The following is a 231,593-nucleotide window of genomic DNA, read 5'->3' on the forward strand; positions in this document are numbered from 1 at the left end:
TAATTATAGAATTATTTTTCAGATCATGTTTAAGATTTTTCTTTTGTACCCTTTTCCCCTGTTAAATGAGATAGTCATGTTTCATAATTTTAAAAAGAGTTTAAATCTTTTTAAATAATAATAGTAGTTAAGGTATGATAAAAAAAAATAATTATTATTTATTCTTTTTTAAATAATTGAGATAATCACACTAATAAGATGATTAATTCGCTTTAAGATAATAATAATTAAGATGTAATCGAAATAATTGGTTAGTAACTAAAATATTATTTAATAAATAGGGGTGAAATTTAAAATATTATAATTTCTTTTTTTATACTTATTTGTATCAATATAATATACAAAGTCTTGATTATGAAATAGACAAATTGCTTATACATTCAACTCTCTACCCTTATTATTATTTTTTTCTTTTTTTAAAATACTCTCTAAACTCATTATTCTTCTGAAATTGTTTCATTAAGGGTTGGAAGACTCTTGTGAATGACTATTTAAATGTCCCCATCACCAAGGTGTAATATAAATAACTAACTAATTCGATGATCATCCACATGGACAGTTCAACTTCTACATTAGTCTAGTTCAAACTTGTTTTGATGGTGTCAAACTTTGCACCATCAATAAGTTTTATTTTAATTTGTTTATATTTAATGGTATCCATATAGTGAAACTACATAAATATATTAGTTAGCCACTCCTGCAGTAAATTCAAAGTGGTATGTAACAAAACACATCAATTATATATTCTATCAAAAAAATAATTAAAGAAACACTTCAATTATCAATTCTATCTACACATATTTATAACAACAATGACATCATACATGTGAGCATGTGGACTGTAAGATCAATAAACCATCAATCTCAGGAAAGAAGAAAATATATATTGTTGATAATGTGGCATTTACTATTTTAACTATTGAAGACCATATTTTGTTTAAAATAAATATTATTTTATAATAAAATTTCATTAATTAATATTATAATTAAGAGTAGTACAAGCTTAATTATATTTTCATATCCCGTGATATACTTAAAAGTTAAAGACTAGTTTTATCATGCATGCATGGCAATCAATATCTTAATCATCTAGCTGGCTAGTTTTTCTTTTTAATTATTAGAATATATAATATATATAGCTGGCGAGGGAAATAAATTAATTGCTGCAAAATTTATTCAGATGAAATAAATAATGTGAATTAGGTCTGAATACAATGGGGGAAATTAATATGAACGGAGTGCAAAAGGAGAGAGAACCGTAAACGCCACAAAATGCAATTTTGATTAGAAGAACTTCTCCATATAAGCAGTAGCCGCAGTCAAGTACTGTTGAGCGGGCTCATGCCCCAACCTAAGCTCAAGATCCAACTCCTCTCCCGCGCCCTTATTATTTCATCAGCGCTGCCGGACGATAACCTTTTTCCGGCCTCTCTATTCCGGTGGGCCGGCGACGCCGTTTCAGCAAACAATGGCAGCTGCTGAGGTTTTTCCAAATTAATCCAAGGCGGCCACTGCTCGCTGCTAGGACTAATAATCACCATTTTCTCTTCCGCAGAATCAGTAGGAGGAGGAGGAATAATTGCATCGATATTGGATTGATCGGTGGTTTTGATGTGCAGCAGCTTAGAGGAATGCTTGAGCTTGACCCGCTGCTGCTTGTCCTTGCGGTGCATGTTCATGTGGCCTCCTAGCGCCTGCGCGTTGGAGAAGCCTCTCTTGCAGAAGGCGCACTCGTATGATCTTGCTGCAGCTTGGCTTCTATCTGCTTCCTCTTCTGCCACTTGCCGCTCGGAATTTCCAGCCGCCACCGGTGAATCAATTTTTATATTCTCCATTATTAACTGTATGTTGAGGCGATCACGATGCTTATGTACATATATATATATATATTGGTAGGAATTAGGAGTACTTCTGTACTTTTTAATATCATTAAAATTACGTTGTTTTGAGTTTGAGTACGTAAAAAGTTTACAGAAATATTAACAATAAACAATTTAATTAAGGAGAAGCTGGCAATTAGGGCGGGCCGGGGGTGAATCTTCCGTAACTTTCCAGCTGGCACCATCCGGCTGATCAATGCCTGCCACGTGGAAGCTCGAGAGAGCCATTAAGGCGTCGTCTACCTCGTAATTAATTAGCAGCTCAAACAATGGTCATTGACTCATTGCGCCGTGAGAAATTCTAGAAGATGAAGAGAAATTCACTATGATATTGTATACACGTACATACATCATCATCTTGGGAATGAAATTAGCCATCGAATTAATTCATAAATAAATATTCTCAAAAATGTGTATGGCATTAGCATACCGTTCTGATGATGATACGTTCCTTTCTTTGATTTTTTCTCGATGGAACATGTGTTTGTTTCCATTTCAACCACTAATTTGACATACATATCCAAGTTTTAGTCATATTTTGTTCTTTACTTCAATCTTATGATGAGAAATTTTAAATTATTAAATAATTTAAAAATAAAATCTCTCTAACTGCAATTATATAATGGATCACTAAAGAATGATAATAATCAAATAAAACCAAACAATTACCCACAAAACATGTTTAACGTGAAAAACTCTTCAATGTAAACAGAAAAATTATGAGACAAACTCCGACCAAAATCCACTATCACGAATCAGTAGTTATTAGAAGTCACACATATGATAGCCTCGCAATAATTAAATAATAATTTCTTATAATCCTCTAATGAATATGAAAGAAACTCAAGATAAATTAGAACAATCTATAATAATTAGAACAATTATCCAAAATCTCAGCACAATTAAAGAATCTTCCCTTTGGTATTTTTTAGTTTGGGCACATATGATAGTTTTGGGACGGAGAGAGATGTCTATATGGTGGCAATAAAATACTGTGGCGAACATTTTACAAAGCTCCCTATTGCTCTTCTTGGTCTCTTCAATCAACTGGATTGAGTGTTTGGCCTATCTTGTGACTTGTTTTTTACAAAAGGCCAAAACTCTTTTTCACAAATAGTTGGATCGAATGCTATTACACCAAGCACCAAGTCTCCTCCATGCCTGAATATCAAGAAGTTGCCCACATTTAGGTTGACATTCGTCCATTCCAACCTAAAGTTGCATATTTTAGTAGTCCTGGTTATATTAATGCTTTGGCCATGATAGAGAATTTGGGTTAGTTGCTTGACCTCGACCATCCTTCAAATTCTTGAGCCATTAAGAAATGCTGATATTGTTGATCCTTCCCTAGTAATAGTCCCATTTGGAGCCCCTGTTTAGTCTTTTGTGCCTTAGGTGGAGATTTCTCCTAGCCTAGTTGAGCAATAGACTTTAGGGTTTTTTTTTTTTTTTTTTCGTCTTGTGATATATCTTTTCTTTTCTTTATTATTTCCATGTATTGTTTTCTGAATGTAATAAGATGATTTTCTTCTTCATTTCATTGCTTCTTGTTTTTTTTTTTTCTTTTCTCATTGTGCCTTTCCTTTCTTGAGTTAAGGTTCACTTCCCAATCCTTTGGGAGGACTTTGTTTTGTCGAAGTATTTTTATACTGCGCGTATCCATAATGGGTCCTCATTTTCTATAACTCATTAGTTTAATAAAAATTCGAGTTGTCATGAGTCTCACGACCCTTGTATATTTTAGTGTTTATTCGAGCATGGTCTTCAAGTTGAGATTGAAGCGATCCTAAATTATATACTTCTAGGTTTTTCACGCTTAGCCCTACATTCTTTGTTATTGTGTTCCTCACAATGGGTCCTAGTGTTTCCACTTCACAACCTTTGACACCCTAGATCATTTTCATCTATTTGTTGCTTCTGATTCTTAGTTTGTCCTAGACCATTCTCACACATTTGTCACTTCTGATTCTAGATTTGTTCTAAATCATTTTTTGCCATTTGTCGCTCCTAGTTCTAGGTTTGTGTTTTCTTTTCTACATAATATCTTAGTGACACTCGTAGCATAATAAAATTCCAAGTGTTTAACTCAAGAACATAATTTAACATTTGAATCATAAATCATTCAAAAACGTTTTATGGTTTACTTATCTTGACACTTACACCTTGCTTTCTCTAAGGAAAAGGGTATTATACTTGCTCCCCAATCATTTGATACTTGTTATATCAAAAGATTTTTGAGTTGCTAGATAACATTGTGCATTAACAATGAGTCCTCGATTCTTATAATCTATTGGTTCAATAAAAACTTGAGTTTTTATTATCTCTATATGCCTTAATAGTTCTTTAATTTCTTGGATGGTGAACCTTAGATCATTTTTATGTTGTTTTCATTTTTAATTAATACTAGATTATTCTCATGCACTTTGTGCTTTTAATTCTAGATTTGTCCTAGATCATTCTTACATTTTTTTCGTTACTAATTCTAGATTTGTCGTAGATTATTTTCATTCTTTTTGCGTTTTTAATTCTAGATCATTTTCATACATTTTGCACTTTTGATTTTAGGTCTGTCCTACATCATTTTAATATTTTTTGCTCTTTTGATGTTAGATTTTTATAGATGATGGACCCTAAATCATTTTTGCACCTTTTGTGGACCCTAGATCATTTTTGCACCTTCTATTCTTATGCTAGGTTTTTGTGGATGATGAACTTAGATCATTCTCATACCTTTTGCACCTTTTGATGTTAGGTTTGTTCATCCATCATTAATTTTTCTTGGTGAACCCTAGGTCGTTATTGCGCATTTTTCAATTTTGATAATAGGTTTGCTTGTTCACCAAGATTTTAGTTTTTTTTTATGCATTTATTATCTTAAAAAATATAATACATAAAAAAGATACTACAACAGTGTGAAAGTTCTTTAGTTAGGCATCATATAATAAGAGACAAATGTAATTATTAGTGTTTCAAGTCTTGTTTATAATACTTGCTAGAAGCATCTACAGTATACACATGTTCCCGACGAATTCCTTCATGGGCCTCTACCAAAGAATGTTTAGCTTCTTGAGGGCCTAGACATTTGAGTGGTGAAGCATGCTTCTCAGACCCATGTTTGTTTTGTCTTTTCTAAATCAATAGAAACTTATTTTGTCACCAAAAACTTATGTTTTCATGTTGGCTACCTCGTTCTTCTTGCTCAAGCTTTCTTCTTGCCTTGGATTGTACCTCATATTTTAGGGGTAATTTGTCCATTCCCTCTTCTAGGCATTGGTGCCCACAAATTTTTCCAATTTACCTTCTCTGATTAAAGCTTTTATTTGATTCATCAATTTGTGCCATTTGTTAATGGAGTGGCCTTGAGTATAATGAAATTGGCAAAAATATCCCTTTTTCTCCCCAAAAGGTCTATCAATCTTCTTGGGAAATTTAATAACCTATAATCCTTCAATTGTTGCAAAAATGGCTAACTTCAGCTTTATAAACTAAGTATATTTTTCAAATTTGAGTTTTGGAGAGCCATCAAGTTTTGTAAACTTTTCTTCCCTCCTGTTTGTCCCTTCATCAACATCTATTTCTTTCTTTTTCTTTGTTTTCTCCAACTATACTTATTACCTCATCTTGCAAAATGTGTTTATTGGCTCGAACTATTAAATTTGCGAAAGAAACAAATTGATCCATAGCAAGGAATTCTTGCAATGGTATTGATTGTGTCTCTTAAAGCATTGCAACAACTACCGCACCTACCTGCAAGTCATGTGTTTCCAAAGTTGGGTTTTTGGACCAATCCACATATATTGCCTAAGAGTTTCTCTATTTCCTTGTCGAATATTGGGCAAATATGTAGCATACTTCTTTCCCTGACTACTAATGATAAAACCTTGATAAGCTCTCTTTTAATTATTTAGAGAAAATAGATCTTTCTACTAGGCCATTAAACCATGCATAGGCATTGTCAGTTAATGTTAAAGAAAAAGCTCAATACATGATAACACCTTCCCATTAATGTAACAACATTACAGATTCATAGATTTGGATGTGATCATGAGGACCATTTTTTTCTAAATAATTAATGGGCTTCGGAATTTTGAATTTAGGAGGAAAAGGCTTCTCCATGATCTCAAGAGTAAAATGAATCTTTGTCCTGTGTTGGTCTTCTTAAATAAGTACTAGTTTTTTTTTTTCTTCTGTTCTAGTGCTTGTTCAATTATTTTGTTCATGTTTGTTACCTCCTCAACACTAAATATGCATTGATTATTGACCTCCTTATCTTTTTTAAGCTAAGTTCTAAGAGGAGCTTGATCTTCTCTAATAGTTGTTCGCTCCACAGCTTCTTGGTATATTTCTTTTTAGGGTCATATTAGCCTTGTTTCATCTCCGCCCATGCTTATTGCAACCTTTTTAGGACGAACAAGATTTGAGAGAGTTATCCAAATTCTTAGGTGGGATACTCTCTTTGAGGTCTCCCGCAAGCTCTTGGGTGTTGGATTATTTTGCCCACTTTTGTGTAATTTTGTAGAGTTAGTAAAAGAGATGCGTAAGACATGCCATTTTGTAGAAAAATTGTCATATCTCATAAAGCCTTAGTACTTTCTTTATGTTGTTTTCAAAGTGCTTTATATTCGTTTAGGGGAACTATCAGTGAAGCAATCCCAGAAGTCCTCTTGGTTCCTTGAGAGATTCAAGGGACTACTAACACTACTCCATTCTTTCATCTATCTATTTCCAGTTGCTTGAAATCTTATGTGAACCATCTTGGATATTTGTGTATACTTGGATTTTTGATTGATTTCTCATAAACGGTGTCAATTATTGTCACGTAAACACAGTAATAGAATTTATTTGTCGGGGAAGAACCTTCTTAAAGCTTTAAATACTCTGCCAAAATGAACATATTATAGGATAGAGAACATTCCCTGCACAAACACCATGATACTTAAGTTAGATTCTTGAAGATTATAGAAGAAATTCCAAAACTCTTGAATGAGTAAAAGTAACTCACTTGAAAGCATGAATCCTCCTCTACTTATAATTGAAATTGTTAAGAACTAGTAACGATACCTTATATATCAGTATTAGGATTATTGTAGATAATCCTTATCTATTGCGAATTTTATGAAGAGATTTCAAAGGTAACTATTTGCACATTTATCATGGGAATTGATATGACTTGCAAACAGTAGATAGTTTGGATATGGAGTGGACCCAAATGACAGGTTTAGGTCAAATATATATGAGTTCAAATAAAAAAATCCAAGGTAAAAAACGGCAAGGGAAAGACAAAGCAATTTAAAACCCAAGAGATCACGAATGGTTTTAGCCTTCGAAAATGCACAATCGACCTATCTACAAAGAAAAGTTAGCCAAACAAATGCGTTATTAAGCAAACTAAGCAAAGAAAAGATGAAAGAACCACAAAACTAATTGCAAAAACCTCCCATTGACCATGATTGGGTGGGGTATTCCCCACATGATCATCCATGTCATTGGCAACCCCAACTCCCAACAAGTTCAAATTTTAAAAAGACATCATCACGCCAACATAAGAGAAAGGAATACCATTAAGTCGACATAAGAGGAAGAAAGATCCAAATAGGGATCCTTCCACTCAACCATGACCAAGTGGAGGGTACTCCACCCATTCATCTCCATCAAGGCTTGGCCACCCCGTTTCCCAAGTTCAACAATGCAATTCGCCACCTTCAAGAGCCTTTCTTGTAGTTAAAAGACCTCTCGAGGTGTTTCTCAAACCAAGCTCAGGAGCCTTTTTCCAAGATTCTCCCCAAGACCTATAAGAATATTTCAAGAGTCCACATAACATGCCAAGAATATACTATCCAAGAAATGTGGGTTAGTCACCATGTCTCATCTCTTTCCTTCTTTTATAAATAAGAGATCCATCTCATCTCCTAGGTAAGTTCACTTATGTTCTCAGACTCTATTCTTTGCTCTCAAGCACTCGAACATTGACTTAAGTATTAAAGGATTTGCGCAACAACATCCATTTGCGCCTCTAACCGATTATTCGTCTCAGCTGGCCATCCAATTATCAAGGAGTCATTTGATCATCAAGAAGGCATCCAATCATCAATGAGGCATCCAATCATCGGCAAAGCACCTGATCACCAATCATTCGGTCATCAACAAGGCTTCTGATTATCAACGCACTCGATCATCAAGGCACTTGATCATTCACAAGATTATCAAGATCCCTTGCATCTAGACCTCCAGATCATTTGCAACTAGATCTCTAGGTCTCTTGATCATTAGCATCCAAGCTTGCAAGTCTCAGGATCACTTGTGCTCAGACTTAGGACTCTTGGGATCATTCGCATCCAAACTCAAAACTCTCGTGATCATTCCTCAATATCATTATTTTTTGCACTACAAATTAATTATTGTATTGAGGTGATAATAAGAATATTCTGCAAGAGACTATTGGGGAGACTTTCCTAAAACTTATTGATCCTTTTTAGCTAGAGACTACCACTCTCCTAAAAACTTCTTGACGAAGAAAGTCTCCCAAAGCCCTTTTCGACATAATTTTACTTTTTTAATCCTTATACTTTTTATGTTTCATGGGCTTGTTGGAAGGCGTTAATGCCACAATTTTTCATTGGAAAAGTTCTGAATAAATCAAAAAGGCAAAATTTGATATTTTGTTTGTCATTTGTCCTATTTATTGTTTTATATATAGTTTAGGTATAATTTTGTAAATATCTTCCTCTTTTAATCGTAACTCATTTGTATAATTATCCGCGGGAAATATGAAAAAATTGTTTTTTGAAACCGTATCTATTAATTAGTCTAAAACATATTTGCAATAGCTGGCTGGTAAAAATTTTGGCAAATTAGGGAACTTGTTTCTACCACCACTTTCTTCTACCAATAATGTCTCAGTCTCTCGTTGGACTTGGATCCGCCTCTTCACTCTCATCAGCAACGATCTCTCCAGGATCTGCCCATAGATTCCTCTCAATCAACAACTCCTCTCTTCGATTTACAACCGTCATTTGCGGAACAACCGAGAATCATCCAAGGCGGCCCAGCAGCAGCAGTAGTAGCAGAAGAAGAAGAAGATGGTCCCTCGACGGAATGACAGCTCTGGTGACCGGCGGCACTCGCGGGATTGGGTTCACTCCCCATCTCTATTCTCACCCATCACAGGCTCCTAAGGGCCCCTGATTTCTAATTCGTAATCTGGATTTTTGAATTTCCTGCAGGCGCGCAATCGTGGAGGAATTGGCGGGGCTCGGCGCCGCCGTGCACACCTGTGCTCGGGATGAGACGGAGCTCAGCCGGTCGTTGCGGGATTGGGAGGACGAGGGATTTGGAGTCACGGGTTCGGTCTGCGATGTGTCTTCTCCAGCTCAGCGGGAGGAGTTAATGGACGCTGTCTCGTCTGCGTTCAATAGGAAGCTCAATATTTTCGTAAGCGTTTATTTTTGTGTACCTTGGTTTCGGCCATTTCCGTTTGGCATGTCTGGTGGTTTCCTTCTTCCCCATTGAGCGATTTAGGGTTTGTTTCGGGGATAGCATAAACTGGTGTTATTAGTTCTTGGGTTATTCAGTCCTGTTCCATGTTTGGTTGGGGTACAGAACATGGCCATACTAGGGTTCTCCAGGGGCTCAGGTAACTGCAGGAACCTGTTCGTACTGATATGATCCAACCAAACCCGAATTCTATTGAGCTGGATTTGGGTTTAAAATTTTTGACCCAATTATGATTAGTTTGGGTTTGGGTTTATATAATGCCCAAACGGACTCAATCAATTCATGAGCACCCATAGGCTGTGCTAGGAGGAATAACAAACAACTCCCATTTTTGTTTTGTTACACTTAAATCGGCTAACATGGGGTTTGGAGATCATAAAAATCAGTAACATGAGATCAGATCTAAGTACTCATATCTAAAAAAAAAAAAAAAAAGATCTAAGTACTCCTAGCTTCAGAGGACAGAATAACGGGATATGCATGGTATTTTTCAAGGGCTGATTGCATCTTTCACAGGCTACAGTTATGTTTCTGAAATTATTAGTGACTGACAAATCTATCCTCACAGAGACAGCTACGAGACTTTTAAGCTTGCAGGGGACTCTAAGCTTCCACATTCCCTCTGACTTAGTTTCTATTAGAGTGTGTTTGATTCCACTATTTTTTCATGAAAAATATGTAATTATTATATATTTTTTATGGAAAACAATCAAACACTCTTAATTTTTTTATAAAAAAATATGTATGGTATAAACATTTAAAATTTCTTTTCATAAAATTCATTTTTCAAGGGAGTGAGATAATTTTTGTTTTCTATGCAATATTACCTAGAATTAAATTCTAGATAATGTAATCAAACACATCTTTAGTGTTTCTTTAACTGCAAAACGACATATCAGAGAAGGCTTATCAAATGGAGAAAAGCTAACATGCACCAATTATAAAAACTACGTACAAGTCTTGTCTTAACACACAAACAAAATAAAAAGAAATAGAGGGGAAAAAAAAAGAAGAAGAAAAGGGCACAATGATCATCTTAACCTTTGTCTCCTAGTGAAATAGTATCTCTAATAAGAACTACCCATCATATTCCTATGAGTATGATATTAGATGGTATTACTAATCAGTACCGAACAATTAGCTGGAATTCAGCGGAGAGCCCAAACATGATACAGAAAGTTAGAACTAATAGCTCAGTATCGAATATGTAATACAGACAATGTGGCCTATAACGTGTTTATGATCGATTATTAGCAAATTTCTAGCAATGAGATTGAATGTGAGCAGGAGAAGCTATTACTTTAACTGGATTTATGAAGTATTGTCGGCTGTCTCCCCTTTTTATTTTTTATTTCTTTTTTTCCCTGCCCAAAGACAGTCACTTGTACAGACTGTTTAGCCTACGAAAAGCATTATGCTTAGGAATTGATTTAGCAATGCCCATTGTTTAGCAGTCAAAAGAAACCATACATGATTAGGCTTCACCCCCCCCCCCCCCCCCCCCAAAAAAAAAAAAAAAAAAAGACCTAAGAAACCTTACAAACTTTGAGTTACTTTCAAGTTTCAATGTATTGAGCTCTTTGATCTAGTTCTGACAAGCAATTCATCAATGCTTCCTAATAACTTTGTCATTCTCTCTGAAACAAAAACAGGAAGTAGAAAAACGACATCTTTTTGTGATACGATTTCATTTATTCATATTTTCCCAGTTCGCAATCACCGTGGCAAACTTAGACCACCTACGACTGTGATAGAATGTTATTGCTTCTTGGATCCATATTCTGGAACTGAATGCATGAACTTAATTGTGCTCTTCCTGTCTGCTGAATTTGTATGGGCATTGGACTTGTGGTTTGAATCTGCAGATTAACAACGTAGGAACCAACATAAGGAAACCAATGGTGGACTTCACGGCCGAAGAATTTGCCATGCTCTTCGCAACAAATTTTGAATCTGCTTTCCATATGTGCCAACTCGCACATCCTCTTCTGAAAGCATCGGGAGCAGGAAGCGTCGTCTTCACATCCTCAGTCTCTGGTTTCGTATCGCTGAAGTCCATGTCTGTCCATGGAGCAACCAAAGGTAAATTACTTGTTCCAACTTCTATTTTACTGCAATTGTTCTAAGATGCTTAGTGAAGGTAACAGAACGTTGCGTTTTCAGACATTTGTTACCTCGTGTTTGTTTCTCATGCCCAGGAGCAATAAATCAACTCACAAAGAACTTGGCATGTGAGTGGGCGAAAGACAATATCAGGAGCAATGCCGTTGCGCCCTGGTACATAAGAACCTCTATGGTGGAGCGAGTAAATTTCTTTCCTCCTCGCCTCGCATTCATATCTCATGCCACCCAAAATCGATGTTTCATATCATAGTTGACTATTTTCGGGCTATGTTCGAATCCAGCAAGTGATCAAGTATATGGAATGATGTTGTGTAGGTGCTGAGCAACAAAGAGTATTTAGAAGAGGTATATTGTCGAACACCTCTGGGGCGGCTTGGAGAGCCGATCGAGGTGGCATCCCTGGTTGCTTTCCTTTGCCTCCCAGCGTCGTCTTACATCACTGGTCAGATCATTTGTGTAGACGGTGGCATGTCTGTAAATGGCTTCTACCCAAGGCATGAATAAAAACTTCTCTTTTTTTAACTTTATATATATTCCCACCTCTGTTGAGTCATAGTTGTTAGTATCGGCCCAAACGGGTTCTAATTCGGGAAAAATATTGGAGGTGTGTGCAAATCAGGTTAAAATTGACCAAATTTTCAAATCTCTCTTTTTTTTTATTAGGTAGACAAAAATAGATATTGATGATATTGGATCGATCACCGAGATCTGGCTCAAAGCAAGTACCTGTAAGGGCGGGGCCTTTAATCCCTCGAGAGAATTTCAATGTTTAAGTCAGGAGAAGAAAAATATTCGAAATGGAAAGTCACACAATAGTCAGATGATCCATACCTATAGAAGTTGACCTCTATTTAAAGATGGCGTAGAGCATACTCTGAAAAGATAAAATAACCTCTGACCAAGACGTTGGAGAGAATTTAGGTTGACCGAGTCAGCCTCGTTCAAAATCAAATATGGGATGAAAATCTAGATGACACGTGGTGCTTCTTGAGACAGGCACGTGGCGGCACCAGGTTGGTAGTCTCCGAGGGTAGTATAGTAATCTTGACCTTACTAAAATATCCCCTTACCACTTGTCCCCCCAACTCCTTGAGTTGTGAGGGTGAGAAGTTCGGGCAGCTGAAGGAGTAGTCCTTTAAGTTTTTTCGCTTTCTTGTAAAAAAGAGTTTGCAAAAAATAAATAGGATTAAATGATCTTAATTATTGGCTCGCTTCCCAATTCAAAGTCCCCTCACCCTTCTCATGGCCCTCCAAGACTCTATAAAAAGGGATGTGGACATGGTCCCCTCCTCCTAAGAATTATTGGAGTGAGAGCATTCTTGGAATACAGTAAAAAGGTATGAAGCCTCTCCCATTCTTTTTATCTTTTTCTTTTTATTTTATTTTTTATTTTATTTTTTTATTTTCGCATGGCCGAGACTAGCGGTCTCGGCCTTGCTGGTGGAGGCCGTGGTGGCCTCGACCACTCTGGCTGAGGCCGCGCGGCGCTACATGCGGGGGTCCTGCTGCTGGTCTCGGCCTCGTTGGTGGAGGCCGCGGTGGCCTCGGCCACTCCAACTGAGGTCGCGCGGCGCTGCATGCGGGGGTCCTGCTGCCCTTTTTTTTTTGTGACTACCTTTCTAATTTATTTATTTATTTTTTTGATAGGCTTCCCACAAGGCACGAGAGACTCTGAGCGGCGCTTTCAAGTTCAACAGGGGACGAACCGGCTCCCTCATAAGGGTTCTCCCGTGCATTTCCCTTTCATCTTTGGAATTCTTCTCATCCGTCAGTATTCCTTTACCTCCATTCTCTTATTTTTCTATGGTTTTTCATTGTCTCTTTCCGCATGTCACGTTGTTTTAGTAAGTCGATCCCCATGACCTCCTTTAGTAACTTGGATGGGAATAATTCGGACTCTTCTAGCTCTTCTTCCTAGTCTGGTATACAAATAGGAGACGCTGGGACTTCTCGGCCCCATCCTGATACGTCCTCTTTTGATAACGATATTGACATAGAGTTAGAGCTCCATCATAGTGGTCTCCTTGATGACCTAACCATTGCTTATTCTTCCTTGTCCGAGGATGAGATCTCCGGACTCGCCCGAAAATATCATCTCCCATCACGGGCTACTAGTACTCTGCACCTTCCAACCTTAGAGCCCATCAATCCCCTCCTGGGGGTTTAACCATTTATGAAGCCTCTCTTGAAGCCGGGTGTCGGTTCCCTTTCGAAGGCACCATAGCTGAGATCTTTCGCCTCGTAGGGTTATCTCCTTCTCAGCTAGTGCCCAACGGGTGGAGGAACTTAGTCTCTTTCGTTATATGTTGTCGGGGGAAAGGTATCGTCCCTAAAGCTGAGCTCTTCTTAAAATTATTTCGCCTTGTATGCATTGATAAGTCCGAATTTCGCTACTCCTTCATGGCATACCCTAGCTGTAAGTTCTTCGTAGACATCCCGTCCTCTTTGAAAGGTTGGAAAAATCGATATTTTTTCATGGATCTTCCTTCGTTACCATGGGTGTGCCCACCGCCTGGCGTCGGCCTCCTTGTATAAATTTTTCACATGAAATGTCCCTTTTAGAGAGGAGAGATGCTGAACTTTAGATGGGTTTGGAGCACGTCAGTACTGCCAGATTGATTAACGAGCAAACTCTATTTCTCGGGGGTGTGTGCCGGTACCTCTGCCCAATAGCCGACATTCCCTTAGGTTGATTTTTCCAATCATCTCATTTCGTTTCATGTCTTCAATTTAAGTGTGCTTCTTTATCCTGACACTTGATCTTATTTTGTCATGCTTTGTAGCCATGATGATTGACGACGTGGAGCTATGGAGGATTGATAAACAGGCCGCTGAAGAGGCCAAACGGGCCCGGAAGAATGCCAAGCGATATACCAAAGACTCGGCTCCCACCTTGGCACAAAAAATCGAAGGCCACTGGGTCTCGTTCTCCTTTGCCCCGAGCTGAGGTAGGGGGCTCCCAAGGCACCGAGCCTCTTTCTGACCTGATCGAGGGGGAGGCGTCCATTCCCGCCCGGGCTCTTCACCAACCAGAGTGGAACGTTCATGAGTCAGACCACTACAACGAGGCTTGGGTGGCGACTCAACTTATTTAGGGTCTACCAACTCAGGTGGACCTGGAGGGGGCCGTAGATCTGACTTTAGAGACCTTGGAGTCGTGCTACTGCCAAAGCTTGGTTCAGGTTAGTCTTTTGGTCCTTTATCATGGAGAACTTTTGGCCCTCCATATTCTAATTTTTGCTATTTGCATACAAAGTATTGTCGCTCAGAACGAGCTCCAGAGGCGAATGGCGAGGAACTCACGAAAAATGCTTGAGTTGGATAATGCCCTTGCTGAGTGCCATAGGACTATCGGGCAGCGGGATGAGAATCTAAGGGCTCAACATCAACGATCCGCGGAGCTGGAGGAGCACCTCCAAAACCTTGAGATTAACTGCCATGCAATGGAGGGAGAGTTGGGGCAGTTTAAACAGCGTGTTCGGGAGTTAGAGGAGAGATATGCAGACCCCACCCAGCTTCTCGAGGTGAAAGGGTTTATTAGACGAGAGTTGTAGGGTGTCTGGAAGAAAGGCTTCTTTCGGAGCAAGGAGGAAGTGCAAAAAGCCTGCCTCGACTTCGATTTCTCCCCCGTCAAACCTATGGAGGACGTGATCGCAAAGCTCAGCCGAGCATCATCCTCCCGAGCCTCCGCCATTGAATCTGAAGAGTCCGAAGAAAAAGAAGCTTAGTTGTTAGTTCTAGGTTCATATGTACCTTCTTGATGTGAGCATGAGTTGTACTGGGCTTTTGATCCTTTGCTAAATAAAATGCCTCAAAGTTATGCTTTTTTGCAATAGTCCGAGTTGAGTGGTCTCTATTATCTGATTTCTTGCACCTCTACTGTAACTTTCATGTTGATGTGGTGGTGGATGCCGTTCTACTTTGTTCCTTTTTATTAGGGGTGGTCCCCTGGGTCATATCTGCCCCTATTATTTTTTAGTCCTCTTTAACTCTGGTATGGAGGTGAGGATTTAGGAGTCTTCTTCGGGACCCCTTAGGTCGGCTTCTTTGGGGGTCTTTTTCACCCCCCTTAGCCTTTCTTTCCCTTTTATTTTAGGGGTGGTCCTCTAGGGCCATATCTGGTCCCTTGCTCTTCCTTTTTTTTATCGTCAGGGGTGGTCCCTTATGACATATCTGGTCCATTACTCTTTCTTCGTTCTCGCTATCTTTGATGATGAAAGGACTCTCGGTTGGCAAAAAAAGGCCTTGAGCTCGTTGAAGGCCTCTTGGCATTTGTCGTCCCAGACAAATTCATTGGTCCTGGATAGGGCTTTGAAGAAAGGGAGGCCCTTTTCTGCCGATCGGGAGAAGAATCTCCTTAGAACCGCTATCCTTCTCATGAGCTGCTGGACCGAGAGTCCTTTCGTCATCAAAGATAGCGAGGACAAAGAAAGAGCAATGGACCAGATATGGTCCTAGGGGACCACCCCTGACGATAAAAAAAAGGAAGAGTAATGGACCAGATATGCCCCCAGGGGACCACCCCTAAAATAAAAAGGAAAGAAAGGCTAAAGGGGGTGAAAACAACCCCCAAAGAAGCTGACCTAAGGGGTCCCGGAGGAGACTCCCAAGTCCTCACCTCCATATCGGAGTTAAAGAGGACTAAAAAATAATAGGGGCAGATGTGATCCAGGGGACCACCCCTAATAAAAAGGAATCAAGTAGAACGACATCCACCACCACGTCAACATGAGAGTTACGGTAGAGATGCAAGAAATTAGATAACAGAGACCACTCAACTCGGACTATTGCAAAAAAACATAACTTCGAGGCATTTTATTTAGCAAAAGATCAAAAGTCCAGTACAACTCATGCTCACAGCAAGAAGGTACATATGAACCTAAAACTAACAACTAGGCTTCTTCGGACTCTTCAGATTCAATGGCGAAGGCTCGGGAGGATAATGCTCGGTTGAGCTCTGCGATCACGTCCTCCATAGGTCTGACGGGGGAGAAATCGAAGTCGGGGAAGGCTTTTTGCACTTCCTCCTTGCTCCGAATGAAGCCTTTCTTCGAGACACCCTACAACTCCCGTTTAATAAACCCTTTCACCTCGGGGAGTTGGGTGGGGTCTGCATATCTCTCCTCTAGCTCCTGAACGCGTTGTTGCGCTGTTTAAACCGCCCCAACTCTCCCTCCGTTGCATGGCGATTAATCTCAAGGTTTTGGAGGGGCTCCTCCAGCTCCGCGGATCGTTGATGTTGAGCCCTTAGATTCTCATCCCGCTGCTCGATGGTCTTATGGCACTCAGCAAGGGCATTATCCAACTCAAGTATTTTTCGTGAGTTCCTTGCCATTCGCCTTTGGAGCTCGTTTTGAGCGACAATACTCTATATGCAAATAGCAAAAATTAGAATATGAGGAGCCAAAAGTTCTCCATGATAAAGGACCAAGAGACTAACTTGAACCAAGCCCCGACAATAGCACGACCCCAAGGTCTCTGAAGTCAGATCCGCGACCCCTTCCAGGTCCGCCTGAGTTGATAGACCCTGAATAAGCTGAGTCGCCACCCAAGTCTCGTTGCTATGGTCTGACTCATGAACGTTCCAGTCTGGTCGGTGAAGAGTCCGGGCGGGAATGAACGCCTCCCCCTCGATCATGTTAGAAAGAGGCTCGATGCTTTGGGAGCCCCCTACCTCAGCTCGGGGCAAAGAAGAACAAGACCCAGTGGCCTTCGATTTTTTGTGCCGAGGTGGGAGCCGAGAGTCTTTGGTATGTCGCTTAGCATTCTTCCGAGCCCGTTTGGCCTCTTCAGCGGCCTGTTTATCGGCCCCTATAGCTCCGCATCGTCAATCATCGTGGCTACAAAGTATGACAAAATAAGATCAAGTGTCAGGATAAAGAAGCACACTTAAATTGAAGACATGAAGCGGAAAGAGAGAATTGGAAAAATCAACCTAAGGGAATGTCGGCTGCTGGGCAGGGGTATCGGCACAGCCCCCCCGAGAAGCAGAGTTTGTTCGTTAATCAATCTGGCGGTACTGACGTGCTCCAAACTCATCAAAAGCTCAGCATCCCTCTTCTCTAAAGGGGACATTTCACGTGAAAAATTTGTACAGTGAGGCCGACGCCAGGAGGTAGGCACACCCATGGTAACGGAGGAAGATCCCATGAAAAAATATCGATTTTTCTAACCTTTCAAAGAGGACGGGGTGTATACGAGGAACTTACAACCAGGGTATGCCATGAAGGAGTAATGAAATTTGGACTTATCAACGCATACAAGGCGAAATAATTTTAAGAAGAACTCAGCTTTAGGGACAATATCTCTCCCCCGACAACATATAACGAAAGAGACTAAGTTCCTTAACCCGTTGGGCACTAGCTGAGAAGGAGATAACCCTACAAGGCGAAAGATCTTAGCTATGGTGCCTTCAAAAGGGAACCGACACCCGGCTTCAAGAGAGACTTCATAGATGGTTAAACCCCCAGGAGGGGATTGATGGGCTCTAAGGTTGGAAGGTGCAGAGTACCAGTAGCCCGTGATGGGGAGATGATATTTTCGGGGGAGTCCGGAGATCTCATCCTCGGACAAGGAAGAATAAGCAGGGGTTAGGTCATTAGGGAGACCACTATGATGGAGCTCTAACTCTAGGTCAGTATCGTTATCAAAAGAGGACGCATCAGGATGGGGCCGGGAGGTCCCAACGTCTCCTATTTGCATACTAGACTGGGAAGATGAGCTAAAAGAGTCTGAGTTATTCCCATCTGAGTTACTAGAGGAGGTCGTGGGGATCGACTTATTAAAACAACGTGACATGCGGAAGAGAGGATGAAAAATCACAGAAAAATAAGAGAAGGGAGGCAAAGGAATACCGATGGATAAGAAGAATTCCAAAGATGAAAGGGAAATGCACGGGAGAACCCTTATGAGGGAGCCGGTCCGTTCCCTATTGAACTTGAAAGCGCCGCTCGGAGTCTCTCGTGCCTTGTGGGAAACCTGCCAAAAAAAAAAATAAATTAGAGAGGCAGGCAAAAAAAAAAAAAAAGGGGGCAGCAGGACCCCCGCATGCAGCGCCGCGCGGCCTCGGCCAGAGTGGCCGAGGCCACCGTGGCCCTCAGGCTGCGGCCTCCACCAGCGAGGCCAAGACCGCTGGTCTCAGCCACGCGCAAATAAAAAAATAGAAATAAAAAATAAAATAAAAAGAAAAAGAAAAAGAGAGGGGGAGAGGCTTCATACCTTTTTACTCCACTCCAAGAATGCTCTCACTCCAATAATTCTTAGGAGGAAGGGACCATGCCCACATCTCTTTTTTATAGTCCTTGGAAGGCCATGAGAAGAGTGATGGGACTTTGAGATGGAAAGCGAACCAATAATTGAGATATTTTAATTCTATTTATTTTTTACAAAACTCTTTTTACAGGAAAGCGAAAAAGCTTAAAGGACTATTCCTCTAGTTGCCCGAGCTCCTCACTCTCACAGCTCAAGAAGTTGGGGGACAAATGGTGAGGGGATATTTTACTAAGGGTAAAATATATTACCCTCGGAGACTATCAACCTAGTGCCACCACGTGCTTGTCTCATGAAGTGTCACGTGTCATCTAAATCTTCATCCCACATTTGATTTTGAACGAGGCTGAATCGGTCAACCTAGATTCTCTCCAACGTCTTGTTCAGAGGTTATATTCTCTTTTCAGAGTATGCTCTACGCCATATTTAAATAGAGGTCAACTTCTACAGGTATGGATCATCTGACTACTGTGTGACTTTCCATTTCGGGTATTTTTCTTCTATTGACTTGAGTGTCGGAGTTCTCCCGGGGATGTACTTGCTTTGAGACAGACCTCAATGATCGATCCAGTATCATAGATATAATTTTATAATGCAACATAATTAACATACACTAAAATTAATCATGACGTTAACAGTCTGCACATTAGTATATATTTGTTCTTCTATTTAATTACGCTACGATTTTCCTTCCACTTTCGACCTATACGTTTGCATCTCTAACTCATGCTATGATTATCAATTTGCGGAGTCCACCACGTGCCGCCCTCCCCTTTTTTTTTTTTTCCTTTTAACTAATAAAGCTTATAATAATTATTTATTAAAATTCATAAATTACATTTGTTAAATAAATATGTTAAAATGTTAATTAAACTTCAGCACCCACCCCCTCTTCCCTTTCTGAGTTTTGTTATTGTGGACTTTAATAAATATATATTGTAATTTAACGATTGAATTTAGAGTATTTTAATGATTATATTTACATAAAAAAATATAATTTATTGAACACTACTAACTATTACATATATTTACATAAAAAAATATTATTATTTAATTATGATGTGATTTGAATAAGATGATTAGGTAGTGTTACCATTATTATATATTAAAATTAAATATTTTCCCAACCCACAGAAAGTTGAACTAAGTTTTGGATGACACGTAAGGGAAGCGGAGTCTGGGGCCCGCCCTTGGCCTCCGTTATTGAACGTAAGCCCGCCCGTTGGAAGGTCGAAATACAAAAACCAGAAGAAGTTCTGTTGTACCCATGGCAATGGCATTTTTATAGAAATAAAATATTCATTAACAAATATATAAAAAGAAAATTCTAGTTAGGAAAATAGTAATTTAGATAGGAATGAGTCATGAGAGAGAGGGGGAGAATAAAGTTGGGATCGTAATCTTAAGATGGCTGAGAGGAAATTCGTACTTCCGCGATGACCTCGAAACAGGAAGAGAGAGAGAGAGAGGAGACGGTGCGACGTCGTTTAAGGAGCACAGGCGTGTCACGAAAGCGGAACATCCCTGTGTTCCCCGCTTATTGAGCCACGTACAAGTATGAGTTACCCACGCGTTGGACTTGGACCGCCGGGTGGAGCCTCTTACCTGACACTTGGACGGCCAGGATGTAATCGTAGCTCTCATGCTCAGGGTTAACTCGTTTTTTTTTTTTTGCATGGAGCTGGGGCTCGCTTTAATTTAGTTTTAGTAGAGCACTTATTATATCTTGTTGTTTCCCCCATTTTCATTTTTCCCCGCGATTTCCTTTCCCCCACCCCGATTGAGAATTTTCATTTTTGGTTTGCTAATCGCTAGCTCCTTGTAGGGGTCTGTTGTGGAGAGATAGATTCATCATACATATATATATGCGGTTTCGGCATAAATATATTATGCATATGAGGTGACGTTATAGATTGTAGTTAAGAGAGAGAGAGAGTGTGTGTGTTGTAGGCTTACCTGGACGGGTGGAGCGGATTGGCGATGGCGGACATCGGCGGCGAGGTGGTGAGTAAGAGCAGCAAGACGTCGGAGCCTTGCAGACCGGGCTCACGAGCGGCGAGGCATCGGAGGATGGAGATACGCCGGTTCAAGTTTGTTGCTGCGATGGCTACGTGTGAGTCTGAGAACGGACTCAAGGGGCAGAATCTCGACCTGCCTACGCGAGGGGAAGATGACGCCATCTGGAGCAGTGGTTCGGACAGAGGTGAGCGTGTTCTGGATCCGGAAACGGAAGAGGTCACGATTTCCGATCCGTCTAGCGATTTATTATTGACTCCAGGTTTGATAATTTCGCCTCCGAAGTTCGGCGCGGCATCGATTTGTGGTCGGCGGAGGGACATGGAAGACGCGGTGGCTATCCACCCGTCGTTTTGCCGAAGAGAAAATGAAACCGAGGCGGAATTCCATTATTTCGCCGTTTACGATGGCCATGGCTGCTCTCATGTGCGTAATATACACAAGTGTACAGTTCTTCCGTTATGCATAGCGTGTCTAGGTTTTGAATTGAAATTACTACCTTTGAATTCCCTGTAGGTGGCGATGAAGTGCAGAGATCGGTTACACGAACTGGTAAAGGAAGAGCTGGAGAACGACGACGCGAGTGCTGGGACCGACTGGAAGACTGCCATGGAGCGGAGCTTCCATCGCATGGACAAGGAGGCAAATATTGCTTGGAATGGAACGACGGTTAGGGCCAATTGCCGCTGCGAGCTCCAATCGCCGGAGTGCGACGCCGTCGGATCAACGGCGGTTGTCGCAATCGTGACTCCGGATAAGATTGTCGTCGCCAACTGCGGCGATTCTAGAGCCATTCTATGCCGTGGAGGCAAGGCCGTTCCCCTCTCAGCGGATCACAAAGTCAGTTCCCCCTGTAATCCAGTCATTGATCGAAGATCCTGATTCTTTGTGTCTGTACTGATCGAATTTTCCTTCGCTTGGATTTACAGCCGGATCGTCCGGACGAACTGAACCGGATCGAAGCCGCCGGAGGGAGAGTGATATACTGGGAAGGCCCGCGAGTTCTTGGTGTGCTCGCCATGTCAAGAGCCATCGGTAAGAACGGACTCACCAACACCCGGTGCATTGTAGTTCGACTCCTTTCATAAGCTAACATGCACCTTTCTTTTCAGGTGATAACTATCTGAAGCCTTACGTGAGCTGCGAGCCGGAAGTGACCTTGACTAATCGGACGGCGCACGACGAGTGCCTGATACTGGCGAGCGATGGTCTATGGGATGTGGTGTCCAACAACACTGCTTGCGGCGTGGCGCGGATGTGCCTCAGGCGGCAGGCGCGATCGCCGGAGGGCGAGGGCGGCGGAGAAAACGCGGACAAGGGGTGCTCGGACGCGTCGGCGACGTTGACGATGTTGGCGCTGGCGAGGCGCAGTACTGACAACGTGAGCGTGGTCGTTGTAGATCTGAGGAGACACACGTAGCTTGACTCTAAGGATAGGAGTCTGTTGGGATATTAGTGGCCACATGGCATTACTTTCTACTTTTGTCTTACTGGTGATGTTTTGAGCAACGAATGGGCAACGCCGGACCGTAACACGGAAATGCAAACGGAATAAAAGGGATTTTTTCAATAATTGCTTTTTGTTTGTTTTTTCACTTTTTTATTTTCTGACTGTTTTTATAATTCAAAGTTGTATGATGTTTTAATTAATTAAAAAAAAACTTATCATTACTATAAAAACATAAATAAAGCAAATAAAAATGAACGTTAAAATTGAGACCGTAAAAAAAAGTCTTAACAATAAAATTGGACAGTGATAAATCGGCTGAATCTGTCCATTCAACTTCTAAAATATATCGGTGGGTGGGCTATCTATACATCCATTATCTAAACTAATATCTAAACTAATACATAAACGTGGAAGTTAATCAATCAAAACGTTATGTTTTTTTTGTGTTTTAATTTTGAGTTTTAAATTTATTTTTAATTTTTTATATTGGATATGTTTTGAGATTATTGAAAACTCATTTTTTTTATCGTTCTGAAAAATTATTTTACAAAACAAAAAAAAATTGAAAAACACTTTCATTTTGAATTTTGAGAAAAATTATTTTATAATATTTTATTTAATGAATTTAATTATTTATTAAATTAAAATAGTTTAATCCTAATATATTATTAAATAATATATATATATTTTTTGAAGTTGGTGAATTTGTAATATTTTTTTCTCATTATAAAAAAAATAAAAACAAGAAATAAATTAACTTTGATAAAATATATATATATATATATATATAAATTAAAGATAAACCTGATGAACAAAACTAATAGCAAAAAAAATGTAACACTAATGGGACATGGGATACCAGCCCAATTCAAAGGCAAACATATTTCTTTTCATTCAATTAGATTAGCTCCCATTAAAGTCTATCCTATTTATTTCCTTTCAAATACACTACGTAATATAACGAGAATTAATCTCAAAACTTGTCTTACAACAATCCAAGAACATGAACTTCAAAAATAGCGGGTTGCCACATAAAATAATTGAGTGAAAGTATTGTCAAAAACTTAAAAGAGAATATAAAACTACGTTCTCTTTACTTTTCAATTTTTAATTTTGAGTTTTGAATTCATTTTCAGTTTTCTATTTTGATAGTCTGTTTTTAAAAAATTAAAAACGTGTTCTCTTTGTTATTTTAAGAAACTATTTCTCAAAATAGAAAACTAGAAAACGTGTTCTCTTTAAAATTTTAAAAATAAGTTTTTAATGATATTTTATTCAATCAATTTGATTATTTAGTAAATTAGAAATATTTAATGTTAATATATTATTAAATATATATATACATTCTAAAATTAATGAATTTTGTAATATTTTTCTCATTATAATAATAAAATATAAATAAATAAATAAATAAATGTGTTTTGAGTTTAGAATTTGTTTTAAATAAAAACACTCAAAACAACTTTTTGTTGTTTTGAGTTTTCTTTATAATTTTTTTTTTTTGTTTTCAAAAATACATTTTTAAAAACAATAAGGAGAACGCATTTTTATTATTTTAGAAAATCAAAAATTAAAAATAATTTGAAAACAGCAAAGAGAACGCAACTTAAATATTTCCTCCAAATAATTCACAAATTAGAATAAGCTAACCACTCAAAATAACCACCAATAAGAATCTCATCTATTCTACCAATAATCACCAAACTAGAAATAAAAATACAAAATTATACATATTTCCTCACATAACAGATACACAGGTCCAAATCCAAATTTAACCATACAAAAATACAAACCATACATAATTTTCCAACAAGTACAAGGGCTTCAACCTAAAAAGGAAGAGCCATAGGAGGAAATGATCGATGGGATAGGCGAACGGCGGAAGACGAATCTGGGTTGCTGAAACGACGAGCATAGGCAGGGGCGGAGCCAGCATAGGCCCAGTGTGGGCCATGTCTCACACTGGGCCTTGGCCCGCCATTAATTTTGAGGCCTACCACAAAATCTGCAAACCCTTTCACCCTCATTTCCTCTTTCGCTCAAGCGCCCACCCCCATGCCCTTCGCTCTTGCCTCTGTCTGGCTCGGTGACTCCGTCGCTCGATAGCATCGCCTTGGCCTTGCTCTCGTCACTTGCCCTCGCCAACCGCCAGCTTTTCTTTCGGACCTCGATCTCTCGCAATCTCGTTCTCGCTTGTTGCTGCCTCTCTGAGCTCTCTCGACTTTCTCACAGCCTTGCTCCATCGCCGGCTCACTGCCCTTCCGTCGCTCGCTTCCGCCTGCCTGACTACCTTTTCGACTCTCCGTCTCGACCCTACTTCACATAATTAGTGAGCAACACACTAATAAACTTCTGCTTCACTAATTTTTGTTCTAATTTTTTTTTTAATTTTAAAATTAATTAAATGAATTTGAATTTTGTTAATTGATGTTGGGTTAATTGATGTTAGATTTCTCAAAAATAAGTTTGTTAATGTGATGTTAAGATTGATAAATAAGTTTATTAATTGCATAGGTGCACATAATTTGATATTTTGATTGTTGGAGCAATTGCACAAGGCACATAATTTGATATTTTGATTGTTAAGCCAATTGCACAGGCACACATAATTTAATATTTTGATTGTTGAATCAATTGTATAGACACACATAATTTGATATTTTGATTGTTTGATCAATTGAACATAATTTGATATTTTGATTGTTGGATCAATAGCATAATTTATAAATTTATGAATTTGTACATTATCTAATTATCATTTGTTATATTAAATTTGAAATAGTCATGGAGAGATTTTTAAAATGAAAATCTCCCTTGATTGTAAAAGATGTTGATAAGGAGAAATTAAATAAATTATGTTAATTTTTAGTATATTTATATTATTTATTATTTTTTTCTTTAATAAATTTTGCCCACTGAAAAAATTTCCTGCCTCCACCCCTAGGAATAGGCATAGGCAAAGGTGTGAAGCCACGATGGAGTTGTTGAAATGACGAAGGCGAGGCAAAGCAGATCTGGATTGCTAAAACGATGGGCATAAGCATAAGCGAAGGCGCAACGTGGCGTGGCGAAGTTGCTGAAACGATGAAGGCAAGGCAGATCTGAGTTGTTGGTCGCAACGATGAGGGCTCGTGGCAGTGATGGTCATAGTAAGCGTGTCGCCGGCCAACAAAGGGAGGGGGGGGAGGGAGAGAAATGACTCCGATTTGGAAGATAAAAGGAAAAGCAGGCCGTGGCAGGTGTGTCGCCGGCCAAGAAAGAAGAGAGAGAGGAAGCAAAGAAGAGAGAAGAGGCAACAACCGTTTTTCACGTTTTGGTTTTTTGACTGTGTTTTGGTTGAAAACAGTCAAAATAATTTTTTTTTTAATTTTCTTTACAAAAAAATTTCTTATTTTCGAAAATATATTTTTAAAAACAACGAAGAGAACATGTTTTTAGTATTTTAAAAAACTAAAAACAGAAAACAATCCGCAAACAACAAAAAGAACAGACACTTCTATTCTATGGTAAATTAAAAATTCTTGACAGCATCCCATTTTGAGAACCAACTCGATTTTTTTCCCCTCATTCTTGAGCAATTAGATGATAGGGTATTATGGGGATGCACAAGTAACTTCTTGCTACAAACTCCTCTTAGCCAAAATAAAAAAAAAAAAAAGAAAAGAAAAAACACAAACCAGGTTTCGAGTACATAATTCAATGCTCAAGTAAAATTCATAGATATCTTAGGCATTTTATGTTTACTGTAAAAGACGTTTAAGGTACATGATTTCAGCTGTAAAATGTAATCGATCAAATTAAAGATAACCCCTCTTTGAACAACCAGATATCTCCTCGGAACATTATCACAATGGCTTTGGATCAATATATCCACACATTGAACATTTTCTACAACATGGGCATACATACCTCGCTTCATGGCGGCATTGTCAGATTATATCCAACCCGGTTGAACTCTTAAAAGACATATTCACAGCTCAATCCCCTCCCCGATGCTCTACAAACATAGCCATTTATCGATAGAATTTGAGGGGCTCGTGGATTGGTCTTTGTCAATAACAAGAATAAGTCCAACGAGAATATGGGTTAATCTTAATACTTATATTCCCATGTTCCAAGATGATAATAATATAATACCACTATCTTCGATTGACCATCTCACTATACCAATCATGTTTCATCCTTCTGTATATCTAGAAACTCTCCTCTACCACCCTTTCTTTTGTGATAAAACACTCACCCAGCATACCACAGAGAGTATCTAAGCCATCAATTTTCATATCCAAACAAGTACCATTTTTGCACATACACGATGCGCCTTCAGCCTAAAAGCTAAGGCGTTGTGAATCATGCACCAATTTCCATATCCAGCCAAAGTCACAATGGTTCCACCTTTTCAAGCTAGCAAACAACATATAGGATGCTGGTTTAATAACATCATAATTCCAGAAGGGGAATCGATTTCAAACTAGCTAATGATTAGACAACCGATTGAGATGGGAGACATAATAAGAAATCATGGAAAATAAACGGACATGAAATGAAAAGAAGAAAGCAGCTTCATTCATGCAAAATGGGCTCCAAGCCATTCAAAGGAGCTTCAAACAAAGTCCACATTACAGAAACTGGTATGCACAAACCTAGAGGATGGTAACATGAAAGACGAAGAACAGTAACGAATTACAGCTTTCCCAAGATGCCCTCGAATAAGAAACCATCCTGCAAGTCTCAGATTTAGAGCAGGCAGACAAACAAAGCATCCTCCTTTTAACGGTTCTTCTGTATTTGTTCGCCCTCAGTTTCATTGACAGTTCTCTTCAGTGCCTTCAATTTTCTGTATCCTTTATCGGTACCAAATATCCTGAAAAGATGCAATCATTACAATAACGTCATGCATTCGTGCAGCATTTCAACTCATTTATAATTAGAATAATCATCAAAATTAACAGTCAGGGTATGTTATATGTGTCTGGTTTGCCCTCAAAAGCCAAAGCACACGCAAAAGAATGACCTCAATCTTTCAGAATAACTCATGCCATATCGCATGTTATCCAATTATCTTTCGGTTTTTAATAGTGACTGACTTTAACAATGTTGCCTTACAAAAGATGGTGCACCAACAGTGGAGCAGAGGTATAGGACTTCAATAAAGTAATGCTTGCAAATTTAACAACATATTATTTGGACATTTTATCTAATTAGTACTGCACATAACTCATTCAGAATCCCAACCAAAAAATTAAAAAAAAATCTCACTCGGATATGGCTTTTTGTACTTTTCAACTGGAAACTTGATAGAATATCATGAAATTTGGAATTGGCTTCAAATGAAATGATTACCTAACTGGAAGTCTGGAACTACAAGGGTACAGGCACAACAAGTTAACAGAAATAAAATAAAAAGATTCTCTAAAAGGTAAAGTATAATTAATTCTGTACCCCACATGTTTCTCATATGCAGACTAAGTTCTTTCAGCTGCGGAGCCATGCAAATGATGCAATCACTAAATGGTAATATATACAAAGATATCAAAAAGCAGGTAGAGAAAATCCAGCCATTCACCATTCTATTGATAGCCTGCCACAGGTAGATGAAAATTTCATGATCAATCAACAGGCCTAAATCCCTAGCACTTGAGGTTTACTTGCAACAAATTCATCAAGTCTGTTCCGTTCTGCTCAAAATTATATCATTTCCAAGCAGATGATCATGATCTTCTTTCTTCTTCTTCTTCTTCTTCTTCTTCTTCTTCTTCCTTGTAGTTACTTACATGTATTAATTTGTAAAGTATAATATTCATTTGCATGTCATCCTTAAGAATTGTTTTCTGTCTCTCGTCCTTTTGGTCAAGTTGCTCCAACTCCTGACCACTTCTATTGAATTCACCTAGTTTCTTTCATAGGTGCCACTTCTAAGTTTTATAACAACAAATTTTCTTTTCCATATTTTCTTATAACACAACTCATTCATTCTGATCACGTGACGCAAGTTGACTCCCACTTCCCTAGAGAGTGGGTGGCCCCCACCCTAACCAGAGTCTACCGTCTCCAATGGACCCACAATAATAGTAGATGAAATCAATAACAAACCTAGGTCCCACTCTAATAACAAGTGTCATAGCTTACATCCTAAAAGCAATAAAATTGCTATTAGGTATAGTTGACCTAGATCTTATATGCCCCTACAACATTGCATCTCCAGCCTATGAGGGATGCGGCACTAAACCTTTAAATTACTACCACATTAAATACGTTTCCACTTCAGAGGAATGATTATATATGATTAAATAAAGAAATGGAATTGTTATTGTTCATATCTCTTGGCTATAAAGTTTCATGATATCTTTTCTTTCTTTTTCCCCCTGCTTGTAATTCACTAAGGCTATGTTTGGAATAAGGACTTTTTAATGAAAAGGAAAGGAAAAGAAAATGACATTTTCATGCATTTTTACATATACATAAAAACGATAATATTCCTTCCATTTTCTTCTCCTTCCACACATTCTAGTTCCAAATGTAACATAAAAGTTTGCCAATTAGTTAAACTTGTCACGATGTCAAACAAATTTGGCATGGTTCCAACAATTTTCCAACTTCTCCCAATTAAAACCACATCCACAACAAACAACAAACATACACCACCTTAACACATGATATATATAGAACTCAGATATACATTCAAATCACTGTAGGAAAAGTACACGGCGTTGACTCTTAATGGCTAAAATTCAATATTATTGAGAATTCACACATCTGTCCCTCAAGGATTTCACACTAGTCAAGTTGCACTACATTTGTCCTTACTAACTTCTCATCAGAAATCAAAATCTTTTTATCCATTGGCTACGATTTAAAAACTGAAACACAGAGTCTTTGATTTTGGGTCATAATCTTTGAGTAGTAGCTTCAAAGATTAAAGTTTAATTTGTTTGTCTAGTACTTCAAGAGGAACAAGCGTTGAGGAGCACATAAGAGATAAAAAAATTATAATTTAGGCACCAACTTATTACTCATCTTCATGTGCTTGTATTCGTATCTGCATCTGCAATATTCACCAATTTAAATGCTTAAGGGTGTAGAATGATAAAAGAAAAACAATATAGTTTGTTTACCAACATGAAAATAGTCATCAACTCTTGCACATACAAACTCTTTTTTGTTCTCGCATGTCAACTGACCTCAATAGACAGAAGCCAAGAACTCATACAATACTGCAACAGGACAAGTACCATTATCAAAAATAGATCAATCTCTGGAACTATTATGACATTTTTTTTAACAATTCTTCACATATTATGGTTTCCATATCTGATGCATCATCACAAGGAAAAACTCAATGGAATCAGTAGTGGCTGTATATCTTGTTATATTACAGAACAAGTGCCATCGTGAATCCACTCCATGAAAATTCTGATAATCTAAAGAAATCTTATAAGAGGATAAAATATATGGGCTGAGTGCCTATGATCAGGCTTCAATAAAATACACGGGCTGAGAGCCTATGTTCAGGCTTCATTATGCTTACAAGGACAACCAGCTGTTATATTAATATTAGTTTAACCATAATATACATAAAATGGATCCACATAATGGGAAATCAAGCTTGGGGGGAGAAGAAAAAGAAGATATTGAAGTGGATACTTCACATACACACAATTGTGATGATAATAGTAGGAATTAGAGTAAAAGACTACAGTAAAGAAAGAACAGTAAGACAATGCAAAAGAAAAAATTGTCAACCAGGATATGACATATATGCTATATGAAAAATAACTGCAACAAGGTATTATATGTGTTGCAATGGATTTAGAAAGTATTATCATAAATAGAGATGATTGGTGAGCTAGAATCCATGTACTTGATGACTAAGTGTGAGAGAATAACCCCAGTCTCACCAGTGGTTTTGCTTTGCCTTTGATTTTCCCATACTAAGAGTGGAAATTTCTCCTAGTTTGGAAGCACAACCCCCGATACCACCTGCAGTTTTGCTGTGCTTGTGCCATGCAGGACCCCCCCTCCTAGGTGGCTGATAGTGTGTGTTAGAACATGCTATGCCAATAATAATTTTGAAATAGATGCTATTTTGGCAAATTTTTTTTTATAAAAATGGATGCTATTCTCGTAAAAGGTTCTGCTAGGTAGAACATCTTATGTTGGATATTCACCTATGCACATTTGACAAAAATGAAAGTTCCCACAAACTAAAACCCAACTAACTTGTTTTATGCTTGGATTGCCATAAAAAAGATCAAAACATTTGAATTGAAGCATCTTGGATTGATTTATATGTAAACACACTAAAGGGTGTCCCTAGAGCACTAGGTTCCTCACTTTATGTGCGTTGGGGGAGGGTCATCTATTTACAGCAGCCTTACCCTTACTTGGGAAAGACACTGTTCCCACTACTCAAATCCATGACTTTCCAGTCACAAAGGAACAACTTTATTATTGGTACCAAAGTTTACTATTTCTTTTCCTACCAACCTTACTATCATAGTTATTCATACCATACTGGACAAGGTACCAGATTTATCATTGGCATAGTACAATACTGGTACTAGATGGTACCAGAGTATCGTTTCGGATATATCACTATGATAAATGAATAATACATATCCTAATTATAAATATTGCACTAGATAAGGTACCAAATTTGATATTAATCTGATATGATAAAGGCAATTTAAAAACAAACACCACTCCCGAAATTAAAATATTAATTTAAAAAAATATTTACAATAAACAAAATATAGACTAAATAATTTAAGAATGTCAAGTTATATAAAAAATAATTACTATTATTACTAGCTTTTGGAAACTTGACAAAATAATATAATTCAAATTTAAATATATATATAATATATTATATCAAATCTAATATTATATCTTTTTATAAAATTTTTATAATAGATAAGATGTTACATGTCTCCACGCATAGGCTTGTGCTTGCATGGACGGATATATATGAAATAGGCTTGTAGCCTATGCATAGTCTGCTCCAGGAAGGGTTTTAGAGAAGTATTGCCTATATCACCCTTGTACCAGCTAGTAATAGCATACCGAGCCTTTATCCCATAATATAGAGTCAAAGTTCAACCACGAAGAAATAATAAATTTTGTATCAAATTTTTACGGAACTGGTACATAATGACTGATACAATACAGATTTTACAACTATCCACAGTATTCCAGAAAAACCATAGTAACACTTACACAAGCTAAACAAACAATTTTCACACAATGATAGTTTTTGTACTCCCAAAACTACAGTGATCCTTAGAAACAAACTATTTGGCATTGAAGTGAAGTTCAAAATTCTCAAATAGAGCAGCCAAATTGAATAATTTCAACCATTTAACAAATATCAACCTATCTAGTTGTACAAGCCTGTAAAAAACATTTGCTATGTACTCTTTTATTTGGAACAGAGCTGTTTGAGCCCCTGAGTGAGCTTAATTGTGTCTATGGAGGAAGCTATGTTTCTATTATGAAAATGGAGGAAAAATAAAAGAGATTATAAATGTTTTCCATATGTCCACAAGGTAAGACAAAATCAGCCTTGCAAAGGTCATCTCATAGTGACTTGGGAGTCACAGATTCCAATATTCTGTAAAGAAATATGTTATAGTCGTTTATTTATTTATTTTCCTGAAAAAAAAGGACAAAAATAGAGCATAACAACAACAAGAGGATGGCAAACCTTAACTCCTTAAACACCTTAATGATATGATTAAACATCCATGCCAGACTCATGTATGGAAATCCACTACCAAATGTCACGACCTGGATGCAGGCAGATATCCAGGCCCTTGATGCAGCAGATAACTACCACTTAAAGTTATTATTGATATTTTTGTTTGTTTTATTTTATTTCTGGATTGCCATTTCAGCAGTGTAGATAGGCAGTTATGTACCAACAGCAGTTACATCCCATTACCTTTCTCCACTACATCAATTTCCATAAGGGTTATACAAGCCTCCTGAGAACTGGTTTGTAGCTATCATTTGGAATATTGAAGTTTCAGTTTCTCTCTTCTCTCTCTATTTTCTCCCTACATTTCCCCCATTTCTCTCTATTTCTCCCTCTCTTTCAATTCTATCATCGAAGAACTTACAGTCAGGCTCAGTTTCCTAACAACTTGTTATCAGAGCCGCCCAATTCTTAGCTGCGACAACCCCTAGCAGTTGACTCCAATTGGAGGTGGTTACCGATTCCAGGAAGCAGTTACAACGGCTGACAGAGTAAAATTAGAAGAATTTGGCTAAAAAAATGGTAAAAGGAACTTGCACAAAGTAGGTGGAAGCAAAGTGGAGACCATGGAGTTGGGTTTGTGGCAGACCCAGGAAGAATTGAGCTGTTTCCGGGAGGACAACACGGCCACCAACACTGCCACCAGAGAAGCGGTGCAGTCACTGGAGAAAGTAGTTGCTAGCCATGGCCAAAGGGTGGATGGGCTCCTGAAGATGTTTTCCAAGATGCCCCAGGTCAGCTTGCCATAAGATTTCCCTCCTAAAACTGTTTCAGAGCCAATCTTGACAAGAGTAGGCACTTCAGAGCCAACCTTGACAAGTGCGGGCATTCCTCCTCATGCTTCTACGCCACAGGAAGATGAGGAACAGTCGAAAATAGATCAGGCAGTACAGGTAAGGGGATCATACCAAAATCACCCACACACACCTCTACCTAGGCTTGAAATTCCCATATTTGAAGGAGTTAAACCAAGGTGGTGGGTTCGGAGCTGTGAAAGGTTTTTCCAGCACTATAATGTGGCTGAGGGTCAGAGAATAAACCTTGCAGTAGCCTATTTCAATGACAAGGCTGATGCATGGTTTCAAGGGTGGAACAAGGTGAGGATGAGGCAACTTGGGTGGAGTTTGTGGAAGACCTATGTGACAGGTTTGGTGAGCAGTCTATGGTGGATACAATTGAGGAGTTTAACAAGTTGAAACAGAAAGGACCAGTGATAGAATACCAGGTCCATTTTGTGGAATTGAGGTCCCGAATGTTAAATGCACAACCTGCCTTGACTGAATAGTATTTTGTCTTCAACTTTATCAGCGGTTTAAAAGATGAACTGAGGCCAACGGTTAAGATGATGCAGCCTGCAACTGTCAAGTAGGCTGCTGAGAAGGCAAGATTGCAAGAATTGGCTTTGGAAGCTATTTTCAGGAAGCACAAAATTCAGTCCAAGAGCTATTCGGTAATAGATCAACCCACTGGAGGAAACCCTAGAGCTGCAAAGTCAGGAGTACCTAGAGAAAATGTGAATCTTAAGTCTCTACCTAACCCCAACCCGGTTAAGCCATTCACTGTGGAACAAAAGAGGTAGCTTGGATTATGTTTCAGGTGTGGGGAGAAGTATGGGCTGGGCACCAATGCAAACGTCAATTTCTGTAGATAGAGGGACTGAAAGAAGGAAAGGATGAAGAAGAAGAGATTCCAGAAGAAACAGAATTTATGGCTGAGAATGTTCAGGAAGCCGAAGGCGGAGTGTTATCCTTGAATGCACTTAAAGGTGGTCTAACTAACAAACTCATTAAGGTGGAAGGACTGGTGGGCAAAAGGAAACTAATGGTTTTAGTAGATAGTGGCAATGCTCACATTTTTCTAGAGGAAAAAATTGCTGAGGAACTGAACTGCAAGGTGAAAACTACTTTCCCCTTATCAGTGACAGTTGCCCACGGAAATAAGATGTACAACAGCAAAAGGTGTGAGGAATTTTGTTGGAAGATGCAAGGACACAAATTCATGGCTGATTTGCGGATTCTCAACTTAGGGGGCTGTGACATTGTATTGGGAGTGGATTGGAGGACGACTGTCAGTCCCATCATCTTTTATTTCAATAAGTAGGAGGCAACCTTCGAAATAGAAGGGAAGAAATTGATTCTTGCGGGCAGCATGGAGAAGGGGAATTGTAAGATGATTTCGGGGAAGAAGTTGCAGAAATTTTTCGAGACTAAAGTCAGACAAGTGGCCCAGCTATTTTCTGTGCAAGCTAATGAAGTGTTTACGGAGGTAGAAAATTACTGCAGAAGGAGGTTGCCCGTAACATCCTGCAATGCGGCACTCCAGTCCATTTCTGAGATAAAACCATTTGACCCTTTACAATTATTATTGGTTGAATCTAAGGACTTGTTTGATGAGCCTATAACCCTACCCCAACAAAGACCCTTTGATCATGCTATTTGTCAAGAAAGACGTGGAACTAGGCTGTCAATCTTATTTTCTTTGAAGGATTACATCGAGTTATATACAAAACTTCCTGCTACATTAGGAAGTTTCTAAAAAACACAATAAGAAAGTTTCCAAATCTGATTTTGGAAACTGCACAATTTAGGATACAACAATTATTTAGAAAGATACAACAATAATACACTATTATTCTAGGAAGGAAAGATCAATAATTAATGTTGATTGCTAATCTAATCTTGCCTGAGATGCTGATTGCTAATCTGATCTTGCAATTAACTCCTTAATCGTTGACACTCCCCCTCAAGATTGTGAGTGGATGTCATCCATCCCAATCTTGCTCATTAACCTATGGAACACGGCTGCAAGTAATCCATTGGTAAGCACATCTGCCAATTGATCACTTGAGGGGATATATGAGGTACAAATTAGGCCACTATCCAATTTCTCCTTAATGAAATATCTATCCACTTCAACATGCTTTGTTCTATCATGCTGAATTGGATTGTGAGCAATGCTTATTGCTGACTTGTTATCACAGTAAAGCCTCATAGGGACTGTCCACTTGATCTTAAGATCATCCAACAATATTTTCAGCCATAATAACTCACACATCCCTAAGGCCATAGATCTGAATTCAGCTTTTGCACTTGATCAAGCCACTACATTTTGTTTTTTGCTTCCCATGTTACAAGATTGCCTCCTAGAAAAGTGCAATAGCCCAATGTGGACCTCCTATCCACAATGGATCCTGCATAATTGACATATGTGTAAGCCTCAAGAGTCATAGTCTCATATTTCTTAAACAAAATACCTTTCTTAGGTGTTCCTTTCAAGTAATGTAGTATCCTATATACTGCACTTAACTGAGCCTCTTTTGGATTATGCATGAATTGACTGACCACTCCCACTGCATAGGCAATGTCTAGCCGAGTATGAGCTAGATAAATTAGCTTCCCAACCAACATTTGATAGGATCCCTTTTCAACCATACTATCTTCTGGAACTTCCCCCAACTTTTGATTAGATTCAATAGGAGTGTCCACTGCCTTGCAACCAAGCATTCCCGTCTCAATCAGGAGGTCTACTATATACTTTTGCTAGGAAATAAAAATTCTCTCTTTTGAATGTGCCACTTCTATGCCTAAAAAAATATTTCAATCGCCCCAAATCTTTAATCTCAAATTCACTGACTAAATACTTCCTTAGCTAATGCATGCCTTCCTCATCATTATTGGTGACCACAATATCATCAACATGAGTATTGTCACTCCCCCTGTGGCCGAGTGTTGGATAAATAAGGTATGATCCCCTTGGTTTTGCCTGTACCCCATACCAAGCATCATCTTTGTAAACCTGTTAAACTAGGCCTTTGGGGACTATTAGTCTATATAGGCCCTTGTTTATTTGCACACCACCTTCTCCTGTTTTGTTGGGCCATAACCTGGTGGTAATTCTATGTAGACCTCCTCTTCAAGATCCCCAAGCAGAAATCCATTCTTTACATCATATTGTTGCAACGACTAGCCTAGTTTAGCAGCCAAGGATAGAAGGACCCTAACCGTATTCAACTTAGCAAGAGGTGCAAAAGTGTCTAAATAATCTACTCCATACACTTGTGCTACTAGCCTTGCTTTGTACCTATCCAATGATCCATCACACTTATATTTCATTGTATGAACCCACTTGTAGTCCATTGGATGTTTCCCTTTAGGCAACGAAACAAGCTCCTGTGTCTAGTTCTTTTCTAGGGCTGCCATCTTAGCCTCTGTGGCATTCTTCCAATTCTTATCCACTATTGCTTCAGAAACAGTGTTGGGAATAGGGATAATATGAAGATTGGTGAGAAAGACTTCATGTGGGAATGATAATTTAGAATAGGATAAGAGCGGGTATAAGGGATGTTTGGTGCAAGCCCTAGTGCCCTTTCTAATTGCAATAGGCCAATCAAGGTCACACTTAAGAGATTTTTGTTTCAGGTATGGGTTCAATAGTTTCGATAGGCTTATCATTAGGTATTAAAGGTTCAACAATTGGATTACCTGGTGATGCGTGAGGAGAGTTGACTGGATTGTCAGTGCTGTCAACTGCAGGATTAGGGCTTGATTCGGATGTTGTGACTTGCATAAGGGAAGAGGCTAGCCTCTTTTTCCTTGAGCAAACACGTAGTGGACGTGGAGTATCTGGAAAAGGCTCCTCTGATGCCATGCCCAATGAATCCTTTGAAATGGTGGATGGAAGATGGAAGGATGATAGACCACGATCAGGTAGGATAAGAAGCTGATTTTTATCAGTCAAAGATGAACTCTGCCCCTGAGAAGTAGGACTACCAAAATAAGGATCATTCTCTACAAATGTTACATCGGCTGACACAAAGTATTTCTTGGTAGGAAGGTGACAACATCAATAGCCTTTTTGAGTAGGAGAGTATCCAAGGAATATGCACTTTAAAACATGAGGGTCCAATTTACCTCTATTAACAGTAGGAATGTGAATATCAGGAAAGTGCTTAGTTAATAATTGAATTTCAAATAGCTAGACACATGAATATCAGGAAAGTGCTTAGTTAACAATTGAATTGGGCTGTGGGATTCAAGAGTTTGTGAGGGCAGTTTGTTGATAAGAAAGGTAGCTATTAGAGCTGCTTCTTCCCAATAATGTTTGGGAACATTATGGTGGAATAAAAGAGCTCTAATAACAGCAAGGAGGTGTCCATTTTCCCTCCCGGCCACTCTATTTTGTTAAGGACTGTAAGGGCAGGAAGATTCATAGATAATGCCCTTCTGTTGAAAGAAAACAAATAGGGATTGGTTGAAGAAATCATTGGCATTATTAGACCTAAATCTTTTTAATTCTACCCAAACTAATTCCTAATCATATTATAGAATATAGGACAAATGTTGCTCACCTCAGATTTAGTTTTCAGCAAATATATCTATACTACTCTTGTGTAATCATCAACAACAATAACTAACCACTATGCCCCAGAAATATTAGGGACTGTTGAAGGGCCCCAAACATCATTGGGGATTAGGGAGAAAGGAAGATTAGTTCTTTCGTTCGATGGAGGAAAAGATACTCTCTTGTGCTTTGCAAACTCACATATAACACAATAAAAATCCCTAACATCTAGACCTTTAGATAATTATGGAAACATCACCCTAAGAGTAAGAAAAGAAGGATGACCGAATCAGTAATGGTGCAGCCACAATTGATCTTTGTTGGAACGAGTCAAGCATGACACAAGAGGAGTCTTTCCCTTTTTGTCCTGCTCACTTGGTTCCACAAGGTAGAAAAGCCCAGCACTAGCTCTAGCAAGCCCAATCATCCTGTTCATGTATCTCACATCAGGTTGAATAAAAGATAACTATGCAGTTAGTGTTCAAGATAAGCTTTTGAATGGAGATGAGGTTAGTGAACAATTTAGGAACATGAAGCACATTTTTTAGGGTGAGATGTTCATTAAGAAGAACATCTCATTGGCCAGCAACAGTGGTTAAAGAACCATCTGCTAATGCAATTTTTCTAGAGCTTGAACAAGGGCTATAGGTGATCAAAAGATGGGAGAAATGGGTCATATGATCCATAACCCCAGAGTCTAGGATCCAAGAATTAGGATGGACTTTCTCTGAAGCATGTAGAGTAAAAGAAGGGGAAGAAATATGATAGGAACCCGAATGAATTCCAAAAAAAACAATCCACTATCAATAGTTCCAATTCTTTACAGCAACAAAACAAGAATGAAACAGGGCATTCGAGAGACCCTAACTCTCCCAAATCACTATCAAAATTCAGCTGCCTCACTCTCCCTCCTCCCTTCCTACTTATACCACTCCCGGACCCCACTCTAACTGAATTCCCCATTCACATGCTGATTATTCCCTTAGCAATGTGAATTACAACTCTACCCCCATGCGCACATGCTGGTTGTTACACCTGCATGTGCGGACCGCCCTTTACTCCCATCTTCATGCCTTCGGTTGCTTGATGCGTCTTTGATATGTTCGGTGCACCGGCGGCCTATCATTACTCCCCTCCTGGACTTTCACCTTGTCCTCAAGGTGAAAAGCTGGAAACTGTTGTTGAATCATGTTATAGGGCTCCTAAGTTGCCTCTAATGGTGGTAAACCTTTCTACTGGATCAAAATATCCAGCCCTCATAAGTTAGAACCCTTCCCAGGCCGAACTCCCAACACTGCCTCTGGCTCAACCTTCAGTTCTAAGTCAGCCTGCAACTAGAAGGGAATATGCGCCCTTGTGCCCACCTCACCCTTGGCCTCTCTCAACTAGGACACATGGAAAACCGGGTGGACATGGCAGTGGGCTAGTAATTTAAGTTTATAAGCCATCAGTCCCACCCTCTGTTCAATTTCAAATGGCCTATAGTACCTAGTTGCCAGCTTCTCATTAGGGCGGGCAGCTAGGGACTTCCTTCTATACGGCCTTAGTTTCAAGTAGACAAAGTCACCAACCATAAACTGCACATCCTGTCTTCTCCAGTCAGCCCCCCTCTTCATGATCGCTTGAGCGCGTACCAGCTGGTCTTTGAGCTCTTCCAATGCTAAATCTCGCTCCAACAATTGCTGTTCTACTGCAGATACCTGCGTTGAGCCCTTGTCAAACTTGATCAAGGTTGGTGGTTCCCTCCCATAAACAGCTTGGAAGGGAGTAACCTTTGAAGCAGTGTGGTATGATGTGTTATACCACAATTCAGCCCATGGCAGCCACACATACCACCCCATAGGTCTTGTTGATGCAAAGCAGCGCAAGTAAGTCTCTAGGGTCTGGTTGAGGACCTCCATTTGCCCGTCCGTTTGCGGGTGGTAGGCCGTACTACGATTGAGCTTAGTACCTTGAAGTCGAAACAACTCTTCCCAAAAACGGCTCATAAACACCTTGTCTCGATCCGAGACAATAGTCTGAGGCATACCGTGCAGCCGCACCACTTCTTTTACGAAAATACCAGCTACTACTCCTGCTGTAAATGGGTGTTTGAGACCAATAAAGTGGCTATATTTGCTGAGTCGATCTACAACCACAAGTATAGAATTCATATGGCCCGATCTCGGCAACCCCTCAATAAAATCCATAGCTATATCATCCCAAATCTGGCCAGGAACCGGAAGAGGCTGTAAAAGACCCCCTGGTGTTAAAGCCTCATACTTATGTTGCTAGCAAATGTGACACCTTCCCACATGGTGGCGTATGTCCCGCTTCATACCCACCCAATAAACACTCGCTGCAATTCGTTTATATGTCTTTAGGAACCCGGAATGACCTCCTACACTACCATCATGACCCTCATGGAGCACCAAAGGAATTAGGGAAGAACCCTTAGGCAGGAACAGCCGCCCTTTATAAAGGAGCTGGTTATCCACCAGCTGAAAATCTGAGTTGTAAGCCGGATCCGCCCGTAACTTCCGTATGATGTCCTGTAAAGAAGCATCTTTCGCCACCTCTTGGACCAGCTGATCGAGTTGCACCACCTTTGGAATCATTAGTGCGAATAGAGCTGCTGGTTGATTAATTCTCGAAAGGCCATCTGCAGCCTTGTTTTCCAACCCCGGCCGGTAGTGTATCTCAAAATGAAAGCCCATCAATTTCAGCATCCACTTTTGATAATCCGAGCTCACCATTCGCTGTTCAAACAAAAACTTCAAACTTTTTTGATCTGTTCTTACTATGAACTTCCTTCCCCAGAGATAATGTCTCCATTTCTGGACTGCAAACACCATGGCCATCAGCTCCCTTTCGTAAACCGATTTTTTCCTCTCTGATGGTTTAAGAGCATGGCTGTAGTACGCAATCGGTTTAAGATTCTGCATCAACACCGCCCCTAACCCATGCCCTGAAGCATCGGACTCAATTATGAAGGGTTGATCGAAGTCCGGAAGTGCAAGAACTGGTAGCGACACCATTGCTATTTTGAACTGCTGGAATGCTCGTTCAGCCTCTCCATCCCAACGAAAATTGTTCTTCTTTAATTTCTCGGTGAGGGGCCAAGCAAACTTGCCATAATCCTTTACAAACCTCCTATAGTAACCCGTAAGACCAAGGAATCCCCGCAATTCCTTCAAGGTAGTAGGTGCAGGCCAGTCCAACATGGCTTGCACCTTGCAACGATCAGCCGACACGCCTTGCTGGGAGATGATATGGCCCAGATATTCGACCTCCAACTGCCCAAAGGAACATTTCTTCTTGTTGGCATACAACTGATTTGCAGCCAGCACCTTCAGCACACAACGCAAGTGCTGCAAATGTTGGTCAAAATTTTGGCTATAAATTAAAATATCATCAAAAAATACCAGCACAAACCTACGCAAATACTCCCTGAATACATCATTCATTAAAGATTGGAAGGTGGCTGAGGCATTCGTTAATCCGAAAGGCATGACGAGAAATTCATAGTGGCCCTCATGTGTTCGAAACGCGGTCTTTGGTTCGTCTCCAGCCTTGACTCGAATCTGGTGGTAACCAGATTTGAGATCCAATTTTGAAAAAACCTTCGCGCCATGTAGTTCATCCAGCAATTCATCGATGACTGGAATAGGGAACTTGTCCGGAACTGTTACCTTGTTGAGAGCCCGGTAATCTACACAAAACCTCCATCCCCCATCCTTCTTTTTAACAAGCAACATCGGGCTAGAAAAAGGGCTAACACTTGGTTTAATAATACCAGTTGCCAACATCTCACGTACCATCTTTTCAATCTCATTCTTTTGAAGATACGAGTAACGATAAGGTCGAACACTAACCGGGAAAGTGTCGGGTAGGAGATTGATGGCATGATCTTTATTTCTGGTAGGTGGCAGTCCCTCTGGGTTGGAAAAAACTCCTCCAAACTCAGCCAATAATTCCTCCAAGCTTCGGGGCAGTCCCACCTGCAGTTCATTGCATTCGGCAGCCACCTCTCCAATTTCCAGCAGCACTCCCTCTCCATTCTCTTTAAATGCCTTCATCATAGCTTTTAAGGAGACTAATGTCTTACTTAAGCTAGGATCACCCTGCAATCTCACTGCCATTCCCCCCACTAGAAACTTCATGGTCAAATTCCTCCAATCCACACTCATCTTCCCCACCGAAGCCAGCCACTTCATGCCAAGAATGACATCAGAACTTCCTAACTCCAGGGGAAGAAAATCTTCCACTATCTACAGGTTATCCAATGTCAGTTTCACCCCCTTGCACACTCCTGCTCCCTGTACAACCAACCCAGTTCCCATTATCACCCCATACCCAGCCGTCTCTGTCCTCGGCAAACTCAAGCGTTGCACCAATTCGGACGCAATGAAGTTGTGAGTTGCACCGCCATCCACCAAAACGACCACTGGCTGCCCTTCTATGAGTCCCCTTAGCTTCATCGTTTGAGGTGTAGTTAATCCCACCACCGAATTCATGGATAATTCTATCACCTCTCCCCCATATTCCAACCCTTTATCGCCCCCCTGCACTTCTTCTTCTGCCTCAGCCTCGCCTATTTCTTCATCATAGATCATCAACACTTGAAGCTCTTTGTTCTTGCACCTATGGCCAATTGAGTATTTCTCATCACAACGGAAGCAAAGGCCCTTCTCCCGCCTTGCCTTCCACTCAGCCTCACTAAGCTTCTTGAAAGGAAAGTTGCCCCCATTACCAGCGGGGTGAATCCTAAGGCCTGGCTGATTTACAGACTTTTGGGAGGAACCCAAACTTTTCGTTGGAACCAGTGACATCCGACTTGCGATCGCAGTTGCTGTGGAATACCCGCTCCTGGTTGGTCCGGTTACCCGATGGCAATTCTGAAGAGCTACGTTCTTGTCCTCAATGTTCTGGGCCACGACCATAATTCGATCGAGCCCCCGCGACTATAACACCTTGATCTCAGCTCTTATCTCTGGGGTGAGGCCGTTGAGGAATTGGCCTTCCAAAAATGCCTCAAGAACCTCAGGCACTGCTGCGGCCATGGTCTCAAACTTCAAGCGATACTCCTTCACCGACCCCTCCTGCCGAAGAGCCAAGAAACGCTCCTCTAGCGACCCTTCCTGAGTGGGGCGAAACCGGCCCAGAATTCCTTGCTTCAGGCCTTCCCAGTTCCGAATTCCTCTTCGCCTTGTCTCCCATTGGAACCAAGACAGTGCTGCTGCTTCGAAACACAGGGCTGCGGATTCTATCTTCTCCTCGTCCGTTAGTTGGTTGACAGCAAAATACCTTTCAGCTCGAAAGATCCACTCATCCGGATTTTCTCCTTCGAAAATGGGCATCTCCAACCGTCTTCCACGTAAGTCCGACCGGTACCCGCCCCCGATACCCCCCTCTGAGTCGCAACCCCCCACCACCCCAGGAGTTACTTCGGAATCCATGGTGAATTCCGAAGGTCCTTCTCGCTCCTTGGACTTGTTCTTTCTCTCCCGCTCTAGTTCATCCCACTTCATTCGCATGAACGCTAACTGTTCAAGCATCACCGCTACATTGCGCTCCACCGTCTGGACGTTCCCTCTAATGTCGTCGACTCCCCTTTGTACGCCTTTCATCTTCGACTCCAACTCACCCACTCTCTCCGTCAAATTCACCATCAGGTTCGGAATGACTCTAATACCAAATTGATAGGAACCCGAATGAATTCCAAAATAAACAATCCACTATCAATAGTTCCAATTCTTTACAGCAGCAAAACAAGAATGAAACAGGGCATTTGAGAGGCCCTAACTCTCCCAAATCACTATCAAAATTCAGCTGCCTCACTCTTCCTCCTCCCTTCCTACTTATACCACTCCCAGACCCCACTCTAACTGAATTCCCCATTCACATGCTGATTATTCCCTCAGCAATGTGAATTACAACTCTACCCCCATGCGCACATGCTGGTTGTTACACCTGCATGTGCGGACCGCCTCTTACTCCCATCTTCATGCCTTCGGTTGCTTGATGCGTCTATGATATGTTCGGTGCACCGGCGGCCTATCAAAATACTTGTGAGAGCAAGAGAACAGGCACCTTTTTCAACCTTTTTGTCGAGAGATCCCAAAAAACTCCTCAATCTTTCAATCTCCACCCTGTTAAGCTCCAGGGCTTCTCCTTGATTAGGATCTTTCTGTTCTAATTGTTGGTGGTTGTTAGCCATGTGCACCTGTCCTTGCCCTTGGCTCCTCAATTGTCCTCCTTTGGAGGCTTTCCATGGAGCTTCCAACACTTATATGGTGTGCCTAGGCTTCTTATAGTAGGTATACCATAGAGAATCTCTATCTACAACCTTCTTCTCCTTTTTTCCCTTACTTTGATTACGGCCTTTTAGAGATACCAGGGCCGAGGTTTCCACCAGGGAATTTTCCAATATGACTTCCTTTCTTCCTTCTTTTGCACAAACTATAGAAATAACCTCATTCAAAGTTGGCAAATCCTCCTTACCGAGGATTTGTACTCTTACCGCGTCAAACTCCATGTTGAGGCCAGCTAGGAAGTCATATGTTCTTTCTTTTTTCACAAACTTTTTGTGTAATGCAGCATCCTCACTGCACTTCATCTTCAAGCATTGGTAATGGTCTAGTTCTTGCCACAAGGTTTGCAGCAAGTTTGTGTACTCTGTAATAAATCTGGCACCTTGCCTTATGGCTGCCACCTTCGTCCTTATCTCATAGATTTGGGTTGCATCATGAATCTTGGAGTAGGTAAGCTTGATTGCATCCCAAATGTCTTTTGATGTTGTTAGAAACATCACTGTGTCACTAATCTCGGGGATCATGGAGTTCCCACAAGGGAATCCCCCTCATCCCATGCTGCAAACGCGAGACCTCCATCCTTAGGATCGGTTCCCAACAGGTGGCTTAGTTTTCCTTTTCCCTTTAAGAACGTGTGGATTAGTTGGGACCACTTCAAGTAGTTCTTATCGTTCAACCGGTAAACTGCTTGAAGGTTATGTAATTCTCCTCCTGAGCATCCACTATTGATTCCAGCAAACGAAATTTTCGTTGTACTAGTGGAATCGACAAAATCAAGTAGAGGGTTTTGAGTGTTGGACATATTGTCCTATGAAGAAGATTGGTGAAGGCCACAATAGTCCCAAAGGAGCAATGATTATCGTTTATGGCTCTGATACCACAATAGTCCCAAAGACGTGGAACTAGGCTGTCAATCTTATTTTCTTTGAAGGATTACATCGAGTTATATACAAAACTTCCTGCTACATTAGGAAGTTTCTAAAAAACACAATAATAAAGTTTCCAAATCTGATTTTGGAAACTGTACAATTTAGGATACAACAATTATTTAGAAAGATATAGCAATAATACACTCTTATTCTAGGAAGGAAAGATAATAATTAATGTTGATTGCTAATTTAATCTTGCCTGAGATGCTGACTGCTAGTCTGATCTTGCAATCAACTCCTTAATCGTTGACACTATTAATTTGAAAACCAACACTGAACCAGTCAATGTTCATTCCTACCGATATCCTTCTATTCAAAAAGCTAAAATTGAGAAATTAGTTAAGGAAATGTTGGCTAGTTCCATTATACAGCCTTGTCATAGCCCTTTTGCATCCCATGTTCTCCTTCTTAAAAAGGATGGAACTTGGAGATTTTGTGTTGACTACTGCCAACTTAATGCCGGTACTATCAGGGATAAATTCCCTATACCAATTATCGAAGATCTCCTTGATGAACTAAAAAGAGCTACCATTTTTTCTAAACTAGACCTAAGGGCAAGTTACCACCAAATAAGAATGAAACCTGCAGGACATACCAAAAATAGCTTTTAAAACCCATCAAGGCCTTTTGGTTTAACCAATGCCCCTGCCACCTTTCAGTCTCTTATGAATCATATCTTCAGTCCTTACCTACGGGATTTCATCCCTGTATTTTTTTGATAATATCCTCATTTATAGCCAAACCTTTGACCAACACCTTGCTCATCTTAGGACAACATTTGAAGTCCTTAGATCCAACCAATTGTATGTAAAGCAGTCTAAGTGTACTTTTGCCACATGACAAGTGGAGTATTTGGGACATGTTATTTCTGGTGTGGGAGTAAGTACAGACTCCAAGAGAATTGCTGCCTTGACTATGTTATTCAATACCGCCAAGGTAGAGAGAATGTGGCAGAAGATGCCTTGTCCAAGCAAATGGATAATGGGGTCTATAATGCTATTATTTCAGTGGTACCCAATTGGGTGGGAGAAATTATTAATAGTTATGAGGGTGCAAGGTGGACTCAAGACATTTTGGAGCAACTATCAATCAGCCCTAGTAGTAAAACTGGGTATAATTTATCTAATGGAATAATCAAGTTTAAGGGAAGAATGGTCATAGGTGACGATGAGCAACTTAAAAGGAAGATACTACAATCTTTACATAGCTCATTGCTTGGAGGACATTCAGGTATAAGGGCCACCCATCATAAGGTTAGGCAACTGTTTTATTGGCCTAACCTTAAGAAAATTGTTATCGATTATGTGATTGCCTATAAAATATGTCAACGCTGCAAGCATGAACAGGTGGCTTATCCTAGATTGCTATAGCCATTGGACATTTCAAGTTAAGCTTGGGCTGGGATTTCCATGGATTTCATTGAGAGGCTGCCTAAATCAAAAGGAAAATATGTGATTTTAGTGATAGTGGTCAAGCTATCCGAGTTTGCTCATGTTTTGAGCCTTTCCCACTCGTTTACTGCACAAGAAGTGGCAAGAGTATTTCTAGATTCAGTGGTCAAGCTACATGGGGTGCCACAATCTATGGTTTCTGTTGATTTTAGACAGAAAAACTCTTCACTTTATTATTTGGGTTGAACAAATTTATACACAAATGATACTTGCTCATAGGGTGGCAATTACACAGAAAAAACTGCCACTTAAAAACTAAATAAATGTATAATGAATGAAAAACTATCCATATAGTTTGCCTAACTATCTAACTATCTTTATTTCTTATACACGATTTTCTACACGCCCCTTCAAGCTGGACTATAAATATTAAGAAAGCCCAGTTTGGATCTTTACATCTTCAAACTAAGTCTTCGGTAGGTAGTCTTCGATAGATCATTGGTATGTAGGAAATCCACTTTCAATTTTTCTTTTTATGAAGTATCTATCTATTTAGATCATTTTGAACATGTTGAGTTGCTGCCAATATTTTAGTTGTCTATTTTAGTTAGACAACTAAAATATTGAGTGTTTGAGAGGTCTCATTGACAACGCCTCTGTTATGTCTTTAGTATCAGAATACTTCCTTGGCATCCCAAATTTCTTGTGCTGTCCCGCAGAGGATAAAATTTACTTCGATTTGATGTGTCTTTAGGGTCGGAATACTTCTCCTTTGTGGCATTCTTTTGTGCCATCTTGCGGAGGATGAAATTTACTCCAACTTCATTAGTCATGGAATTGACAAGCCATGACATTACCATATTGTTTTCAACCTTCCATATCTTATACTTCAAATCTATTGAATTCGATTTAGGGGCTTCACCATTAAGATAATCATCTTTTCCTCTACTGCTTATGAACATCATAACCGAATATCCATTAGAACTAGGAACAATGGGTACTTGAAAGGAAGAAGAAGAGATTGTTGTGGTGAAGGACGCCATTGGGATGAGGGAGGAATTTTCTAATCAGAAATGCTTTGATACCATGTTGATTTTAGTAAAACGAAACTCCTCACTTTATTATTTGGATTGGACAAATTTCTACACAAATGGTGTTATACCTAGGGACACTGGTAGTCACTAGATCCCACTAGAAAACCGATCAAGTCACACTTAGATGAGAATGTTTAGGTGAGAACAATCCTCTCACACCCTCACTAACCCTCTCGAATTTATTTTCCAGTCACACGACAGAAAATTTTATGAAACAGAAACAAGAAAAACAGGACATAAATACAAACCAACAAGAAGAACACGCAGATTATCCTGGTTCAGATTGCAATGATTGCAACCCTACATCCAACCTTCAAACACCCACCAAGAGCAGCCTTCTTTATTACCAAGAATGATCATTACAACAGCTTGAGTAGTTTTCTCCTATTCCTGAGTACATTCAACACTCATTCTCCAAGAGTACAAAGTTGTCTTGCTCACTAGCCTTTCTCTCTAAATGAATGTCCGCTCGATACAATAGAATGAGAAAATCTACCTCTCTTGGCCACCCCTTTGCCCTCTATTTATAATAGTGGACAAATATCCCAATGAAGACTACTACATATTTACAGTTTAACCCCCCAACTATTCCTAATTACATGATTGGGAAATGAACTTCTATTTAATACTTCATTGGCCCTCAAAATACACTGCTTTCACTGATCTTCTTATCCTATACTCTAGACAACTTTTAACAAATGGTAATTACTTATATGGTGACAATTACACATAGAAAAAATTGCCACTTTAAAAAAAAATAATGTATAATAAATGAAAAATTGTCCCTGTAATTTGCCTAACTACCTAACTGTCTCTATTTCTTGTATGCAATTTTCTATAATTTCTGGTAGAGAGTTTTCACAAGTGATTTTTGGCAAGAACTCTTTAAAAGTTTAGAGACAGGTCTCCACATGTCAACAACCTATCATCCTGAAACGGATAGACAAACTGAGAGAGTCAACCAATGTGTGGAAGCCTATTTGAGATGTATTTGTTTCATAAAACCAAGGAGCTGGCATAAATGGTTTTCCTTTCCTAATGGTGGTACAATTCCAGTTACCACAACCCAATAAGAATGTCCCCCTTTGAGGCTCTTTCTAGTTTTAAACCCCCAGTTTTACCTGCCATTCTGGATTTAACTCCAACAATCGTAAGGGTGAACCAATACTTGCAGCGGAGGCAAGAAATGCTAGGGGTGCTGGAACAGGAATTGGCTAAGGCCTAAAATAGAATGAAACAATATGCAGATCGGAGAAGAAGTAACAGGGAATTCGTGGTGGGAGATTTGGTCTACCTTATTAAGGTCAATAGTACCCAGTAGAAGTCTTTTTCTCCTTTTCCATCTCTAAACTCAGTCCCAAATATTATGGCCCTTTCCCGATAATAGCAAAGGTGGGTCATGTTGCTTACAGATTACAGTTGCCAAACAACACTATTGTACATCCAATTTTCCATGTTTCCTTGCTCAAGGAAACAATTGGACCCCTGAATTTTCCTACCCAAGATTTGCCCCTTCTACTTGATGACCACCAGGCTGAGAATGAGCCTTTGGCTATCTTGGACAAACGGATGATTTATAAGGATACTCTACGCCTTACTGAAGAGCTAGTTTGATGGTCTCATTTGCATCCGGATCATATTACTTGAGAGTACTTACTGAACTTGCTTACTCAGTTTCCTCGAGTTACTCGCTTTAATTCTTGAGGACAAAAAAGGTTTCAAGGGGAAGGAATGTCACAACCTGGATGCAAGCAGGTATCCAGGCCCTTGATGCAGCATATTACTACCACTTACAGTTATTATTGCTATTTTTATTTGTTTTATTTTTTATTTTTTATTTTTTTTAATTGCCATTTCAGCAGTAGAGATAGGCAATTATGTACCAATAGTAGTTACATCCCACTACATCACTTTCTGTAAGGGCTATACAAGCCCCCGAGAACTGGTTTGAGGCTAACATTTGGAATATTGAAGTTTTAGCTTCTCTCCCTATTTTCTCCCTGCATCTCTCCCATTTCTCTCTATTTCTGCCTCTCTTTCAATTCTATCATCGAAGAACTTACAGTTAGGCTCGAATTCCTGACACCAAATTGATGAAGTGTGAAACAAGTTAGATAAGTTGCCCAATCAAAATAACCCACTACAACCAACAAGTGAACCATTAAAATTCTGTCGTGCCACATTTTTAAGTTCTACTCTCTTCCTACAATTGAATGATAGCTTCATACCATCACAGGCCCTGAGCAAAAGCTACAATCTCTAGAACTACTAATTCTGCATAAGCAGTGTCAAATCCTAGTAAATTAAATTTTGCCTACACCATCATTCAGCTTCAATGGCAAAAACTTACATTTTTGTGTTGGTGACAAAAAAAAGTGGATATCAATATAAATGAGGATTTTATGAACCAAGCTTTAGTCCATAAACTGAAATGTCTAGCTGCAATTTTTTGTAAGTTTCTCTCCTTTTCTGTTGTTTGGTCCAGGGGACATCCTCACATAGCATATAAAGTTGGTTGTCCACAGGATATAATTATAATTGATTTTTGTGGATATCGATATAAATGAGGATTTTATGAACCAAGCTTTAGTCCATAAAGTGAAATGTCTAGCTGCAAATTTTTGTAAATTTCTCCCCTTTTCTGTTGTTTGGTCCAGGGGTCATCCTCACAGTGTATAAAGTTGGTTGTCCACAGGACATAATTATAATTGATTTTTTGGTAAATTCAACCCGAGTAGCTCAAAAATATAAGTGCATATTTGTGTTAATCAGTACAAATTGTATCCTCGAGTCATCAACTTTGTTTCTAAATGTTATACCAACCAGAGAAACATACATTGTGACCAAATTCTTACCAGTCCATGTAAACAAAAGTTGAAGAATAGTTGCCAGACTTTGTGTAAAGCAACCGGTGATGATAGTCATGGAAATCAGCACTGTAACATTCATGAAAGAAATGTCAAACACTTCCAATCATATAGTCATGAGGGACACTGAAAAGGCTTTTAAGAACAAAAAAGAAGAAAATGTATATAATTACCCTCCATATAAAGGCAAGAAGTTTGAGAGGCTCCAGGGGAAATGATAACCACAGTGCGCCTCAACTGTCTCCAGAACTCTAAGTACCATCCATAACCAGAGAGTTACCAGATGGGGCCCAGTGATGGCAGGACCAACAATAGTAGCAAATCCAAGGAACAAGATCTCAGCTGGGTGAGCATATTCAGATGTCAATCCAAATGGTGTTGCATATCTGGAGATTCAATAAACAAAGATATAAACATGAAACAAGCTAGACACAAATAAAAACTTCAAAAACTGCAGAATCTATATAAGCACTTTACGCTTCTAACTTACTCGTGATGAACACTGTGGACATGCTTGTAAAGCCATTTTGTATGTAAAATTCTGTGTCCCCAATAGAATACAAAATCCTCAAGAATGAAGTAGAATAAGATCTGTGTCAAAACTACTCTCCTGCCCAATCAAAGGTTCACAAAACCACTCAACGAAATTAATACAGCTAATTCTACTTCATTAAGGTCCACAAATTTAGACTTGAATATGTTAAGAACCTAAATTACCAGGATGGCAATGGGAGACTACTTTTCATGCCCATGAATCTGAAGACAGGATAGGAAATGATCATAACTGGTAGATTGACACAAAAATGATACAGCAGTAGGCGAGTTATACATCTCTCCTGAGCTGAAAGGGAGTTATTTTTTGTCTGCATTGAGCCACACATTAATAGTTAGTCCACCAAATGTAGATTCAGCAACAGGAGGTCAGAATTAGCATGTTAGTCATTGATAGTAAAGCTAAGGAATCCTAGAATCTTTTGGCATAAGTTATTGACACAAGATCTAGAGAGCTTCCACAGCAAACAAAAAAAAAAGAAAAAAAAAAAGCCTAGAGAGCTTTTAGGATTAAAATGAAGCTAGCAGAAAGAAAATTCAAGCTCAGTTAACAGGAAGGATAGAACTAACACCAAGCAGCCCATTCCATATGCTGAGATTTGGATAATCAACTAGGCATGATTACGCTGCCTCTAAGCACTAAAGAAATAGTAACATAGCTTCAGAATGATTATGTGTGACGAGCAAAGGACAAGTGAGCTCCAGAGTACCACCTTCCGATGGTTGCCAAAAGATGGTAAATGAAAAGAAAAACAAACTTTTTGTTACCTTTGAGTACTCTAACAAAAAAAAAAAATGAACCTTGACACATTAACACAACTTAGTAATTGAAGTTTAATTTATTTTGAGATTGCGTTTCAAATCATACAAAAAAGTTAAATCATTCTAATTCAGTAATAGTAAAAAAGTCAGGAAAGGAAAACCTGGATTTTGTACTTGCTGAGCCAGCCTGCTCTTTCAAGGAATATAAAAGGTAATCCTGACAAGAAAAAGACACTTTCATGCAGAAAGAAACTCCCAAGGGACGCCAGTTGGAAATCATTGAAATGAGTAATCAGATACTGCATAATAAACAAACGTGTCAATAGCTTCACAAAATGAAAATGGTATTCCATAATGATGAGAACCATAAAAGATATGTTTACAGAAAAATTTAAAAATGTTGCTAACTCATAAGAATCATAAAATTGAATTTAGACAAAGAAAATCCAAGCAGAACCCACACTTTTAATGGTAGTATATGATGGAAAATTTCTTAGTTAATCTTTTGGAGCAACCACATTATTTATTTACCATAGACATCTTTTATTTTTTTCTTCTTTTCTTAAAGTTGCATACTCGCCCCTTATCATGTAGAACCAAGGGTAAGATTATCAGGTCTATGGCCTTTCTATATGGAGAGCCCCCTGCCCTGCAACCTCTCCTCGTTGATCACTTAAGCTATTGTTATGACTCTTAGATACTGTCAAGATTTGATGTTGTCCACTAGAAAGGGGTTTCACTTTATAAACTTCTCACAGCTGCAAAGAGTCTTACTGCAGTTAGCACCTTCCTAGTACTACTTTAGGTAATCACACAATTTTTTGTGCATTTTGAGGCTGGGACTTGTAAGCTAATATGGTGGGTGGTCATATTCAAATAAAAATATTCGGTCGGTTGGCTTGGGCTATGGCTCTTGATGCAAAATCTGGCATGCTTCTTCGGTATCCACTTAAGCATGCTAGGAACACATGAATCCAAGGAACATTGCTTGAGAATAGCTTCTTACCAGTAAAGAAGAACCACAATAATAGCTCTAATCATTGAGATATGTTTAGGGTCTATATTATATTCTAATAGCAGAAAGTTATAGATTATGACCAATCCAATAAGTCAGCCACATTCTATGTAGTAGAATAGTGTTTGATGAAAATGATCTAGATTTCCATGCTATGCTCTGGGCTTGGACTGTTATGGAGGAACAATATATAAAGAGAACAAATGACAATCATCATTTAGAGTTCCCACCATCCATCAAATTCTTAATAATGAAAGAGATAGGCGTGTGTAACTGAAAGAAAATAGGATAAACAGAAATTACCAACCTTACCTCGAACACCAAAAAGAAAAACATACAATCCTTCAAATTTTATTCCATCTGCCTATGTAACTACTTCACCTGGTCCATGGGTCCAAAGGACAAGGCAATGAGTTAAGATTTGAAGTGTTTGACAGCAAGAAGCTATACTGTAGGGCCCCTTTTTCCTATGAAAAATATCATCTATTAAATCTCTAGATAAGTTCTCATAACCAGTCATGCTTGCCGGTACTGTAATGCTTTTGGTACCCCTTTTTACCTATTGGCACTCGTAGATTTGACTCTCATGATCAATTAAAGGCACATCTTGAATTTAATTATAAGGTACACTTTTTCATAATAGTTAAAAAACCCAAAAAAGATAATAATAAGGTTTCTGATAAATGTATACTCATTTCCTTCTCATCTCTTAACTTCACCAAAGAAGTAAATAAATTTGGATTCAATCCCTTCATTTTATTTTCATACCATTTTCCTTCCTTTATCTAATCTCTTAACAAACACACTTCCTCAAATAGCACAAGGGTCCACAAACATCTAGCATGCTTTAAATCAAGGCGTACGAGCCACTGTTAGAACGCGGAAACCAAAGACCTCAAATTTGTATTTTCGCGATGGCCACTTATCAGTTTCAACAACAAATCCGATGCTCCTTATGGTATCACAACAGTAAATTCCAGAACTCAGAAGAAATCCAAAACATAATGACAGAATCCAACTCCCTCGCCAAAGCGCCTACGGGAGGGCGGGCGAGTGGGGAGAGACTCACGGATAGTTTCCATACATCCCTGTGTTGCAAATGTAGCGCATTGGGAAAAGAACGTTAGCTTCGCAGGTTGAACCGCATCAATCCGAGTTCAGCAGATCGAAATTTAGCAATGCAGTCGAAGCAATTTAAACCAAAAAAAGACAGAAAAAGAGTGAAATCTAGGGCATAAAAAGAGTAGCACTAGCAGTGTGAACAGTTTGGAGGCAGCAGAGAAAGAGTACCAGCCAGACAGATTCGATGACGGAAGCCATGAGAACCGGCGAAGAATCCGATAAGAGGAAGGAGGTCACAGAGAGAGCGAGGGAGAAAGAAGAATGGTGTTAGAAGACAGGCTGTCAGAGTCGAGGAATCACCGCTTTCGCTTTGGGAAGTGGTCCTCGACGCATGTGTTTGGGTGGGTGTGTGTGGGTGTGCGTGAGTATATATATGTATATATATATGTGTGTGTGTAAGTGATGGGAAGAAATGCAATGATGAGGCTATTAATTAGATTTGCTAGTCGTCGGCTGAGTGATGACGAGTTTGCGTTACATTCGTGAATCGTGACTCCGCCACCGCTTCCCCCAAAGACATCCAGATCCCGGACGCCGGCTTCTCTCCTCTCCTCTCCTCTCCACAACGTGGATAATGCTGATTGTACGTAATGATTTACATGATGATGAAATGACCAATTTATCCCTATAATAAATGACTCAAAACTCACCGAAAAAAAACTCTTCCTCTCTCGCTCACCTTGCCCTTGTTGTTGCCCGTTGCATTCTCGATTAATTTGGGTGATTGACAATTATTGGAGAATAAGGGGGTGAGGCGATAAGAGATGGGGAGGTGACAACGATGAAACGTTGAGATTACAGCAATGAAAAGAGGCAAAGGCGAGGCAGGCGGAGAAAGAGAGACAATGAGGTGAACAAAAATTGTGATACTTTGTTGTCAGAATCAAAATATCGCGATAAACCACACCCGTAAAGGGTTTTGCACGATTACACATCTTTTTTGAAATAATATTAATTATTTCTTAATCAGTTACCTAAAAGTAATTAAGAATTTAATTAATTAATAATAAATATATTTTATTTTATAATATTTAATTAATTAAGTTGACTGTTAGAATTATAAAAATAAAATACAATAGATACATATTATTTAAAAATAAAATACAACTCATTGTGTACCTTTTATATCTGTAGGAGTTAGGATGATGACCAGACCAAATGTGTGTAGTGTATATACATGCAGACTTCAAAAAATCCCCTTTGAATGGAACCCCAACAAAAGTGTATGCCCTTCCAAAATGACTATTCATTAATTATAAATTGATTATTATTATTATTATTCTCAGTTTCATCATTTTCCTTTTATACCGAGTAGAGTTGCGATATCTTGGCTTGGGTATTGCTAATTGCAGATTCTCTAACTTTGATGATTAGTCCTGCAACTGATTTATCATTGAGCTTCAAACAATTTTAGTGGAGGTAAAAAACTAATCTCAAAGATAATTACGTTATTCGTATTCACTTATACTCTGAAGAAAAAAGATTTTTATCACATTCAAAATCAAAGGTGTGCTACCCAAAATTCTCACAATATTTTCTCAACATTAACAAGTAGATAAATTAGTAAAAAATCTCAACGTCCTTCATTAGCATTGGTAGTAAAGTATATATCTTGTGATCAGGTGTTGGGAACTGTACATATCAAACTTACTCTAAGCTCTAACAAGGAATTGCAAGTGAGAAGTAATAAAAGCGAAATTATAAATGAAGTTCACACAAGATTACCAATAATCTCCGCACGAACAAACCCCATCTTTGAAATGATGGAACCGGTTAACGTCTCGCACTAGAATCTCTCTATTTGTGAACTTGGAAATAAACTTTGTGACAGAATGACAGTCTTCACATAATCTCAGGTTCTTGGTGATCCTAATGGTGTCTCCTCGGCTGCTGTTAATCAGTCCAAAGGCAACTGCCAGTTTTTCACTATGGCCTAATACCATTCTTTCCTTCTCTTGTGTATCAAGATCATAGAGCACCGCTTTGGTCTCTGGAACATAACCCTTCTCCTTCATCTCCGCGGATAGCTTTAGTAATAAAGCATGGACTTGTTCAATTTGTGGGTTGAATTCATCAACTGATGTGAATGAATATATCTTCCTTCCAACTTCAATCAAACTGCAACCTGAGACTTTCTGCAGCCCGCGAGCTTCGAGCAGCTTCTTCACCCTTTTTACCTCATCCCACATCTTAGTTTCTGCATAAATATCAGCCAAGAGAACATAATTCCCCGCATTCATAGGCTCAAGCTCAAAAAGTCTTTGGCTTGCTCGCTCTGCAAACTCAACATTGCCATGTATCCTGCATGCTCCAAGAAGGGAACCCCAAACTTTCCTTCCAGGTTCAATCCGCATGTCTTCTATTACCTTTGCTGCTTCATCTAATTGATTGGCACGGCCTAGAAGATCAACCATGCAAGCATAGTGCTCCACACTAGGATAGATTCTGTGTTCTTTAACCATAGAATTGAACAAAAGTTTGCCCTCCTCAACAAGCCCTGCGTGGCTACAAGCTCCCAGAACACTAACAAATGATATGAGACTTGGAGAGATTTGTTCGCGAATCATCTGCTTAAAAGTTTGAATTGCCTCTCTCCCAAATCCATGAATCCCATAACTTGAAATCATGGAATTCCACAGAACAACATCTCTCTTATCTATCTGATCAAAGACGCGTCTCCCCAGTTCAAGATTACCACATCTTGCATACATTGTCACAAGAGCACTTATAACCGGCAAAATTGAATCAAGCCCTTTTCTGAGTATGTAGCCATGTATCAACTTACCTTGCTCCAAAGCAGCAAGTGATGCACAAGCTTGGAGTACACTGACCATTGTCACCGAATTTGGAAGTAAATCAGTGGTCTCAAGCATCATATCACGAAAAAGTTCCAAAGCTTCAAAGGGCATTCCATTCTTTGCATAACAAGCGATCATGGCACTCCATGAAACCACATTCTTCACCGGCATGTCATTGAAAACACAAGCCGCATTCGATACACGGCCAAACCTTGCATAGACATCCACCAAAGTGGTCATAATGTGGACATGCGTTTCGTACCCATGTCGCAAAATATGGGCATGAATTTCCTTCCCCTTTTGTAGCAATGAGGCCAATGACTCGGAAGCAACGCAGGCTTTCAGTACATACGTGTACGTAAACCTGTCAGAAGGAATTCCTATCCGGTTCATCCGACGGTAAAGATCCAACACCTCTTCACCCTGACCAGACAAGGTTAAAGCCCTAAAGAACGCATTCCAAACAAATATAGTTCTGTTGTTAATTTTGTCGAACACCTGGCGGGCATAGTCGATAGAGTCCAGCTCATAATACATATTTATGAGCTTCGTGGCTAAAAAGGAGTCCTGATCGAACCCGTCATCGACGAGGCAATTGTGAACCGCCAAGCCGTCGGAGAGGGACTTCTGGCGGGCGCAAGAGAGGATCAAGAGCTCGTAGGTGCGCTGGGTGGGGTTGGGTTCATGAGAGAGGACTTGAATGGCTTGTTTGAAGCTGCCCTTTTTACAGAGCGATTGGATTAACTGGTTATTGTCGGTGGTGGTTGAGGGGCGGAAGGCGACGGTGGCGTGGCGCTGCGACGCCGCATGGACGGGGTGGTGGAAATGTTGGACAGGTTGGGGAGCCTGAAGGGTCCACATCTCATGAGACTTCGCCTCTACTGGGCTGCGGAAGTGCCACTAAGAAGTCAATGACTATTGCCAAGTTTAGACTCGTGCGATTTTTCGGTCCCAAATTGACAATCGGCTACGCTTTGACTTTCTTTCTCTTTTCGAGTTCGAACCGCATTCGTGTTGACTTATAAATTCTTGTATAAATTTTTTATACATTCATAATTGAAATAAAAATAACTCATAAAATAGTTACTTTCAGGTAGAATAATTAACGTACATCTCTTTCATTTGCATTAATATTGAGAAGTAATTTTTTTCTTAATTACCTGGTGTGTATATATATATATATATATTTTAATTGATTATTCCCTTAAATCTAAAGACAAAGCTTAATGATGATATCCTTTCACTGTCAAAGAATAAATCTCTTCGACGAGTGCTGACTACCCATCAAAAAATATAAGAAAATATATATTTTTAAACAAAAAGGTATAAAAAAAACAAATTAGGACCCACAATCTCGTGCTTACATAAGATGTTGATTATCACTAGAACTATCCTTAATGATTTAAAAATAAAGGACCTCAATAAATAAGAGGCTATTAGACTCCACTCTAGCAAATTAACTGCCTAAAAGTGGCCATCTTTTCCTGCATGTGATCTAAAATCTCTTTTATCTCCATTCCGCTCTGCTAGTGCTTGTGGTTTTCTGTTTTTCCTATTCATTTACTTAACAAAGAAATCAATGAGAAGAAAATCTTATATTAAATGTAAGTCAGGAAATATCTGTAGGTTATAAGTAACGGATTACTCTCTTCTACCACGAAAGCCCAAGAAGGAAGCTCGCATCTCGAGAAAGTTGTGGGAAGGCTAGTTTTTGTTCGTATTTCTAAGAAAAATAGTAGAACCATGCCCATCCATCTTATAGATTTTGAACATTTCATTACAACCCGCGGTAGAGCAAAAACCTGGCACTATTTTGAGATGCCTCGAGTTACATGCCATTGTTTTACATTTCTGTCCAAGAATGGAAGACCAACCCAGGAACATTGAGTTCAAGACTACTAATGGGGCATAACTGGGGAAGACGGATAGAGCAACTTGAAATTGTACCAAATTTGAACACTTCAATTTCTTTTATCGAGACACGGTTGCCACTTCTATGTTGTTAAACAACACTCCTCTTGTTATACTGGAGATGACCAACAGCTCCATCAGGCATTCGCACCCGGATCACTGATCACACCTAAGAAATCATCCTTTATAGTACCAATGCAGAACTGCAAAAGAAGGCAGATAATAAACGAATAATGATGTGATGGACAATGGATACCACAAATAGAAAAAAATACGACATTGAACAACATGACCCTAAAATGCAACAATAACATGAAAACAAAATGAACTACAATATATTGTCAAGGCCCAAGTATTTATTTGAACAAATATTAGCTGCATCACTCAAAAATCATGACAGACGCCTCTGATGTTCAGTGAGATGGTTCTAGAGCTAAATGTAATATCATCACTCATAAACGTGAACAGAATTTCATTTCATCCCCCGTCACATGAACCCAAAAGGAACCCAAAAAGACTCTGCCCAAGCAAAGGGTATCTGGCTTCTTGGAGGTGAAAAATAATGCACAAAAAGCTTAAACAGAGCCTTATTAATCATTAGAATAGTTTCAAGCGTGCTGAGTCTATACTGTTTTTGTTTATATATTCTATGATTCCCTTTTCTTTTGTTTTGAAGTTTGCTTCTTTTTATTTTTTCTTTTTCCTATTTTATTCCGTTGGTGTTTTTGTTGGTGTGCTTTTTTTTTTTGGGGGGGGGGGGGGGGGAGAGAAAGAGAGAGAGAGAGAGAGAGAGAGGATGCAGGAACGCCAACTAAAAGTATTCCTCTTCATAAATGAATAAGGTTCAATGTATTAGACCCCATAAAAAAAAAGAAAAAAAATCAGCAAAAACACATGCTCACATATGTTTAACTGATGATCAGATTATGGTCAGCCAGCCAACCCAGATATTAATTTAGTCATTGGCATGTTCTTTCTCACTAAAAGCCTGAACAACAAACTTGCTGTGCATTTCTTGCTTAATTTTTTTTCCTTCCTTGTAGTTTTAGAAGATTCAAAGCATTTAACAGTGTAGTTTAAATCAACCAGCACTAAATTATAAATAAAAACATATGCTAAGAATATGCACATCAGCAACTATGGCAGCAAATAAATCTAACTACAAATTACGAAATTTAAGTAATATCATGAAAGAGAATTTTATTAGATCAATTTAAGCTTCAACTTGAAGTTGAAACATAAAATTCACTCCTTACTAGATATTTAAAAGGAAACGGAAAAAGATAAAATTGAGGCATACAATTTCTGTAGCATCTACTCGAGTTCCAATAATCTTTAACCGAACTTCACTATCCTTTTGAATCTTAACCTGCATAAAGGCCAAAGGTATCAAAAATTTTAAGCATAGACTGATGGAATGCAAACAAAAAAACAGTTCTGTTGATGTAAATATAAATTGATACGTACTGATCCATCTGAAGTTGTATAGTTAGGCATATCTCCAGATTGGAACTCCATATCATCTGGTATCAACTGGAAACATGGATGACAACATTGAGATGTACTTAAAAGAGATTTGAAATATTCATGGTTCGAAAGGATAGAAACACATATATTGGACTAAATTTAAATTCATGATAGGAAAGGATAAAAATGCACCTATTTAAACTCCCTTTTTGGTTAGAAAAACTGTCTAAGCAAAACTTTATGTGTATCATGGAATATATTTTCTTTTAAATAAAATTTATAAACTGAGCATAGGGAGACCCAACCCATCATTAAAAAAGAAAAATGACAATAAAATAAAGCCCCATAAAGATTGTTAGCCCTCAAAACTCTCTAAAACCTCCCCAAGTTCCTCTGCAGCAGTTAAGCAATTATATGTATCCAACCATACAAAAAGCAAACAAAAAAAAGAACATGTCCTTTTTCGGGTTTGGGTTTGGGTTTAGGGGTGTCGGAATAAATGTTAACTTAAAGATAGATATTTTCTTCCCACAGAATGCCAAGAGAGGCAATTTCTTCTCCCAATATAGTCCACATAGTTTTGCTTTTTCTTTAAGTGTGTTGGTACCTTGATCCAACATTGAATCAATTTATCTTTGCCAGAAACACACAAAGACAAGGATTAACCTTTAGGTTCAAGACAGCCTCCTAAACAGATGCCAACTATTCTGTCTTGATAGATTGTGGTATAAGAAGCATGGACATGTTCTACGGGCTGCCAGGCTGGCATCACATATGTGTCAGACACCAGCTCATCATTGATACGTGCCAGACACACCCATGTGGTGTGTCCAACATGGACACTTTGTAGACTTAAAAATTCAGTTTTATTCTTTTTCCTTTCTGACTATTCAGTTTTCCAAATTGGCAACAGCATGACTCTTCAAATTTTCAACGCTTTAATTGCAAGACTTCAATTTTTGACCTTTTAGTGTTAGAATTTGAAATGAATAATGACCTACGAGTTGGTTGCTATTATATTAGACTTATTCATTTAAAATCTTGGATTATGAATTTTAAATGCATATTTATGAGTTTGGAATATAGTTTTGATACTTTATTATGACATTAGAAATATAAAAATTTATTTTATTACTTAACTTATCCCAACTGTGTTATCCTACTTTTCTAGAAAATGTTGTGTCCTCATATCCCACATTTGTGGTTAATATATTGTAGTCAATGTAGTAAAACAATACTGAAAACAACCTAGCTAGATAAGCATTGCACTCTTTGTCCCAGCTTAGCAACCTATACTCTCTTTCCTTGCAAACATCTAAAAAGTTTGTCTTAATGACCACTTTCTCCAAACTTATGGCAACAACAGAAAGACGAAGCAAGATCAAAAAACTTAACAGGCAACAAATGTTGGTGGAAACACAAACAAACCAATCCCTAGTAACAATAGCTTCAACACTCATTATAACATGGGACCATGATATTCTGACAGATATGCTCTAAGCCATGCATCATAATCCACAATCCACATAAACCTCAGAAGCTGGCAAACTTTTGATCTATCAACGAATCTATTTACTAATCTGCCAAATTGGAATTGAGACTCCTGAGATCCAAAATTGATCACAATTTTGGAGACCTCAATTCAACGACCTCAAACATGCTGATCCATCAAGCTTGAAGCCCCCTCCATGAGTTCTTGTTGATAGTGAAGCCAGGCAAGAGGGTCAGCTGCAACCGCTGCCACGTGGCAGCGGAGCGCAGCTCGGCAACCGCCCAGCTGTCCTTCTCTCGATCGTGCCAAACGTCTGCTAATTATTCATGTCCTTTACACGTGCAATCTGGACCATGGATGCTGCCTTTATCTGTCGCAATCCCAACCATCCTTTTGCATCGTGCGATCCTTATTTAATGCATTGTGCATCGGGATATGTGATAGACATTGAGAGAGAGTGAAAGGAGATGCAAGGGTCCGAGGGTTTTCTAATTTTTGGTTGTTTCATACTCTCTGGCTCCTTCGTGTTCTTCTTTCTGGCTCAATAGGGTAAGCCTTTGATCTTTCTTTTATGTGGTTTTGAGGCGATGTGTAAATAGAGTGGTTGCGAGGCTTGTATGCTATAAGTATTGTAAACCCTATTTTACTCCAATAGTGTAGTGAGCTCTCCGTTGCCGGAGCTCAACGTGGACGTAGCCCTTTTTTAGGGTGAACCACGGTAAATCTCTCTGTGTTATTTACTTTCCATCGTTTTGTTTGCTGGTTGTGATTTACTTTTCCGATTGTCTCTGTTGTTGGGTCTAAAGGCTTACAGTGATATCAATGTGTGTGTGTGTGCGCGATTTGCAATTCTATTTGTGCAACAAGTGGTATCAGAGCCATTTCTTTGATACGCACAGTTTAGGTCTTTTAGTCCTCTCAAAGTCTATGTGATCAAATCTAGGGTTATTCTTCGCACTGTTGGTTCTGTCTGAATCTCTAGGTTTTTTTCTGAAGAGTCACAGTCAATGGGTGTTTTCTATGTGTCTCTGTCAGTGTCTAGGGTTTTCTTAGAATACCTTCGTGCAAAGCGAAGATGACAACAACTCGATTTGAAATCGAAACATTTTATGGAAAGGGAGATCTCGGTAGTTGAAAAAAGAATATGAGAGTGTTACTCTCTCATCACAAAGTGCTTATTGCACTAGAACCAGATCATCGAAAATGGTCCGATGAGCAAACAAGCTAGGACTAATAAGATAAGGGAGGAGGCATTCAACTTGATATTCCTCTATTTGGGGGATACTGTGATCAGGAAGGTAGACGATACGACTAACCCCCTTGATTTATGGAATAGACTTGAATCTCTTTATGTTGTTGTTTTTGCTCCTAACTTAGTTTATTTGAAAGGTATGTCGTTCAATTTTGAAATGAATGCATCGAAATCTATGGATGACAATATAGATGAATTTATTAAACTTACATTGATGTTAAGAGAGACTGATCAAGCCCTAGGTGACACTAGTGAGGCAATGATATTATTAAATTCATTACCTGATGATTATAATATAGTTAAGCATGCTTTACAATACACTAGTATTGTGCTTACTTTAGAACTTGTAATCTCTGGAATTAAGGCTAGGGAGTTAAAATTACACATTTTTAAAAGACCTGGTAACAATCTGTTTGTTAAGGGAAAGTTTGAAAAGGGGCAAAATAGTTTCAACAATAATCAGAATGGGGGTTCAGGACCTAAGGGTAAACAAAATGGAAATACAGGAAAACAAAAGCAATCTAAATGGAAATACTACCACCGTGGGAAAGAGAGTCACATTAAAAAATACTATTATGATTTTATCAAAAAATAGAAACAGAGAGGGAATGTGACAGTAGCTGCCAGTAGCTCAAATATCAAATACCTTAGCTGAAGTTTTAAATGTATCTTGTTCTTCAACTGCTAATGAATGGATAATGGATTCAGGATGCTCTTTTCACATGTGTCCAAATATAGAATGGTTTCAAAACTTTAGCACTAAAGAGATTGGTATTGTTTATATGGGAAATAATCATTCACGTAGTATTAAAGGCATAGGTGACATCTCTCTGAAATTACATGATAATAAAATTAGAATGTTGACTAATGTGAGATATGTACCTGGCTTAAAACGAAATTTAATTTCTCTTGGTACCTTAGATGAATTAGGGTTTTCCTATAAAGCTAAAAATGATTTTTTGCATGTGTTAAAAAATGATGACCTTATTTTCTCTAGTACAAAGAAACATGGTTTATATGTATTGAATGGTTATTGTCATATTCCATCTGCATGCATAGCTAAATCTGATAGAACAGATCTTTGGCACTTGAGACTTGGCCATATGAGCCAGAAAGGGCTACAGGCACTATCCAACCAGGGGTACCTTGGTCCAGTGTCTGCAGACTCCTTAGACTTCTGTGAACCATGTACCCTAGGCAAGCAACACAGGTTGAGCTTCCCAAAGGGAACTCACTTGGCGAAGACATGCCTAGAGTACTTGCATGCAAACCTTTGGGATCCCTCCCAAATCCCCTCTCACGGTGGTAACAAGTATTTTTTGTCTATTATTGATGATTTCACTAAAAAGGTTTGGATATTTCTAATGAAAACTAAGGATCAAACCCTAGAAAAATTTAGGTCATGGAAAACCTTAGATGAAAATCAAACCGATAGGAAGATTAAAATACTAAGAACAGACAATGAACTGGAGTTTTATAATAGGGAGTTTGATGAACTATGTAAAACCCATGGCATACTTAGGCATAGAACAGCAAGGAACACCCCTCAACAAAATAGAGTTACTGAGAGGATGAACAAAACCCTATTAGAAAAGGTTAGGTACCTTTTATTTACTGCTGGAATGCCTAAAACTTTTTGGGAAGAAGCTCTAACTACTGCAGCTCACCTAGTAAATAGGAGCCCTTCAACAATAACAAATCTTAGGTGCCTTGAGGAAAGCTGGACTAAGAGAAAAATGAACTTAAACTATTTGAGAGTTTTTTTGGTGTGAAGCTTATGCTCACCAATCAAAAGGAAAATTAGATCCCAAGGCCATTAAATGTGTTTTTGTAGGATATCAAGAGGGAACCAAGGGTTATAGGTTATGGGACAAAAATTCAAGTGGAGTTAAAATCATTATAAGTAGAGATGGAATAGTCAATGAATCAGTTCTCCCATGCAAGCTTTATAACATTGAAGATGATCCCAAACCTAGCAGCCCTAATGACTTTGTAATAGGAGGAAGTACTCAAATTGAGGTGGAGCAATAGAATCCGCCTGTTGCTTCTACCTCTCAAGACCCCAGCACTCAAGTTGAGTCCCCAACTCAAGATGAAACCTCTTATCAGAACAATGATCATGAGGTTCAACCTGATGACCCTAAGGTTGAGGAGTATGACACTCCTCAACAAGACCTCAGCAATTATCAACTGACCCGAGACTGAGTCAGGAGGTCTATCAGACCTCCTGTTAGATATGCATACTCAGACTTGGTGTTTTGTGCCATAGTGGCAGGAATGAAAATGAGGAGCAGTGAGCCTACCTGTTACGAAGAGGCTGTCAGCTCCCATGACAGCACTAAGTGGAAACAGGCAATGGATGATGAAATGGCCTCTTTAAAGGTTAATGAGACTTGGAAATTGGTTCCAAGGCCTGATAAGCAAAAGTTGATTAAGTGTAAGTGGTTGTTCAAGCTTAAAGAAGGTATGTCTCCATCTAATCCCTTAAGATTTAAAGCAAGACTTGTAGCAAAAGGTTTCGCACAGAGGGAAGGAATAGACTACACTAAAATTTTTTCATCTATAGTTAAATTCAAAACTATACGCATGATGCTTGCTATTGTAGTGCATTTTGACTTAGAACTTGAACAATTGGATGTCAAAACTGCATTTTTACATTGTGACATTGTGAAATCATTTACATGGAATAACCTGCTGGATATATTGACATTCATCACCCTGAATATGTCTGCTTGCTTAAAAAATCATTGTATGGATTAAAACAATCTCCTAGACAATGGTACAAAAAGTTTGATAATTTTGCTACTGAGATTGGCTTTAATCAAAGTAAATATAATAGTTATTTTTACTATATTCTATCTGATATCCCAGCTTATCTCCTTTTGTATGTTGATGATATCTTGATAATTAGCAAGTCTAAGTCAAAAATATGTGAATTAAAATCTCTGTTAAATACTAATTTTGATATGAAAGACTTACAACCTGCTAAGAAAATCTTGGGGATGATAGTAGAAAGAAATAGAAGTAAAAACAGTCTGAAAATATACCAGCATGACTACTTGCTTAAGACTGTACAAAAATTTGGCATGGTTGAGTGTAAATCTGTTAGTGTTCCCTTAGCTGCACATTTTATCTTGTCTAAAACTCAGTGTCCATCATCTGAATCAGAAACTCTTAAAATGGAAAACATACCATATGCCAATGTGATTGGAACTATAATGTACTCAATGATAAGTACTAAGTTAGATCTTGCATATTCTATATCTCTACTCAGTAGGTTTATGTCTAACCTTGAGAAAGTACATTGGGAAGCCTTAAAACATGTGCTAAAATATATTAATGGTTCTTTAAATGTCGATTTAAATTTTGAGAAAAGAGGTGATACACTTGACCTAGTGGGATTTGTAGACTCAGATTTTGCGGGGGATAGAAACTCTCGTAAGTCCACCACAACATTCTTCTTCACCTTAGGTGGCAACTGCATCAGTTGGAAGTCATAGCTACAGCCTTTGGTTGCTCTGTTCTCCAGTGAGGCAAAATATGTGGTTGTTACCGATGCCTTCAAGGAAGCCATTTGGCTTCAAGGTCTCTTACGGGAAATCCATCTACTACAAGGTAAGGTCAAGGTATTTTCTGACAGCCAGAGTGTTATCCACTTATGTAAAAATCTTGTTTATCATGAAAGAACTAAACATGTGGATGTGAAGTATCATTTTGTGAGGGATTAGGTAAGTGGTGGAGTTGTTTCAATACAAAAAGTGCCAACTGAAGAGAATCCAGCCGACATGGGAACTAAGGTAGTGACTGCAGCCAAGTTCAAGCACTACTTGGGCTTGCTGCATGTCGAAGTTGGTTAATCCAAACCAACCCGAGCAATGAAGATGAGGATTGAAGCTTGCTGCACTTATTTGGGTATTTTTCACTTGTATCGTTAATGCTTCAAGGTGGAGATTATTGATAGTGAAGCATGTAACACACCATTTTAATAATGAAGCTGGGCAGGAGGGTCAGCTGCAACCGCTGCCACGTGGCAGCGGAGGGCAGCTCGGCAATCGCCCGGCTGTCCTTCTCTCGATCGTGCCAAACATCTGCTGATTATTCCTGTCCTTTAGGCATGCAATCTGGATCGTCAATGCTACCTTTATCTGTTGCAATCCCAACCATCCTTTTGCATCGTGCGATCCTTATTTAATGCACTATGCATCGAGATATGTGATAGACATTGAGAGAGAGTGAAAAGAGATGCAAGGGTCCGAGGGTTTTCTCATTTTCGGTTGTTTCATACTCTCTGACTCCTTTGTGTTCTTCTTTCTGGTTCAATAGGGTAAGGCTCTGATCTTTCTTTTATGTGGTTTTGAGACAATTTTGTTAGTAAATCAATCTGTGTAAATAGAGTGGTTGCGAGGCTTGTTTGCTATAAGTATTATAAACCCTATTTTACTCCGATGGTGCAGTGAGTTCTCAATTGTCGGAGCTCGACGTGGACGTAACCCTTTTTTAGGGTGAACCACGGTAAATCTCTCTGTGTTATTTACTTTCTATCGTTTTGTTTGTTGGTTGTGATTTACTTTTCCGATTGTGTCACTATTGTTGGGTCTAAAAGCTTACAGTGATATCAAAGTGTGTGTGTGCGCGCGAATTGCAATTCTGTTTGCACAACAGTTCTGCTCCTAAAATCTATCATACAATATTTTTCTTGGCCTGCGCCCATATAGCTATGAATGCTCTGGATGCTATTTTGCAATTCAAATTCTAACCAGAGTTAAGCTTATATTCTTACATAATTCCTGAATATTGATCAACCAACTACAGTTTTCTTTTCTTTGTTTTTTTCTTCTATTTCAGAATTAAGAAAACCCTAGTTGACCATAAGAAAAAGCAAGAATATTTTTGTAACTGGCAAAAACCTACGGGAGGTATAACCAAATGAAGAGAGATTATAAACGTAAATATCAAAAGCAGATTGGCTCAGAAACAGTGTATAAAACAAAAAGAACTCACATGATTTGACACGAAAATTTGAACTGGCCCGGCTTCAGCGAAAAATCCCATCTGCAGCGATAACAAGCTTTACACAGCCGGAAAACACGAAATCTATACAATACAAAAGACAGTTCAAATTAAATCAAGCTGGAAAATATGAAACTTACCTTATTGACCATGGTAACTACAGCTTCCAAAATCTCGCCTTTGAAGGGCCGGAAAACAACGCATTGGTACTTCACCGGGAAGGTCACGAACCCAGTACCGTCCCGAATCAGCCCCTTCCCGACGTTCTCAATGCCGGTTATCGCCACCACGAACCCGTGCCGACCACTTGAAGGGGTCCGAACGAAGAATTGATCCAATACTTTCAAATAAATTACAGAGAAAAAACCCTAATTTCGACAAACCATGAAATCTAAGTGAGAACAGAAACTCTACCTGCAGGTGCCTTCAACGTCTTTCATGAGCTTGGAGACTAGCTTCTCTCGGAGGTCGCGACCGAAGTGGCGAGGGTGGAGCTGCATGTTCCGCTCCAATACGATGTGAAAAAACATGGTCTTCTGAGGGAGAGGGAGAGGGAGTTGATTCTGAAGTTAGCTTTACTGAGTCGGGCTTTTAAAGGGAGAGTGGAGACCAAGGCCCATTGGGGGCAGTTGCCCCCACTGGGTTAGAATTTTTAAAAAAAATATATTTATTTTTTACAATGGTTTATAACTGAAAATAAAAAATATATATATATTATAATTTACTACTATAAATAAAAAAAAATAAGTTTCGAATAAAATAAGTATATAATGGCTGAGTAGTAACCATCACAATAATTTTAAAATTTACTTATAATTTTATTTTTTATAATGATGATGCAAATAAAGCAAAGTATTGAAGAAAATTGTCAAACAAAGAAAACAAGGATAGAGGAAATTTATATTGAAAAAAATAAACAAGTTAATAATGTAAGTATTGAACAAATTGATGTTGCACAACTTCCTATAGATCTCGAGCTAAGAACTCCAATAATGAATTACAATATTAATTTTCGAAATCAAATTAGAAGACTCTACTTGTAAAGAGATCTGCATCAATCTCAAAATCAAGACGATTTATTAATGAATTTAGTGATTGGTTGGAATACAGTATAAGTAAAAATTTTACATTTTGTTTATGCTATTATCTTTTTAAAACAAATAATGAGAAACAAGAAGGCAATGATTTTTTTGTGAAATAAGGGTTCAGTAATTTAAAAAAAAAGAAGATAAATTTCAAGTTTATGTTGGAGATGTCAATAGTACACACAATTAAATTTGAAACAATTGTGAGACCTTAATGAATAAATAGCAGAATATTGAGACAGTTTTATTCAGACAATTATAACAAATACGGTATGATTATCAAATTCATCTGAATGCATCAATTGATTATGTTCGACTCCTTCTACGACAATAACTAACCTTTCGTGGTCATAACAAGGTTGAAATTTTAAATGATCAAGATAACTTTCTTAACCAATTACAATTTATAGTATAAAAAGTTGTAAAGAACAATTGTAAAAAGTTTTTATATTTTAATAATAATAATAATATTATTATTATTATTATATTTTTTGTATTTAAGTTCACCCCATTTAATCAAAATCTTGACTACGCCCCTGGTTTCGGCCTTTACTTTTACATTTTTTGTTTATATAATTAAAAATATATTTTTAAGGCATCATTTTTTTAATACACAAGTCAGGTAAAAATATCAAAAATAGGTTGTGTTGTACTCTAAGGTACAAAAACAACTTGGAGATGTCATTTTAATGTTTTTGATTTTTTTTTTTTGAAAATTGAAAAAATGTTTCAAAACATTTTTTTGACTATTTTTATAATTTACGAAATGTTGTATGGTTGTTTTGGCATGAATCGCATTTTCGGTGACGAAAGGCAACTAAGAGGGAGAATGTAGTAGCAATCGATAGAAAGAGATGAGGCAGCAACAAGAGGGTTAGCGGTGAAAGGCGAGGTAACGACAAGAATGTCTATGGTGAGAGACAAGGCAGTCGCAAGAGGATTTGTTGTGAGAAACGAAGCGATAGCAATAGAAAGAAAAGTATAGCGGTGTGCAACTGTGTGGAGATGGAGGATACAATGGCGGTTGGTGTGCAAGATGGTGAGACTTGAGGCAACAACAAAAGGGTCAGTGACGGAAAAGATGAGACGAGATGGCAATGATTGTTAGAGAAAAAAAAGGAACATGCAACCAAGCCCCAATGAAAGAGAAAAGAGACGATAGAGAGAAATAAAAAAAAGGTCTTTTGAAGAAATAGAAATATGATGATATCTATGTATTTATGTTAAATAATATATTTTACTTATTTTAATTTTAATTATTAAATTTAATTTATTTATTGTTATAATGCTAACACTAGCATGTGTTCGTTATTGATTTACTTTTAAATTACTTACAGTAATAATATCATTAAGTAGCGTTTTTCATTTTTTATAGAAAAAGATATTGATTATTGTTTATGTTTATGTGAATTATTTTTTATAATTTTTCAAGAATCTGAAAACTTGTACCAAATGCCCCCCTAAAAGGAATTAGCTTAGAAAATGAATTATTCTTAAAAACTAAAGATAGAAAAATAGAAATGGAACTAATTGAGAACACCAAGCTTAGCTGATTGCGCACGAATTCATTACTTTACCAGCAAGTAAAAACTACGAACTACCACTACACATGCACATTATAATGATTCTCTCCACCAAGCATGTAAAGCTAGAGGAGGATCAATGTAGTACGTCGGAGGACTGGCGTCTGAACCCGCTGGAGGTGACGGAGGTTCCTACTATGGACTCGGCGGCGGCGCTCCTCCTTTCGGAGGCGATGAGGTACTGAAACATGGGGGTGGCGGGTGTTCATGACGTGGTAGTGGCCGGTGCTTGTGAGTGGCTGGTTTGTGGCGCCGGCTGCGGTGGTGGTAATGGTGATGATGATGATGATGATGGTGGTAGGGATGACAGTTTGGCCCCCGCTTAAGAGGGATTAAGGGTACTCCAACAACTGGCGGTGGATAGCCACCGCCATATTGGCCTCCGGCTTCTCCGGCGGAAGAGGTGGTGGCGGCGCCAGGCGCTGCAACGACGACCAGCCAGAAAATAACCAAAATTCAAATCGTGCTGCAACCTCATGAGGCTTGAAACAATGATATTACATCAGGTATAGGATAAGTGTAAACGGTGAAGGTTTATACAGGGAGAGGAATTAATTTGGTTGTTCGATCCTCATTATATCAAATGCATTCTCCAAATCCGGTGTTCGGTTCGTCGGAAAATTTGGCAATTAACCACCGAATGCTGAGCCCACTTTCGCACACGCTAAACTTTCTACGTACGTCCGAATGAACAGAATTGTTAGAAGAACACTACTATTGAACCAAGCATTAGAAGATCTGAGAGCAAGAAATGAACTTTAATGGAAGGTCATTGATTAATTAGCCCAGAGAGAGGTTGTGTGGTCATTATCACATTAATTCCCTATGCATATACATATGTATATATTAGTAATTTTTTTTCTTTGATAATGTTTTTTAGTGATATTGATGGACTGAATTTGTGAGGAGAGTGGACAAATAAGTTCATTCCATCCCACTCCTATTAACACAATTAGAAAGAAAGAATACCCACTGATGAGTTGGTGTTAATTTAGAGATGGAATGAATTTTTTGCTCATCCTCTTCACTATAAGTAGGCCGTCAAGTAAGACAAAAAGCATTATCTTAGGGCAAATTTTAATTAACTATATTCTTGTAGTTATATTATTATCAATTATCAAAATATAGTTATATTATCAATTGTCAATTCTTTTCAACAAATAGCTAATGATCCTTTTCTTGGTTATTATCTTTATTTAAAAATTCAATAAAATTTTTTATTTAAATAGCTCTAATATTGAATTAATAATTCAAATATTGTCGAGATATGTAATATCAAAAATTAAATACTAAATTAATAATTCAAATCCTTATATCTAATATTCTGTTCAAATAAATTAATAAAACTAAACTTTACGATAAAAAAATATTCTAAATATATATGAAATTAAAAAAAAAATTCAAGTCATCTTCTCTTTTCCCATTAAAGTACTTGGATCACTTGTTGACATGTTTAAATATGTCTCATTAAATAATGAATTAACTAGTGATATCTCAAAAACATTTTTTTTATACATATGATTTAGTATATGATATGCATTTACTGTTTACATCCAATTATGATAAATGAGATAGTAATTATCGTTTATTGTTTATCACACAAATCTACATCATTTGGTTTAGTTCAAAATAGAATGTTAACTACCCTATCGATAACACGATGTCTCATTCGTATATAGTAGCGGAGCCATATATGGTCAAGGGTGGGCCATTCCTTATCCTAAATTTTTAAATTTTTTTAGTTAGTTAAAAATTAATTATTTTAAAAAAATTAAAAATAATAGACAAAAATCACAAATTTTGTTGAAATTTGAGATTGATTGGGAGAAAATTTTGAAAAGAGAAAGTGTGGCCAATTAAAGAAATTGAGAAAAACTAAAGCGGTGGATGAACATAAAGCAAGAGAATAACAATGAGGCAAGAGGAGGATTGGAATTGGAAGCAACAAGTCAAGCCCCACACAAGGCTAATTCATTACAATTGAAGACGATGCTAGGAAGCCAGTAATAAGTGTTGCATGCAAAGATTGATCCTATCAATCTAACGTAAAGCATAAGGCGACAAGCGTGCCTTGTGCAAGCGAGGCTTGAGCAGAAGGATTCGATTCCAGATATTCAAAAGTCTTTAGTTTCTACCTCTCTCACTTTTTTGGTCTTTCATCATTCTCTTTTTCCGTCACCGATCAAGTAAAATTGGTCATCAAATGCTAGTCAATGATAATGTTTTCTCTTTATTCAACATCTCTTTTTTTATTTTGGATGTTTTGAAGAGATTTAAGATTAAATGTTAAGGTTTTTTTAAAGGATTTAAGGGCTTAAGGTTGTTTTTTTTTTTTTAAGAAGAATTGAGGGACTGAATTTTGGAACTTTTTTTTTTTGAAGGATTTCGGAATTGAATTTTGGGACTATTTTGAAAGGCTTTATAGACTAATTTTTTAGGATTTTTTTGAAGTATTTAAGGACTAATGTGTGTACTGACAAGAATTTTAAAGGGTTATAAGGTCTTAGTGATCTTGCACAGATATTGGTAGTGATGACGAAAAATGATGTATATCCATTAATTTACAAATTTGTGATACTAACATTAATTATTAATGTTGTTACTGCTATGATTGAAAGAGTATTTTTTGTTACAAAATTTGTCAAGATCCAATTGCGCAATAAAATTAAAGATAAAAAATTAAATGACAGTTTAGTTGTATATATTGAAAAAAATATATTTAATGAAATTATTAATAATGTCATTATGCTATAACATCAAAATATGAAAATACATTAAGAACAATTGTAGTAATTTATTAATATATTTTTGTAGTATTATATTATTTTAAATTTTCTTTTATTATTTAATTTTTGCCTACCCAGGTAAAAACTTCTTATTTTGTCGTATATTTATCAATTTAGAAATTGACAATGATATAGCTTCATATATACGCATGTATGTCATAAAATTGAGTTTAACTAAATATAAAGCTTATATTTGCATAAATTTTAAGAATATAGTGCAATTTATGCCTCTAAATATATTTTCCAAAGTTTTAGTGTAATTTGAACAAAATTAGAGGTCATATGCACAATAAACTGAAAATAGGGGATTTATGTGCAATAACCCAGGGCTAGGGGATTTATATGCAATAACCCAGAGCTTTTGAGGTAGAAGTGTCACCTCTTAAAAGTTTAGATTTTTACTCAATTTGTGTCTGCATCCCGTCTACTTCGTTCAACCTTCTTGCCATAGGCTAGCCTCCAATCAATTCTAGCCACTTGTCATTATCGTTTGTTATCTCCCTTTGAAGCCTCACCATTGATTGCCATTATCGAGTGACCACTAACCATTCTGTTGCTAGAATCAACTGTTATTGATACCAAATCGTCAAGAATCATCACTTATTGTCGAAGACCAATCGTTGGACTGATCTCTCTAGCAGCCTAAACCTTCGATTTTTACTTCTTTTCTTTTCCTCTTTGGATCCCTTCTTATTCTTGTTGGTCACAAAACTAAAAGAAAAGCAACCTTTTATTGTTGATTCTTAAGAACCCAACAATGCAACTATCAAGTCATCAAACACCTCTGTTGTGGTTGGTCGAGTGTGATTTTGTGCACCCCATTTAACGTAGGGTAACTTAACCCCCATTAGTTTGGGGGTTAAAAAAGTCATTTTACGATCTCTCCCCCCATCTAACCCATCCAATCTCTCTCTCTCTCTCTATTCTCTTCTTTTCGCCTTCCTCCTTCTTTTCTCTCTCAATTTCCATTGCTCTCACTACTGCACATTGCTTTGTTACCTTACCATTACATCCTCACCACCTTGTGTCGCCTCGCTGCTATATCCTTGCCCACTGTTGCTGCATCCTTCCTCTCAGAAGCAGTCAACGAGACAAGGTGAGACGACAATGAAAGGGTTGCTGGAGAAGAAGAAATGAGAGAAAATATGAGAGAGAATAAGAAATGAGGGTTGTGTGCAACAGAAACTGGCGTGGCAGCGAGATGAGAGGATAAAGGAGGCGGCGACGTTAGGTGAGGTGGCGAGAAGTGAGGCAGTGAGGCTAGGCGGCGACAACTATGGTGAGGTGACAATGAGGGACAATTTGTTAAAAAAGAAGAATGTGAGAGAGGAGAAGAGAGAAAGTGGGGTGGGTTTCTCCTCTCCTAGGGGAGAGTAAAACTAACATGGGATAACTTTACCCTCGTTAAATGGGTGCACAAAATCTTACTCTGGTTAGTCATTGCTTGACACTGCTTGTAGCCGCTTGGTCACTTCTATCAATAAATTGGGTTGTCATTTCACCGTTTTTCTCAATATGATTTTCTTTGTATTTTTTTCATAACTGTAATTGAAAAATTCTATTAAAAGTACCATATATATTCTCTTCCATGGATAGCTTGTAAAATGGTTTAATTCAAATTGTAAGACTGAGTTTTCTTTATTATTTTCAACGCATTTTTAGTTTTTAGTTTTTTAAAACACTGAAAAGCATTCTCTTTATTGTTTTCAAAAATCAAAGAATTTTTTTTGTAAAAGAAACCTAAAACAACAAAATGGTGTTTTCAGCCAAAACGACTAAAAAATACCCAAAACACAAAAATCACACAGCCTCTCCTAACACAAACTCATCATCTCTCTTCTCTTTTCTCTCATTTCTCCTATCTTCTTTTCTTTTGGCCATCAATTGCCACCGCCATCACCACCTTCGAGTGCACCCGCCACCTTCTCATTTCTGTTCTCTAAGCCGTCGTGAACTACCATAACAGCCACCAGTAGTTTGCCATTCCTATTGATTGTCATCTCATCGATCCTTCATCTTTTTCCATCTTCAACACCAATCTCTCCATTGCTCTCATATCTCCTCTAACCAACATAGTGCTCAGAAGCATCATAGCCACCCAAAGGAACTGGTCGTGGTGGTTTAAGTAACGACTCGCTCCCACCTACGGGCACTACTAGTGAATAATCAACCAGATTACTCACACATCAAACCAACAACTGAAGGGTTGGATTATATTTCAACAAGAAATGCTTTAGGTAGGCATTAGGCTTCCTTTTTCCCTTCATTCCACTTGAGGAATCGATTCCAAAAAGTACAACAAAACGAGACCCGAAACCCAAGTGAGTTTTACCTTTCTTTAGCTTATCTTACAACAAACCAAATGTGACCCAAGCACAAAACTAACACATTAAAATTTCGCTGAGTACTGAAAATTTATGGAACATACCTTTTCGATCCTTATCTAATTCGAAACTCGACTCCACCAACTAAAGCCATATACATCAAGCAATCTCACAATCATCTATCACACTATGATGATTACAACAACTAGATACATTTAGCGCTCAATAATATTTACATTCAATCACATGAATACATATATGAATATACCACATACAAACTCAGGTGACAACACTAGTCATCACATCATTCTCCCGGCATCATCCCTGCTTCCATCTAGATATGTATTATCTACAACACGAGGTAAAATCTCATGAGTCACAATGATTCAGTAAATGTGCAAATGAATGTAAACAAGAGAATATATGAGATGCAATGACAAGTATGTATGCATGAATGATGAGGCATTACTGCCATTTGAACCCACCTATTCGAGGCATTCACCTCCCAAATTACCCCTAGCATGCATCTAGTCTTTCCCATAGCCATATGACTCCACTAGACCACCTATAGAACATGCACAACACACAACTGCAGACAACATATATTCATTAATATTATCAGACATTTCCAAGACCGCCACCCTTGGGGTCATTCTTTACTTGGCTCGAAGCCTTTCTGTCATAAGCAAGAACGCTAGCCTGAACTTCGAGCTCTTATAGGTGACTGCACTCTCACCCTGCATTTAAAACACAAAACAAAACACAATAAAAATTTTATATTTTTTTTTATTTATTTAGGCGAGAGGTTTATACTCGTCAGTGTACGAGTGCAGTTGTAGTCCAAATTTAAATTTATACTTTCTGGATAAGTCCAGGTCGTCCACTGAGAGATTTATTTATGGCAAAAGAAAAAGAATGTCACACACACACACACGCATTTAGAGGATGGATAACATGATTTTTTATGATTTTTTTTAGATAACAAATACTAGAAAATAAAACAAGACAGAAGTTGAAATAAATACTGAACGTGAGAATATGAAATTGGATAGTACTTGAGTTAAGACAATTTCAGTGCCAACCCGTTGATTCCCAAATTTAAGCATAAAAGATTAGCAACATTAATTTAATTTCAGATATGAGGGTTTGTTATTAAATGCAATTAAAGATAATGATAGCTCTAGTTTCAGCAATCCCCATACATGATATGCGGGATTCTAAGTTAAGAAACTACCATAAATTCAATTACAATTAATACACAAAACAACTAAATTAATCATCCGGGTTTGGGTATGATAGCGTTTCTAGTTCTAGTAACTCTCATGCATGACATGAAAGCTCTAAGTTAGGCTTACGCTCCAATCCAAACCTAGTGATTTTTCAATAATCAAAACACACTCATATTGAAGTTTAAACTAATGTTACTCATTTAAAGCGTAACTTTATTTGGGAATCATTAGCGTTGGACACTGTCCTTGCCTTAACCCAAGATTAGATTTAGCTACTCATCTCCATTAAATTAATTGACAGGAATTTAAATGACATAATTTAAATAACAGAATTTAAATGACAGAATTTAAATGACAGGAATTAAAATAGAAGAAACTAACCGGCCATTTAGGCGGTAGATAATTAAAATACAAGAATTAAAATTGCAAGAATTTAAAGGCATAAACTAACCGTCCATTTAGGCGGTGAACAATTAAAATACAAGAATAAAAATTACAGAAATTTAAAGGCATAAACTAACCGTCCATTTAGGCGGTGAATAATAAAGTAATAATAAATGACATAAGAATTTAAAAGAAGAAAGAAATGAAGGTAGTAATATCACAAGAGAAAATACTAAAGAAAATGAGAGAGAACAAAAGCAATTCTCAAAGAGAGAATTCTAAGGAAATAACTAAACTTTGATTCAAGAATAATAATCACACTTACAAATGCAATCAAGTGAGCTATTTATAGGCCACAAGATGCAATACAAACCACACAATTTCAATTATTCAATTAGACATAATTATATCTAATGGGCACTCACACACTTAAAGTTAAATGGATTTTAGCTATAATACACACCTAATATTAAATGGATTTTAGCTAAAATACATACCTAATAAAGCACTCATAAAGTTAAATGGATTTTAGCTATAATATCCACCTAATAGTTAAATGGATTTTAGCTAAAAAACATACCTAATAAAGCTCTCACATAAAAAATAAAAATAGATTTCTATAAATTGGTTTTTTAATCTTTATTAGGATTAAAAATAATCCTTGGGCCTTCTCCAAATAATATCTTCCATGGGTTGCTCAAATTGGGCCTTAATTCTTCATGGGCTTGAATTCTTCATGGATTTGAATTTTTCATGGGCTTGATTTCTTCATGGATTTGATGTCTTCATGGACTTTAAATCTTCATGGGCTTGATTTCTTCATGGGTTTGATTTCTTCATGGATTTGATGTCTTCATGGACTTTAAATCTTCATGGGCTTGAATTCTTCATGCCTAAAAAAATAATTTAATGTTATTAATAAATTATATATTATATATATGTATTACACATGGCACACATATATATATATTAGATTATATTATATATATATATTACATGCATGCATATAATGATGTATATGTATTATATATAATTTTATATATTATTATTATTATTATTAAATTTTACTTTAAAATTTCATTTCATTCATTTTTCAATTTAAACTTGCATATAACCATAAAATATATATTAATATCTAATTTAAACCATTTTTAAGATCAAAAGAAGGGTATAATTATAACAAAATTTTTACAAAATTAACCACTAATCATACCCCCCAACTTAAACATTGCTAGTCCCTTAGCAATCAGACTATACACATGCCAAGTTTTAATAACTGTATGAATGTAAAAATTTCAAATTTGAAATCGAAATGCATAAAATTGAATAAATAATTTAGCATTCTAAATCAGATTTTTGGTTAAAGATCATACAATCTCAGGAATAGCAATTAGGATGACCAACACACAGACTTACTCTCTTGAAGTTTTGACTCAAATCTCACTATGGATTTTCCCTCCAATAAAAAGGATTTCTCAGGTGTACACACAAGGGGGTGCACCGTTATAAGAGTAAATGCAGAACAAGTTCAAAACTCAGTGTCATCCCAAATACAAGGAACGTATTTTCATGAAAGAACAAGGAAATTGATATAGCTTCATGATTGGAATAATGCTCTAGATGAGTAACTTCTGAATTTAAACATGATTCCCTACTCCAAACTCGAATTCTGAGATCACATGATTTATAGCATAAAATGGGACCAGACTGGGTTGTAATGGGGCTATGAGGTTAATACGGGTTGTCAAAGAAAAGGTAGATTATGGAAAGTGTGTGTGTCGGGATTTTTTTTTTTTTTTTTTTTTAAGCAGTTATGCTGAATAGCTAAGAGAAGTTGCCCCATTTTTTTTCACTTTTTTTTTTTTCTTTTTTTTTCTCTTTTTTTTTTTTCTCTCTTTTTCTCTTTTTCTTTCTCTTTAAATATAAAAATAGATAGACAGATTAATTCCCAAAAACACACCAGGTTGGTCAAAATTCATATTGTTTTGGGTAAAACGAAGGTAGCGAAGAAAGTTGTACTACAAATGGCTCAAAAGGGCTACCAAAGGAGGTTAATTTAAAGAAAGAAAAAGGTTTAATAAGCTCAAAATGAAAGAAATTGATCCCCCTATCATGCTTCTACAAAACGATGATACTCAGTCATCTAATTCAGAGTTTGAAACCAGTCAAACTTATCCGTTATCATACTAGACATTCAATGCGAATTGATGTTTTGAAGCCATTGAAAAGATAAGATAAACAATAAAGCATATTTAGAGTAAGTGTTATTTCACTCAGAATTAACGGTTATTAGGCTCAAACACTCACTTGGGTAATAGTCTCCACTTTTGTTGAGAGATCATACAGTGTACTAATCAGCTAATTACTGTTACCTTTGACTTTATGACCGATAACTAATTTTTAAATTTTGAATCCCCGATGAATGCAAATTACTTATTCTAATGCATATACGTTTTCAAATAAGAAATCAATGCATTCATGTTTTGTATTGCAAACTTAACCGGCTATCAGTGCATAACTTCAAGCTTTAGGAATAGCATTATTTAAAACACATAATTTTTTTTTTTTTATTATTATTATTTTTTATGTTTTTAATAAGAGCAGATAAAGATAATCAAAATCACACAATACTACAAACTAGCAATAGCAAACTCACAGTTAAATATGAACCAGATAATTCATAATTAGACCTTACACCCCCCAACTTGAATTGCAGTAATAAACTAGGGTTGTTAGGAATACCTGTAACTCCACAAGTCCATAGATTTGCTGTGAACTGCTAAAACTTAAACAACAAATGAGCATACCATATATATATATATTTATATTTTCACACCAAAATAAAAATTCCATGCAAGTCATAAGATAAAAAAAATGCGTCTCAAGAGTACAAAAAGTACTCCTTACTCAGCCATCTTATCAAAGACTTTGCCTAACAACATTCCACAGTTTTTTTTTTTTTTTTTTTTTTTTTTTTTTTTTTTTTTTTTTTAAGAACACAACCAAGAAAAATCCTGCAAGTTGTTCAATACTTAAAATGCGTCTCAAGAGTACAAAAAGTACTCCTTACTCAGCCATCTTAATAAAGAGCATTTCTCACAGTGATAAATCTAAATTAATCGGACCCCTTTGGCGCTTGTTACTAATTGCCTTAGACCAGTCTATCCAAGGCTCATAAGGATCGTGCTGTGGAACATAAGTGTGTAATTTTTCTAGCAGCTCATCAATGGTGGATGCGGAAATGAGAATCTTTCTTGCTGAAAGAGAAATGAACTTTTGATCCACAGCCTGATCAAGAAAAGAGAGCAACCCATCAAAAAAATGGTTAACATTTAAAAGTCCAATGGGTTTGGTATGGAGATTACTCTTGGCCCAGGAGATTATACAAAACATTTCTTCAAGTGTTCCAAAACCTCCTGGTAAAGCAATGAAGGCGTCTGACTGATAAATCTTACAAGCCATACGCTCAGACATAGAAGTCGTTTCTATAAGTTGACCGCGTGTAATCCCAGAAATATGTGGTTCAGCTAAAGGGAATGGCATTACACCTACCACAGATGAATTTCCAAGATGTACAGCTTGTGAAACATAACCATTCAATCCACGACTTCCCCCTCCATATACCAAATTAATTTTTTTCTCTCCTAATTTTTTGCCTAGTTCGCTTGCTGCAAGTGCGTAACAAATATCACTCCCAAGTTGAGAGCCACAAAGTACACATATGGTTTTGATTCGACGAACTAACTGACCTTCCATGTTTGTTCCTTTTGTATGCCCTGGAAAGAGATTTAGCGATCAAAAGTAGCTATACAACAATTCAACAAGAAATAAATACAAACAAAAATCATGCGTATGTATAAGTAGTTGTGATTGTGGCTCACATCTTCCTCTGGTTTTACGTCCAGAAACGGCTTAAACACTTTCTATGAAGCGGGGATAAGCTTCCCATCCAATTTTCTTATAGATTGGCAAACAGGGTCGTTTTTAGTCAGATTCCCAAGACTATAGCGTTGGTGGTCACTTCTGAACTGGGTCCATAAAGCAAGAAGTTCTCTTTGCACTATTCCACATGGATGCGTCTCAAGAGTCAATCGGATATCATCCAAAGACTCCTTACTCAGTCCATCCTTTATGAAACTAATTTTATCTTCTCGATTTATGGACGTAAACCCCACAGATTTGCATCGTGTGTTACAGGTCCATCGAGCACATTTGTAACAACCATTCACTCTTTTCGCTCTTCTTTTCTTCGAAAAACTACTCTTCCCTAAACCTGGAAAGTGCTTAAAACTCGGTGAAGTTTCACCAGCTAATCGAACTTTTGCTTCGATCAGCCAACGAATATCTTCAGGAATGTTATTATGCATCAACAGCCTAAGTCTTTCACACCTAGCAGCATAAATCTTTTTCAAATCATTCTGTGGGAGAGATGGATAGTATTTGTGAATTTTTGAGAGATAAAAATCCATTTTTTTTTTTTTTAAATAACTATACTGAAAAGAAAGTAAAGAACTATAAACTTTGCAAAAGGGATGAGAGTACCTGATCGGAGGATAACACAAAGGAGAGAAGATTGAGCTCAAGAAGGGTGACTTGCCTCATACAGATATGGAGTCTCTTATAGAGCAACGGTCATCACTATTCTACACTCGAGTCGAGACATGTCACAATTACAGGGTCAGGCTTGGCGTCTCTTTTTCAACGCTTGGTGCCTCATTTTTCAACATTTGGCAGTGTGCCTTATCCTTTATAGGGCAGTGTGATTGCACTGCCCAAGAAAAGATAGCTACCACCAGCGTCAATTCTGTCTCTCTCAATTCAAATTTTTTTTTTTTTTTTTTATTTTTTTATTTTTTTTTTTTTGGTAAATTTTTATTTTTTTATTTTTATTTTTTTTTTTTAGTAGGGGCCCAATAAAATCATATATATCACACAAGACAATATTATCAAGTCAATCAAAATTATTTCACTAATAAATCAATAAGTACACCTTACCCCCCAACTTAAATTGCGCATTGTCCTCAATCGGCAATAAAAGGATAGAAGATAGGCATACCTGACGGTCTTCAATACATGAACTCGTATGGAAAAATTTTTATTTAGACTGCATACAGAGAAACACTATTTGAATCAAAGTTAATTAAGTAATGCAGAAAATGAACAACTTATATATATACTTTATTATTATTATTATTATTATTTTTTTTTTTATTTTTTTATTTTTTTTTTTTTCAGATCTATAAACATCCATTTAACCTAAATGGAAAGGTGGTCTTTTAACGTCAGATTCCCAGACGACATGAAACTTCCCTTATTCATCAGATGATGGTGGATCATCCAAATCCACAACTCCTTCATTCTCCTCAACACTACCCTGGTATGGTTTCAACCTATGACCATTGACTGTTAGAAGCTGTCCTGACTCCGGATTTTCTATCTCAAATGACCCATATCCTGAGATGAACTTGATTACAAAAGGGCCGACCCATCGAGACTTCAATTTTCCTGGGAATAGATGCAATCGAGAATCGTACAAGAGTACCTGTTGCCCTACCTGAAAGCTTTTTCGAATGATGTGCCGATCATGTAACTCTTTCATGCGAACCTTGGCCAATCGTGCATTTTCAAATGCTTCATTCCGAATTTCCTCAAGTTCATTCAATTGGAGCTTCCTGGATAAGCCTGCTTCAGTTAGACTCTTGTTGATCTTATGAATTGCCCAATATGCTTTATGCTCAATTTCCACCGGCAGATGACAAGATTTACCGTATACTAGCCTATAGGGAGACATTCCCAAAATTGTTTTGTAAGCTGTCCTGTATGCCCAAAGAGCGTCTACTAGTCTTAAGGACCAATCCTTACGATTAGCAGCAACAGTCTTTTCCAATATGCGCTTAATCTCCCTATTGGCTAGCTCGGCTTGACCATTGGTTTGGGGATGGTATGGTGTTGCAACCTTATGCAGTACACCATATTTCTTCATTAATCCTGCCACAACTTTATTACAAAAATGGGAACCCCCATCACTGATGATTGCTCGTGGCATCCCAAATCGACTGAATATGTTTTCTTTCAAAAATTTCACGACAGTCCTATGGTCATTTGTTCTGGCCGGGATTGCTTCTACCCATTTGGACACATAGTCAACAGCAAGTAAGATATATTCATGACCAAATGAATTGACAAATGGGCCTATAAAATCCATACCCCAACAGTCAAAAACTTCTAACACTTGGATCGGATGTAATGGCATCATGTTTCTCCTTGACAGACTTCCTAACCTTTGACATCGATCACAATTTGAACAGAACTTGTACACATCCTTGAACAATGTCGGCCAATAAAATCCACTCTGAAAAATTTTTGCAACTGTTTTCTTGACAGAAAAATGGCCTCCACATGCAAGAGTATGACAGAAATTGATGACACTTTGTTGCTCATGATCGGGTATGCATCTACGGATGATTTGATCAGGACAATACTTGAAGAGGTAGGGCTCATCCCAAAAGAAGGTTCTGACTTTTCTGAAAAATTTATGCCTATCTTGCTTACTCCAATGGTCTGGGATCAGACCAGTTGCCAGGTAGTTCGCAATGTCAGCATACCAAGGGACAACAGATGATGCACGAATAACATTCACTTCAAACAGTTGCTCATCAGGGAAATTGTCATGAATTGGTTCATCAAATTGTGTGAGATCTTGACTTGGAATCCTTGACAAATGGTCAGCCACCACATTTTCTACTCCCTTCTTGTCTCTGATTTCAATGTTGAACTCTTGCAGGAGTAAGATCCATCGGAGCAGACGGGGTTTTGCATCTTGCTTTGTGAACAAATACTTCAGAGCAGCGTGATCAGTAAAAATGATCACTAGTGACCCTACGAGGTAAGATCGGAACTTGTCCAGGGCAAAGACAACTGCTAGTAACTCTTTCTCTGTAGTGGTGTAATTCTTTTGTGCCTCATTAAGAGTTTTGCTAGCATAGTATATCACATGAGGTTTCTTATCCTTCCTCTGCCCTAACACAGCTCCTACCGCGTAATCACTAGCATCGCACATAAGTTCAAACGGGAGGGACCAATCAGGGGACTGAATGATAGGTGCTGAAATGAGTGCATCTTTCAATTTATCAAAAGCATTTTGACAGGCAGGACTCCATTCAAACGGAACATCTTGAGACAACAAATGGCACAAGGGTCTTGTTATGGTGTTAAAGGAAGCAATGAATCTCCTATAAAACCCTGCATGTCCCAAAAAACTTCTGATGTCTTTCACATTCCTAGGGATGGGGAGTTTTTGAATTGTTTCAATTTTTGATCTGTCTACCTCCATCCCCCTAGATGAAACGATGTGCCCCAAGACTATGCCCTGTTTCACCATGAAGTGACATTTTTCCCAATTGAGTATCAGATTTGTTTCCTCACATCTTGCTAAAACCTTTTTCAAATTCTCCAAACAGGCCTCAAAGTTACTTCCATAAACAGAAAAGTCATCCATAAATACTTCAACAATCTGCTCAACCATTTCACTGAAAATGCTCATCATACACCTTTGAAAGGTGGCTGGAGCATTGCATAACCCAAATGGCATGCGCCTGTATGCAAATGTCCCAAATGGACATGTGAAAGTTGTCTTCTCTTGATCTTCTAGTGCAATTTCTATCTGATTGTACCCTGAGTACCCATCTAAGAAACAATAGTAGGCTTGGCCTGCTATTCTCTCCAGAACTTGATCCAAGAAAGGCAAAGGAAAATGATCTTTCCTTGTCACAGAATTGAGCTTTCTATAATCAATGCACATACGCCATCCTGTCTGGATGCGTGTGGGAATCAGTTCATTGTTCTCATTTTTTACAACAGTGACTCCAGACTTTTTGGGTACTACTTGTGTTGGACTTACCCACTTAGAATCAGAGATTGGGTAAATTATTCCAGCATCCAATAGCTTCAGCACTTCTTTTCTGACAACTTCTTTCATGTTGGGATTTAATCTCCTTTGCATTTGCCTAACTGGTTTTGCTCCTTCTTCCAAGAATATCTTATGAGTACAGATCAAAGGGCTAATACCTTGCAAATCTGAAATGGTCCATCCTAATGACTTCCTGTGTGCTTTTAGAACTTTTATCAGTTGTTGCTCTTGCTGAGGTGTCAAACTTGAAGAGATCACTACTGGGAATGCTTCCCCTTCTCCTAGAAAGACATACTTCAAATCACTGGGCAATGGCTTTCTCTCAGGCGTGGACTGATGGCTATCAGGAGCCATGAGCTTACTGTCCAAGTTCCTTAATGGCTCTAAACCAGGCATCCATGTAGGCTTCTCACTTTCTTTGCTTATGACTTCCATTTCTTTTATTTCTTCAAAATCTTGACTTCCTTCTTTGGGTCTTCTCATGAACTCTTCAAAATAGTCATTGGTCAGTGTTTGGATCAAGTCTACCTCCTCCACTTCACTCTCAGTGTCCTGATGTTTGGCTACCCTGAAGATATTCATTTCTACAGTCATGTTCCCAAAAGATAGCTTTAACACACCATTCCTACAGTTGATGATGGCATTTGATGTGGCAAGGAATGGTCGACCTAAGATGACTGGCACAGGAGGTTGAGGCCCCTGATGCGGCTGGGTGTCCAAAACGATGAAGTCTACTGGAAAGTAGAACTTATCGATTTGTACCAGAACATCCTCCACAATTCCTCGTGGAACTTTGACTGATCGATCAGCCAGCTGAAGGGTCACTCTAGTAGGTTTAAGCTCACCTAATCTCAACTGTTGATACACACTGTATGGCAACAAATTGACACTAGCTCCTAAATCCAAGAGTGCTCGATCAACCTTTTGACTTCCTATGATGCATGTAATGGTTGGACAGCCTGGGTCTTTGTATTTGGGAGGAGTTTTCAATTGGAGAATGGCGCTGACTTGTTCAGTCAAGAATGCCTTTTCATGCACATTTGTTTTTCTTTTGACAGTGCACAAATCTTTCAAAAATTTTGCATATGAAGGTGTTTGTTTGATTGCATCTAACAGCGGGATGTTGATTCTCACTTGCTTAAACACTTCATATATATCTGTATTTTGTTGCTCTTTTTTCAAATGATTCAACCTTTGTGGAAAAGGTGGTTTGGGCCTGTATTGAATTTCTTTCTCATTTTCTTTTTGTTTTTCATTTTTTTCATTTTTTTCCACGGTGGATTCATAATCTTTTGGTTCTTTTTCTTCATCAACATGTTGGTTTATCCTAGGATCAGTTGGTTTCTCAATTATTCTTCCACTTCTTAGGGCAGTCACTGCTTGCACTTGTTCATGAGTGTTGGTTTCACTATTTGAAGCTTCTACCTGGTTGGTTTGTCTAATTGGGTTAGGATTAGTTTGGGATGGAAACCTTCCAGGTTCTCTCACACTCAATGTTTGTGTTATCTTGGTCAACTGGCTCCTAATGTCTTCTACAGCTCTATTTGTTTGGTCTTGATTTTTGACAAGCTGAGCAACCTGATTGTTGATACCTGTTTGACTTTGGATGAACTGGTGCAAGGTATCTTCCAAAGATCTCCTATGAGGAGGTTGATAAGTATTGGATGAAGAACCTTGATTTTGTTGGAAAGTGTGCTGTTGTGCAGGGAAGGGAGGTTGAGAATGATTTCCAAAATCATTTCTCCAAGAAAAATTGGGGTGATTTCTATTATTGGGATGGTATGAATTGTAGTTCTGATTATTCCCATAATAGGCTCCACTCTGATTTTGATTTTGTCTCCCCTCAAAGTTGTGTGAATGATTGTTATTAGTCTGCCCATACAATACCTCCTTGAAAGCAGGTAGGGTAGGACATTCTTCAGTTGAATGATCTATTGCATCACACACAACACACTTTACTTCCACTTGATTAACAGATTGCACCTTTTTGGGTTGCATGTTTTCAACTTTCTTTGTTAAAGCAGTTAGTCTTGCATTTAAATCATCACTCTCACTTAGTTGGTATCTCCCTCTAGGTTGTGGATTTTCTCTTGAATCAAGAGCAGATGTTGGACCAACTTCCCAGTTTCTTGTATTCTCAGCCAATGTGTCAAAGAAGTGGAAAGCTTCTTCTGGAGTCTTCTCATAGAATTCTCCATTGCACATTGTAGAAACTAGCATTTTCAATTGTGGAGTGAGTGAATCATGAAAGAAACTGACCACTCTCCATTGCTCAAAAGCATGGTGCGGACAAGTGTGAAGAAGGTCTTTAAACCTTTCCCACGCTTGAGCAAAATTCTCATTTGGTTTACAGGCAAAGTTCATGATTTGTCTTTGAAGAGTAGCAGTTCTGTTGGCAGGGAAGTATTTTTTTAAGAAAGTTGTTTGCATTTCTCTCCAAGTTCCTATAGATCTAGGTGAGAGAGTGCTTAACCATATTTTTGCCTTATCTTTCAGTGAGAATGGAAAGAGTTTTAATCTGATGACATCCTCATTTACTGTATGGTCCATGCAAGTGCTACATACTTCCTCAAATTCTTTCATATGAGTATATGGATTTTCAGAATCCATGCCATGAAAAGTTGGCAACAATTGGATTGTGCCAGGTTTGAAGTTAAACCTATGGTGGTTGATGGGAAGAATAATACAAGAGGGGGTTGTCTGCCTAGGAGGATGAAGATACTCTCTGAGGGGTCTGATCATCTCCTGATCAATGGGATCAGGGTCACCGTGGTCACTACCACGTGCAGACATGTTGTGTGCAAGTGGTATGTTCTCATTGTGTTGAGACATGAGCGATTGATTTTCTACAGTTCTACCAGACCTAAGTATCATACACAATGGACAAACAAAAATAAAGTAAAAAGAAACAGAGTTACCGAATTTATCAGGAGATGCTTCTTCTTTCTCTTTTTTTTTTTCTTTTTGTTTTTGCCTCAATCTCCCCGGCAACGGCGCCAAAATTTGACTGCACTCTCACCCTGCATTTAAAACACAAAACAAAACACAATAAAAATTTTATATTTTTTTTTATTTATTTAGGCGAGAGGTTTATACTCGTCAGTGTACGAGTGCAGTTGTAGTCCAAATTTAAATTTATACTTTCTGGATAAGTCCAGGTCGTCCACTGAGAGATTTATTTATGGCAAAAGAAAAAGAATGTCACACACACACACACGCATTTAGAGGATGGATAACATGATTTTTTATGATTTTTTTTAGATAACAAATACTAGAAAATAAAACAAGACAGAAGTTGAAATAAATACTGAACGTGAGAATATGAAATTGGATAGTACTTGAGTTAAGACAATTTCAGTGCCAACCCGTTGATTCCCAAATTTAAGCATAAAAGATTAGCAACATTAATTTAATTTCAGATATGAGGGTTTGTTATTAAATGCAATTAAAGATAATGATAGCTCTAGTTTCAGCAATCCCCATACATGATATGCGGGATTCTAAGTTAAGAAACTACCATAAATTCAATTACAATTAATACACAAAACAACTAAATTAATCATCCGGGTTTGGGTATGATAGCGTTTCTAGTTCTAGTAACTCTCATGCATGACATGAAAGCTCTAAGTTAGGCTTACGCTCCAATCCAAACCTAGTGATTTTTCAATAATCAAAACACACTCATATTGAAGTTTAAACTAATGTTACTCATTTAAAGCGTAACTTTATTTGGGAATCATTAGCGTTGGACACTGTCCTTGCCTTAACCCAAGATTAGATTTAGCTACTCATCTCCATTAAATTAATTGACAGGAATTTAAATGACATAATTTAAATAACAGAATTTAAATGACAGAATTTAAATGACAGGAATTAAAATAGAAGAAACTAACCGGCCATTTAGGCGGTAGATAATTAAAATACAAGAATTAAAATTGCAAGAATTTAAAGGCATAAACTAACCGTCCATTTAGGCGGTGAATAATAAAGTAATAATAAATGACATAAGAATTTAAAAGAAGAAAGAAATGAAGGTAGTAATATCACAAGAGAAAATACTAAAGAAAATGAGAGAGAACAAAAGCAATTCTCAAAGAGAGAATTCTAAGGAAATAACTAAACTTTGATTCAAGAATAATAATCACACTTACAAATGCAATCAAGTGAGCTATTTATAGGCCACAAGATGCAATACAAACCACACAATTTCAATTATTCAATTAGACATAATTATATCTAATGGGCACTCACACACTTAAAGTTAAATGGATTTTAGCTATAATACACACCTAATATTAAATGGATTTTAGCTAAAATACATACCTAATAAAGCACTCATAAAGTTAAATGGATTTTAGCTATAATATCCACCTAATAGTTAAATGGATTTTAGCTAAAAAACATACCTAATAAAGCTCTCACATAAAAAATAAAAATAGATTTCTATAAATTGGTTTTTTAATCTTTAATAGGATTAAAAATAATCCTTGGGCCTTCTCCAAATAATATCTTCCATGGGTTGCTCAAATTGGGCCTTAATTCTTCATGGGCTTGAATTCTTCATGGATTTGAATTTTTCATGGGCTTGATTTCTTCATGGATTTGATGTCTTCATGGACTTTAAATCTTCATGGGCTTGATTTCTTCATGGGTTTGATTTCTTCATGGATTTGATGTCTTCATGGACTTTAAATCTTCATGGGCTTGAATTCTTCATGCCTAAAAAAATAATTTAATGTTATTAATAAATTATATATTATATATATGTATTACACATGGCACACATATATATATATTAGATTATATTATATATATATATTACATGCATGCATATAATGATGTATATGTATTATATATAATTTTATATATTATTATTATTATTATTAAATTTTACTTTAAAATTTCATTTCATTCATTTTTCAATTTAAACTTGCATATAACCATAAAATATATATTAATATCTAATTTAAACCATTTTTAAGATCAAAAGAAGGGTATAATTATAACAAAATTTTTACAAAATTAACCACTAATCAATAGGATCACCGCCTTCTCGGCTGAATCTTACCCGATCTGGAGGAAAAATTTGGCCAAACACCTACACCAATGTTACCTTATGAGATGTCGGCTTGCACTCAAAACCCCATTTCGAGCTTCCAACAGGCTCCTGGAGTCCCAAAATAATTTCTAAAATTTTCTCCAATTTTTTGGTAATTTTTTGACATTTTCCCTATTTTTTCTCCATTTTTTTTTCCTATTTTCCATATTTTTTTTATTTTTTTTTCTTTTCTCTCCACTTCTTCTTCTTCCTCGACTATTTTTCTCTACGAATGCTTGTGCGAACCAGCCACCACCTGAGCACAGCCCTACCCACCCCTGGCCTTCGCCGCTGCGCCTGCATTCAGTCAGCAGCACCGCCCTGGCAATCGCCACCACCAGTTGACGCCTTCGCTACCTCCGCCATGGCCTTCCTTGAGCAAGCCTGTGAGCACAGCGCCCCCGCCACTACAACTGATCGCAGCCACCTTTGTTTCAGGCCACGACTCTACAACCACCGTCAGCCTCCTCGCCTTGTTGCCACCATCGACAATCTCGCCTTGTTGCCACCATCAGCCCCATCGGCTTGTTGCCACCATCAGTTGCCCAACTCGCTGCCTTTGTTTCAGCTTCCATTGCCATCGCTTTCAGCCATGGTGGATTGGTTTTCTTTAGTCGTCTTGTGCACCACCGCACGCCTCTACCTTAGCCATGGCCGTCCGTCGCTTCCAGCTCTACTACTACCGCTGCCTTCGGCTGCTATTGCGCTATCCCTTATCTCTCTTATTCTCTTTTATCTCTTTCTCTTGCATTTGCTCTCTCTAATCTCACAGCTATAATCCCAAGACAAAAAATTAGATTTCAATTCAATTGAAATCCATTCTCAAAGCTTGGCCTCCATGCCTCATGTCCATACGTATATGCATATATGCATATATACATTTAACCCCCAACTCTCATTAATTACACTTGAGAGACAAATTAATTATACTTTAACCCTCACAAAATTCCTTAATTCCATTTAAGGATTAAGTAATTGCACTTGGACTCTCCAATGTCTTAATTAATTATCATCAAGTTACTCGAAATCTTCATTTCTTCTAAATTAATTACTGAGAATTACTAAATAAAGGATGATTTTGTCTCTGTGCTTGCACGAGACCTTTTTTCCATCCGAAAACATTTTAGGGTTGCCTCACTTGTAAAATCGGACCACCCCTAGGGTCTCTTTAACTTTGCGAAAGTCCCTTACAACCATTCGATACAAACACCCATTTGGGTTTATACAAAAATTATTTTAGAAATTACTTTCGATTTGACTGCTTCTAGCGTCATTAGCCTTACATTGAGACGCTTACCAATCTCATGCCTTCTTTCCTGGACATCCAAATCCTAAGGCATTCCTTACTATTAATTTAATAAATTTTATTAATTAATTACTGAAAACCAATTTCTTAATCTCTCCGTACTACCTAAGCTCCTTCAAAATCATTGAAAATTATATCTTTTCTATCACCATGCAGTACCGGGTGTTGTAGTTCAGTGTCTTTTGGGAAAGAGTGTCCCATAGTAGTTTTGATTTGGGCAAAATCCACTCGTAGATATATACCCAAAATTTGGATTTCATATCTGTTGCAGGATGAGTTGGAATATTCGTATAGACACATCGTTAAACAATATGAAATTTATTGTTTTATTTTAATAATAGAATTTTATTAAAAAGAGTTGATTTTATTATTTACTAATTAAATTCATTAAATGAAATATTATAAAATAAGATTTTTTTCAAAATTTTAAAGAAAATGTGTTTTATAATTTTAAGTTTTAAAAAATAGTTTTTTAAAATGACAAAAAGAATGTGTTTTTAAAATTTTCAAAATAGCCATTCAAAACATAAAATTAAAAATAAATTTAAAATTAAAAATTAAAACACAAAAAAAGAACACAACCTAACTGTTTGATTGAAATCTTGGCTTAAAATGATTCGTTCAAGTTCTTTATCGTGTCTCAGGCAATTTCATTCAAGTTCAATTACTTTCAACTTAGGGTTTAGTGTGAAATTCAAATGCATTGTTGCCTTCTCAAATTTAGTTATTTTGACACTTTTTATTTAAATAATCTGAATTTGTTCAGATTATATTCGTGTTTAAAATAAATTATTATTAAACTAATTCATTGTGCATTTTAATCAATTTCGAACATGAATAATTTTTAATCTCCTTTTTTACTTTTATTGAATTTAGATTTCACAAGTATTTTGTAACTATGTCAATATTATTTAGTATTAAACTCGATCTAATTTGATTCTATTTAATTTAATTTTGGGTTGGCAAGTCAACTCATAATTTAGCTAAATTGGTCTATTTTTAAAATTTTAACCAATTTCACTCATTCTCAATTTTTTGTGAACCCATCTTTGCCTCTCTTAAATTCCTCCCAAGACTCGGTGATTTATCAAATTACCGCTAAACCTTCTTTTAAATTTAATTTTAATTAATTTATAAATATTTAAAACTTGTAGAATTTTTAGATATTACAACTAATACTTGTTAAAAAAATTCCATTCTCAAAATTAAGAATTTTGTTAGACTTAACTATTTGTGATTTCTTTAAAAATAATCTAATTAAGGGTATTACAGCTTTACTCACCAAACTTTTAGGTGGTGTTCTTTTTGTATTTCGGTTTTCAATTTTGAGTTTTGAATTCATTTTTAGTTTTGTATTTTGAGTATCCGTTTTGAGATTTTTAAAAACGTGTTCTTTTTTTCATTTTGAAAAACTGTTTCTCGAAACAAAAAACTAGAAAACGTGCTTCCTTTGAAATTTTGAAAAACATCATTTTATAATATTTTATTCAATAAATTTAATTTAAAAAAAATTATAAATTATTACAAAAATTATATTAAATATTTGTATTCAAATAAAACAAAACAAAAAAAATCAAATCAAAAAAGAATTCAAAAAACAGAAGACAGAATGGATGGGGTCTCGCACGAAGAGGAGGCGATGATGGTGGGCGTGATGCAAGGGGAGCGACGGTGGGCAGTAGACGGCGGCTCGCATGGCCAGTGGCGAGCGTGGTCGATGACAGTGGTCGCGGTGGCAGTGGTTGATGCGGTCGACGGCCATGGCAAAGGCGGTGCTGTGTTTTTGGGTTTGCAATTTTTGGGTGTTTTGGAGAGAAGATATGAGAGAGAGAGAATGAATGGGGTCTGCCAGATTTGGGGGGAAATGGGGGGTCGATGGCGGCTTTCAACAGTGGCGGGCGAGGTCGACGACAGCGACGGAGATGGCAGGCGCAGTGTTTGGCCAAGGCTTGAGAGAGAGAGAAGAAAGGAGACAGAGAAAAGATGCGAGAATGAAGGCTGAGGTTGAGGGTGGCGGTGGAGGGAGGGGAAGGCTGTCCATTTCCCATGTTTTGGTGTTTTGTGTGTATTTTCACAAAAAATACCCAAATGGGTTTTCTTTATAAATTTTTTCTTTATTTTTGAAAATACATTTTTAAAAATAGAAAAAAGAACGCGTTTTCAGTGTTTTGAAAAATTGAAAACTCAAAACAGATTGAAAACAGCTAAAAAAAAAAAAAAATGCCCTTATTAATTGACCTCTTAGGTTGTGGAAACTCTTGAAGTAATCAATACCTCAACATAGTTTTAGTAAAAATAAATAAACAATACTCTCAACACTTGTAAACAATTTCTAGGATGATGGACTCTTTTAAGGGCCCAATTAAATTGGGGTATATTGCGTTAGGGATGGCCGTTTGGGTTTCAAGATTTGTGTCATTATATAAAAATATAAAATCCTTTAAATAGCTTGCATAACACGTGCATTGTGCAATAAATTATGTAACTCTTTTATCTCAAAAACAAAACATATTAAGTAAATCCAAAATTAAATTAATGCCAATTGAGTCAAATGAGTAACCAAATTAAATTAAAAAAAAACTAATTCAACATAACCCAATCACCATAATTGGAATTAGTTTGCAACTTGCAAGTTGATTAAAACCCAAAAGTACCCTTAACCACTACAATTCAAGATATTAATGAAATTTTGTTCTATATTTGGCATGAGAATAGAATAGGAATAGGCTAATTTGTACTCGCAAAAGCATAAGCAATTGTCCTATAAACGGATGATGATTGTGCCGGCCGGTTGAAAATGATGTTCTAAATTTACTCTTTTTTAGCTGCAAATAATTTTTTCCGCCTAATTTATTTTTTGTAATGTAAGTAAATTTATAAATAGATAAAAAAGAAAAAAAAATGTAACTCTGGATGCATATATAATATAATATAATAATCTCCAAAGACAAATAAAGAGAAAAATTATTAATTAATGTATTAGTCTGTTTTTTCTCTTTTGGCCAACTGTTTGTAAAATAAAACAATCTTCTATATAATGAGGGAGAACTTTTTGAATTGTCTAGAATGTATAAACATTTTAATGGCTTGGATCAATTTCTGAAGATTTGAGGGCTGGGATTAAAAATTTTTCCGCCTAAAACCAGGCAGCCATCTTCCACCCAGCACAGCCACCCACACACACATATAATATATATATACATACACACTCACATCACAGCTCAACCACCCACCCACCCATGTCTCCCCACTTTTGTTATTTGCAGCCACCACTTTTGTTGGGAAGAGAGAGAGCTTGGCTGAGAGAAGGGGAGACGGAGGGCGACTGATCGCGAGAAGGCCAGTGGCGGTCGTCCCAATGGCTGAAGGCGGCGGAGAGAGTAGCGATGGTGGTCGTTTGCGACTGAAACGGAGGCGAGAGGCGGTTGCATCAGCGACCATTTTTGCAGCGACGCTGGGCGGAGAAGGAGGCTGCGGTGGTGGCCCCAGAGGTACGATGGCCAGCCGCAGCCAGAGCCACCACCACTGCCATTGCTATAGCCAGGTATTCCCCCCCACCCTTCTCTCTCTCTTGCTCTCCCTCTCTCTTTCTCTCTCTCACAATCCCACCCACCCACGCCGTCGTCGCCCCTCCCTCCATCGTTCGCTGCTGTGGCCATTGATTAGCAATTAGAGGTATGTGATTTTTTCTGTATTTTGTTGCTGCATTTTGCTGTGTATTTTTTTTTGTTGGATTTGTTGTTTCTTTTGCTGTTTCTGGTTGTTGCGAACATAAATTTGTACTGCTGTGATTTGATGATCTTTGCTGTGGTTTGTTGTTGTCAACTGATTTTCTATGATTTTCTGTTTCTGGTTGTTGATTTTTGATGTAAACAGTCTTTTTGTCATGTGTTTTTCCAGGTTCTTGATCTTTCAAGTTGGGATATTCATAAGGCTGTGTATATATATAAATTGGGATATTCAAGGCTGTGAAATCAAGGAGTCCCTCAGCCCAGATCTCACGCGTGTGCGACGCATGGGGGGTGAAAGAGTGATTCAAACTCTTAACAGGTTTAAAAGGAGATGGGTTAAGCCCAATGCCAATGGCTAGGGCAATCTCTTTTCTTTAATTATATTTTAATCATTTTTTAAATCCAAAGTACCTTGAGTTTACACTAAGTTTAAATGCGCGCGCGCATATATATATATATATATATATAGATGTATATGTGTGTGCTGTGTGTTTATGTATATATGTGTGTGTTCTGTGTGTATATATCTCTATATATATGGCTCCAGTGTGAATATTGGTATGTATATACATGTATATATGTGCAAAAATAATGGCGGGAGAAAGTGACTGTGCGAAAAAAATAATTCATGTAACACACACATATATATATAAACAATTCATGTACTAACAGTGTTTTCAATTAAAGTTAATTGAGGCATTTTAAAATAATAGTGTTTTCAATTAAAGTTAATTGAGGCATTTTAAAATATGGCTACGCGAAGTAATATTTGGGCTTCAAATAAAATTTCCCTTAGCATTTTCATTTTAGGGTGATTTAGCATTTTCATTTTAGGGTAATTCCACATATGCTTTCTCATGTTTAGCATTAAATATTGATTGTTGAATTAGTTTTAAAAAAATTTAATGAAAAAGTTTTTGTGATTTTTATACTTTTGATGCAGATAGCATTACAGATATGAGAATATCTAGAATGTATCGGAGACATATTTTATTAGTATGTATTTAACATTTTATTATAAAAAAAATGTTAAATAGAAAGAGTTTATGTTTTTTTTTTTGTACTTTTTTAAGAGAGTATAATATTCTATGTTGTATTTCAAACAATTCTGGTGAATGTATATGTGTGCATTACTTTAGTTGCATTCATGAAATAATTATTCATTATTACTTATAAAATAACTTTGGTATTTGTTGATTTTTTTGGGTATAAATTTATGTTTGCTTAAACAGTATTGTATTTCAACCTTTTTATATTGCTTTAGTCGTCTTCATGAAATAAATTTACTACTTTGTGCCCTTCATGTTTTATTATTGCTTATAAATTTATTTATTTTTATATAAATATTATTATATTGAAATAATAATATTAAAGTATAAAGTAAAATTAAAAACATTATGCTTATAATATTTTTAGATAAAATATTTAAAGTTAAAAACATTAATACAAAGTAAAAATATTTTTAGATTAATTGATATTTAAAATTAGAAACAATACACTTATAGTTTGTGTCCATTTATATATGCCTGTTAATAACATAAAATTACAATTATAATTTGTGTCTACTCGACCACTGCAAAATAAAGAGTATCATAGATTACGATTTTTTTTTTTCTTAAAGAGTATCATTCTAAATATTCTAATTTTAAAAGCATTTAATACTTAATTTCTAAATATTCTAAATATCAATAGTATAAGTTTTAATGTATAAGAATTTGACATTTAGATTTTGACATGGATGATTCAATTCTAAAAAAAATAAAATTATCTTTTTTAAATCATTGATGATCAAATATTGTTTTTAGTATAAAATTTTATTCAAATGATGATATCAAAATTGGAAATTTAATTCAAAATTTAATATTTTTATCTTTAGGTGTTAAATTTTTAATATTTCTCGACGTCGAACTGGGGTTCCCCTATTTTCCTGGTTGATGGTTATAGCTATGGTGGCTGATCGCAATTGGTATGTATTGTTTAATATTTAATTTAATTAATTTAATTTATTTAGATTGTAGAGCACTTATTGATGTATTTTATTATATAGATTTAATATATTTTTTATTATAAAACGTTAACAAGTATATAATATTTTAAGTTTTGTAAAGCATTTAATACAAATAGAATTATTATAAATTCTTTATAAATTTCAACATAATACATATAAATTATAATTATATTTTAATTTTAATATTATTTATATTGTGTCTTTAGGTACGGGCATACGCTAGTGAATATATATCTCGAAATGGGTAAATTTTAATTTTATAATATGATTTTGAAATTGTTATATGTATTTTTCATACCACTCCTTATGGGCCAGACTCAGTCCAATGGGCCGACTCAATTGTCCGGAACATGGCCCATTTCATACCACTCTTAGAAGGTCCAGGCAACCTCGTCAAAGAAAGCTCATACACCACCGAAATCCGAAATTTATAAAACGAGCTCTTTGCAAGTTTCCGGTAAAGCCTCTATCGAGCTCTTAGCAATCGACTTAACGAGCTCTCAATAAAACTCCCAGTTCGTTGGACCGATCAGCTCGTTGGTCTAAAAAACACCTAACTTGCATAGATGACAAAGCTGCTGAACAGTCAGAAACATGGCCCACTTACTTTATTTGAAACGGACCATACTCCTCGAAATGCGGATTCCACTCCCAATTTTATGTAAATGAAAAGGATTGTTTGTCTCCTATTATATCATCTTTATATTTTTATATTTTATCCAAATTGTAAAGGCTCCTTATTATAAATAGGAATCAGAGATATCATAAGGGGCAAGGAGAATAATCAGATACCGTCATTCTAGAAGAATAATTAAAGTACGGTCGTGGAGTAGGCATCGTTCTGGTCGAACCACGTGAAAATCGCTTGTGTTCAGTCATATATGGGATCTTTGTTTTATTTTTCTTGACATTTTGGATTCACTCACTGAAGCCCAAAATGAATCACGGTAGGTTGAAATTGAACGTCGACAGAAACTATTTTTTGTTTTTTGAAAAATGAATTCTATGAATTTATAAAATATATAAAATTTAAAAATATTTTTGAAAAAATAAAAGAAAATAAAATAAAATAAAAAGAAGGCGTTAATTGAGAAAAAGAAGGGGAGAGTTTCCTAATTATAAATAGAGAGCGGAGACAGCGCTCCACACGCTGTCAACCAAACCAAACCTTCCGTTCTAATAAATTACAGCGCTGCTGCGCTTTGTTTGTTCACCTTGTTAAATTTCAAATTTTGCTTCAACTTTCAAGTCTCAATCGATCATCTTCTCTGGAACCAGAATCAAGAAAAGCATTTTGTCGCTTCCTTTTGTCCGACGATCAAAACGATTCCATGAATTCTTGACACATGTAAAGCCACTCCATGGATTCTTGATACATGAAATCCTGCTTCCTAACCGGCTCATACATTTCTTCGAATACCCATCAGAAACCGCACCCCACGATTCTCCCCTATCTTGATCCTCAGTTCCGTCTGATTCTTTAGGTAAAACTTCCTAGATTTGGGTGTTGTTAAAACTATTACCATTTGGGTGTTTTGGCTTCTCTTTTGAATGATCCTGTAAGTTCTAAATGGTTTGCTGAATTATTGATTCTTTACCTGGTCTTTATCAAGTTAATGCCTCTCTGTATGTTTATTTATATTTTTGAACCATGGAAATTATTTCAATTGAAATATATTGCAGTTCTAGCTTGCGGTGTTCATGTAATTAGGAAAGTTCTTATTAATAATCCGGTTATCTTCCCCCCAGCTTGAAATCTTCCTGTTCCGGTGATGATTTTTTACCTCTCTTGACATGCATTTGATTATTTTTGCCCAATAAATTATGCTTAAATAAGGGTGGATTAGATTGACGTGATTGGTGGCCACGAAATGGGAAAGTGGTTGATGTAGTGAAGTGCTTCGAACGTGTTGCTGGAATTGGTGCCTGGGGATGTTCATGTCTTGCTACCTGTCAAAAGAAACAATTTTCCCTGGGGATGTGGGGATGTTTGTCCTACGTTGGTCTTGTGTACCACTGAGATATAAGTCCTCCCTCCTGAAGCTTCGCAAGTCTTGTTAACCTTGGCATGTGAGTGTGTTCATTCCACATCGATCTTGTTTGCCAATAAGTCCCTCATAAAGCTTGGAGTTACGGATTGATCTCCAGCCTGAGTTGTGAGATTGATTGCTTAAAATTTGTGTGCGCGCGCGCGTTCCTATCTATTGGAAATCCAAATTTTGGGTGAAACTGGTTCTCCAACCATTTGTATGAAGGTATTCTTTATTTGCTAGCAGCCAGTTCAGTCGTTTACTTCTACAAACATGAATTTTGAGAAATTTCAGTGGATTGTGCCATTACCGAACCTTGAAGGATAATCTATAGGCTGATCCAAGTGTAACGCCTGTATTCTTTCATAATAGCCAAATGCAATGTCTTGAACAATGAAATGAAGAGAAGCCGTTTTTACTTTTTTTTTTTTTTTCTCTTAATCATTTGCTTGGCAGTAGGCAATAGAATCATACCAAGAAGGAATGCACTAAAGCCAGAGCTGCCACCTTTAGCGAGACACTAGTAATTGGACTGGAAGAGCAAACAAAGCTTGGATATTTGAACATTTTAAATCCAGTGGTAAAGTTGCTCCTTCATGGCCAGAAGGTCATGGGTTCAAGTCCTAGAAATAACCTTTTCTAGGAAAAAAAGAACAGAAAAAGAAAAGAGCCAGGGGAATATTGCATACGAACACGAGTCACTTTACCCTCACAAAGTGGGGAACCTCGTGACTGGGGACGTAAGAATTGTGGGGTAAGCACTCAATAGACTGATACAATTAGCTTGGATGCACTATGGAGACATGAGAAAGACCAAAACCCTGGGAAGAGTGTTGCTGGAAAGTCTTGACAGGAGATGAATTGAGAGAGGAAAAAGCAAAATAAATGGCTGATCTAAGTTTCAGTCAATTGGCGACAGCTTCATTTTCTCAGTCCTTAAGGAAAGACTCTGTAGCTCGTCACTTGTAGGAGTGGGTATATATGTATATTAGAATGTGTGTGGGAACATACATTTCTCTCTTTATTGACAAACATAACATTGTTTGTCCTTTTGGCAAGGAAACGTGATTGATCCTGTTCTGTTATAGCTTTTACTTGATCTTTTGATCTATCTTGCCTTTAACTTGTAGCATCAATTTTTGAAGTAGATGGAACATCGGGAAGATTCCAGTTTGAGGACAGAGCATCCAGTGCATTTGGAAATTGAGATGAAATTAACCTCTGAAGACGATAGTGGTCTTCCTCTGCCATTGCAACCATCTTGCAATCAAGTTTGTGCATTCTCCGATAGAGAATATATTTCATCACCAGATGAGCGATCAAAGTCTTTAACAAAGCTATGTTGGCTTATAATTTTCTATGTAATGTTTATGGCGGTGGAGGTAGTTGGAGGCACAAAGGCCAACAGCCTTGCAGTTCTTACAGATGCAGCACACTTGGTCACTGACATTGCCGGATTCTCCATTTCCCTTTTTACAGTATGGGCTTCAAGCTGGGATGCCACATCGCAACACTCTTTTGGATTTAAACGTCTTGAAGTTCTGGGAGCACTTCTATCTGTACAGCTAATTTGGGTAATCTGTGGGGTGCTAATTTATGAAGCAGGTGATAGAATTCTTCATAAAACTGCAAGAGTAAATGGAAGACTTATGTTCGCAATTGCTGCTCTTGGTTTCATAATTAACTTCATTATGGTGATGTGGCTTGGACATGGTCATGGTCATGGCCATGGCCATTCTCATTGTGCCTGCACAGGAAAGAATCACAGTCACAAGGCCGAGGAATTATGTGCAAGGACTGACGAAGAGGACATCACTCTGGTAGCTCATCCTCAAAAAGATACCGAAAGATTGAACATAAATCTTCAGGGAGCTTACTTACATGTCATGGCTGATATGATTCAATCTGTTGGAGTGATGCTTGCCGGATTGATTATATGGGCAAAGCCAAAATGGTTTGCAGTAGATCTGGTTTGCACGCTCATCTTTTCCATTTTTGCTCTTGGTTCTACTGCACCAATGCTTAGAGATATTCTTTGTATTTTGATGGAAAGGACACCAAGTGATGTTGATGTTTCTAGTCTTGAAATTGGTCTTAAATGTATCAAAGGAGTTCATGATGTTCATGACCTGCATGTCTGGGCCATCACAGTTGGGAAAACTGTTTTGTCTTGCCATGTGATAGTTGAGCCCGGAATAAACCCAAATGAACTCCTCCTCAAGATTAGGGATTACTGTGAAAGAACATATAGCATTCATCATGTAACTGTACAAATTGAACAGAAAGTATAGCTTGCGTTTCTTTTCTGTTTCCCTGTATGAAAGGTAAAGTTAAACAGAAACATGGCGACAATGGACAACCTTTATTCTGTCAATTTGTGTGTTTTTTTTTTTTTTCACAGTAGTTCATTGGGAGCAAATTTGTTAGCTTTAACCTGTTTGCTATCTGGGAAAGTTTCCACTGTAAAAGATTCAACAGCTGCAATTTGAAGTTTCATTCCGATCAGTAGGTGAACCTTAAGTGACCAACAATGTCTGGAACGGGCCATGGCTTTCATTACATTAGTAACCCAACAATACACTTACAATGCCTCTTCTTTTGTAATTTTTCCAATTGAGGTATTCACATTACCTCAGCTTCACAGCACTTCCTCTAGTATCTGTTCGTGTCCAGTGTATAGGAAACGGTTACAGAATGTAGTACAAGGAAGAGGAAATTCCTCCTAAAGAGGCAGCCATATTTTTAATTTCAAGTTTCCTTTTCATCACAACTCTGAAGAAGAAAGAAAATAATCTACAAGTCTCTTTCTTAACCAAAACGGGGAAGAAGGAAAAGAAAATATTCAAACAAGAAACAAACATTTGTCCTTGCTACCAAATCTATCATTCCTCACTGTGTCGACTAATTAGAACAGCAACCCCTCTTTGTACTCCCCGTTGAATCACTGACATTGATGGTCATACCCTGACCGGGAAGTGCAGTGGTCGCAGCTGCTTCCTGGGCTGCTAATGCTTTCTTGCTTATGATGTGGTATATCTCTGTCAAAATGGTTTGGAATGCCTTGTCAACGTTGAATGCTTCCAGTGCTGATGTCTCAAGAAATGAAAGTCCTTCCTTCTCAGCCAAGGCCTGACCATCCGGCTCCAAAACAGCTCTGAGATGGTTTAAGTCGGACTTGTTTCCAACCATCATGACAACAATGTTGGAATCTGCATGGTCCCTCAGTTCTCGGAGCCACCTCTGGACATTGTCAAAGGTTTTCCTCTTAGTGATGTCATATACAAGGAGGGCACCTACTGCTCCCCGATAGTAAGCGCTGGTAATAGCTCGATACCTTTCCTGCCCTGCAGTATCCCATATCTGTGCCTTGACTGTCTTCCCCTCTACCTATAACAAAAATTATGGTAGAAAATGCTTTAGAATTGGCATAGTTTTTTTCCTAAATGAAGATATAACAAAAAACAGAAATACATGGAAGTTTAGAATTCATGTAGCCAACCCCACATAATGGGATAATAGCTGGATATGTTGTTGTTGTATCCTAACTTTAGACTGCTAATGAGAGAGAGAGATATCTTAATTCCACATGTGAAATCAAATAAATGCTGCACGTAATGTGGTATACACAATTTGCAAATGTACATTGAAACATACATACAAAATAGACAGCCTTAATTACTCTAGACCATATACCATATAATTAGCAGGCAATCAATTAAACCAGTAAATTGTTGATTAACATTTGTACTTGGGATGGCACATAAAAAATTATCTACTTATACGCACAGCATAAACAGGTAATAAGGTCGTGTTAGAGGGCATTGGTACAACTTAAACAACACAGTTATCAGATTTCTAACTGACCACAGAACAATTCCCAGTATCAATCGTTGAAAGTTCCATACATGCAATATTACTAGATATGTCCATTAATAAATATGCAATACTTTCATGGAAGAATGTGATCGTACCCTAAACCCTGTAATTGAAGTATTACACAATCAATTTAAGAATGGCAAGTGTAATGAACAAGGCACAGAAGCCAAACTGTTACTGGGTCATATGTGCTCCTCCAAATGCCATGGTGCAACTGATCATCCACCGAAACTCAAGTAAAAGAAACATTAAGAGTCACCTTCATGTGGTTACAATATATCGACTCTTAATCCCACTAGGTATTGGCTATGTGAATTCTAACTCATTAATTATCTAATATCTATGGTCATATCTACAAAGCCTTTACAATGCATATCATGCAAAAGAGTTTGGCACCAACTCTTGATTTTTCTTTGCCTCTGTCCTTAAAAGGTTCTTCCATTCCATCCATTCTCCTTGTAAGACCATCTATCAGTCTTCTCTTAACATTATCGGACCATCTTCATCATGTCTCATGCATATTACCTTTAATATGAGCCATGCTCATTTTATGAAATATAATTTCATTTATAATTCTATCTTTTCTTGCAAGGTCGTATACTAAACCCATTCAACCCTCATTTTTGAAAATGTTGGTGCTTTATTTTCAAATATTTTGCATCATACAACAAAGTTGATCGTATAGTCCCTGATAAAATTTTCCTTTAGCCAAACTCATTTTCATGCGGTTAAGTAAATATACTCCATTTCGCTAAAGTAAAATATACTTAATGCGATTAAAACCACTGATTTGGTATTGATAGATATCATCGTGATGCTTTTCAACTGAAATCCCTAATAGCCTAATTCCAAAGCTTCCATTCAATTCTATGGTGCCAATAAAACTCATAGAGCATTCATCAAAGCTGTACCTCACCCGTCCAAAGCTTCTACCACTGTGCTTAGCTAATATAGTTTCAATACTAAATTTCACACTTGAAGAAGCCAGTAAGATGTAAGTCTATATACATGAAAACTGCCAAGGTGCAAAAACAGATGGATAGTAGGAAGACGAAGTATTTCTTGACAAATAAGAGGAAAACCTGAGAACTCTTAACACCAACCAGTTTTTAAAAACTCAAAAATACCATGCAGATTTGTGGAAATCCTAAACCCAAATCAGGATTAAACAGATCAATTCCGAATCAGTTAACGGTCGAAACAGTCAAAGAACAACACAAGGTGAGAAAATCACGGAGAAGAGAAACCTCACCTGAAGAGTTCTGGTAGCGAACTCGACTCCAATGGTGGATTTGGACTCCAAGCAGAACTCGTTCCTGGTAAACCTCGAGAGAATGTTGGATTTCCCGACCCCAGAGTCGCCGATCAGCACGATCTTGAACAGATAGTCGTACTCATGATCCACTTTATGCGCCATCGCCCCTCAACTTCTCTCCCTCCACTCCCTGAAATCCGATCCCCACCACCCAATACCACATAGATCTTATCAAACCAAATCAAGCACAACAATCACAGATTCACACACACAGACACACAACTTACCGTGGTAGCGATCTCGACGAGGTCACAGCGAGGCGGGAGAGAGAGAGGAATCTGCGACGGTGTTGCAAAGTGTTCGTTGAATTGCCGAAGCGAAATGAGAGAGGCAGAGAGAGAGAGAGAAGAAAGTAAGAAACAGAAGACGCCGGGGGAAAGGAAAGGTACTCGGGCTTTGAAACGGCCTGTTTGTCTATTTGCTGATGTCAGTTATATATCGGAAAGTTTCGGGGAATAAATATATCAAATATATATATTTTTTTATTCCTTAGGGGAATACGGGTGTATTGTATTCGGGGACGAAGATGGAAACGACGTCGTTCGGCGTCGGAAGTTGACAAATTTGCAGAGTAGGATATGGGTTGGCACTGACAATGGCAGAGGCAGTCCGGTGCCAGTGAGTTTGGGAATTTTAGTGGTCTCCATGTCCTTCCTGTAATGGCCGGTGGTCCAACTGTTATATATTGGTTGGTACACGTTGAGCTTCTCGGAGGTCGTTATTTTTTTCCATCCATAAAAAAAATTCTTAAATTACTTAATTTTAAAATGGGCATTAAATAATTTAATCCAACATGTGTGATAATTTATAATTATAAATCACTCTCTCTTTATATGTGATCTCATTACTAAGTGCCCGGATTTAGAAAAATTTCCATCTCAATTATTAAAAATCCACTGTAATTCTTCACTATTAAGTTAGCCTTTAAAAGTCTTCTTGTGATGATTCTAAGGGGGGACTAATCAGAGTAAACTAAACAAGATGATGGGAGGGGCACTTTATACGGCTGGCTTACCTCTCAATCTCGAGCCAAGATTAGTAGTGTGTGGTCATGATGCCAAACGCACTAATTGTTTGACATAAAAGCAATTGAATTTCTCGTAAATGTAGCTACTGGTTGGGCCATAAAGATGAGTTTTTTTACAGGATCAGACATATTGACAGACATACTTATAGAATAGAGATTAAAAGACTAAAATGTCATCACTCATATTATATTAAAAAAAGTGCAATATAATATGGACGAGGGCATTTTAATCCTTTAACCCCCAATTTGTAAGCTTATTTATCAATTTGTCTGACTCTTAAGAATTTTTTCACAAAAACTACATGCCCACCACTCTATTTGCAAACAAATTTCGATATTTCTAACAAGATGCCAATTTCTTCAATTATGTTATGATGCAGCAATTGAATTGTGTATTCTTATACTTGTATAAGCTATACTATTACTAGTGGTAGTTACATTGAGCCACCCAACTCTAGTCGAACCCATTCCAGCCAAATAAATCCAACCCTAGCTCATCTCCATCCCCTGTTTCTATTCCTTTTCCAACCATCATTGGCATGACACGTTGTGATGGAGACCAAATTGGGTCTGGAATGGTCATTTTGGGCATACTTTGGATGATTTACGGTCAAGGTGGTGATGGATTTTTGTAAAATTAACTTTGGTGTTGTTGATCAAAGGTGAAGGAGACCAAGATACTTGTTGCTACTCAAACTTGCAACTTGCTAAGCAGACTAATTGGTAGAATGAAACATCTTGAGATTATCGTTTTTGTACGATCTTTCATCATTCATGCTTTCGATTTTAGTGAATGAGCTAATTAAATCGTGGGTAAAGACTTTGTCTCATTGTACAAGCAATGAATCAAATTCACGACCTATTAATACGAATTCTAACTTAGAAATGAGACATCTTGAATTATACAATAATCGTTAAAGTTTCTTTAAATGTTACCTTCTGTTATAACCAAAGATAAATTCTATAATATTTAAGTTAATATATTCAAGTAAGTTGGAAAGAAACAAAATTCAAAAGAAAAGAGATTTAGAGCACAAAATAATATATGCTTGGCCTCATTATCTATTGTTGTTTTATACCCTTTAAGTATGATAACTGTCCAGGTCATTAAGGTCACTTGGTGGCTAAGGCTAATGAGATCAATCCATTATCCCATGATTCTGAATATGAGTTCTCTATAGTCTTATTCATTATTAGTCATAACCTCTATAAACCATGCTATGTTATAATATTTATCCAAAATAAAAAGATTGTCTAGTGAATGAATTATTTATTCGTCCAATGCCATTAAGGTAACCCTCCTCTCATAAACACTAATAATTGTTATTAATTTGTCATGATATCCACCATGATTAGGAACCAATGGTGACTAGTTGCATCATCATGGTTAATTATGCTAATTAATTTGTAATTAATGAAGATTATAACTAACTATCATGAATAATCATATAGGCCTATAAGTAACTTCTAAGAATAATTATCTCTGTTGATGAGTAACTTAGGTGTTCGATTAAAATTCTTGTCTTTTAGAAAAGAATGACATAAGATAGATATTGTATATATCTTAAAGAATTCATCTAGATGGTTTGTTTCTTAAACGAGACGTAAAGAACTTTGTCACATAATAATTGTTAATTTTCAATTTTTTTATTCACATAAATGATGTTGGTAGATCAACAACACAGTTGAGTTAGTTTAGATGATGGGGAAGGTAAGGGAAAATAAAATGGAAGGTGATGGTGATGAGGACGTCATAGAAAAGTGTTTTCATCTTATAACTCTTAAAAAGTCAACTATTGAATTTAAATTATTCATATATTAATTAGTAATATATGAATAGGTTATAATATATGTTGCAATCAGATTCAATTTTTTTTCCTGCATCGTAAAACCTCCTAACTATTCTTCTTTATGTTTTATAAAGAGGAAAATAAAAAAAAAATAAAGTTAATGTTACTTGGCTCTCTCTTCTTTCTATTTTTATTATATTATTATTATATATCATTTTTCTCCTCACCATTTTCATGCAAAATATAAAAAATTTACAAATTCAACTTAGTGCTTGTGTTTATCACAAACATGAATAAAAAAGTCACTCAACTAGTTAAACATGGGTTCAGGGATTTTTGGTTCAAATCAAGATTCATAATTGAATCATCATCATTATATATTATAATTCAAGTTAAATACTAATATGGGTAGCAAATGGAAGCGCCACGTTGTGACACAGCAACCATGGGTGCCCCAAGTTAGGGGCACCCGAGAAGAAGGCCACCCCGGAGTAGGGGTCACTCGGGAGTAGCAAAAGTCATAGCCTCGAGTGACCTACACTTAGGGGTTAGGCCATGCCACGCGACACCATGGAAGGGGGGTTGCCCCTTTTGTAGGTTGCACTCTCGAATGGGGGTTACTCAAGGCGAGTCTGTCCTCCTGTGCACCCACACACCCGTACTCGCCTTCGCTTTCGCTTGTATCATTGCCCGTGCTTACGCATACCCTTGAGTGAGGGTCACTCGAGGTACCACCATTGCACCCATGTGCCCACATGTCCGCACTCTCATGCTAATAACCCCGCAAGACTCGATCATAATCACCCCCACGAGACTCGGTCAAAACCACTTTCGAGATGCCCGTCGAGAAAATCGACCCACTGGACATATGGATACCCCTCTCATCGCTATAAATAGGGGATCTTTTCCCCTTATTTGGTATGCAATCTCTGACACTCACATCTCCCTCTTACATTTATCTGCTTTACATTTTTAAGAGACTAATTTAGGCATTGGAGGGTCTGCCCGGGGATCCTCACCCGCACCCCTAACCAATCTTCTTTCTTGAATAGGTCATCCATCGCTCTCAACCTAGCCAAGGGACTTGTCCATCGCTGTTGTGACCTCTGGGAGACTCATCCATCGTTGTTGTTACCCCCAAAAGACTCATCCATCGCTATCGCTCCACTTCGGGAGACTCACCTATCTCTATCGGTAATTACTCATCGTTTGGACAATCCACACGTCACCCATCGTCCGAAAGAGTCATCCATCCCCCGAGTGAGTCATCAATCGCTTAGATACGCCACACGAGAGTCATCCATCGCTAGAATCAGCCACACGTGGGTCATCCATCAGTAGTTTCTCATCTACAAATTTATTATTGTAACCGTGTAACGACAATTGGCGCCGTCTGTGAGAAACTAACAAAAAGCCAAGAAACCTTTATTCACCATGGCACAAACTCGAAGCGGTCGACAAACTCTCTCTCATGGTGCACAATCACCTCAACAAGAGACTCTCCCTTGTGTGGAAGATCAACATCAAACTTCCCGTGAGGGCCAGCCACCCCTTACCCATCAGTCCACTCGTGAGGGACAGCTCCCTCTCACCCATCAGTCCATTCGTGATGGTCAACTCCCTCTCACCCATCAGTCCACTCGTGATGGTTAACTCCCTCTCACCCATCAATCCCCACATGAGGGTCAACCACCCCTCACTCAACAGTCGTCCTTCCTAGGGCATTCACATCCATTGGACATTCAGTTCAAAGCTCCACCATTTATCAACTCACATGCCTTTCCGGGGCCTTATTTTCCTCATCACATTGGCTCAAGTGTACCAGCCCCACCCATGGTTCCTTTGGCTGAGTACGAAGCGCTGCGATAGTAGCATGTTGAAGAGATGCAAGCCCTTCGTGAAATGGCTGGGATATTGCAAGGTTTGGTTTCTTGAGCCTCGATGCCGGCTACTGATTAGTGGTTAATTTTGTAAAAATTATGTTATAATTACACATTTCTTTTGATCTTAAAAATGGCTTAAATTAGATATTAATATATATTTTATGGTTATATGCAAGTTTAAATTGAAAAATGAATGAAATGAAGTTCTAAAGTAAAATTTAAAAATAATAATAATAATATATAAAATTATATATAATACATATACATCATTATATGCGTGCATGTAATATATATAATATAATCTAATATATATATATATATGTGCCATGTGTAATACATATATATAATATATAATTTATTAATAACATTAAATTATTTTTTTATAGGCATGAAGAATTCAAGCTCATAAAGAATTCAAGCCCATGAAGAATTAAGCTCGTGAAGAATTAAAGTCCATGAAAAATTAAAGCCCATGAAGAATTAAGATCCAATTTGAGCAACCCATGGAAAATATCATTTGGAGAAGGCCCAAACATTATTTTTAATCATAATGAAGATAAAAAACCCAATTATAGAAATCTATTTTTATTTTTTTAATGTGAGTGCTTTATTAGATGTGTTTTTTAGCTAAAATCCATTTAACTATTAGGTGTGTATTATAACTAAAATCCATTTAACTTTATGAGTGCTTATTAGGTATGTATTTTAGCTAAAATTCATTTAATATTAGGTGTGTATTATAGCTAAAATTCATTTAACTTTAAGTGTGTGAGTGCCTATTAGATATAATTATATCTAGTTGAATAATTGAAATTGTGTGGTTTGTATTGCATCTTGTGGCCTATAAATAGTTCATTTGATTGCATTTGTAAGTGTGATTATTATTCTTGAATCAAAGTTTAGTTATTTCTTTAGAATTCTCTTTTCGAGAATTGTTTTTGTTCTCTCTTATTTTCTCTATTGTGTTCTCTTGTGATCTTAGTTTCTTTCTTTCTTCTTTTAAATTCTTATATCATTTATTGTTACTTTATTATTCACCGCCTAAATGACCGGTTAGTTTATGCCTTTAAATTTCTGTAATTTTAATTCCTGTCATTTAAATTATCCACCGCCTAAATGGCCGATTAGTTTCTGCTATTTTAATTCCTGTCATTTAAATTCTGTTATTTAAATTACGTCATTTAAATTCCTGTCAATTAACTTTCAAATGAAAATGAGTAGCTAAATCTAATCTTGGGTTAAGGCAAGGACAGTGTCCAACGCCAATGATTCCCAAAGAAAGTTGCGCTTTAAATGAGTAACATTAATTTAAATTTCAGTATGAGTGTGTCTTAATTATTGAGAAATCACTAGGTTTGGATTGGAGCGTAAGCCTAACTTAGAGCTTTCATGTCACGCATGAGAGTTACTAGAACTGGAAACGCTATCATACCCAAACCCGGATGATTAATTTAGTTGTTTTGTGTATTAATTGCAATTGGATTTATGGTAGTTTTTTAAATTAGAATCCCGCATATCATGTATGGGGATTGGTTAAACTAGAACTATCATCATCTCTAATTGCATTTAATAACAAACCCTCATATCTGAAATTAAATTAATATTGCTAATCTTTTCTGCTAAAATTTGGGAATCAACGGGTTGACACTGAAATTGTCTTAACTCAAGTATTATCCAATTTCATATTCTCACATTCAATATTTATTTCAACTTCTGCCTTGCTTTATTTTATAGTATTTGTTATCTAAAAAAACCATAAAAAATATTGTTATCAATCCATCTAAATGTGTGTGCGTGTGTATGACATTCTTTTTCTTTTGCCATAAATAAATCTCTTAGTGGACGATCTAGACTCATCTAGAAAATATAAATTTAAATTTGGACTACAACTGTACTCGTACACTGACGAGTATAAACTTCTCACCTAAATAAAGAAAAAAATATAAAATTTTTATTGTGTTTTGTTTTGTGTTTTAATTACAGGGTGAAAATGCAGTCAGCTACCTTGAGAAAGTTTATACCAGAAATAGTTCCATCCAATGAGGTATGTCAAGAGGTTCCAAGAAATGGCTTTTATTGAGAGGCTACTCCTGACTCTCATGCTCAATCTGCCTCTCCTCGAAACAACTAACCAAAGTCTCTTACTTGAGGGGTTCCTACCTAAACCTTCCATTGCCAAGAAAATCAAGGAAGAGCCGAGTATCAAAAGGCAGGTGGGCAAAGCCCTCATAGAGGGAGATGCTCTGAGACAGTGGCTAGCACCCCCATAGAGGAATGGCAAAACTCTTCTAAACCAGTGTCAAGGTGGAATGATGAGTTCAATGACAACCCTATGACCTTTAGTGCTCGGGAGACAATGGATATGAAGAAAATGATTGAGCAGGTGCTTCAACAAAATAAGTTATTACCAGTTTCAAAAGGGCAATCACGAGGGAGACTGCCATTTGTGGTAAAAGTAATGGAAAAACCCTTACCCAAAAAATTTAAGATGCCCTAAATAACCCCTTACTTTGGCAAGGATAATCCTTATGATCACATGCAGAACTACGAGTCTTTGATGATGCTTCATGGATGTGATGACACAGTAATATGTAGGGCCTTCCTGTTAACCCTAGTTGAACATGCTTTGGCTTGATTTAATGGTTTACCCAAAGCATTCATTTCCTCATTTGGACAACTAAAGACGAAATTTATCAAAGCATTCATTATTAACAGCCAGAGAAAGAAGGACGCGACATACCTCCTTAGCATTCGACAGGGCAACAAAGAGACCTTACGCCAATATGTGGACAGATTCCTAAATGCTGCGCTTGAGATTTGTAACCTACTGATTGAGATGACAGTGTCTGCCATGTTCCAAGGGGCGCGATTGACTTCTTTCCAGGAATCCCTATCTTTAGAGCCACCAAAATTCTTAGCAGATTTGTTGGTCAAGGCCAATAAATATATACACCATACAGAAGTAATGAGGACAATGAAAATGGATAAAGACAGGGAGCGAAAAAGAAAGGAGTGAGATATTGAAGAAGACCTTAATTGGCGACAAAAGAGGGACCGAAGATTGGATGATGTCAAGTCCCAGTTCAATCACTATACCCGGCTCACCCAACCTCGGTCTGCGATATTGGCGGCCATAGAAGGATCAAGCCTAATTAGACTTCCAAAAAATGTGGATTGGCCTATAGGGAAGAATCAAGATGAGTACTGCTGATACCATAGAACTCGTGGCCATTCCATTGATTAATGTCGAGAATTAAAAAATCAAATTGAGATGCTTATCCGGGAAGGGCACTTACGAAGATATGTACAGGAAGAAGAGGGAAATAATAGAGAGCCACAAAGAAAGGAAGAGAGGCCTAAAACACAAGAAATACATAATCCAAGACAATAAGAGAGAGGAAGCGACTACAGACAGAATCCCTATCTGGATAATGAACCAATACATTAGGTTATACACATCATTTTGGGTGGCGAAACCTTGGCTAGTGACAGCTCCTCTTCCCAAAAGGTCTATGCCCGTTTGGCCTACTAGGTTAATTCGGTAATGAAGATTAAAGAAAATGAAGAGCCCATTATGTTCACACCTGCCAATAGATGAGGTGTAATCATTCCACATGATGATCCGATGGTAATCTCAGCTATCATTGCAAAGCACCCAATTGAGAGAATTTTTGGTAGACAGTGGTAGCTCAGTTAACCTCATTTTATTGGAATTGCTTCAAGCAAATGCACATTTCACAAGATCGATTAAAAAATATCTTTTCCCCTTTATATAGTTTCATCGAAGAGCTTGTCTCTGTGGCTGGTTCAATTCAGTTGCCAGTCATATTGGGCTCTGATCCTCAGAGCATAACACGCCAGGCTTGTTTTAAGGTGGTTAAAGCCCCCATCAATTGCATACAATATAATTTTTTGTCGTCCCTTGCTCAACGATATGAGAGCCATAGTCATTTTCTGCTATCTATTCATGAAATTTCCTACACCCCAAAGAGTGGGACAAGTTCGAGGGGATCAACTAAAGACCCACACATGCTACGTTGCATCTACAAAAAGGAAACAGAATGAAGAGGCTTTATCGATTGCCAACCAAACTTTGCAAGATTAAGTTTTATTATTTCCATTGAATTATTTATATGGTAAGCAAACTTAGTGCTTGTGTTTATCACTGACAGGAATAAAAAAGTCACTCAACTAGTTAAACATGGGTTCAGGGATTTTTGGTTCAAATCAAGATTCATAATTGAATCATCCATCATTATATACTGTAATTCAAGTTAAATACCAAATACGCTTCTTAAGAAGAAACCACACAAGATTGCCCCCACCAAACCCAACAGTCCAAACACAGGTAAAATTTATCTTTTGTCAAGAAATTTGGATGTATTCCAGATTTGAAGCTGTAATATTCATGCAACGTGTCATCTATATTTAGTTATAAATAATTATCTCTTAAATATCTATGTATTAATTAAATGATAATTTTTTAAATTTTTTATCAACAGACAATTTTTTATTCAACTAATCAAAATAAATTGTTAGAACACAATTATATGAATCATGTACATCATTTTTGTACATCTTGATCTACACAAGAGGTATTATGACCAAAATACTTTGCGTCTCTCCATGCGCCTTATGAGAAATATTTTTATCATTGATATACCTTTATGTAGTCCAAGATGTACACAAAGATGTACCAATAGCATTATTCCAATTATATATCTTTTTAACAACGAATTTAGTCACTCAAAATTGGGTTGGATCAATAAATTTATTTTTTTAAAAGTAATACTAGTTAGACTGAAAATTCATAAATAGAATTACTTATTTTTTTAAGACCCTCATATTGCAAATAATTTAATTAAATTATAATAAGTTAAATTAAGTTAATAAAACAAAATTAAAATATAAAAATTCAGAAAAACTCCTGAGTTTAAAAATATTTTTGTAGGTGTTTGTGTTTGTGATTTTTTTTTTTTTTTTTGGTGGGGGGGGAGGAATGGTCGGACGATTATAAATCAAGGAAATCGGATCCCGGTGCTGGGATGGTCAACCTGTTTCCTGTCTCTTGTCCTGTGTCGCTGGAAGAAGCTTGCCAGAGAAGGAGTCGGCCGAGATGAGGAAGGAAGACACTGTGAAGTTGATCAGCGCCGAGGGCTTCGAATTCGTCATCGATAAGAAGGCTGCCATGGTCTCTCAAACCATTCGCAATATGCTCACCTCTCCAGGTTCTTCTCCACCTTTCTTTCCACCAACGTCTAGGGTTTTTCAGTTCTTCTCCCTCAAATTCGGCTAGAAATTAAAATTCGATACTGAAGGTCGCTTAATTTTTTCTTTTACGCCAACTAGAGATCCTCCGATTTTGTCCTATATTTTTGTTTCCTATTCGATCGAACGTAGGGATTGAGTTTTCTTGCGGAAGAACGGAAGATTCCACATTTGGAAATTGTTGAAATTTCTTTAATCGGGATATAATTTCTATTGAAAACTTTCTCGTCTGCGATTGAACTGAGGGTTTGAGGTTTGTGCTTGTTTCAGGGGGTTTCGCTGAGGCGCAGCACGGAGAAGTCACTTTCCCCGAGATAAGCACCACCATTCTCGAGAAGGTCTGCCAGTACTTTTACTGGTCTCTCCAATACGCCAGGTTCGTTCTTCTCCTATTGTTTTTTTTTTATGTTTCGCCCTTTACCTTTAATTTCACCGTGTTTGGAAATGCTATACAAGTGAGGCAAGGGGAGATCTCCATCTCATTGCAGGCTCCTTTGTGATTTCAAATTCAGAAGGAAAGATAGACTCCTAGTAGTTTGATCTGTTAGTCGGAATGAATGACCAAGAAACAAAAGGATTGATATTTTATTTTTGTTTCTTCGTCTTCTAATTTATTTGGGGAACCCATCGGGGTCTAAGGGCTTAAAATTGATTTTGCCTTTCTATTCTGTTATTTTGGCGAGGGTGTCAATCTTTTGCTTTTCCATATGGGGGTAATGGTTTGCTCTTGCTAGAATGCTTATATTTATTACTGCAAGCAGGATATGAAAATGTGTACTTTCATTTCTTGAAAATGCACAAGTATTTTTGTTTTCATCATGCATGTATTTTGTCAGTGCAAAGAGTAGCTGTTACCAAAACAATTGGTGCTAAGACCATATGCATAATAGTATCCAAAAACTTGGTGTTTCTTTCTGATTTGGACACCCACAAAATCATATTTATGTCAGTTGAAAACTTTAGAATGGTATGGATATCATAAACTATCCGTGGAATTGTTAGCATGGCAACTTAAGCAAATGTTTGCAGGTGTAGGATAAATTCAATTGTGAAAAAATCTTTATTTAAAAGTTAATTATATTGTAAAGTTATGCTGTTATGGCAGGGTGTGTGGGTAGAGTATGATTGGAATTATGTGGAAGGTGATTGTTAGTGATGTGTTTTAAGGTAGGAGTGGTTGAATACCGGACAAAGGTATTTTCGTGCTACCTTTAGTTGGCTAGCAGGTCCCTTTCCCATATGGTTTACTGAGGTCCTCAGTTAGTTCTACTTGCTGGATGGAGAATCTTCTGCAGAGATTGAATAGCCAGGTTTTCAAGGTTACAGTAGAGGGTTCTCAATCAAATTGCAGTTTCTAGTGTTTCTTGAATTTCCTTGTAGGGTTTTTTGCCATGAGAGAGTAGCCTACTAAATAAATTTTAATAAGAACTGTTCAGAAAAAAATAATTTATTCAGTGGAAACTCCTGTACATTCATCCTTATGGCATGCTAATTGAAACACACAGTTGCAGTGATAACTTAGAGTAACTCTAGGATATTGTTGCAAAGTTGAATTGAAAATTTTGGACCAGAATGCATCCCTTAATCTTGATCACTAATTTCCTCTAGAATATGAGTGTCTGAGACATAATTTTTTATCAGGATGGTTGTATATTTATTTCTTCCTTCTCCCAATACTTCTTTTGATTTTCCCTTTCAATTTTTTTCAAGCCGCTCAGCAAATACTATGGAGGAGGTGCCATTTCCACCATGCAATTCCCTTTCAACTATAGTCTCTGTAATTCCAGCTGTGTGCCAGCAATAAGGAATCCTTACAGACAGCAACGAAGGGCCCTGGGTAGAAATAGACCATGACATCCCAATAATAGTTAAAAAAATAATAAACAAATTCTGTTGAATTTACTCCTGATTTTATTCAAACATGAGATCTCTTTATGGCTGACTTATGTGGAAACATTTCTGTTTGCAGCGGGAAGGAGACTGAATTCCATATTGAACCTGAGCTGACCCTCGAACTCATGATGGCTGCTAACTATCTGCACACTTAATAGCATCAATTCTCTTCTATGGCAACCAAACATGGTTGGCATGGTAAGCCTCTTCTTTACATGCATATGCCTATATTTGTACATTCCATGCTTTCTTTTTTCTTGTTTGCTTGGACCGTTTGATTTAATTGTTCTCTGTTCTTGCTTAGTTTCATTTCTTTTCAATCAGCCACACCCTCTCTCTTGATTGACCAGCCACACACCAAAATGATGAACGCCCCAGCAAACCTATTCTCCTGAGCTCTGGCGACCCATTCTTCCTTACCTCCAAGAGCCACCCTCACCTGCTGGCAAGCCTACTATTTGGCCAAATCCCAATTTCGTTTTGCTTCTCTTGGTTGTTGGGCTTGAGTTCGTTCTTTTTCTATTCTGTCGCTTGAATGAATACACTTGATCAGCTCGACTTCCGCAAATGCAACCCCAGATTTGGGTTTAAATTTGGGGATAAGAAACTTCAGCATTGGAGCCGTCAGAATTTGCCTGTGCCTTATCATATTTTTTGTAAGTCACTGCGGTCGGCTGTTGACTCAAACTTTGCAATTGCTGCCCGAGCCTTGTCGAGCTACGGATTTGGGTTACTGGACCTAGATCTGGGTCGCTGACCCTAACTTTGGTTTGGTCAACTGTATTTCGGCAAGGGTTTGCTCTATACTTGCCAGCCAAAAAAAAAGCAGCGAGAGGAGAATGAGCAGTGAAGTAAAAAAAAATGTAGAGTAGGGGTATTTATTTTAGTCAAAGTAAAATAATTAATTATCTAATGAAATACATCATCTTTTTAGTTTTTATCCTCAAAATATTGAATAAGCACATCATCATCAAATGCAATGTTAAAGTTTTCATTTTGAGGATCCTTGATATATGGTGGGTGTTTGTTGGCCACGGTACAAGGTACAAAGATGTGAAGATTGCTCGTCACATTTGCTGTTGCCTACCAAAAGATCGTTTCCTTAGGTCTTGCTTTCGTTGTGATCATTACATAAAGGGAGCAGTGTTGGGAGAGGATCTGATGTAGGGAGCCAGTAGATATTGGAGGATTTTTTTTTTTTTTTTCAAAGGTAGATATTGGAGGATGTAACAATACCATGATGGATTGAACTTGTCTGAGGAAGGTGACAATGTGTTTGTATGTTTTTCTTCATTAATCAAGTAACGATGTACTACTGTAAATTGGTGAATCTTGGTTGGATAATGCTATAGCAAATATTTCATGTTCGGGTCATATAATAAGAGTAGACAACCCCATAAACGAATATAAAATTTTGAAAAAGGTTACGGATGCCAATGGATATAAAAAGTTTTGGCTCCAAACGTCTTTATAAATTCCACGGGTAGAAATGATTGGATTGATGTATCATCAAGAAACTAAGTAGATTTTTATTTTGAAATCATAAAATTCGTCCTCCCATTTTAAAAGTGTATATAAAGTTGCATAAATTAAGTGGCAATTAAGTGATATATTGAGATTAGTATTAGTAGGTTACAAGTTCGATATTTGATTTAGGTAAGGATTAAAGATTTGTTTGGAATTTACCTCCTCACTCGAAATTAAGGACACGAGTAATAAAAGACCGCACAAAAGTGATAATTTTAAATGTATATAAAGTTGTCCTAACTTCTTTTTGTTTCTTCATTTGACACAAATTATCTCAATTGGGTATAAAAAAAAAAAAACATCACGGGCTTTAATGAAATATGTGAGCTATTTGTTTTATTAGCTCATGTAGGAAGGAATCTCATACAATTTTCCCTCAACCATCCTAATATTTCTCTTTTGTAGTTTCCAATTTTTTCTTTTGGGATATGTAACTGAAATATTTTTCTTTGTATAAACTTTTTCAAGTTACAACAATTTAAAATACAAAACATTACCAATCTTATAACACATATAACATTATTTCTCAGAAAAAAAAAAACACTTATAACATTAATGTGTTTTAGTTAAGAATGCAAAAATAGAATTCCTGTCTGTCCAGATAAGTGACACTAAATAATAAAGTACACATGTACCACGTCAAGATGAAATTGGTGCCAGAGCATCAATCTACTTAGTTTCTCTTCTTCTATTATAAAGTTCAGGTATTCACCAATGCGATTTGATTTTTTTATAATAACAAAACCATTAAAGTATGGCTCATGTAAACAACTACCATTACTACTACTTTGCATGATCCAAGATTTTAATTATTGTTATCTCTGTGCCAAAACTAGAGGAATAGCATAACATTTTAAATATTTATTACATAGGCGTGACAGTCTCTAAAATGTAATTGCTTACAAATTATACATGTATATAATAATAATAAAAAATCATTATACCAATCATATTAAAAGGTGAGCCTGTGACGCTAGAAGCTGGGTGAAAACACTATTGTTTTCCGTTTCCCAAATATAATAGTTTTGTGATTGCTACTTAACGCCTCCGTGGGCGTGCCGGAGTGGTTATCGGGCATGACTAGAAATCATGTGGGCTCTGCCCGCGCAGGTTCGAATCCTGCCGCTCACGTGTTTTGTTTCTATTTTTGCCATTTTTCCGAGGCCTAAAAATTAGGCTGGCAAAGTAATGATTCATTTGGAAGAATTTATAAATTTACTTCAAAAAGCAGTGAACAATACTTCAAACCCATTTTTACTTTATAGAAAACATTTAAGCTCAAATATAATTTTTCACACAAGAGTGAGCTTACAACTTACCAAATATATAGTGAACTTAGTGTGTTTTTTATGTTTATGAGAATTATTATGTTATTCACGTTAAATAACATAACAGTTATTCGACGTGAATAACTATGAGAAGACAAGTTTAGGGTTTAGGATAAACCCATAGCTGAGCGTGGACCCGACTATGAGTCCCCCCACCCCCACATGCACTCCTTTACTAGCTCGCATCAACAACATAAATGTTGCCCGACATGAACAGTATATCAGAACTCTTATGTTTATTAAGTACAAAATCAAAAGTTATAATTGCGTATGATTATAAGATATTAGTGTCAATTTTCTTTGATAATATTTTTTATATATTAAACAAATATTATATGATAAGTTTTTTTTGGTGTGAAATAAACAAACAATCAATTAATAGGTGTCATTCTTATGCTAGAATAGTCTTTCTCATAATCTTTTTTACCCCCTCCCCCCCCCCCCCCCCCCAAATAAATAAATAAATACGTCTCATAAGCCATAATCCGAGTTACAATAATATTGTGCCAACATTTTTATATATCCTACTTGAAAAAGATAAATTCGGATTCATTGGAGTGGGAGCAGATCCTAGAAGGGGGGGAAAAAACTAATAATATATAACTTCAATCTGGGTTGAAGATGGTTGCTTGGAGTTCTTTGCAACTTGCAAGTTCCCATCGGTCTCTGAGTTTCTCAATTTGTCAAAATTTTTGGAAATATCAAGAACGGCCCAAAGGTAATAATGGAAACCAGAAGCTCATTCGCAGTTGATCCTTTTGGCTCCAAGGTGTTCGTCTTTTGTCAGGTTGAAGGAGACCTCGGTTAATGGTTGTCTGATACAAGAAATCTTAATTTGGGGTTCTTTTGAAGACTGCATGCATGGTTATGTTACTGATAGAATCTTGAAAAATGTTGGAATATCTAGAGATGCATGTTTCGATATGGGTATGAAGTGTGATGCATGCAGTACCCATTTTGGGGTTCCCTCTTCAAACAAAATGTCAAAAGGAAGCATTTAAATGAAACAGAGAACTTAATGAGTAATGATTTAAGATCACTAAATGTTTCCCAATTTTGCCTGTTTGAATACACTACGTCCACTAGAAGGATGATTGGAAGTCTAGATCTGTTTCCATGCTGTACGTTCGTTATATAAAAGCTAAAATAGCTTCAAGCAAACTCTTTATTTGAAGAGTACTAGCATTTCAGACTTAAGATGTGAACTTCGATTATGACAACTTTAGCAGGTTGCCGAGTCACAGAAATTATCAGCTGACACTACTGAGCTTTGTATGTTAAACATGGATCTGATCACGTCTTATTCAGAACAAGAGGCATTCATGAAAAGAAAAACAAACAAAATCTCTCACCTTTCGCCAGCTAATTGCTAAAGGAATGGCTCTTGGAGGTACCCAAAAAGGGTAGCAAGAGTTGGCAGCTTGAGTTCATTTTTCCGCCTTTATTCGAGGTTTCCAGAAAAGCAGATGCATCAGTTTGAAACCGAAACCTTTCCCTCCTGCCACTCCTACTGGAGGTAAATTTTTGCCGACTAATTACGGTCCTGAATCTGTTTTCTCTAACCAGATGAAGGCTGGTATCTACAATAATCGTTACCCATTTCCTGCTCAGATGAGATGCAAAGGAACAACCTCTCATAGGCAGCCGCCATCTTGGTCGCAGTGAAGAGCGTTAAACCCCTTCCTCTAGCCACCATGCCTTTCTTCTCTAGAATTCCTCTCCCATCTTCCCAAACCTGATACAGAGCCCTCTTCAGCGAACTCACTGTGGGAGAAAATGTATAGCCCATTTCGTTGCTGACAATCACAGACCCCGTAATGCTGGCGAGCCTTGTCGCCATGACTGGCTTGCCGGAAAGTGTTGCTTCTAATAGGGTATGATCCAATCCTTGGGCTCTGAGGGTTGGATTCACAAAGAGATCTATAGCATTATAGAAACCTGCCAGTTGAGCCTGCTCCACTGGCCCCAAAACCAGCAAATTGGTGCCCAAGTCTTTGTATCTACCACCCCATGGTCCATCCCCAGCCACCAAAACAGCAACACTTTCCCGAAATGTAATGTTTTCCGCGAACATTTGCTTCAGAGCTTCAAACATTAGTGGGTGCCCTTTGTCTTTAACCAACCTCCCAGCCATTCCCAAGATCAATGACTTGGTCTTTGGAACTGCAAATTTCTGCTTGAAATCCTTGCCTCTGGAGCCATCTGGCCGGAAGATCCCCTCATCGACGCCATTCAGGATGACGTGAACTCGATCATCCGGGATCATATAGATCCTTCTCAGGACATCCCCAACATGATCACTGGTAGCAACATGGTGAGCATATCTTGGGAAAAACCTCACCTCTTCAACAACCTTCAAAGCTCTCTGGGCCAGTGCTTTTGCCTGTGGCTCTGCAGGATCTCGGAGAAGTTCCTGAATTACGTCACTGTGTATGGCTTCATAAGCAATTCCATGCCAGGAAACAGCCAGATTGGTGAGATTCCGGGACCGGGTATGCATGAGGCCTACGCTTTCAGTGTGGATCACATCGAAAGGCCTCCCGGTTGAGTTCTGGGCCAGAAATTGCGCCCACACTGAAGCTTGATCCAGGTAACCAGCAGCCGTTGGCTTTGAGAAGTGAAAATGGAGATTACTTATTGGGTATTTTGGAAGGGGTGAGTTTGGAGGATTGGCAGTGAAGATGTGGAGATCGTGGCCTCTTTTGGCCAGGGCAAGGTGGAGAGTCAAAGCATGCCTCTCAAGCCCTCCCGCGTGAAATCTCTGCGGCCATTTCTTCACAAACAGAGCAATCTTGAGGAGCTTTGAAGGTGGTTTTGAAGAAAAGGAAAGATGGTTCCACGCAGATGGGAAAGAAAGGAGATTAATTGCTTGATTTTGCTCATCATTTTCCAACATTTGGAGATGAGAATTTCGAGCTTCAGAACAGTGAGACCAGTGGATGAACGAGATGGAGGAGAAGACAGAGAGAAGGAGGAGGAAGTAGCAGACGTATCTGAAACTGAAGACAGTGGTTTGATCCTTCGCCATGGCAGTGCATAGATCAGGAGATGGAGAAATCAGTCACGATTGAAGTCCCTTAATTTGTTTTGGATCTGAGAAGTCTCTGTAATATAAGATTCGGAATTTGAATTATTCCCACTGATAAGCTTCTTGATCATTTAATATATATATCCGGTGGACTGTAAACGAAGCTAGTACAGTTTGCTTGAGAGTGGCAATCCTTTTTGACTTCCCAGGATTAAATTAAAGTAACCTTCCTAAACTTCCTTATTACTAACTTTGTAGCTACCATAATCAATATCAATGCTATAACAGTATTAAACAATACGCAACCATAAACAAAACCAGTTATTCCCAACTATAGTAGTCATAATATATATATATATATATAATGATGATAAGAGGGCCTAGGAGTATGTAAAAAAAATAACTCATAATTAGAGAACTGTGGTTGTTAGATTTTGGGTATACGAATTTTGTATAAAGATGATACTGGTAATAATAATAATCAAATTTAAGCTGTGGCATATATTGCTCAAGGACCTAATAATCTACCCAACCCACTAAGGAATGGTAACCCAAAGGTGCTGCGCCTGTGGCTAAAAGTTGACCAAACTTGAGTTTCTTTCTTGTTATGGAAGACCCACCATAAGCAAGTCAAAGAGTCTATTCTCCATGATCAGCACATGGGATGAAAGGTCTACCAGTTGCGAATTGTTTGGTACATAAGACACAACTTCAGTGGACAATTTTGTTGTTTCAAGTTAATGATTTATTGTCACTTAATAGTATTTATAAAAAGCTTTTAATTAAAGAAAATAATGTGTGAATATTTACAAATTTAACTTTACTAATAACACTTAGAAGCCTTTGTTTTCTTAAGGGAAATTGGGACTTTTATGTTAATCATAAAGAAGACATAATGTTGGCATGGAAGGAAAAGAAACCATAGACGATAAAAACACAGTTAATGAGAGAGTTAGAAGGCGAGTACTCATGTGACCAGTGGTACTGTGGCGCAACAGACGCCAAACTGTACCAACTCCAGCAAGCCAAAATCCCAAGCTTTATCCATACCAGATCAACCAACGCCATGGTCAGAAACACGCAACCGGAGTCCGATCCCGCAGCGGAGCCCAGACTCGATCCCAACTCGGAGCACATTCCGATTGACGTGTCCGCCGGCGTCAAGGCGGCCGTGCGGATCGCCAGGTTGAGGCTGAAGGAGTAGACCTGGAAGGCCACGAGGCGCGAGGCGGGGTTGAGGCTGAGGAAGACGGCCAAGGTGAAGGGGAGTTGATGTTGACTATGCCTTGATGTGGATGCTGGTGGTGGCGGCGATCTGCTTTCCCAGCGGGGGACGGTGGCACCGTTATTGGTTTCCGCGGCAGGTCTTCAACTTCGTTTCGGATTTTCCATTCTGGGATGTGAGAAGTGGCTGAAACTACAGTTACAAAACCAAATCAAAAACAAAATATCGCCGTTGCCGGGGATCGAACCCGGGTCACCCGCGTGACAGGCGGGAATACTTACCACTATACTACAACGACTTGATTGTTGTTGGGCGTTATTTAAAATTAAATAAAGTTTGTCATCCTTGGCAGACTTTTGTTGAAGTGAATTTCCATATATAAAAATATATATTCATCATTCTTCGGTTCAAAATACAATAAAAAATATATTTTCGTGAATATAAGTAGAGATAATTGTGAAACTTCATCCATGCAAAATTGTGTTTTCATTGAGTTTATTAGATTGTCCCATTACTTATTCAAACAAATTAATAGAAAATTATTGTGCTTAAAATGACAACATTACCAAACTGTATTATTGGTACAGTATCCGTTACTACTACTGAGCGAGTGTATAAACAAAAGGTAATTGATTTTAAAAAAATAATAAAAGGATACAAAGATGATGCTTAGATTGACTCCAACAAGAATCCTTACTCGTACACATAATTAATAATTAAATATATAAAATAATTATATATATATACAAAATTAATAATTATGTGTATATCAATAATCAAATATACATATACAAAATTAATAATTAAATACATAATAATTAAATACGCACGTACACAAACTCAATAATCAAATATACAAATCAATAACCAAATATATAAATATACAATATTATTCATCTAATACATAAATAAATAAATAATTTAAAAAAAAAATCACAAACCACAAGCTATTCGTTTGTGGAGTCATTTTGCAAGCCGCCAGTCGCTTAGAGTCGCCATAATCAATTGTTTCGTTGGTCGTTGCAACTTTTGTTGTTTGGCAATCGATTTGTCTTCTGTCGCCCCTTCACCTTTCTCCTAACGTTGATGGCCGTTGAGGAGGGAAGAATGAGAGAGATATGACGATGCTGCTCTTGAAGATTTGGATTGTCAATGTTGGTGATTCTTTCGTACTAAAATTTTAACAAATTAATTTGACAATGACGAGGGCTCTTGGAGTTGCGATTTTGAGATTAGTTTTCTATAATTTGGCGATCACGATCCATTTAAAGAGCTTTGAGTTAGGCTTAGAAGCTGGACAATTCAAAGAAAGTATGATAATACATCTTGAAAGAAGTGCGTACAGGTGCACTTCAAGTAACCTAATATTGGCCAAGTTACCTATGAGTACTAGTAACTTGTATTATACAAACATAGTATAACATATATAAAAATTATTTTATATACATAAAAATATAATTTTTTATAATATTCTATTATATAGAATATTTCATCTATATAAGTACACTTTTTATAGTATTTAATATATTATTTATCTTATATACACCTTTTACATTATATAAGATCGAAGTATTTTTGGACTAACTTTGATAACTAATTTGTCAACTCTGTATTCTATAACAAATTAATTGTTGTACTTTAATTTTTGTTACCATAATTATTAAATTTTAATTTTTTATTATAATTTAATTTCTCTTTTAATTTTTATCAAAATTTGTTAATAAAAATTGACGTGATATATATTTATATAAACTAAAAAATTATTTAGTGTTAAAATTAACATAAATTCCTAATTTTAAGATTTATATTAAAATTGTTGGGGCCTAATTCAAATACCTCAAAACCCATATTGTTGTTTGTGCCTCTCATCTCTTAGTAAGATTTGGGTTTTGTCTTTCTCATATATATATATATATATATATATAGAGAGAGAGAGAGAGAGAGAGAGAGAGAGAGAGAAATGTCATTTTTGTATGTATGATGTATCAAGAGAGAGTTAACGGAAATTAGGCTCTCTTATGAGCCATTGGCTTACGACTTGTAATGAAATAATTCTATCTTAGTTCATGGACATAGACTTATGTTGAAAAACATAAATATCTTGTGTTCTTAGTTTTTATTTTGTTTATACATACACATATATATATATATATATGTAGGGAGGATTCGATCACAAGAGAATTACATGGTTTGGCTTAAGTCTATGTTCACAAGTTGGAGAGCATCAAATCCACTAGGATAAAATGGTTTAGTAGTGAGCCAATGACTCATAAGAAAGCATAATCTCCCTTTTAACTCTCTTTTTGATACTTCGTACATACATAATTGACACTATTTCTATATACAACTAATTAAGAGAGAAAGATAAAACCCAAATCTCACTAAGAGATATCATGCCCAAATAATAATAAGGACATTGGGCTATGAAATTAGATACATAACGTAACAAATCTCTAACTTGACTCTAATTTCTAATAAGGAATTGTTGAATGTAGAGTGTAACACTCAACTTTCTCAGAGTGTTATTACTTTCTCTAAAATGGATATATTTTTTTTTTTGTACACACAAACTTTACTGGTATAACTAAATTAGCTAATTATATATTTTTAGAAAATAGATGGAAATCTGAATCTTACACAATAACTAGGGAACAAAACAGTACATTCATTTTCCTAATTAACATCAAATCGTACAGTCATATAATATGAGAGTGAGGTTTACATCCGTATAATTTACATAAGACTTAAAAAAATCAACATTTGCCGGCTCATTCGTCAATAATCCCCTTTTTTTTTGCTTGACTCGATTTATTTGGAATATGAAAATATTCTAGGGATATAGTCCAATTAAATTATGAACCATCTAAGTAAGAGATTCATAATAAACATTATTTGAGCATGAATATAAAATGCAATAATTACATCATCTTTTCACATTCTTTTAGTGACAATGGGGAATCCCTTTACTATCACCATTTTCCAACCTCTTTTTCGATGCTAGCACATTCACCACCAATTCCAACCCCTCTTCTAAAGCCGGGACATAATATAACATACATGATAGGCTATCGATTTCCTGTGTCACCAAATAAATATACAATGTATGACAAATAAACTTCACCAATAAATATATACATTTCTCATTAACATGACATGTGTATGCAATCAACATACAATTAAATTTTTTAATGAATTTTGCAATAATTTTGAAAAATCATCGTAAATGTTATTTATTTTTTTTAATTATTTAATTTTTTTCTAAATTTAGCGACAATTTTTTAAAAATCACTGCAAAATTAATTTTTTTAATAAATTTTGAAATGATTTTTTAAAATTGCTGCAAATGTTATTTTATTTTAATTTTTAATTATTAAATTATTTTCTAAATTTAGAGATAGTTTTGAAAAATCGTCACAAATATTAAATTATTTTAATTTTTTAATTATTTTTTAAATTTAACGACGTTTCTCAAAAATCATCATAAAATTTAATTTTAATTTTTAATTATTAAATTATTTTTTAAATTTAGTGACGATTTTCAAAAAATTGTCGTAAAATTAAATTTTTTAATAAATTTTACAAATCGCCGCAAAATGTTAAAAAATTATTGCAAAAAATGTATTTTGCGACCGTTTATAAATCGCTACAAAATATCATGTTTTGCTATGATTTTTAAAACTTTCGCAAAAAAATTATAGCAAAAAATTAATTTTTTTGTAATGACTCCACCACAAAATTAAAGTCGATTATTTGTTCTAAGCCTTTTAATTTGTTTCCTCTTTTTTTTTTAGTCAAAATCTTCCATTGCATAAAGGTCTTGAACACCTCATCCTTGTGCTTTGGAAATAAATTCAATTTTTTATAGAAAAATCATCAATCAAAATCAGAAGATTCAAACCACCACCTTTGGACTTCACTTTAGTAGAACCTCAAAGGTAAGAGTGAATGTAATCAAGAGTATTCTTTCTTACGAGTGGTAATGATGAAATTAATCATTTTTTGTTTTAAAAAATGTAATATAATCAAGAGTATCCTTGGTCTTGTGAGTGGTAATGATAAAATTAATCATTTTTTGCTTTTAAAAAATGTAATGCTAGCAAAATTTCAATTTTTCTATATTCTACCCTTCAAGGAGACCTCTCTTGCTAAACCTTTCTCACTCATATTGTCTAGTTTTATGTGACACAATTTGGTAACATCCCAATTTGACAACACATGATGAAATTGCAGCAAAATCAGTCACAATAGATCTTTACAATACATACAAACTCCCAAATTTCTTGGTTTTGGTTACTATTAGGACACCTTGGGAAACTCCACTTCAAGTGAAAACTTGCACCCAATTTGTTATGTATTAAATCCACTAAGATGGAATGCTTTCTTTACAATGAGTAGTGAGTGAGTGACTCATAAGAAAACCTAATCTAGGTGGCGATTGGCTCATCAGTTTGATTACTTATAAGTTATTCATTTAGCTTATAACTTATTAAATTTATTTTGTTAAGTGTTTGATAAGCACCAAGAATTTAAACGCTTTTAAGCTTAAAAGGTCATCTACAAGCATTTTGAAAAAGCTCATCTCCCTAGTTTTTTCAAAAACACTACCAAGAGTTTATTGCGTTGACCAACGAAATGTTGACCAACGAAATGTCTGATTTATTCTCAAACAAAATATATAATTTCAACTATACTCCAATCTTCATCTTCTGCCTTTACTATCACTGTCGCTAGACATGGCCAAAATTGAACCGGATCGGCGGTTCGAACCGGAACCGGACCGAACCGGCGAAATTCGGTCCGGTTCCGGTTCAAGGTTCCGGAGAACCGGAACTGCCGGTTCCGGTTCCGCGGAACCGGCCCCCCCTCCCCCCCCCAACCCCCCCCCCCCCCCCCGTGCGCGTGCGGCCGCGCACGGTGCACCCCCCCCCAACGGTCCAAATTGGACCGTTGGACCCCCCTCCCCTCCCCCAACGGTCCAAATTGGACCGTTGGACACCCCCCCCCAACGGTCCAATTTGGATTGGACCGTTGGACCCCCCCCCCAACTTTTTTTTTTTTTTTAAATTTTATAATTCCTATCTATATATACCCCTCCCTCCCCCACTCATTTTTCACACTTTCTCTCTCTCTCTCTCTCTCTCTCTCTCTCTCAAGTCTCAAGCTATTATTCTCTCAATTTTGTCTCTCATTTAATATTTTAATTTCAATTTCTTCAATCTTCTCATTTTGTTATTTATCAATTTATTCAATTATATTGTTAATTATTTATTACTTGTTACTATATTATTTTATCATTATTATATTTTTTTATTATCATACTTTTTTCAAAAAAATGGCAAGTGAAGGTAGAAATGTTGAAAATGTTGAGTTTGAAGCTCAAAATTTTCAAACACAAGAGAGTGAAACTCAACAAAAGGGAGGTGGAAAAATTTCTACTTCTGATATTTTTAATATTCATTTCAAGAAAACACCAAAAGGAGATGGTAAATTTGATGTATCTTGTAATTATTGTAATTAAGTATACAAATTCAAGCAAGGAGGTGGATATGGTACTTTCGCCCGACATTTGCAAACAAAGCACCCGCTCAAGGTTGGATTGAGCCGCGATCAAACACAAATATCCGGGTTTGCTACCTCTTCAAACTCTCCTCAATTATTTCATTATAATGAAGCTAATTGTAGGTCTGGTTTAGCTGAAATGGTAGCAATTGATCATTTATCTTTTAGTTTTGGTGAAAAATTAGGTTTTACTCGATTTTGTCAAAACTTTGTTAATCCTAGTTTTAAATCAATTCCTAGAAATACTTTGAAAAGGAATTTGTTAAAATTGTTTAAAAACTCAAAAATTGAATTGATAACATATTTTCAAAACAATAATATTAATGTTTCTATTTGTAGTGATATTTGGAGTGATCATTGGCAAACTCATTCATATATGGGTATTACTTGTCATTGGGTTGATGAAAATTATGTTTTACAAAAAAGAATTCTTGCGTATCGATGTTTTGATGAAAGTCATAATGCTGAAAATATTTGTAGATTAATTCAACAAATTTTACAAGAATATAGATTAGTTAATAGAATTTTTTCAATTTCTTTTGATAATGCATCGGCTAATACTGCTTCTATTAATGAATTGAAAAGAATTTGCCAACCAAATTTTGGTGGAAGATTTTTTCATGTTAGATGTGCATGTCATGTTTTAAATTTATGTGTTCAAGATGGTATTAAGTCACTTAATTCTTATTTAGATCCAATTAGAAATGTTATTTCTTATATTTGGGTACACCCTCGAACTGCAAAAGCATGGGCACATTTTTGCACCTCCAATGGTCAAACCCCAAAACGTTTTTCAAAAGATGTCCCTACTCGTTGGAACTCAACTTTTAAATTACTTAATCAATCTTTTGAATATAAAGATTTATTGTGTTCTTTTGCAGCAAATTATATTCCACAATATCCTATTTTTCCAACTATGTGGAATGTTTGTAGTTCAATTTTGAATATTTTACGAATTTTTAATGATGCTACTCATACACTTAGTAGTGTTTATAAACCAACTTCACATCAATTTTTAATAGAAGCAATGAATGTGGCCGGTGTATTAATGGAAGGAATTAATGTTGAAGAAATTTGTCATGCTGTTTTAGAAATGAGAGAAAAATGGTTACGTTATTATCAATTTATTCCTGAAATTTTTCTTGTTACTATGGTATTTGATCCTAGGTGTAAATTTGATGGTTTAATTGAGTGTTTGTCTAACTATTATTCGTTGTTAGGATTAGAAAATAATGAAGAAATTGATGTGAATATTATAATTTCTAAGGTTAGAACTTTATGCAATCAATTATATGAAGCATATGTTATTGCTCCTAGTAGTGAAGAATCATTTCCATCCATGGCTCCGCATTCCTCTTCCTCCCAACCAATGAAATGGGGTCATAAATTTTTAGATCAAAGGAGGAAAAAACCTAGATCGAGCTCACATTTGGAGCTCGAAACTTATCTAACCACAGTTTTTGAGTTTGGTGATGATACATGTTTAAATTTTGAAATTTTGGAGTGGTGGAAAAGGCACAAGGAGACATTTCCAACTCTTGCAATTATTGCAAGTCAACTTCTTGCAGTTCCAGCTTCAACTGTAGCCGTTGAACAAACATTCAGTAGTGGAGGCAACATTTTGGACGAAAGAAGATCAAGATTGGCTCCAGAATCATTGGAAGCTCAAGTTTGCCTCGATGATTGGGAAAGAGCTAACATGCGACGTCAAGAAGAACTTATCCATTCATCATCATCTGACGAATGGGTTAATGATGGTTCAACAACGGCGACTTCCGACTCCAATGAAGATGCGTAGGATCCAAGTCCATATTTTATTTTTTTTCACATTTGTAAAAATTAATTACTTGTATTACATTTTTGTTGTAATTATTTTTTAATGAAATTAAGTCTAATTCTATTTTTTATTTTTTATTTTTCACATTTGTAAAAATTAATTACTTATATTACATACTTGTTTAGTTGTTTTAATTATTTTTAATGAAATTATTACTTATATTTCTTCAATTTTTAGTAGTGTTTTTTTATTAAAAATATGGTTGAGAATATTTATATTTACAATTACATTTAACAATTAAAAATCGAAACCAAACCGAACCGAACAACGGAACAAGGACCAAAATTGAATACAACAATATTTAAAAAAAATTAAAAAAATTCGGTTTGAACCGGAACCGGAACCGTTGACCGAACCGGCTCAAACCGTTGACCGAACCGGTCCAAACCGTTGACCGAACCGGCACGAACCGGAACCGGAACCGAACCGTCCCAAACCGCCCTTGGGCGGTTCGGTTCAGGTTCAAAGATTTCTTGAACCGGAACCGGCGGTTCATGAACCGGAACCGACGGTTCATGAACCGTGGCCATGTCTAACTGTCGCCACTAAACCCATCTCCAACCGCCACCTTTGTTGTTGCCCCAGCCCCCACCTCCTCCTCCATTCACTATATATATAATATATTTTAATTTATATTGACTTAATATATTTAAAATTTTTATTAAAAATTAATATTTATATAAATTTTATTTACATCATTCAACACCATGTCTATTTTGATTTTTTTGTGAAGTTTTGATAGTTTATCAATTCTTTAAAACCAAACATGTAATTATTAATTGATAATTTAAAATATATTTATTCAAATACATTATCAATTTAAACTTTATCAAACTTTTAAATTTTATATAACTTAAAAAGGCTATGAAAAGAGACAGTAAGCTAAACATCCCCTAATCTCTCTTTTAAGTCTCTTTTGTTGATACCTCGTACAAACAGACATGACATCATTTCTATATATATATTTATATATATATTATAATAAAATAGCCGTCAAAAATTTTCCCACTCATTTTCAGTTATTATTTAGATATTTTATTATATTTTTTAATTTTTTTTGCTTACCCGAAATGAAATTTTTATAAATCATTAATTAAGTCTAAATTTGTGAAAATCGTGTAGTTCTTGAAACACGTAAATATATTTTTTTATTGTTAAATAGTGTTTTGAGAATGTGTAAGTATGCTGATATATGAAGAGACAAAATTTAATTCATATTATTAATTTTTAAATATTAACATAAAATTTTAATTGAAATAAATTACAGAAAAATGAGATTTCTTTAAATCAGGAGAACTCTTGAGATATCAAGTAATACCGTTGAATACCGACTGCCAAGTAAATTTTTTATTTTAATTTAATTATATATATAGTTTAATTAATTTAAATTTATTTTTTTATAATTTTAAATGTTATAATTTTATATATAACTTAAATGTTATAATTTCATTTGTAACTTTATTTTTTTTATTACTTTCTTAAAAATGTGACATGTCTTAAATGTGATAATTGATTGCTAGAGGGAATATGTAAAGTCATGTATGGATAATTAATTTTAAAATTTTGATTATTATTATTTATATAATTAATTGATTATTTAAATTATCTTTATTTTATATATAGTTTAATTATTTTAAATTTATTTTTTTATAATTTTAAATGTTATAATTTTATATATAACTTAAATGTTATAATTTTATTTTTTAACTTTATTTTTATTTGTTGTTTTCTTAAAAATGTGACATGTCTTAAATGTGGTAATTGATTGCTAGGAGAAATATGTAAGGTCATGTATGTATAATTAATTTTAAAAATTTGATTATTATCATTTATATAATTAATTAATTATTTAAATTATCTTTATTTTATATAGTTTAATTAATTTAAATTTATTTTCTTATAATTTTAAATATTATAATTTTATATATAACTTAAATATTATAATTTTATTTTTTAACTTTATTTTTTTTGTTATTTTCTTAAAAATTTGATCTGTCTTAAATGTGGTAATTAATTGTCAGGAGAAATATGTAAAGTCATATATGGATAATCAATTTTGAAAATTTGATTATTATTATTTATATAATTAATTGATTATTTAAATTATTCTTATTTTATATATAGTTTAATTAATTTAAATTTATTTTTTATATTTTTAAATATTATAATTTTATATATAATTTTAATATTATAATTTACTTTTTAACTTTATATTTTTTATTACTTTCTTAAAATTTGATCTGTCTTAAATGTGGTAATTGATTGTAGGAGAAACATGTAAAGTCATGGATAATTAATTTTGAAAATTTGACTATTACCATTTATATAATTAATTAATTATTTAAATTATCTTTATTTTATATATAGTTTAATTAATTTAAATTTATTTTCTTATAATTTTAAATATAACTTAAATGTTATAATTTTATTTTTTAACTTTTTTGTTTTTACTTCTTTCAAAATTTGACCTATCTTAAATATGATAATTAATTATTAGGAGAAATATATAAAGTCATATATAGATAATCAATTTTGAAAATTTGATTATTATTATTTATATAATTAATTGATTATTTAAATTATTTTTATTTTACATACAATTTAATTAATTTAAAATTATTTTTTATAATTTTAAATGTCATAATTTTATTTTTCAACTTAATTGTTTATTTTCATTTATTTAATTCTCCTTTTTCCCATTGGTCTACTCCGAAGATGTGCTATATGTTGGACTTGGGGAAATTAAATACAAATTAAATTTGTGTTTTGAAAATTATGTTAAGTAAGATTCAGATTGTGTGGCAAAGCGTGGGAAAAAAAGGAAAACTTAATGGTGACATGTGATTTGATAAATTGAGAGAAATTGAAGAATTTGAAAGAAGAAAAATTAATAAAAAGAAACAAATATTTGTCTCTTCTTCCTCTTCATTCCCGTTCAACACTTCCATTTCCTCTCTTCTCCTTTCTCAATTCTTCTTCTTAAATTTTCTCTTATTTTTTATTTTTATTTAGTAAATTTTAACCAATTTTTTTATTCAGTTTGGTCTTCTGATGTAACATAGTACCATTATTATGTCAAGTGAGTGATATGAATGCAACTAGAAAAAATTAGGCCTTGAGGGTTCGTGTGGTACGCACATACGAGACAAATACATGTGAAAATTAAAAAATAAAAACGTCTACCCTTGAATACATATTTTAGAATAAAGAGGTTGATTATCGTTTATTCTTTTTCTTTTTTCTGTTATCGTGTAATTTTTGTATTTTTTTACGCATTGCTTATTGTATTACATGTTAATTTAGGTTTATTTTTTACATGATTTCGGGATAGAGTTATGTACTTTTTATTGTTCGTCTACCCTTGAATGTATATAAAGAAATCTTTTAAAATTTATAATTCTTTTGTTGTGTTCTCATGATTGTAACATGATTATTTTGTTTAATTTTTACTTTTTTATTATAATTTTTATTTATTATAATTACTAAATTATATAATTTTTACTTTAACAATTTTTTTTTTTTTATAATATCCATGCATCGCATGGGTTATCCACTAGTATATATAAAAGAGTGAAAGACAGAAGTCAAATCCAATTAAGGGATAACAGGCCCAAATGACACTACGGGCTTTGGGTGGGCCATGGCGTTGGAGACATAATCTAACAAATATATATAAAACAAAAATCAAAATATAGTATCAGTAGTGATAAAAAATAATATATAATAATAATAATAATATTTATTATAAAATATAAATAACATTCCAAACCGGATTGCACGCGTTGATTACCGAAGAAATGCATAATTCCTAGGTTTGACAAATCTATGTGCAACCGCATAAAGACATCTCAGGACTCGGAGTGGAGTCAAGAGCATCACGACACTCCTACTAGAAGAAACAAGGAAAAATATCTGTATCTGATTCAGAGTCTCATACCCAACGCTTACGTTCCGTTATTTGAATAATTCCGGACCACTTGCCCGTGGTGGAGGATGCCCGGCTGATCTACGGCTCCTCTACCCAGTTGCACAATACTCTCTGCCGTAGAGTATCATCGCCCCGTATTTTATTGTACTACATATACTGTACCCGTACGAACAGAAATTACTGGAAATGACCGAAATACCCTCCTCCTTTCTCTCTTAAGGGGTTCCTTCTCCTTTGTTCTGTTGCCGCTCACTGCTCAAAAATCAGACGATTTTAAGTGCGATTTCTTTCTCTAGAGAGAGAAGCCATGGAGGAGATGGACCACGGCCACATGAACGGTACGGGGGGCATGGATCACAAGACGGGGGACCACCACAAGATGATGATGCACATGACCTTCTTCTGGGGGAAGAACGCCGAGATCTTGTTCTCCGGCTGGCCGGGAACCGACGGCGGAATGTACGCTCTCGCTCTCCTCGTTGTCTTCCTCCTCTCCTTCCTCGTTGAGTGGCTCGCCCACTGGAGTTTCGGCAAGGAAGGCTCCAACCGCGTCGCCGTCGGGGTGGCACGGACGGCGGTGCACGCCGCCCGGGTGGCGCTGGCCTACATAATCATGCTGGCGGTCATGTCCTTCAACGTCGGCGTGCTGTTGGCGGCGGTCGCGGGCCACGCTCTGGGGTTCTTTCTGTTCGGGAGTAGGGTTTTCAGGGAGACGCCGGCGGCGGAAAAAGAGTCCGATGTGTCTCCGATGATTTGCTGATCTGCGCACGAGAAATTCGACACATGGGTTTGAATACCGGTTATGCCTTTGATGGGTTTAATTAATATCGTTGTGAATTTATATGTGATGCTAGGTTTTGAGTTAATTTGTAGGTGCGAGCGGGTAATGGATTATCATCAAATTAGTCATTCAGCTAAATGTGTTTATTATAAAGGCTCTTTTTTTTTTATCAAAACAATAAGCTTAAGGATGCATTAACTTGAAGAAGGGAAGCATTGGTGATGTAACAAATGAACATGATCATGATACAGAGGAAATTATTTTTGGTCTCGTCATCCAATCACACGGTAAATGTCTCATCTTTTCTAAGAAAGAAAAAATTTACAAATGGTATATATTATGACATAAATAAATATTAATTCTATTATAATAACAGGATATTTTTTTTCCCTGAAGTGGGAGTAAATAGAGATAGATAGATAGATAGACAGGGGAGTGCGATAGCTGATAGCTACAATTAGAATTAGCCCACCGATTCTGAAATGTTCATCCTGTTTTTGTGTGGCCGTGAGGGAAGGCGGAAGGAAAGGGGATGGAAGGAAGACCCCGGCATTGACGCCTACGCCTTAATTGACATATATCATAAATTTCCAGCCTGGCAGTAGCTAGCATCGTGCCACCAGCCAACATTAATAGCAGGCAGGACCATCTGCATTTTAGCTAGGTTCTATATATTTGTTCGTTAGATTATTATTATTAAAAAACATTAAGTAATTATTTTTTTTAAGAAGTAATAATATATAACCATTAAAACAAATCATTTATTAATAATTGTGTGTTCCATTTAATTTGGTTTTTAAAAAAGCAATTCAATTCAATTGTACTTTTATCAAATGCCTCTTTTTTAAAAAAATTAATATAAAACTGTTGTGATAACACAATGGAAATTGTGTTTAGTTTTGATATATAACCATTAAAATAATTGTGTTTTGTTTAGGAATTGGTCGCAGCCGAACATATAATATAATCACTGAGAAAACTGACATTTTTATAAAGTATTAATTTTAAAAATGGAAAATAGAAAGTTGAAAATTCTAAGCCGAACGCCGGAAACTGAACGGCTCTGTCAGTAGCTCTCAAGGCTGGCTTTATTGTACTACTCGTGATATTCGCTTCCACGTCATATTTGCTCCCAACGCCTAACTCGGCTGACAATCTTTATTTTGTTTTTTATTGTATTATTATTATAAATAATTTATTTTTTATTTTAAAAAATTATGCCTGATCTAATAACATCCTTTATTCGCTTATCTATTTAACTCTCTATTTTATTAATTAAATATATAAAATAATCAAATACACATATATATAATTAATAATTAAATACACAAAATAATTAAATACGTATATAAAAAATTAATAATTAAATATAAAAAATAATTAGATACATACATATAAAATTAATAATCAAATATACAAAATAATTAAATACGTATATACACAAAATTAATAATTAAATATATAATATCACTCATTTAATACAAAAATAAATACAAAATATTCTAAAATTACATATCAAGCTCAATTTGCCCTTATTGGTTTAGCTCGTCGCCACTATTACCACTCCTCATTATTGTCGTCGTTGCTATTCATCGTCACCATTACTTTCACTGGTCGTCGTCGTTACTATCAAATCTAGTGTCTACAACTTGTTCGTTACGTTTGTAACTTGTCTTTTTCAAATCTAATGTCGTTGCCACTTCAACATCTCTTCTCCAGTTGATTTTGCCTTCGTCATGTCTAGTCGATTTTTTTCGACGTTGATGGCTGTTGGGGGGGCTCGATGGCACGAAGACCGGGCAAGATTTCGATTCCCGACGTGACGAGGCTATTCAATTTTACTAAATTTTGGGTGAGGAAAATGGTTATAGTGAAGTCCGTTAAGAGTTAAATTTCTGAATTTGACTCCCTATAAAAAGCATTGGTGAGCAGAATGGCTACCCTGTTAGAGTTAGCCTTAGCTAAAGGCTTTATTTTTAGATAGACAAGCAGTTTGTAATTTGAGTAGATGTGGCACTGATAATCACTTACTTCATTTCTCAAAAATTTATTTTATCATTGGTTTAAGAGGGAAAAATTATATTTATATTCACAAATTTTTATGTGTACTTTTTAGAATTTTAAATTTTATAAAAATTACTTATTTAAACATTTAGCTAGCAAGTAAATCAAAGCACGCATTTCAGTTGTTTAAATTAGTGATTTTGTATAATTTAATGGTATATTTAAAATCACAAAAAAATAGGATTTTATTAAAAAAATATAAAAATTTAGGAATATAAATATGTTTTTGATAAAAATTCAAAAATACATTTAAAATCATAAAAAATTAAGATTTACAAAAAAAAAACATAAAATTTGAGGGACATAGATATAATTATTTTTGCCTTGTTTTAAGTTTTCTTACTTTTATCCACATATTATACTCATGATGAGTAATGTTCGACCACCCTCAGTGCCACTCAAGAGATATGACGATATATCCAATGAAACGAGGGTAGTAGAATTTTTGTGAAGTTCAAATTGTTGAGCCAAATTGCTATAATCAACATATTGTGTATTTTGATATTTGACAAAACATAATTTTAGTAAAATTATTTTTGGTATATTTAAAATCTCTAATGTATTTTGGATATGTCTTAAGTATTATAGTATTTTGTATATCAAAATGAACCAAAAAATATTATTTTTCTAAGTCTGGAAGATTAGCGCACTATATGGGAACATATAAAAAAATATTTTTATTTTGAAAAACTACCTTTTGGTATTTCGATAGCTAACATTCATTGTTGTTAAAATGATTTTTAATGAATTTTTCAAAAAATAAAAAGTATGTTTTTTGAGTGTCGTAAAATTGTTAAATTTCGAATTTGTACTAAAATCAAAATTCTATTTTCTTATTGTTTTGGCTTTTGATTTTTTAGATATTTTTATTGAATCCAAATAAGGGTTACTTTCTTATTTACATTTATGTATTAAATTAAATAGAAGGTAAAATATAAATTAAAGAAAATGAGGATATTTATTTAAACTAAAAAAATGTTAATATCTTGTAATGTATACATGTTATATGGGTTATATCTTCACACAATATTGTTATATGTCTAAAATTTATTTTCTGTAAAATTGGCCTCAGAAGTCGACTCTTGGTTTAGTGGAGTCGACTCCCCTTAATCTAAAGTCGACTCTTGAAAAGTTAAAGTCAATCCAACCGAGAGCATGTTATGCAGAGTCGATGACTGCACTCTCACCCTGCAATTAAAACATAATAAGAACAAATTATAATAAAACTTTTATATTTTTTTTATTTTAGTGAGAGGTTTATACTCGCCAGTGTACGAGTGCAATTGTAGTCCAAATTTAAATTTATATTTTCTGGATGAATCCAGGTCGTCCACTGAGAGATTTATTTATGGCAAAAGAAAAAGAATGTCACACACACGCACACGCATTTGGACAAATTGGCAACAAGGTTTTTTTATGAGTTTTTTTTAGACAACAGATACTAGAAAATAAAGTAAGGCAGAAATTGAAATAAACATTAAACATAAAAATATGAATTTGGATAGTGCTTGAGTTGAGATAATTTCAGTACACTACAAAAAAAAAGAGTTTTAACGAGGGGAAAAGTGGTCGTTAAAAGTCAATTTCCCTTCGTTAAAGAGTTTTAACGACGGGAAAAATCCCGTCGTCGCCCTTCGTTAAAGCTTCCGCCGTTAAAAGTATTAACGATGAAAAAAAAATATCGTCGTTAATATAAATAATGAGGGCATAAGTCCCGTCGTTAAAACTCATAATAACGACGAATATTCCCGTCGCTATAACAATATGTGTGATGATTGATAATAATATATAACGATAGATATTTCCGTCATTATTGCAATATTTACCAATCACTAAATATAATATCAATGATGGATATTCCCGTCGTTATTGCAATGTTTATCGGTCACTAAATATAATATCAACGATAAACATTCCCGTCGTTATTACAATATTTACCAGTCATTAAATATAATATCAACGATGAATATTCTCGTCGTTATTACAATATTCACTCGTCACTAAACATAATATCAACAATGAATAATCCTATTATTATAGCTATATTTACCAATCACTAAAAATAATATCAGTAATCAATATTTTCGTTGTTATATATATATTTATCTGTCATTATTATTATTATTACAATTTTAATGACTATTTTTACTATTATATAAGAATTTATTTTGTACTTAATAATTTTGGCAAGAGAGATACTAATAATAAAAATATCATCACATTAATTTAGTAGAAAACAAGTTATATACAAAAATGATCATCATTTACATTCATTATGTATTGATTACAATCATCATAAGAGCTTCTATACCCTCCACAATCATAAAAAATGAGGAAAAAAAAAACTATGAGTTTCATATTATTCTAAAATCTCCCTATAATGAAAATTAAAAAATTATTACAAGTATGGCTAGAATTCACGTATTATTCACAACTAATACCAAGAGTTCTTGCTCGACTTGTATCTTCAAATACCTGCAAATTGCAAAGAAAAAAAATTATATTACTCGTCATTCTCCATCATTGTATGATGATCTAAATTACATAAATCTCATAAGTCATAATGTAATCAAATATAAAAGCAAAAACAAAATAAACTTGAATTCAGAAGCTAATATTTAACAACTTATAATGCATCAGCTCTAAGAATAGAGATGTCTGTATGTTTGTTGCTATATGGTTTCACTACCAATAACATAGTCTAACCAGACATAAAATAAAAAAATAAAAAATAAAAACATTTCTATTTCTATTTCATAACATTTCTATTTCATAATATTTAGGCCTTTAAATTGGAATACATCTGAAAGTGATTCCTAGAAAGAGCAAATGGACATCCCAATTTAATGACAATATATATATATATATATATGCTAGAGGCCATAACAAATTGTCTCGGTTCCGTCCTGCCACAGCTGGACTCAAAAGTGAAAGTGTTCTATGTAAACTCAATCAACCAAACTATTTCAGCATATATCAACACATATATACCATCATCATAAAACTGTTCCAACTCATTCAAAATTCCAACATACTTTCAAGTGCAATATTGAGCTCAGAAGCATGCTGACATGGATATGTGGACATTTAAGAGCACAGGAACCAACAGTAACCAATAGAAGCAAAGTAATTACCTAGTTTAGCCACCACCAAATGTACAAGCATGCTAATAACTCCATTAATGGGGAAACAAGAATAGAAGTAAAGTTTCTTTTGTTGACTTACATAGCCCTATAATTATAAGCACATCTAGAACTTCAAAACTTCTTCTACTATTCTTAAACCAACACTAAGGTGAAAGCACTGTGTTTCATCTTTCATGTGTTGAAAATCAGCTTCCGGGTGTGAAGAGTAAGCCAAACTGACCTGGTCCAATAAGCTTTAATTGATTCTGTTCCATAGTAGTAACCGATTAAAATTATAGCTTTCTAAGATAAAGCTACAGCATATGCACTTTGTCCTCAAGAAACAAGGTTCAAACAACTGCACAAACATATTGGCAAATCCCAGCTAAAAGCATATTTAATTACCAATTCAAAAAAATTAACTGTCTGCACAAATAGGCCACTAGAATATTCCCCCTAAAAAAACTAATTTATTTCCAGTCGGATCAGAAACTCTCACTAAAATACATCAGTACTTCAAGAAGACTGATGGATCTTGATAATATGCTTGTGAACAACCTGTCTTTCTTAAGATCATACAATGCTAACTTTGTCACTTTAACTAACAGAAATCCACACCATTCTCTAAGTCCAACTCCTAAGAGTCTGTCATACACTTTGAATCTGTTACTGTAGCAATATTTTCTATCTTAATGAGTTTCAAAATTTGACAAACCCATTGATTTACATGATTCTGACTAGAAAGTGAACAGTTATTTAATGTTGAAAAGCACACATAGAATTAAGCATCTGGTATTCTTTTTGGTATTGCTTCCATGCCCCGTCCTCCCCTCTCATCCATATATCTTATTATTCATCCTTAGAAGAGATAGCCTGATTTCTTCTCCAAGTGTTGACCAAAAATCTACCAATGTATCAACAGAAAGTTTGGCAGTGTGCAGGGCACATGTTTCCCTTGTGCCATGCCCTCTGCCATAACCAGTCATGCTGGTTATGGCAGCAAATACACAAAAACTAGAGATTAAGAGGTTTAAGAATGTAATACCTGTTTTGTAAAAAGTTACAGAAAAAGCTGTCATATGGTTTAGCTTTGAACATTTTCCTGCAAAAAAGTTTAAATCAATTAGTTAAAAAAAAAAAAAAAAAAAACTTTAGGATCAAAACTATTAAGTGAAAAGAACCTCCTGAACATTTTCATCAAGAGTAGATGGTTTTTGCATAAAAGATTCAAGCCTTTGCAATCTGTCTTCAAACTCTATAATGCGCCTCTTTAGGATGAGATTTTCTTTATCCTTATCATTAAGTTTAGTTTGAAGCTCTTCCATCTTCTTTTTGCTAGGATCTTTAAAGTTTTTTCGTTTGATTCCACCGCCATACCCAAACACATGGCTGTGACGTTGCACTCCAAAACATTTTTCAACTACCTCAATATTAGAAATTGTTGGATCTGCTTGAATGGTCTCTAAAATTTGATCCTGCAAAATTTAAAGACTTACAATCGAATGGGAAAATAGTACTCAAAGAAACTTTAATAAAAGTTAATAGTAGAACATACATATTTTTCTTCAGCTTCAGGCTCAACCAACTTTCCATTCTTCTTTCGAGTTTCAAAAAAGATCTTTCCCATATCAGGTGGATTACCTTTTTTTCCTCTCTTTTGGCAATTATATAGAAAATTATCAAAAAAATTATATTGGACATTGAACATTGTAAATAGATAAATTGGTATTTATTACCATTTCATAAATGATTTCTCTATGAGGCTTACTACCCGTGCGATGAGGCATTGAAGATTTAGCTTTATTTTGAGAGGCTTGAGAGCTTATTTTCTATATGAGAACCAAAAAATAATTATCATTAGAGACATGTAACAGTAAAGCATCACAACATAAAGCCATTTTGCATTTGTTTTTTTTTAAAATTAGATCATACCTGAAAATCCTCAGTTAAAAAGTGTTTAATTAGAAGCCATTCCCAATCCTCTTTATCCATACTTTGTGGCTTATTTTTCAAAGCCTCAGCTACAGTTTTGCAAGGTTTAACATACATAGTATTTAAACTTGATCTCCAATTCGACCACAAAACATTCATATGCTCCAAGGTGTGGTCACGATACAACTCTATGTCAGGGTTCTCAAATTTTTCCTATTAAAAATGATGTATAATTAGTAAAATTGTTAGGACATCGAAGACTATCTTAATATGATATTAAATTTCTTTACATCTAATAAGACTCTAAGGCTTCTATAAATCCCTCAAAAGGATGACAATGTTTTAAGTAAACAAATAAAAATAAAAGATAGAGTAAAAAGAATAATTTACCTTAATCGCTTCCCACATGTGATTTTTTTCATTTTCTCCAATCTCTTTCCAAGCTTTCACTCGTACAGGACAAATGGTTCGATCACGCACAACTCTTCCCAAGTGCCTTGACCAAAATTGATGGTTCACCCCCACTGCTCGATTGTTATAGAAAATAATTGGAAGCTTTTCCCCAGATTTGAGCCCAGCCACTTTCTTGTTTTGGTTTTTTCCTCGAACTTTCTTGTTTTGAGTATTAATTTCACCTTTCAGAATTTGGAAAATAAAGAAAGATTAAAATAATTATAATTAAATATAAACCAAATTAAGACTTGAATACCATATACTTACTCTCAACAACTTTTTCTAAGATAGCAAACACTGGTTCACCTGATTTACCATCATAAGTCATAGGAGTATACTTTGCAACAATGTAATTGCCAACAACTCCTACTGGTAATAGGAATTCCTAAAGAATTTTGCAAAACCATTCAATATTATAAATCAAAATCACAAGTCAAAATCTGCACAACAAATTAATTTGAAATCAAAAAAGTAGTATTGCATAATACATGCCTTTTCAGTGCTAGACATGCTGATCTCTTCAAGACCATCCTGAATATCTAATTGTGTAGTAGAGGTTTTATACCATTGAACTACACTAGCAACTTCAGCCCCTCCAATAACAGTGCCAGTAATGATTATTTTATTATTTACCTTGAGATCACCTTGTATATTCAAATTTGTTGCCTTTGGAGGTTCTAGTAATTATGAAATGCATAAACAATCAATAAACATTTGATAAAATTAAAGAACATGGTAAATATAATGGTAGAATGTAGAGAATAATGTAGAAAGATATATACCAGGACTTGCATAATCATATGGCAGTCTATAAGGGACAACATCCAATTCTTTATCTTCCTCAACATAGACATGGATGTCACTTATACCTTTGTGGTCATTAAACATAGCATAGACATCAGCATCCCCATTTAGTTGCTTCCCATCCCCATAGAAGATTTTCACACCAACTGAGTATATGTCCAAGAATTTTCCGCATATACTTAAAATGTCAATGAAGGAGCTACAATCTTGTTGGAAGTCATTGTCTATATAATGTAGTTCACCAAAGTGAACAAAAAGACGATGGGATGTGAGTTCACCTAAAAAAAACAAATGCAATGCAATCATTAGAAGTTTAACAATTTAGAGAAATTAGAAGTTGCATAATATTTACCTGAACTAGCACCACTTGAACCTCCTCTTAGCAAATCTGTAGCACCATTTATATCTCTTCTTGGCTTTAATTGTTTTAATCCATGAACTTGTCCCTTAGCCAATGCACCTGGGGCTATAAACTTGTTTGCCTTGGATGGCAACCTTTTTCCAGCTATGATCTTTTGCATCTTTTACTTAAACCTGGAATAAGACAAAAAAAAAAAATACACTTTGATTTAAAAATAATACACAGAACAGATTAAAGTGCTAGAAAAAAAATAAGATTTTAGAGGACATTTTCACATATATATATATATATATGAATCGCTGGCCTGGTAGTAGTTTGAAGCTCAAAGAAATAGGAAAATTTGGATTGACGGGAGAGGCAACTTCAGATTTGGATTTGGTAGCTAGGGATTTGGTAGCAAGGGAAAAGAGGTGGGGATTAGGACACAGGAAGAGGCTGTGAAGGAAGATTTTTAACGTTATGAAGATTATGAAAAAAGAATATTAAGTGTAAAGAGAAAAATTAATAAAAAATATTATCTAATTAGAACTATATATATATTTGGAGGGAAATATTTTTGTTGATTTTTTAAACTCAATAACGACTGGATTTTTAATTACTAGTGAGAAATTCAGAAAATTGTTGTTAAAAAATTAATTTTACACCACATTTAGCGAGAGCGTAACTAAGTTCTCGTTATAATTATGAAAATTATGCTTTTAACGACGGGGTATTTGTCCTCTTGCTAATTTTCTCTCGTTAAAAGCCTTTTTTTTTTTTAGTGAAATTTGTTGAATTGAATCCAATTAAACTGTCATCCTCCCTCTCATGTGGGGAACTCATGCATTCACTCACATATTATCTAATGACCTTGTTTGATTTTATGATTATAAAGATTAATTAATTATACTCCAATCAAAAGGGCTATGGTTAATGGCTATGCTCAATATATATATGATACAATTTAAAGTTCACAATAATGACAGGAAGAAAAGGTGAATTTGGATTGATGGGAGAGGCAATTTTGGATTGACGAGAAGAGAAGGCAACTTTGGATTTGGATTTGGTAGCTGGGGATTTGGAATTGATCACAGGAAGAGGCGTGGATTGGGATATAGGAAAAGGCGGGAATGTTTTCTAATAACCTAATGAAGATTATGAAAAAATAATATTAAGTGTAAAAAGAAAAATTAATAAAAAAATATTACTTAATTAGAATTATAGATAATGTTTGGAGGAAAATATTTTTCTTATTTTCTAAACACAATAACGACGGGAATTTTAATTAATAGTGAGAAATTTAGAAACCTGTCGTTAAAAAACTAATTTTACACCACATTTAGCGAGAGTATAAATAATTTCTCGTTATAATTGTGAAAATTATGCTTTTAACGACAGGCTATTTATCCTCTTGCTAATTTTTCCTCGTTAAAAGCCTTTTTTTTGTAGTGGTACCAACCCGTTGATTCCCAAATTTTAGCATAAAAAATTAGCAACATTAATTTAATTTCAGATATGAGGGTTTGTTATTAAATGCAATTAGAGATGATGATAGTTCTAGGTTAAGCAATCCCCAAACATGATATGCGAGATTCTAATTTAAGCAACCACCATAAATCCAATTGCAATTAATACACAAAACAACTAAATTAATCATCTGGGTTTAGGTATGATAGCGTTTCCAGTTCTAGTAACTCTCATACATGGCATGAAAGCTCTAAGTTAGGCTTACGCTCCAATCCAAACTTAGTGATTTTTTAATAATTAATACACACTCATACTGAAATTTAAATTAATGTTACTTATTTAAAGCGCAGCTTTCTTTGGGAATCATTGGCGTTGGACACTGTCCTTGCCTTAACCCAAGATTAGATTTAACTACTCATTTTTATTTGAAAGTTAATTGACAGAAATTTAAATGACGTAATTTAAATAACAGAATTTAAATGACAGGAATTAAAATAGTAAAAACTAACCGGCCATTTAGGCGGTGAATAATTAAATGACAAGAATTAAAATTGCAGAAATTTAAAGGCACAAATTAACCGGCCATTTAGGCGGTGAATAATAAAGTAATAATAAATAACATAAGAATTTAAAAGAAGAAAGAAAAAAAGTAAGATTATAAGAGAAAGTACTAAAGAAAATGAGAAAGAACAAGAACAATTCTCAAATAGAGAATTATAAGAAAACAACTAAACTTTTATTCAAGAATAATAATCACACTTACAAATGCAATCAAGTGATCTATTTATAGGCCACAAGATACAATACAAACCACACAATTTCAATTATTCAACTAGACATAATTATATCTAATGGGCACTCACACACTTAAAGTTAAATGGATTTTAGCTATAATACACACCTAATATTAAATGGATTTTAGCTAAAATACATACCTAATAAAGCACTCATAAAGTTAAATGGATTTTAGCTATAATATCCACCTAATAGTTAAATGGATTTTAGCTAAAAAACACACCTAATAAAGCTCTCACATAAAAAATAAAAATAGATTTCTATAAATTGGTTTTTAATCTTTATTAGGATTAAAAATAATCCTTGGGCCTTCTCCAAATAATATCTTCCATGGGTTGCTCAAATTAGGCCTTAATTCTTCATGGGCTTGAATTCTTCATGGACTTTAATTTTTCATGGGCTTGATTTCTTCATGGATTTGAATTCTTCATGGACTTGATTTCTTCATGCCTAAAAAAAAAATAAAAATAATTTAATGTTATTAATAAATTATATATTATATATATGTATTACACATGGCATATATATATATTAGATTATATTATATATATATATTACATGCATGCATATAATGATGTATATGTATTATATATAATTTTATATATTATTATTATTTACTTTAGAACTTCATTTCATTCATCTTTCAATTTAAACTTGCATATAACCATAAAATATATATTAATATCTAATTTAAACCATTTTTAATATCAAAAGAAGGGTATAATTATAACAAATTTTTTATAAAATTAACCACTAATCAATCGACCTGACAACATTGGTGTATTTCGAAGAGTCGACTCTAGCAGTAGAGAAGTCAACTCTTGTATAACTAGAGTCGACTCCCATTTAAAATGGGAGCCGACTCCTCGAGTCCAACGGTTAAATTTTTTCTAACCATTACAGATCCGTTGGAAGCTTCACTATATATATATATATATATATATCAATAAGAGATTTCTGGAGAAAACTAATGCTCTATCAAGATCCATCATCCTAAATCACACCCAAACTCTCAAACATTCATTTCAAACAATTCAAGGCTCAACCTTAGAGTTGAATCTTTGGAGCCCAAGGCAAATGAAATACTCTATAAGTGTGATAAAAATTGTATCATTATATTTGTTCATTTGCCTTGTAATATTTGTTCTTGTATTCACACTACAAGAAATTTGACTTCTAGTGACCACTTTTAGTGACGGCCAGTTAAAAGTCGTCACTAATTCCAATCTTTAGTGACGGTCAGATAAAGTCCGTCACAGATGGTGACCAACAGTGACGGCCACACGCGGTCGTCACTGAATGTGCCACCTTTAGTGAAGGTCGGGCAACGTTGGTCACAGATGGAGACACAATAGTGATGGCCACATGCGGTTGTCACTGAATGTGCCACCATGAGTGAGGGTCGGGAAACCTTGGTCACAGATGGAGGCACAATAGTGACGGCCACACATGGTCGTCACTGAATGTTCCACCTTTAGTGAGGGTTGAGTAACCTCGGTCACAGATGGAGGCACAATAGTGACAGCCACACGCGATCGTCACTGAATATTCCACCTTTAGTGAGGGTCGGGTAACCTCGGTCATAGATAGAGGCACAATAGTGACGGCCACACGTGGTCGTCACTGAATGTTCCACCTTTAGTGAGGGTCAGGTAACCTCGGTCACAGATGGAGGCACAATAGTGACGGCCACACGCGGTCGTCACTGAATGTGCCACCATGAGTAAGGGTCAGGAAACATTGGTCACAGATGGAGGCACAATAGTGACGGCCACACATGGTCGTCACTGAATGTGCCACCATTAGTGAGGGTCGAGAAACATTGGTCACAGATGGAGGCACAATAGTGATGGCCACACACGGTCGTCACTAAATGTGTCGCCTTCAGTGAGGGTCGGGTAACGGTGGTCACAAATGGAGGCACAATAGTGACGGTCACACACGGTTGTCACTGAATGTTCCACCTTTAGTGAGGGTCGGGAAGCATCGGTCACAAATAGAGACATAATAGTGACGGCCACACACGATCGTCACTGAATGTGCCATCTTTAGTGAGGGTCGAGAAACGTCAGTCACAAATAGAGACACAATAGTGACGACCATGTCAAGTCGTCACTGAATGTACCACCTTTAGTTAGGGTCGGGAACCTTGGTCACAGAATGTACCACCTTTAGCTAGTGACAGCCAGTTGACGAGGGTATTAGTGACGACTTGTGAGGGTCTGTTTGGCCGTCACTAATGCTTTTAGTGACGGCTTTTTGGGCTTTTAGTGACGACCCTGGCCTCCACTAAAAAGCTTGTTTCTTGTAGTGTCATATCCATATTAGTCAAAGTTTGTTAGACATAGGATTGTTTATTTGTATGAATTGTGGATTGTGAGTGGCCTCCTAGAGCCTAAGTAATCTAGGTGTATTCGTTGTATTAGTTTCCGGAATGAGCTAAGGGGAAAACCTCGGTGTGGTTTAAAAGTTTCTTAGGTGAACCTGTTGGAAAACCTAAGTGTGGTTTTAGTTGAACTTCAAGTGTCGGGTTGACCTTAAAAGAATAGAGTAGGTGTTGGAGACATCGAACCACTATATATTCTTCTGTTGATTATTGTTGTTTGCATATTTATATTGCTATCACACCAAACAACATATATATTTGTAAAAAGCATTTACTTTGTATAAGAAAAACTCAAGAGTTTTAAAAGGGAAGAATTCGATTGAATAAGTTTTTAATCACTCAATTCACCCTCCATTCTTGAGTGGTCATTGTGTATCAAGGGACCAACACAAATTTCTCTTTCTCTCACACCTCTCTCTCTCGCTCTCTCTCTCTCTCCCCCCCCTTAGGCTCGTGCCTCTCGTTCTAGCCATCTCTCTCTCGCGTGTGCGCGTCCAACCGAGGCATTGAAGTCCCTTCAGCTTTTTTCGACCATCTCTCCCTCTTTAGCCCATGCGGCAACGTCTCTGACATCCCTTGGCTCGTTCCGACCCCAATCTGTAAGGAGGTAAGTCTTTAATTTTATCTGTAATGATTTTTAGCAAAGGTATATACACAAGTGTTGGGTTTGGACGAAGGTTTAAGGTTAGATCTATGGAGATTCGGTCGTTGGATCTAAGCTTAAACCTTTAGCCAAACTTAAAACTCGCGTATATACCATTGCTAAAAATCATTACTGTAATGCCCTAAGACACTGTATATAATAATCGTAATTTTGGAATTTTAGTGTTTATCTGTAAATTTAATAGGGTAAGGTATATTTATTTATATTGCATAAAGTATATAGTTAAAATACCAGAAATTATATTATGTATTAAAATTATGATTTTTTATACTGTTGTGTGTATATATGTATATTATATATGATAAAAATCGTATGTACATATATATGTATATTATATTATAAAAACAAAAAACAACAAAAAAAAATCGGAGTAGGCGCGTGGCTAGCATGGTCACGCCTGTAACCAGGTACTAGATGAGAGGGAGGGTATTAATGGAAAAATGGTTGTCGAAGTGGCCTTCTAGGACGCGTGGCGCTCATGATGAGATAGCTCGCGGCGGGTTTTGGCTATAAATAGCCGCGATCGAGCAGCCCCTTCCATTGAAAATTTTTACTTCATAGATTGAGAGATTAGGGCAGGGTTTGAGAGAGTGGTAAGTGGGATTCGTATCCTTGCATTATGGGCAAGTTTTTTGAAGCATTTGGTGGCCAACGGAGCAGAGGATAAGGGGTATTGAGGATCGCCGGAAAATCACGCAATCGTCAGAGCCGCGCCTTCAAACGCCAAATCGAGGTATTTTCAGTTATTTTTTCAAAATTTTAAGGTTATTTTCGAGTTGTAGGGGTCAAGTTTAGGGGGTAGGAAAGCTTCTTTCGAAGCTTGGAGCAGTCGGCAGGGTTGGCGGCGACGAATTGGCTGCTGGAGAAGACGACCTAGGGGGGTCGGGCACGTGGCCACACGCGCCAGAAAGTGAGGAAGCGGCGTGTGGGCAGCACTCGCCTATCAGGTAGGAAAATAAAATAAAAGAAAAGAAGAAAAAAATAAAAGAAAATAGGAAAAGTTTTGTAAAAATTTTGAAAAAATTTCAGAAAATCTAAAATTTCGTTTATGTCTTATTTTGTGAGTAATTTTCTGGAAAATGATAAATTAATTATTTATTTAAGTAATTTTTTTATTATGAAAATAAGGAAAAAATAGGAATTTAATCTAGAAAATTTTCAGAAAATTTCAAAAGGCTAGAAATGTTATTTTAAGAATATTAGTGAAGAAAAATTGGGTTAAATGAGGGTTTAGATATTTATCATGAATTTTTTAGGAAATAAGGCTTAGAAAATAAGAAAAAATTGTGAAAATTATGAGAAAAATGGGAAATTGATATTTTTTTTATGTTTTAGGAATCCTTGGGACCCGAGAATTGGGAAATAGCTCGTTTAACATGTCTGTCAAGTGCGATATGCTTTTCGAGGCAACTTAACTTGTGAAAGATAAGTATACTATTATAGGTTTAGTACGGTTATAAATATTTATGTTTACACCCGATTTTCAAAAATACTTTCATTATATTGACATGCTTTGATATGTATCCATCACGTAGATTGCACACATGACATGCTATGAAATGTATATGTACACGTTGATATCATTGATCACATGTATCGTGGCCATAGGGAGTACGAACTAACACCGCTACTGTACCAAGGGTGCCCCCATACACCCCGGTTTCGAAAGAGGTGGCCGTAAAAATGATAAGTAGCATAAATGGTGCAGTTGACATCTATGATGAGTAAGACATTGCATGCACACATGTTAAAACATCTTGTACCCTTACTTAGATGGTTCATAATCTAATTCGGGTTTGCCTTTGGAATATTCAACGTTCCAGTCGGGACTTGTAGTGATGGTACGAAAGTCGAAGATATGTAACGACGCGAGTCATCGAGGTATGAGCAAGTGTACCGTGTTATGTTGTAACACGAGTATTTCAAGTATTTTGTACGTTTTAAATTATCTTTAGAAGCTTATGTATCAACTTTGTAATAAGTGCCGTGTTCAATTATCTATGTATGAAATGCTATGATTAGATTCGATTTCAGCTTCCGCTTTATAAGATTTTATTTATGTCTAGTGTATAAATTATTTCGCCGAGCACTGGATAGGTATAAGAGAATTTCGGGAATAAATAAATTTAGCACGTGAAAAAAAAAATAAGTTCCAAATTTCCTAAAACATAACACGCCCTGAATAAGTGGAGTGTTACAATTGGTATAAAAACTTACCTCCTTGTAGATTGGGGCTGGAACGAGCCCAAAGGATGTCAGAGACGTTGTCATATGGGCTGGTGAAAAAGAGATAGTCGAAACGAGCCGAAGGAACTCTGGAGCCTCGATCGGATAAGCGAGAAAGAGAGAGATGGTCAAAATGAGAAAAGGGGCCACACAAGAGAAAGTGTGTGTGAGAGAGAGAGAGAGAGATTTGAACTTAACAAAAATTCTCTTGGGTGGCAGTGAGGATGTCATTAAAGGTGACCACGAAAATAACGCGATATCTCTTGCCACGTCTTGAGTGACATTTAGGATGGCATTGAAGGTGGTCGAATAGCATTACCGCTCCTATTATAAACCACAGTTCACACTATATACAACTAACTAAATGCAACAGTAATTTATTGCGTCTGCAAAACTCAGTGGTACGCTAATACTAGTGATTGCTTGGGAGCCCACCCAAACATTTTCCTACATATAAATTGGAGTCACTTTTTGTATAAAATGAGATAATATTCATATTTATGATACCATGTGGAGTCGCCTTTTAGGACCAATAAGGCAGGTTTTAGGGTCCTGTCCTGTTTGTCAACGACCTTGCCAAGTTGCCCGCAACTGTCTCCTCACTTCCCACTACCCTTCTCCAACGAATCATTTCTCAGAGCAAATTTCCACAGCCCCTTTGTAGATTTTTTACTTTAATAAAAGTTATTTTAATAATATAAATAAATATTAAAAATTATTTAATTTTTTATTTTTTAAAATATAAAATTATTAATTAAATTTTTGTAATCAACTTTAAAAAATATTTTTTAATTAAAACTATAAATAAAAGAAAAAGATTTGAAAACTTAAGATTTGAATAAATAAAATATATGAAGAGTTAATAGTTAGGTTTTGTAAATTAAAAAGTTATTGATTTATTTATTTTTTTTAAATTCAGATCAATATAGATTTTTCAAATGAAATTTCAATCATCTAAGGAATAATTTTATCAAATTATTCTTCTAAAATAATGTTATTTCTTTTTTTTTTTTGTTACATTACTGATTTATACTTCACTATTTATATTGTCTAATATTAGAAAATAATCTTTGAAGAATTAAGGGTCTCTTCGTCTAAATAATATCTCACTATTTATGACTTAACATTATAAAATGATCAATAAATTTAGATAATTAGAAATTTAAATGACATCTTATTATTCATTACTAACATTGAAAAATGATTTATGAACTTGAAAAATTATGGCTCTTCTCATCTAAACGGTACAAAATAAATAGAGTATGAATTCAAATAAAAAAATAATTATAAAAAAATTAATAATTATATATATTAAAAATAAAAAATAAATTTTAAATAATTAATTATCAAAATGAGTAATTTTGAAATCTCACGTTTTTTTAGTCCTTACGCATGGCTTTTGGTGGCCTATGCACAGGATACGTGCGAAGTCTCTGGGAGCCACCTGCCCTTTTAGTAATTGAGCGCGATAGAGAGAGAGGGAGATGATGGAGAACCCGAACCCGAACCCGAACCCGAACCAGAACCAGAACCAGGCAAGACGAAGACTAGTTTGCAGGAGCGTGGTTCTAGTGCCATGTCCATTCCAAGGGCACGTAAGCCCCATGTTGGAACTGGGCAGCGTCCTTCACTCCAAGGGCTTCTCCATCACCATTGCCCACTGCGAGGAGATCAACCCTCCCAACCCTTCCAACCACCCTGATTTCGCCTTCCTCCCCTTCCGCTTAAGCGGTGATGATCATCAGGATATCTTCTCCGGTGGCGTTGAAGCTCTCTTTACAAGTCTTAACGCCAGATCTGAATCGCCGTTGAAAGAGTGCTTAGCTCATCACTTGAAGATGATGCCGGATCAGAAAGAGGGCCGAATCTCCTGCATCGTCGTCTACGACGCGCTCATGTACACTGGGGAGGCGGCAGCTACTCAACTGAAGCTTCCAAGCCTTATCTTAAGAACCAGTGATGCTTCTGCCTTGCTGGCTTATGGCGCCATGGCCAGGCTCCAAGCCGCCGGCTATTCTGATAACTTCCCAGGTACGTATCTCCGTCTATTATAATATTATGATGATATAAACCCTAGATATTATAAATATATATCAGTGACCTGATTTATTCTTAACAAGAGATTAATTAACTAATTAAAATACTACTACTATCCCATCATTTTGAATGATGATATCACTAATTAGATCATCTCTAACCCAACTCCAAATTTGGGATAAAATCTCAAATTTGGGATAAAACTCTCTCCAACCCACCCCAAATCCTACTCCAAATTTGGGGAACTCTCTCCAATCTACCCCCAAATTTGGGGTTGTGAATAGTATTACCCCAAATTTGGGGTTGCACTATTCCTTGACCCCAAGTTTGGGGTAATATATTTATTCCTATTTTGCCTCCTCATTTTAACTATAATAAATTTTAATTTCTTTTATATCTTACCTTTATATATTTTGACATTTTTATTTACTTATTATTAGTATTAATAATATTTAAATAATATTAATAAATTATAATTAATTAATAAATAATAATTAATAATTTTTTTTGTATTCAATATAATATTTTATTAATTGAGATAGTAAATGTAATTTTTTTTATTTTTTAATACTATTGATAATTAAATTTTTTAGTTAATTATGTACTTTTTTGTAATAATTTAAATTGATATATAATAAATAAGTAAATAATTTACATTATAAAAAAATATTTAGAATCAAAAAATAAAGAAAAAAAAGAATAAACTATTCCTTTACCCCAAATTTGGGGTAAAGGGTTGAAGATGCCCTTATAACCATCAAATAGAAGAGTTATATATACATGTTTATTAATTATGACTATAATAATTTTGATATATCTCGCATTATCGTGGACTATTTCAATTGAGACGTAACCATGGCGTAGTCTTAGAGTAACATAATATTTCTTAGTGATGAATAATATAATTGAGATAATCTTAATTTTTTAAACTATATATATTAAAAATAATTATTTCATTTAATGATTACAAAGCTATTCAATTTTATATATATACTGTCCGCTAAAAGATTAATTAATTGTTTTTTACATTGATTCTATATATATATATATGCAAAAGAAATCTTTTTATCAGAAAGTATAGTTAAAATTATGTATATCTAACTAAAGAGAAAACAAAAAATTGATTATAGTACATCATAATTACAAAATTAAATTTATGTTAGTAATTCTTTTATAATAAAATTTTGTATGAAAGCATTTCAATAAAATGATTTGACACCTTAATCTATACTGTTAATGCGTGGTTATTGCACTAATCTCCAATCATCCAACTTTTGGACAAATCGCATACCATAGCACATGTGCATATGCTTTGCATCAGTCAGAAAATTGTCCATTTATAACCGAGCCGAAGAAAAAAAAAAAAGTCTATGTTTAACCATTTGTATATATCATCTCCAATCTGGAGAGGATGACACTTTGAATGTCTCCCAAAGAATTAGTGGTTCTTCAAAGTGGATATGCATTAATTTAATAATTTGCACCATATATATTCCATCACCTTACTGTACTAATTAATAATTATCGTCAAAAAAATTCAGTAATCGTGCATTAACTCTCTGTGTATGTATGTTCAGATTCAAAATTGCGTGATCCAGTCCCCCAACTTCATCCCCTAAGGTTCAAGGACCTACCCACCTCTAAACACCAAACTCTAGAATCTCTAGTGCGGATGGTTTCACTTGTTTGCATCAAAAGAACATCTTCAGCAATTATCTGGAACACCCTAGACTGGCTTGAGCAGCCAGCAATGGCAAAACTCCAGCAACAGGATCAAATCCCCTTCTTCTCAGTCGGCCCTTTGTTCAAACTCGCCGTACCTCGCTGCCCCACCAACTTAATGGAAGAGGACGCTGGCTGCATCAGTTGGCTTGACAAGCAAAACCCTCAATCTGTTCTTTACATAAGCTTTGGAAGCCTAGATTTCATAGATGAGAGAGAGCTGGCTGAGATGGCCACCGGCCTGGCTAACAGTGGGCAGCCATTCTTGTGGGCGATTAGACCGGGCTCTGTCCTTGGCTCCCAGTGGATTGAGCCGCTGCCTCCAGGTTTTGTAGAAGAAATAGGGGAAAGAGGGCGCATTGTGAAGTGGGCACCCCAAAGGGAAGTGTTGGCTCACAGCGCCATTGGCGGGTTTTGGAGCCACTGCGGCTGGAACTCAACCCTCGAGAGCATTTCTGAAGGGGTTCCGTTGATGTGCAGCCCCCGGTTCGGCGATCAGAAAGTGAGTGCAAGGTACATAAGCTATGTGTGGAAGGTGGGCTTGGAGTTGGAGACGGAAGTAATGGATAGGAAAGAGATAGAGAGAGTGATAAGAAGACTCATGGTTGATAAGGAAGGGAAAGAGATCAGGGAAAGGGCTGCTGCTTTGAAGGAGAAGGTTGAGCTCAGCATCAAGGCGGGTGGTTCCTCGTACAACGCCTTGAATGCATTAACAGAATTTATCTTATCATTGTGATTGAAGACCATAGAATATTGAAGCGATATTAATTGATTTGTATTAGTTTGGTCTTGTAAAAGAAGAGAGTTCAGGGAGAGAAGAAATTCTTGCTATACAACATCAATCCTTCCTAGCTAATACAATTTAAGTCGATCTCTTGTTTAATTTCCCTTTGTTCCTCTGTTTCACATTACCCTTAAATTTATCTGAAATGTTTGGTAATCTCTTCTCTTCGACACGCGAGCAACAACCATGCATGCATGAACGGCAAAATTAGACTCGACTCATCATTCATATATATAGTTTTCTGATTTTTTTGGTCTTTCCCAGAAAGACTTCATTAATTGTTTTGTGAAATGAACGAAAAAAGTACTTAATTTTAACGGAGTTGTATTAATATATATTTTTTTATTTGGGTTAGCTACTGTATTAATTGGTTAATTTATTTGAGTTGTACTAGGGTTTAGGGATTCTTGAAGGACTTTCAATTTACATGAAAAAATAGTAAACAGACAAACGCAACGCTTTCCATGGTTTTGTGACATAATATATATTTCTCTCTGGGGTAATGTTAGGTTGATAATTAGACATCATCTTTATTTATTTTTCTGTTTACCTACTAAACTACCCTTTTCATCTACTTCATTGACATTTTCAGGCTAGCTAGTGCCAGAAAATCATCTCCTAACCCTAAACCCTAAAATCATCTACTTCTTACAAACTTTTGATTCTTACTTTCACAAGTTTTCCTTTTTCTTTTTTTTTTTTTTTGGTTCATCACAGCAAGCCTGCCGAGTGCTTAGGGACAGGGGACTTCTATTTGTATATTTGTTTGTATATATTTGTATATTTGTATATGTTGCGGAAAATCTCTTCAAAACAGAAAGGGTTAGTGCAATAGAACGAATCAAAAGAGATCAAAAATAGAACGTAAAGTAAACAAATACAAACTCCCTGTTTTTATCCGTTCAAGGCTCAGATCTGAAAGACCAGTTACCCCTCTTGGTAACACCAACAAATAGGAACCATAAGCCCCTAATGAAGCTCTCAAACCGTAAGCCCAGAAAAGCCCCAATACCTCTTGGCCAAACCAGCAAAGTAAGCATTCTCTCGCTCAAACGATCATAGCCACACACACAGTAGGTAGATCGGTCACAAAGACAGCAAGATCAAGGCTCAAAACGGGAAGAATCACTTCTCCGAAAGGAAGAACCCAGATCAGAATAAATAGGGTGCTCCCAGCGACATCAAAGGGACCGCCTTCCTCACAAAAGGAAAGGCAGTTGAATCCACCAAAGGAAACAACATCCACAGAAGGCAAGAGTGCCTTCATCGCTATCAGATGAACAAGGATTTAAGCGATGAAGCAATCGGCCAAGATAGGAATCACGAGAGAGAGAGAGAAAGGGGGGGGAAACTAGGGCTCGGCCGAAAAAGATAGAGACGCCAACAAAAGAGACAAAAGTCTCTTTTATATATGGGCCAAAGAAGATATGAGCTAAGCTTGAGTGAGCTTCACCCCATTTGAGCAAATGGGCTAAGGCCCATTTCTCCTCTAAAATGGGGAGTGGGCTTGTGGCCCGACTTCTAAAATGGGCTGCCTAAAGAGGACGGTAAAGCTCTTGGGTCCTTCAATCCTGGGTCGAAACCTATGAAGACCCACCCGAAAAAAATCGTCATTGTCTTGGGTCTTATTAGGGAACAAAAAACAACAGTATATAAGTGTCTCTGTGTCTCAAATGTGTGTATATTTGTCTTTGTATATTCGGATAGAGTTTTGAGTCTTTTGACTTTTAATTTCGAACACGAGCGTCTACATTTAGCATGAGAAGATTCTGTATTTCTTTTTAAAATTTTGTGTTTTAGGAATGATTGCGTAAAAATAGATGTGACTTGATGTAATGCTAATAAAATTGGGTATTTTTGAAAAATATTGACTGCAAAGAGTTATTACCATGTTTGCAAAGTGTAAAAGAGAAAAAATAAATTTTCTAATCACAAAAGTAAAAAGTTGGTTGTGAACAGAATTTCCTTTTATGAATGTTTTTGGCATCTTTGTCCCTATTAACAATCATGGGAAGGAGGATAATTTCATATGGAGTGTGCAATTAATGCTTCTAAATGAGATGACAAGTGCTTTTTGATGGTTAATTTAACGAAGGCAAGAATTCATCTAAATATTATTTTCATAACTCCTCCTATATATTCTTTATTTTTTATTATGTACTCTGGTATTGACATACTTTAATTTTTTTTTTTTTTTTTAACAAATTTCATTGTAGACATTTGCTTCACTTCACTAGTGAAAAATCCACCAAAGTCCGTCTTGACCGATCAAGATTTGTGGATGAAGGAGGGAAGCAATTGAGAAAGAGTTGCCCTTCACAAAGCCTATACATTTAGCACATATATATATATATATATAATTGCAAAATTTAGTGGTTGGTTGGTTGGTTGGTTGGTTGGTTGGTTTACTGTGATTTTCTGCAACCAATATTTATAGTATGCAAATTGGTGCAGTGAATTTTACGTACGTATTATTATATAATTAGTTAACAACACACCTAAAGACTTTGATAAGAGAATGAATTGCTTCAAATGGTTAATATTGAGTATAAATTAATTGCAAGACAACAAACATGCATGTGAATTAATTATTTGTACCAAATCGATCAAGCATTAATTGGCAGAACGACAACTAGTAGAATATCATAAAATATAAAGAGAAAAATTCATAAATAACCTAAAAAAAATTTAAAAAAAAAAACTTTTTGACAAATTAAACAAACTAATTGCACTCTATACCCACTTTTATATGAGATGCCTAAAATACCATTAATAAAATTTTAAATTAGAAAGCTCACATTGTCCTTATCTTCATTTACTAAAATACCCTTGTCTCTTTCATATTGCCTTTCTCTTCTTTCTCATATTCCAACGTTCACGTTATTCTCTTTCTCTTCACTGTCAAACCATTCAAACTCAGTCATTCATTATACATTCAATTTTTTTGCTTGTTGGGTCATTTAACAATCTTCATCAATTACAGCAATATCATTGAAATCTCATTCAACAAGATTCTTTCTCTCTAACAAACAATTTCACTGACTGAATCTCTAAGAATTGATTTCATTTCTATTTGTTTTATTTTGTGATCACGTTGCTTATAAAGGTTGTGTAGTATGTTTATGGATGTAAATAAAACATATTTTGATAGATATTATTTCAGATCTATACTGATTTCCATAAAAAAATAATTTTTCAAAACTGCACAACGTCATCGGGTTTTGTGCGACCACACACGGGTTTTGTGGGGCCATGAAACCTGATATTTTAATAAAAATAGATTTTTTCAAATTTTTTTTTGGCAATGAGATTTTTCAAAGTTACCCAATAAAAAATAATGTATTTTTACATTTTTTGACTTGATTAAAATTATAATTCACAAGAAATAACAATAGAATGATAATAAAAAATAACCAATACATAATTAAGTGTTCTAACTACTAACAACATTGGATTAAATTGATGTAATGATTACAAAATTTATCCAAAAATAAAAGTAAAATTTTTAAACAATAATTTATTTTTGGGACTATTGATGTAACGCCCCATAAATAGTAATTTAATTTAATTTTGGGGTAAATTAATTTAAAATGAATATTAAAATAAATTGTTGTGGTTAAATAAAATTAAATTAGGTGATTTTAAGGAAATAAGAAATTAAGGTAATTAATTGATTAATTTAGGAATTTCTGGAATTAAAAAAAATAAATTAAATTAAATTCTGTGATTTTTGAAAGTTTCGGGCATTACTGTAATTATTATAGGGGGTGAGAGTGTAATTTATAAAAATTTGGGGGTGCTGGTGTGATTCACGGAAAGGGAAAAAAGTCACATTAAATATAACATAAGTTACATATAGGTTAAATGAGGCGTGTGGCGCGGGCGGTTTGCACGTGGGACGGGCAGAGGGGCGACCGCGGGTGTGCACGCGCAGTAGGAGGAATCTGGCTGACTTTTAATCAGCCTAGGCGTCAAAACGATGCCGTTTTGTTAATGAGGCGGTGGCCTCCTGCGGCTGCCACGTGGCGCCTCCTCCTCCTTTCATTTTTTGGCCAATTTAAGGCCGTTTTCTGCCCGATTCTTCGCATAGTGATCAGCAAACAATTGTAGAAAAATTCCAGCGAGCGCGCGAGCAAAAACCTGGAAGATTTTGGAGAAAAATCAAGATTAAATCAGGTTTAATCAACAATTTAAATTACCAGGTATGTAGAACAGCTAGTAATTAATATTCTGTACGGTCAGAATTTCTTTTAGGGCTCAATTTTATTAATTTTGACAAATAATTAGGATATAGCAGTTTATATAATTTTTACTGCTTTTGGACTAAATAAGTCTAAGGATATCTCTGTTAAGGCAAGTTCTTTGCACCCACCTTGTCGATTCTTTCGTTATCAAATTATTTGACCTCCCTTCGTTTGATTCGGTTGTTAATAAATTATTGAATTTTTAAACGGTGTGTTTTAAAAATTTAATTTATTAACCGGGTCTCGAGAGTTTTATTTATTGATTTTCTACGGGGTTTGTACCACCCCCAAATCTATGGGAATGATGTCGTACTCACCCGGGGCTAGGTTCTTAGTTGTTGGGTATTATTATTGGATTTTTGGTTATTTATTGGCTAGAGCAGTTGTGTAGTGGGGGCAGGGATTGGATGTTCGGTGTAGGTGTGACTGTCATACGGTCTGTCTTAGGCCGTCAGATGGTCCCTTCTAGTCACTGACTGCTGACCGGTGCCAGGTACTGCCGACTAGCTCTACCGTTATGTGATTATAGCATGCATGTTTATATTTTATTCTTGTACATGGTTTGGTGTGCACATGGGTGCGGGCTGCATGTTGGGATTATCATGATTTGACTATGCTTGGTCACGGACATTCTAGTTGGCTAGGTTGCATCCAGCACGGGCATATGCATCGCGTGTGATTTACTATGTGGGCGGAGCATGGCCTTATGCCTGGATGTATGGGCGCCTTGTATCACGTTGATGCTCATTACGCCATTGCATTTTATGTGCATTGCATGGATACTGGTAGTATTTAGTTCTCGGACGGGAGTACCGTTCCGAGGGAGCCTTTGGCTCGGCTGTCGGGAGTACCGGCAGGGATACGGGTGACGGGAGTACCAACCCGGGACAGTGCGCACAGACTTATGGAGATATATGTTGCCTTCCAAGGCAACGGCAGGTTGGTATGGGACTTGGGTGCCAGGTGTCTTATGTGGGCCCCAAGAATCGGTATGTGTTTTTATTACGCGACACTATTATTTAGTTGCGTCACATGGCTTGTGTGTACATGTGGATTTGTATTTGGGGTGATCTCTTCTTCGATTCTTGTTATAGCCTTCTTTTTCATATAAACTTGCTGAGTCTTGCGACTCACCTTGCTTTCCATCATTCCAGATAAGGGTAAAGCGAAGGCTGAGGGCGAGGATCGTACCACCTAGCAGCTAACCGTGTTGGTAAGGTGTACAGTTAGCTGCCCCCATCATCTCTGATGTCTTGATAGAGTTGCTGTCTTTTATTTTGACTGTGCCAGGTTGTCACTTGCATCTCCTATTGTCGGCACAGGGTCTGTATGTATTTTTATATACTCCATGACCGCTGTTTCAGCATGGTACTTGTGGGCATGCTCGTTTACTGTTTTTGCTTCTGCTGTCGTATTGTCTATGTATGCATGCCTGGGTATATTTGTCTTGTCTATTTTTCTCTCATCTACGTAAGCATTTTCGTTCGAATAGACCGGGTAGTTGGGATATCCGGGCGGGGGTGCTTACAATTGAATAACTTGAAAAAATCCCATGCCCAAAAAAAGAAAAAAAAAAATAACCATTTTAATAAAAAAAATCGGGCTTTGTGGGCCCGGGTTTTGTGGGGCCATGAAACTTGATTTTTTTAATAAAAATGAATTTTTTGATCTTTTTTTGGGGGGGCATGGGATTTTTCAAAGTTACCCAATAAAAAATAATGTATTTTTATATTTTTTTACTTGATTAAATTTATAATTCACAAGAAATAACAATAGAATGATAATAAAACACAACCAATACATGATTAAGTGTTCTAACTACTAACAACATTGGATTAAATTGATGTAATGATTATAAAATTTATCCAAATATAAAAATATAATTTTTAAACACTAATTTATTTTTGAAACTATTGAATAACTTGGAAAAATCTCATGGTCAAGAAAAGAAAAAAAAAGATAAAAATAACCATTTTAATAAAAAAATCAGGCTTTGTGGGGCCGCAAAATCAAGCTCGGGCTTTGTGGGGCCACAAAACTTGATTTTTCAATAAAAATAGATTTTTTGATTTTTTTTTTTTGGGCCATGGGATTTTTCAAAGTTACCCAATAAAAAATGAGTATTTTTACATTTTTTTGCTTAATTGAATTTATAATTCACAATAAACAACAATGGGATGATAATAAAACACAACCAATACATGATTAAGTGTTCTAACTACTAACAATATTGAATTAAATTGATATATTGATTATAAAATTTACCCAAAAATACAAATATAATTTTTAAACAATAATTTATTTTTGGTATTATTGGATAACTTAGAAAAATTCCATAGCTAAGAAAAGAAAAAAAAATATCAAAATAACCATTTTAATAAAGAAAATCGGGCTTTGGGGGCCACAAAACCTGGCCCGGGTTTTGTGGGGCCATGAAAACTGATTTTTTAATAAAAATGAATTTTTTGATTTTTTTTTTTTTGGCCATGGGACATTTCAAAGTTACCCAATAAAAAATAATATATTTTTACCTTTTTTGACTTGATTAAATTTATAATTCACAAGAATAACAATGAAATGATAATAAAACACAACCAATACATGATTAAGTGTTCTAACTACTAACAACATTGGATTAAATTGATGTAATGATTATAAAATTTATCCAAACATAAAAGTATAATTTTTAGACAATAATTTATTTTTGGGACTATTGAATAACTTGAAAAAATCTCATGGCCAAGAAAAGAAAAAAAAGGATAAAAATAACCATTTTAATAAAAAAAATCGGTCTTTGTGGGGCCACAAAACCTGGCCCGGGTTTTGTAGGGCCATGAAACCTGATTTTTTTTTAATAAGAATGGATTTTTTGATCTTTCTTGTTTTTTTTGGGCCATGGGATTTTTCAAAATTACCCAATAAAGAATAATGTATTTTTACATTTTTTGACTTGATTAAATTTATAATTCACAAGAAATAACAATGGAATGATAATAAAACACAACCAATACATGATTAAGTGTTCTAACTACTAACAACATTGGATTAAATTCATGTAATGATTATAAAATTTAACCAAAAATAAAAGTATAATTTTAAAACAATAATTTATTTTTGGGACCATTGAATAATTTGGAAAAATCTCATGGCCAAGAAAAGAAAAAAAAAGAATAAAAATAACCATTTTAATAAAAAAATCAGGCTTTATGGGGCCACAAAACCCGGCCCGAGCTTGTGGGGCCACAAAACCCGGCCCGGGTTTTGTGGGCCCGAGTTTTGTGGCGCCATGAAACCTAATTTTTTTAAAAAAATGGATTTTTTTGATTTTTTTTTTTATGGGACATGGGGTTTTTCAAAATTACCCAATAAAAAATGATGTATTTTTACATTTTTTCGCTTATGTGAATTAATAATTCACAATACACAACAATGGAATGCTAATAAAACACAACTAATACATGATTAAGTGTTCTAACTACTAACAATATTGGATTAAATTGATATAATGATTATAAAATTTACAAAAAAATACAAGTATAATTTTTAAACAATAAATTATTTTTGGTACTATTGGATAAGTTGGAAAAATCCCATTGCCAAGAAAAGAAAAAAAAAATATCAAAATAACCATTTTAATAAAAAAAATCGGGCTTTATGGGCCATGAAACTTGATTTTTTAATAAAAATGGATTTTTTGATTTTTTTTTTTTTTTGCCATGGGACATTTCAAAGTTACTCAATAAAAAATAATGGATTTTTACATTTTTTTTACTTGATTAAATTTATAATTCATAAGAAATAACAATGAAATGATAATAAAATACAACCAATACATGATTAAGTGTTCTAATTACTAATAATATTGGATTAAATTGATATAATGATTATAAAATTTATCTATAAATAAAAGTATAATTTTTAAACAATAATTTATTTTTGGGACTATTGAATAACTTGGAAAAATCTCATGGTCAAGAAAAAAGAAAAAAAAGGATAAAAATAACCATTTTAATAAAAAAAAATCTGGCTTTGTAGGGCCACAAAACCCAACCCGGGTTTTGTGGGGCCATGAAACCTGATTTTTTAATAAAAATTGATTTTTTGATCTTTTTTTTTTTTTAGGCCATGGAATTTTTCAAATTTACCCAATAAAGAATATTGTATTTTTACATTTTTTGAGTTGATTAAATTTATAATTCACAAGAAATAACAATGGAATGATAATAAAACACAACCAATACATGATTAAGTGTTCTAACTACAAACAACATTGGATTAAATTCATGTAATGATTATAAAATTTATCCAACAATAAAAGTATAATTTTTAAACAAAAATTTATTTTTGGGGCTATTGAATAACTTAGAAAAATCCCATAGCCAAGAAAGAAAACAAATCAATAAAAATAACAATTTTAATAAATAAAATCGAGTTTTGTGGGGCCACAAAACTTGGCCCGGGTTTTGTGGGGCCATGAAACCTGATTTTTTAATAAAAATGAATTTTTTGATTTTTTTTTTTTTTGTCCATGGCATATTCAAAGTTACCCAATAAAAAATAATTTTTTTTACCTTTTTTGATTTGATTAAATTTATAATCCACAAGAAATAACAATGGAATTATAATAAAACACAACAAATACATGATTAAGTGTTCTAACTACTAACAATATTAGATTAAATTGATGTAATGATTATAAAATTTATCCAAAAATAAAAATATAATTTTTAAACAATAATTTATTTTTGGGACTATTGAATAACTTGGAAAAATCCAATAGCCAAGAAAAAGAAAAAAAATGATAAAAATAATCATTTTAATAAAAAAATCGGGCTTTGTGAGGCCACAAAACTCAGCCTGGGTTTTGTTGGGCCATGAAACCTAATTTTTTAATAAAAATGGATTTTTTAATCTTTTTTTTTTGGGGGGGGGCATGGGATTTTTCAAAGTTACTCAATAAAGAATAATGTATTTTTACATTTTTTGACTTGATTAAATTTATAATTCACAAGAAATAACAATAGAATGATAATAAAATACAACCAATCCATGATTAAGTGTTCTAACTACTAACAACATTGGATTAAATTGATGTAATGATTATCAAATTTATCCAAAAATAAAAGTATAATTTTTAAACAAAAATTTATTTTTGAGGCTATTGAATAACTTGAAAAAATCACATGGCCAAGAAAGGAAAAAAAATAAAAATAACCCTTTTAATAAAAAAATCTGGCTTTATGGGGCCACAAAACCTGGCCCGGGTTTTGTGGGTCCATGAAACCTGATTTTTTAATAAAAATGGATTTTTTGATTTTTTTTTTTTTTTTTGCCATGGGATATTTCAAAGTTACCCAATAAAGAATAATGTATTTTTACATTTTTTGACTTGATTAAATTTATAATTCAGAAGAAATCACAATGGAATGATAATAAAACACAACCAATACATGATTAAGTATTCTAACTACTAACAACATTGGATTAAATTGATGTAATAATTATAAAATTTATCCAAAAATAAAAGTATAATTTTTAAACACTAATTTATTTTTGGAACTATTGAATAATTTGAAAAAATCTCGTGGCCAAGAAAAAAAAAGTATAAAAATAACCATTTTAATAAAAAAAATCAGGTTTTGTGGGGCCGCAAAACCCGACCCAAGCTTTGTGGGGCCACAAAACCTGATTTTTTAATAAAAATAGATTTTTTGATTTTTTTTTTTTTGGGCCATGGGATTCTTCAAAGTTACCCAATAAGAAATCATGTATTTTTACCTTTTTTGACTTAATTAAATTTATAATTCACAAGAAATAACAATGGAATGATAATAAAACACAACCAATACATGATTAAGTGTTCTAACTACTAACAATATTGGATTAAATTGATGTAATGATTATAAAATTTATCCAAAAATAAAAGTATAATTTTTAAACAAAAATTTATTTTTTGGGCTATTGAATAACTTGAAAAAATCCCATGGCCAAAAAAGAAAAATAAGGGATGAAAATAACCATTTTAATAAAAAAATCGAGTTTAGTGGGGCCACAAAACTCGGCCCGGGTTTTGTGGGCCTAGGTTTTGTGGGGCCATGAAACCTAATTTTTTAATAAAAATAGATTTTTTGATCCTTTTTTTTTTTTTTTTGCCATGGGATATTTCAAAGTTATCCAATAAAGAATAATGTATTTTTACTTTTTTTGACTTGATTAAATTTATAATTCACAAGAAATAACAATGGAATGATAATAAAACACAACCAATACATGATTAAGTGTTCTAACTACTAACAACATTGGATTAAATTGATGTAATGATTATAAAATTTATCTAAATTTAAAAATATAATTTTTAAACACTAATTTATTTTTGGGACTATTGAATAACTTGGAAAAATCTCATGGTCAAGAAAAGAAAAAAAAAGATAAAAATAACCATTTTAATAAAAAAAAATCAGGCTTTGTGGGGCCGCAAAATCAGGCTCGGGCTTTGTGGGGCCACAAAACTTGATTTTTTAATAAAAATAGATTTTTTGATTTTTTTTTTTTTGAGCCATGGGATTTTTCAAAGTTACCCAATAAAAAATGAGTATTTTTACATTTTTTTGCTTAATTAAATTTATAATTCACAATAAACAACAATGGGATGATAATAAAACACAACCAATACATGATTAAGTGTTCTAACTACTAACAATATTGAATTAAATTGATATATTGATTATAAAATTTACCCAAAAATACAAGTATAATTTTTAAACAATAATTTATTTTTGGTATTATTGGATAACTTGGAAAAATTCCATAGCTAAGAAAAGAAAAAAAAATATCAAAATAACCATTTTAATAAAGAAAATCGGGCTTTGTGGGCCAAAAAACCTGGCCCGGGTTTTGTGGGGCCATGAAATCTGATTTTTTAATAAAATTGAATTTTTTGATTTTTTTTTTTGGCCATGGGACATTTCAAAGTTACCCAATAAAAAATAATATATTTTTACCTTTTTTGACTTGATTAAATTTATAATTCACAAAAATAACAATGGAATGATAATAAAACACAACCAATACATGATGAAGTGTTCTAACTACTAACAACATTGGATTAAATTGATGTAATGATTATAAAATTTATCCAAACATAAAAGTATAATTTTTAGATAATAATTTATTTTTGGGACTATTGAATAACTTGAAAAAATCTCATGGCCAAGAAAAGAAAAAAAAGGATAAAAATAACCATTTTAATAAAAAAAATCGGTCTTTGTGGGGCCACAAAACCTGGCCCGGGTTTTGTAGGGCCATGAAACCTGATCTTTTTTTAATAAAAATGGATTTTTTGATCTTTTTTGTTTTTTTTGGGCCATGGGATTTTTCAAAATTATCCAATAAAGAATAATGTATTTTTACATTTTTTGACTTGATTAAATTTATAATTCACAAAATAACACAACCAATACATGATTAAGTGTTCTAACTACAAACAACATTGGATTAAATTCATGTAATGATTATAAAATTTAACCAAAAATAAAAGTATAATTTTAAAACAATAATTTATTTTTGGGACCATTGAATAATTTGGAAAAATCTCATGGCCAAGAAAAGAAAAAAAAAGAATAAAAATAACCATTTTAATAAAAAAATCAGGCTTTATGGGGCCACAAAACCCGGCCCGGGCTTTGTGGGGCCACAAAACCCGGCCCGGGTTTTGTGGGCCCGAGTTTTGTGGCGCCATGAAACCTAATTTTTTAAAAAAAATGGATTTTTTTGATTTTTTCTTTTTTGGGGACATGGGGTTTTTCAAAGTTACCCAATAAAAAATGATGTATTTTTACATTTTTTCGCTTATGTGAATTAATAATTCACAATACACAACAATGGAATGCTAATAAAACACAACTAATACATGATTAAGTGTTCTAACTACTAACAATATTGGATTAAATTGATATAATGATTATAAAATTTACAAAATAATACAAGTATAATTTTTAAACAATAAATATATTTTTGGTACTATTGGATAGGTTGGAAAAATCCCATTGCCAAGAAAAGATAAAAAATATCAAAATAACCATTTTAATAAAGAAAATCGGGCTTTATGGGCCATGAAACTTGATTTTTTAATAAAAATGGATTTTTTGATTTTTTTTTTTTTTTTTTTTTTTGCCATGGGACATTTCAAAGTTACTCAATAAAAAATAATGTATTTTTACATTTTTTTACTTGATTAAATTTATAGTTCATAAGAAATAACAATGGAATGATAATAAAATACAACCAATACATGATTAAGTGTTCTAATTACTAATAATATTGGATTAAATTGATATAATGATTATAAAATTTATCTATAAATAAAAGTATAATTTTTAAACAATAATTTATTTTTGGGACTATTGAATAACTTGGAAAAACTCATGGCCAAGAAAAAAAAAAAAGGAGAAAAATAACCATTTTAATAAAAAAAAATCTGGCTTTGTGGGGCCACAAAACCTAGCCCGGGTTTTGTGGGGCCATGAAACCTGATTTTTTAATAAAAATTGATTTTTTGATTTTTTTTTTTTTTAGGCCATGGGATTTTTCAAATTTACCCAATAAAGAATATTGTATTTTTACATTTTTTGAGTTGATTAAATTTATAATTCACAAGAAATAACAATGGAATGATAATAAAACACAACCAATACATGATTAAGTGTTCTAACTACAAACAACATTGGATTAAATTCATGTAATGATTATAAAATTTATCCAACAATAAAAGTATAATTTTTAAACAAAAATTTATTTTTGGGGCTATTGAATAACTTAGAAAAATCCCATAGCCAAGAAAGAAAACAAATCAATAAAAATAACAATTTTAATAAATAAAATCGAGTTTTGTGGGGCCACAAAACTTGGCCCGGGTTTTGTGGGGCCTTGAAACCTGATTTTTTAATAAAAAAGAATTTTTTGATTCTTTTTTTTTTTTTGTCCATGGCATATTCAAAGTTACCCAATAAAAAATAAAAATAACAATGGAATTATAATAAAACACAACAAATACATGATTAAGTGTTCTAACTACTAACAATATTGGATTAAATTGATGTAATGATTATAAAATTTATCCAAAAATAAAAATATAATTTTTAAACAATAATTTATTTTTGGGACTATTGAATAACTTGGAAAAATCCAATAGCCAAGAAAAGAAAAAAATGGATAAAAATAACCATTTTAATAAAAAAATCGGGCTTTGTGAGGCCACAAAACTCAGCCTGGGTTTTGTTGGGCCATGAAACCTAATTTTTTAATAAAAATAGATTTTTTGATCTTTTTTTTTGGGGGGGGCGGCATGGGATTTTTCAAAGTTACTCAATAAAGAATAATGTATTTTTATATTTTTTGACTTGATTAAATTTATAATTCACAAGAAATAACAATGGAATGATAATAAAATACAACCAATCCATAATTAAGTGTTCTAACTACTAACAACATTGGATTAAATTGATGTAATGATTATCAAATTTATCCAAAAATAAAAGTATAATTTTTAAACAAAAATTTATTTTTGGGGCTATTGAATAACTTGAAAAAATCACATGGCCAAGAAAGGAAAAAAAAAAAGGATAAAAAAAACCATTTTAATAAAAAAATCGGGCTTTATGGGGCCACAAAACCTGGCCCGGGTTTTGTGGGTCCATGAAACCTGATTTTTTAATAAAAATAGATTTTTTGATTTTTTTTTTTTTTTTGCCATGGGATATTTCAAAGTTACCCAATAAAGAATAATGTATTTTTATATTTTTTGAGTTGATTAAATTTATAATTCACAAGAAATCACAATGGAATGATAATAAAACACAACAAATACGTGATTAAGTATTCTAACTACTAACAACATTGGGTTAAATTGATGTAATGATTATAAAATTTATCCAAAAATAAAAGTATAATTTTTAAACACTAATTTATTTTTGGAACTATTGAATAATTTGGAAAAATCTCGTGGCCAAGAAAAAAAAAAGGTTAAAAATAACCATTTTAATAAAAAAATCAGGTTTTGTGGGGCCGCAAAACCCGACCCAAGCTTTGTGGGGCCACAAAACCTGATTTTTTAATAAAAATAGATTTTTTGATTTTTTTTTTTGGGCCATGGGATTATTCAAAGTTACCCAATAAGAAATCATGTATTTTTACCTTTTTTGACTTAATTAAATTTATAATTCACAATAAACAACAATGGGATGATAATAAAACACAACCAATACATGATTAAGTGTTCTAACTACTAACAATATTGAATTAAATTGATATATTGATTATAAAATTTACCCAAAAATACAAGTATAATTTTTAAACAATAATTTATTTTTGGTATTATTGGATAACTTGGAAAAATTCCATAGCTAAGAAAAGAAAAAAAATATCAAAATAACCATTTTAATAAAGAAAATCGGGCTTTGTGGGCCACAAAACCTGGCCCGGGTTTTGTGGGGCCATGAAACCTGATTTTTTTAATAAAAATGGATTTTGTGATGTTTTTTGTTTTTTTTTTTGGCCATGGGATTTTTCAAAGTTACCCAATAAAGAATAATACATTTTTACATTTTTTGACTTCATTAAATTTATAATTCACAAGAAATAACAATGGCATGATAATAAAACACAACCAATACATGATTAAGTGTTCTAACTACTAACAACATTAGATTAAATTCATGTAATGATTATAAAATTTATCAAAAAATAAAATTATAATTTTTAAACAATAATTTATTTTTGGGACCATTGAATAATTTGGAAAAATCCCATGGCCAAGAAAAGAAAAAAAGGATAAAAATAACCATTTTAATAAAAAAAAATCAGGCTTTATGGTGCCACAAAACCCGGCCCGGGCTTTGTGGGGCCACAAAATCCAGCCCGGGATTTGTGGGGCCATGAAACCTAATTTTTTAATAAAAATGGATTTTTTGATTTTTTTTTTTTTTGGGACATGGGGTTTTTCAAAGTTATCCAATAAAAAAATGATGTATTTTTATATTTTTTTGCTTAATTGAATTTATAATTCACAATACACAACAATGAGATGATAATAAAACACAACTAATACATGATTAAGTGTTCTAACTACTAATAATATTGGATTAAATTGATATAATGATTATAAAATTTACCCAAAAATACAAGTATAATTTTTAAACAATAATTTATTTTTGGTACTATTGGATAACTTGGAAAAATCCCATTGCCAAGAAAAGAAAAAAAAATCAAAATAACCATTTTAATAAAGAAAATCGAGCTTTGTGGGGCCAAGAAACTTGATTTTTTAATAAAAATGGATTTTTTCATCTTTTTTTTTTTTTTTTGGCCATGAGACATTTCAAAGTTACTCAATAAAAAATAATGTATTTTTACATTTTTTGACTTGATTAAATTTATAATTCATAAGAAATAACGATGGAATGATAATAAAACACAACCAATGCATGATTAAGTGTTCTAACTACTAACAACAGTGGATTAAATTGATGTAATGATTATCAAATTTATCCAAAAATAAAAGTATAATTTTTAAACAATAATTTATTTTTGGGACTATTGAATAACTTTGAAAAATCTCATGGCCAAGAAAAGAAAAAAAAAGGATCAAAATAACCATTTTAATAAAAAAAAATCTGTCTTTGTGGAGCCACAAAACCCAGCCCGGGTTTTGTGGGGCCATAAAACCTGATTTTTTAATAAAAATTGATTTTTTGATTTTTTTTTTGGGCCATGGAATTTTTCAAAGTTACCCAATAAAGAATAATGCATTTTTACATTTTTTGACTTGATTAAATTTATAATTCACAAGAAATAACAATTGAATGATAATAAAACACAACCAATACATGATTAAGTGTTCTAACTACAAACAACATTGGATTAAATTCATGTAATGATTATAAAATTTATCCAACAATAAAAGTATAATTTTTAAACAAAAATTTATTTTTGGGGCTATTGAATAACTTGGAAAAATCCCATAGCCAAGAAAGAAAACAAATGGATAAAAATAAAGATTTTAATAAAAAAAATCGGGCTTTATGGGGCCATAAAACCTGGCCCGAGTTTTGTGGGGCCATGAAACCTGATTTTTTAATAAAAATGAATTTTTCGATTTTTTTTTTTTGGGTCATGGGATATTTCAAAGTTACCCAATAAAAAATAATGTATTTTTACCTTTTTTGAGTTGATTAAATTTATAATTCACAAGAAATAACAATGGAATGATAATAAAACACAACCAATACATAATTAAGTGTTCTAACTACTAACAACATTGGATTAAATTCATGTAATGATTATAAAATTTATCCAAAAATAAAAGTATAATTTTTAAACAATAATTTATTTTTGGGACCATTGAATAACTTGGAAAAATCTCGTGACCAAGAAAAGAAAAAAAATGATAAAAATAACCATTTTAATAAAAAAATCGGGCTTTGTGGGGCCACAAAACTCGTCTCGGGTTTTGTTGGGCCATGAAACCTGATTTTTTAATAAAAATGGATTTTTGGATTATTTTTTTTCGGGCCATGGGATTTTTCAAAATTACCCAATAAAGAATAATGTATTTTTACCTTTTTTGACTCGATTAAATTTATAATTCACACGAAATAACAATGGAATGATAATAAAACACAACCAATACATGATTAAGTGTTCTAACTACTAACAACATTGAATTAAATTGATGTAATGATTATAAAATTTATCCAAAAATAAAAGTATAATTTTTAGACAAAAATTTATTTTTGGGGCTATTGAATAACTTGAAAAAATCCCATGGCCAAGAAAGAAAAAAAAAGAATAAAAATAACCATTTTAATAAAAAAAATTGAGCTTTGTAGGGCCACAAAACTGGGCCCGGGTTTTGTGGGCCTGGGTTTTGTGGCGCCATGAAACCTGATTTTTTAATAAAAATGGATTTTTTGATCTTTTTTTTTTTTTTGCAATGGTTATTTCAAAGTTATCCAATAAAGAATAATGTATTTTTACTTTTTTGACGTGATTAAATTTATAATTCACAAGAAATAATTATGGAATGATAATAAAACACAACTAAATACATGATTAAGTGTTCTAACTACTAACAACATTGGATTAAATTGATATAATGATTATAAAATTTATCCAAAAATAAAAGTATAATTTTTAAAAAATAATTTATTTTTGGGACTATTGAATAACTTGGAAAAATCCCATGGCCAAGAAAAGAAAAAAAAAGATAAATATAACTATTTTAATAAAAAAAAAATCGGGTTTTGTGGGGCCATGAAACCTGATTTTTTAATAAAAATGAATTTGTTGATTTTTTTTGGGGGGGGCCATGGGATTTTTCAAAGTTACCCAATAAAGAATAATGTATTTTTACATTTGTTGACTTGATGAAATTTATAATTCACAAGAAATAACAATGAAATGATAATAAAACACAACCAATACATGATTAAGTGTTCTAACTACTAACAACATTTGATTAAATTGATGTAATAATTATAAAATTTACCCAAAAATACAAGTATAAATTTTAAACAATAATTTATTTTTGGAACAATTGGATAACTTGGAAAAATCCCATAGCCGAGAAAAGGAAAAAAAAAAGTATCAAAAAATGCATTTTAATAAAAGAAATCGAGCTTTGTGGGGCCCTAAAACTTGATTTTTTAATAAAAATGGATTTTTTGATTTTTTTTTTTTGTTGGCCATGGGAGTTTTTAAAGTTATCCAATAAAAAATGATGTCTTTTTGCATTTTTTGGCTTGATTGAATTTATAATTCACAATAAACAATAATGGAATGATAATAAAACATACACAACGAATACATATTTAAGTGTTCTAACTACTAACAACATTGGATTAAATTGATGTAATGAGTATAAAATTTATCCAAAAATATTAGTATTATTTTTAAACATTAATTTATTTTTGGGACTGTTGCATAACTTGAAAAAATTCCATAGCCAAGAAAAAAAAAAGATCAAAAAAACCATTTTAATAAAAGAAATCAGGCTTTGTGGGGCCACAAAGCCTGGTCCAGGTTTTGTAGGGCTACAAAACCTAATTTTTTAATAAAATGGATTTTTGATCTTTTTTTTTTTTTTGGTCAATGGGATTTTTCAAAGTTACCCAATAAAAAATTATGTATTTTTATATTTTTGGCTTAATTGAATTTATAATTCACAATAAACAACAATGAAATGATAATAAAACACAACAAATATATGATTAAGTGTATGTTTATTTAATAATAATGGAGTGATAATAAAAATCCCATGGCCAAGAAAAAAAAAAAAGATCAAAAAAATTATTTTAGTAATAATTGAATAACAATTTTTTAATTATTTGATAGTACATATATTTTTCAATTATTTTTGTTTAATCCATTTTATTTATTGCATATATAATATTATTGCATATATATATATTTAATAATAAAAAAATGATGGGAATGAACCGAGCGTGGGTTCGAGACTCAACTAGTTATTAAATTTTTTAAAAAATAATTATTATTAAAAATAATAGTATTTATTTGAAAATAATAATAATTTAATAGTTGAAAATTTATTATTATAATTAAGATTTGTATTTATTATTACAATTGAAAAATAATATAAGAATCATTGAATAACAATTTTTTAGTTATTTATTTAATAATACATATATATTTAAAATTTTCAATTATTATTATTTAATTAATTTTATTTATATGTAACAATACATATATATTTAATAATAAAAAAGAGATGGGGGACTCACTGTGGGTTCAAAATTCACCTAGTTATTAAATTATTAAAAAATAAGAATTCATATTGAGAAATAATAATAATATTTTAATAGTTAAAAATTTATTATTATAATTATGAGGGGTTTCTCGGGTTTTCCTCTGGAGTAAAATAGAAATTCAACTCTTTTGTTTGTTTTGTATTGAGGGTAGTTTGGTAATATATTGTCTTTATTTTTATTCTTAATTTTTAATTAAAGTGAGGAGTTGAAAAGTCAAAGGTCGAGGTGAAAAGTGGTAAAGTAGCTATTTTTTGCAACTATTTGTTTGTAGGGGACTAAAAACGTTTTTTTTGTAAAAAGAGGCTAAAAACGAATTTTCTATTTGTGAAGAAGTTATTTTTTGCAATTTTCACAAATATAAATGCATTTATCAAGCGATTTGTAGTACCTTGACACAAATGTTTGAGAGAATATTTTTGATAAACAAGTCCCTAGCTTTTTTTAATTATTTTATTTTTCACATTATCATAAAACTTCTAAATAATAATTTTATTTTGTTCAATTCTCAAGTTGACATTGCTATTGCATAAATTTTAAGAACTACACAATTAATGTGTAAGCAAAATTTCAAAATTCTTATTTGAGGACAATGTTGCCATTAGTAGGAGAAGTTCGATCGTGGTATTTTGACACCTTATTCATTCAAAATTTTGATATTTTAACACATTTTTCATTCAAAATTTTTCAAGAAAAGTTTGGAATAGCAACTCAATGATTGATCATACAAAAGAACAAGTGTGAATTTGTGTTGCAACACACTTTGAGAAAAGACGAGGTCAACGACATGGTTTGGAATAATGAATTTGTAATTTGTAATTTGAGTTTTACAAATTATTTATCACCCGTCTCCTATTAAGTGTGCTTTTTCACAAAGATTGTTACAAAATTAAATTCCACCTATGTACTTGTTGTCATGTTAAAGCCTTCAAATGCAACAAGATGGTGAGAAAATATTAGAAGCACACGAGGATCAAATTCCTATCAAGTAGTTTAAGTTAGACCGTGAAAATGTAACAATTGATGAAAGATGGAAGGGAGTTGGGGGAAAAGCAAAATTTTGATATTTTGACACCTTCTCCTATGTACTTGTTATCCATAAATGCACTTAAAAGGGTGGTCTAACTAACAAAGTCATTAAGGTGGAAGGACTGGTGGGGCAAAAGGAAACTAAATTGTTTGAATGTGAACTGTGATTTTTATAGTCATACAAATAAACTTCATCTTTCTCTGTAACCGGGCAAGCGACCCGTCACAAGCCCGGACATCACCGGCTCATTAGGTAAGTCAGGTCAAACAGGGCCAACAAGGTTGGGCTCACAGGCTGCCTTCGCGCCCCCCATGCCCGAGCTAGGCTAACCTGCCCATTTAACAATCTTAATTGGGATGGATCCATTAGACAAATTTACTATCTTAATCCTAAGGTAAGAAAATGTGTCAGGAACTTAAGATTAATAAAACAAAGGATAAATTACACTTAAAGGCATATATCCCAGTAGTTCTTCTTCTAATGGCAGTTCTCCCAAACGATTTTCAACTGCCAAGTGAATTGGTAAAGCATGGCCAGTACAGAAGGAACACTAGGTGCACTGGGTTTTCTAAACTTTTTATTAAGCTTTAAGATAGTTCTATTTTATTTAGTAATAATAATTACTTTAATTATTGTAAAGGAAATGTCAGTACAGTCCGGATGCAAACACAGCCCTTCACTTCTTACCGTCCCGTCAAGTCTCAGCCAACCCAACCTACCCAACAAGAAGCAAACCCATTCGCGGACACTCACTCACGCACACGTAATAATAATACATAATATAATAATATAATACCGCTACATTTTTATACTTGTCCAACGGTATTTTGACACGGATGGTAGCAGGTGAGGCCATTAATCTTGCATCTCAATAACAGTAGTCATATTGTTTATTGATAGTAAACATCTGATTAGGAAAAAATAAGGAAAGTATATGTTGATCACCTGGTAATGACATGACCATATTGCTTTGGTTAAAAAGGAAAGAAAAACCCTTGTCTTTTTATTTATGGTTAAGTTAGTTTCAAAGTCCGTAATCACTCCAAGTTGGCATTCCTTTACGAAGAAGAAATAACCAACACAGTTTAACAACTGCAATTATATAATTACATGAATATTGTTTTGTCAGTTGAAGTGGTTCTCGAGTACTAATGAATTTGCATCACAAATAATGTAAAATGCAAAGGTTTTCCTCATTTAAGTTTCCCTTTTGAAGTAGATGATTTTTGGCGAATTTATAGGGTTTTTAAGGGATTTAATTACATATTTCATACAGTATTACGCTTTGCTTATAATAGTTTCCTCACTTGACAAGAGGAAGACATACCGTTCCCCTGTTTCTAAATGCCTTTTCAATTCACCTTGGTCTTTGATAACTTTTTATATGAAATGAAAGGAAAGTGACATGTGTTGACGAAAACACTAATGTTCGATTTTTTTTAGTTGCTCCGTTCCTTTAGGCACATGTTCAAATTTAATATTCAATTTTTTTTAGTATATGTTAAGACTGTTTTGTTAGTTTAAAAATGTTTCAGCCTCAATCTGGAAAGGAAATCAATGAGATACTAGATTAAACTTAAATCAATGACATGACTAAATTTAACTTTTTTTGTAAATGCTAGATTGTTGTACATTCTCCCAGTTGGAAGATGCGGATTTGGATTGATACAATGACATTCAAAGTTGTGATAGAGAGAGAGTATTTACAATAATGTGTAGATAAATGACCTATTTTGATAAACTAAATTAAAGAATGACCCATTTTGCAGATGTACTAATATAATTACGTTTTGTGGTAATTCTTTAATCTTATTTATGTTTAGGCACAATTATGAGTTTATTTTGCAATGGTAAATAGTTCGAAATAGGCATAACAATGGTTATTATTGTTTTGATGCCTAAAGCAATTGGTAAATAGTCATGTTTAAGCATGACGATGGTTAATATTATGATGTTTTGTGGTAATCAACATGCATATGACGTGGTTTTGTTATGTTTATAAAATAAAATATATAAGTTTTGTAGATAGGTTGATATGTTTGTGGTATCATATTTTCAAAGGATATTCTGTCGAAAAATTAAAAATTTCTTACATTGATGTCAATTTACATTTTCAAATGATACTCTCTCATTACATGGGTTTTGAATTAAGCAAATTTTTTAGTGACCCAAAATGTAATTCAATACCTCTTGCTTGGTTTTTGTTCATTCATTGAGATAGCGATTAAATTATAAGTAGTTTATGTCATTTTGTTTGTAATTAAAGGAGTCTGTGATTGAAAATGGTGTTGTGGTAATTAGTACATTGTTGGATTTCAATGTGCATATGACATGATTTGATTATGATTATGAAATATATAAGTTTTGTAAACATGTTGATATATTTGTTGCATCATATTTTTAGAGGATACTCTGTCAAATTTTGGATAGAGTATTCACATTTTGACAATTTTTATTTCACTAAAGTCATGACATTAAAAATGATCAAACAATTTTCAGCTTAATACATGTTTATATTCTTTGTTTGATTATTTTGTGTTTAAAAATTATATACATTGTTTTCACACAAGTGATATAAGGCGAGTTTAGTGCTTGATTATTTTGCATTCAAATTCAATGTTTGATTTTTTTTAGTTGCACTGTGTCTTCAAACACGGGTTATCCCTAGGGAATGCCCGTGCCTAAAGGCACGACGTAAATAATATTATGACTAAATTTTGAATAAAAATAAAAATTAAAATAATTGTATAACGTTGTATAATAAAAAATAAAAAAAGTTAAATTAAAAAAAATGCTCTATAATCTAAACAAATTAAATTAAAAGTTGATGCTATTGTTGCCAATCAAATTATAATTTCTACTGTTACAAATAGAAACTAAAATTAAAATGCACACCAATTAGTACTACTGCTGCCAATAAATTATAATTACATAAGAAAAATAAACATTATATTGTTATTCACCAAAAGAGTGGGTTAAAATTTTACAAAAAGTGGGTTAAAATTTGTAAGTTTTACAAAAAGTAGGTTAAAGTTTTACAAAATATGTATGCTTTACAAAAAATGTGTCAATAACTGTCCTCAAACATGTGTTTGCATGAACTTTCTCCTCATTACTTTCCAAAAAGTCTTCGTATCAACTTGTATGTATCCCCAATGAGGAACATGCACAATAATCTGGTAATTTGTGAAACAAAAAAATATAGATTAGTACATTTATTGTAAATATACATATCAAAATATACATGAAATTAAAATTAAAATCAAAACCTAGTATGAATAATTATCAGTTGGAAAGTCCATGGCAATCGCCGCCCGTTGCTGGCCGCCATGGCCGTGGCCATCAATGGAGGAAACTTGATTCGGGGTCGAAGAACTTTGTTTTCTTGACCTTAAGTGGTTGGGAACCCTTGTGTTCCCCAACTCCCATGGGTCAGGAACTCTTGGTTAGGGAATACGTTTTTTTTATGTTATTTTAATTAAAATTTTTTTGATTATAATAAAATAAAAAATAGAATTAATAAAATAAAAAAATAACACAAATAAATGACTTTTTTTTTAATAACCAATTTCGATTTAAAATCGCCTTTCATCACCATTAAAGAAAGAAGTTTTTATTTCTTTTGAAATTAAATCATTTATGACTTACACGATTGTTTTTTTTTTTATTTAAAAAATTTCAAATGTTATATAATCCATAATTTTTTTAAAAATTGATATTTAGAATACTTAATATTAGATTCCAAACTGAAAATTTAAAAACATTTTAAACGTGAGCATCTGTGCATAATGTAGTGTAGTTCATAATGTTTTAATTGCTTCTAAACATTATGTATATACATATAAGTTTGCTACTGTGCATACACATACACATTAGTTTACTCATAAACTTTACTCATAAACTGTTTAATGTTTATGTATGTACATAATCAATTAATGTTAATTAAAAATTTTAAAAAATTGCCACCCATGGAGCACCTTTTGATGTCCATATACATACACAACATCTTTTGCTACGTACACATACATAAATTAAATTTTTAATTAACAATAGAGTATCTTTTGATAGAAATGCTCATTCAAGTGACAGTAAAATCTTGATAGAAACCATTTAATAGAAATACATTTGATAGAAATGCTCCCATCTCACTTCATTTGACAGAAACACTCAAATAAAGAGAGAAACGCTCATTAATTAAAAATTTGACAGAAACACTATATATATGCATTTCTATTAATCTATATGGATTAAACATTATCTGCAAATGGATTAAACATTAAGGGTGCGTTTGATAGAGTTAGAAAATGAGGGTGAAATTTCAATTCCATGGAATTCCAATTCTCACCCCAATTCCTAGAAATTTCAATTATTTGATTTCAAGGAAAATATTCATTTTTTGAACTAAAATGGAATTCGAATTCCATGAAATTGAAAAGTTGTTTGATAGAATTTCTTGAAATTTAGATGAAAAATGAATTCCACCCTCATTTTTCATGATTATCAAACGCACCCTAAGATCTTGCATTAAAAATTATGTGAAAGAAATCTTTGCAGAAATGAGTGAAAAGAAGGAAACAATTAAAAAATGAAGTGAAATGGGAATCAATAGGAAAGAAATCTTGTATTAAATATTAATGCAAATGGAGTTCATTTGAGATGAGAGCGTTTTTGTCAAATGGATTAAACATTAAGATCTTGCATAAATATTAAACATTAGATTCCAAACGTAACTCGAATGAGCAGCAAACACACAAAATATATTTGTAAACATAAAATATAAACAGGAAACATTATATTGCTTCTGTGTATACATAAACATTAAACAAAGAACAACAAATAGAAATGTATACATAGATTTGCAAACATTAGATTCCAAACTGAAAACATTAAACATTTGACAACTTCCTTCACAATCTAATAATGAGCAACAAACACAAAATATATTTAAACAACGAACACCATCATTTATGGCGTACATTACATACATACACAGAAATACATACACATATATGTGGCGTTAGCAGGGGCGACAGGGACGGCGAGGCGAGCTGCACTGTGGCCGGGTGACAACGACGGCAGGTGTGAGCGACTGCAGGGGCAACGAGGGCGATGGCACACGTGTACAAAAAATTAATAATTTTAAAATATCAAATATCAAATGTACAAAAAATACACTAAATTAAATACACATAATTAACACATACACTAAATGAAATACACTAAATCAAATGTACATAATGAATAATCAAATACACATAATTAACACATACACTAAATGAAATACACTAAGTTAATAAACGAAACTAAATTAAATTAACACTAAATTAATTTACACTAAACTAAATTAAATTAACACTAAATGAATTTACACTAAACTAAATTAACACACTAAATTAACACACACACACACACACACACGTGTATATCTATATAATACACTAAATTAATACAATAACATTTTAAAATATCAAATGTACACAAAACATAAAACACTATAAAAAATACACAAAATAATAGGATAGAAATAATGAAATGTACATAAATTAACACACATATTTGTTTACATAAACTAAACTAAATTAAATTAACACTAAATTAATTTACACTAAACTAACACTAAATTAAATTAAATTAACACTAAATGAATTTACACTAAACTAAATTAACACACATAATCAAATATACATTAACACACACACACACACGTGTAATACACTAAATTAAAACATAAAACAGTAAACTAAACTAAATAAAACAGTAAATCTATATAATACACTAAATTAATAATTTTAAAATATTAAATGTACACAAAACATAAAACAGTAAATTAACGCGCACACACGTGTATATCTATATAATACACTAAATTAAACATAAAACACTATAAAAAATACACAAAATAATAGGATAGAAATAATGAAATGTACATAAATTAACACACATATTTGTTTACATAAACTAAACTAAATTAAATTAACACTAAATTAATTTACACTAAACTAACACTAAATTAAATTAAATTAAATTAACACTAAATTAACACACATAATCAAATATACATTAACACTCACACAGTAAACTAAACTAAATAAACTAAATAAAACAGTAAATCTATATAATACACTAAATTAAATTAACACACACAAACACGTGTAATACACTAAATTAAAACATAAAAGAGTAAACTAAACTAAATAAAATACACACATAATCAAATACACACATAAACTAAACTAAATTAAATTAACACTAAACTAAATTAAATTAACACTAAATTAAAATGAAGACCTGGAAGTGAACACCAAATACAGAAATCTATATATATATATAGAGAGAGAGAGGACCCTGGAAGTGGGCGGCGATGCAGGGACGCGGCGGCGACGATGGCGTGGGTGGGCTACGCGGAGGCTGAGGGAGAGAGACAATGGTTAAGTCAGAGAAAGAGAGAGGGAGAGAGAGAGGCGGTGTGGGCGAGGGGCGGCGACGGCCGCGGGTGAGAGAGAGAAAGAGAGAGGGAGAGAGAGATGCAGTGTGGGCGTGGGCAACAATGGCGGGCGAGTGGGAAACAGAGAGGGAGATAGAGAGGCAGAGAGGGAAACAGAGAGAGAGAGGCATGATGGGATGCTTTTGGGTGGGCGGCCGCGCGCCGGGGGGGGCGTGGATCTCAACCGTTGAAGCAGAGTGTGTGCGTGTGAGCTGTGAGAATGAGCTGTGAGGATGAACTGTGCGTGTGAGCTGTGAACTGGTTTTGGGGGGAAAAATATCAAAACTCAGCCATTGATGGAAAATCAGAACTCATCTCAACCATTCAAAAATGTCCCCCTCACATTTGTCTCTCAATTTCAAAAACCTTCTTGCTTTATTATATAGATTAGAGCATCTCCAATGGAGAGTGGCATATGGGGTGCCATTTCCATAACCGCCAAAATGGCACCTTAGATTAAAAATTAACCACTCCAATGGGGGTGGGATATGGGGTTGTAAAATGGCAACAACCCTCTTGAGGTGCCATTTTTGCAATCTCTGGAGAGAGAAAAATGAAGAGATGCAAACTCCAACTGCCATTTCTAATTGGTCTATTTCAATTTTTATTATAAAATATTGATTATTTGAATTTAAAATATTAATGATACCACTATTTTGGCACTTGCCATCGGAGCAGATTTATTTTTTAGAAGTGCTATAACACTATTCAAAGTTGTAAATAAGTAATTTAGCAGTCCAAAATGGCACTCCCCTTGGAGATGCTCTTATAATAGCAGTGGCAGGGAAGAGTGAGTCATTTCAGCCGGAGATTTCGATTGCTTTAACGTCCGGCTTCTTCACCTTCTCCTTGGGAACGGTGACGGTGAGAACTCCGTTCTCCATGGAGGCCTTCACCTGATCCATCTTCGCGTTTTCCGGCAGCCGGAACCGCCGAAGGAACTTGCCGCTGCTCCGCTCCACGCGGTGCCAGGTCTCATTCTTCTCCTCCTTCTCCACGTTTCTCTCTCCGCTGATCTGCAGGACCCTGTCGTCTTCGATCTCGACCTTCACTTCCTCCTTCTTCAGCCCGGGAAGATCTGCTTTGAACACGTGTGCTTCCGGGGTTTCCTTCCAGTCCACGCGGGTGCTCACGAACGCCGAATCTTCCCGAGAAATTTGGGAGAATGGAGAATCCTTGAAGGGATCCCAAACGTCCAGGGAGGAAGGACGGTGGCCGAAGAAGCTTGGGATCAGCGACATCTCAAGAGAGATTTGATTTGGCGAGAATCGGAATGAGATTGGGGAAGACTGAGTTTGTATGCTAAGAAAATTGCTGGAGAAATTGGTTTGCCTGGATCTGGATGGAGAGGGAGGGAGGGAGTTGTTGGGTATTTAAACTAAGCAGATGTTGAGTATTCCAGACCCTCCAGAACTGTCTGGGCTTGTCTTTAAGCGTCATCTGACTGTGGCAGAGAGGACTCTTCTAGCGCATTGGAGAATGTTGATTTATTCCCCTGTTTCATTTTACACTTGGATCCAAACACAAGCCCACGCGGCCCAAATGAGAAAAGGCGGTCCACAATTCAAAATCCCAGAGATCCATCTCCCTCCCTCCTAATAATTTGCTCAAATTTAACTCTATTTAATCCCACTCCTCCGTCTGAGTCTAGATCTCTTGTCCTTATTTTCTGTTCTCTTAGTTGTTTCCCTAATAACATGCTCTTTTTCACCTTCGAACTCCTTCACTCAGGGGCAGCGCCAAAAATTGAGACAACATGTTCATTTCATTCAAGGAGTCTTCTCTCTCACCAATGGTGGCGGGTGTGCTCATAACCACAGTCGGGAATGGCAATGCCTCTTGTTTTGTCACTCAACCAATAGCGCTAGAGCAAGGGATTTCTTTCAACAACGGATCACTTGTCTCTCTACTGACAAGCTTTCCGGTATCATTCTTCCAACATCGACACTTGTGGCGGCGGCATCCTCCTCATAGTGACAACTTCAAACATACGGCATGGAACATCTTACTATTATATCTCGTCTCCACATCGATATTGGCAACAAACTCTTGTCGAACTCAAGCTTGCACTGTAACAAATTGGATTGGATTCAAACTCTAGTTCTAATATCTCACAAATCAACTACAAACCCATATCATACAAAATTGCCCGAACTATCCAAGTCAAACTCACACCCAACACAAACGCAAAATAAGCCAAACAAATTCTTGCCAAATCACCCTAAAATCGCCCATCAAATTCACCCACAAATCACTCAATACACCCAAATTACTAATTTTGAACTTTGGAACAAAACACCAAAAACAACCAAAGTCAAACCTTTCTCTGGATGGGTTAAACTTGCGCAAGCCAAATCATGGGAACATTGTTGTTGGCAAAGATATCTCCTTACTGCGCAACAACAAAACATTGTAACGACAGTTAGTGATCTAATCTCGTCTTCTCGACTCGATCCGCAATCTCTCTTTCCTTCTTCAACGATCTGGGGATTCTATTTACCTTCTTCAATAGGCCAGCAAGACAACGAGAAGAGGTGGCAATAGGCAGCAACACCAACTCCTCCTCTGCAAAGACAATGAAAATGAGCTGTAGAGGTTCAGGCAATACCCTTTCTTTTCCGGCAATGATCAGTTCTCAGGAATTTGCTTCTTTTTCTTCCCCAACGATGATAAATCCCTTGTGTTGGTTGGCAATGTGATGAGTAGCGACAATTGGCTTCATGGTGGGCGACAACAACGAAGGTCCAACAAAACTATAGCGCTCACAAACACTCAATAACTCTCCCTTTCTTTTGTAATTTTCCCACACCAAACAAAGATTTCTGATAAATCGCAATCACAGAACTCTTGTTACGATCGAATTGCACAAACAAAGACATAATACAAAAATCATCAAGAACATAACAACGCAAAAAATTTAATGGGGTTCAACTTAACATTTTACGTCCACGATTCATCATAAAAAGATAATCTATTAATCAAACCAAATAAACATACCTTACGGCTCCAAATAATTAGTCACTCCACACATTAAAACTTTAATTACCAAGGTATAAAATACATAGTATACAATCATAATAATCTAAATATATTATTTTACATATTATTGATAGTGGTTTATCGATACCTAAACTAAGACTTGAATATTTATAGCTATCATTTGATAAAGATTGTGTAAGACACATTTCCTCTATTAAATTAATTTTATAAGATAAAATAAACAAATCTCTATCAAGTTAGAATTTGAGGAGTTATTTCAACAATTCCCCTCTCAAGTCAAATTCCTAAACATACCTAACAACTTTAACACATAACACAAATCATGGGGCAAAAACAATGCAGGCCCAAACAAGTCTGGTCACACATTCCTAAACAAGTTGACTATAAATCTTTGGTGCATCCATTCATCAAGCTCTCCAACTAGTATCTTCAGGCAACGACTTGCTCTTTAACAGCTACTTGCATCCTCCTTTCAACTGTACCTTCTCTTAACAATAGCAATTGGGACGACATCAACCTCGTGGCGAAAGCAAAAGAACCAATCTTCTACTTCAAGGTGAAAGTAGCACTTGACAACTTGCTCCCTTCACCTACAAACTCCTTCACATAGGGGTCGAACATTCATGCCAAAAAGTATGATAACATGTTGATTTCATTTAAGGAGTTTTCTCTCTCACCAATAGCGACAGGAGTGCTCACAGCGGCAGCCAAGAATGGCAACACCTCTCGTTACTCAATCAACTGTTGGAGCAAGGGACTTCTTCTAACAATGATTCACTTCTCTCTCTACTGAGAAGCTTTCCAACATCAACAATGGTGTAGGCAGCATCATCCTTGTAGCGACAACTTCAAACACATGGTAGGGAACATCTCGCAGCATCTCATGTTCACATTAGTGTTGGCAACTCACACTACAATATATTCGAATCAAACCCAAATCATACAAAATTAACAACAAACCCAAATCATACAAAAATTACCCAAACCAAAACTAACCCAACTCAAATTCAAACCCAACACAAATGCAAAATTTTCCAAACAAATCCCCACCAAATTGCCCCAAAATTTCCCAACAAAATTCACCCAGAAATCATTCACTGCACCCAAATTACTACGTTGAACTTTGAACAAAACAACAAAAAGTTACACATTCCTTTGTGTGGGTCAAACTTGTGCAACCCAAATCATGGCAGCATTGTCGTCGGCTAGGGCATCTCCTCACTAGTAGCAGGGAAGCAATGCAACTGCAGTTGGCAATCTGATCTCGGCTTCTCAACTTGTCGGCAGTCTCTCTTTCCTTCTTTAACAATCTGGGGACAGCCTCAGTTGGCGGCGGTTTGGATTTCACAATGAACCAGCGACAACTCCGACTATTCTCTTCAAACAGCAACGATGGATTTGGCCTCTCTCCAGCGACTACTCATCTTCTCTTGGGCGATTGACCACTGTTCACCTTCTTCAATAAGCCGACGACGCAACGGCAAAAAGTGGCAACAGGCAGTGGCGTTGACTCCTTCTCCCTCTGGAAGACAATCGACAACGAGGCTGTGTGGCAACGGTTCAGGTTGACCCTTTTCTTTCCACCGGTGATTAGTACTCAGGAGTTTACTTTTTGTCTTCTTCCTCAACGGTGATGATACCTTGTGGTGGCTAACAGTGCGACGGTCGGCGACAACAGCTGGGTAGCTACAACGAGGGTCCACTAAAACTACAATGCTCTACACACACTCAATAACTCTTCCCTTTTTTTTTTGGTAAGTTTTTGCTACTAATTTTCTCACACTCCAAATACAGATTCTTCATAACTTGTGATCGCCGCAAACAAATAGACTTAAAAGGCATAGCTCTGATATCACATTGAATCGCACAAATTAAGAATATAAACATAAAAATCAATGAGAGAAATAACACAAAATATTTAATATATATAGTTTGGCTTGGTAGTTTACATCTATGATCCAACTATAAAAGGGATAATCCACTAATTAAATCAAATAAACATATCTCACGATTTTAGATAATTGATTACTCCACGAACTGAAACATAACACACAAATATAATAATCTAGACATATCTCTTTAAAGATTATTTGGGAGAAATCCATCTCGGTAATTGAATCACTGTTGCATGTTGATTGGCACTAAATCACAATCATAACAGTATTAGCTTTCTTAAACCTATCTTAATCCCTTGATCAGGACCATCATCTGACAAAGATTATCTAAGATATTTGTTGGGTCGAGATAGCTCTCGACCACTACTTAAAAACAAAAATCAAAATAGAGCCAAAACATTCACAGCACCTTTAATAACTTAAACATGCAAATGAACAAAAAATAATAATAAAACATAAACTGAACGCAAGCAATTTTTACTGTGATTGACCCGTTAATAAAAGTTACGTCCATGTTAAGTTCCGGCAAAAAGAGCTTACTGTACTATCGGGAAAAATAATTATAGTCTCAATATACAAATCACAGTATCTAAATCTTACTGTACAAAACAACTCTTTAATCAAATTGGTTCCATAATCACAAATCTACATATTAGAGACACAAATCCTAGAAAGAAAAATATTCGTATCACAACTATACAGAGAGAAAGTAAAACATTGAGAATGAAAACAAAACCCTAATAGAGGCAAGACAAATCAGAAGCTGTGCATTGATCATCTCGAGACCACCGTAACAGATATAAAGAGGAAAACAGCGGTAAGAATTGAGTCGTATAAAGGTAATATTGACAATTGGAAAAAAAGCAAACAAAACGACAAAAGAAGACATGCCTTCATGAAACGGAAAGGACGGTTGCCGTTTTGGCAGTCCAACTCATGGCCCAAAACGACAACGTTTTGGACAGTCGTGAGGTTGCCAAAAGATCTTCCTGCCCTTCTCCAAAACAATGCCGTTGAAGCTTCATTTAATTCCAACAATATTTTTTTCCATCAAATTAAGTTTATCACATGAGGTAAACAAATCCCAACTAAATTAGAATTTGAAAAATTATGTAAACACAACTAAATATGTTTCTTTACTAATTGACATGAATTTGCCGTTGATCTGCAAGGAAAAGCAAGTCTGCAGGTGCTGAAGTAAATTGGATGTGAGGTTTAATGATTCAAAAGAAGTGGGTATTTTGATGCTCTGTGTAAATATTTATCATTCTTTTCCCTTATGGGTAAAAACATTGACTTTCTTATTCCAGTGTAGGCACCTTCTCATGAACCTTTGCAAGCAGGTCTCATTGCGTTTGCAGGGATGTGAGTTGCAAGGACAATTTTACCCTTAAGGTATTGTTCTTCTAACTATTGCAATTAACTATTATTAATAGTCAAATACCTCATCCTCATAACTGTTACAAGGAAACTAGTATTTGCGATGGCCTGTCTCAACGTGATATGATAATGCTTAAGGATTCATGGATAAAGGAACTGAAACATCCTTCTTTCTCACTGGAGTCCCATGCAATTCACCTTCCTACATATCAACATCCTCCAATGTGCTATCTTCAAAATGTGATTTGTAAATTCCAGATATATATCTTGAACACTACGGGCTGGGGTTTGGGACTTGTGGTGTCTGGAATATACTAGAGCCAATATTCATACCTGGTAAGAGTCCATTAAGGAAATGGGAAAGCTAATGTCTTAGTTATTAATACAATGTTCCTTATGATCATCTCACTTATAATAACTACATCTACTACTTCTGTCAGTGTGATGTGTGGATATAGATAAGAAGTGAAGAAGTGATGCTGGGGAGCCAATGAAATATATGGGATGTGGAGATGAGAGCCTGAGCCACTCCACTCCAGGAGGGTAGTAATGGATAACGATATATTCTGCTCATATGAAATTTTAAATTAATCTACAGAATATATTGAATTCGAACCTTACCAATCAATAACAGGTTCCTTTGGCTATTGATTATTATGTGGATGTGATCAGAAGGATAACGACACAGTTTTTCGGTTCTTTTCTTGTAGGTAAGTGAGTTTTGGCTTTCTGATCTTCCTTTATCATTTGTTTTTTTATTTGGTATTTGATTTAAGGATACCACTGCCTCTGCACTTCTTTATATCAACCTTCTACTCCCATAATTTTAGGAATTAGTAATTTCTTACTGCAAGAACCTTCCAATTTCATTCTACCACTGGCTATTATTCTTATTTCTTTTGTGAATGGACTAAAAAAGACTGAAAAATAAGGCCTTTCCAGACTTACTTAGAAACTCGGCCATTAGTGCTTCATGAAAAGCTAATGAAGGCCTTGATTAGGGAAAATATGAGGTCCTCTGGCAATGAGCATCCGTAGACTAGAGAAAATGATTGTTGAACAAAAGCTAAAGAAGAGAGATATTATCTAGAACATGTACGATAAGAGCATAAAACATGTGTCTTCCAATTCCAATTTGGAGAATTACATTGATGGCTGCATTGAGCCTTGCCTTTTTGAGCTTCTGATGGATGAGCTGACTAAGCATGTCTAAGAAGAGGCATATTGACCTATATTATTCGGGAAAATAATATTATCTTCCTCGTCGATTGTAAAAGTTGGGCATTGTAAGGAGATAATGATGCCAACCCCTAACTATTTTTAAAAAATAAAATATGATACAAATCATAATTAATGATGGTATTATCAGTTATGTAGTGTTTCCGCATTAGAGGAAACTAAGAAGATAATGTGTCGTTGTCTTATTTGCTTAACACATTTTTCAATAAAGATGTAACATCCATCATCAATCATAACTCCTAATATTACTCTGAAAAATAATGACTTAAAGCTCCATAAGCATTCTCATAAAATTAAACCATTATTTTACGTAAAAATTAATGTTTGTGATGTCAACCTCCATTTACTAAGCAATTCAAATAAAATATTATCATCCGACAAATTTTCCTTTATTTTATATAATTAGCTTGTTTAAATTGAAATTTAAAATTTTAAGATGATTTATGTAATATCCCGAGAACCCAAAATCAAGTTCAAGAAGGGACTCTAAAAAAGTTAGTATATTTCAAAAATAATAAAGAAAAAAAATAACACTAGTTAGATATCTTTTGAACTGAACGTGGATAAAAAACTCTTGAGTTGAGTGTACTTGAATTAGGATAGCTCAAAAATGGATGACCCCCGAGAAGTTTGCATAGACCCATCAAACTAAGTTGATTCAATTATTCTTATTACTCGATGCTACAATTTATGTTATGACATTTGATATTATTCAAAATCAAAACTAGATTGCTGATGTCTCATTTAATTGTGATTTTTCTTCTATATCAATGATTGAAGGACTTATTTAAAATATATGCAAAAACATAATTTATCCTTTTTTTTGTAGTGTAGTGCTGTTATTATCAGTGTGTTTTTGCCCCCCACTAAACTAACTTTTTGGGTCTACTGCTAATCTCGCTTACCAAACAGCAGTTTGACCTTTAAATGACAAAATGACAATTGTATTTTAATGATTCATTAAAGACTATGAATGCAACTACTACAGTGTCTATCGTGTACGGAGACATTTCTTGAGCCATCATAAGATCTCAAACAGTAGCGTATATTTAAAAAGAAAACTGAAAACTGTCATCTAAAATTTCAATCAAAAGGCCCTCAACTTTTACTTTTACTTTCACTACTTTTAATTATTTACATAAAATTTTAAGTTGTGATTTTAGGATGTGATGAGAAATAAATGATGAGGTCATAGAAGTAATCCATAGAAGGCATGACCTCAACAAGAGAATGTATTACAAACAAAAGGAGGAGGGCCCCCCCATATTTGATTGAACTGTGTCCCCTCATGTTTGGTGCAGGCAGCCTATCAGACAAAACCAGAATGGCCTCGTGATATCATTTCATTACCCAATACATTCCACCAGAATAAATAAAAGGTATGATCATGGATCTTCATTTAGGATTAGAATAGAATCCTGCTGCTGAATCCCCTCACATCAAGTGCTTCACTGTATCTATTCCTATCTTTTATTTAATTAATTCCACCATTTACAACCAAAATCTCATTATTATTATATATGAAGTTAATTTGTACACTCAATTTCATTATATATATATATTTTTTTGTATAATTCAATGTCTCCTCTCCCTGGTGAAATGAAAAATTTCAAGATTAATTGAATAATGTTATAAGTGTGATGATCATATCATTAGTCATATGACCTTCTTTTTATGAAAAAAAGATTAAAAAGATCGTGTTCGTTACATTTGACACACATGACTGATTGATGACACCTATCATTACTAAAAAGTTAATAATTTTATATTGACAACTTTATTAAGGGAAGATTCAGACAAAAGTATAATGGTAGTGTATGTGGGTGTATGGGAATAATGGAATCATGTTTGGGAAAATGGTGAATAAACAAACACTGATAGCATAGGCAACAGAATAGACAATAACTACCGGACCAAATGCTGCCTAAATGCATGCAAAATACATTCATTATTATAAGTTGCGTGCTATTACTACGTGAAATCATATTTAAAAAAAATGTTTGTTAAATCAAATCATTTCATTCAACTACCTGGAAAAGCTTTAAAATTTTAGTGATATATCATAAGATAAAAGATCCTTTATTTTAAACCCAATTTAAAAATGAGGCTAACAGTTATCTTATATGAAAACCAAAATAGTCAATGTTACGAAAATGGATATTTTTTTAAAAAAATAAATATAAATAGAATTAAAATGAGAATAAAAAACGTTTCGAAAATAAATAAATAATTTTTTGGAAGTATTTTCGTACGACATTAGCTAACAGTAACAGTTGGCCACTGTTGGCCTTAGCCACCACCAAACGAAAATACCAAAAATACGGCAAAGTGAAATACAAATTTTTTTATTTTTTATTTTCTAAGTAAAAGTCCAGAAATTATTGTTGAAAAGTGGGATCATAAAGTGGGTCACAGTGCGCCATTCTGATGTGACTACCCGCTAAATGCTTCCTCCTCTCTCAGCCGTTGGATGAAAACGATCATCTCTCTCTCTCTCTCTGTCGCTGCTGCTGCTGCTTCTTCAAATACTACTACTCGTAGTAGTAGTAGTAATAGTCGTAGAAGAAGAACAGCAAAGGACAGGTATACCTTCACCTTCAGCTCACGGACCCCGCCGGCCCCCCTCACCCTCTCTCCTTTTACGTGTCTGTAAAGCTCCCTTGTTGGTATCGGAGTTTGGAGAAGAAGAAGGGGAAAAAAGAGTTCTTGCTTGCAAATACGAGAGGATCTGCTCTGGGAGTTCTCTTCGCCGGAGCGTATTTCTGAAGCAAATTTCTTTGGCCTCTATGGATCCATGTGGAAGTTCCTGATAATGAGTTTTGCTGTTTCTGCATTTTCACGGCTGCTTCTGGTACGTCTTCTGTTCTGTAATTTTTCCAAGCTATTTATTTCTGGGCCCGTGATTTGCTTCTGCTTAATTGCTCGTGGTATTTTAAGTACTTGTTTTTTACTCTGATTTACAAGGGTTTTGATCTTGCTTCAAGAAAGTAAATATCACGGGAATCTCTGCTTTCTAAAGCGAAGGTCTCGTGTGCCTTTGGCTATCAAAATGCACGACGCTCCTGGTTCTCCAGTTGGGTTGTTCAAAAACATGCAAGGGGGGAGAGAGTACCTTTAGGCCTGTAAAAGCCTCTCCTGCTTTTCTTCTTTATATGCTTTAATGTTGTTTTCTTATGGCAGTTCAATTTCTTGATTTCTTCCTTCTTCTTCTTTTTTTTTTTTTTTTTTTTTTCCCGGGGGGGGGGGGGGGGGGGGGGGTTGTTAATTTGTGAAAAATATTTAATATTCTGAATGATGAGCTGCTCTGGCCATGGCCAGGAGGGACCTTTGTCTTGTCTATCTCTTGCAGAGCTCTGATAAGGACCGGCCATTTTACCCTTATCTTCCTTCCTCTACTACTTGCGAATGTCTTCCCAAGGACCACCAGATTTTGTGTTTTGAACTTGCGCTCCGTGTTTTTCTTTTACTCTCTCTGTCCCACCCCCACCCCTTTTTTGGCCTACACATTGCATATTGTCTCTTTGCACGCATCATCGATTTGCTAAATTTTCAATTAGTTGGCTCCATTTGATCTCCTAGATCTCGTCTGATTCTCTCCCTCTCTCTCTCTCTCTCTCTCTGGTGCTGCAAATTTTGAAGAGAGGAAATGAAGTTCAGAAAAGAACAACAGTGAAGATGAAGTTGTGACCACATATTTGCTTGGTGCTTTGCATTTTGTGTTTGTGGGGCACTTCGAAAGCCATTCTCTTTCGTTTTACTTTGACGTAAAGAATAAATGGTGAACCGCGCGATGGATCAGTGATCTTTGATCACTAAATTCTTTACTTATTCATAAGGCGAAGAATAAATAATGCATTTTGCAATCGCTATATCCTAAAGAAGTTTCTCGTGATGGGATTATTCCAAACTTGTTGGTAAGGCGCATTAGCTAGAAGAATCCTTTGCAAACTTATTGCTTTGTACAATTGCTTGCTTGCTTCTGTGTTGTCTGCTCTTCCTATTTAATGACTTTCAGATGCTAGTTTCTTTTTATTTGTTTCTTTGTTTTTTTCGCTTATTTTTTTTTTTTTTTTCTGGTAACCATTACAACGAACAATACAGAGAAAATCTTGTTTAGTATGTTGAAACTGAAAGGGCTCTTGTTTAGTCTGTTTGAATTCATTCTCCTTCTGCCTTTCTGTTTCATGTGTTTCTTGTTATCAAATCTAGAGATCAACAATCGTGCAAGAGCTCTTCCCTTAAGAAATTCTTGGGTTCTAAAATGCCAAATTCTTTTCTTTGATTCACTGAAAAATATGCCAAATTTGGCTACTACTCTTTTAGGTTTTACTCAAGCTAGGGTGTTTTTCTCACTGCTTTTGTCAATGATATCATTGAACTCATAGTACACTGCTTAAATGGATCAATTTATGAAACTATCATCTGCTTGCTTTGATTTTTCTGTTTGGGCATAATACAATCAAAGTTCCATAATGGGTTCTTGTTGTCAGCAAAGCTATATACATTATCCTCATCCAAGTGAAGTTGATGACACTATTTTTTTCTTTTATATTTCATATGATGGAATCAGCAATTGCAAAAGTATAGTCTTCTGATGTTTCTGGAACAGAAATCAAATTCATGGCTCTGACTACTCAAATATGTTTTCCCTTTTTTTTTTTTTTTTTGAGGGGTGGGGGGGGGGGGGGGGGGGTGAGTGTTTAGGGTTCTCATCTGTCTCTGTAATTTTTTTCATTCACAACTGTATGCCATTGTTTAGTGCCTTTTGTCTTGAATGTGATGTTTCAATTTCACGTAGAGCTATATGATCTTCCAACTTTTCTCATGCATTTTATTCCTGATTTTTACTTCTGATGAACTGCCTCAGGGTGAACGCAGTCAGCTGTCCTTGTTGCAAGCTTCTGAAGACTGACAAGCCAATGAATTGCAAAGTATACAAATCTGATATACTGCTCTGTGCTACATCCAGAACCCTTGTTACCTTCGCATGTGATGTAGACTAACTTTTAAAGTTTGACAAGATTTGACAAGCCATAAGAAGCATGGATAGCCGATCATCCTTCCATGGAAGCCAAAGTACAGATTTGCAAGGCAGTTTGCAATTGGAAAAGCCTGAATTGTCTTATGCTGATCTCCCTTCAGAAGTAGTTAAAGATGTGGAAAATATCCCATCAGAGTCATCAGAAAACCGCCAAAAGAAATGTTCCAAAGGAAAGGCAATCCAGAATGAAGAGCTTGTTAAATATATGTCAGAGTTGCCAAGTTATTTGGAGAGAGGAGAAAACCTAAAGGAGAAAGCTTTAAATGTTGGAGTCCTTGACTGGTGCCGTTTAGAAAAGTGGCAGTATAACCGCAAACCAATGTCATATCAAAGTAGCAGCTGTTCACCGTCCAACAGCAATGCCTCTTCATCTTTCTTGACAGATGAATCATCAGTCCATTCTAGCAGAGGCCGCAGCAGCTCTCCTGCTCAAAGGATGCAACGGATGGCACAACAATGCCATATTAATGCATCTCCTAGGGAAAATCTCTCTCGGTGTTGTAAAACTAGTGTAGAACATGTTGGGGGGAAGTTTCAAGATTTTGAACCTGCATCAAATGGCCCCTTGAAGGGACAGCAAAGTATATTCCCAATTTACCAGTCTTCAAGCAAAAGCCAATCAGAGATCGAGCTGAAAGAGTCCAGGAGGAAAGATGCAGGGCCAAAGATTATTCCCAAAATTGGAGTTTCTCTAGATTTGAAAAATGATAGGGCAGCAACATGGGCAAAGGGGAAGACAAATATTCAAAATGGTAAATCTAGTAGTAGACTGGAGAAATTGCAAGAACCGCAATCTGCTATTCACCATACTTACGGTGAAAGATGCAAAACGGTAGTTCTCCCACCAAGGGATTACCCTGAAAGTAGTTGCTCCACGAGCTCCTGCCCTTGTGATGTGGCCACAGTAAATGGCCGAGGATCAACTGAGGCAAGGCGCAGGAGATTTTCAGATGGATCATTTCCTAAGGAGTTATTCAATGCAGATTCCTATTCTGACATCCCCCAGTTGCACCCACTGCCCTGTGAAGATGATGACATGAAAAACTCTCAGATAAAACAGCCCAGCTCTGTAGACGAAAAAAGTGTCAAGATTTCATCTGAACCATCACAAACTTCATGTTCAGTGAAAATGTCAATCAGCCCACTCAGAGGAAGGAAGCTGGAGAAGAAGTCGAAAGTAATGCCAAGAAATTCAATTGCAATTAAGTCTTCTGAGGGATCAGAACTGAAAATGGGCACAGTGGAGGTTTCAAAGGTGAGAAATCCTTCTCCGACTCGTCGTCTTAGCATTGGATTGGGTAGGATTGGCCGAAATGCTACCTCCAAAGGGAGTTCAGAACATTATAAAGCCAAATGTGAACCGGAGAAAGTCATGGCTTCAACTTGCCTGAATGATTCAAATAGTGATAAACCTAGTGGTACAAATAGATCTCAGTCCAGCCCTTTGAGAAGGATACTGGATCAATTTCTAAAGCCAAAGGCAGCAAACTCCCATCACTCTGTGGAGCCATCAGAGAAAGATCTAACACCAGCAGATAGGGTGTGCAAACCATCCAACAGACGAGTGGAATCATCCACGGTGAAGATGAAATTAGATTTAACAAGCTGTAAAACTATTAATGTTGACAACTCGCATCAGAAAAGGCATGGATCAACAACCATGCAAGCTCTTGTGCAGATTGCTATAAAGAATGGCCTTCCTCTGTTCACTTTTGCAGTTGATAACAATAGTGACATTCTGGTAGCTACAATGAAGAAGGTAAGTACTTCAAGGAAGGATGAGAACTGCTGGATCTATACATTCTTTGCTGTTCATGAAGTCAAGAAAAGTAATGGCTGGATAAATCAAGGAAGCAAAGGTAAAAGCCGTGGTTATGTTCCAAATGTTGTTGCCCAGATGACAGTTTCTGATTGTCAGAACTCCAGCTTGCTCACACAGAATTCTGTAGATGAATTGGGCTCCAGGAAGTTTGTTTTGTTTGCTGTGGACCTAAGACAGGCAGATCAGCAAGCGTCGGACTGCCAGCCAAATGATGAGGTTGCAGCAATTGTTGTCAAGTTCCCGAAAGAGAATGGACATCATAATGACAATATCAGCGATAAATTGGCAACTAGTCTCAGAAAGTCACCACCGGAAGTTAATTCCTATGCTAGGTCTGGGGAAAGTGAGGAAAATGGTTCTCCTGTTCAAAGTGAAGAACTTAGGGCAACAGTGATATTACCTGGTGGTATTCATGGACAACCAAGAAAAGGTGAACCTTCATCATTGATTGATAGGTGGAAATCAGGCGGGTTATGTGATTGTGGAGGTTGGGATATGGGTTGCAGGATAAGGGTGCTTGCCAATCACATGAAACCTAGCAGGATATCAAGTTCGCACAAAACCCATGGCGATGCATGTAGATTTGAGCTTTTCGATCAGGTACTCGACACGCTCTTTACTACAATTTCCCATTTATTTTCCAGTTAGGCTAATCAGTTCTCTCTTAACAAAAAAAAATTCTTTCTCTGCAGGGGGAAGTCCCAGATGATAGGCCTGTCTTCAATTTATCCCCCTTCAAGGACAGGATCTTTTCAGTTGAATTCAATTCATCGCTCTCGTTTCTACAAGCATTCTCCATCTGTATAGCAGTGATAAATAGTAGGAAACCATATGAGCTTTCAGGATTGGGTACGTTGTTCGAAGAGAAATATCCGGAAGAAGCCACGTCCGTCATAAACGACGTAATAAAGAACCCCTGCTAGGTTAGGTACAATTACAAATGGAGGTTCCTGAAAGTTATGCATCAACTCCACGTCTTTGCCCCCTGCAGAGAGTCTAGTTTGCCTAATAAATTAACTGGGCTCTTGTTGTACAGTTTTGTATCTTCACCTGGTAAGTAACTCTCATCAACCTGAAGAAAAGATGTTTGATCGAGCAAACATCATGTTTTGTGTTGCTTTGGTGTACAAAACTGGCAATTTGACTAAGACATAATAGGAAAATAACTATATTCTTTTCGTACTCGGAACCCCACCTCTGAGTTTATGAATTTTGGAGGAATGATGCCCTCTTAACTGTACTAAATGCTATCACCTTACAGCATTATAATGTGTGATGCCCGCTTAGATTTCTTCAGTGCATTAGTTTCAGAAGAGAAAGAGGCATGGTTGGAGCTTTAGCGGAAGATCAATAATGATGTTAATTTTGATGCAGTCTCTTTCTCTTCCTGGACTTGGTTTAATGCAATGTTAGTAAGGGGGAAACTCCTCTTTGGCTCACAGTTTTTGGTTGCATTATGGTTGAAGCTGAAATGAATATGGAAAACTTTTGTAGCATCAAGCCGCATACTACTTTTCTCTTCTCTCTCTTGGGATGCCATATAATTCCTTGGTTTGAATTAGTTTATCCTCCTTCGATCTGTTTTGCTTTGACAATTATCCTAGGTTTTGAAGTGAAGGTCTCAAGATCATTTTTTCTCTTTTTATTTTTTTGGGTATAGTTTTTGATTCTCAAAGAACTGTGTATTGATGCAAGGGCTGTTTATAGTTGTAGAAAAAAAAAATTATCTTTTTTTTTTTACAAAAATTTTAAAAACTGAGTCAATTATTAAATACAAAACACTACTTTTTTTAATTTAAAAAATAAAAAGTGTTTAAAATGGATGAGAAAAATGAGATGAACTGACAATGATGGAAACTGCTTTTCCAGCCATCAATAAAAAATTTATAACTTAAAATAAAGTAATTTTTTTTATTTAAAAATTTTCGTTTGAATATTTATTTAACATTTTTTGCCTTTATTTAACAATGGCTGCTCCAACAACTTCCCAGACCCTCAGGTGCCAGATGGGGAGGACTGGAGAAGCTTTAAATACAGAGATGGACATCACCTCAGATGGAATTGAATTGAATGTCTTTTTAAGTACACGGCAAAGCCTTGTGCTGTAAACAACGCATCAACCAATCAAATCCAATCCACATGAGATGAGCACCAATTATACAACATGGTAGTCAATACAACACAAGTCTCTGCAAATATGACATCTCGACACCCCGCACAAAGCGAGAATCCTCGTTTACTGAAGACAAGACACGCCCTTTGATGGTTGATACAAAATAAGACTTGGCTAGAATATATGGCCCGGACATCTGTGACCAAGATGGCGCTTCCATGGTTGGTTCAGGATATTACATTGAAGTGAAAGAGCCAAGAAATAATGAAAGCGAAGATCATGAAAGCAAGCAGGACGTTAACTACACGGCGGCCGTGCCAGGCGTTTCGGGATTCAGCGGGGTCGGGCAGCGCTGCAGTGGCGCTTGCAGTAGCACCATTTCCCTCATTTATCGGCTGCCCAGCGACATTCAGTGCTGTGGCTCCGCAGATCTCACAGGTTCTGCAGGGATTGTTGTAATGTACTTACTAGAGATTAAGCTGAAAATAAGGTATTATAGAGACCAAGAAATAGAGAAGCAGTGAGGAGAAAGAAAAATCTAGTTTTCGTTTTCGGTGTCTTTAGAAGCTCTAAATATTGTCAAAGGGTGGTCACAAAAGCCCTTAGAACAAGCCCGCTAACCTACACAGGATTGTCCAATTGTGAGAAGAATCATAGAGACGCAGACAGAAAGGTTCAGGTAGATAAGGATATCTAGAGAAAGCCACTTATATGGTTATGGTTCAGAGAAGGAAAATCATTCTTGCAAGGAAATGATAAAAACTTCAAATTTGGAAGTTTGTGTCAACTAAGCTTCGGAAAATCCATTTTTTAAAAAGAAGTTTAAGGATCATTTTTTTTTTTTTTTTTGGGGGGGGGGGGGGGGGGGGGGGGTGGACAGAGGAAGATATCAACAGGCAAAGGGAACATAATCCTGATGTGATAGGAAAAGTGAGATCTACCAACTCTCTATCTCCAAGCAATAGCTGACTTAAGGGCAGTCAGCGACCGCCTATTTACTACGTGTCTCTGTTCCAAAGCTGACAGTAGAATGCAACACAACTTTTTTGGTTGGGTAAGGTATCGGTAGGCAATTGTGAAGGTTGTAAGTTAAAGTTATGAAAATAATCTTTTAAAAATGGAGAGTCCCACAACCACTACCCCCAGCCATTTCTTTCTAAAGCTCAGAATCTACTATATTTTCAAACCTTAAATCTCCAGACTTTCATTTACCAGAATCCACCAAAAAATTTATTATAGAATCTTCGAAGTTCCAGCAAGTCATGCAACATGAATCCTACAAGGCATCTTATCAATCAAAACATTAAAGCAATCAGTGTACAGGTTCACAAAGAATTCTTGAACCTTAATTTGATGGTCTTATACTTAATATCCTCTTAGCTGTTCATTATTCCAATGCACTCCAGTTGTAAAACATGGTGCAAAGCAGATGTGTGGGGCATAACATTTTTATAATGAAGACCTAAGAAAATTAGTTGTTGTAAAATTCTATGTTTAGTTGTAAACTATATTTCTACATTTGAAAATTTACCCATGCCGGCTCCTTTCTGCAAGGTTAATGCGTGTTCACACAATCAAGACAAGAGCTTGCATTGGAGCCCTTCTCAACTAAGTAATTAAAATTTTCTGCAATTAAATATGATGCTATATGGTGTCACCGCATGTTCTGCTCTCATCCATAATTAGCATTCTATTTGATGATTCTGTCCTACACGAGAATTGAAGAATAACTTGCTAAGAAGATATAGAATAAAACTAAAATGACAAAAAATATGTTAAATTGTTAATCACCATCTTATCAAAAAATTTAAACTGATAAATAAAGAGGTCAACTTATATTTCATATTATTACTTTTACCCTCGACAAAAAGGACGGACGGATGCAGGGAAGAGATGATAGAGTCAACAAAACAGAGGTCAATGTACTGTAGAGTGCTTCACACGCTTAAATATGGAAATAATATACATTTATGGGCTTGTAATCTACAATAAAAACATGCTTAACTGTGTGTAGAATATGAAATTAATTATTCAATTCATAATCAAACACACAATTGCCTGTCTAAACCAAAGACAAGCGAGAAAGGCAATCATGAATACCAGTTGCTATGAAGAAAAAGACTCATCCAATCCCTTCGAGCAGAAACTGGAAAACTTATACTGAATTTAACATCTCAAACTTCTAACCAAGAACATGCAAAGAAGTCAATTAAATCCACCAAGCACAAAAGAGTAAATACCTAATCAATTCGTTCGTCCAGATCTCCTCAATTTACAAAATGCAAAAGAGGTCCAAATGGGTACTCAAGCAATCAGGTTCAATTATGATTTGAACTTACGTGTTACCCCTGATTTTGAACCAGGTCTCGGCGCATTGCTTGTGGGCAGCCGCCAAATCGCCCTTACAAGAACAACCAAGTTCAATGGCCACACCGGCAGATTCCCGATCACCGCCACCCACCAAGTTCAGATGACAAATTCTACAGTCTCTCTGCTCCTTAGCTGAATGCACTTTCAACTCCAAATCCCCACTCTCCAAATCCACATCGTCCGACAAGCAATCCGACGCCGAAGGGTGTCGACACTCCACCGGCGAGTGCCACGACTGGTCGTCGGAGTCGGAGTCGGAGAAGCAAAGACTCCCGTCCGCGGTGGTCTTTCCGCTTCCGGCCACCGAAGGCCGGCTCCCGTCACTACGACGCCGTCGGTGACCCAACTCTAAATCGTTACTGGGTTTCTCTGCAACAGACATTTACGGTGCCCAGAAAACCGAAATTTGAAGTAGCGATGAGATAATATGGATCTTTCACTCAAATATCCCTGCTTTGTATCTATAAAACATCTCTATCCCTAGGCATATATACATATATATATATATATGTATATATTTGAGCATGAGGTTAGAACAGTGATCAAAAAGCAAAGGAAACGTAAAGCAGAGATTAGATTAGATTAGATTAGAGGGGACAAGGAAAAGGAAAGAGCCAAAGAGAAGAACGAGTACTGTCTGTCTGTGACTGAGGGAAACATGAATAATGAATTCAATCAAACTCCACTTTTTTTTTTTTTCTTTATATAAATTATAAAAGAAAATAGTATTTCATGCTGACTTTCACTTGTTTCTAATTCAATAATAATAATAATAATAGTATATATTCTTAATTTTTTCAATAATCTCTCAAACTTTATAGATTATTTCAATTTTTTCCAATTCTTTGCAATTTGCCCCAAATTCATTCGCCTTTTGTTTATTGGAAAATATTGTTTTATATAATTTACGTAAAAAATTATCAAAGTAATTCATTACTAATATTTTTATAGTTATGAGTATATTTCTTTCTAATATATGGTTATTATATGACAAATTTAAATCATTTTATATATAAAGAATTGTGTAAAATTTTTAGATCAATACTCTTTATGATCATTCTTGGAACTAGTTCGATTATAATATTATAATAATAATAATAATCCTCTTTACTCTTAACTGACCTCTAAACTTAACAGCACACCTTCTCTTTCAAGTAGTTTGATTTATAGTTTTTCATCTCTTTTCTTTGTAATTTTTATGTTTATCATATATCCATATTTTACACAAACAAGTTTAAGCGTATTAAAGATACAATAGAGAGAGATAGAGAGTTATATATATATATATCTTATGGTCTAGAAGAAGCTGATGGTAAATTAATTATTTTTAAATATTTGATAGGAATTTGTTATGTATCTGTTTTAAATAAATTATTATATTATTTGATGCGGGTAAGAGATCAATGAGTTAAATGTATTTATTCCTTGTATTGGAACTCTGTAAAGTGCCATTCGGACAGAAATTGTGGGTGAATTCATCAATTCCCAAAAGTAAAAAATGGCAAAATTTATAGCTTTATGAAATAAGTGAAAGTCAGCATGAATTCAATCAAACTCCACTTAGGACTTTTTGTCCGTTCAGTCCTTAGAATCATTCCCTGCAAGCAAATGCCAAGAATCCATGATTGACAGGCAGCAGTAGAAATTTTATTAGAAATTTTAAACAAGCAACTCAAAAGTCAGGGGGGGGGTGTTAATATATAATTTTTTGTAAAATATGAATTAAAGTATAAATTTTGGACTAATTAATTGGTCACTTATTCTCAAACAAGCCTACTTATTGAGTAGTTGTGAATCGTATCGTTTGGGGTAAATCCATATCCATATTTATATATTAAAACAGAACAGAGTTTATTTATGAACAACAATTTCATTGAATCTTTTATATCTTCATCTCTCTTCTTGTGTTAAAAAAAAAAAAAAAAGAATTGATTTTATTGAGAAAAGTAAAAAGGCTTGTGGGCTTAGAATTTTTCTTGAAATGTGGAGCGGCCCATTCTTTCAAATCCACTAAGGTTCGGTTCGGATTAGACGAGGGAACGTAAGCCAATCATCTTTCAATTAATGATACATAGAATTAGTACAAACCACAAACTTTGCTTTAATATGACACGATCGAGCAAATACTACATAAATTCATTCATTCATGGTACGGTGGTACATATGCAGAGCTGCAATTAAGTGGATTAAATAGAGACGTAGGTAGGGGCACAGGCAAGGGATTCGGTTGATTAACTAGGCGCCGGGGCAGAAGCCATAGCTGAGACCGGACCGGAAGCAGCTGCAGCCGAAAGCGGCCCAGAAGCCGCACCAGAACTCAGAAGCTGGCCCATTGCGCGGCGCGGATTGGTTTCTTGAGCCTTGCATAAGCTTGGCAAGAACACTCCTGCACGTGTTAGATAACATCTCAAATTTGAGTTTGATAAAATTAATTAAATTGATATGTCGCTTAAAATAGGAACAGCAGTAGTTAGCAGTGGTGAGAGAACCAATCCACCTGCAGTCAGTCAGTCAGTCAGTCATAGTTATTTGTCTATAAATAAACACCTGCCTGGACATCATTGTTAAACCACGGATCTGTGTAATAAGGGAGATAATGTTACCTTCCGCGAGAGCCAAGTTGAAGTAGAGATCGACAATGTTGGGGCAGTTCTGGTAACACGCCGGCGCGCAAAGCTTGGCGACGAAGCCGGGCTCGAGGAGAGAGTCCGACGAGATCCCGACGGAGAATCTGTCGACTCCACACGCATTCACACACTCGTCGTTCTCAATCCATTCCGGCGGCATGCTCTTCGCGGCGACCGCAGATGTCTTGCACTGGTATTCGACGACACTTGCTTCAATTGAATTATAAGTCTCCAGCGAGCATCGCTTCCCAGACGTAGAGATCGAGAACGAGCAGATTCCGGCCGGCAGCTCCTCGCATACAATATCACCTGCATTGATAAATACATCAATTAATTCAAGTTAATTGAAAGGAAGAGAAGATAAGAGAAAAGAAAAGAAAGGGAAGGAAAAAGTGTCGTTTATGCTATATATATATATAGGTACCAAGAGCTCCTTGGAGGAAGATAGAAAAGGCGAGGAAAAGGATCAAGGCCATTTTCTGGGGAAAATTTATGTTGCTTGCTTGGATGGGAATAAAAAGTAAGTATTTGGTGCTTGGGATGGATCGATGTGAACCAAACATAGGAGGAGGTGTTTATTATATAGAGGAGGAGATAAAAGGGTAAGGGCAAATTAAGTCATGCTAGCTAGCTAGCTAGCTAGATGACATTGTAGAAATCAAGGGAAGTGGATGGATGGTATTTTGATCGTAACGAAACCGGCCTCAGTTGATCCTTTTTCTCCTTCATTATTCGATTCTTAAGTATTATTTGGATCTGATTATGCCTGCCACTGCCGGGCACGCTGGCTGTGTGTGACTGGTACCTCAAACCAAACTCAAGCTGCTTTTTCGTGTCACCACTCTGCGCTGCACTCTTGTTCAAAATCCTCATTTACTTGTGGCTTCTTGGCTTCTTGGTATTTGATGAAAACGTTATACGGGGGTGCTGGCCTTTGTTGCATTATTCCAAGTGGTCTAAACCTTATTGGACATAATTTTTCATACATTTAAAAATGATGTACCATTAAAAATTTTACAACAATGGTGAAAACAAAAAAATATATAACATTTTTATTCTTAATTTTACTTCTTTTTTCCTCTCAATTTGGAGCATATTAATTTCATGGAAATCAAAATGATTTCTTCTTCTATTCTATGGGATAAAGATTCTATGGATTGTTACTTCCTAAATGCCAAACTAGAGGCCTAACTGTGTTACTTATGGGCCTCTTCCTTCCTTCCTGAATGGGCCTCCAGGAACTCTGCCAGAAAAATAACAATTGTATTTGTTGGAATAGGTCAATGTGTTCCTTATGGGCTTCTTGGGCCTTATCCTTCACTAATGGGCCTCCATTCACCCTGCCAGTACTAACTTTTGTAAATGTAAAGTTTTATAATTATTCACGTGCACACACACACACACACCACCTTTACCATTTTACATATAAAATCACATTATCCAGTAGATGTTTATAAAACTATATTATTATTATTACAGTTACTAAAAAAAAATGTCATTTTTTTAATTAGTTTACACTTCATCTTCGTAACTTTTTTAAACTGTAAGGTTTCTTTTAAAAACTAATATATATATATATATATATTAAAGAAAACATAATACCCAGGGGAGAATATTATAATAATAATAATATTCATTAAATATTCTATTTCAACCACACACAGCCATCATTTCTTTGATCATGAAGTGATCGACCTAGCCATCACGCCAATCCGCCGCTAATGCTGCACCTCTTGGAGGATATATTTCCATCACGCCAAGCTGAAGAAGAAGAAGAAGATACAGCCAAATAAGGCTTCTTCGCGGATGCTTCCATTTGCCTTAACGCTCTTGGAATCACTTTCAGTTTCAGGAGGACCTTTGGCCTCCCAACCCACCTCGGACACGGAGGGGGAGCACGCGTATTATTATAATTTGCTTGCTATCAAATTTTCAAACGATTCGACAAATTTCGGTTAATTTGAATGAATTGATTCATTTAGCTTCATTTCAGTTTGATTTCAAAATTTTTGCAAATTAATCAATCCAACCTACGGTCTCACCTTCCTCAGTTACTATCATAGAAAGAAGGAAGGATGGTTGGTTGTCTTCAAAGAATGGTTAATGTCACTATCTGATAGTTTGATCATATCATATATTGTCAGATAATAATCACATCAAAATACGTAATAATTAGACAATATTAATTTAAATTTTATAAAATATTACCAATTATGTCTTTATTATGTAAATACATAAAAGGATGTGATTGAATTGTCTAAAAACACATTTATATCCCTAAACTTTCCCCCTTTAACCAATTGTGTCCCTAAATTTAAATTTAATCATATCACGCACTATGACGACACTGATCCTACGCTGTCGTCGCACGCCACGTATTAAACTTGCCGGCCCTGTCTTATTGTTCACTCCATTTCCTTCCACGAATGAGTGGTTGAAATTGGGCCCCTATAGCATTAAATATATTTAATTTAATTTTAAGAGAATATTTTTTTTTATATATATATTAGGATTATGTTCATTAATGTTCTTAAATAATTACATATTATTTTTAGTACTTGAACATTCTTATTAGTTGGTAAATTATTTTAAAATATTAATACATTTATTGTCAACTAACAAAAATATTAAAAATAATGTGTAATATTATTATATTTTATCTACAAATAAATTGCATTATAAGCAATTTTGAAAACAAAAAGTTGACCAAAGGAAGTCTGAGAAATATTTTACGAAATAAAGAGAAAAAAAAACTCTAACCTAATTTTTATAATACAAGTATTTTTAAAGTAATGTTATCTATTATTATTCTATTAAGAATATAATAGTTAAACAACAATAAATATATTTTATTTTTAGATAAGTTTTATTTATTATAACTTATTTAAATAATTTTATTATTTTATTATCTATATTATATATATTATAACAAAACAGCCGTCAAATTTTTTCCTGCCCATTTCTAATTACTATTTTGATATTTTATTATATTTTTTAATTTTTGTGGCCTTACCCGAAATAGAATTTTTATAAGTCATTAATTAATTCTAGATTTGTGAAAAACATATAGTTCTTGAAACATGTAAATGATTTTTTTCATAGCTAAATAGTATTTAGAGAATGTGTAAGCATGCTGATATATGAAGAGCCAAGATAAATATTATTAATTTATTCATATTATTAATTTTTAAATATTAGCATAAAATTTTAATTGAAATAAATTATAGAAAAATGAGACTTTTTTAAATTGAGAGAAATCTTGAGATATTAGGTAATACTGTCGAATACCGACTGTCAAGTAAATTTTTTATTTTATTTTTATTTATATATAGTTTAATTAATTTAAATTTATTTTTTTTATAATTTTAAATGTTATAATTTTATATATAACTTAAATGTTATAATTTTATTTTTAACTTTATTTTTTTTTTTGTTACTTTTTAAAAAATGTGAGTTGTCTTAAATGTGATTATTGATTGTTAGAAGGAATATGTAAAGTCATGTATAGATAATCAATTTAAAATTTTGATTATTATTATTTATATAATTAATTAATTATTTAAACTGTCTTTATTTTATATATAGTTTAATTATTTTTTTATAATTTTAAATGTTATAATTTTATATATAACTTAAATGTTATAATTTTATTTTTTAACTTTATTTTTGTTTGTTACTTTCTTAAAAATGTGACATATCTTAAATGTGGTAATTGATTGTCAGGAAAAATATGTAAAGTCGTGTATGTATAATTAACTTTGAAAATTTAATTATTATCATTTATATAATTAATTAATTATTTAAATTATCTTTATTTTATATAATTTAATTAATTTAAATTTATTTTTTTATAATTTTATATATAACTTATAATTTTATTTTTTAACTTTATTTTATTATTTTTGTTACTTTCTTAAAAATTTGATCTGTCTTAAATATGGTAATTAATTATCAAAAGAAATATGTAAAGTCATGTATGGATAATTAATTTTGAATATTTGATTATTATCATTTATATAATTAATTGATTATTTAAATTATTCTTATTTTATATATAGTCTAATTAATTTAAATTTATTTTTGTTATTTTTAAATATTATAATTTTATATATAATTTAAATATTATAATTTTATTTTTTAACTTTTTTTTTGGTTACTTTCTTAAAAATTTGACCTATTTTAATTGTGGTAATTGATTGTCAGAAGAAATATGTAAAGTCATAGATAATCAATTTTGAAAATTTGATTATTATCATTTATATAATTAATTGATTGTTTAAATTATCTTTATTTTATATATAGTTTAATTATTTTAAATTTATATAATTTAAATGTTATAATTTTATTTTTTAACTTTTTTTTTTCACTTCTTTAAAAATTTGACCTGTTTTAAATGTGGTAATTATTTGTTAAGAGAAATATGTAAAATCATATATGGATAATCAATTTTGAAATTTTGATTATTATTATTTATATAATTAATTGATTATTTAAATTGTCTTTATTTTACAAACAATTTAATTAATCTAAATTTATTTTTTATAATTTTAAATGTCATAATTTTATTTTTTAACTTAATTGATTATTGTCATTTATTTAATTCTCTTTTTTCCCATTAGTCTACTCTGAATATGTGCTATATGTTGAACTTGGAGAAATTAAATACAAATTAAATTTGTGTTTTGAAAATTATGTTAAGTGAGAAATATTCAAATTGTGTGGCAAAGCGTGAGAAAAAAGAGAAACTTAACGGTGGCATGTGATTTGATAAATTGAGAGAAATAAGAGAATTTGAAGGAAAAGAAATTAATAAAAAAAAGTAAATATCTCTCTCTTTTCTTCCTCTCCATTTCCATTCAACCGTTCCATTTCCTCTTATCTCCTTTCTCGATTATTCTTTTCAAATTTCATCTTCTTCTTTACTTTTATTTAGTAAATTTTAACCACATTTTTTTTACCTAATTTGGTATTTTGGTGTAACATAGCACCACTATTCTGTCAAGTGAGTGATGTGAATGCAACTAAGAAAAATTAGGTCTTGAGGGTTCGTGTGATATGCACATATGAGACAAATACACGTGAAAATCTAAAAAAAAAACGTCTACCCTTGAATGCATGTTTTAGAATAAAGAAATAGATTATCATTTTTTTTCATGTTATTGTATAATTTTTGTATTTTTTACGTATTACTTATTGTATTACATGTTAATTTAGGTTTATTGTTTACATGGTTTCGGGATAGAGTTACATGCTTTTAATTGTTCGCCTACCCTTAAATGTATATAAGGAAATATTTCAAAATCTGTAATTTTTTTGTTGTATTTTCGTGATTATAACAAGATTATTTTATTTATTCTTTACTTCTTTATTGTGATTTTTATTTATTATAATTACTAAATTATATAACTTTCACTTTGACAATTTATTTTTTTTTTTTATGATATCCATGCATCACATGGGTGATCCACTAGTATAATCTAAAACATGATATATTTATTATCAACTAATAAAATTATTTAAATTTTAAAAATAATATACATTTATTATTAGTTTATGATGTAGCATTATATATCCTCATTCTTTGTAGTTGCAATTTGCATCCATGCAGATGCAGCTATCAATTAACTCCATAAAACTCATAACTGTAAAACCAAAAATTAGAAAATTTGAATAAAATAATCAAATTGTCTTCCTGGGCTGCACCCTATGTTACACGGAAACATTTTATAGGTGTCGTTTTTTTGTTTTCAAAAAATTTTGAAAACGTTTTTTATTTCCGTTTCGAATCTTATTTATGTTTATTTTTTTAAAAAAATATTTATTTTTACGTTTTCATTTCTTATAAAAAAAAACATTTTCGATTTCCGTATTCGTAGCCCCACCCACCCACCCACCCACCCCCTGCCTTCAGTTCAGGTTTGAAATTTATTATTTCCTTCCTTCATTTAGAAGTTGGAAAAGCATTTGGGGCACCGCTTGTCATGACGATTGACAACCCGTGTTTATACATACGGGGACAAGGGGGAGGATCCACTTTCATTTTACTCGCACTAACGTCACCGCAGTTGCACAGACAACTCCATTCACTCATCGAATGAATACTACTAATAAAAGCCTCAAAAGCCATTAACAGAGTACAGCGAACTGTCAGCCTTCGCTTTTGCTCTACCTTTGAAGGATCGTTGGACTCTCTCTCTCTCTCTCTCTCTCTAGAAGGATCGTTGGACTCTCTCTCTCTCTCTCCCTCTCTCTCTCTCTACTTTTCTCCAATCGCTTCTTTGAAGGTGAATTAATTCGGCAGAGGCACTGCGATCAGAACTTGTGCTCCAAGCTCGCAATGTTATTTCGTTGAGGTACAAGAAATGTTTCATTTCCCAGCTTTGGTTTATACATCAAGTCAAGGGTTCTTTTATTCTCGCTCAGATCGTTCATTTCACTTTTTAAAATAAGAAACACAGTTTACACTTGTTCTTTCTGTTGCAATTGTTCAAAATTACATTTGTAAGCACGTTTGTTATCATCTTTCCGTTCATTTTTTTGCTTGAAATTTTGGAAATGGTTCATTCTGGTGTCATTTTTAAATAACTGAGCTATGTGCACTATTTTAAGTACTGTTTTGGGTTTTCTGAGTTCGAGGGATCATTTGTAGCTACGAGGAAAGAGAGGAGATATGCGAACTCCACGCTCCAGAGTCTCTTTTACTTTTAGCTGTTGATCTATTTATAGTTAGTGGCGAATCTTTTCTAGCTACTTTAGGAGTATATTTTTGTATGTATGGTATTTAACCAGATTTAGTTACTGTCAAAATGAATCTTGTAAAGCATTTGTTGTGACAACTTGTTGCAATTCGACTCTTTCCTGAAGTGAGAACGAGAGAAGACACAGACACTTCAACTGATATTTAACATTCTCTTCTGTTTTTTTTTTTCTTTTCTTTTTTTTGAACCTTTTACATTGTTTTTTCTGATGAAGGAAAATAAGCACATCCATTAGTGGAACAGTCATGGAGGTGTCTTTTGCTTGGCTGCTCAATGTTCAGAAACCATGTGCTATCAAATGGGTTTGGATTTTGCTGTTACTCTTGCTGCAGAATAGCAGAGGAATAATCTCAGCTTCAAATTACTTGGTTGGGCTTGGAAGCTATGACATCACGGGACCTGCTGCTGATGTCAATATGATGGGGTATGCTAACACTGACCAGATAGCATCTGGTGTTCACTTCAGGCTGCGAGCACGGGCATTTATTGTTGCAGAGCCACAGGGTAACAGTGCAGTATTTGTAAATCTTGATGCTTGCATGGCCTCTCAACTCGTGACAATTAAAGTTCTTGAGAGGTTGAAGGCAAGGTATAATGTTATGTGATTAAGTCATACCTTTCATATAGTCAATTGCACTATAGATTACCGGAAGCAGAGTCTTTTCACGCATCCACCCATGCACATTTAGAATGTAAAAGAGGCAGTATTTCAGTGCAGTACTTAAGTTTAGTGAAAATGATCTTCAAAATGAATGAATTAAAAAGAAAGAAAAAAAAAATTGAATGATTTGTATATTTTAGCTGATAACTTACAGGATGATAGAATGGGAAATTGACTTTCTTTTTTTTATCTACTAACAGGGATAAAATGATGTTTCTTTTGCAGATATGGGAACCTATATACTGAAAAAAATGTTGCTATTAGTGGAATTCACACCCATGCTGGCCCTGGTGGTTATCTACAGTATGTTGTGTACATTGTAACATCTCTTGGTTTTGTGCGCCAGTCATTTGATGTCATTGTTGAGGGCATTGAGAAAAGCATCATTCAAGCTCATGAAAATCTTAGGCCAGGTTCAATCTTGGTGAATAGAGGTAATGACAAGGAATCTTCAATCTTTCTATTTTGTGAGCTTCATGATAAAGTAACCAACTGTTTCATGTCTGTGGTTAAAGAAAATATCAGGACACAGATTATTTTCATGTTCATGATGCACAAAAACTGACAAAAGAAGTAAACAATCAATTTTTTTCTTTTTGTGGAATTTAATTATCTTGATCCGTAACACTTAATGTTCTAAATTCAATTAATACTTTTGAAGTCTCTCTCTCTCTCTCTCTTGTTGCTTGGTTGTTCCATTTCCTTGCGTCTATGGCATGTCAGCTCTATAGGATTTCTCAATTAGGAGTTTAGCTTTCCATTTTTGTTTGATATTCCTTGCATCAAAGGCTTGTGTCTCTAAAATGACTAAAGGTCTTGCCAGTGCGTTTTATCTTTTGTATCATGATTATATGCGAGTTCATTCTGTCCTGATCAGTACTTGAGAAGTCTGCTGGATAAATTAATCACAAATTTCTGGCCCAAATTGCTTTTTTTTTTTAGAATTTCATCAAAGGAAATTAGTTCTTTGTTCTTTGAATTCCTTTTCCCTCTTTCAAGTACTTTTTCTTGCTTAACAATCGATAGATTAATAAATATCTTTATTACCTTTATATTGAGCATTCAAGGGTTGGTTTCGGAATTGATTCTGCATGTTGTCCATCTTTAAATATATTCCTTGCAACCGCTTGATTCCTGTTTAGAATTTTTCCAGACCATGTTTTGGCCCCCTAATTCACTCATAAAAAGACATCATAATATATGTTTTTAATATGTTGTCCAATGTCAACTGAGATCAAGATGCAATATTCTGGCATTATATTGAGAGCCCTAGATTATATCTTCCTCGCTGTTTCTCATTACTTATCATAATTTTTGGTCCTTCCTGACAGGAGAGCTTCTAGATGCTGGTATTAACCGTAGCCCTAGTGCTTATCTTAATAATCCTGCAGCGGAACGTAGTAAATTCAAGTTTGATGTTGACAAAGAAATGACACTTATAAAGTTTGTGGATAATGAGTGGGGCCCAATTGGTAGCTTTAATTGGTTTGCAACTCATGGAACTTCTATGAGTCGTACAAATTCATTGATAAGTGGAGACAACAAAGGAGCTGCTGCACGATTTATGGAAGACTGGTTTAACAGGAAAGGCGTTGAAAATGTATCTTCTGCTAATCTTGAATCCAATGAAATGCCTCGAAGAGTCTCAAACATAATTCCTGTTGCTCACAGAAACCGTAAGTTGTTGACTCCTAGTCTACTGCAGTACATTAATTTCAAAATAAAAAATCAGTTGAAATTGTGGCTATGAATGGGCTACATGGATTGGTCATATGCGAAAATTGCATTATCTATGCTCTAACCATTGACGGGCAGGGTGTTAAGCATATGTTGTTGTCAGGGAAAGATAATACACAATGCATGCGACCTAGCCTATAAATGGTCCAGTTTGAGACCTTCCTGAATTTTCTATTCATAAATCAGTTTTATTGAAGTTGTTTCAGAAATGAATATATGCATATTTATTGTCTTGTTCATGGTTCAAGACATGCAAGATTTGTGCCACAACGTAGGGTACTGTCTTGTTGTCTTTGTGTCCACTCTGGCCAAGAAGCTTCCCTTCTCATAGGCCTCTCAATGTTGCATTAGCTTCAGTGATTTGGTTGCATTCCCTAGTCTGGGGTTAGGTTCTTCCAGGGTACAATTTATTTGACTTTTTGCATTTGGTAATGGTTATTCTTCACCTAATTTGATTTGCACCTTGACCTTATTATTTATGATTCATATTTAAATAAAATGCTGCTGTAATCCAACCTAAAAAACTCATAATCTGTATAATTAATAAAATGTTGAGAGAAAATTATCGAATGTATCAATTATCAATGCAGAAACCAAATGAATGCAAGGATATATACTGTGTTAGAATCATTGGTAAAAGTATAAAGTTATTTTTAATAAAGAGGGGGATTGGGAGCTTTTCACAACAATAAATAAATATATCATCATCAGCCCCACCTTATCCTAACCAAGTTAGGGTTAGTGGCACAACATTCCTAATATCAATTGACTTCTAGAAGTCACATTGGCAATATAAATCCATGCGAAATAAATATATCTGATCCTTCTTTCTTTGCTTAGTAATAACTAGATCTGGTTCTTTTGAAGAAAGAAGTTCGTTCTGTTAAAAGGTTTGGATACATGTCTTGATGAAGTAATTTTCTTGGCAAAATAACTGTGAACAATATATTTGTATTGGAAAAAATGCAACATTTTAGTACTTAAATATTTTGTTAGTTAATATGTTCCCTGAAATAATAATTATTGGAGATCCTATTGTAATCTGCTGTCAAATATTCTAGAAGTATGATGATTGATGGGTGGGGTGGCAGTTAAACATGATAAGACAACCAAAATTTAGTTCGTAAAATCTCAGACTGGAACATGCAATGAAAGGACAATCGGGATTGGGTTGCATGCCTCAGTTTCCTCATATGAGGCAAAGTAGGTATGGATAAATTTTCAGGTTCTGTACAATTTGGGATCAATTAGAACTTCATCATCTGTCAAATGAAAAGGAATGGAAGAAGTACTTCTACTTAATTTAAAATACTTGATGCATCTTAACGCAGACCATGGGTTGCTGGAGCTTGCTGCCTCTTTTCAATCTTCTTCTGGTAAACGAGCGACCAGGCTTCTAAGTGTTGCAAGACGTGTCAGAAGTGCTCTCAGGCAGGCCAATAAGCCTAGTTTTGTATCTGCATTTTGTCAGTCGAACTGTGGTGATGTTAGTCCAAATGTGCTTGGTGCATTCTGCATAGATACTGGGCTACCTTGTGACTTCAATCACAGCACTTGTGGTGGAAAGAATGAATTATGCTATGGTCGAGGACCAGGGTAAATACTGCTATGCATACTATGCTTACCTGTAACCTGCATGAAACTAATCTAATCTTGACTTTGCAGTTACCCTGATGAATTTGAGAGTACTCGTATAATTGGAGAAAGGCAATTCAAGAAAGCTTTAGAGCTTTTCAATAAAGCATCTGAGGAGTTGAAAGGGAAGGTTGACTATCGTCATTCTTATGTGGACTTCTCCAAACTTGGAGTGACTCTTCCTAAAGAAGGAGGTAATGAAGTGGTCAAAACGTGCCCTGCTGCAATGGGGTTTGCATTTGCTGCAGGTACCACTGATGGACCTGGAGCTTTTGACTTTAAGCAAGGGGATAATGAGGTCGGTAAAATTTTTCAGTAGCTTAATTCCTTGTTTGGTTCTATGCTTTCACATGGTATGGAACCTGACTGTTTGATGTATTTATAATTTTTTGTATATGTTACTCCAGGGGAATCCTTTTTGGAAGTTGGTTCGCAACTTGCTTAAAACACCAGACAAGGAGCAAATAGATTGTCAACAGCCAAAACCCATTTTGCTCGATACTGGTGAAATGAATAAGCCTTATCATTGGGCAGTGAGTTGATATTGCCATTGAAACTTTTAATGCAATTACTTTGTTTGTTGGCTTTTCTAGACTTTTGAATGTGAAAGGTTATCACCACTTCTACTTTATGATGCACTATCAAAAAGAGCTTTAAATTTTCACCCTGGGATTTGGATGTAATGCTCTCAACCTATTTTCACGTAAATCTAGAGTTTTCATATGGTGAATGCTCCGCTATTGTACATCCCTGTGAAGTATCTAAATTTTAATGTCTTTGATTTTTTAGTCTTGATAAAAATCTATCATCTTTTTCAAATGCATTTTCCAAGACTTGCGTGCATGAATGGGCAGAACAAAGTTGTGCAATAAGCCCACAGTACGGCACATGTGAAAAATAATTAATGCAAAAGCACTTTATTGGACATTTCCTAAAGAGCGGGAGCAGCTGATGGAATGCGATAGTTATTTGATATAATTGATTCTTCTGAAATCTTAACATTGTATTTTGAAGTTGATCTAGAAAACCATAGTTATTTGTTGTATTTGCTTCTCTTCTGAAATCTTAACAGTCTTTTAAGATTAATCTTATTTTTTATTCTTAGCAAATGAGTTGATAAGAAAATTGTAGTCTGCATTGGATGTTTAATTGCAATGAGCAATATACTGGACTCTGAAACATGCTGTGCCTATACCTGAACTCACTGGTCTACTGATTATTGCCTACTAGAGTATAGATGTTCTACTTGCCAACAGATTTGGTTTTATCTTATTTTCTGCAGCCTGCAATACTTCCAATTCAAATAATCCGGGTGGGGCAGCTAGTTGTTCTGTGTGTCCCTGGAGGTATGTGGCTTGATTAGTTTTTTTTTTTTTTCCACTCTTGTTCAAGGTTGATAGATGTTGAAGTAAAATTGACAGCCTGAATGGCACAGTGATCTATTGAAATAACATTTTGCTTTTGATGCTGTCTCTCAACTGAATAACCTTTTAAGCTGATAAACATATGTGCTGTAAATGTTATCTCACCCAATGTTGGGTCCTGAAGATACCTAGATGGTGCAAGTATTAGTCCTTCTTGTCATAACCGATATTACATCCAATTGACTGGTTCACTTGGATTGCCTTTTCTGAGGGCAACCTGGTTTCAAGGTCAATAAGTTGAGTTTTGCTGGGTCTAAATACCATTTAATACTCTATCAAGCTATCGAACTTGCTCATCCAAATTGGATGACTGATATTACATCCAATTGACTGGTGCAACTTGGACTGCCTTTTCTCAAGGCAGCCTGGTTGAGTGGTCAGTAAGTTGAGTTTTGCTGGGCCTAAATTCCATTTAATCCTCTGTTAAGCTATCGAACTTACTCATCCAAATTGGATGTCTGGGGAAGAGAAGTTCAGAACTAAATCATATTAGACTAAGCCAAATCAACTATTTTCTCTCTGATGGAATTATTGTAATGTGAAATCTTCTTAATATGTTCTTCTGGTCAAGCTCAGCAATTCCAGTGTGTTGCAAACTAAGGCACTTGTTAAGTTGCAATAAGATAACTTGCATCCTTGTCTATCGGATATTCAGATGTATCTGGCAACTCTCGATGACACTGCAGTTCTTCAACCATAATTATACACTTCATTGCCGATCACAACTCTCAATTTTTTGGCTGTGTTACCATGCAACTCTATATGATGATCTCTGAGAAACTTCTTGATGTCTGGTTAAACTATTGGCTGGTGTTCACATCCAAATTGAACCAACTTGATACTGCAGTAGCTTGTCATGCTCTAATGTGCCTCTTCTTCAATTCTGTTCCCATAACTGAATTCTTTTTCTGACAGAATTTACAACAATGGCTGGTAGACGTCTCCGAGAAGCTGTGAAAACAGTGCTTACGAGCAGAGGACACGGAGAATTTGGTGCGAACACTCATGTTGTGATAGCCGGGCTGACTAATACTTATTCACAATACGTGACTACCTTTGAGGAGTACGAGGTCCAAAGATACGAGGTTAGCAAATAACAATCTTGCCAATGTGAATGGTTAGACGGTTATATTTTCCCAAATTTATGTGTCGAAGCATTAGAGAGTGAGGTTGTCAGATTCTTGTGTTAGTATGTACTTGTACTGAAGCAGCTCCAGTTTGCATATCTTAGTATATGGGTGGTTTGGATGGTTATCTTTTCAGTTTAGAACTGTTATATTGACACTAGGATGTTACTTATTGGTTACGGGTGCTGCTTTCATACTTATCAGGGTGCCTCCACGCTATACGGCCCCCACACGCTTGCTGCCTACATTCAGGAGTTCAAGAAGCTCGCCACAGCCCTGATCACTGGTCAGTCGGTTGAACCAGGCCCGCAGCCTCCTGACCTACTCGACAAGCAAATAAGCTTATTGACCCCGGTGGTTATGGACTCGACCCCTCCTGGCGTGAAATTCGGGGACGTCAGTTCTGATGTCCGTCAAAACTCTACCTTCAAGAGAGGCGAGATGGTAACCATCACCTTCTGGTCGGCTTGTCCCAGAAACGACCTCATGACGGAAGGGACATTCGCTCTAGTGGAGATCCTCCAAGGAAAGGATAACTGGGTTTCGGCTTATGATGACGATGATTTCTGCCTCCGGTTCAAGTGGTCGCGGCCGTTCAAACTCAGTTCTCGGAGTCGAGCAACCATAGAGTGGCGAATCCCCCAATCGGCTACTCCAGGTGTATACAGGATAAGGCATTTTGGCGCTTCAAAGGGCCTTCTGGGTTCAATTCACCATTTTACTGGTTCATCTAGTGCCTTTGTTGTTGTATAAGAAACACATTGATTTCCTCCACTTCCCTTTTAATTTTACTGGTTAATTGTTACTTGAAACCCACACTGTTTGAATATCGTCCTCTTCTTTAAAAAAAAATAAAAAGGGAAGAAAGGAGTGAACTAAACCATTTTTATCTCTATTAGGTTTGTACATCTAACTTCCACTCAGAAATTCGAGCAGATTTGGATGTTTTTCTTTTCACATGATATTTGATTTAGTAATGTTTGTTAATCAAGATATCTGACAAAAAAAGTGAGATATGAAAAGTATTTTAGGTAAAAATATTTTTTTATTGTATTTGTTAAATTTATTTAAAAATTCTTACGTCATATAATTTTTTATTTTAAATTATTTAAATAAGTTTATTTTTTATTTTTTAAATAAATTTATCTTAAATTTTATAAATAAAAAAGTAATATATATGTCTCTCAATGTATTTTAAAAAATTTAACAATAAAATTTTTATTTTTATTTTTATCTTTATCATTACATATTTTAATTTAAAAAATATTTTAATTTTATCTTAATATATATATGTATATTATTTATTTTAACAAATGTTGTCTTAGGAAGAATATTGACATTAGAGATGAATGAATTGGCCAAAATATTAATTTTATAGAGGAATTTGCTTCCTCAACTATGTATATGAGAAATATAGGATAAATTGTATTTAGACTCCTAGCATTATTCTTTTAAAAATAGTTTTAGAGGTACATGATATTTTGTTTATTTGAGACCCTCCCTTAACAAACCATACTAGTTTAACTATTTTTTATTTAAATTAAATAGAAAAGATAAATATCTATCACTAAAAATAATAATTTTAGTGAAAATTTTTTATTATTTTTAGCCTTTCTCTTTTTCTTTTTCTTTTTTAATTTAGAACCAATTGGTTCTAAATTTTGAATGGAGACTTATTTCAACGAAACACAATTAATTCTTTAAATTAAAATTTAGAATGGATTAATTCTAAATTTTGATATGAAGACCTAACAACCCATCACCGTTAAATTTTGATAATTGATGTTTCATTTATTTTTTAATTTTAATTTTTTGTTTTTTAAAATTTTAATTTAATAAAATTTATCTAATTTAACTTAATAATATTTAAGTAATTTTGTCTATAACTAACGCAGTCATTGTTTTCAACAGGTCCTAAAACCAAGTCAGAGACAAGACGGAGGGCATCGATTCAAGAGCCAATCCAAATTGGTTTGGACGACTTCATAATTTTTAGCGCTTATATTCTACTTCATATGTTTCAAGGTTTTATTCTATCAAGATTTTAATTAGTTTTTATTTATAATAATGCCATGGGGTGGCCAAACACTATAAATATTTATTAGTTAGGATTTGTAAACAGTTTTTTTCGATTCAATTATTCAACAAGACCTATTTGGTTTTCTACTCTTACTTAAGACTAAGTTTCGGTGATTTAAAACTTATTACTTTGAGAGTATCATTCGTGTGTTATTTCTCTACACACACGTTATACACTACGTCAAGTGGTATTAAAGCCATTAATCAACCGATCATATAGCTGATCTTAATGATAACGGTAACAACCAGCCTCATGACGATGATTAGGGGTTGCCGACAATTTGGAGAGTAATCGAAGAACAACAAAAAATAATTCGTAATATGCAACAACAATTGGAGTAGATCAGCAACCAATTAGGTATTTTATTATGAGTTGATGATAACCGAAATCGGAATAATGGTATGAATCAAGTCGGCGATGTTAGTCCAAGAAGACTAGCCATTAATCCTATCCCCGTAAATCTTAGAAAACCAATGACGGATGATAGCGACGATCAAGATGATATTGGTCGTGTAATAGCTAACCTTGGTAGTAGAGAGGTTAGGAGGAATGTGCAACAACACAATAATTGGGAAAACGATCCGTATAAACTAAAGGTTGATATTCCTACCTCTAGTGGAGATCTTAATATTGAGGGGTTCCTGGATTGGATTACTGAAATTGATTGATTTTTTGAATACATAGAGATCCCAAATGAAAAACAAGTCAAATTAGTGGCTTATAGATTGAATGGAGGTGCATTTATTTGGTATGAGTGATTGAGAGAGACAAGATTAAAGGAAGGTCGACATCCAGTTCAGACACGGAGATGAATAAAAACAACTGTTAAGATGTAGGTTTTTGCCTTCTAACTACAGACAATATATGTTTGAAGCCTATCGGAGATGTGCGCCTGGCATGAGTAGTGTGACTGATTATACCTCTAAGTTTCTGAGATTAGGGAAGAGAAACCAATTGTTAGAAAGTAACAACTAACAAGCAGCTTGTTATTTAAATGGGTTGAACCCTACTATTCATGATAAAATTGGGATTCAGATGGTTACAAGTGTGCCAAAAAGCAAGGGACTTAACTTTAAAGGCTGAGTTAATGTTGAGTGAGATGACTTGCAATGACAACTATAGCCAGTACAGTGGGAATGACAATAAACAAACAACTTTTGATAGAAGCAAGCCGATTCAAAGTGTGCAACCTTTCAATTTATCTAATGTAGTTAACATCAATAAGGCTACAACGAGAGGTAACACTCGAGGTACTACTTTTAACTTTCCAAAACCCACTAATCCTTATGCAAAGCATGTTTTCTTAAAGTGTTTCAAGTGTAATAAAGTTGGGCCTAGTGATTATCCAAGGAGAAAGAATATTAATATTATAGAAATGGAGGAGGAATATGTTGTTGAGGATGAGGTATATTGTGGGCTTGATAGGGAGGATGATGAATAAGAGTATGGACATGAAGAGTATACATGTGCGTTGAGAAAGTTAATGTTGTCCCAAAAGAATGAAGATAATACTTAGTGGTATAAACTTTTTTTCATGAGATGTACGGTGAAGGGGAAGATATTTAAGCTAATTATTGATAGTGGAAGTCATAAGAACATAATAAAAAGAGATGTGGTGGAGAAGTTGCAGCTAACTCTTGAGAAACATATAAACCCTTATACAATTGGATGGATTAAAGAAGTTTGTGACATACATGTGGATGAACGTTACAGGGTGTCTTTCTCTATTGGTAAGTACTTTGATGAAGTTTATTGTGATATTATTGATATGGATGCTTGCCTTATTTATTTGGGAGGTCTTGGCAATTTGATGTGGATACTAAGCACTCGAATAGGAAGAACACATATCAGCTTGAGAAAGAGGGTGTGTGTTATACTTTTTTACCCATAGTGGAAAAGAACCAAACCGCTTCTAAAGTGGAAGGGAAAAATTTTCTTACCATTACACATAAACACTCTGAGTTTGTGAGGGAATATAAGGATACCCGAGAGGTTCACTTGTTGGTTGTAAAATGGGAGAGTGTGAGTGAGCCATTGAAGGTTAATCAAATCCTAATGGAGATGTAGAGATTATTAGAGGAATTTCATGATGTGGTTCTTGAGAAGTTGCCTAATGAGCTATCTCATATGAGGGATATTCAACACCACATTGATTTGGTTCTTGGTGCTAGTTTTCCTAATCTATCGCACTACATGATGAGTCATAAGGAAAATGAGATTTTGCAGGAGTAGGTAGAGGAATTGTTGAGAAAAAGACACATTCAAGCTAGTATGAGTTCGTGTGCAGTGTCAGCATTATTGAAACTATATAAAGATGGGAGTTGGAGGATGTGTGTTGACAACTGAACAATCAACAAGATTACTATTGGATACAAGTTTCCAATTCCTAAACTTGATGACATACTTGATCAACTTGATGGGGCTGTGATTTTTATCAAGATTGATTTCAAAAGTGGTTATAAACAAATCAGAATCTGCTATGGAGATGAGTGGAAAACATCTTTCAAGACAAGTGATGGGTTATTTGAGTGGTTAGTCATGCTCTTTGGACTAACTAATGCACTAAGTGCTTTCATGAGACTAATGAATCAGGTATTACGCCATTTCATTGGTAAATTTGTTGTGGTGTATTTCAATGATATTTTAATATATAGTAAATCTATTGATGAGCATGTTGGGCATATTAGAGAGATGTTGAATGTGTTCAAGGAAAACAAACTTTATGCTAATTTGAAAAGTGTGCTTTTATGAGTGAGAGTTTGTTATTCTTGGATTTTGTTGCAAGCAAAAAAAGGATAAAGGTAGATGAGGAGAAAGTGAAAGCTATTAGAAAGTGACCAACTCCTAAAAATGCGAGTGATGTGAGGAGTTTCCATGGGTTAACAGCTTTCTGTAGACGATTTATTAAACACTTTAGTAGTATTGTGACTTTAATTATTGAGTGTTTATAGAAAGGGAAGTTCCATTGGGGTAAATAATAAGAGCATAGTTTCGCCTTGATAAAAAAGAAGTTATGTGTTGCTTCTATCTTAGCTTTGCCAAGATTTGACAAATTGTTTGAGGTTGAGTGTGATGCGAGTGGAGTGGGTATAGGTGTTATGTTGTCCTGAGAGAAGAGACTAATTACATTCTTTAGTGAGAAGTTGTGTGAAACCAGAAGAAAGTAATCTACTTATGATAAGGAGTTTTATGTAGTTGTGATAACTCTTAAAACATGGGAACATTACTTGATTGTTAAAGAGTTTGTTTTTTACACGGATCACTAAGCTCTTATGTATTTGAGTAGTTAAAGATAGTTGAGAAGTGATATACATGCTAGATGGTCTATTTTTGTTGATAAATTCTCATATAAAATTATGCATAAATCGGGACAGCATAATCGAGTGACGGATGCTTTGAGTAGGCGTGTGAATTTGATTAAAACTCTTAGTGTTGAGATTGTTCGATTTGAGTATTTGACAGATTTATATGCTATGGATGATGATTTCAAGCACGTGTAAGAATAATGCACATATCAGCAATTATCGGGAGATTTTTATGTGCATGATGGGTTTCTCATAAAGGGAAATTAGTTATATATTCCTTGTACATCTCTTCGTGAGAAAATTATTCGAGATTTGCATGATGGTGGTTTAGCAAGACATCTTGACAGAGATTAGGGGCGGACCTAAGATTTTTTACTCGAGGGGGCTTCAAATTTTTTTTTTCTAACCGAGCTTTATCAAAAGAAAAAAATAAAAAGATAAAAATGAAAGTTTAACAAATTTTGTATGCATATTTAACATAATTTATTAATTTAAAAAGAGAAAACAAAAAATAATAAAAAATACAAAAATTGGTCATGTTATTAATCAATCTAAAATTTAATTATATTATTTTTATTTAATTGATAATAATTTATCAATTGATATCATTTTATTTTTTTATTTTATCAATTAATTGCAATCCTCACAATAAAAAAAAAATATGAGCACAACAATGTAATTGTGGGATTGTAGGACCGTAGACTACAACCTATCATTATTGCCAACAATATGTATTATATAATATATATAATAATTAATAATAACTTTAATTATATAATAATAATAATTATTATTATTTAAAATATTTATTTAATATTTTCTTTTCCTTAATTTTTTTCTCCTCCTTCTTCTTCTTCCTCATCATTTCTTCTCTGAACTTCTCCTGCACAAACACTTTCTAGATCTGTACTGCGCATCTTCTAGATCCACCGATCACCGCGCACCTTCCAGATCTGCACTACGCATCCTAGATCTGGACCAACAGCCACCGATCACTGGCTGCCGTTATAAATCTACACTGACAGCCACCGGTCACTCCTGGTCTGCACTACGCATCGTCCAGATCCACCGGTCACTCCTGGTCTACACTGCGCACCGTCTAGATTCATCGGTCACTCCTGGTTTGCACTGCGCACATTCCAGATCTGCACTACGACCATCGCCACCTCCGTCGACCATCAACGTCGCTGCCCGCTATTGCCGGACCTGACCTGACTCGATTTAGGTTCGACCCATCTAATTAGATCTGATTCATATCTGATTTGATTCATCCAATTAAATCTGACTCATATCTGATTCAACCCATCCAATTAGATCTGACTCATACTTGATTTGCTTAGATTTAGCCAAAACTCAGATCTATCATGTCAAGGTTCGACCCGTTTCGATGTGTTGCCTGCAAAGTTTTGAGAAGACGGTGTATTCCATTGTGCATATTTGCTCCTTATTTCTGTAATGAGGAAGGATCCACTTATTTTACTACTATCCACCGCATTTTTTGTGTTAGAAATGCCTCCATCCTCCTGGCCCATCTTCCAGAGAGTGACCGGCTTAAAGCTGCTATGACACTCTTATTTAAAGCTCAAGTCCGGATTCAGTACCCCGTCTATGGTTGTGTATCTCAGATTCTTACCCTTTAACAGCAGGTTAGTGATCTGCAAACTTATCGAGTTCTATTGCAGGATTCACTATTTGCACACTATTTTTCACATCCCCAATCTGATCCAAACCCAAACTAGAGCTTTGATCTTCCCATCATTCTAGAAAATGCCTCGTTCCCTAATTTTCCCGAGGCCACTTCTCTACCTTACCCTGATAACACTAGCAGTAGCTAGGTGCCACTTTGAGATGACATCGATGAGCTAAGACCCATCGTGTTTGGCAACCATCGTCATCATTGAGTATCGACAACATTATTAGTTCTATGGTTTGATTTTGATTTTTTCTTTTTTTTGGGTACTATCTCATGGTTTGGATCTCTTGTAAATATTATGAACATATAGAATAAGAATTATGTTCTTGGTTACTCGTCGGTAGTATTCCATTTTAAACGAGCTGAGCTCGATATTGGCTCACGAACGGATCTAAATGAATATGGAAATTAGTTTTGATTTTGGAAGATGAGAAAGCAAAAAGCTGATTGTTGAGGCAATATTGAAGAAGAAGATCGCCGTAGGAAGAGCCAATTTGAAAGAATAACATATGTTTAATTTTCAGATTCTAGAGTTAAAAGATTTTAGGGATTTATTCTAGGTTTGGGTTGATAATGTATTTGGGCTTGGGCTGAAATATATTTGGGTTGGTTGGTTGGCAAGTTTGAAAAAAAAAATATTTGGGCTGGTTGATTGAGATGGGCTTAGAAAAAAAAATATTTTTCTAATACTAAAAGCCTACTTTTTAAAAAAAATGGGGGGACTCCAGCCCACCCTGCCCATGGGCTGGGTCCGCCCCTGGCAAAGATAAGACCTATTGAAGCTGTTATGGGGAGGTATTATTGGCTTAAAGTGAGGAGATATGTTTCTATTATTGTGGCATGATGCTATGTATGTTAAACAGTTAAGGGGCAATTTTCTAACGCCGATCTCTACATGCCATTGCCTGTTCCCAATGCTATTTGGGAAGATTTGTCTATGGCCTTCATTTGGGTTTACTGTGAATTCAACGAGGTATGAATTTCATTTTTGTAGTGGTTGATAGTTTTTCAAATATGGCACATTTTCTTCCATGTAAAAAGAAGGCAAATGTAGTAGCCACAACCAAATTATTTTTCACAGAGGTTGTTAGACTATATGGAATCCCTAAAACCATTACTTCGGATCGTGATACAAGGTTCTTGAGTCATTTCTAGATTATTTTGTGGATGATGTTCAATTCATCTTTGAATTTCAGTGGCATAGCACATCCCCAGACTGATGGACATATAGAGATGGTGAATTGTACATTGTGAAATCTGATTTGTAGTGTTTGTAAAGACAAGCCAAGATAATGGGATTTAGTCATAACTCAAGCGAAGTTTGCCTACAACAACGTCGTGCATAGTTCAATAGGAAAGTTACAATTTTTCATTGTATACATGAAAGTTCCTAATCATGCATTAGATTTGGTAAAGTTGCCAAATATATTAGGTTTTAGTGTTGCAGCTAATGATTTAGCTGAGTAAGTTCAAGCGGTTTAAGAGGATGTCCAACAAAAGTTGCACAAAATTAATGAGAAGTATAAGACGATAGCTAACAAGCATAAAAAGTATAAGGTATTTGAGATTAGAGATGAAGTCATGATATTCTTGAGGAAGAAAATGATTCCAATAGAAAAGCAAAACATGCTCAAGTCAAAGAAGTATGGTCCTTACACTATTACAAAGAATATTGACAATGCTTATGTTGTGAATTTGCCTAATCATATGAGTATTTCCAAAACCTTGAATGTTGCTGATATTTCTTTGTATTTGTTGGATATGGAGTTGTTATATCATAATTCGAGAAGGAATTATTCTCAAGTAAAGATGAATAATGCGGTCATTGTTTTCAACCAATTCTAAAACTATATTAGAGACAAGATAGAGGGCATCGGTTCAAGAGCCGATTCAAATCGGTCCGGATGACTTCATAATTTTTAGGGGTTCTATTCTACTTCATATGTTTTAGGATTTTATTCTACCAGGATTTTAATTAATTTTTATTTACAATAATGCCATGGAATGACCAAACACTATAAATATTGATTAGGTAAGGTTTGTAAACAATTTTTTTCGATTCAATTCTTCTATAAGACCTATTTGGTTTTCTTTTTTTACTCGAGACTAAGTTTCGGTGATTGAAACTTGTTACTTTGAGAGTATCATTCATGTGTTGGTTCTCTACACACGCGTTATATGTTGCGTCAATAATAAAAAAATATCTAAATAAAAAAATTAAACCATTAAAATTTCTAAAAATATTTTTAAACAATAAAATTTGAGTGCAATTTAATCAGAAATATAACTTGCAATCCCTTGAAAATTATTTTTCCCAAAATAAAAACAAAAAAACAAAAACATGTTCAACGTTAGCCCACGATTCCCGTTTTAATCATCCAAATCCAATTGTTCTTCGGGTCCACATAAACGCGGGCCGAACCCACGAACCCCATGGCGGGAAAATAAAATAAAATCATTCGCGATCGCGCCTATCATGCACCCTAATTTTCCCACTATATATAACCCGAAACCGGGAATCCCCCTTGCCTTTCTATTTGGGTTCTCGTTTCCCACTCTTTCTCTTTCAAACTCCGTCCAAGTCCGAACCCTAACCCTAATTTTCCTGGAAAATTAGAGAATGTTGGAGCTGAGGCTGGTGCAGGGTAGCCTGCTGAAGAAGGTTCTAGAGTCCATCAAGGACCTGGTGAACGATGCCAACTTCGATTGCTCCGCCACGGGCTTCTCGCTGCAGGCCATGGACTCCAGCCACGTCGCCCTGGTGGCTCTCCTTCTCCGCGCCGAGGGCTTCGAGCACTACCGCTGCGACCGCAACATTTCCATGGGGATGAACCTCGGAAACATGGCCAAGATGCTCAAGTGCGCTGGTAACGACGATATCATCACCATCAAGGCCGACGATGGTAGCGATACCGTCACCTTCATGTTTGAAAGTCCCAGTAAGCTTTAACCTCTTGCTTTAGTCGTTTTTGTATTTGATTTTCTTCTTTTTTTTTTTAGTCTGAAGTTTTACTCTGCCCTTTTAATTTCGCTCCTTTTCTGTTTGAAGTTTTTGTGGTTCCTGGTAGTTGTTATCATATTAGTGTTGAGTGCTTGTATACGGGAAGCAATTATTGCTTGGTTATAATAGGATTTGCGGAAGTAAAGGAAAATTAACCGAAGGGGGTTGAGGCTAAGTTAAAAATGCGGATGTGGAATTAGCCATAATCGGCTTTCTCTTGAAAATTCGTAGTTTCAAGCATAGAACTAGCAAGAAAATGTAATAGAACCAGGGGAAATTAGGCTTTGGCAATTAATTTTCTTTGTTTAGGGAGGGGGGGGGGGGGGGCTAAGAAGTTACAAGCATGTTCTAGGTAAGATGCTTTACAAAGCTTGAGGGCTCATTTTGATTTTTTTTTTCTTTTATGTTATGTTATTGATTTGTTTGTCTTTCCGTTCTCCCCTGATTTTGACGAGGACATTTGGGATTTTTTTTTCAGTATCTCATCTTTTGTTGTCAATGAGTTGCCTGAATTTCTTTTGTTGTCATTGGGTTGTTTATGCGTCTACTCACTGCTTTTACGGGGTGATATATTACAGCTCAAGATAAGATTGCTGATTTTGAGATGAAACTAATGGACATTGATAGTGAACATCTTGGAATTCCTGAAGCCGAGTATCATGCTATTGTCCGGATGCCTTCGTCAGAATTTGCTAGGATTTGCAAAGATCTTAGCAGTATTGGTGACACTGGTAGTATTTTAATTCCACCAATATTTTCAGTGAATTGCTTTAGTTGTTTGTTTAAGTTTTACTAATGGTTCTTAAATTCTAACCATTTGGATGAGTTTGCAGTTGTGATCTCAGTGACAAAGGAAGGTGTCAAGTTCTCAACAAGAGGTGATATTGGAACGGCAAATGTTGTTTGCAGGCAGAATACTACTGTAGACAAGGTTTGTCAATCTTCTAGCTATAATATCTGGTTTGGCCAATGACAAAATCTTCAGAACTGATAATTTTTCCTTTGAATTTTATGATGACTACCATTGATATAGTATCTTGAAATGGATATGTTCTCATGGTTGACATTGAATGTAATGTTCTTTAATTTACAGCCAGAGGAAGCTACAGTTATTGAGATGAACGAGCCTGTGTCGTTAACATTTGCCCTGAGATACCTGAACTCGTTCACAAAGGCAACCCCGTTGTCAAGCACTGTCACAGTAAGCCTGTCTTCAGAGCTGCCTGTTGTGGTTGAGTACAAGATTGCTGAAATGGGTTATATCAGGTTCTACTTGGCTCCTAAGATAGAAGAGGATGAAGATGAGAGTAAGCCTTGAGCCCAAATTTTCATATTCTCCTTGTTGTAAGGCTTTAGCTGGTTTCTTTTGAATCAGCCCATGTGCTGATGAAGGAAATATTTCTTGTGCATTGCTTTAGGATCTCACCTCTAGAACCCACTTAGTAGTTTAGATGATTTCTAGAAATCTTGGAGCTGCCTGTTTTTCCCTTGAAGAAACGTACTTTGCCCTGAATTTTTAAATCTCTGTTTGCGTTGCTCCTGTGATGAACTTTGTCTCTGTTTGTTTGCAATTTTTATTTGTATTATTTATATGCTGTACAATTCATGGACAAATCCATGATATAGGGTGGTATTTTGATACATTTTAAAGTCATTTTATATAGGTATCCTGCGCCATTTTTTATGCGAGCACTGATAGTGCACACAGTTAGAAACACAAAAAAAAATATCATGTACACATAATTATACACAAACACATGTATAAATTAACAAAAGCCCGCAACAAATATTCACAATAACGGAATAGCTGAAGGATAGAAGGTGTTATGTTCTCACTGGTTCAACTACTGTCGGTGGTAGAATGGGGGAAACTGAGGTATGGAATGTTAGAAACGGGGGGCTGCAAATGGCCCTGTTTAACAAAGTGAGGAATTGCCGATGAAGTTTTGGTTCAATAATAAGGTAGATGTTTTGGAGTTTTTAGGTTTTAGATTTAATTCTTGTTGCGTACGGGGCTCCTTTTCGGTTTTGTTTTCCAATAGGTTGGCTTTGATTTGTATTTTGACGATGCTTCAATTGGTTGTATCCGGAGTGATTATTATGTAAATTGGTTGATGATTCTAAAGCGTGTTGTACTTTTAAGTTAAGAACCTAGATCGTGCTCAACAGCAGTTCTTTGAAAGAGTCAACAGCAGTTCTCATCTTTGGCTTCAACTTGTCAGATTTCTCTAAGGATGCATTTGATTGATCACATTTTTTTTTTTTATAGAAAATGATCATTTTTCACTTAAATTTTAGCTTTTGAAATGTTTGATTGGTTAATTTTTTTAGGTAAATTATTTTTACTTTTGGTTACGTGATGTTATTTTTTTATTTTTGTTGAAAAATATTTTTTCATGGGGAGAGGGGGTAGATCAATTTTTCTAGAGAATTGAAAAGCAGTCCACGTTTTCATCCTTTGTTATATGCATTAAAGAGTCAATCTGGCGGAGGAGAAGAATAGTGGCCGACGATTGCGAAGAGCAGCGAGGCTGGCGGTTGCAAGGAGCAGGAGAGCGGTCGGTGATCGTGAGGAGGTTTGGTACTAGTGGCGGTGAAGCTTGGTACTAGATACAGAGAGATATGGGAGGAGGTAAGGTATCGGAGGTGGGTTTGGGAGGGGGGCGAAGCTTGGTATTAGAGAGAGAGAGAGAGAGAGATGGGAGGAGGTAGGGAGAAGGAGATGGTGGGGGGTTTAAAATAGTGATAATCAAATATTAAAAATTAGAAAGTTATAATAATTTTAAAATAAAAAATTAAGTGAATTAAACACTTTTAATAGACAATTTTTGTATAAATATTTTTTAGATAATTCAATTACTTAAAATTTATTTTTTTTCTATATAAATTTAATGTTTACAATTAAACGCACCTAAAGTGAGAACATAATTTTTAGTTATACTAGCTAGTGGGATAGGACCTCTAATTTGACTACGTAATTGGTGGTGTGTCAACTATCAAAAGTATGCTAGTTTGGTAAACTGTTTTTTTCAAATAAGTGTTAATTTTGAGATTCTTTTTAAAATAATTATTATTTTGTAAAATATTCAATCAGAAAGTATATGCTAATTCGCAAGATCAAGAGAAAGAAGAAAAGAAAAAGATGATATGTTAGGCTACCCACCAAAGTTGACTAGTTGAGTTGGCGAGAAGGAATATAATATTTTTTTGGACAATGCTAGATGAACAAACTCTTTTACATTTTTGTTGACAACTCGTGTTAAATTACACATCTATTCTCAATTTGCAGAATTATGTTAGATGTAGACTATTTTATACATCTTAGACTACATAAAGAAATATTATGATCAAAATATCCTGTACCTCACGTTTTTTGTCATAATATTTTCTTATGTAGTCTAAAATGTACAAAATGGATGTACCAATAACATTTCTCAATTTACAATTACATTTACGTCCCATGTCTTCTTTCTCATTCTATTTTTCATATAAAACATAAAATTTTATGTATTTTGTAATTATATTATGTATAAATAATTATATATATTTATGTTATTATTTATTTATATTCCTAAAATTAAAAGGTTAAAAATTATTTATAAAATTATACAAAATCATAATATCATATTTCACAAATAAAAAATTGTATGTAAAATTATATAAAATCATAGTATTATATTTTATGCTAGAATAAAAAATTGTACTTAAAAGTATATCAAATCATAATATCATATTTTATAAAAATAAAAAATTATATATAAAATTATAGTATTATATTTTTTTAACACTCTGCCCATTGATTCTCCTTACTCTTTCATTGACATTTGATAATACACTTTGTTACATATCAAGCTTTATTCATTTTTCTCTGTTTGTCCTTTACTAATAACTTGTCATGATGTGGTACCCTTTATTGTTTTTTTTTTTGGTTTCCTCCATTTCTTAACTATATTTGGGGAATGAGAAACCCTATTTGTACTGAAATGCCAATACATAATTAAGTCTCATAGAGAGTAGACTTGGCCAACAATATGATATTTTAATCCCACTCAGCTATAAGCTATAAGTACTCTGGTTCATCAGAAATTATACCAAGCCAAAATAAATCTCTTAGAAAATAGGAAAGATAATCCCTAACATGAGCTTTCTTTATCAATCCTAGGTAATTTGATTTTCATGTAATGTTTTCTAGTTCACATTCATCACGTGCCACTTAATAACATTCAAACATAATTTCTGGACCTACCAACACCTCACTGAGGTATTTCTCACAAAGAAAACGTAGGCATCGT

General features: G+C 35.2%; 20 protein-coding genes and 2 non-coding genes across 44 annotated transcripts; 10 read left to right on the top strand and 12 right to left on the bottom strand.

Annotated features, from left to right (window-relative positions):
* Positions 1-1,224: 1,224 nt before the first annotated feature.
* Positions 1,225-1,835, bottom strand: LOC127796927 (uncharacterized). Its single transcript, XM_052329329.1, has one exon. It carries the CDS (start codon positions 1,833-1,835, stop codon positions 1,320-1,322), a length of 516 nt encoding a protein of 171 aa, XP_052185289.1. The 3' UTR covers positions 1,225-1,319.
* A 6,863-nt stretch (positions 1,836-8,698) lies between these two features.
* Positions 8,699-12,023, top strand: LOC127797679 (tropinone reductase homolog At5g06060-like). Its single transcript, XM_052330780.1, has 5 exons — positions 8,699-9,013; positions 9,104-9,311; positions 11,240-11,456; positions 11,573-11,679; positions 11,814-12,023. Exons 1-5 carry the CDS (start codon positions 8,772-8,774, stop codon positions 12,000-12,002), a joined length of 963 nt encoding a protein of 320 aa, XP_052186740.1. The 5' UTR covers positions 8,699-8,771; the 3' UTR covers positions 12,003-12,023.
* Positions 12,024-16,397: 4,374 nt separating this feature from the next.
* LOC127797680 (uncharacterized) lies at positions 16,398-19,640 on the bottom strand. Of its 2 annotated transcripts, none has more exons than XR_008022263.1 (3): positions 17,434-19,640; positions 16,939-17,338; positions 16,398-16,866 (listed from the first exon to the last, which is right to left on the bottom strand). XR_008022263.1 is itself a non-coding variant. In XM_052330782.1 (3 exons), the coding sequence occupies exons 2-3, from the start codon at positions 17,134-17,136 to the stop codon at positions 16,624-16,626; spliced, it is 441 nt and encodes a 146-aa protein (XP_052186742.1). In that variant the 5' UTR covers positions 17,137-17,338; positions 18,353-19,640; the 3' UTR covers positions 16,398-16,623. The 2 variants fall into 2 exon arrangements, 1 of the variants encoding a protein (XP_052186742.1); XM_052330782.1 differs by having other exon boundaries at positions 18,353-19,640.
* Positions 19,641-20,023: 383 nt separating this feature from the next.
* LOC127797678 (probable protein phosphatase 2C 24) lies at positions 20,024-22,378 on the top strand. Its single transcript, XM_052330779.1, has 4 exons — positions 20,024-21,209; positions 21,300-21,623; positions 21,713-21,818; positions 21,896-22,378. Exons 1-4 carry the CDS (start codon positions 20,748-20,750, stop codon positions 22,201-22,203), a joined length of 1,200 nt encoding a protein of 399 aa, XP_052186739.1. The 5' UTR covers positions 20,024-20,747; the 3' UTR covers positions 22,204-22,378.
* Positions 22,379-26,774: 4,396 nt separating this feature from the next.
* Positions 26,775-53,913, bottom strand: LOC127798157 (methylsterol monooxygenase 2-2-like). Of its 3 annotated transcripts, XR_008022345.1 has the most exons (9): positions 53,518-53,913; positions 51,374-51,511; positions 50,616-50,761; positions 50,389-50,508; positions 50,072-50,284; positions 49,887-49,967; positions 29,380-29,444; positions 29,237-29,275; positions 26,775-27,094 (listed from the first exon to the last, which is right to left on the bottom strand). XR_008022345.1 is itself a non-coding variant. In XM_052331513.1 (7 exons), exons 1-7 carry the CDS (start codon positions 53,545-53,547, stop codon positions 27,001-27,003), a joined length of 822 nt encoding a protein of 273 aa, XP_052187473.1. In that variant the 5' UTR covers positions 53,548-53,911; the 3' UTR covers positions 26,775-27,000. The 3 variants fall into 3 exon arrangements, 1 of the variants encoding a protein (XP_052187473.1); XR_008022344.1 differs by lacking the exon at positions 29,237-29,275 and having other exon boundaries at positions 29,346-29,444; positions 53,518-53,912; XM_052331513.1 differs by lacking the exons at positions 29,237-29,275; positions 29,380-29,444 and having other exon boundaries at positions 53,518-53,911.
* Positions 53,914-54,895: 982 nt separating this feature from the next.
* Positions 54,896-57,143, bottom strand: LOC127796568 (pentatricopeptide repeat-containing protein At3g46790, chloroplastic). Its single transcript, XM_052328754.1, has one exon. It carries the CDS (start codon positions 57,006-57,008, stop codon positions 55,071-55,073), a length of 1,938 nt encoding a protein of 645 aa, XP_052184714.1. The 5' UTR covers positions 57,009-57,143; the 3' UTR covers positions 54,896-55,070.
* Positions 57,144-57,880: 737 nt separating this feature from the next.
* LOC127798189 (DNA-directed RNA polymerase II subunit RPB7) lies at positions 57,881-67,847 on the bottom strand. Its single transcript, XM_052331564.1, has 6 exons — positions 67,694-67,847; positions 67,420-67,585; positions 67,271-67,321; positions 59,526-59,591; positions 59,359-59,427; positions 57,881-58,261 (listed from the first exon to the last, which is right to left on the bottom strand). The coding sequence occupies exons 1-6, from the start codon at positions 67,807-67,809 to the stop codon at positions 58,196-58,198; spliced, it is 534 nt and encodes a 177-aa protein (XP_052187524.1). The 5' UTR covers positions 67,810-67,847; the 3' UTR covers positions 57,881-58,195.
* A 26,376-nt stretch (positions 67,848-94,223) lies between these two features.
* On the top strand, positions 94,224-101,139 carry LOC127797937 (metal tolerance protein A1). 7 transcript variants are annotated; one of them, XM_052331138.1, is made up of 3 exons: positions 94,381-94,527; positions 96,591-98,977; positions 99,901-101,139. In XM_052331138.1, exons 2-3 carry the CDS (start codon positions 98,972-98,974, stop codon positions 101,041-101,043), a joined length of 1,149 nt encoding a protein of 382 aa, XP_052187098.1. In that variant the 5' UTR covers positions 94,381-94,527; positions 96,591-98,971; the 3' UTR covers positions 101,044-101,139. The 7 variants fall into 7 exon arrangements, with proteins under 7 accessions (XP_052187097.1, XP_052187098.1, XP_052187103.1 ...); XM_052331143.1 differs by having other exon boundaries at positions 96,591-98,281; positions 99,898-101,139; XM_052331144.1 differs by having other exon boundaries at positions 96,591-98,281.
* An 89-nt stretch (positions 101,140-101,228) lies between these two features.
* LOC127797938 (ras-related protein Rab11C-like) lies at positions 101,229-104,362 on the bottom strand. The gene is made up of 3 exons (XM_052331145.1): positions 104,171-104,362; positions 103,881-104,073; positions 101,229-102,139 (listed from the first exon to the last, which is right to left on the bottom strand). The coding sequence occupies exons 2-3, from the start codon at positions 104,043-104,045 to the stop codon at positions 101,654-101,656; spliced, it is 651 nt and encodes a 216-aa protein (XP_052187105.1). The 5' UTR covers positions 104,046-104,073; positions 104,171-104,362; the 3' UTR covers positions 101,229-101,653.
* Positions 104,363-113,646: 9,284 nt separating this feature from the next.
* LOC127798502 (uncharacterized) lies at positions 113,647-117,134 on the top strand. 5 transcript variants are annotated; one of them, XR_008022406.1, is made up of 5 exons: positions 113,647-113,871; positions 114,182-114,287; positions 115,630-115,748; positions 115,881-116,002; positions 116,848-117,134. XR_008022406.1 is itself a non-coding variant. In XM_052332109.1 (4 exons), exons 1-4 carry the CDS (start codon positions 113,760-113,762, stop codon positions 115,916-115,918), a joined length of 375 nt encoding a protein of 124 aa, XP_052188069.1. In that variant the 5' UTR covers positions 113,647-113,759; the 3' UTR covers positions 115,919-117,134. The 5 variants fall into 5 exon arrangements, 4 of the variants coding, with proteins under 4 accessions (XP_052188069.1, XP_052188070.1, XP_052188072.1 ...); XM_052332109.1 differs by having other exon boundaries at positions 115,881-117,134; XM_052332110.1 differs by having other exon boundaries at positions 113,650-113,871; positions 115,622-115,748; positions 115,881-117,134.
* Positions 117,135-118,380: 1,246 nt separating this feature from the next.
* On the top strand, positions 118,381-118,462 carry TRNAS-AGA (transfer RNA serine (anticodon AGA)). Its single transcript has one exon. It is a non-coding gene; the product is annotated as a tRNA-Ser (tRNA).
* Positions 118,463-119,717: 1,255 nt separating this feature from the next.
* LOC127796613 (uncharacterized) lies at positions 119,718-122,780 on the bottom strand. Its single transcript, XM_052328847.1, has 2 exons — positions 122,655-122,780; positions 119,718-121,763 (listed from the first exon to the last, which is right to left on the bottom strand). The coding sequence occupies exon 2, from the start codon at positions 121,685-121,687 to the stop codon at positions 120,218-120,220; it is 1,470 nt and encodes a 489-aa protein (XP_052184807.1). The 5' UTR covers positions 121,688-121,763; positions 122,655-122,780; the 3' UTR covers positions 119,718-120,217.
* A 358-nt stretch (positions 122,781-123,138) lies between these two features.
* Positions 123,139-123,210, bottom strand: TRNAD-GUC (transfer RNA aspartic acid (anticodon GUC)). The gene has a single exon. It is a non-coding gene; the product is annotated as a tRNA-Asp (tRNA).
* An 11,218-nt stretch (positions 123,211-134,428) lies between these two features.
* LOC127796532 (copper transporter 1-like) lies at positions 134,429-135,198 on the top strand. The gene has a single exon (XM_052328707.1). It carries the CDS (start codon positions 134,544-134,546, stop codon positions 134,994-134,996), a length of 453 nt encoding a protein of 150 aa, XP_052184667.1. The 5' UTR covers positions 134,429-134,543; the 3' UTR covers positions 134,997-135,198.
* A 4,093-nt stretch (positions 135,199-139,291) lies between these two features.
* LOC127796400 (uncharacterized) lies at positions 139,292-143,934 on the bottom strand. 8 transcript variants are annotated; one of them, XR_008021999.1, is made up of 12 exons: positions 143,748-143,934; positions 143,374-143,673; positions 143,084-143,268; positions 142,859-142,976; positions 142,529-142,773; positions 142,139-142,351; positions 141,943-142,035; positions 141,762-141,860; positions 141,388-141,681; positions 141,252-141,308; positions 140,307-140,564; positions 139,293-139,556 (listed from the first exon to the last, which is right to left on the bottom strand). XR_008021999.1 is itself a non-coding variant. In XM_052328534.1 (11 exons), exons 1-10 carry the CDS (start codon positions 143,914-143,916, stop codon positions 141,291-141,293), a joined length of 1,491 nt encoding a protein of 496 aa, XP_052184494.1. In that variant the 5' UTR covers positions 143,917-143,934; the 3' UTR covers positions 139,292-140,472; positions 141,252-141,290. The 8 variants fall into 8 exon arrangements, 7 of the variants coding, with proteins under 7 accessions (XP_052184494.1, XP_052184493.1, XP_052184490.1 ...); XM_052328534.1 differs by having other exon boundaries at positions 139,292-140,472; positions 141,631-141,681; XM_052328533.1 differs by having other exon boundaries at positions 139,292-140,564; positions 141,631-141,681.
* An 8,768-nt stretch (positions 143,935-152,702) lies between these two features.
* LOC127796578 (UDP-glucose iridoid glucosyltransferase-like) lies at positions 152,703-155,967 on the top strand. The gene is made up of 2 exons (XM_052328770.1): positions 152,703-153,304; positions 154,888-155,967. Exons 1-2 carry the CDS (start codon positions 152,758-152,760, stop codon positions 155,766-155,768), a joined length of 1,428 nt encoding a protein of 475 aa, XP_052184730.1. The 5' UTR covers positions 152,703-152,757; the 3' UTR covers positions 155,769-155,967.
* Positions 155,968-183,032: 27,065 nt separating this feature from the next.
* Positions 183,033-183,751, bottom strand: LOC127796562 (class I heat shock protein). The gene has a single exon (XM_052328746.1). The coding sequence runs from the start codon at positions 183,632-183,634 to the stop codon at positions 183,194-183,196; it is 441 nt and encodes a 146-aa protein (XP_052184706.1). The 5' UTR covers positions 183,635-183,751; the 3' UTR covers positions 183,033-183,193.
* An 8,582-nt stretch (positions 183,752-192,333) lies between these two features.
* LOC127797858 (uncharacterized) lies at positions 192,334-198,291 on the top strand. Of its 3 annotated transcripts, XM_052331021.1 has the most exons (4): positions 192,371-192,758; positions 193,547-193,821; positions 194,775-197,370; positions 197,463-198,291. In XM_052331021.1, exons 3-4 carry the CDS (start codon positions 194,950-194,952, stop codon positions 197,691-197,693), a joined length of 2,652 nt encoding a protein of 883 aa, XP_052186981.1. In that variant the 5' UTR covers positions 192,371-192,758; positions 193,547-193,821; positions 194,775-194,949; the 3' UTR covers positions 197,694-198,291. The 3 variants fall into 3 exon arrangements, with proteins under 3 accessions (XP_052186979.1, XP_052186981.1, XP_052186980.1); XM_052331019.1 differs by lacking the exon at positions 193,547-193,821 and having other exon boundaries at positions 192,334-192,758; XM_052331020.1 differs by lacking the exon at positions 192,371-192,758 and having other exon boundaries at positions 193,144-193,821.
* Positions 198,292-198,693: 402 nt separating this feature from the next.
* LOC127796614 (uncharacterized) lies at positions 198,694-201,883 on the bottom strand. Its single transcript, XM_052328850.1, has 2 exons — positions 201,223-201,883; positions 198,694-199,324 (listed from the first exon to the last, which is right to left on the bottom strand). Exons 1-2 carry the CDS (start codon positions 201,633-201,635, stop codon positions 199,111-199,113), a joined length of 627 nt encoding a protein of 208 aa, XP_052184810.1. The 5' UTR covers positions 201,636-201,883; the 3' UTR covers positions 198,694-199,110.
* A 1,548-nt stretch (positions 201,884-203,431) lies between these two features.
* LOC127798221 (uncharacterized) lies at positions 203,432-204,430 on the bottom strand. Its single transcript, XM_052331628.1, has 3 exons — positions 204,305-204,430; positions 203,857-204,189; positions 203,432-203,639 (listed from the first exon to the last, which is right to left on the bottom strand). Exons 1-3 carry the CDS (start codon positions 204,354-204,356, stop codon positions 203,485-203,487), a joined length of 540 nt encoding a protein of 179 aa, XP_052187588.1. The 5' UTR covers positions 204,357-204,430; the 3' UTR covers positions 203,432-203,484.
* A 5,565-nt stretch (positions 204,431-209,995) lies between these two features.
* Positions 209,996-218,179, top strand: LOC127797672 (neutral ceramidase 2). The gene is made up of 10 exons (XM_052330770.1): positions 209,996-210,233; positions 210,853-211,227; positions 211,525-211,733; positions 212,631-212,975; positions 214,368-214,632; positions 214,702-214,969; positions 215,079-215,204; positions 215,954-216,017; positions 217,011-217,180; positions 217,427-218,179. Exons 2-10 carry the CDS (start codon positions 210,884-210,886, stop codon positions 217,973-217,975), a joined length of 2,340 nt encoding a protein of 779 aa, XP_052186730.1. The 5' UTR covers positions 209,996-210,233; positions 210,853-210,883; the 3' UTR covers positions 217,976-218,179.
* Positions 218,180-226,820: 8,641 nt separating this feature from the next.
* Positions 226,821-228,846, top strand: LOC127796457 (proliferating cell nuclear antigen). The gene is made up of 4 exons (XM_052328610.1): positions 226,821-227,239; positions 227,880-228,032; positions 228,135-228,232; positions 228,395-228,846. The coding sequence occupies exons 1-4, from the start codon at positions 226,921-226,923 to the stop codon at positions 228,617-228,619; spliced, it is 795 nt and encodes a 264-aa protein (XP_052184570.1). The 5' UTR covers positions 226,821-226,920; the 3' UTR covers positions 228,620-228,846.
* The last annotated feature ends 2,747 nt before the right edge of the window (positions 228,847-231,593 follow it).

This window comes from Diospyros lotus, chromosome 3 (genome assembly GCF_014633365.1).
Source record: "Diospyros lotus cultivar Yz01 chromosome 3, ASM1463336v1, whole genome shotgun sequence".
NCBI lineage: Eukaryota > Viridiplantae > Streptophyta > Magnoliopsida > Ericales > Ebenaceae > Diospyros > Diospyros lotus.

Bases quoted from the DNA above. Each gene is read 5' to 3' on its own strand.
- LOC127796400 (XM_052328530.1), bottom strand. From the start codon at position 143,916: ATGCAAAAGATCATAGCTGGAAAAAGGTTGCCATCCAAGGCAAACAAG. The intron at 143,269-143,373 runs GTATATATCTTT...CATAATTACTAG, and splicing joins ATATGATTATGCAAGTCCTG to AACCTCCAAAGGCAACAAAT. The intron at 142,036-142,138 runs GTATGATCTAAT...GTTCTCATATAG, and splicing joins TTTTAACTGAGGATTTTCAG to AAAATAAGCTCTCAAGCCTC.
- LOC127796568 (XM_052328754.1), bottom strand. From the start codon at position 57,008: ATGTGGACCCTTCAGGCTCCCCAACCTGTCCAACATTTCCACCACCCC.
- LOC127796578 (XM_052328770.1), top strand. From the start codon at position 152,758: ATGATGGAGAACCCGAACCCGAACCCGAACCCGAACCAGAACCAGAAC. The intron at 153,305-154,887 runs GTACGTATCTCC...ATGTATGTTCAG, and splicing joins CTATTCTGATAACTTCCCAG to ATTCAAAATTGCGTGATCCA.
- LOC127796532 (XM_052328707.1), top strand. From the start codon at position 134,544: ATGGAGGAGATGGACCACGGCCACATGAACGGTACGGGGGGCATGGAT.
- LOC127796457 (XM_052328610.1), top strand. From the start codon at position 226,921: ATGTTGGAGCTGAGGCTGGTGCAGGGTAGCCTGCTGAAGAAGGTTCTA. The intron at 227,240-227,879 runs GTAAGCTTTAAC...GATATATTACAG, and splicing joins CTTCATGTTTGAAAGTCCCA to CTCAAGATAAGATTGCTGAT. The intron at 228,233-228,394 runs GTTTGTCAATCT...TTTAATTTACAG, and splicing joins AGAATACTACTGTAGACAAG to CCAGAGGAAGCTACAGTTAT.
- LOC127796613 (XM_052328847.1), bottom strand. From the start codon at position 121,687: ATGGCGAAGGATCAAACCACTGTCTTCAGTTTCAGATACGTCTGCTAC.
- LOC127797938 (XM_052331145.1), bottom strand. From the start codon at position 104,045: ATGGCGCATAAAGTGGATCATGAGTACGACTATCTGTTCAAGATCGTG. The intron at 102,140-103,880 runs GTGAGGTTTCTC...TTTTTGTTATAG, and splicing joins TCGCTACCAGAACTCTTCAG to GTAGAGGGGAAGACAGTCAA.
- LOC127798502 (XM_052332109.1), top strand. From the start codon at position 113,760: ATGAGGAAGGAAGACACTGTGAAGTTGATCAGCGCCGAGGGCTTCGAA. The intron at 113,872-114,181 runs GTTCTTCTCCAC...TGCTTGTTTCAG, and splicing joins CAATATGCTCACCTCTCCAG to GGGGTTTCGCTGAGGCGCAG. The intron at 114,288-115,629 runs GTTCGTTCTTCT...CAAGCCGCTCAG, and splicing joins TGGTCTCTCCAATACGCCAG to CAAATACTATGGAGGAGGTG.
- LOC127798157 (XM_052331513.1), bottom strand. From the start codon at position 53,547: ATGGCTTCCGTCATCGAATCTGTCTGGCTG. The intron at 50,509-50,615 runs GTAATTTAGGTT...TTGATTGGGCAG, and splicing joins AGTCTCCCATTGCCATCCTG to GAGAGTAGTTTTGACACAGA. The intron at 50,285-50,388 runs GTAAGTTAGAAG...TTGAATCTCCAG, and splicing joins GTCCACAGTGTTCATCACGA to ATATGCAACACCATTTGGAT.
- LOC127796562 (XM_052328746.1), bottom strand. From the start codon at position 183,634: ATGTCGCTGATCCCAAGCTTCTTCGGCCACCGTCCTTCCTCCCTGGAC.
- LOC127797680 (XM_052330782.1), bottom strand. From the start codon at position 17,136: ATGATCGAGGGGGAGGCGTTCATTCCCGCCCGGACTCTTCACCGACCA. The intron at 16,867-16,938 runs GTTAGTCTCTTG...ATTTGCATATAG, and splicing joins ATTGTCGGGGCTTGGTTCAA to AGTATTGTCGCTCAAAACGA.
- LOC127797678 (XM_052330779.1), top strand. From the start codon at position 20,748: ATGGCGGACATCGGCGGCGAGGTGGTGAGTAAGAGCAGCAAGACGTCG. The intron at 21,210-21,299 runs GTGCGTAATATA...AATTCCCTGTAG, and splicing joins ATGGCCATGGCTGCTCTCAT to GTGGCGATGAAGTGCAGAGA. The intron at 21,819-21,895 runs GTAAGAACGGAC...CTTTCTTTTCAG, and splicing joins CGCCATGTCAAGAGCCATCG to GTGATAACTATCTGAAGCCT.
- LOC127796927 (XM_052329329.1), bottom strand. From the start codon at position 1,835: ATGGAGAATATAAAAATTGATTCACCGGTGGCGGCTGGAAATTCCGAG.
- LOC127797679 (XM_052330780.1), top strand. From the start codon at position 8,772: ATGTCTCAGTCTCTCGTTGGACTTGGATCCGCCTCTTCACTCTCATCA. The intron at 9,014-9,103 runs GTTCACTCCCCA...AATTTCCTGCAG, and splicing joins GGCGGCACTCGCGGGATTGG to GCGCGCAATCGTGGAGGAAT. The intron at 11,457-11,572 runs GTAAATTACTTG...TCTCATGCCCAG, and splicing joins TGTCCATGGAGCAACCAAAG to GAGCAATAAATCAACTCACA.
- LOC127798221 (XM_052331628.1), bottom strand. From the start codon at position 204,356: ATGGCCTTGATCCTTTTCCTCGCCTTTTCTATCTTCCTCCAAGGAGCT. The intron at 204,190-204,304 runs GTACCTATATAT...TTATCAATGCAG, and splicing joins CTTCCTCCAAGGAGCTCTTG to GTGATATTGTATGCGAGGAG. The intron at 203,640-203,856 runs GTAACATTATCT...TAACACGTGCAG, and splicing joins CAACTTGGCTCTCGCGGAAG to GAGTGTTCTTGCCAAGCTTA.
- LOC127797858 (XM_052331019.1), top strand. From the start codon at position 194,950: ATGGATAGCCGATCATCCTTCCATGGAAGCCAAAGTACAGATTTGCAA. The intron at 197,371-197,462 runs GTACTCGACACG...CTTTCTCTGCAG, and splicing joins GATTTGAGCTTTTCGATCAG to GGGGAAGTCCCAGATGATAG.
- LOC127797937 (XM_052331137.1), top strand. From the start codon at position 94,342: ATGGCTGAAGGCGGCGGAGAGAGTAGCGATGGTGGTCGTTTGCGACTG. The intron at 94,528-99,900 runs GTATTCCCCCCC...TTTTTGAAGTAG, and splicing joins ACTGCCATTGCTATAGCCAG to ATGGAACATCGGGAAGATTC.
- LOC127798189 (XM_052331564.1), bottom strand. From the start codon at position 67,809: ATGTTTTTTCACATCGTATTGGAGCGGAACATGCAGCTCCACCCTCGC. The intron at 67,322-67,419 runs GTAAGTTTCATA...TTATCGCTGCAG, and splicing joins TAGTTACCATGGTCAATAAG to ATGGGATTTTTCGCTGAAGC. The intron at 59,428-59,525 runs GTACGTATCAAT...GCCTTTATGCAG, and splicing joins ATACAACTTCAGATGGATCA to GTTAAGATTCAAAAGGATAG.
- LOC127797672 (XM_052330770.1), top strand. From the start codon at position 210,884: ATGGAGGTGTCTTTTGCTTGGCTGCTCAATGTTCAGAAACCATGTGCT. The intron at 211,228-211,524 runs GTATAATGTTAT...TTTCTTTTGCAG, and splicing joins CTTGAGAGGTTGAAGGCAAG to ATATGGGAACCTATATACTG. The intron at 214,970-215,078 runs GTCGGTAAAATT...ATGTTACTCCAG, and splicing joins TTAAGCAAGGGGATAATGAG to GGGAATCCTTTTTGGAAGTT.
- LOC127796614 (XM_052328850.1), bottom strand. From the start codon at position 201,635: ATGTCTGTTGCAGAGAAACCCAGTAACGATTTAGAGTTGGGTCACCGA. The intron at 199,325-201,222 runs GTAAGTTCAAAT...CAATCCCTGCAG, and splicing joins TTCAAAATCAGGGGTAACAC to AACCTGTGAGATCTGCGGAG.